The sequence below is a fragment of the Mauremys mutica genome, chromosome 5 (genome assembly GCF_020497125.1).
Source record: "Mauremys mutica isolate MM-2020 ecotype Southern chromosome 5, ASM2049712v1, whole genome shotgun sequence".
NCBI classification, from domain to species: domain Eukaryota; kingdom Metazoa; phylum Chordata; order Testudines; family Geoemydidae; genus Mauremys; species Mauremys mutica.
In genome coordinates, this window is record NC_059076.1 from 13,336,116 (window position 1) to 13,618,916 (window position 282,801).

The window sequence follows — 282,801 nt, forward strand, 5'->3', positions numbered from 1 at the left end:
TGGTCGCCATCACATCAGCTAGGAGGGTGTTGGAGTTAAAGGCCCCGACCTCCAATCCACCCTACATGGTCTTCCACAAGGATAAGGTACAACTCAGGCCTCACCCAGCCTTCTTTCCCAAGGTGTAGTGTCTTTCATACTAGCCAGGACAAGAGCCTCATGCCAGTAGTCGAAGGCAGAGGCTGCACTCATTGGATGTTCGGCGGGTGCTAGCATTCTACATTGAATGCACAAAGTCATTCGGGCAGTTGAACCAGCTGTTTGTGGTGGTAGCAGACCAGATGAAAGGGCTCCTGGTCTCATCTCAAAGAATATCTTCCTGGATCACGGCATACATCTGCACATGTTATGAGCTGGCCAAGGTCCCAGACCCCGCACTTACAGCACATTCCACGAGGGCACAGGCCTCTTCAGTGGCGTTCCTGGCCCGGGTCGCGATACAAGAAATTTGCAGGGCAGCAACTTGGTCTTTGGTGCATACGTTCACCTCTCATTATGCGATCACCCAGCACGCCAGAGATGATGCAGCATTTGGCAGGGTGATGCTCCAATCAGCAATTCCTTAACTCTGACCCCACCTCCAGGGTGGAGCTTGGGAGTCACCTGATTTGGAATTGACATGAACAAGCATTTGAAGAAGAAAAAACAATTACTCGTAACTGTTGTTCTTCGAGATGTGTTGTTCATGTCCATTCCAGTACCCACCACCTTCCCCTCTCTCAGAGTAGCCGGGAAGAAGGACCTGAGGCGGCGCGGGGTCAGTAGGACCCAATATCCAGCACCATGAAGGCGCCACTCCAGGGGGCTCCACAGCCAACCCGACGGGAGCTATTAAGGGAAAACTTTCCGATGACAGTGCATGTGGCGCGCACACACCTGATTGGAATGGGCATGAACAACACATCTAGAAGAACAACAGTTATGAAAAGGTGAGTAACCGTTTTTTCCATGGTGTGCAGGAAGCACTGGGAGGGAGGGGGCGGAGTTGTTCCATGGTGTGCAGGAGGCACTGGGAGAAAGGGGGTGGAGTTGTTCCATGGTGTGCAGGAGGCACTGGCAGGAAGGGGGGAGTTGATCAGCGGGGCCGATGGCCCCGGACATGGCTTGCGGAGCCCCTGGAGTACCCTCATGGACCCCAGTTTGAGAAACGCGGATATAGTGGCATTATATTTTCTGTCTTATTACCAAGCCCTTTCCTAATGATTCCTAACATGATTAGATTTTTTGACGGCCACTGCACACTGGACAGATGTTTTCAGAGAACTAGCCAAGATGACTCCAAGATCTCTTTCTTGAGCGGTAACAGCTAATTTAGGTCCCATCGTTTTATATGTATAGCTGGGATTATGTTTTCCAGTGTGCAGTACTTTGCAGTATCTACATTGCATTTAATTTGGCATTTTGTTGCCTGGTCACCCAGTTTTGTGAGACCCCTTTGTAGCTCTTCGCAGTCTGCTTTGGATTTGACTAGTTTTGTGTCATCTGCAAATGTTACCACCTTATTGTTTACCCCTTTTCCCAGACCATTTATGAATATGTTGAACAGCACAGATCCTTAGGGATCCCACTATTTACTTCTCTCTATTGTGAAAATTGGCCACATTCCTACCCTTTTCCCCCCCTATCATTTAACCAGTTACTGATCCATGAGAGGACCTTCCCTCTTATCCCATGACTGCTTACTTTGCTTAAGAGTCTTTGGCGAGGGACCTTGGCAAAGGCTTTCTGAAAGTCCAAGTACACTAAATCCACCGGATCACCCTTGTCCACATGCTTGTTGACCCCCTCAAAGAATTCTAATAAATTGTTGAGACACGATTTCCCTTTACAAAAGTTATGTCGACTCCTCCCCAACATATTGTGTTTATCTATGTGGCTGATAATTCTGTTTTTTACTATAGTTTTATCTGCTTTGCCTGGTACTGAAGTTAGGGTTACCAGACTGTAATTGCCAGGATCACCTCTGAGCCTTTTTTAAAATTGTCAAAACATTAGCTACCCACCAGTTATGTGGTACAGAGGCTGGTTTAAGAGAAAAATTACATACCACTGTTACAACTTTTCTCTGCTAGATTGAAGAGCCCATTATGTTTTCCCCCATGTAATTACTTATAGACTGTAATCAGTCGCCCCTTAACTTCTCTTTGTTAAGCAAAACAGATTGAGCTCTCTGGGTACGTCTGCACTGCAATAAAAGACCCACAGATGCATTGGCTACTTCCCACAAAGTTACCGCGATTGAAGAATTCTTCCATCTCCCCCCTGGTTGTTACTGATTGGGAGGGCAGGGGACAGCAGGATTTTGCATGGTTCAGTAAGAACACTGACATAAGGCAGTTTGTAGTGCATCTGATCTATAATTCATCACAATCATTCCAGGCTCTTCGAGAAAGGAGAAGAGAGAGGCAAGCTAGCCTGGACCAAGAATACCCACTTGGTGGCGGTAAGCTTGCTCCTGTCACTTCCTGTATGTGCAGGCAGGCACAGGGAGCTGCTGGGCTCTTGATACCTGCTCATGAGGAGAGATTGGAAGCTAAGGATGATTAGAGGAAGTAAGAGCAATGATACCTGAGTATTTCCTGCTTTGTTGCTCATATTCAGGTTGCTGCTCATGTTCCAGCCTGGAATTCAGGAATGTGCTGTAGCCTGCAGACTATTAGCAGCAGCAGCAGCCATGTCCTGGGGAAAGGCAGCGGCAGTGGGGATGAAAATGGTTAGAGTTTACCAGGTAACTTTGTGTAACTAGTGCCTGTGCCCACTGCCTGTCTTTGCCAAAGGACCCAAGCCTGCTGTCATAGAATATCAGGGTTGGAAGCAACCTCAGGAGGTATCTAGTCCAACCCCCTGCTTAGCAGGACCAATCCCTGGACAGACTTTTGCCCCTGATCCCTAAATGGCCCCCTCAAGGATTGAACTCACAACCTGGGATTTAGCAGGCCAATGCTCAAACCACTGAGCTATCCCTTCCCCCTGCTAAATCTGTTCTGCTAGACTAGGCCTAGGGGCACCCAGGCCCTGCACTGGGAAGGAGCTGAGTGCCCGACCCTGAAAATCTCCCCACCAATACTTAGGCTCTGTCTACAAGACTACTCAGACCTGCCGGCAACCAGTTAGTGATGTGGTAGGCTCTAGTCATGGCTTGTGTCCACACACAACATGTTTAATCACAGTGAGAGGAATTAATGACACTGAAATCTACATCACTTGGCGTCTGTCCATCCAGACTGGGCATCTCTTTCTAAATGATCTGCTCCAGCACAACCGGAAGTGACAGTCTCAGTGCAGGAATCACTGGCTGGGATTCTCTAGCTTTTGCTATGCAGGAGATCAGATTAGATGGGCATAGTGGTCATTTGTAGCCCTAAAGCCTATAAAGCTAGAGGAGATATGATTGCTCTCTATAAATACATCAGAGGGATGAATACCAGGGAGGGAGAGGCATTATTTAAGCTCAGTACCAATGTGGGCACAAGAACAAATGGATATAAACTGGCCATCAGGAAGTTTAGACTTGAAATTAGATGAAGGTTTCTAACCATCAGAGGAGTGAAGTTCTGGAACAGCCTTCCAAGGGGAGCAGTGGGGGCAAAAGACATATCTGGCTTCAAGACTGAGCTTAATAAATTTATGGAGGGGATGGTATGATGGGATAGCCTAATTTTGGCAATTAATTGATCTTTGACTATTAGCAATAAATATGTCCAATGGTCTGTGATGGGATGTTAGATGGGGTGGAATCTGAGTTACTACAGAGAAGTCTTTCCTGGGTGCTGGCTGGTGAGTCTTGCCCACATGCTCAGGGTTTAGCTGATCGCCATATTTGGGATCGGGAAGGAATTTTCCTCCAGGGCAGATTGGCAGAGGCCCTGGGGGTTTTTTGCCTTCCTCTGCAGCGTGGGGCAAGGGTCACTTGCTGGAGGATTCTCTGCACCTTGAAGTCTTTAAACCATGACTTGAGGACTTCAGTAGCACAGACATAGGTTAGAGGTTTGATACAGGAGTGGGTGGGTGAGATTCTGTGGCCTACGTTGTGCAGGAGGTCGGACTAGATGCTCATAATGGTCCCTTCTGATCTTAAAGTCTATGACAGGGGTCAGCAACCTTTCGGAAGTGGTGCGCCGAGTCTTCATTTATTCACTCTAATTTAAGGTTTCACGTGCCAGTAATACATTTTAAACGTTTTTTTAGAAGGTCTCTTTCTATAATTCTATAATCTAGAACTAAACTATTGTTTTATGTGAAGTAAATAAGGTTTTTTAAATGTTTAAGAATTTTCATTTAAAATTAAATTAAAATGCAGAGCCCCCCGGACCGGTGGCCTGGACCCGGGCAGTGTGAGTGCTGCTGAAAATCAGCTCACGTGCCGCCTTTGGCACCCGTGCCATAGGTTGCCTACCCCTGGTCTATGATTCTATGAAACTTATATTCTGCCCTAGTCACATTTGTTTCACTGGTTTGGCCCATGGTTTTTTCACTTTTGATGAGACCCGTAACCGTGACTATCTAACTGCTGTCTTCTTCCGTTCAGCTCTCTGGGTAAGCAGGCCATCCTTGTGCTGTGCTGTGCGCATAACCAGCGGGCACTCTGCTCACAGTATCCCAGCAGGCACTGATCCACATACTTGAAGCACGTCCAGAAGAATGGTTGGCACATGGGTGAGTTCTGAAAGAGACAGGCTGTATGGACACCCCTCATTGCTGGGAGGAGGTGGAAGGAGCGTCACAAACTCAGTACCGAAAAGGAAGAGGCTGCCCCTCAGCTAAACCTAAACCTCACTAAACCGGGCAGCACTTGGGATGGAATTTTTACGTAAGTGGAATTCTAGTCTTAGAAGTTTCTTTGTGAAAATAGCCCTAGCAGACCCAGCCCACATTTCTGTAGCTGGAACGTTCGTATCCTTTTAATGCTCAAGCCAGAATAGCATCCCTCTCGCACTCCACTGACTCTGCTGGCGTAGCAGTGAACCAGGGCCGCCCGGGGGGGGAGGGAGCAAGTGAGGCAATTTTCCCCAGGCCCCGGGCTCCGCAGGGGCCCCCACGAGAATGGCTGAGGCTCCCTCCCCGGCCCCGGCCTGACCCTGCCTCCGCCCCTCTCGCGGAGCCTCAGCGCATCCAGGAGCGTCCCTGAACAGCAGTGCAGCGTGGGTCTGGCGGGGCCTGAGCTCCGAGCCGCGTGGTAAGGGGGCGGGGCTGCGAGCTCCAGCGAGGCCTGAGCTCCCTCCGCTGGGCCTGGAGCTCGCAGCCCCGCCCCCTGACCACGCGGCTCTGAGCAGGGAGGAGCTCAGGCCCCGCCAGACCCACGCTGCACCGCTGTTCAGGGACGCTCCTGGATGCGCTGAGGCTCCGCGAGAGGGGGCAGCCAGGGGTAAGGGGCCCGGGGGGGGTTGGATAAGGGGCAGGGAGTCCCGGGGACAGGGAGGGGGCAGAGGTTGGGGGGGCAGTCAGGGGACAGGGAATGGGGGAGGTTGGATCGTGGGTGTTCCGGGGGTCTGTCAGGACTCAGCGGGGAGGGGTGAATAGGGGTTGGGGCAGTCAGGGGACAGAGAGCAGGGGTGGGGTCCAGGGGTGGTGGTGGTCTCTGGGGGACAGTGAGGGGACAAGGAGCAGGATGGGTCGGGGATTCTGAGGGGGGCGAGCAGTCGGGGGGCAGGAAGTGGATGGGGGTCAGATGGGGGCAGGGCCAGGCTGTTTGGGAGGCAGCCTTCCCTACCCTAAAGCTCATTCAGCAGTTTGAGGCTTGCAGAAGAGCCAAGCTCTTAGCTTTTCCATTAGGGCTCCCATCCCTGTCACTTCTCAAATGCCAAATTAGAGTCTATATTTAATTTCAGTGCCATACGGAGATTCATGTCAGGGGAGGGGAGCTTCATTTAAAATTAGCCACTGGGGGAGGGATCACATGAGAAGAGCAATATCCTTCCCAACCCTACCAAGGGAGACCCCCCTCCCCTGCATTCCCTGAGGCTTCAGAGGGGTTAATTCAGTGGTTCTCCAACTTTTGTACTGGTGACCCTTTCACATAGCAAACCTCTGAGTGTGACCTCACCCCCTTATAAATTAAAAACTCTTTTTTGTATATTTAACACTATTGTAAATGCTGGAGGCAAAGCGGGGTTTGAGGTGGAGGCTGACACCTCGTGACCCTCTGAGGGGGCGCGACCCCCCCAATTTGAGAACCCCTGGGTTAATTTAATTTTAGCACCCTGTGTCCATTCACATGCATGTGCTATTTTGAGCATTTCAGTTTTCACAACATAGGCTCATCCCAGACTCTGGAACAAGCTCAAATGCTCAGTTCGTGGAGTATGTACATAGTCTATACTAAAGACAAACCCACAGTAACCGTCTCCAGTTTGTGAGGGACCCCGTGGAGCCAGTCTCTAGGAAACAGATAAATTCATGGAGGTTAAGTCCATAAATGGCTATTAGCCAGGATGGGTAAGGAATGGTGTCCCTAGCCTCTGTTTGTCAGAGGGTGGAGATGGATGGCAGGAGAGAGATCACTTGACCATTACCTGTTAGGTTCACTCCCTCTGGGGCACTTGGCATTGGCCAGTGTCGGTAGACAGGATACTGGGCTGGATGGACCTTTGGTTTGACCCAGAACGGCCGTTCTTATGTTCTAACCTAAATGAACCCAAAGTTATGGAGACAGATATGAGTCAAGGAAGCCAGCAGAGTATCAGAACCCTGGAAAAATCTCTGACTGGATGGGCTCAGGCGTTTGGTCACAAGCTGAGGTGGTTCAAAAGTTTTGGATTTTTTTTTAAGCAGAATTTTTTAGTGTTTCTTTAAACAATCAAACACAGCAAGCAGCAAATATTTGGACACACTTCTGAAACCCCAAACCATATTCAGGTTTTGGCAGATTAATTTCAGCTTTTCAATTAAAAAAACCACAACAAATTTTGAAGGAAAGCAGACATTGTCCGTGATTTTTTTCTGCTTTTTAAAAACCCCTAGTTTTCGATCCAAAAGAAGTTTTGATGGAAAATATTTGTCCAACCCTTTTAATGAGCTTTAGTGCCTTTTAGCACTAGCTGATGCTGAGAACCAGTGATACCTTGTAAAGAAGTTTTCTCAAAACTGGGTTTGTGCTGAAATGCGGAAGGTTTATTTTTCCCAGGGCCGCCTGTGGGGGGGGAGCAAGTGGGGCAATTTGTCCTGGGTCCCACAGGGTCCCCCACGAGAATATAGTATTCTATAGTATTGCAATTTTTTTTATGGAAGGGCCCCCAAAATTGGCTTTGCCCCAGGCCCCCTGAATCCTCTGGGCAGCCCTGTCTTAGGTTGGTTGCCTGACAACAATGATGAGTTATCGAAAATAATGGTTCACCATGTTTAACAATCAAGTACAGTGCTCGGATCTTGTAATTCGTTTTCTGATATCGGGGCCTTGTAATATTCATTCTAGAGCCAGTATGCCAATGTAGTGCCCGTCAGAGCTTCTTGCAGGACTGGGACCTCAGTCACATGTGAGGTTCCCAGATGCGCATGGATTGGTCACCCTGCCATAAGCAAATCAGCACCCCAGGCTGTGGTATAAGTTATAATAATCATTGTTTTATTTTTTAAAAATTACAATAGAAAAGTACCTTTAAACATATTTCAAAAAAGCAGAGTAGACAATGTGGATGTTTCTTTCCTCTATTACCCAAAACAAATACAGAAAATCAGTTTTCTAAAGAACTAGTCTATTGGTTAGAATACTTACACATGTCTGTTTAGATTTATTTAAACATTTGTTCTCAAGTTATCCTTGTCACTTTGTTTAAACAAAAGTAGAATTTATGTTTTTCTGTCTTATGCTTTCAACTATCACTGTGGTCTTGGGACTGAAGAATTCTCAACATCTGCATTTCCACAAAGAACAATTGTGTTGGCATCATAAAAACACTGACAGCACTACGTGTTCAGCACAATGTGAACAAAACTACGGGGAAACCTGTGAGCACACTTTCACCACACTTGTCAACAATCAGGTCCTTCTTGAACCAATCAGTGCAGGCTGCGGCACAGCATTCCTTATGGGTGAGTGGGCGGAGAGAGAGTCGTCTTTAGGGGTCAGGAGTTGTCAATCCTTTTACAGGAAAACAAAGACTCATTTCTATATTCTATTCCTATGCAGAGTGAAAAGCAATAGGGGAAAAGGAATGTACTGGTAAAATAAGCTTCTTGTTGCTGGTACAGTATTCTCCGTAAACATTACAAATATTGCTTCAAGACAATGACTGGAGTAAAGAACAGGGTTTAGCAGAAAATGTCAAAGCCTCCCTTTTTGGTTTCACTTTTGCATTGAAAATACCAGCATATTACATAGCAAGGAGCTGGACAGGCATAAACTATTCATTAAGGCCCTAATTCAACAAAGCACTTAAGTGTTAACTGTAAGTGTGTGTTAAAGTCCCATTCACTTCAACTAGACTTAAGCATGTTCTTGAGTGTGTTCCTGAATTGGGGTCAACTTTTTCTCATTACAGCCGTTTACGTTGCCAGTAAACATTTCAAGCCATTACCGGAACCAGCCCTTCCTGTCCCTGGACAGATAGTGACCCAGCAAATGTAACTGTCCCTGAAGTAAGCACAGGGAGAGCGCTCATTAGTAAGTCTCCACTTGCTCCATGCATGGCTTTTCCCTGCACAGCTCTCTGCTAGACTAAAGCCTCACACTGCAAAAGGGAACTGTAGCCCTAAGGTAGAAAAATTGTTTTCTGATTGTCCTGCCTGATAGAATATGGTACACTGGGGAATAAAACCCTAATACTGTAAATATACCCAGAGCTGTAGTTCCGCCCAGGCTAAGCACAATGCCTATAAACCTAACAATACAATTATTTAATTCTGAACAAGATTTAAAAACATGTCTTGAATGCATGCAGCTTACAAAAAAAGAAGAAAGAAAAAAGAGAGAATCTTAATTGCACGCATTCAAAAGTCGAGCACAAAACTTAGTGATCTAACCCGGTGTAAGATTGTTATATGCACAATGTTTGGTATAAAAATACTCGCTCTCCTTTTGCTTTGATAGTTTGCTTTTTTGTTTGAAAATACTTTTCAAACTCTACAGCAATGACTGTCCGACCGTGCTGTCACAAGTAACACTCTTCCTTACAACAATACAGTGTAAAAAAGGAAAACTTCATTAGTTTGTATGCTTTTTTTCTTCTACGAGAGCAGATGTGTGATAGAGGCTGTGGCAAAGTCTTGAAGGAATCAAAACTTGTGTGAGGTTTTTCAAGCCTGCAACAATGGAGAGGAACATGTGTTAGGACGGCATTTGAGATCTTGGAATGGGGGAGATTAAAAGTAATTGGATTTGAAGGATGCTTTAGATGCATTTGCATGCAGTAGGATGTGTCTAGAGAGGGGTCAAACACATCTAATGAATGAGCTCTCTGGGCACCTGCAACAGGGAGAGTTTATTTTTAAATAAGACATGGGTGTATGTGTGTATGTACGTACAGTGGATAGAAGGCTGCTGGAGAGGGAAATTATTACCACATAATAGACATAGAGATTTTAAGGCCAGAAGGGTCCATCAGAACAATATAGTGGCCACATGGGGTCAGACCAATGGTCCACCTAGCCCAGTATCCTGTCTTCCGATAGTGGCCAGATGCTTCCAAGGGAATGAACAGAACAGGGCAATTACTGAGTGATCCATCCCCTGCCATCCAGAGCATGGGGTTGTGCCTCACACCATCTTATGGACTGCTCCACCATGAATTTATGTCATTCTTTTTTTAACCCAGTTATACTTTTGGCTTTCACAACATCCCTTGGCAATGAGTTCCACAGGTTGGCTGTGCATTGTGTGAAGAAATACTTCCTTGTGTTTGTTTTAAACTAGCTGTCTATTAAATTCTTTGGGTGGCCCCTGGTTCTTGTCCCTTTCCTAATGGTTCCTCACATTATGTTCGCTTTTTTGACTGCTGCTGCAAATTGAGCTCATGTTTTCAGAGAACTATCCACAGTGACTCCAAGATCTCTTTCTTGGGTGGTAACAGCTAGTTTAGACCCCATCATTCTGTATGTATAGTTGGGATTATACTTTCCAATGTGCATTACATTGCAGTTATTCACATTGCATTTCATCTGCCATTTTGTTGTCCAGTCACCCAGTTTTGTGAGATGCTTTTGTAATTGTTCGCAGTCTGCCTTGGACTTAAATATCTTGAGTTGTTATATGTCATCTGCAAATTTTGACACCTCATTGTTTACCCCTTTTCCCAGATTATTTATGGGTATGTTGAAGAGCACAGGTCCCTGTACAGATCCTTGGGGATCCCACTATTTACCCCTCTCCACACTGAGAACTGACCATTTCCTCCTACCCCTTTTTCCCTGTCTTTTAACCAGTTACTGATCCATGATAGGACCTTTCCTCTTATCCCATGACTCCTTATTTTGCTTAAGAGCCTTTGGTGAGGGACATTGGCAAAGGCTTTCTGAAAGTCCAAGTTCAATATATCCACTGGATCCCCCTTGTCCACATGCTTGTTGATCCCCTCAAAAAATTCTAATAGATTGGTGAGGCATGATTTCCCTTTACAAAACCTGTATTGACTCTTCCCAACAAATCATGTTCATCTATGTGTTTGATAAGTCTGTTCTTTACTATACTTTCAACCAATTTGCCAGGTACTGAAGTTAGGTTTACCAGACTATTATTGCCAAGTATCAGAGGGATAGCCGTGTTAGTCTGGATCTGTAAAAGCAGCAAAGAATCCTGTGGCACCTTATAGACTAACAGACGTTTTGCAGCATGAGCTTTCGTGGGTGAATACCCACTTCTTCAGATGCATCTGAAGAAGTGGGTATTCACCCACGAAAGCTCATGCTGCAAAACGTCTGTTAGTCTATAAGGTGCCACAGGATTCTTTGCTGCTATTATTGCCAGGATCTTCTCTGGAGCCTTTTTAAAAAAGTGGTGTTATGTTAGCTCCCCTCCAGTCATCTGGTACAGAGGCAGATTTCAGCGATAGGTTACATACCACAGTAGGAGTTCTGCAATCTCAGATTTGAGTTCCTTCAGAACTCTTGGGTGAATGCCATCTGGTGCTGGTGACTTATTACTGTTCAATGTATCGATTTATTCCAAAACCTCCTTTACTGACACCTCAGTCTGGGACAGTTTCTTAGATTTGTCACCTAAACAGAATGGCTCAGGTGTGGGAATCTCTGTCACATCCTCTGCAGTATTCACTTAGCTTCTTCGCAATGGACTTGTCTTCCTTGAGTGCTTCTTTAGCACCTTGATTGTCTGGTGGGCCCCACTGATTGTTTGGCAGGTTTTCTGCTTCTCGTGGGCTTTAAAAAAAATTGCTGATCGTTTTTGTGTCTTTTGCTAGTTGCGCTTCAAATTCTTTTTTGCCCTGCCTAATTATACTTTTACACATGACCTACCAGAGTTTATGTTCCTTGCTATTTTTCTCTTATTTTCTAGCCTTTCTATTTTCCAGGATGCCTTTTTGCCTCTAACTGCCTCTTTTAGTCTATTGTTTAGCTATGGTGGCATTTTTTTTTGGTCCTCTCACTGTTTTTTTTCTTTGGGGTATACATTTAGCATGTGCCACTATTATGGTATTTTTAGAAAGTTTCCATGCAGCTTGCAGGCATTTCACTCTTGTGACTGTTCCTTTTAATTTCCATTTAACTAGCTTCCTCATTTTCATGTAGTTCCCCTTTTTGAAGTTAAATGCTTCTGTAGTGGGCTTCTTTGGTATTTTCTCTCCCACAAGGATGTTAAACTTAATTACATTATGGTTACTAATAACATGCAGTTCTGCCATATTCACCTCTTGGACCAGATCCTGTGTGCTACTTAGGACTAAATCAAGAACTGCCTCTCCTCCCCTTTTGGGTTTCAAGACTAGCTGCTTCAAGACATGGTCATTACTGGTGTTTATTTGTGCATCCCGTCCTGCAGTGACACATACCCACTCAATATGGGGATCGTTGAAATCACCCAGTGTTACTGAGTTTTCTATTTTTTTAGCCTCTCAAATCTCCCTGATCATTTCAGAGTCCATCACCATCCTGGTCAGGTAGTTGGTAGTATATTCCTGCTGCTGTACCCTTTTTATTCAAACATGGAATTTCTATCCATAGAGATTCCTTGGTACAATTTAATCCTTTTAAGATATTTACTATATTTGACACTCTTTCTTTCTTTCCCAACTCCCGCACCATACACATCGCTGTGTATTTTGTAGCCTAGTATGACTGTGTCCCATTGATTATCCTCATTCCACCACGTTCCTGTGATGCCTATTATAATAATAGTCTCATTTAGTACCAGGCAGTCAAGTTCACCCATCTTAGTCTATAGACTTCTAGCATGTATAAAATGTGTCACTATTTAGTTGTCATGTGATATCATTGAATAGGATTCTTTTTCAAATGACTGTTTCTCTTCAGTGGCTTCTGAGACTTTATCAACTTCTATCCTCTCTGCTTCACTAGGCTATAGAGAATCCCTGATAATAGATCCTCCCCCAAGGGATCTTTCTTTCTGAACTTTGTGCTCCTCTCCACCTAGAATCATAGATTATTAGGGTTGGAAGGGACCTCAGGAAATCATCTAGTCCAACTCCCTTGCTCAAAGCAGGACCAATCCCCAAATGGCCCCCTCAAGGATTGAACTTACAACCCTGGGTTTAGCAGCCAATGCTCAAGCCACTGGCCCTAGTTTAAAAAGTCATGTGTGACCTTTTGAATTTTGCATGCCAGCAGTCTGGTTCTATTTTGGTTTAGGTGGCGCCCATCCTTCCTGTACAGCTGCAAAGTGCTGTCTAGCTCTGCACCCAGCATGTGGGCTAGTGAATGGATTCTTCTCTATGTGTCCCTGCTACTGCATCTGTGTCATTTGCCACATAGACACAGGAGCATGGTGAAGTGCCAGTCCCAGGATTCACTGCGCTGGACACTGCATCCTCACTGCAGGTCTGAGACCATAATTCTCTCATGTTATGACTGTAAGCACCGCTGCAGCTTAGGGGGTGAAGAAGCTGACCCCACTCCTTTGCTGCCAGGAGGGTTTCATCCCCAAAGCAGTGTGTGGTTAGACCAGGGGTCGGCAACCTTTCAGAAGTGCTGCGCCGAGTCTTCATTCATTCACTCTAATTTAAGGTTTCGCGTGCCGGTAATACATTTTAACGTTTTTAGAAGGTCTCTTTCTATAAGTCTATAATCTATAACTAAACTATTGTTGTATGTAAAGTAAATTAGGTTTTTAAAATGTTTAAGAAGCTTCATTTAAAATTAAATAAAATGCAGAGCTCCCCTGGACCAGTGGCCAGGACCCAGCTAGTGTGAGTGCCACTGAAAATCAGCTCATGTGCCGCCTTTGGCACCTGTGCCATAGGTTGCCTACCCCTGGGTTAGACGATTGCCTCTAACTTACCAGCACACTGTAGTTTTGAAGGAGGGCATGAGAAACCAGTAGCCACCTTCAAAGGTTCCATTAATACCCACAAGACTGATTGTAGCCACCATCACACACCTGATACCTGTGACAGAAAAAAGACAGGCACAGTCAGAAACTCCACAGGAACTGTGTATGTTTCTGAATTGACACTGAGGTCTAGAATTTCTGAATTGACACTGAGGTCTAGAAATCCAAGAGGAGGAGCACCAAATAACAAAGAACTTGTTGCCATTCATATCCAAGTTGTCAACCATGGAGGTGATAATGTCTGTTTCAGAGGAGCAAGGGGCTGGATGCACAGCCCCAGGAAAGGGTGAAGCTGCTGGAAGTGGCCTCATGCCTTCACGGGTGACCTGGGAGGCGGCTGTGATAGCAATGTCAGGAGTTTGGCCTCATATCCTGCTGAAGAGGTTTGTAGGGGACAGGCTGTGCGTGAAAATAGCTAGAACTACCATTCTCTTTGTTGTTTGTGCAGTTACAGCTGAATTAATTTTACGCTTCATAAACGCACTGTCCGGTTCCTCACTCTCCACTGGACTTCCTCAACTGGTGGATTGAACACCGCAAACATCTGCACTGGGCTTGCCAATCCCAACACCCTGACCCCAGGAGCAAATGGTCACATACTAGATGTTCAATACTAGACCGGTAACTGAAACGAGTCGCTGAGCAGAACAAATCAAACACAGCAGCGAGCCCGGCTGCCACAGATCCCTGCCCAGAACTGTCGCGGTCCCAGGACCTTACCACAGTGACGTGCAAAGCTCAGGCAGCCTCTCCCCAGAAATAGGCAGTGACCATGCACTTGAGGTGCAAATCAGGAGGCACCCAGCACAGGGAGGAGTGACAGTGATCCTGTGTGCCTGAGACACAGAGGTGCATCCTGCTCCCGTGTTCCCACTAGGAAGGAGTGCCAGAGACACAAGTGGAACTCCCCGAGTTGCTGCCTCCCTGCCGGGCAGCTCCAAGATGCATGAGAGAGACTGCACTAGGCCTGCCTCTCGACTGGGCAGTCCGAACATTTACTGCTATCGCTCACTCTGCACTGTAAGTGTCGCCTCTGTTCCTAGGGCATCTGCAGCCTTCCCCTTTTCTGCCAGCCCTAATAAATACCCTCTCCCGTAGCCATGTGAGCGGTTAGTGCGATCCACCACGGCAGGTGCCTACAAGACCTAGCTGCCGAAGCACCTGCCATGCTTGCTCTGAGTCGCAGTACACCCAGCATGCTACTGGCACCGTCGGGGTTTGGTGTGCCTGGCCCTGAGCAGCCCAATAATGATAGCACGATTGAGCCCTTAATGAATTAGACTGTCTGTGCTGCAGGGGGAACGTTTCCCCGCCTCTCAGACTTTCAGGGATTCATACAGGGTCACAAAGAAAGTCTGCAAAAGAGCTGGGAACAGAACTCTGCTCTCCCCCCCAGAACTCTGCTGGAGACAGAACCCTGTCCTTCCGAGACCCTCGCAGGGGGAGCCCTTCTCCTGCCTGAGCACCGTCACCAGTCTGTTTTGGAGAGAAATGTGGGGGTCTCATTTCAAACGACACGATGTGCTAATCCCCCACGTGCTGAGGGCTCCTTACAGCGAGGCGCAGGGGCTGTTCTTTTCTGGGCCAAGTTGTGTTGCTGCAGCAGCCAGAGTGCCGCGGGGGAACTAATAATACACCATTCCCAAATATGGCGTTGTGTACGTTTCCACTGGTGATGTTGGAGCAATCTGTATTTTGGAAAAAAAAAAAAAGCTGCTTCCCAAACGTTCAAAACAGATTCTTCATGCATCGCTTTCGAATACACAGGCATGAAAATAGCCACTGGACATCATGTCCTTTCCTAAAAAGACAGTACCAAGATGTGGAGGCTTAAATGCAACAGCCATAAATTAAGGTATCAGCTAAGAGACCTGGTCCGTTTCCAAGTGTGGCTATTTCCAGCAATGGCGGGTTTGATCTGTTCTGGGGTCTCCAGCTAGCTGTGAGGGCCTGGGAAGAGTCACGCTAACGATGGGGATGGGTGGAGTCGTGCGTGGGATTGGTGGCTTGGAGTGGGGAGCGCTCCCTCAAACAGTAAGCAACCCCCCTTTCTGCAGTCTGTTCTGCAGTCTGTCCAGCTGGTGAGCTTTCATTTCTCACTGGTGGGAATTTTTCTTGTCATCATCTGATAAGGTGGTGTTAGTGGGGGTGGGAATCTGACCTGGTTACTACTAGCGAGTGGGTGGGACCGGGACAGAGGAGCCGGCTCCTCCCCCTTTGCGCTTGTTTCTGTGGGGTGGGCTGGGAGTTTTTTGGAAGGGGTAGCTGGACGATACTAAACTGGGGGGAGTGGTTGATACGCTGGAGGGTAGGGATAGGATACAGAGGGACCTAGACAAATTAGAGGATTGGGCCAAAAGAAATATGATGAGGTTCAACAAGGACAAGTGCAGAGTCCTGCACTTAGGACGGAGGAATCCCATGCACTGCTACAGACTAGGGACCGAATGGCTGGGCAGCAGTTCTGCAGAAAAGGACCTAGGGGTTACGGTGGACGAAAAGCTGAATATGAGTCAACAGTGAGCCCTTGTTGCCAAGAAGGCTAATGGCATTTTGGGTTGTATAAGTAGGGGCATTTCCAGCAGATCAAGGGATGTGATCATTCCCCTCTACTCAGCACTGGTGAGGCCTCATTTTGGAGTACTGTGTCCAGTTTTGGGCCCCACACTACAAGAAGGATGTGGATAAATTGGAAAGAGTCCAGCGGAGGGCAACAAAAATGATTAGGGGGCTGGAGCACATGACTTATGAGGAGAGGCTGAGGGAACTGGGATTGTTTAGTCTGCAGAAGAGAAGAATGAGGGGGGATTTGATAGCTGCTTTCAACTACCTGAAAGGGGGTTCCAAAGAGGATGGATCTAGACTGTTCTCAGTGGTAGAAGATGACAGAACAAGGAGTAATGGTCTCAAGTTGCAGAGGGGGAGGTTTAGGTTGGACATTAGGAAAAACTTTTTCACTAGTAGGGTGGTGAAGAACTGGAATGGGTTACCTAGGGAGGTGGTGGAATCTCCTTCCTTAGAGGTTTTTAAGGTCAGGCTTGACAAAGCCCTGGCTGGGATGATTTAGTTGGGTTTGGTCCTGCTTTGAGCAGGGGGTTGGACTAGGTGACCTCCTGAGGTCCCTTCCAACCCTGAGATTCTATGATTCTATGATGGGGAGGGGTAGGCGGGTTTGGAGCAGTTTGGTTAAAAAGCACTTTGCAAGATGCGCCATTGGGATTTTGGCTGTCTGTCCGTCTGTCACCCCTATGGCTGGTTGGCTTGTAAGCGCTTCAGGGCACCGACTGCTTCTTAGTCTGTGTTGTGCAGGGCCCAGCACAGTGGGAAGGGTGCGATGCTGCATTGTGGGCACGCTGGGGTTGAGTCAGGAGGGAACTCATGAGACTATTGTATTGTAACTGCCTTGGATTGCTCCATGCGTACCGTGCTGGGAGTGGAATGAAATCTACATTCGCTCTTTCCCCAGGGCCTGGGGAATTAGCACCCAGGAACGAAAGGCCACCCTGAAATGGTACCGATGGCTCTGAATACTGAACTGGATGGGCACGAGCACTCTGAGTGGAGGTGGCTTGTTGCCCATTGTAACAGGGCCACCTGCTCCTTTAATAGCCAAAGGGAGAGGGCCAGGGAGAGCTGGCTCTGCCCTAGCGTGAAGCCCAGCAGAGAGAGGCTGGGAAGCAGCTGACACAGCTGCTCAGCACCTCATGATTGGCGCACATGCTCTGCTGGCAAATATAAAGGGGGAAAATCAGGAGAGCGGAGCTGGTGACCACTGCAGGCAGACCAACCAAACCTGTGAAGCAACCATGCAGGGTCAGAGAAGGCCACAGCTGGTAGCTGCCAGAAGACCCCAGTCTGAACCCCCTAACCAGACTGTTATTTGTGTTGCTTTTTGCACACTTGTCTGTCTTGTTTGTGAAGACAACAAACAGAGCCCTGAAGACATAGACAGAAAATGAACCTGGGCATGTCTGATTGTCTATTTCCAGCTGGTGAGTAGAGCCACCAGGGTACACATAATGGAGAATGCGGGCATAGCTTTCCATGGCCTGGGGAGAAGCCTGGGTCTTGCTGCTTTGGTGACATGGAAAGGAGAGCAACGGCCGCAACAGGGCCTGACAGCTACAATTGCAGCAGCAGCAGCAGCAAATGTCATTCCAGCAGAAGCATCAAGAGGATCATCAGCAATTCATGCTCAAAATATTGGCTTGGGACCCCCACATTCTATAGATTGGTGCAGGTTGCCAGCATGGGAAGTACGAAGCACCGGGCCGGCCCCGGGGTCTGTACGAAGCGTCGGGCTCTCTCGGAGACACTGTGCCGGGCCGGCCCCGGGGTCTGTACGAAGCGTCGGGCTCTCTCGGAGACGGTGCGCCGTGCCGGCCCCGGGGTCTGTACGAAGCGTTGGGCTCTCTCGGAGACGGTGTGCCGCACCGGCCCCGGGGTCTGTACGACGCGTCGGGCTCTCTCGGAGACGGTGTGCCGGGCCGGCCCCGGGGTCTGTACGAAGCGCCGGGCTCTCTCGGAGACACTGTGCCGGGCCGGCCCCGGGGTCTGTACGAAGCGTCGGGCTCTCTCGGAGATGGTGTGCCGGGCCGGCCCCGGGGTCTGTACGAAGCATCGGGCTCTCTCGGAGATGGTGCGCCGGGCTGGCCCCGGGGTCTGTACGAAGCACCGGGCTCTCTCGGAGATGCTGTGCCGGGCCGGCCCCGGGGTCTGTACGAAGCATCGGGCTCTCTCGGAGATGGTGCGCCGGGCCGGCCCCGGGGTCTGTACGAAGCATCGGGCTCTCTCGGAGATGGTGCGCCGGGCCGGCCCCGGGGTCTGTACGAAGCATCGGGCTCTCTCGGAGATGGTGCGCCGGGCCGGCCCCGGGGTCTGTAGGAAGCGCCGGGCTCTCTCGGAGACACTGTGCCGGGCCGGCCCCGGGGTCTGTACGAAGCGTCGGGCTCTCTTGGAGATGGTGCGCCGGGCCGGCCCCGGGGTCTGTACGAAGCGTCGGGCTCTCTTGGAGATGGTGCGCCGGGCCGGCCCCGGGGTCTGTACGAAGCGTCGGGCTCTCTTGGAGATGGTGCGCCGGGCCGGCCCCGGGGTCTGTACGAAGTGTCGGGCTCTTTCGGAGGTGCTGAGCTCTTTCCAAGGTGCAATGCCTGGCTGGTGCTAGGGTCTCTCTGAAGCAGTGCACTTTGGTGGCCCTTAGGTCTTTCTTAAGTGCCAGGGTCTCTCAAAGCCACTGCAATCTCTCTGAGGCAGCATGCCTGGCTGGCACTCAGGTCTCCCGAAGGCACTGGAGTGTCTCTGGGATGGCATGCTATTTGGTGCTGGGGTCTTGCTGAGGCAGCGGGGTATCACTGAGGTGGCACACCTAGCTAGGGCTGGGGCACCTTGCTGGCGCGTAGGTCTTTCTTAGGTGCCAGAGTCTCTCTGAGGTGACACACCTGGCTGGCACTCGGGTCTCTCTGAGGCACTGGGGTCTCTCAGAGGTGTCACACCGAGCTGGCACTGGGGTCTCTCAGAGGTGGCACACCTGGCTGGCTCTCGGGTCTCTCTGAGGCACCGGGGTCTCTCTGAGGTGACACACCTGGCTGGCACTCGGGTCTCTCTGAGGCACTGGGGTCTCTCAGAGGTGTCACACCGAGCTGGCACTCAGGTCTCTCTGAGGCACCGGGGTCTCTCTGAGGTGACACACCTGGCTGGCACTCGGGTCTCTCTGAGGCACTGAGGTCTCTCTGAGGCACTGGGGTCTCTCTGAGGTGACACACCTGGCTGGCACTCGGGTCTCTCTGAGGCACTGGGGTCTCTCAGAGGTGTCACACCGAGCTGGCACTCGGGTCTCTCTGAGGCACCGGGGTCTCTCTGAGGTGACACACCTGGCTGGCACTCGGGTCTCTCTGAGGCACTGAGGTCTCTCTGAGGTGACACACCTGGCTGGCACTCGGGTCTCTCTGAGGCACTGAGGTCTCTCAGAGGTGTCACACCTGGCTGGTGCTGGGGTCTCTCAGAGGTGGCACACCTGGCTGGCACTCAGGTCTCTCTGAGGCACTGAGGTCTCTCTGAGGCACTGGGGTCTCTCAGAGGTGACACACCTGGCTGGCACTCAGGTCTCTCTGAGGTGGCACACCTGGCTGGCACTCAGGTCTCTCCAAGGCACTGGGGTCTCTCTGAGGTGACACACCTGGCTGGCACTCGGGTCTCTCTGAGGCACTGGGATCTCTCAGAGGTGTCACACCGAGCTGGCACTGGGGTCTCTCAGAGGTGGCACACCTGGCTGGCTCTCGGGTCTCTCTGAGGCACCGGGGTCTCTTTGAGGTGACACACCTGGCTGGCACTCGGGTCTCTCTGAGGCACTGGGGTCTCTCAGAGGTGTCACACCGAGCTGGCACTCGGGTCTCTCTGAGGTGACACACCTGGCTGGCACTCGGGTCTCTCTGAGGCACTGAGGTCTCTCTGAGGTGACACACCTGGCTGGCACTCGAGTCTCTCTGAGGCACTGGGGTCTCTCAGAGGTGGCACACCTGGCTGGAGCTGGGGTCTCTTCTATTTATTTGTTTATCTTAGGATATGTCCACACAACAACTGAGAGGGTGTTTCCCAGTGTGGAGGGACAGACTTGTGCTAACTCTGCTGGAGGCAGTGCACTAAAAATAGCAGCATGGCTGTGGCATCACGGGCAGCAGCCTGGGTTAACCACCCTAGCACAATCCCACCTGACCCCTGGGCACATACTCGAGGTGGCTGGCCCGAGCTGTGACCTGTCACTTGTAATGTACTGGCTTGAGCAGAGCTCGCTCATGTTGGTCTCCCTGGTCTGGGACGAATACTCCCAGCTGCCGTGTAAACATACCCTTAGGTTTAAAAATTAAAGGCAAGATTTTCTAAAGCGACTCGTGATTCTGGGGTCCAATTTGTGACAGCTTGTGGTGTTTGTTTTTCAGGTGGCTGGGCACAAGTTTCCAGCACCGCTGGTCAGACCCAGCCTTGGAGATCAGGCCCTTCTGAGGGGTCTCAAGTTGGGCACTGAAAGGCACTAGCTGTTTGCAAAAATCTTGCCCGCAATGGCTCTAGCCCATCTGTGTCAGGATGTCTTCCCATTGCTGCTGCTCCCATAAGCCTCAGAGCAGAGGTCTGCTCATGCCTAATTTCTGAGCCCGACCTGAACCCAGGCCAGACCCCAGCCCCAGCCTGAGAGGCTTGAATCATTTTCTGACCCAACACTTCCCCCTGAACCTGAGTGAGTGCCAGCACCGCCTCCTGCCCGGGCAGTTGGCATGGTGGTGGCTGCAGCTCGTGCCCTGCTCCTGACAGCCGCTGCCCCCTGCTGCCTGTGTGCCGTGGAGCGAGTGGTGCTGGGACTTGTTGGCACACTCGCTGCACAGCAGAGTGAGGTTGCGGCAGCCGGCAGGAGCGGGGCAAGCAGCCCCCGTCACACCAACACCCAGGCAGGAGAGCCAATCTGCCCGAAGCCCGAGAGTGTCCAGTTGTTTTCCCACCTGCCCCAATGCAGGCCCAGGTCCTCCTGTCGGGTTCAGGTCAGGCTGCACAGCTTGAGCACAGCGGGGTAGGCACTGGCCTGCTTGCCCAGAGCAGCGCCTCAGAAGAGGCTTGGAGCCCAGTGATGGGGGAGGAGGTGCTTGCCGCTAGTGAAGCACTGTGGCTGAGCAGAGGATGGAGGGATCGAGCCCTGGCAGCCTGGCCCCTTTGCTGGGCACTAAGCTCTCACTGAGGACATGTGCAGGTGCTCAGTTGGACATTACATCCAACATCACCGCTAGCCAGATGCGGCAGCGTTCGCTGAGCTCCCTTAAGAACTGTATCCCCTGGGTTTTATTTGTGACAGTTACCTGAACTTTATATTTAAAATGCACAGCTAGTGGGGAGTGTGAGGGAAAGGGCGAGGCTGTCTGGCCATAGTCCGTATCACCGGGAGGGACAGTCCGCCCAGACTCCAGGAGCTAGCAGTGGTGGGTGACCTCGACGTGTGTATGGTGGGAAGACTGTTGAACCCTTTTATCTGAGCTGCATGTCAAGAATCACAAGGAGCTTAGACGGATGTGCTGTGAAAGTGGGTGACGCCTGGGAACAGTTGGGTAGATGCATTAGAGCTTAGCACTGCTACTGGCCTAGTGGTTTTACTTTTTGTTTTAATTTCCACAGTTTATTTATCCACAAATGGGTGCAATATTTACAGACTGTATCTTCTCTAACTTCTCTTCCAGGACGGATTGCATCAAAAGAGTACATTTGTGTAATAAAATAAACTCCCCCCGTGCTGTGGTAATCTGTGCTCAGTAACTACATGTGTTTTCCATTTGTGGACCCTGACCTGATCTGCTGCCAAGGGAGTTTTCATTAACTTTTAATAAGACATTTTTGTTGTGTTTGGACATGCATGTTGTAGAGAGTAAGGAAGGATCTATGCATTTCAGGGAGAATGGAGCCTCCTTGCTTTCTGTGCAAGCTGTATTCTGTATGCCAGAAAAGGGACCATTGTGATTGTCTAGCCTGACCTCCTGTCCAACACAGGCCAGAGAACCTCACATAGCGATCTCTGCATCCAGCCCATAACTTCGTTTAAGCCAGAACATATATTTTAGAAAGAGAGTCCAGAGAGACAGACGTCAAGTGCTGGAGAATCCACCCCGTCCCTTGGTAGTTTGTTACAGCAGTTAATCACCATCCCATTTGCCCCTTATTTCCAGTCCGAACTGTTGAGCTTCAGCTTCCAGCTGTTGGATCTCGTTCTGCCTTGGTCTGTAGGTCAGAGTCCTCTCCTCTCAGAAAGCTCCTCCCTATCCAGGTACTTGCAGACTGTGAGAGTCACTTCTCAACCTTCTCTTGAATAAACTAAAAGGTCTGAGCTGCTTTAGTATTTCTCTGAAGGCAGGTTTTTCCAGAGTGCAGATCATTCCTGTAGCTCTTTTCTGAACCCTCTCCAATGTCTCAGCATCCTTTTTGCAGTGAGAGACATCGGCGTGGGACACAGTAACCAGTAATGGTCTCACTAATGTCCTAAGCAGAGGTGATCCCACCTCTCTGCGTATGCACACAAGGATCTTCAGATGTGTGGTGTATGTTGTCTACAGGTGACTTGAGGCCAGGCTTCTGGAAGATTTATTGAATAGTTCGGAGCCATGCTGAATGAGTCTGGGTTACAGCTGTGACTACTCCTGCACAACGTTCAGTGGCAGTGTGACCGAGCCATTCTTTCAGCTGAGAAAATACCAGCTTATTAGGGTTGTCTCTCTCTAAATGAAGTATATCCTCTGGTTTCTTAGCAGGGATGGTTCTGAGAGGCGTGCAGACTGCAGGCACTTTCAAGGCCAGTAAGATGCAGTATTGCTGAGATGGTAATCAGCTGGACAAGGAGAATGCACTGAGGCTTGGCACAGTCACTGGGAGGGCATCAGTGAGACCACAGCATGTCCTACCAGCAGGCGACAGGACACCCCAACGCGATGAAGCTGGTAAAAGGCAGTTTCCTCATGCCATTTACTCCCTATGCACACTGGTGAGTAGCTAGAAGCTCCACTGGCACTGACCTGCTGTCTGGGGCTGGGCCTGCTTGGTGGCCTGGGTATTTCAGATAGGCTGTCCTCGGCTTTGCACTGCCAGAGGTGCCATCAGCCAGTGCTGGGGCCACTATCAGGGAGAATCTCCCCTGCATACAACTGCATGAGGGACCACCCACAAATGTCAGCAATAGACAAGTGCAGCAGCATGTGGGGCACCCCTCAGCGTGCCAGGGCCTGCCGTGGGCACAAGATCCCCATAACAAGAGAGAGAACTCAGGCCAGAAGTGCCAAGCACTGCAAGACCTCTCTGTGACCTCAGCTCCTGCCGTGCTGAGGTAGGCAGTTCCCAACAAGGAATGCGATGAGGGGACCCCAGCTTTGTGCGGCACGTAGGGAACGTGGTGCCTACAATGAGCCACATCTTGTGAATGAGGAATGCCTGGAAGCGCCCAAGCCGGAGCTGTCGCACTGAACCACCCAGACACCATGTCATGTTCTCCAGCCTTCCCTGGAAGCCCTTGCTAGTCACCTCCAGGCCACACTCGGCGGAGCTGATAGCCAGTGTGAGACATGCGATAACGTCACATCTCTGTGGGTGGATCTGTGAAGGTGCATGCCCACTGCTACCAGCTATGAGAGACTGCTCCCAATACAGCCCGGCCACAGCACCAAACCCACCAAGCTGTGCCTTGCCAGCATGGCACCGTGGGGCACAGGGCCGAGGAGATAAGCAGTGGTGTCTGGGCATGACCCTGAATCCATGACGACTCCCCAGCACAAACACGCTGCTGTGGCCAGAGTTGTGGGTAGCGTCTGCAATCCTCTCCCCTCCCTGCTCCAGGGGGCCCCAGTACAGCTGGGCCTGGAGCAGCTTGTGCCAGTAGGGTGCCAGGCTCCAGCTCTGCAGGCACAGCCTGTGTCCTGAGCCCTTGGGCTGCAGGGAGAGCAAGGAATGGTGGGGGGATAAGACTAGAAAGAGAAAACAAGGTGCAAACAGGGGAGCGAGTGGAGAGAAAACAAAGGACAGGAGAGCGCATGGCCAGGCCAGACAGCGGGAGACGCAGGGTAAGTCAGATGCCAGAGGGGCTCTAGGCATGGGGCACAAGGGCTGTGGGGTCAGGGTACTCAGCCACCCAGCCAGGCTGGGAATGACGGGGCTAGGAGCTGCCGGTTGGGGTTAGTTAGTTCAGCTGTAATCGTCTGGGGCCCTGTTCTCCAGGGGGTGTGACAGAAACACAAAGCAACGGTGAAGGAAAATGTTCGCCATCTCTGCCTGACGGAGGCTAAGCCAGTCACTCCAGCAGCCGAGCCCGCTAGCGCTCTGTTCAGCTAAACATGCACCCAGAGGAGACGGATTCACAGTCAACGTTTAGCAAAAACCCAAGCTTCCCTTGAGCACGCGTGAGTGCTCTGAATGATCTGCTCTAGGGCACCCACGGGGAGGAGCCCCTGAGTGAAGGATACAGCCTAAGCCACGCAGGTTGGACTAGACCTGCAGCCTCCTTCTGGCCTCCCACTCGACAGACCTAGGGCATTTTCTCCCTGTCCGTCCCTTTGACGTGGTTCGGCTTAGTGGGCTCCACGAGTCCTGCAGAACCCAACCCTCGCCCTTTTGTCTTCACACACGCACACATCTCGTCTTTCCATGTGCAGCACCCTCCCTTGCAGCCAGCGGTATTCCCTCCTGGCTCTGCTCCTGAGGGGCAGCCTCGTACCCAACGAATGGCATCACAGCCACTCCAACAGCACTGTCCAGTGACCTCCTTCAAGCGCCAGTGTTGGTGCCCCGGGCTCTGTCACCCAAACCTAATGCCAGCCGCGGGCACTGAATCACTTTATCAGACGGTGACAGCAAGGGAGAGGAACGTAGGAACTCTCTGTGACGCAGCAGGGAGCGGGGCGGATTGACCTGGGAATGTCGTCTAGTTTTACTGGGACTGTCTGCATGGGGGATGGGAGAGCCGGGGGGAGACTTTACTTGAGGGACGATACCTGAGCCGGGAGGGGGATAGGGCCAGGTGACACCTTTGCCCAGGAAACTGGACAAAGGCTGGGGGAGGAGCCCGGGAGAGGGGGGAATGAGACGCTGCAGCAGAGTTTCAGTTTTGGGCTGGCTCGGGAATCGGAGGGAACCCCAAGGCTGGGATCTAAGATCCCTACCCCCCAAAAGGACCTGACTAAGGGGTCCTGTTTATGCCTACAAGCTCTGGGTTGGACTGTGTTCCTGTCATCTAATAAACCTTCTGTTCTACTGTCTGGCTAAGAGTCATGGTGAATCGCAGGAAGCTGGGGGTGCAGGGCCTTGTCTCCCCCAAACTCTCTAACACTCTCCCCATGGGGCCAAGCTTTAGGGGAGAAGCTGCTACAACACCCTCCATGTGAATTATCCACGTAGTGGAGTGATGAGATAGTACAATCAGCCATGGCCAGGAAAGGGCCTGGGGATGCGTCATGAGATACCGACATTCCTCCCATAGACTCGGAGCAGAGCCAGGGGCAGCGACGTGAATTCTGCTGTGGCAGGACACCCCTTCCTTGCCTGCCCGCAGTGACTGTTCGAAGGAGCCATTGCCTCCAGCAGGTGCTGGGGAAGTGAAGCCCACGCAGAGCCGTACACTTACACAGTATTCAGCAGAACTGACGGGACTTCCAGCCCTGAGAAGCAGCCTCTGAGGGAGGGAGCCAGCGCATCTGAAAAGACAAGAGAGGCAGGCGTGAAACATGAGCTAGAAGGCATCACACGCCTTCAACTCCTACACAAACCACATCCTGGGTCTCTGCGAAGAGGGGACAAGAGCTGGGCCCTGTTCTGGGCTCACTCTAAGTGCCAGACAGGCCTAGCCTCAAACCCCTGCTTTAAACACCATCCCCTTCCTCAGTTCTGGGTGGTTCAGAGCTGCAGACCCAACGTTATGTCACCCGTCCATTGCCACTTGCAACCCCGTGGCGGTGCACAACGGATTCAACGGAAGGGGCAAGGACAGCACTCCCGCTGATAGGGGCCCTCTGCCAGAGCACACCCGTGGGGCTGGATTTGGGCCAGAGCTGTGCCTGTGCTTGAGCTGCGCACCCCACGTTGGAGCTGTGGCTTAGAACAGGGGTTCTCAACCTTTTCCTTTCTGAGCCCCCTCCCCACCCCAACATGCTGTAAAAACTCCACGGCCCACCTGTGCCACAACAACTGGTTTTTCTGCCTATAAAAGCCAGGGCCGGCATTGGGGGGTGGCAAACAGGGCAACTGCCCAGTACCCCACACCATAGGGGGCCCTGTGAAGCTAACTTGCTCAGGCTTCAGCTTCAACCCTCGGTGGTGGGACTTGGGAGCCCCACACGGTGGGGCTTCGGCTGTCTGCCCTGGACCCCAGCTGGTCTAATGGCAGCCCTGCTTGGTGGACCCCCTGAAACCTGCCTGCAGCCCTCCAGTGGGCCCCGGACCCCTAGTTGAGAACCACTGGCTTAGAGTTCATCTTCATGCTCACTATCCTCTTCCTGCTGCCATGTGGTCCTTCCTGCAGAGACGGTATTGCCTGAGGGCAGCTCTGACCCAAACACCAAACTAAAGGAATCAAAACCCAAGTCACGGATTGGGAGGGGGGGGGGTGTAGTTTAGTGTCCCATGCGCCCTTTCCTTTGAGCATGTCCCTCTCCCTGCCAGGCCGGCAGACGAAAGGAGAATAGCAGTGCCTGTGCTGGCTCTACAACATCAGACCCCTTTGCACTGGCTGATCCTGGCACCAGTCACACCAGCTCTAGGTATGAATGCTGAAATTGAGCATAGCAGGAGGATCCTGCAAGGCTTTGCAGAGATGCTGCCACCAGGCTGTCTGAAAATGCTGTTCTGATCTGACAAGGGACTCTGAAAATATGCTCAGTTTACAAGCAAAGAGGTGGCTCCTCTAAGATCCAGCTCTGCAATCTCAACCTAAGTTCAGACCCAGTTTTTCTCATGCATTATCAGTAGTAGTCTACGTTTTGCAGGCCAAAGCTGCACTTGTGAACCCCACGGCGTTGGGTAGGTTTGCAGAGCAGTAACTCGCTGGAGCTCCATCAGCAGCGCTGCACAAAGAGGCATGGACTCGTGCCTTCGCTCGTGGCTGTTAGTTGTGCAGGGCAAATGGGGCTAGAAGCAGTGAACGCTTCTTTCAGTGACTGCAGCTAGCAGCTGGGACCCTGGCTCTGCACAGTGGGCACATCTGCTGAGAAAGGAGGAGGTGCCATTTTTATATAGCGCAGCACTGCATTCAAGCACATACGCACGACAACGAGCTTGAGGAACTGTTGTTAAGCAACAGAGAAGTCACTAAGATACTAGCATATCCTCCACTGCTGAAAGGATGGCTTCTCCCTCCTTCGCTGCACCAGTAGATGGGTTTAGGACAGCAAAATGCCTGCGCTCTGAGGGGATATAGCTTCTTGCCAGCGGCACATGTAGCACCCAACACTATTAAAGCTACAGATGCAGAAGGAGGGAACACCCTGTAAACTCTGCTCTGGAGAAGGCACTTTGTCACGGTTGGCCTGAAAAGTTGCTTTTCCTCTCACAAATCTGGTGTAGAGTCCTATGTGAAATGCAAGGTCTGCATTAGGGCCTGGCTTTGCCATGTGACTCCCCTTGATATGTGAGGAGCTGCTCTGATGTCACTGGGCCTGCTGTTGTATAAGGTGCTAATCAGCACGAGGGTGGCAGAAGCAGGCCGTGAAATCCTTTCCTTCTGACCTGCACGTGCTTCACTGTGTACCAGCTCTCTCTGTTCCAGGCCAGGATGCACGGAACATATCCAACCGCAGCCATCAGAGTGAAATTGGGCAATTTTCACTTGGCCGCTGAGCGGCCTGTCCAGCTATATGGAAACGTATCATTTCCAGCTGATGCCTTTTGTGCAGGCAGCACAAGTGCGTGAATGAGAGCAAGGCAGAAAGGCAAGACAAGAAAATAGCCCACTCATATGGCCAATGGGGACAGGGGCTCAGGAGAGGAAAAGTTGGGCACGACTGGTGGGGGAAGGAGGGAGAACGGGGGAGAGTCAAAGCAAGAGACAAAATTCAAGCCCCCTTTCACATCTTGCACAATTTACCTCTATTCAAATATTATGCACGTCTGGGGCCAAATCTCAGCACGAAGGCAGATTTTTTTATACAACTTCACCCTCAGATTATGAAGCTTGAAACCAACAGCTGCTCTCCTGGCTCTGGGTTTCATTCCAGGTTAATCAGGTTAGTTGGGCCCTTTGACATGCAAAACTTGGAACATTCTCATTGTATCAGTTTGAAGTTGGGTGAAACCTGATGATTTTGACTAAGTTTTGGGTTCATTTGAAGCCAGAAATTCATTGCAAAATGCAGGGGCTCAAACACGTGAATTGAAGCACGTGAGGGTTGCTTCATGGAGACTCTTGTTCTGTGCATCCATTATGATGTCATCAGCTTATTTCATTAATAACCAGTGAGGATGCTGTTAATGAGTCCTGAAATTTCAGACCTGAAAACACAACTATGCACAAATAATTTGTACATGCAAATAGGCAGTTAGATGTCTAACTGATCATTTGGATATGCAATCGCAGTAATTACATGGACAAATTACATGCCACAATTTTGCGCACTCATTTTTAAATATACCCTTGGATATTTCATTGTTCAGGTACTGCTGCTGCTCCCTTGGCGCTCCCTGGAGGGGCCCTATCAGATTTTGGTTTGATCTCAGGCTAACTGGCCTGTAGTTACCTGTCTGGAACTTTCCCAGTGTTCCAAGTTTTGTTAAAAATGAACAGCAACGTTTCGGAGATCGCCTCAGCCAATATCTTTTAAACTGGTCTATTGGATGCAAGCTACCTGGTCCCACTGACTTAAAAATATTTAACTCTAGCAGTTACTGTTTGTAGTTGCTTTTGCTTATGGAAAAAGGCCCACAAGGCAGTATCTGTGTGTAGCAGGGGGTGAGGCTCACAGGGCAGCATCTGCGTGTTGCAGGTGGACAGAGGCAGGCGGGGCGGTGTCCACGTGTAGTGGGAGGCCAGAGGCTGGCGGGGCGTCGTCGGTGTGGCGGGCGGACAGAGGCTGGCGGGGCGTCGTCGGTGTGGCGGGCGGACGGAGGCCGGCGGGGCGGCGTCGGTGTGGCGGGCGGACAGAGGCCGGCGGGGCGTCGTCGGTGTGGCGGGCGGACGGAGGCCGGCGGGGCGGCGTCGGTGTGGCGGGCGGACGGAGGCCGGTGGGGCAGTGTCGGTGTGGCGGGCTGATGGAGGCCGGAGGGGCGGCGTCGGTGTGGCGGGCGGACGGAGGCCGGAGGGGCGGCGTCGGTGTGGCGGGTGGACGGAGGCCGGTGGGTTGGCGTCGGTGTGGCGGGCGGACAGAGGCTGGCGGGGCGTCGTCGGTGTGGCGGGCGGACAGAGGCCGGCGGGGCAGCGTCGGTGTGGCGGGCGGACGGAGGCCGGCGGGGCGGCGTCGGTGTGGCGGGCGGACGGAGGCCGGAGGGGCGGCGTCGGTGTGGCGGGCGGACGGAGGCCGGAGGGGCGGCGTCGGTGTGGCGGGTGGACGGAGGCCGGCGGGGCGGCGTCGGTGTGGCGGGCGGACGGAGGCCGGTGGGGCAGTGTCGGTGTGGCGGGCTGATGGAGGCCGGAGGGGCGGCGTCGGTGTGGCGGGCGGATTGCTCTCTAGACAGTAGGCTGCTAACTGTGGATCAGAGAGGTTGTGAAGCCCTTGATCTGAGGGACTAGCCAGGCGTGTGGCACGCTGCGCAGACTAGTGTAGAGTCTGTCCCCGGTGCTGGAGATGTGAGAAGGAGCAAGAGCTCTTTTGCCGATGGTGGTTCTGCCAGGCTGGACTTATCATTTGGGGGGCCTGGATGCCATTGTGCTGATACGGGAACCAAATGAGCAGGACGTCCAGGTAGCAGGAGCTGTGAATGCCCTGGTGCCCAAAGCAGGAAATGAGCATCACTGCAGGCTGGAAGAACCTGGTCAGCAATACCCTTGGCTATTTGAAGTGTAACCCAGTCTGGACCCCAGGCATTGGGATCAACCACACCTCAGCCCCATGGCCACAGTCCAGGTCTGGATCCAGACTGCTGGTGTGGAGAAAGGGAGGAGGAGAACTGGTGTCAAACTCAAGAGTCTGCAGCCTAAATCAACCCCACTGAGAGCAGAGCGGCTGAAAGACGCTGCTTGGTGTGGCAGACATAGTGCCCAGGCCCAGGCCTGTATGGGTGGAGCTTGGAGGGCACCAAGAATTTTACCAATGGCTGTTTCTGTGCCATGAATGTGTCTGGGAGCCCTAGCAGCCAGCCCCCAGGCCAGAGGGCTCTGTGCAGGAGAACAGCCCTGAATACAAACACTGAAGAGTTCTACTTGCTTAAGTAAAACCATGTGAACAGAGACGACAGAGACAATTGCTAAAGCTTAGGTCTGTGTATGTGCTGTGCCTAGCGCAGCGGGCTCATTCCTGCCGGGGTATCCACCAGTCGCTCCAGCACAGGCACAATATTGCCGAAGTCAAGAGATCAAAAATCACAAGTCAAATTCCTATAAATCATGACCTGCCCCACACATCATGAGATTTAAAACACATCCGCAAGCCATACTTCTTAGTCCATCTTTTGCCTTTTTTTGGTGGGCGGGTGGTTTTTTTTCAAGTTGAAAAGTGAGCCTTTAATGTACTTCTCTTCCGGGCGGCTCAAAGGGAGACTCCACCCACCCCTAAAATGGGGGAATTGCCAGCCATTTCCTATTACCGTCTTGACTCCCCGCCCTCAGACCCAGCAGCACCCCTCCCTCCCTTGCCTCCCACTGCCCCGGCACCTGCTCTCTGCTCTAGGGTCATAAATGTAGGCAGGCTCAGTAGCAGGCCAGGTCTGTGTCCTCAACCCCGAGACGCTCGCAGAGCTCTGCCAGCCCTGAAAAACACGGGATCAGAGGTGCTTCTCGTGTCACAGCACCAGCTCCTCCTGCAGGTGCTGAAATCCTGTGACAGAATCTTACAGTCCCTTCGCAAGTTGGCAGTCCTGCCCGTGGCTGCTACCTGTCCCCACCGCTCCCCCTAGGCTGTGGGCACTGCCATTGGATCCCCTCCATCTCCCACTCCGTCACTGTCCTCTGCTTCTCCCTGCAGCCCCTAAATCAAGCTCCTGATCCCCCTTGCGCTCCCCATCACAGGGCCTCTGCTGCTCCTCACAGTCCTTGTGCCCGGCCCAGCCCCTGAAACATGCAGTGACAGCCACACCGCCTGTGGGCCTGGCTTCAGTCTCATTGGAAACAATGGGAGGTGGCAGACCGCTGTCTGAAGGGCAACCTCCCTGCCCCTCGCAGACAGACTGTAGGGAAACGGTGCCCAGTGTGTTGGCTTCAGCCTCATTCACTGGCGTGGCAGCTGGCGGCCATTTGGAATCAGGGCCAGTTCCTGTGTTGGCACCTTTCATCCTGTATTCATGAGGCAGGTGCAAACAACCCAAAAGCACGAGAGCCGTGATAAAACTGTGAGCGTTGGCCCCACGGTGGCCAAAACTAGCAGCTAATAAGACTCAGCTCAAACAGCAGCCGTACGACTGCGTGGCACTAGGGCACCGAGCCAGCCAAAACGCTCACAGGCCCCATTTCAAGGCCTAGTGAGCAAAGGAAGTTCCTCCTAGCCACGGGCGCTCCTGACTCCAGGACCTGCCCTGTAGGCTCCTGCCTACTCTTCTTTCACGTCTTCCCCGCTGGGCTTTAAAGAAAATTATTGCCATTTCCCATCTTCCCCTGGAGCGAGGGCCAGGCACCGGGTCCATGAATGCACTTACTCTAGGCTGCCCCTGGCGCCAGCCTCCGCCTCCCCAGTTTCCTCACACAGGGATTTTTGTACCCCTGTAGAAATCCTGGCGTCATTCACCAACCGGGTCTGTAAATGGGGCCATAATGGTCCCCTAGCTGCCAGGAGCACTGTGAGGGTCATCCAGGCCCACCTGGGAGCTATAGGATACCTGGCGAAGGCACCCTGGTTGGCTGGCTCGGCTGAGGGGCACAGTAGGGGAACGTGTGCTGCTGCTGTCCGTGTTCTGTGTGCTCTGAAGATCGGCAGCGTCAGTTTCTGGGGCTCTGCCGGGGCCACCTTTCCCTATGAAAGTGCTATCAGCCCGGCCTTGCCAGGCGGCCGGTGTTGTTTGGAAGGTATGTTAAATGTAGGCTGAAAGGAGCTGCCAGTATCCCTTTAACTACAGCTCGTTGTTAATCAGGTGGGCTCTGACGCTGGTGGAGACCATGGAGACCGTGATTGCTCTGGCCCAAGCGGGAACATACCACAGAGCTAGTGATGTAGGCAGCTCTCTTGCTGAATTAGCCTTCAGTGCAGGCACACTCCCAGGGCCAAATGCAGCCACCATGTTACTGGCCTGAGTGGAGCCGCAGCTGCTCATACGCAGCCTGTGGGGTTGCCGTGCAGTTCATACAGGGGCCAATACGGCGCCAATACACCATGGTTCTGTACATCCTTCTCCCTTCCCACCCTTAAAGCAGGGGCAGGTTACCTGCTTTGAGACTCCCAGCTCTAAGCAGATTTCGAGGTGTGTGTGACAGGCCCTCACTCCTTGCCCAGCCATACCCACACGCCCATTGCCCCGGCCCCCAGGACATTGTGGAGCTGGGGGTACTTCCTCCTTGGGTTAATTCAGAACAAAGCTGGAGCTGGAACCAGCTGGGTGCTACATGAACACAGGGAGGGGAGGTAAAGTGCCTATTTGCCTGACCCCTATTAAACAGCACTGGCGCTGTCCTAGGGCCACAGCCTATGACAGACAGATCCCCTTTTCAGTCATTTATTACTCTGAACATGACAACCATTCCTGTGTTTTCCCCTGTCTAGTTCCACGTGTGTCCGTTTCCCTCTGGGCACGGCCTTACTGCAGAACATGCTGGAGCGTCCTTCCAAGGCATTACTTGGGTACCCAGCCCAAATACCCAGGAGTCGGCAGCAGGTAGAGCTTGCACCTGGGAAGGAGGATCTGCTGTTTGTTTGAGGGTAATGTCATTGCTTCTCTTATTTGCCTGGCCGCACACTGCACAGAACTGCCATTGGGCAGCACACCACCAAAAGGCCCTGCTACTCACCCCCCACCCCGAGGGGTGAGGTAATGGCTGTCTTTGAATCAGCAGAGGAAATGGGAGTTTGTTCATCTTGGTAGACAATTCTGGGCTGAATTTCCAGCAGGATAAAAGGAGGTGGAGTTGTGTAACTCCCACTAGGCTTAACAGGCTCTGAATGTCTTCCCCCACCATGCTGAAATAGCCCCATTTTGTAACAGAAATGTTTGGGCGGGGGAAATAAAAGGAAACACCTACCCCTTATTTGTGGTTTGCTGCCTCTGAGTCCATGAAGTCACTAGTCAAATAGCAGCACTGGCGTTGCCTTCCTGGGATAGGTGGTAAGGGGGGGGAGGGGGACATTGCTACCACAGTGGGTGGGGGCAGAGCCAGGACAGCACATGATAGAAGGGGGGGAAGGGTACGTGTGTGTAACTGCTGTCAGTGTCAGGGTGCAGCAGGTGGAGATTGGTGCATCCTGTGGGTTGGATAAAGGTGCCCGGGGGACCCAAAATGATTAAGAGCTGGTGTTTTCCAGCGAGGAAGAAAGGAAAGAATGAAGAGGGGAAGGCAGGGAGGCAGAAGACAGTCTGATTCCCACTCTGTGCCCGGGACCGGCAGCTCGCCCTGCTCCTGGAGCTGTGCTTTACCCTGGCTCCCGACCGCACCTCTGCACACTCACTCCCACGCGCTCACCACGCTCACTTTGCTACCCGTCTGCTGCAACACGTCATGCTAACAGGTCAGCCGGCTCTGCTTGAGACTGGGCTAGGCCAGCTCTGGGCAACCAGGAGCTAGATCACATGAGCCACCATGGAAACGGAAGATAATGCCATTCCCCCCCGCTGTGGCCACCTACAACACATCCTGTCATCCCTGAAAGCCAGGGACCTTCAGCACCACAAACCAGGGCCTCTGGTGGTGAGCTAAAGAAGAACTTGGTTAGCAGGGAGAGTGCTGGGGGCTCTGAAATAATCCCTGGGTATAGCAATACAGAGAATGGTCTCTCGCCCTAGGCTTGTGTGCTGATGCTAGAACGGGAGGAGTAGCTGTGTAGTTCCTATCACAGCTAGAACCCAGCTGTTCTCACAGTGGGACCTGCTGGCGCTGTATTGCCTGTAAGCGCACTGCAGTGTCACTGTTTCTCTCTGCCCTTGGCAGGCGAGATGTTCTGAGAGATGCATCACAGACCTCCTAGCCCCTGGAGAGGGGGGTTAAGCAACCTTTGCACGTCCTGCGTGTGCGTTGCTCTGGGGACTGGAGAGGCACCTGGCGTCACTCAGACCGCCCTGGGGGGCCCGGTGAATTGTGGCAGTCTCCCCAGGCTGTGCTGTGGGCTGCAGCACTGCCAGGAGGCTACATCATTCTGTGGCCTTGCTCCTGGCACACCTCTTCTGCTCTCAGCATGCCCACTACACCAGGGCTTGTATGGGGTTCCCTGCAGCGGGGGAATCCTCTTCCCCTCTGCCCCCAGAAGTGGGGCTGCTAGGGACCCTTTATGCCACTCTGGCCCTTTCAACCAGCATAAGAGTGTGGCCAGGACCTGTGGTACAGGAAATGACTCCATCCACGGCTCTCGTATCAGGACAATCTCTTGCTTGGTACAATACAAATGAGGGAACTGCTGTCTGGGAGCATGGGCCGCGTGTGGCCCTCAGATGTGTACCGCTCATCTCCTGAGCTCACCAGGGACTGAAATCTATCACTTCACGTCTATTCCTGTTTGCCTGAACTTTGCCATGGGCCAAGCCACGCTCGTTAGCTGAGCTACCTTCCTCCATCGGCAGTCAGTGACTTCAGCCACAGGAACATTCTTACCCCACATATGGGAATTGAGTGAAAACGGTCCCACTCTTCCTCTACGGTCATCTCTCTCGAGGGCTCACAGCTGGCTAACCTATACCTCAGCTGGTAGCCACTAGGAAATTGTGTGTCTCCCTGTGTTTTTAAAATCTCTTGACCATTATCCCTGTAAGTCTGCAGTTGTGTTTTCATTATGTCGAATAGAAACGTATCTCTAGTATCTCTTCATATACCAGCTAAAGTTCTGGCACATTCCCTTCTATAATAACGATAGCTTATATTACTGTATATTACTTTCATCACTAAGAATTCCAAGCATTTGCGCAAATTGAAATGCAACCACGGTGGGGCTGGCACATGGAAGATTTTTAACGGCATGTGGCAACTCTATACACCAGTTAAAGATAGAAGGAGGCAAAGGATTTCACACCTAAATTACACTCTGCAGAGAATTTTAAGTAGAGGGAATGCCTAATTATGCAAATTAAAATGTGCCCAAGGACAACTGATAGTGGAGCAAGGGCCATGAGATCAAATGAGAAGAAATGACCGTGAGTCGCACGTCTTGATGGAAAGACAAAGCCTCCAGCCACGACATCCCCTCTAGCACCAGGCTGGCTCACAACTGACAGAGGCAGTGTCTGCATTCAGTCACCAGTGCCATGATCTGCAGCACATAGGCGTGCGTAGTCAGGCTCCTGCTCCAGCAATGACACAGCCTAGCCATGCTTATCTGGGGAGCGCTCACTCAATTACAGCCCAGGACAGTTGTGCGGAGACCATGCTGACTTTAACTCTGCACATTCATCTGTGCAAAATCTAATCCTGTGTCTGTTTGCTCCCGTTCCCAGAACTCTGCAATGATAAAAGCTGTGAGCGAAATCATCAGATTTAGAGTGGCTGATAAAGTAGCAATAAAGCTCCCTCAGACACAGTGTTTATTACTCAAGTTAGACGTGACTAAGATGCACATTAAACGATTCTGTATCTTGCGTTAGAGACGGGAGGCTCATATTGCTACGTACATTTCCTTGTAATTCACCAACCCAGTAAGCTTTCTGCTCTTTTCTGTGTCTCAGACCCATTGCAGGTGCTGCCTGTCAAATGCTATTTCACAAGACAACTATATATCTGCACTAATATTTATCAGCTTTCTTCCCGTAAATACCAGTATCTGAAAATCTGGACTTTTGCCCAAATCTGAAGATGGTTTTTGAAGCGAAGGAGTTTGCCCAACCCCAATTTCAAGTAATGTTGGATTCAGCTCTCCTCCGCAAAAGGGTCGTTTCCATCTCTGTCACATGGCTCCAGCGCTTAACTTCTTAGCGTTGTCGCCTAGTCAGAGCAGGGCAGGGTCGCCCGGGGGGGGGCAAGTGGGGCAATTTGCCCCAGGCCCCGGGCCCTGCAGGGGCCCCCACGAGAGTTTTTTGGGGCCCCTGGAGCGGGGTCCTTCACTTTTTCCGGGGGCCCCGGAAAACTCTCGCAGGACCTGGGCCCCCGGAGCTTCTTCCACTCCGGGTCGTCGTTGGCAATTCGGCGGCGGGGGGGTCCTTCTGCTCCGGGACCTGCTGCTGAAGTGCCAGGTCTTTGGCGGCGGGGGCCCCCTGAAACCAGGGCTTTACTGTGTGCTGCAGCAATGCTGTGCTGTGAGCCACTGGCCATGTCACTCCCTCACTGTGACACGTCGTCCCAGGCTGTAAAAGGGGTAGAATACTGATCTGCCTCATCGGGGTTAATTAATTAATGTTTAGAAAGTGCTTTCAGATCCCCAGATATAATACTACGAAGCCGGCTCTCCCAATTAGCTTTAATTAGAAAGTTGAATAAGGTAATTAAAAGCTGGCTGAATATTCCTGAGACAGCTTTACCCATTGGCTAGATTCCACTGGCGAGCTCTACTTCAGGGCCGGATTCTGATCATTCAGGCGCTGCACCCTGTGACCTGTTACTTGTAAATAAATGGATGGCGCCTGCTCTCATTGACCTCTACGGGGGTTTTGCCTCAGTGAAACTGAGGGGATTGAGCCCAAAGTCTTTAAAGGTACGGTGGAACTTATCTAGAAAACCCTTGTCTATTTGCAGCCACCTCCAGCGCATTGCTGAACAAAAACGGGCAGGCGATGAGCAAACCCCAGCTCCTCTAGTTGCACAAGCTGAAAGAGAAGAAACAAAAGCCACCGGGGAGAAGTTAAGTCCACTTTCATTGTGGAAACACAATGATGTTATAAAATAACCCAAAGCTCCAGGCCCCGCTGGACCAGCATTTGCAGTATGGGTCAGACGTGGCTGGGGGCCGTGGGCAAACACTCTCAGTGTAGGTCAGGCATCGCCTGGTGCTCTGGGCAAACACATTCTGAATGTGGGTCCGGAAGCAGCCAGGTGGCCCAGGCCAATATGTTCTCAGTGTGGGTCAGATATGACCTGGTGCCCTCGGCAAATGGGTTCTCAGTGAGTCAGAGATGGCCATTCATGCAGGAAAACTCCTCTCTGGCAAATCTGGAAACCTTTCACCTTCTGGCTAACTCCTTTCCCCCTGAAGTAGGGCTCACGATGTCAGTATTTTGTGTAGAGCTCTCTGGAGTCTCAGCTTGTCTCTGGCGTGCTGCCTTTAAAGCCTGATTTGGTGGCTAGTGGTGAGCTGTTGGATTACATGAGCCATGGATTGCTATTTGCCCGTTTTACCAAACCACCAGCCGTTTTGGGCTGACCGGCAGCCTCCACTAGGAAAGGTCCCCACACAGACGTAGTAGCATAGCTGGCCTCAGGGAATCCCCAGCCGGCACCGTGGCAAAAGCCAGTGTTGTTAGCCCTCGTTTTCATAATTACAAAGTTCATGCACATCTTTTATGTGCATTAAAAATAAGTAATAATCCACTCCCCTGGAAAAGTCATTGGCACATATTACTCTAGAAATATGGCCTACGTCTAGCTCACAGCAAATAATCTGAGTGCTATCCGGCACACTAACCATTTAATTTTCAGTTTGTTTGCTCACCACTAGATCCCAACACTGCTAGCGCAGAATAGGGACCAAAGCCTGCAAGCTTAGTATGAGTTACAGAAGCACAAAAAATCATCTGCAACTACCAGCCTCTCTGCTGCTTCAGTCTCATAACTTACGTGGCCTGGTTTCATTTACAGTTGTGTAAATGCCGTCACCTGTGGGGCTGAGCCCTTGAAATGCCTATAAGGCCAGCAGGGACCATTGTGATCATCTGGTCAGACCCCCAGCATAGCACAACCCCTATGACCCCACCCAGGGATTCCTGCATCCAGCCCAGCTAGCGTGTAGTTAAACTAGAGTGGCTCTGTTGGAAAGATACAGCCAATGTTCATTCCAATGAACGGTGAATCCACCACATGCCAGTGGTTAATTTTCCTGCATTCACCGAACGATGCAGACTCCCATTTCTACCTGACCCACCCAATACTCCCTCCCATAACAAGCCTGGCCTCTCACCGGGATTGGAAAACACTACGTGTGGCTCCCTGCCCCGGCCAGGCTCAGAGAGGGGAAGCGTGAGGCCAGGTCTCAGACCAGGCTAGCCACATGACTTTTATACCCACAGCGTAACCATTGGGTGCAATCCTGCCACGTGTACACTCAATGAGCAGTGCCTTACTCTGCCAGCATGTCCATAGAAATCAGAGGGGCTGTGCCTGGAGATGGGATTGCTCCGTGTGAGTACGGGTGGCAGAACTGGGTAACTAGCGCTGTGATTTTGCTCCAATGTGTCAGGGAAGCTCTGAGCTGGGTTCTGGTTCAAGCCCAAGGGGACTATGTGGCCCAGTTGCAAGGACTGTGTCTGCACCTTTGCTGGTTTGCTCTGGTTTTGGTGAACCCCAGCAGACTGATCACCCACAGGAGCCGTTGGCCAGCTAGACCGTCTGGTGGCCAGCTGAGCACATACATCCAAGGGACAACCCCCCACCAGCCAAATCACATGTCACCACCATGGCCCTTCCCCTGCACTAGTCCTTGGCTCAGTCCTCCCCGGGGTGACTCAGACTCACTCTTCTCATAGACTCATAGACTTTAGGGTCAGAAGGGACCATTATGATCATCTAGTCTGACCTCCTGCACAATCCACCCCATGCCATGCTGCACAGTGGGGACAAGCGGGGAGGGGAGACAGGGAAGGTTGTTGCTTGGTGAGGAGGTTGACAAGAAGGCATGGCCTGCCTGCCTTCTCTCTGCCCTCCGCCCTGGCATGGACAACCTTCCTCGGGCCCATTTCTCCTAGCAACAGGGCTGCCTGTGAATGAGGCCCTCCCACCAGCGCTAACTGGGCATTGCTTTCAGGAACGCCCTCGAGCAGACTGAGATGTTCGAGAATCGCCGGCCGTGCTGAGCCGTTCGGGAGCAGCCAGGCGTGCTCAGCCTGCTGGCAGGCCAAGTCCACAGCGAGTGCTCGTCATCCATATTTAATTATTCCTTTTGCTCGTTAATTTTTAACTACAGTACTCCAGCTATCAAGGGCCATTAGGGGGTCCCAACTTCAGGGTTCAACCAGCAGAAAAGTGCTTGTGACAGAGCGTACATTACTTGGTGTTTCTGCCTTCCACTTTGCTGGGCTGCGTTAGCCACTGGTTGTGAATAAAACATGGCCCTCCATTTGGAGTTCATTTTCCTTTTCATCCCTGTCACAGTCACTTTGCCTCACGCTGAAGTTCACTCGAGTTCCTGTGTTTCCATGAACTATCTGAATTTCCCTATCTGAATGTAGGGACAATCCCTGCATTACTAGCTGGAAGTGCTGGTTGCAGCGGGTCTCTTTAGCGATAGGCCTGGCGCTGGCAAGCCAGCTGCATGGACATACGTTGCCAAAGGGGAAGGAAATCCAGCATCAAGTGTTTCCGCCCCTCCAGGGCCAGGGTCTGCTAAATTACTGAGTCAGCAAGTGGTTGGGCAGCCCCAAGTGTCAGCTTGTGCTTATGCTCAGCACTGGCCTATGCCCCTGGATCCTGGCCAGTTGGTCCAGTCCAGGCCCCTCTCTTGAGACTCTACAGGCTAAGTTTAGGCCGGCCTTTCCAAACGCAGGCCCTGCCCACACTGGCAAACACCGGGAGCTGCTGGGTGTTGGGGTCTTTTGAAAAACTGGCCCATAATCAGCGCATGTATTCAGAGCCTTCCTCCCCAGCTGCCACATGTTAAGCACTGACCCCTGGGCAGGGGAAACAAGGAAAGGCCTTGGGTTTTATACCGAGCCTGCCCCACTGCTGCCCTACGTGATCACCTGGCATGGCTATTTGTCCATCAGCCCGGCCCTTTAATGCACAGCAAGGGAAAAGAACCTTTACAGACCAGAACAGAAACGCATGATCCTATTGGTCCCTTCAGGCCCTAAAATCTCTGAATCTAGCACTGAGTTTTGTTCTCACTGTCTGGTGGCTTTTCATCCTGGACTGACATGTACCCCCCACTCAACACTTTGTCACAGACAGATCCGCAGCAGCAACGTGAGCGGGAATTCTCCCACATTTACCCTTGAACTAGGTCACCCTTTCTACATTTTCAGCCTCCCTCGCTAGTCGGTAACCCTTGGGCTCAGCTCCAGGGGAAATGCATTCAGCGTAAATATTGGGAGGAGGACAATTACCCACAGACTGGGGAGCAGATACAGCCCGGGGTGGATTTACTAGGCATTGCAGAAAGTAGTGCGAGAAGCGCTCTTCCCTCACATGCGTTGCTGACCGGGTACAGGGAACGGCCCTTTCCCGGAAGGGGCTGTGATATCACAGTTGAGTGTGACAGCTCTAAAGGCGAGAGGCTGGCTCTAAAATGGCCTCTCTCATTGTGCTCGTGCACTTTCCAAAGGTGGGCTAGTCTGTGTCCAACTCCGGTGTCACCTGCCGATGGAGACGGAAGAACAAAAGACTCTGCAGGGACCAGAGCTAGCTATGAAATCTCAAAACCGAACTCACCTAGCTCAGAGGATCAACTTGCAGGTTGGCTTGGTAGTAGGGCACCTCAGTGGCCACAGCTTGCAGGCATGTAACACCCGCCCTTTGGTTTGTGTAGGCATTTCCTGGTACTGCTACCTATCTCTGATGGTCATCCTGGGAGGTGCTGCTCATGGGATCACATGGATGAACAGCTCTTCTTTGGCTGCCTGGTGCTGCCTCAAGTGCGCTGCTCTCTGGGTTGTATTGGGACATGGGGTGGAGGAGAAGGGCGTCACTAGCAGCAGTAAGACTTGCCTCTCTCCTGTTGCTTATCTCAGTGTGAACGCTCCTGGGCTGCTGTCCATTATGCCCCTTAGGAACCTACACTGCTCCATACCATGTTGGAACAGGGTTTCTGCCTGTCCCTCTAGGGAATTCCCAGTGCTTGACTATCTCTTGGGCTACAGATAGCTCATAGTGTCCCGGAACTCACTAGCATCTCCTCCAGCTTAGCTACTGAGATACTCCGTGCATGACTACAGGCATTTCTATGTAAGATCAGAAGAGCATCAGAGTATGTGGATTGTTAATGCAGGAAAAGTCCCTCCAGACAAGCCAGGCATACTGAGACACGTGCAGTCGCTATCAAGGAGTGATAAAACGGGTCTCTGATGGAAGGGACTCCCCAGCTTTGGTAACATCGTGCTGCAGATTCGGCCCCTCAGGGGGGTGGAAACTTATTTGCTTGGTGGTGGTTGCCACTTACATGTAGCTGTCATCACCAGAGGCGGCTCTAGCTTTTTTGCCGCCCCAAGCACAGAAGGGAGGCTGCCTTCAGCGGCTTGCCTGCGGAGGTCCCCGGCCCCGCAGATTTGATGGCTTGCCTGTGGGAGGTCCACCGGTCCCACGACTTTGGTGTACCCGCCCCGAATTGCCGCCGAATCCGCAGGACCGGTGGACCTCCCGCAGGCACGCCGCTGAAGGCTGTCTGACTGCCGCCCTCGCAGGGACCGGCAGGGCGCCCCCCCCCCGTGGCTTGACGCCCCAGGCCCGTGCTCATCACCTATGGCCAGCTCACAGCAGGGATTCACCTGGCCCCTTGCCTGCAGGAGTCAGCGTCGGAAGGTTTCAAGGACTAAGACTGGAGTCACTAAGGTTTCTGGTACATAATTTTTCAGGGCATGATGAAAAGTGAGTTCTTCTGTTCTCTCTTCCATCGTATAATTTAAGAAGCTGGAACCCAACTTACTCAACCCATCGTGCCCGGGAGCCTTATTCAACCCTTGCCTGCACCGTGCACAGACTCTCGCCTTTCACTCGGCTGGGATCACCTGAACCCAGAATGTTTCTGGGCTGTTGCAAATCCTCGTCTCCTTGCTCACATTGCCCTCCTTAGAGCAGAGCTGGGTAGCAGCTGCAAAAATGTACCCCAAGCAGACCCTGGGCACCCCGGACCTAAGCGGGGGGAGAATGACCCATCCCCCCACACTTTTGTCTGCAGCCTACCAGACCTGCCGGGGTGTGCCAGGCTAAGGAGCCTGAACTCCTCCTCTCAGCAGCGGCAGTGGCTACTGACCTGAAAACACGGGTGGGTGAGGTGGAGGGAGCACTATTAATCAGGCATCGTTCACCAGCGAACACCATCCCAGTAACCACCTGCAGCTACAGCACATTGGTCTGTCCACGCAGTGACAGCTGCCCTTGTACCTCAGCGGTAGATCACCTGCCTTGGAGTCGGGAGCCCTGACATCTAGGCTACAGCACCAAACGCCTGACCTTGCAGATGGCCAACTCCAAACACACCCGGCCACACAAACACACACCACACCAATGGCCTTCCAGATAATTAGCCGCAAGTGCCCGTTTGGGCGGCACAGTACCCATATACAGAGGCACACGTGTACAGGGTTCTTCAATACCCGGTAGATTCCAGAACTGCCTCCTGTGGCCTTGGTGTGAATGAAAGTGAAAGGATTAAGGAAGAGAGAGGTGTCCGGGATACATCAGGCAGTGTGTGCTATCACCTCGGGAAGCCTGTCCCCACCCGTCCCCTGAGGATGTGTCAGTTTGATTGGGGTGAGATCATTAATCTTCTGGAGGAGTGTCTGTTAGCCGGACAGGGGTTAGTTGGACAGGGTGCGCTGGGGGACCAGCTCTGAAAGGACTGGTGGTAGAGTGAGCGAAGTGGTGGCTGGTTGGTACCAATTACCTGGGCATGCAGTGAAGCGGGATAGGTGAAAGCAGGAGGAGGTAGAGCAGGTGCTAACTCCGCTGGGTACAGAGGGTACGGCGCCCACACTTCAGGGCTACTGGGATAAAGTGCAGGCACTGTGAGCTCATCTGCAAGAAAAGAATAAGGAGAGTTCATGGTTACAAAACAGCAATGTTCAAAACCACCGAACAAGAGAGCCCGCGTCACAGCAATCAGCTCCTCCGGCAACTGTTACCTAAGCTCAGAGGGAAAAGCCAAAAGACCAGGGGGAAAACACTGCTCTGGAGGAGGGTCTCAGAGCCCCAGTGATCAGAGCAGGACTGTGTGCTGACGTGACAGGTAGCGGTGGAAGGGTGGGCGACTGGGATGACAGCTGGCAGAAGAGACTCCCCTCTGCCGGACTTGTACTGCGGGGGGACCAGGGTTCCCGTAACGGGGACTATTTACCTGCCAGAACACGTAGCCCTTTCAAAACTGATGGGAGGTTTCACTGTCACAGTGTCGCTCCAAGTACTAATCAAGGGGGAGCATTTCCCCTGGGTGGTGACTGTTAGCCATAGTTACAGGCTGAGCCACCGACCTGGTTTGCTGGGCCAGGCAGGACACGACACCGTTTGGTGATGCCAGGCAGCAAGCAGTAAACAGACACACAGACCGAGGGGGGGTGGGGGTGGTGGTGTGTGTGTGTGTGTGTGTGTGTGTGTCTGTCTGTCTGTCTGTCTGTCTGTCTCAAAGGCAATAGAGGGATTGGGATGCACCGCAGGCCAGAGCGTTCCTTTGCCGGTGCAGGGAGAGAGGGCCTGGGTCGTGCCCCCCTGCTCAGAGGCTGGGGCCACTGCATCCTCTGCCACAGGCTGGGACACCACTTTGGCCTGCCCTAGGGTGCATCCACCCTGGCCTTGCCCCTTCCTGTCCCAGCGCGTCCCCCTACTCCACCTTGGGGCTCCTGCGGAGGTGGCACAGAACTGGTTCTGTGCATGGTGCGCAGGCCCTTGAGCCAGGAGCAGTCCTGCCCGCTGGGCCCTTTGTGCCAGCCTGTCAGGGGAACAGGGGTGACAGAGCAACTCAAACCATTACAAACCCGGGCGTTTGCAGAGGGCCCAGCATGAGTTCTGCTGGCTAGTGGGAAAGGGAAGCCGATGGTGTCGTCGCTTTGGGAGTTGGGAACATCAGCCTGGCTGTGGCCACTGAGTGCCCAAACTACATCCTGATTGTCTGGCATTTCTTATCTTAACAAGTTCAGATTTATTTCAAGTGTACTCTTAACTGTGAATTTCCTGGGTTTATAACACTTGGTTTGGGGGTAATTATAGAATCCCTGCAATTTTTTTACCCTTAAATTACTGATACATAATTTCAATATAACTCCATTTTTAAGGATGGGTTTTTTTGTGTGAATTTCCTTAGTTTGGTAAAAATTATTTAAACTGTCATATGTGAATACTCACACGAGAGACCCAAAGACCATGCTGCCATGTGATATTTCTAATTACCTGAAGCTACATAGACACCCTTAAACCATAGTTTAAATGTTAACTTCTAAGGACAGATTCACCAGTACACCAGGCCAGCACAAGGAAGCTGGAGTGCACCAATCACTTAGGCTGAGTTTATAGCTGCTTTGCATCACTGAAGCAGGCAAGGCACACTGGTGAATCCAGCCCTGATTTGCCACTGACCTATTGTTTCAAGGGCTGTTTTAGTGAGATGGCACCATGTGACGCGGGGCAGGGGCAGTCCAGTGCCTGAGTCCAATTATCTGTGCTTTAAAGGCGCCTGCTTTGCTTGTGGCTCAGCGCACGGGGGAGCCGAGGCAGCAGCGCTATGAGAAACCTTTCAGGCACTGACATCTGGGCCAGCAGCTGGCCACAGAAAAGCAGTTGGGCCAAATAATCTACCAGTGAAGATTCTGGACGTACGTCCAGTCTCCGTCCTATCCCTGAGTCGTTACAGACAACCCGATGCTGAATGCAGATTAGCTGCAGAGGAAGAACGGTGATGGGTTGAGTCACCGATGATGTCAAAATGGCCTCACATAAAGGTTACCTGAGCTATATATATATATATATATACAGATGCTACATTTCTTTAAGGGCCCAGTTTTTAATTAATTTGACCTCACATTTGAGTCTCCTTGGCTGCGTGAATCTCGCCAGCCCTAGACCCTCCTGGACATGGGGACCTTGACTTTCCCCGGCCACAGGGACCTTGCCAGCCTCAGACCTTCCCCAGCCATGGGGGCCTCACCTCCCCCTCCCCGACCTTCCCCAGCCATGTGGGTCTCACCAGCTCAAGACTCTTCCCAGCTGCATGAACCTTGCCAGCCCTACCCCCTCCTCAGCTGCAAGGGCCTCGCCAGTCCTAGGGAGGTGATAGCTCAGGGTTTTTCTCAGTGCTCGCAGCGTATTTCAGTTGAGATGTGGCGTGGGGAGAGCCTGGCTCCCAAGCCCTCATTGTCAAGTGTGTGCTGGCCTGGCCTGGCAGCTTCCATCACATTTTATGCTCTGCAGGAAGCAGGATCTCTCCAAGGAGTCGCAGGAGCTGGCCTTCCTCTCGATCCCAGTCCCAGACAATTTCCAACAGAGGCTCTCTTGAGAGAGACGTCCTAGGGAACTGCTGGCACGCGGTATTCAGACACAGCAGGGGCTGTCCGGGATGGGAGGGCCAGATCCTCAGCTGGTGTAAATCGGACAGATCATTTGACATCAGTGGAGTTATGCTGATTTACGCCCACTGAGGAGCATGCCAGGAAAGTGCAGTACAAGCCCCTTTAAGGCTGTTCTGCCCTATTGCATATCTGACAAGAACACCGGCCTTGCAAAACTGCTGCAATTGCTAGATAATTCCCTTGGTTTCGAACCTGCCTCTTTTAATTTACTGTTTTCCTAGGGTTAGTTGTGAGCCTTCAGTTTACTGATCTGTGCAGACGCCACAGGAACTCCACAGCTGTGAATGATTTAACAGCATCATAAATTATTTGTGGGGTAACAACCATGGAAAAAGGTGCTTACCCCAAAAGATAAATAACAGTAGGGAAGCTGATCCCAAGTTTAAGCTTCTGATTAAATTGTGGGATTTATTACTCCCAGGGCTTGCATTACTTACCCATCCTGCACTTTATTGGAGGTTTATTTACAGCTAATGCTTAGGACCTGATTCAGTCATGAGGGTTTTTTTTCCAAAAAAATAAGCATATTCACTTTTTGTGCCAGTGGCGGCTGACCAGAAACAGCAAGGGAGCGTGGTCCCACTCAGAACATGGTGCTGTTCACTTACTAGTAAATGCTCCCTGGTCAGAAACCACAATATTCTTTCAACATAAAATAAAAGCTTGAAAAAATGACTTTGCTGTTAGCTGCTTTTTTGTGGTGCCAGTGCAGTGTAACCTGCAGGAACTGATGCGCTGCCGTCCCAGGAGTAACATGGGATGCTGCCCATACGTTGCCTGTTTCCTGGATGGACGGAGCACTTTCCTCTCCAGAGCTGTCAGTGTGGCACTTTTCATGGACACTAAGGGCAGAGGTTCAAGTGCTTAGCACCCACACTGGGACCAGGTTTTCCAAAGAGCTCAGTACCCAGAAGCTCCACTGTGATAGATACGGACAAATTCTCAGAAGACCTCTGCATGTTGGGAGCCCAGCTCTTGGCCAATCTGGCCCTGACTGTGGGTGCTGAATATTTCTGAAAATCTGGTCCTAAGTGCAAATAAAGACTTGAGTGTCTCATTGTTTGCGTGTGCTCCCCATCTGTCTGTAGCCACCTGCTGTGTCTGCTCTTATACTTTGATTGTAAACTCCTTGGGGCAGGGTCTGCGTTTGTACAGCCCCTAGCCTGGTCTGCATCTGAAGCTTCTACCTCAAGACCACTAAATAAGAAGTGAGACGACTGTATCGCAGTGTCTACCTACAAGGAGGCAGAGTGGACATTGTGCCGGCAGCCTTAATGTTGGCAATTCCAGAGTCTCACGTGTTTTTTTCCTAGCCTTGCGTAGGCTGCTCTACTGAACATTTTATACACGCACACATAGACTGAATTACATCTAGCGATACTGATGGAGTGTTCTGAGACAGAGGGAGAAGAACATCTCGTGTACATGGGCTGAGTCAGAAACAACAAATCTGAACCCACCAGCACAGCCGGAACAGGATGATGTTACAAACCCATCACTTTTGGAAGCTCTCCCATTCAGCCAATGCTGATTTTCTGGGTGACAATAGTCCCCTTGGTAGCACCTTCCCCTTGCACACCCAAAGCAGCCCCTGCACAGGATACCAGGGTTGGAAGGGACCTCAGGAGATCATCTAAGTCCAACCCACTGCTCAAAGCAGGGCCAATTCCCAATTAAATCATCCAACAGATTATATCCCTAAATGGCCCCCTCAAGGATTGAACTCACAACCCTGAGTTTAACAGGCCAAGCTCAAACCACTGAGCTATCCCCCCAGACTTTGCTTCATGAAAGCAGCTAAACCTGGTCAGCCAATCAGCTCCCTCATTTTGGCTAGACTTTCATAGCAGCCGCCTGTTTTTATGCACAGCTTTGTTTGCATGCTACCCTGACCCGCGTCCTTGGATATCAGCCTGGCAGTGAGGTCAGTGCAGCCCTCCCAAGCTGGGTGCTGCAGGCAAAGCTGCAGGAGCTGGTAACCGCTTTGGTTAGGCTTCATTTCTGGGTGAACCAAGCATCCCTTTGAAAGACAAGCTGAGGAAAATCCCCAAGGGTCCTTGTCAGACTGATTGGCTTGACAATGGCGTTTTAGCAACCAACAAGGTCTGAAAACACTGTAGAGAGACACCCCCCCCTTTGTTCAAAGCCTTCCAGCTTTCCCCATGCTGCCCCCGTGCTCTCCAACTCACCCCTCCCACCAGCTTGTGCGAGCTGAACAGTGGTGCGAACAAGCAGCTGGTCCATCCTCATGCCTCCACTAGAAATCATTGATACCCTGTGACCTTCATCATCACAATTGCCAAGCCTTGCACAGCTCCCTGTCTGACACTGTATGCAAATTAGTTGTTGAGTTAATTTGCATATTACACTAAACTGCAGCTTAACAAGACGTGGATTTCTTGTTGGTGAAAGGTATTGCTTTGCCAGCTTGCTGGAGGGTCACTGCAGGTCTCTGTTCAACTAGAGGGCTGCCCTGCCAACCTGCCCAACTCTGATCTGTTGGGGTCAAAGGGCCATTCATCCTCCATGGCCCAGGCAGTTCTTGGCCTCTCTCATGAGCCTTCCTACGCTGAGCGCTGAGTTTGTGATGTGAGAACTGGAACTGGGGCCCACCAAACTCAGCTCATCTGGGGGCCATCAGCCACCCATCAGCTAGGCATGACTTTTAATTACTGCTGAGCTGGGCTGGTTTCAGACTGGTGAGCCACAGGTGGAGGGTGTATTATTTGAGTAATTCGGTATGAAGGGTGGGCAGGAAATAAGGGAGGGGACCACTGACTGAATGGTGCAGATAAAAAGTGAGCGCCATCCATCCTGTGCACCGGATGAGGCAGGGGAAAACAGTGTGTGCTAATGTAATTGCAGACAGAACCATAATGCATAAGTACCCAGGAGCAGGGCTGAGGTTGCCTGGGCTGCCTTGGTTCTGGCTTTTCCTACCTCTGGAGTGTCAACTTTGCAACCTTACTGGTCTTTTTTGGATGCAACATATAGACACTGAACAAGCAGACGGCTCCTGCCGCTTGGGTTCCATCATACCACATGAAGATGACATTGACAAGTGGAGAGCTACTGCCAGCAAAATGTTTGCAGGCCTGAATAAAAACAGTTTGAACATGTACATCAGAGTACATGACAGCTTATCCCAGATTATACACAATGCTCATTGCACCCCCGTTACCTTACAGTTGTGAAACACTGATACCGACAAAGCATGTGGAGCAAAAGCTGCAGACATTTGAACAGCACCATGTGCTAATGTTGACAAGTTTAGATAGACTAAGAGAGGACAACACCCCAGAAGACTGAAAGTGCCGTGTGTGACTACAGTCACCAAAAGATCCCAACTGCAATTTTTTGCCCATGTTGCTAGAATGACCCTCTACCAACTGTCTACATTACTCTCTATGGAAGAATGGATGGAGAGTGAGGCTGCAAGTATTCACAGAGACAGTGGGATAACAGTATATAAACCATCCAGACATGTCCCCAAGAGGTGCAAAAGGTGGTTCACAACAGACGTGGATGGAATCTGCTCATAACCTCAACCCTACCCAAACCTGGCCTGGAGGCTGTTATCTTTGACATGTGGACTGCCCCTGGAGAAAGGCACCATGTGGTCTAAGAGTTAGAGAAATCCACCTTCCCGAGAGACGGGAGCTACGTTGGTGGGTGAAGCTCTTCCATCGACATAGTGCTATCTACCTGCGGGGGTAGGTCGGTGTAGTATGTTGCTCAGGGCTGTGGATTTTTCACACCTCTGAGTGACGTAGTTATGTCAATGTAAGTCTGTAGTGTGGACCTGGCCTTAGTTAATTCAATGGCAAAAAACGATATTAATGCTGAGTTCAGGTTGCTTGGTGGTAGGTCATTCCCTTGCAGAACACTGAGGTTATACTTAGTGTTCTGTAAAAATTCCACACCCGGGAGCGACCAAACCCTGAGTGTGGACAGTGCTGTGTCGATGGGAGAGCTTCTCTCACCAAAACAGCTACTGCCTCTCGGGGAGGTGGATTAACTCTACTGACAGGAGAGCTCTCTCCCGTTGGCGTAGAGCATCTTCATTAAAGCACTACAGCAGTGCAGTTGCACCATTTTAAGGGTAGCCTTGCCCCGAGCTGAGCAAAACACAAACTTCTGGACACCAGGAAATGCAGAGTTAAGGTTGCCCATCCAACCTTAACTCTGCCCTCTTTCGGCACTGCCCCACTACACCCAATTAACACAGACATCTTTATTCTGCCAGCCCCACAGTTCAATGGCCTGTTAGCAACTCTGGCAGTTCCCTCAGCAGTCAACATACCTGCGCTGTGAGTTCCAAACCTGCACGCTATGTATCTTTGGAAACACCACATCTGCCCAAAGATCAGGGAGTAGCCACTCTCCCCACCCCTGCCCCAGCTTCCCCAGGGGCTAGTAAAATACAAAAGGTCCCAAACAACCAATCCAAGGCTTGCCTACCACCCATCCGCATTGCCCACCCCTTCCCAGCCACAGCACCTCTCACTGTCTGCCCCATCCGTGTCTGCCCCCCCACAAAGTCCTCTGGCTCCAAGAATGTTGGCTGGACAGGCTGCTGACTATTCTGCTGTGTCCAGGGTCAATACAGTATATTGTTACAGAGGCGACTTGTAGCAAGCAAACATGAATTATTACATGGTTATTGCACAGGTGAACAACTGGCACCATTTTGCCCTATATCACAGCGACAGTTTAAGCTCTAGATCTCAGCAAAAAACACTTAGAAACTTTTCTGAAAACCAGCTATGTTTTCAGGGCTTAGCTATCAGATGTGTCTTGCTAACCCTACTCTGCACTCCCACGAGGCATAGCAAATTCCGAGACAATCAGTGCAAGCGTGCACATTTTAGAGCATTGGCCTTTAAACAGGAAGGAGGGACAGGGCTTCTCTCCACACCCATCGCAGCAGCTGAATGAGAACACCCCAGGCAGGCGAATACACCCTGAAACAAAAGCACCAAGACATGTGAACTGCTCCAGTGGGTGTTCCCATCCCCCTCCTGAGTGTCTTAGCGCCTCGGCTATGCATGGGACCTGCCGGTTCCGCACCCAAAGGGGCAGGATGTCCCCAGATGTGGAGAGACGGGGGAGGGGGTCCAACTCCTGGCATGCATGGGGGCAGTGAGAGGGGTCAGACCCCCCCATGGGCATATCCCAGCTCATACGAGGGAGCATGGACACCCCAAGAAGAGCAAAAGTCCCCCCCCCCGATCTGGGCATCCACATGGGAGGGGAGATTGAGGGGCTAACAGTTGCTCCTGCCCCTAATCTTCCCCAGACCACTCACCCTCACGTTTCCCTTCCCACTATCCCGCCCCCTCCACTTCCCCTAACCCCATGGCCTCCCTCACCCGAGCCCCAACCCCTCCCATCCCCGTGTATCCCCCTCCCCAGCCCCCTCCTCTTGCCGCAGCCCTGAACCTCTCCCCTCTAGTCCCCCCACTTGGCCGCCACCTAATCATGCCTCCCCTCCCAGGGTCCAGTCACACGTCTAGTCTTCCCCCCACCTCATGACCCAGGTCCACACTACAGCCCTATATCGGTAGCACTGTGTCGCTCCGGGGAGGGTGGACTCTTCACCCCCCTGCGTGACGGAGATATACTGACCTAACGCCCAGTGTAGACAGCGCTATGTGAGCAGGGGAAGCACTCCTGCCCCTTCCGGGGAGGTGGATGAATTACACCGGCGGGCAAGCGCTTTCCTGTCTGTGTAGAGCATCTCCATTAAATGAGGCGTTGTAAGTGCAGACCTGCCCTCCCAGGGCGGCACACTTAACACGCTGCACACTTAACACCAGTAGTGCTGTGGGGTACACACTACCTACGCTGACGAGGCGTTCGCCCATCGGCCCAGGTAATCCACACACCCCTGCAAGGCGGTAGCTAGGTCAACGGAACTATTCTTCCGGCCACCTAGCGCTGGCTGCACAGGTACGTTTTCATACGTCTGACCAACGCGGTTAAACTGACCTAATTTTTCGTGTGGCCCAGGCCACACATTGTAGCAATCTCCAGCCACTTAATCCAAAACTCCTTTGGTCTAAGGTGGAGGCTTACGATAAACGTGCCCTTAGTTATGTTAACTGAAAGGTGAGTTCACCGCCATCAAGGGGGAGTTTGCAGCCCTCAGACGCAATACGGGCTGTGATTCATCCAGTTGTTAGCACTGCCCAGTTTAACAGTGCCAGGCGGCAGAAGGAAACCTTCTTTGGGGGGCCCTATAAACTCAGGAACCCCTAGGTCAAATGACCCCAGATTTGGTTTACTAACACTACAACCTGCCCCCACAAGGCATAGTAAATTTCAAAGCAATAGGAGTAACCATTTGGCTTTTAGAGCACTTACAAGAGTTGAGTTTTAAAGCCTGTACAATGGCAGGAATGGAACACGCTTGCTGGTTTTCTGTATTGGCGGATGCGCAGTGTAAAAATGTCCATTTGCTGACACATTGTTCGCCACTTGGGTCCCACAAAAACGTAGTGGATGCCAGGCACTATTGTGGGCAAAACTCAATGGATTGAGACCATTTTTACCTGCATCACAGCAATAGTTTGACCGCTAGCTCTGGACAAGAAAAATCCCCACCTAGAATAGTGTTTTTAAAAATGGGTATTAGTTCTGGGCTTACGTCTCTGGAACCCTGCTCAAATAACTCCAAATCTGGGTCACTAGCCCACCCCCATACCCGTCTGAGTCACACCACATAGCAAAGGAATCCAGCTAAGCAGGTCGATTTTAGATGGTATAGAAAGACGGAGCTTTAAATGGATGTTTTGATGCAACCTTAATTATAGTGGTGCTGGTGCTCCACCAGAACGTTGTACGGTAGTGTCTCTTTCGCACTGTATATCTGTAGCGTCCACAGCAGAGATGTTCCCACTTGGCAGGGCTGCATCGTGTCTGTAGCTTTAAGAGCAGCCTGTGTTTGAATTGCCTGGTTTCAGGGAAGTGGACTTGTGAGAGCAGTTTGGGCTGGTTCCCTTACGCCAGGTAATGTGAACACACACCAGCATTTCTAGCAGACTGAGATTACTGCAAGTAGCATTATGCCATAATAGCAGCCCTGTCTATCTGGAATCCAAACCTCCACGTACAACTTTCTCCAATGAACAGGCTTGTTTATGCTTCGGATCCACGTGACCGGGGCTGAGCAGCCATGCCTGTGCACCTGGCCTGTTGTTACCCTTCCGTACAGACGCACTGTGATAATCAGAGTGTCTGACTGCATCCTTCAGCCGCTCCTCTAACGAGTAAAAGGCACGTGTGTGTGTGGGGGGGGTGGACTGACGGGGCCAGGGCCTGACCGGGAGTTGGAAAAGAGACATGGGTGAGGTCACACTAAAGCAGGATCCAGGAAGCAGCAGTGCCGTGGAGGAAGCAGGTGGGCCCGTGAGCAGAGAGTCAGCAGCCAGCTGTCATGGGGCAGCGAGAGCATACAGGGGAGGAGGCACCTCTGGGGGAGGTGGATCAGGATCCGCCGATTGGGAAACACCGCACTACAGAACAAATGTTCCCTGGATCCTTTGGAGCTGCAATGTGTGCGCTGCTCTTTGGGCTTGGCAGGAAAGCCACGTCGTTTCAATCAGAGCGACTGCCACCTTCTCTCTTCACCCCTCCACTTCTGCTGCCCTTTCCCTCCTGGGGGCTCTTAGGCACAGCTGCTCACCTGCATAAATATCTCACTCTGCTAAAAAGGAAGCAGCTGACAATTTATGTCTCGCCCCAAGGTGACTAGGTCCTCCGTAGACAGAGTGTAGCTGGTTCGTACATGGAGGAACCGCCCCCCTCAGTTGGTGTACCGGAGAGTGCCTGCTTGAATGCATGTTTTATCTCCTCCACGCTCCCCACCGGCAGGGTGACCTGATTTCATTTCCCCTACCACTTACAAGGCTGGTGTGTGCACTCACGGCCATTGCACTGGCATTTATAAAATGTCTCTTGCATTTTTCATGCACACCCCACTTCTAAGAACGCTCCAGTTCTGTGAACAACTCCCCAGAGCAGCAGCCTCGGCCTGGGGTTTTCAGGAGGCGTTGTTTTCATGTATTTAATTAGGGCTGGTTTGTCCCACGCCCTAATGCAGCCACGCCTGGCCACCCTACAGCTCAGGAGAGCAGAGTCTGCTGTGGGCTCCATAACCCCACTGCCTGTGAGCAAGTGGGCAGGGAAATGCACGAGTGGGCAGATGCATAGCTCTGCATCCCCCGTCACCATGTGCGAGCCGGCAGCGTTTGCTGGGTGTGCCGGGGACATAAAGTGCACCCATGAAAGAATGAGGAATCTTTCTCCCTGCCCTCTGACCAGCGGGGCTCAGGGATAGAATTGTTCTATGGCCCAGCTGCTGCCTGGAGCCCCCCCTTTAAGAACATAGGTCTTGGCTCATAAAGAAGTGCAGAAAATTGATGCTGTCCAATATTTTAGGAGCAGCTTCTGGGTGCCCGTAAAACATCTTCCTCCTCCAGCCATGCCAGGGAGGGAGATCACGGAAAAGCGTCCCACCGGCATGACCCTCGTGAGCTCTGGACACCGGCCCCTTGTTAGAATGTGGCTGCTGGGCTGTCGTTATCGCTGAGGAGAGTTTCCCAGGCACGCAGGGCAGCTAGGTGCCTGGCCACCTTTGGATGTCACTGGGTGTTGGGTCCCACTGGTGCCTGGGAGAAGTGAGAAGTGAGGAGAAGTGCTGACTGGGCCATAGAGCTGCCGCTGGTTGTGACGTAAAGGGCAGAGTCCATCTTGGGAGCAGGTTGGGTAGAACAGGGGCCAGCTGCGGAGGGCTCTGTCAGGCAGGGCAGGAAGTGAGACGCCAGAGAGGAGTCCGGCAGCGAGGTTATCAGAGCTTGGACCAGAGGGTTGGCCAGAAGGGCAGGGGGGAAGGTCTCATCACCTGGAGAAGCAGCAGGACCTAGCATGACCTGGCTGTGCTGGTCAAAGGAGAGGGCTGAGTCAGAGATAACGCTATGGTTGTGGGTTATCTCTGGGTGCAGTTGATGCTACTGACATCAGGATCAGACAGGAGGTGTGATGGGAGGCTTCAAGGGAAGGATCCAGAGCTTGGTTTGGCCATGTTAAGTTTTGGTGAAGACTGGACTCCTGAGAGGAGATGTCAGAAAGACAGGCCCAGGGTTTGGTTGGGATGGAGGGTCCCACACAGAAAGGCAGATCTGTGAGCTGTCGGCATAGAGCTGGTTGTGAGAGCCATAGCTGAGGCTGAGAACCCACAGAGAGTCACAGAGAGAAGAGGTGAGGGCTGAGGATGGGGGTCAGAGGGACCCCCGACAAGAGAGGAGAGGAGGGAGAGGAGGAGGGCCCATCAAACCAGCCCCTGAATAAACAACATGAGAGGCAGGAAGAGAACCAGAAAATTTCTTATTTCCCTAAAACTATTGTATATCTGGAGGGTTTTTGAGCGGGCTATTAGAGATGGTGGTTGTTGGGGGTTTTCAGACCTGACAGGTCTCACACCCACCAATTTCCTGTTACTTCACTTTGTCACAGAACACACAACATCATTCACAGACAATATTAACAGGTGCACTGACAATGTTATATTCCTACATACACAGCAATCACTACAAGATTCATACCAGGCTACCAAAGAGCAAGGCCAGGTAGAGCATAATACAACAACATACACTACCCTGGCTCACTACTAAAATGGTCTTTCAAATCCTCTCTGAGCTGCACAGCTCCACACTGAGATCTTCTAATAACTTTTGTACCTGACTGTGCAAATCCAGCAGACAGCTGCTCCACCTCTTTCCTCTACCCTTTGTTTCACAGATACTATCCAGGACACAGCAGGCAGCTATAACCATTGGCTTATTTTTCTCACTGAGATCCAATCTTGTAAGTAAACAGCACCAGCGACCCTTCAAATGACCAAATGCACATTCAATGTCATTCTACACCTGCTGAGTCCATAGTTGAAGCTCTCCTTGGTGCTGTCAAGATGGCTGGTGTATGGCTTCATGAGCCATAGGAGCAAGGGGTAGGATGGGTCTCCCAGGATCAGTGTTGGCATTTCAACATTCCCAATGGTAATCTGCCAGTCAGGAAAGAAAGTCTCTGCTTGCCGCTTTCTGAACAGTTCTGTGTTCTTAAAGATGCGAGTGTCATGCATCTTCCCTGACCAGCCCACAGAGATGTTGGTAAAGTGTCTCTGGTGATCCACCAGCACTTGCATTACCATAGAAGAGTAGCCATTTCTGTTATATACTCTGTGGGAAGGTTGTCTGGTGCAAAAATAGGGATGCGTGTGCCATCCATTGCCACGCTGCAGTTTGGGAATCCCATTGTTGCGAAACCACCCACTGTGTCCTGCACACTGCTAAGAGTCACACTCCTGCGTAGCAGGAGACAATTAATGGCCCTGAACACTTGCACGAGAATGGCCCCTGCAGTGGATTTCTTGACTCCAAATTGATTCCCAACTGACTGGTAGCAATCTGGCTTTGCAAGTTTCCACGGTGCAATCACCACTCTCCTCTCAACTGTCAGTGTGGCTCTCATTCTGGGGCCCTGCACCGAAGGGCTTGGGGTGAGTTTGGCACACAGATCCAGGAACGTGGTCTTGCACGTCCAAAAGGCCTGCCCATCATCCCAAACCTGCCTGACAATGCAATCCCACCAGTTAGTGCTTGTTTCTCAGGCCCAGACCCCACACCCCGCCATCTCCAGCTGCTCTGTGAACTCCCCCAACAGTCTTGAATTGTTTTTCTCTCTATCTCCCACAGCAATGTAGCCTCCAAGGAATCATAATGGTCCCTCTTGCAGCTCTGCAAATACTACAGGATCACATGCTTGCAACACATAACAATAGTGCAGAGCTGGGCAGTCTCCACGCTGTCAGAGATGGTGGGCAGCAAGGAGAGCCACCTAGATTTTAGGGGGAGGGATAGCTCAGTGGTTTGAGCATTGGCCTGCTAAACTCAGGGTTGGGAGTTTAATCCTTGAGGGGGCCATTTAGGGAACTGGGGTAAAAATCTGTCTGGGGATTGGTCCTGCTTTGTGCAGGGGGTTGGGCTAGATACCTCCTGAGGTCCCTTCCAACCCTGATATTCTATGATTCTTTTTTGCGGCATTCAGGAGGCTCTGGGGGGAGAAGCAATGACACAGAACTGTGCGGGAAGAGGGGGAGTGGGGTGGAGCAGAGGCAGGGAAGAGGTGGGCTGGGGGTCGAGCACCCCCTGGCACTTTGGAAAGTTGGTGCCTGTGGTTAACACACATTTCAAGGGACCATTCAAGGTGAAGTGGCCCGCTAACACCCCTTCAGTCATAGGGAGGTAGGAGGTGGAGGAAGCAGCTGGAGAGAAGGTTGTTAGTGGGTTATAGGTTGTTGTAATAAGCCATAAATTCAGTATCTCTAGTCAGTCCATGATTTTTAGTGTCTAGCAAAGTTATGACTAGGAGTGTGATTTGTTATCGATATTGTTATACCAGTGCAACCCCTTGTGCACTATCCCGGTACATCTCATTCCCTTCCCAAACTGGAATAAGCTGTACTGGAAAGGCGTAAGTGCCTTTCACCCAGGAGAAGTGCACCCATACTAGGGAGTTTTGGTCACTTCAACTATACCCCTACCGTTAATGTGGCAAAACTTTCTAGGGTAGACAAGCTCTAAGAAACTTCGCCCCCACCTGAGTTCCAGACTAGCAGCCTGAGGCTAGGTAGCCTGAGACACTCCCTGCAGTTCAGACAATTTCCTCCTCCTGCTCCTCTTCCTCACTCCAGGCTGGGGTTGGGGGAAAACAGACTTTCTCCTCAGTTGACAGTTTGTGGTTGAGTCAGGACCGAGAGGCCCAGCCCTCATGCACAGTGAGGAGAGGAAGGCTGGGACTGTGCCGGCCTGCAGCTCGAGAGATTTAGGTTCAGTTCTCTGCCCTGTCACAGATCTCTGTGCGACCCTAGGCAAATCCTTGTGTCTCTCTCTGTGCCTCAGTTCCCCATCTGTCCAGTGGGGATCACAGCACTGCCCTGCCTTCACAGGAGGATACAGACATTAAAGATTGTGAGGATCTCAGGCACTCTGGTGATGGAGCGGATAAATGCCACAGATAGATAGTTGTGCTACAGACAGTCGCAGTGCCAGCCTCTTCCTGATGGGGGCGCTGAGGTGGGCCATACAGAAATTTGGCCGGCAGAGCCCTCAAGGAACAGTGACAGTCGGGGGCAAGGCCCAGGAGCCTAGGCCAGAGTGGATCAGTCCAGGCTGCTGTGGGGAACCCCAGACATCCACTTGCCCCAGGCCAGGCGCTCTGGCAAGTGGGCACCCCGGTCCCCTGCCCAAGCTTCCTTCTCCGACGCTGCTGGAGCTGGGCGCCAGGCCAGGAGCCGCCACTCTCTCTGCTCTGCCTTCAGAGCTGGGCAGCCGGCGAGCAGCAGCTGCTATGGGTTGGCTATGGGGGTGTGTGTGTGGCTAATGCAAATTTCGGGATGGCTATAGCCCCCACAAGCCCTCTTCCCCCACCCTCCCAAGCACCCAGCGTGCCCCTGGTTGCAGATCTCTGAGTGCTGCAGCAGCCTGCAAAATATGAGCCATTTGCCTTAACTATCCAGTAATGGGAGCAACTGGCTGTAGATTTTATTAGCTTCCCTTGCTTCCCCCTCCCTGCCAGAATCCTTCAGCTGCTCCCCCAGCCTGGTGGGGGCTGGCTGCTGCCCATCCCCCTCCCCTCTTTGGCAATGGCCCTGAAAGTTTCACTGCACCTTTGTCCCTTGTCTTGTTCCAAACCATTTTCCCTCTCCCACCCCAAGCCAAAACAGCAGAAACAGTCAATAACCTCCCTCCCCCCCCGCCCCCCGCAGAAACCGAGGAGGAGCAAAGCCTGCCTGGGAAGCCTTTGAGTGACACAGGAGATTAAGAGTTTACACTGTTGACTTTAAAGTAAGATAAACAGTGAAAACTTGGCAAGGTCTAACATAAACAACTCCCTCTCCCGCCACTCATTCCTACGGCCAGAGCTCATTGCTAGGGGAAAGCACACGCCAAATAGGGCACCCTAACCTTTCCCGAGGGGGCTTTAGCTTGACTCAGAGCCGAGGGACTCCAGCTATCTGGTGGGAGGGAATGGAATACAGTACGGGCAGTCCACCCTCAGTGGGAGCTGAAAATACTTGCAAAGCGTTGTCTCTCCTGGTGAATGAGGCGTGGCTCGGCCCACTATCAAACTCCTAGCAGGGGGAGGGATAGCTCAGTGCTTTGAGCATGGGCCTGCTAAACCCAGGGTTGTGCGTTCCATCCTTAAGGAGGCCATTTAGGGATCTGGGGCAAAAAGAAATAGCTGGGGATTGGTCCTGCTTTGAGCAGCGGGTTGGACTAGATACCTCCTGAGGTCCCTTCCAACCCTGAGATTCTATGATAGTATGGGGAGAAAACAAAGGGTTGGGTGTTTCTACCAGCAGAAGGCCAAGGTGCCACCTAGGCCCCACTTATGTCCTCCCTGCAGGGCCTGTGCTGCCCTCTGCACAGAGGCAAGTTCACTATAAATGAGCTACAAAGGAACTGGTCTGTCCAGGTGAAACTGCCTTCCTGGCATCTGTGCTAGCAGTGACACTGGTTCAGAGGGATCCAGTAGCAGGTCATTTCGTACATCAGTGCTACATGAGAGGCACTGGGGTATGTCTAACATCGACACAGTTTGGACCCATTGATTTGGGGGATTTTTGACTGGAGCCAGGATATGGGCCCGACAAGATGCTCTGTTGTAATCTCTTGCTGGCTCACACGTGGCTGAGTTGATTATGACGCTGTGCATCACTCTTGGAATTTGTTTACTCGGTTTGAGGAAATGAAAATGAGTGATCACAATTCTGCACATGCTCTTGATAAAATGTGGGTTAAAAACAAGCATAAAAATGTCGCTGAAACTTTTGTGACAAAGGGCAGATGGTTCTATTCTGAAACCTGCCACGCAGGTTTGGAACAGTGAAATTCTTTGCCGAACTGCATCTCCATTTACCAGCCAGCTCTCCGGACAGCACCACTCGCTGCTGCTGCTGTTTGGTTACACTCGGATGCAATTCGTGTTCGAACCTGTGGATTTTACATGGTGAAATGGGCCCCTTTCACGGTTACGTTCTGTAGGGCAGAGGGCAGAAAAGGGGAAAGAATCTGCTCCAGCTAATTCCTGGATGCAGGAATCCCTGGGTGAGGTTCTCCAGACTGTGCTATACGGGTGCTCACATTGACGGGCATAAAGGTCCCTCCTGGCCTTTACACCTATGGCTATTCCGGGATCACTGCACACCCCGTGCTGTTCACAATGCTGACTTTCATGTTAACCCCAATATTGATCTAACTTTCTTTACCCCCCACAAACGCTTGCTTTTAGAGCATCACAGACGAAACACCCCCTGCCTTCGTTCTTTAGGTCTTGCGGAGTTGCACTCTTCAGGCCCAAACGAAAACCTGGGGTTCACATGCCCTTCACTTTAGGGACAGAGAATGGGGGAGACGGGAACTGAATCCAGCCGCTGGCTGGGCAGAGCCTGAGCCCTGGATTGAAAACCTCACCCCTCCTAAATGTTTGTTCTTTACAAAAGGGTTGTCTGGGAGAGGAGAATGGGAAAATCTGAACGCTTCGGCTCCATCTCTGCTCAGCGCACTGTATTCACCAGGGAGGTGTAATCCCTTTTGAAAATTGGGGTTTATTCATGGATCTAGCAGCATAACTCATTTTCTGTCCCCTTCCCGAAAGCAATTTGTAGCTATTTTTGTTGCACAAACAAAAGTCCAATCAGCTGACAGATCCTTTAAAAAAACCCTCAAGTGTTACATAAAAATAATTCCTGGTCATCTTTTGTTTTTCATTCACTTTGTCTCTTCCTAATGTAGCCCCAACACTGGGAACTTCTTTGTTGTTTCAAGCAAATTCCATTTGTTTTCCACATAAGCTGCTCCTTAAAATATGATCTCCTTAAGAGGAGGGGATGAAGCTTATACTTGGATTTCTTTTAACATAATTTAATATTCCTTTTAGCGAATTTTAATTCCTTTTTAAAAGATTTGCCTTCACTGCACTTGTAAAAAATAACCAAAGTACTTCCAGACAGTAGGAATTTGAAGTCATAGTAGGTTTTAAAACATTGCTTGCTTGATTGCAAAAATACTGCAGAGCTGGCAGTTGTGTCTAGTAAACAAGTTGCTGTTTTTGCAGAAAAAGAAAGTTTGTGAAACTCCTTTTCCCACTCGGAGTACCAGCTGCATGGAACTCTGGGAAAATGTCCCCTCTCCCTCTCAGTCTCACGCACATGCTGTGAGGGTAAAATTCACCCCTGCACAGAAGGCAAGCACAAGGCCTTGGCATGGGGGGCACTGTTAGATCATTTATTATTTGCTCTGCACTAATAACAGCACCTCTGTCCCCAAAGAGTGGCAGCTCTCAGCCCAGAGGCTATGTCACCTCTACGACTCTGTCCATGCAGTCTGAGGGACACACTTTCTTAGTCTGACTGTGTCTGCCCCTTGATCTTTGTTATGTCCTAGGGGCAGCCGGTGTAGGAAGCAATCACTTGAGGCCAGAGAGCAGACAGCTAACCAAAACCTCCATTTTATTTACAGAAACAGAGAGCTCACTCAGCCGGTTGAAACCGGCTGAGCTATCCCTTAATAGTCTAACTCAGTTGCCATAGTAACAAAACCCATGACAACCAAATACACAACATATTCCTCCCCCCCTAATAAGAACATCCCCTAAATAAAACACACACTAAACTAGAGAAGGAGGGTAGACTGCCTCCATTCCCGGCTAAACCCTGGGGATTATTTTGCCCCATAACCGTGGGTTCGCCCTAACTAAAGATCCAGCCAATGAGGAGGCCTTCTGTCTCTAGGTGGATTACGGCGAACTTCTGGTGTTGTTGCACCCGACAGTACTAGGGGCTCAGGGTCCGCAGCACGAATAGGTGAGGAGGTGGTATCAGCTCGTGCTGGGCAAAGGGGTATCTCAGCTGCCGGCAGTAATGGAGGAGAACAGTCAGGAACAGGTGACTCATGATTCGGTGTCTCACCAGGAGGGGTGAAGTCAGACCCCTCAACTGCAGATGGGTCCTGAAGACTGGCATGACCTGGCAACAGCTGATCTACATGTCGCCGCCAGGTAAGATTCTCTGCAGTCCGGACTGTATAGGAAACAGGTCCTGTTTGAGTGATGACTGTGGCCGGGACCCATTTAGCTCTGGAAGTATAATTCCGAGCCAAAACTGGCTGCCCTGGGCTAAAGGTTCGGTCTTTTGCTCTGGGTGCCCGTCTGATTACTTGATATTGCTGCTGATGTTGCACAGTTTGTCTGGGTTCAGAAGGTTTCAGCAGATCAAAGCAAGTGCGCAGCTGTCGTCCCATCATTAGAAAGGCTGGGGAAGCCTGGGTTGTAGCATGAGGTGTGTTTCTATAGGAAAGTAAGAAGGTATCCAGACGCTTTTGAATGGAGTGTTGTCCCTTTGCTGATTTCAAAGCGTTTTTCATTGTCTGCACAAATCTTTCAGCTAATCCGTTGGTGGACGGATGATATGGTGCTGACGTGATGTGGTGTATCCCATTTGCCTTCATAAAATTTTGAAACTCCTGAGAGACGAACTGCGGTCCGTTGTCGCTCACAAGTTGTTCTGGCAGACCAAAACGACTAAAGAGTCCCCGTAGTTTTTGGATAGTACTCTCTGCAGTAGTGGACTGCATTATAGAGACTTCTGGCCATTTAGAATGGGCATCTACTGCCACCAAGAACATGCTTCCTTCAAGGGGGCCAGCAAAGTCAACGTGAATACGTTGCCACGGGTTTTCAGGCCAGTCCCATGGGTGTAGGGGTGCCCACTGGGGTGCATTTCTTACACTCTGACATGACATACAAGCTTTTGCCTTCTCTTCAATAGCACTGTCCAATCTAGGCCACCAAAAATAGCTTCGTGCAATTTCCTTCATGCGCACTATTCCACAGTGACCGGAATGTAGCTGTTCTAACATCTGTGATCTCAGGGGTGGTGGAATAATGACACGCCTCCCCCACAACAAACAACCAGATTGGACCGATAACTCCGTCCGCCTGGACATGTAGGGAACAAGGTCGGGTGAGACCGGAGAGGTTTGTCGAGATTTTCCATGCATCACCAGGTCCATAACTTGGGATAATACTGGGTCAACGCAGGTTGCCTTCTTTATCTGAGTAGCAGTGATGGGTGTATTCTCTACCTGTTCAAAGTAGAAGATTTCCTTTTGGGCACTATCTTGATGTTTGACCAGTAAAGGCAACCTTGAGAGGCCATCTGCATTGCCGTGCAGAGTGGATTTCCGATATTTGATTTCATATGTGTGTGCAGAAAGTATCAATGCCCAACGTTGCATATGACTAGCAGCTAATGGGGGAATGCCTGTGTAGGGTCCAAAAATTGATGTCAGAGGTCGATGGTCTGTAAGAAGAGTAAACTTTCGCCCAAACAGGTACTGATGAAACTTCCTAATTCCAAAAACAATTCCTAATGCCTCACGTTCGATTTGGGCGTAGTTAGTTTCTGCTTTGCTTAGAGTGCGTGAAGCAAAAGCAATAGGTCTTTCTTCTCCCGAAGGCATAATGTGTGACACGACCGCTCCCACTCCATAAGGGGAAGCATCGCAGGCCAATTGCAGGGGTAAGGATGGATCAAAGTGCGTTAGAACTTCAGAATTTAACAATGCATCCTTAGCTTTGTTAAATGCAACATCACAGGCTTCAGTCCACTTCCAGGCCTTGTTCTGCCCAAGGAGCTCATGAAGTGGTTTTAGCAGTGTGGCTAACTGTGAGATGAACTTTCCATAATAGTTCAGTAGTCCTAGAAATGAGCGTAGCTGGCTTACATTTCGAGGTGGGGGAGCCTCCACAATAGCTTTAACTTTTGCAGGGGCCTTATGAAGACCTGCAGAATCGATGATGTGTCCCAAATATTCAACAGAGGGCTTGAAGAATTCACACTTGTCTTTGCGAACTCGTAGGCCATACTCTTCCAGTCTTTGTAGGGTAGCCTCTAAATTCTTTAAGTGATCCTCTTCATTTCTTCCAGTGACCAGGATATCATCCAGATAGCACTGAACTCCTGACAAGCCACACAAGATCTGGTCCATAGCCCTCTGGAACAGGGCGGGAGCCGATGTGATTCCGAAGGGTAGGCGACAGTATCGATAAAGCCCCTTATGAGTCACAATAGTCAACAGCTCTTGGGACTTTTCATCGACGTGCATCTGTAAATATGCTTGACTCAGATCAATCTTACTGAACTTTTGTCCCCCAGCCAGGCCTGCGAAGAGGTCATCGATGCGGGGAAGCGGGTATTGCTCTGCACACAACACTGGGTTGACAGTGACTTTAAAATCACCGCAAATCCGGAGAGAGCCATCTTTCTTCACTATTGGAACGATAGGAGTGGCCCATGAGCTATGGGTAACTGGTATTAGGACTCCATTGGTGACCAGGCGCTCCAGGTCTGCTTCAACTTTTGGCCTGATGGCATATGGCACAGTTCGGGCTTTCAGATATTTTGGTGGACTGCCAGGTTTAATGTTCAATGTCACAGTGATTCCCTTCATACTTCCCAAATCATCTCCAAAAACAGCAGCATGTTTCCTTAGTATAGGGGTTAGACTGGTTTCTTCTTTAGTCATCCGGTGCACTTCTGCCCAGTTCAGCTGAATCTTCCCAAGCCAAGACCTACCCATTAAGGCTGGGTAGTCACCTCTCACCACAAACAGTGGCAATTTAGCCGCCTGTCCATTGAGCTCCACCTTAACATCAATAGTGCCCAACATGGGCACAGCTTCACCTGTATACGTCTTCAGAACAGTTTTTGTTGCCTTAAGCGGAAGATGCTGTAGCTTTTCCTTATACACAGTCTCAGGAACCAGCGAGACAGCTGCACCGGTGTCTAGTTCCATGCGTATAGGTTTGCCCTCCAATAAGGGGGTTACCCAGTATTCATGTGAGCCCGCTGCCAAAGACAAAACATGCAGTGGCACTTCCTCTTGTGAGGAGGTGTCACCTTGATCATCCTGGGTCTGCTCTAGGGTATGCAAGGTTCCTCTTTTTGTCGGCCAGACCACAGGCCTCTTTTTCTTTTGTTTACAGGCATACTCAATGTGTCCCTTTTTGCCACAGTGTCGACACACCAGGTCCTTACACCAGCATTCTGATGCCTGGTGACCCAGCTTACCACAGCGGTAACATTCTTGACTCTGCACCGTTTTGTGGGTCAGTTCTTGTGACACTTTTTGCACCCTAGGGGATGCACCGATGTATTGTGCCTCCCTTGTAGCCAGTTCCATGGAGACAGCAATATCAACAGCCTTCTGTAATGTAAGCTGAGCCTCTGTCAGTAGGCGCTTCCGTATAGCTTCACTGCAGAGGCCACACACTAACCTGTCACGCAGGGCATCATTTAACATCTCTTTAAATTCACAGTGTTCTGCTAGCTTTTTTAAAATGGCTACAAATTGTACAACTGTTTCATCTTCCTTTTGGTCTCTTTTGTGGAACCTATATCTTTCAACAATTACCAGTGGTTTTGGGGAGAAATGAGACCCCAGGATTTCCACAATGTCACTGTAAGATTTAGTCTCAGGCTTAACAGGGTGTAGTAAGCTGCGTAGCAGAGAGTAGGTTTTAGCCCCTACAACAGTTAAGAATATTGGCACCTTCTTCGCTTCTGTAATGTCATTTGCAATACCAAAAAGCTCAAAACGCTCAGTATACACATGCCACTGCTCTGTATTCTCATCAAAAGGCTCCAGGGGCCTGGTCAGAGTAGCCATGATTTTTAGTTTCACTTTCACAGTCAGTGCAAACAAGCAGCTTTTTTTCTTTGTTTGGTCTTTACCTTGACTTCTACTTCCTTCTGTTACTGGAGCAGCACCGGAATCCCATCCTCGTCGCCAGTGTTATGTCCTAGGGGCAGCCGGTGTAGGAAGCAATCACTTGAGGCCAGAGAGCAGACAGCTAACCAAAACCTCCATTTTATTTACAGAAACAGAGAGCTCACTCAGCCGGTTGAAACCGGCTGAGCTATCCCTTAATAGTCTAACTCAGTTGCCATAGTAACAAAACCCATGACAACCAAATACACAACAATCTTCCTTAACTGTTTTCCGCCTTCTCCTTTGTCTGTAACTGAGTTCAGCTGTCAGTGAAGAAGCCAGGAGACAGCACTCTTCATTCTCTAGTGTCAGAGATTTCTGCCTGAGTCTGCAGAGAGCCTGAAACAGTAGCTCTGAGCTGTGAACTGCCCCATTCAACTTGATGAGTGTTAATTCAGATGCCAATGAGGACACTGCAAATGCTAATAGTGGTAACAATTTCCCTGATCATTGCAGCATGTGAGAAAGGAGATGGTCATGTTACACAGCTGTGCATGATCTATTCGGAGCGAGTGCTCATTCTGGGGCCAGAATTGGTTGGCCTGGGAGAAATTCTCATTTATTTATTTCCTCAATCAAGAAGAAGCCAGGCCCAAGGAGCCCAAGGGCCACTTATGTCCCTACAGTGCAGTGGTCAGGCCCAAGGATGTCACAGGACATCTGAGCCCCAGGAGGGGTGGCCTGACCCAGGAGCACAGTGGATGCCAGAGAGCACACATGATCGTAATTTGAACATCTGCACAATATACTCATGTTGGCATCTAGAGAAGGTGGAAGTTGGTTTGTGGGTGGACTTGGAAGAGTTCCACTTCCTGCTTCGCCCAATTTGACCCCTGGATTTATCTAATATAAAGAAAGAGGCAAAAAATACAAACCCAACTGACTTCAGATATTGTTTGTGAAAAAAACCCAGAGGCTAAATCTTTCCACGGTAAAGGGGCAACGAGGGCATCAGCTCTGGGTGTTTGGTTTTTGCTTTGCACATCACCATTAACCACTTGCAAAGTGCATGAAAAATAATGTCACGGTGTCTACACTCAGTTTACAATGTTTGTATTTTGCTGGGGGAGTACAGTATGTGTGAATAACAGCCAGTGCAGAATCATGGGATCATAGAACTGTAGGCTAGACGGAACCGTGCGAGGTTATCTAGTCCAGCCCCCTGCACGGAAGCAGAACCAAGGAAGTCTCAATAATCCCTGACAGGTGTTTGTCCGACCTGTTCTTAAAAACCTCCAATGAGGGGAATTCCACAACCTCCCTTGGAAGCCTGCTCCAGCATTTAACTAGCCTGACAGTCAGAAAGTTTTTCCTAATCTCTAACCTCAATCTCCCTTGCTGCAGATTAAGCTCATTACTTCTTCTCCTACCTTCAGTGGACATGGAGACCCCTCTTTATAACAGCCCTTAGCATATTTTGAGACTTATCATCAGGTTCCCCTTCAGTCTCCTTTTCTCAAGAACATGCCCAGTTTTTTTAACCTTTCCTCACAAGTCAGGGTTACTAAACCTTTTATCATTTTTCTTGCTCTCCTCTGGACTTTGTCCAGTTTGTCCACATCTTTCCTTAGGTGTGGCACCCAGAATTGGACCCAGCACTGCAGCTGAGGCCTCACCAGTGCCGAGTAGAGTGGGACAATCACCTCCTGTGCATTGCATACAGCATGCCTGTTAATATGCTCCAGAACGATACTAGCCTTTTTCACAGCTGCATCACACTGTTCTCTCATATTCAATCTGTGATCCACTATAAACCCCAGATCCTTTTCAGCAGTACTACTGCCTTGCTAACGATTCCCCATTTTGTAGTTGTGCCTTTGATTTTTCCTTCCTAAGTTTAATACTTTGCACTTGTCTTCATTGAATTTCATCTTGTTGAATTCAGACCAATTCCCCCATCCTCCAAAGTGCTAGCAACCCAGCTTGGTGTCATCTGCAAATTTTATAAGCAGACTCTCCACTCCATTACTCAAGTCATTAATGAAAATGTTGAACCAGACCCCGGCAAGACTCTACTAGATATGCACATTCCAATTTGAGAGCGAACCATTGATAACTACTTGTTGAGTATGTTTTTTCGACCAGCTGTGCATCCGCCTTATAATAATTTCATCTGAACCACATTTCTCTATTACGAGAGTGTCATGTGGGACTATCTCAAAAGACTTAGTAAAATAAAGATACAGCACATCTACTGCTTCCACCCATCCATAAGCCAGTAAACCCCGTCAAAGAAGGAAATTAGGTTGGTCTGACATGATTTCCTCTTGACAAATCCATGCTGGCTATTTCTTATAACCCTATTATCCTCTAGGTGCTTGAAATGGATTGTTTAATAATTTGTTCCAGTATCTTTCCAGGTATCAAAGTTAGGCTGACTGGTTTATAAATCACTGGGTTCTCTTTGTCCCCCTTTTTAAAGACAGATACAGTAAAAACTGTTTTATCCAACATGTTGGGGGAATGAGGGGTGCTGGTAAGTGAAAAATGCCAGTTAACTAAGAGGAAGGGAGGGAGTTTGGATGCGGGAGGGGGTGTAGGGCGCAAGCTCTGGGAGGGAGTTTGGGTGCAGAAGGGAGTGCGGGGCTGGGGGTTGGGGTGCAAGGCACAGACTTTGGGGAGTTTGGGTGCAGGAGAGGGCTTGGGGCAGTTGATTGGGGTGCAGGAGGGGGGTGCTGGATCCAGGGGTGTTCACCTTGGGCAGCTCCCTGCAAGCGGCGACCTGTCCCAGCTCCTCCTAGGCGGAGGTGCAGCAGGCTGGTCTGTGCGCTGCCTCCACCCACAGATGCCGCCCCCGCAGCGCCCATTGGCTGCTCTTCCCAGCCAATGGGAGCTGTGGAGCTAGTGCTCAGGGAGGGGCGGGGCAGTATGCAAAGCCACCTGCCACACCTTCATCTAGGAGCAGCCAGGACAGGTCACCACCTGCAGGGAGCCGCCCAAGGTGAGCACCCCCCGGATCCAGCACCCTCACCCCCTCCCATGCCACAACCTGCTGCCCCGAGCCCCATTCCACACCCAAACTCCCTCCCAGAGTCTGTGCCCCGGACCCCCTCCCATACCCCAAACCCCTGCCGGCCCTGCGCCAAGCAAACTATAAACCAGAATTTCAATGAAGATCAGAAATGCCTGTTTATAGAGCTTTCCAGTTGGTGAAGTGCCAGATAAAACAGCTTTTATTGTACTGTGTTTGCCCTTCTCCCGTCCTCTGGGACCTTACCCGACTTCCATGAGTTTTTGAAGATAATCGCTAGTGGTTCCGAGGTTGCTTCAGTAAGTAACACAGGGAGAATTTCATCAGGCCCTGCTGACTTGAATACATCTAACTTGTCTAAATATTCTTTAAACTGTTCTTTCTTTAGTCTACCTTCTGTTCCTTCCCCCTTGTTGTTAATATGAAGTGTGTTAAGTATCTAGTCACAATTAACCTTCTTTTTAGTGAAGACTGAAGCAAAACTGACACTAAATACCTCAGTCTTTCTGGTGTTGTCTGTTATGAGCTCTCTTTCCCCACTAGGTAGGGGACCTAGGCTTTCCTTTGTCTTTCTCTTGCTCCTAAGCTATTGAAAGAGCCTCTTCTCATTGCCTTTTTTGTCCTTTGGTAGCTATCATTCATTCTGTGCTTTAGTCTTTCTGATTTTGTCCCTACATACTTGTGCTATTCTTCTGTACTCATCCTTACAATTTGGCCGTGTTTCCACTTTTCGTAGGATTCTTTTTTGATTTTCAGGCCATAAAAGAGTTCCTGATGGAGCCACATTGGCCTGTTACTATTCTTTGTATCTTTCCTTTGCATCGGGAATGTTTGCTGTCGTGCCTTTAATGCTGTCTCTTTGAGAAACTGTGAACTCTCCTGAATTTCTTTTGCCCTTGGATTTTCTTCCCATGGGACCTCACCTACCAGTTCTCTGAGTTTGTTAAAGTCTGAACTCCATTGTCCTCATTCTGCTGCTCTCATTCCTTCCTTTCCTTAGAATCATAAGATCTTTCATTTCATGATCACTTTCACCCAAATTGCCTTCTGCCTTCAGCTTTGTTACCAATTCCTCCGTTAGTCAGAATCCATTCTAAAATGGTCCCCCTGGTTACTTCCTCCATCTTCGTAAACAAGAAGCTGTCTCTAAGATGTTCCAAGAACTTACTGGACATTTTGTGTTTTGCTGTATGCCTTTTCCAACAGACGTCTGGGAAGTTAAAGTCCCCCATCATTACCACGTCTGATGTTTTTGTTATTTCTGTTATTTGTTCTAGAAATGCCTCATCCACCTCCTCCGCCTGACTGGGTGGTCTGTAGTGGATCCCCTACCATGATGTGGTAGGTATTTGTCTGTAGTGACTTGTATTGGCTGAGTTAGGATTTAATTTCACTATTAAGAATGAGATTTACTAATTAAAGAGAACTGACATTCACTGGCAACCTTGACTGAGACTATCCAAACAGGGTGTTTTTAGCTTTGCTGTTCTTTCACAGCTGTATTTGCAGAGGAGAAATGGTTTGTTGAGATGCATAACTTAATACAATGTGAACTCTAGCCTATTTGTAGAAATTCAGACAAACTATATTTATGACGGTAACGTGTACAATTGTAAAAAGACATTCGTCATATAGAAACAATGCTATTTGCACTATAGCGTTAGCCTCAGTGCAGCGCAGCGATTAAGAAATATGTTTATTGACGTCTCTAGCTCCCTAATGGCACTATCCTTCCACTAACAAAACATTGTGATAAGAATGTGCATGGCCACCAAATAATGCCACGAAACCCAAGTTATTTTTCATTCAGACTGTAACTGCAGAATAAACTGGTGTGTGGTCCAGGCCTCTATCACACAGGAGCCTCACTGCAGAGTGACTACAGGGTAGTTCACATGCCTGTTTCAGGGCTGAGAATTTGAGCAAGTTCTGGGAGCTGTTTTGAACTCCCTCCAGCCCTCCAAATTAAAAAACAAACACACACAGCTTGGCCCTGCTCTAACTGCAAGGCACCAGGGCAACATTGGGACAGGGCACCCAAGCACAAGGACCCCAGATGAGATTACGTGCATGTTCATCTTCCTCAATGTGACTCCCTGGTGTGCCCCGTCCAGGTGCGGCAGAGGGCACATGCTGTCACCACATCAGAGCGTGTGACACTCAGTTTGCACAGGGCTAAGTGGCTGCACAGGATGCCAGGGAAAGCCAGAGGGAGTGAGGAAGGGACTGTCCCCATGAAGGGGTAGGGATGGAGTTACAAACTCCTCTGAAACATCCACCGTTGGCTACTAACTCCTCTGAAACATCCACCGTTGGCTACTATGTCCTCTGAAACATCCACCGTTGGCTACTCTTGGAGACATGATACTGAACTGGATGGTCTGTTCCAGTGCCCTGCTACCAGAATCAGAGCACACAGTCATAGATTCCAAGGCCAGAAGGAACCATTGTGATCATCTAGTCTGACCTCCCATATAGCACAGGCCAGAGAACTGCCCCAAAATAATTCCCAGGTCATATTTGTTAGAAAAACATCCCATCTTGATTTGAAAATTGTCAGTGATGGAGAATCCACCATGAACCTTGGTAAATCGTTCCAATGGTTAATTACTTTCACTGTTAAAAAATTATTGTATTTCCAGTCTGAATTTGTCTGGCTCCAACTTCAAGCCATTGGATCATGCTATGCCTTTCTCTGAACCTATTATTAAATACTTGTTCCCCATATAGTTACTTATAGACTATGATCAAGTCACCCCTTAACCTTCACTTTGTAAACAGATTGAGCTCCCTGAATCTATTGCTATAAGGCAGGTTTTCTAATCCTTTAATCATTTGCGTGGCCATTCTTTCTTTTCTCCAATTTATCAACATCCTTCTTGAATTGTGGACACCAGAGCTGGACACGGTATGCCAGCAACGGTCGCACCAGTGCCAAATACAGAGGTAAAATAACTCTCTACTTCTACTTGAGATTCCGCTATTTCGGCATCCAAGGATTGCACTAACCCTTTTGGCCACAGTGTCACACTGGGAGCTCATGGTTCAGCTGATTGTCCACCACGACCCCAAAATCTTTGCCAGAGTCACTGTCCCCAGGTTATAGAGTCCCCAGTCCTGTAAATACGGCCTACTCTCTTTGTTCTTAGATGTACACATTGACATTGTCATCATCCAGTGTCCACTGTCATGTGTAAACATTCAGTCTCTGCTTCGAGAAGTGACTGTGCATCAGGGGTGTAGCTACGGGTGGCGCTGGGTGGGCCACAGCCCACCCACTTAGCATCCAGGCCCACCCCCGAGCCCCAGCTCTGCTCCAGCCCCATCCAGACGTGGAGGATGCCACACGCTGGGTGCACACACACCCAGCCCGACTGGAGAGGGTTGGGACCACAGCGGCACAGCAGTGGAGCGCCTGACAAGCCGCCGCGCATGCACGCACGCCGCAGCAGGAGGAGGGCAGCTGGCCCACCCAGTGGCGGTGAGCATTAAAAAACGTAGGCCTGCTGCCTCGGGGAGCCGGGCCCGGCATTAGTCAGTGCAATAGGGATGGGAGCCGTGCATGATGGAGAGCGGTGTCTCCTCCCAGAGCTGGGTGCACAAGCGGGGCCCAGGGGACTCCTGCCCAGAGCATCCATTGCCCCCACAAGGCCGGCTAGATTGGAGGGGGTGGGTGGGAGGTGGGCCCCCCGATGCCTCCTGTCCTCTCTGTATCCTGCCCCTGTCATTGCCCTCCCACCCAAAGCCGGGGCCCACCCAAATGTCCCATGCTAGCGACGCCACTGCTGTGCATGGAAGATCCAGAGAGTACCAGTATCAACTATACTGCCAGAAAACAACAGCACCACCAACAAAAGAGGCCACTCTGTTGTACCTGCTGCCTAAGCAGCCTGCCAGAGGCAGAAGGTCACCTCCAGATCCTGGTCTACAAACAAAGGACTTGGTCATAGACAAAACCACCTCATCTTCCAGCAAGCGCGAGGGAGGTGCACTTCATTCACATCTAACATTGCTTTGCAGAGACACCAAACTAACACAGTGGTTTCTCCTCTTTCAGATTGTCTAAGTCACAGAGCGCCACAGGATCCAGCTCCTTGGCTGCCTCTACCTGCTGTTTAATTAAGAAGACCATAAAACCAAACACTTACATTGCTCCCTGGTAATGAACTGAGGTACCGTGCTGGGGAGAGGAGTGCTCGGGTTCGGGGTTCCCACTAGCTTGCTCTTGGCCATCTTGGTGTTTGCCTTGGCGAATTCTAGTCGTAGCGTTTGTGGAATTTCGGGGTCAAAGCGAATTCCCTTTGTCAAAGCAAGAAAACAGAACGTGTCAATTATCTGTACAGCCAACATGGAAAACTACTGAATGAAATCAGCACTGTGGGCGAATGCCCCGAACACCAGGCCGCTGTGGCTCAGGTCACCAGCACCTGAAGCGCATTGCTCGAAAAGCCAAACAAAGCAAACACAGCTCACACTGGGATGAGCATGGTTCTCCACAATTCTGACTCTGGGGATTCCACAGTGAGATCCTCGCTGGCAGACCCCAGCACTTGCGTAGGGCTCCGGGGGTCCCTAGGGTCTTGGTGTGTGGATCGGATTGCAGGATAAGGGCCTCCACCACTTTGTACATAGAAAAACGTACCAAAATTCCAGTTTTAAAGCTGAATCCGATGACTTGTTTTTAAAGCAAATGCTTATCTTTATTGAATTGGCTGATAAAACATGCAACAATAAGGGCTTTGTTTTCCTTAATTTATTCACAAATAACAGAACTTGCCTTCATCTGGCTTACAGACCACTAGGGAATTGGAACTGCAATCGCTGTGACCATAACGTAGTTCACAAGGCAGACATCTCACACGCACCAGCCTTTGAAGGCTGGCGCCCTCGGGCCATGGGATGTCCAACCTCAGACAGCATTATTCAGTTACATGGCCGTGTTAATGGCACAAGGCAGCGAGTTGATCTCTGGACTCCAGTTATCACTAACTCCACTGTCAAGTGATAGCGGAGCCTGCCGGAGGCTTGGGGAAGAAAGGGCAGGATGGCCATACGCGAGCTAGAGGGCAGCAATCCTAAAATCAGGGGAAGGGAGAGCAGCTGAAAGGCTCAGAGTTGACACGGAGGGAGGGATTTGTATTTTGAGAGGCTGGGACGGGGGGTGAGGAACCTTCTGGGAATATTTTTAAAATTAAAAAGAGGGAGAAATGTTCACGTTTAACTCAGGCTGGGCTCCCAAGCTCCGGAATTAAACCCAATCAGGACCCAAAAAGGCAAGGAGGAGGGGACAAATAAAGGAAAAGAGAAACACCTGCCCTGGGGGACAGGCAGGCTTTGAACTGTCACACTTCTTAGAGTCAGGGCAGACGACTCAGGCAGCTGGAAATGACTTTCCCCTGAAGGCAGTGAAGAGCACAGCCCAAAACTGGAATTAGAACCACGCCGAACTAGCTAAGAACCAGGTCTGGACTTGGGGGCTCAGGGCACGTCTAGCTGAAATGTTCTGTCGCGACAGTGATGATGCACAGCTACAAAATGGCTCTGTTATATAGGACCCAACTGATGAGAAGCTTCTCTGAACCTCCAGCTAAACAGAACTGAACATTAGAACAGGCTTGCTTGTGAGATCTCCAGAACTTCCTGCTTTTATGCATGGACCAAAAATACCCACCATAACAGCCTTTTTTACCCTGGAATTTTGGCACTTTCATGTCTAGGTCCACCCAGGAGATGAAGGAGGGGCTTGTGGTCAAGGCATGGGAGTGGGGCTCAGGAGATGTGTATTCAGTTCACGGATACCAGCTCTGCCACAGACGCAGTGTGATCCCGGACAAGTCACTTCCGGCGAGCTTTTCAGAAGGAACGTACAGAGTGGCCTTGTGATGAGACTTAGGCTCCTGAGTCACGCATATAAGTCACTGAAGCGCTTTGGGACCTTTTGCCTATAGTGTCTCCAAACCTCAATTCCCACCTGTAAAATGGGGAGAATGAGCCTCCCTTTGTCTGATTCGTCTGCCTAGATGGTAAGTTGTTTGCTCAGGGACATGATACAGCCCCTTGCACAACAGGGCCCTACCCTTGGTAGAAAGCGCTAAGTATTACAACACATAACGAAGGTGTAGAAGTATGTGGAACCAACCAACCCCAATGGTAGCTTTGTTTAGCTCCCATCTTGTGTGTGGGGGAGGAATGAGGGGTTCTAGCCCTGCCCAGGCTGTCATGTCCATTGCTTGCAGTGACCAAAAGCCGTGACCTCCGACAGCTCTTTGATGTCCCGTGTCAGGAGAGCCGATCCTCTCTCCACTGCTCAACAGACACGTGTCCACAGCCCAGGCCTCCCAGACAACAGGCACTGACTGGCTCATCGGCTCTCATGTCATCACTGCAGAGAAACCAAGGACTGAGCAGGCATGGAGGTGGAACTGCCCTGAGAGGGGGAGAAAAGCTTCTATTGCTGGCCTGCTCTGGATAAGTAATGCCCTGTGGTCTCCAGAGCTATGGTCCTGGCATTGACTACAAGCAATTCTTCAGCAAGAGGACAGCGTGCGTCTGGGGGCCATTGCAGTTGATCGTGTATTTATTCTGACTTTTACCGCTATTAGAGGGTAATGACAGCTATGTCCAGCAGGAGAGAGGGCAGGCGAGACACTGTGACACAGGCACTGGGACGCTCACAACGCTTGGTGTTTTTCTTACAGCCCCAGCTGCGGGGGTCAGGTCCTTAGCCAAGACTCTCCTTTCATGAAGAAAAGGGACTTTCTGGGGCAAGCTGGAGAGCGTGACACCCCCTCCCCCAATGCTCCCACATGTGAAAGCAAACGAAGAGAACGTCAACGTTAGTATTTTGTAAAATCTCGTGGTTTTTAATCTCAGGATCTTTTGGCACCTTGCTTGTGAGTTTTGAACACCCGGGGTTGGTAATGTTGCACACTAGGAGCTAGCTGGTAAGGGCCAAATCTGGTTTCAAAACATGGCGGCAGATCCTCCACTGGGGTAAATGATCAGGACTCCATTGAAGAAGGATCTGCCTGGGGTGTGTGTACGGTCTCCATTCCTGTGCGATCTCCAGTAGCAGGCCTGTGCTTATGTGGGATAGAAACAGGCCCTTGTTTTGATGACCCAGCTCCACCCAGCAGGGGCGGAGGCACGGCCTCACCAGAGCGCTGTGGCTTCTCCAATCCGTAACTCGCAGGATCAGAGCGGACGTCTCAAAGCCCCTTCTCTTCTCACACTGTCTGAGGCTGTTCCACACAAACCCACACTTGGAAAATTGCCTTTCAAAGAAATCCCCTGTCCCCGCCCCCGAGGCCATGCAGAGTGAGAAACGGTAAATAAAACGCCGAGTTGCAGCCTCAAAGCAAAGCAAGTATCAGAGGGATAGCCGTGTTAGTCTGGATCTGTAAAAGCAGCAAAGAGTCCTGTGGCATCTTATAGACTAACAGACGTATTGGAGCATGAGCTTTCGTGGGTGAATACCCACTTTGTCGGATGCATGTCATGTCATTCACCCTTAGTCTTTAAGGTGCCACAGACTCTTCAAACATAGCAGGGTCTCTCTCTAGAAGAGAAAAGAATGAATGGGTGGGACGGAACAATCAGCTGGGTGAGTGGCTAATGCTGCCACAGCTGGATGGGAAGATGCTCCTAGGGTACAGAACCGTCCCGACGACTGCCCAGCTGGGCCATGCTGCATGCCAGCCCCAGGAAGGGCATGGGGAGAGCAAAAGGAGCAGTACCGATGCAGTGACGAGGCAGTGCAGATGGCAGCCGCTTTGCTGTAACAAAGCTCACACGAGTAGCCGCTAGGATTTGGCAGTCCTAGGGCGATGCCGACACTGGGGGGCCTCCCCCAGAGAAGGTGCATGTACTGTGCATCACTGCTACCTTCCAGAGCAACCCGATTCTTCCTACTGTGGAACTGCTGAACGTCTCCGGAGTGGAATGGCAGCCCCAGGCTGCTGGGGGTCAGTACATCCACTACATTAGGAGTGGGGGGAAGGACACACATGGTAAAACTGGGGGCCCACTAAGCTGCCAGAAGCTCGAGGCCCTACCCAAGTTGGCATAAATGAAACAATTTACATATGTGAAAGAGCGGCTGCTGGGACGACTCCTGCTAAACTCCATCTTGCTGCTACTGGCTGGGCTGCCCCGAACAAGACAGAGCACTGCATGCAGGGCCTTGGGGTTCTGTGGAGCACTTCTCTAGTAGAGGGGAAGGTGGCTAGGGCTCACATTGCAGAATCTATGGGTCACATTGCCTGGAGGCTGCCGCTGGCTCACCTCCCGCTATTGTCAACCATCTTTTTCATCTAAACGCTACATAGCAGGATATAATGGGCCTCACCTCCAGAAAGCCAGCCATGACACTGTGCATGCAAATCACCTTATTGTATGTGTAAATAGCTCCGCAGCTGGTTGGCCACATCCACACACAAACAAACGTGCCACGATGGTGAGCATCCGCACAGATCACACGTAAAATCTCTGTGTGCACAATGGCACATCTAAATTACGGCAGAAGTCAATCCAGATCTTACTAAAGCCGGGACCGACGGTCACACTGAGAAAGTGCCAAACTAAATTCCCCAGGCCACTGAGCCGTTTAGCAAAAATAACACCAGATTTTTCGTTCCAAATTAAAGTTCCAACATCCTTTAAAGCCTGCAAAGTTTAAATGACCTAATTTGTTTGGCAGCAAATTATGAGTCCATAGGCTTAGCACAAGTCACATTCCTCTAACATCTTTAGCATCAGCACCATATTTGGCAGTCAGTATCCTGCTCCACTGAGCCCTTCTCCTCAGGGATTAGCAGAGCCAAAAATATTTTAAATTTAAAGAGACGACAAGGAAAAACAGAGAAAGAAATTAGAGGATGGGCAGTTTGCTGTTATCCTTGCCTGATGAGATTACTCGGGGGGCTCAATGATTTCACCCAGAATGGCATCGTCATGAGATTAACTCTGTACAGACAGCAGGGAGCTGGGCTTGTCGAAATCAACTTTTTTTTTCCATGGGAAAAAGCAGGCTGTAAATGAGTAATTCGCTAATTGTGAGGTTAGAAAATGGCTTCCTTCAGGGCAAGGCCGCTGCTTCTTGTGTCCTGAGGAGGCTAGGGACGGCAATCATCAGGTCCAGATTGCCATAATGAGATCTGTGCAAAACTTTTGTTGCAAAGCACAAAACAAAACAAAACTCCTCTGTTCTAAGGTTTCACTACAAGGTTTGAGGGAAGAGTTGCTTAAGTGCACAACCCTGGACCCATTTTGGTTTGGTTCTGATGCAAATCTAGATGTAACTCAGCTGCTTCATCTGGTTTGGGTTTGAGTTTTTGGGGCCTTGTTGTCTGGAATTTAAAGGGTTAGACTCTGGGTGCAAACCCAAATGAATCAAAGCAGAGGCAAAAGCTAACCCTGCGAAGGGGAGCTGCTGGGTTTTCTATCGAGTTCAAATCACATGAAATCAAGGCAGGGGGTTCCCAACAATCAGTATCATACAGCCCAGGCCACCCCAAGCCTGGCACTAGTTACCCCACCTGGAACTGGGCCGGAGTCAGCATAGAGCCACCCATCCCAAAGTTGGAAACAAAGCCCCTGCCTCAGCTGGCGCGAGGAAGGAAGAAGCTCACAGAACTGCTAGCGTGTGAGGGAAAACAGGCAACTGATCGCAGGGGACCAGTGACCAAACAGCCCGGTTGTAAAAGGGCAGAGCTGTGGTGAGGCCGGTGGAATTGCACTTCCTTACACCCAGGATGAATCACAGCCCACATCTAGAGGGACTCTGTCTGCATGCGTTGGTTCCTCTCCCTGCCAGGGAGAATGGCCAGGCCAGTTTAGGCACACAGACCCAGCACTGCCAGTGGCATTGACCGAGGGTTTTCCATTTGGGATGGCATTTCAATGGGTTTTTCCCATCATTCAGAGAGCTATAATCTGCAGATGTGCAAGATGAGCTATATAACCCATGGGACAGTGCCCGCTTTGCAAAAAGACAGCACTGGAACTCAGATCATTTACCTGAAATGTATGTGGCGTGTACCCAGCATATCAATTTTCTGGCCCATCCTATTCTGTGAGAGAACAAGGGGCCTCGTGACCGACTGGAAAGATATCAAATTAACATGGGACACATTAAAGGGATTAAAAACTGGCTAATGGGCGGGTCTCAAAATGTGATTGCAAACAGAGAATCGTTACCAAGCGGGTGTGTTTCCAGTGGGGTCCCGCAGGGATTGGTTCTTGGCCCTACACTATTGAATATTTTTATCAGCGACCTGGAAGAAAACATAAAATCATCCCAGATAAAGATGACGCAAAAGTTGGGGGAGTGGTAAATAATGAAGAGGACAGGTCACTGGATCGCTTGGCAAACTGGGCACATGCAAACAATGTGTGATTTACTATGGCTAAACGTCAATGTCCACATCCAGGAACACAGAATGGAGGCCATCCTTACGTGATGGGGGACTCCATCCTGGGAAGCAGTGTAAACACGTATTTCCCTTTCTGTTTTCACTGTACTGTTTGGGTGCGGGTGGGGGTGTTTACTCCAGGGGTGTTGGAACAGGTTCCCCCTGGTAAGGGAGAGGGGGAGGTTCCCTGCTTCGTTCCTGCGCGTGCCTTTTCTTGGCCAGAGCCACCCGGAGAGCGGACTCATCTTGGCCACAAGTGCACTTTAGTTACAACTGAGTCCAGCTCTGGCGCCCACAATTCAAGAAGGATGTTGATAAATCAGAGAGGGGTCAGAGAGGAGCCACAAGAATGATTGAAGGATTAGAAAACAGCAAGAGATTCGAGGAGTTCAATCTACTTAGCTTCACAAAGAGAATCATAGAGTCACAGAATATTAGGATTGGAAGAGATCTCAGGAGGTCATCTAGTCCAATCCCCTGCTCAAAGCAGGACCAACCCCAACTAAATCATCCCAGCCAGGGCTTTGTCAAGCCTGACCTTAAAAACCTCTAAGGAAGGAGATTCCACCACCTCCCTAGGTAACCCATTCCAGTGCTTCACCACCCTCCTAGTGAAAGAGTGTTTCCTAATATCCAACCTAAACTTCCCCCATGCAACTTGAGACCATTACTCCTTGTTCTGTCATCTGATACCACTGAGAACAGCCAGGCTCCATCCTCTTTGGAACCCCCCTTCAGGTAGTGGAAGGCTGCTATCAAATCCCCACTCACTCTTCTTGTCTGCAGACTAAACAAGCCCAGTTCCCTCAGCCTCTCCTCACAAGTCATGTGCCCCAGGCCCCTGATCATTTTCCTTGCCCTCCACTGGACTCTCTCCAATTTGTCCTCATCCCTTCTGTAGTCAGGGGACCAAAACTGGATGCAGTACTCCAGGTGGGGCCTCACCAGTGCTGAATACAGGGGAATAATCACTTCCCTCGATCTGCTGGCAATGCTCCTGTTAATGCAGCCCAATATGCCATTGGCCTTCTTGGCAACAAGGGCGCACTGCTGACTCATATCCAACTTCTCGTCCACTGTAATTCCCAGGTCCTTTTCTGCAGAACTGACGCTTAGCCAGTCGGTCCCCAGCCTGTAGCAGTGCATGGGATTCTTCCATCCTAAGTGCAGGACTCTGCACTTGTCCTTGTTGAACCTCATCACATTAATATGAGAAGGTTAAGGGGGAGACTTGGTTACAGTCTATAAGTATCTACGTGGGGAAAAATATTTACTAATGGGCTCTTCAGTCTAGCAGAGAAAGGTCTAACACGATTCAAGGGCTGAAAGTAGAAGCTAGACAAATTCAGACTAGAAATGCAGCATAAATTTTTATGGTGGATTCTCCAGCACTGACCATTTTTAAACCGAGATGGGATGTTTTTCTAACAGAGCTGCTCTAGGAATTATTTTGCTGAAGTTCTCTGGTCAGCGTTATACCCAGGGTCAGACTAGATGGTCACAATGGTTCCTTCTGGCCTTGGAATCTAGGAATCTGTCCTTTAAAGGCAGGCCTATTTAGAGCAAATAAAAGGGGTAGTGATGGCTGCGTAGAATGCACTGCTGTAGGATCCAACAGCCAATCCTGATGTTGGATTTTAAAAGGGGCTAGATAATTCCTTCCCTGCTAATAACATTTGTATTTATGCTAAAGGCTGAGGCAGGCAAACCCTGCTGCTTGGGTATCTGCTGAGCCTTCCTCGTACCCCATCTGTTGTACAACTGACACAATGCATTATGGGTTACCGAGGTGTTTGCTCCTTCCTCTGAAGCATCAGGCATAGGCCACAGATAGAGGCATGGTATCAGCCAGTTTTTAAAGGGAAAGGCCAGGATCTCTGGGAAGGGGAATGTAAAGGAGAATTTTGGAGGTGTGTGGGGGTGGCTGCAGGGAATCGTTTTGTTAGCTGCCCAGCACTCCCAGCACCGTGTGGCTCCCCAGGGATCTGACTGTGTGTGCTGGGAACCGGCTGGCTCAGACCCCACAGGGATGGGTGTGGCCACACTAGAGAGATTGGGTGGGAGATGCTTTGCAGGCGATGGGGGAGGGTGGGAACATGCGACTGTTCTCACAGGGCATGAGCAGTGGTGGTGAGGCAGATTCTGACACATACACTCAGCCAATCAGCTATCCACTCCACCGACCCAGCTGGCTGGGTCTGTCAGGTGGCAGAGGCTGCTGGGTAAGTGACAGGGACGTCCTGGACAGGAGGGACCATCAGTCCCATTTGCTAGGACAGAGGGAGGTGAGATTCTGGTAGGGTGACCAGACTGCAAGAGTAAAATATTGGGACACATTGAGGGGGTGGGGGCAGCCACACCGGAACCATGGGAGGTGCACAGTCCTAGGAAGCTGCAAGGGGGGGGGGGCGCATGGCCAGGTTTAGCCACCAGCTCCAGCCCCCCTGCAAACTGTGGGGATGCACGGCCCGACTCTAGCCCCAGCTGCAGTTGCGGGCGCACGGCCCTGGCTCCACACCCCATCGCATGCTGCAGGTTGGGGGGCACAGACGGAAGGGGGGGTCTCAGGGCTGGGGCAGTGAGTTGGGGCACAAGAGGAGGGTTCGGGGTGCTGACTCTGGGAGGGAGTTTGGGTGCAAGAGGAGGTTCAGGGCTGGGGCAAGGGCTTGGGGTCTGGGAGGGGGCGCAGGCTCTGGGCGGCGCTTACCTCAGGTGGCTCCCTGAAAGTGGCAACATTTCCCTCTGGGTCCTAGGCAGAGGTGCAGCTAGGCAGCCTGCGCATTGCCTCGCTGGCAGGCGCCGCCTCCACAGCTCCCATTGGCTGGTAACCGGCCAATGGGAGCTGCGGAGCTGGCACGCATGGCAGGGACAGCATGCAGAGCCCCCTTGGCTGTCCCTGTGCCTAGGATCCAGAGGGAGATGTCGCCACTTCCGGGGAGCTGTGCAGAGTTGGCCGGGTAGGGAGCCTACCAGCCCCATGCCAACCGGAAGCCTGGCAACCCTACAATATTGGGAGAAATGGCGTCCTGATTGTACATCGGTTGGGACGTGGGACAGAGTGTTCAATATCAGGACAGTCCCGATTTTAACGGGACGTCTGGTCACCCTAGATTCTGGCAGACATGGCATCTCCCCCTCTCCCTGCCAGGCTGTAAGGCATGCTACCAAAGCAAATGCTGAAAGGAGACCAATCATCACGTTTCAGGGTTGAAGCCAATCTCCCATATGTCAGAGTTTGGATAAGACCCTCACGAAAGAGCGACCCCTCCCCACCTGCCCACCGGAGGGTTTTTTGCACCTTCCTCTGAAGTATCTGGTGCTACCACTGTTTGAGGATACGGGGATAGATAGGACCGCAAGTGTGATCCCACGTGGCAGTTCCCATGGTCCTGTTTTCTTTCAGTGAAAGAGCCCCGGAGCGCCGGATAGGATGGGACACTTATCGGAGAATAATCTCCCGTCCCCACTATCTGCTGCAATGTTACAAAAGTTGCCCAGTTACAAACACCACAAAGCACGGAAGGGCTAACCCTGCATTCCAAGGCGGTTTTTCTTACCTACGTGGACAAGCCTTGGCATCATCTACTTTTACCTCATCTCATATGGCACAATGCCTGTGAAAGTCAGCGCTGCAGGCAGGAAGTGCAGAGCTCCGCTGACATGGTTCACACATTTTTTTAATACCTCTAAAGCTCTCCCACAGCTTTAACCCTTGTTCTGCCAATAGAAGAAATGTGTGAAATGAGCCCCTTGCTCACTAATGCACAAGACTAAACCTAATTGAGATGTAGTTTAAGAGGAGAAAGGTCTATGAGATGGTTGGATAATTTTATGACCAATAATATTTGTACTTAAACATGCTAAGATGGGAGCCATCTAATCTTATGTTTCAGGGCTCATGCATGAATCTCATGCTTCAGGGCATCATTTCATATCGTGCATCAGGGCATCAGCTGATCACTATAAGGGTCAGGAAGGAAACTCAACCCCCAGCTCCCTTTATCCAGCACTGTAGGTACACCTCTACCTCAATATAACACGACCCGAGAAAACACAAATTCGGATATAACACGGTAAAGCAGCGCTGGGGGGGGGGGGGCAGGGCTGCGCACTCCAGGGGATCAAAGCAAGTTTGATATAACACGGTTTCACCTATAACGCGGTAAGATTTTTTGGCTCCCGAGGACAGTATTATATCAAGGCAGAGGTGTATGTGCAAATATGGCTTTTGCAGGCTAGAACTCTTTCAGCGTTAGAGAGAATATGGTTTCCTGAATATTTTCTCTTAGTACATACGGAAAGGGACCACGGTCACCAGAAACACTTTGAGAGAAAAGAAAAAAGAGATAAAAAGAAAAAAAAATCCCCAGGGTGAGTCTGTTGAGCTAACAGCACAGGCTGGAGTGAGGTTCCTCCTGGAGAATGGATGCAGAGCTGCCAAGTCTCATTCATCTCCAGGACTTTGAGAGCAGTTCTGAAAGCTTCTCTCTCTCCTGAAGAAGGACGTGATGTTTGCTTCGGCGAGATCGGCCTCCCTCAGCCTGCCAGACAGAGGTGGTTTATGAATCCTATTGCATTTTTTAAAAGGCAAGCCACCGCATTCAGAGACAAGCCACAGAAATACACAGTCTGACTAACAGCAGCAGCGCCCGCTCGCCTGGGGTCCAGAACATGGCTCCCATTTCCTGAGACCCGCTAGCCTCTCCCTGGCACACTGCTGTGTTCCAGGGGCTGGGCTGGGCTGGGCTCAGCCTCCACCAAGACGTATGCAAACAGGCTTCGGGCTTCCCATGAGCCATTGCAACCATTCTGAATCTTTCTGTGGAAGACCTTTTCTCCATAGCCCCAGCTATCTGCCCCCAGGAGAGAGTGGGTCTTACACTCTGCTGGGTAGAAGTTAATCTTTCAGCAGCTGGTGAAACAAAGCAGTGAAGCCTCTGTGAGAAAAAGAGCTGGGGAGGCGGGTGGAAGAGGGTTGAAAAGGAAACGCCCCGTGCAATGTCTAGCTGAGGCGGGAGCTGGGATGGTGGCAGGCTTGCTATGTGATGCGCAGAGAGAACAAAGGTGAGGGTGGAAGCCTTGGGAGAATAACAGGGTGAGGCAGTAGACATCAGCCTCCACCGAGAGGGCTTCCTTGCCTTTTGTTATTCAAGCTTGCAACAGGGAAGGCGTCCAGCTGCTCCTGGATGTTGTGGATCTTGCTTGAGCTCTCCTCGCCTTTCCTGCACTCAGCTAATGCAGAGCAGGGCATGCTTAGCGTGTGGCTCACAGGCTGCGTGTTACCTGTGCTCCACCAACCGCACTGGCCTCGGGGCTTGTTTCAAGGCACTATCTGGTTTGAGCCTGTCAGGCTCTGGGGTTCTGGCTAACCAGCCACCTCTTCCTCTCCAAGCAGGACACTGGATCCATCTGTCTCGTGAGAGACATTCCCAGCGCTGCCAAATATCATAGTCCTCTTGTAAATCTCACGATCCAGTACAGCCCAGGGACAGCTAAGCCCTTCGGAGAACTGAGCACTCAGGTAACCGGAAGCACTAGTTTGAGCTGCAGTTTTACTGGGATCGAAACTCAGGGAATGAAGGGAGTAATTCTTATGTTTATTAAATACTTTCTACTTTATTAAAGAGTAAAAAAACCCAAATGACTGAGTTTATTAAAACACCAGTGTTGTAGGGCATACTTTATTTTGGAAGTATTTATCTTTTAAAATAAACTAATGAATGACACTCTGTCACTTGTGAGCATAACTGCAGGTGACCTCCCAGAATCTCTATACCAGTGGTTCTCAACCAGGGGTCTGGAGCCCCCTGGGGGGCCGTGAGGTTTCAGGGGGTAGGCCAAGCAGGGCCAGTGTTAGATTCGCTAGCGCCCAGGGGGTACGCCAAGCAGGGCCAGTGTTAGATTCGCTAGCGCCCAGGGGGTAGGCCAAGCAGGGCCAGTGTTAGATTCGCTAGCGCCCAGGGGGTAGGCCAAGCAGGGCCAGTGTTAGATTCGCTAGCGCCCAGGGGGTACGCCAAGCAGGGCCAGTGTTAGATTCGCTAGCGCCCAGGGGGTACGCCAAGCAGGGCCAGTGTTAGATTCGCTAGCGCCCAGGGGGTACGCCAAGCAGGGCCAGTGTTAGATTCGCTAGCGCCCAGGGGGTACGCCAAGCAGGGCCAGTGTTAGATTCGCTAGCGCCCAGGGGGTACGCCAAGCAGGGCCAGTGTTAGATTCGCTAGCGCCCAGGGGGTACGCCAAGCAGGGCCAGTGTTAGATTCGCTAGCGCCCAGGGGGTACGCCAAGCAGGGCCAGTGTTAGATTCGCTAGCGCCCAGGGGGTAGGCCAAGCAGGGCCAGTGTTAGATTCGCTAGCGCCCAGGGGGTACGCCAAGCAGGGCCAGTGTTAGATTCGCTAGCGCCCAGGGGGTACGCCAAGCAGGGCCAGTGTTAGATTCGCTAGCGCCCAGGGGGTAGGCCAAGCAGGGCCAGTGTTAGATTCGCTAGCGCCCAGGGGGTAGGCCAAGCAGGGCCAGTGTTAGATTCGCTAGCGCCCAGGGGGTACGCCAAGCAGCGCCAGTGTTAGATTCGCTAGCGCCCAGGGGGTACGCCAAGCAGGGCCAGTGTTAGATTCGCTAGTGCCCAGGGGGTAGGCCAAGCAGGGCCAGTGTTAGATTCGCTAGCGCCCAGGGGGTACGCCAAGCAGGGCCAGTGTTAGATTCGCTAGCGCCCAGGGGGTACGCCAAGCAGGGCCAGTGTTAGATTCGCTAGCGCCCAGGGGGTACGCCAAGCAGGGCCAGTGTTAGATTCGCTAGCGCCCAGGGCAGAAAGCCAATGCTGAAGCCCAGGGCCCTGAGCCCCACCACACAAGGCTGAAGCTGAAGCCTGAGCAATGCAGCTTCGTGGGGGCCCCTGCTCTGCTTGCTACCCCTTAACGCCAGCCCTGGCTTTTAGATCCAGAAAACCAGTTGTGGCCCAGGTGGGCCATGGAGATTTTATAGCATATTGGGGTGGGCCTCAGCAAGCAAAAGGTTGAGAACTCTTGTTCTGTACAACTACAAACAGCTGATTAGCATGCCGAGAGACTAACTGGGGAGTTGTTAGTGGTGATCAACCTACATAGGGCCACATGGGGGATGCACTGTAGATACGGATAACTAGGATTTGGGGATAAAGGGAATTTGGGTAACTGAAATGATATCATATTTGGTGTTATTTTTAAAGCCCCGGCTCCTGAAGTCAGGTGATTTGTGAGAATCTCAGTTTCTATTTTTAAAAAGGGAAATTTCCAGCCCTCATAGTTGCAGCGAAAAACTGGAAAATGTGACCACCTAAAGGCTCAAATGCCAGATGGTCAATAAAAAGAACTTCTTATTGATTCTTTTTTTTTTAAATCTCATTTTTTCATGTCAATCTCGTAATTTTGGGGAGGGTCTGACTCATGATGTTGGAACCACACCCACTATCCAGATGCGTCCATACCACTGATTTCTAGCATGACATTATAATATTATCCGTATTATTCTCCTTCCCATACAAACATCTTGTTTGATCCTTTGACTGCAGCTGCCCATTGAGCAGAGGCCTCCATTGAGCAGTCTCCCCTTCCCTGAGTTGATACAGTGATACAGTGATACAGTAGACCCCTGTAAGGTCTACGAGCAGCTACTGGGGTTGGTCCTGGATGATTGGAAAAAGGCAAATGTAGTGCCCATCTTTAAAAAAGGGAAGAAAAGACTCAGAGGAACTACAGACCAGTCAGCCTCACCTCAGGCCCTGGAAAAATCATAGAGCAGGTCATCAAGGAATCCATTTTGAAGCACTTGGAGGAGAGGAAGGTGATCAGGAACAGTCAAAATGGATTCGCCAAGGGCAAGTCAGACCTGATAAACCCGATTGCCTTCTATGATGAGATAACTGGCTCGGTAGATATGGGGAAAGCGGTGGATGTGATATATCTTGACTTTAGCACAACTTTTGATACGGTCTCCCTCAGTATTCTTGCCAGCAAGTTAAAGAAGTCTGGATTAGATGAATGGATTATAAGGTGGATAGAAAGCTGACTAGATCGTCAGGCTGAATGGGTACTGATCAACAGCTCCATGTCTAGTTGGCAGCCGGTATCAAGCGGAGTGCCCCAGGGGTCAGTTTTGTTCAACATCTTCATTAATGATCTGGATGACGGGATGGATTGCACCCTCAGCAAGTTTGTGGATGACACTAAGATGAGGAGAGAGGTAGATAGCTCAGTGGTTTGAGCATAGGCCTGCTAAACCCGCGGTTGTGAGTTCAATCCTTGGGGGGACTTTTAGGAATCTGGGGCAAAAATCTATCTGGGGATTCGTCCTGCTTTGAGCAGAGGGTTGGACTAGATACCTCCTGATTCTATGATATGCTGGAGGGTAGGGATAGGGTCCAGAGTGACCTAGACAAATTGGGAGGATTGCGCCAAAAGAAATCTGATGAAATTCAACAAGGACAAGTGCAGAGTCCTGCTCTTATGATGGCAGAATCCCACGCCCTGCTACAGGCTGGGGACTGACTGTCTACGCAGCAGTTCTGCAGAAAAGGTCCTGAATGAACTTTGCAAGAGAGCAAGGTGGTAGCAAGTTGTAGGCAGGGGAACAGAGCTGGCAGGGGAATAGCTGCATGATTGTTTTCCCCCTAGACACAAGCATTGTGTTAGCTAGCATTTCCCATGAGTGCACAGCCATGAGGGGAATGAATCAGGGCAGACAATGAAGCAAGAGCAGATGCTTTAAAGAAGCCATAAACCTGATTTTGGAGGTGTCACTAGAACCAGTTTGTCAGGAGCTATTTATTGTTTAAGAAACTTACAAGGCTTGATCCTTGAGCTTTGGCCCCACATCTCCTACGAGGCGGTGACCTGGCTCTCCCCATTTAGGTAAGAATGGAGACATCCCAGCCCAAACTGGTGTCAGTTCTATGCTACCGCAATGTTCCTCCACTGTGTGCGGAGACTGAGTGGGCAGAGCTCAGCATTGCTGCCTGTGCTGCAGGACATGGGACACAGCTGCCCAGATCTGTCAGCCAGCTACATGCTCCTCTGCTAAGCAGCAGGAATTGCCTGGTCACAGGGCTATTCAGCGTTTGGGGAACGCTCGCCTACACCTGGAGGGTGCTGCTCTGCCCCTCGGACCAGCTCCTTCCACTCATGCCAGCCCCGCATATGCTGCCTGTGCAGCCATGCACACCTTCCTAAGGCCTCCGGGAAAATCACAGTCCTGTACCCCCTCTGTGTTCCTCTTTATCTTGAGGGAGATGGAGGATCAGGATGTGGCAAACAAACATCCTCCCTCCTAATCCTCCTGACATGACGTGCTGGGGGCCAGATCCAGCCCAGCTTGAGGTGGTTACAACTCCCATCCACCCCCACTACTTCTCCTCAGGCTCCGCTGTCGTCTCTCTCCCTTTCTGGTGTCACAGCCGACTGCAGTGCCGCACTGGATGACTAGCAACTTCCAGAGGTAAATAACAACCCCCTGCAATGCAGCAGGAATACCACAACGCACAACAAGCTGGCTTGTCCAGACAGACCTTGGGACAGGGCAAGGTCCCAGGGGTGCCTCTGGGTCACCACCCCATGCAGCGACCTTCACCATTCTCCCAGGCTCAAAAGGGCTAGGCTGAGCCAGCAACAGCGGAAGAGACCTCAAGGAACTCCTAGGCAGGTGGCACTCCTTAAGAACATAAGAACATAAGAAAGGCCGTACCGGGTCAGACCAGAGGTCCATCTAGCCCAGTATCTGTCTACCGACAGTGGCCAATGCCAGGTGCCCCTGAGGGAGTGAACCTAACAGGCAATGATCAAGTGATCTCTCTCCTGCCATCCATCTCCATCCTCTGACGAACAGAGGCTAGGGACACCATTCTTACCCATCCTGGCTAATAGCCATTTATGGACTTAGCCACCATGAATTTATCCAGTCCCCTTTTAAACATTGTTATAGTCCTAGCCTTCACAACCTCCTCAGGTAAGGAGTTCCACAAGTTGACTGTGCGCTGCGTGAAGAAGAACTTCCTTTTATTTGTTTTAAACCTGCTGCCTATTAATTTCATTTGGTGACCCCTAGTTCTTGTATTATGGGAATAAGTAAATAACTTTTCCTTATCCACTTTCTCAACATCACTCATGATTTTATATACCTCTATCATGTCCCCCCTTAGTCTTCTCTTTTCCAAACTGAAGAGTCCTAGCCTCTTTAATCTTTCCTCATATGGAACCCTCTCTAAACCCCTAATCATTTTAGTTGCTCTTTTCTGAACCTTTTCTAGTGCTAGAATATCTTTTTTTGAGGTGAGGAGACCACATCTGTACACAGTATTCGAGATGTGGGCGTACCATGGATTTATATAAGGGCAATAATATATTCTCAGTCTTATTCTCTATACCCTTTTTAATGATTCCTAACATCCTGTTTGCTTTTTTGACCGCCTCTGCACACTGCGTGGACATCTTCAGAGAACTATCCACGATAACTCCAAGATCTTTCTCCTGACTCGTTGTAGCTAAATTAGCCCCCATCATGTTGTATGTATAGTTGGGGTTATTTTTTCCAATATGCATTACTTTACATTTATCCACATTAAATTTCATTTGCCATTTTGTTGCCCAATCACTTAGTTTTGTGAGATCTTTTTGAAGTTCTTCACAATCTGCTTTTGTCTTAACTATCTTGAGCAGTTTAGTATCATCTGCAATCTACACTGAATCTACACTTCCTGAATCTACACTGACCCAACCCCCCAACGGCGGGTCAAAGTCCCTCTCGGCCTCCCTGGCAGCCATACCAAAATCACTGGGCGGACTGCAATGCTTCTGGTGACAGCCTTCCGGGAAGAAAGTAAAGCACCTGGTATCACACTTTCCAATTTCTCAGAGAGGGAAGAATAAATCCATCCACTCCTGGAGGGTCCCGCAGATGTGAAACAACACCTCCTGGCCAGTGGGATCAAAGGTTGCTCCTAGAGATAACGGGTTTCTCTGGGCCTGTTGCTAGGGAGGGATTGTCAGCCATAGGTAATACATCACTGGTCCAAAATTAGGTCTAAAAGCTGCCTGGCAAAGGGGATGGCTATCTGGGGTCAAGATGAAACGACAGTTCCTCCAGCAGCACCTACTCAATAACCCCCACCCCCGAAGGGGAGGTCGGAGGCTGGACAGCTGGCTCATGTCAAGCAAGAGGCCTCAGACAGGGCCTCCTGTTGTCCGTGGGTGGCAGGCACTGTACATTCCTGAAGGGAAACTTTAACCACCCCCTAAATAATGTTCCCCCCAAACACTCTTCACAGTGCTCTCTTCCCCAGCCGGGGAGAGCGGGATCCAGCTCACAAGTGATGGGGAGCACACAAGATCTCACCAAAGAAGCCTGTGCATTTATAGCTGCCTGCCTAGCACTTTGTGGGTTTGACAAAATTAGAATTTATCTTTTCAGCAAAGCAGGTGCACAAGTATTGTCTCTATAGACCGGTATACCTGCACACACAGTATCCTAGGCCAGTGGCTCTCAACCGTTCCAGATGACTGTACCCCTTCAGGAGTCTGAGTTGTCTTGGGTACCCCAAGTGTCCCCTCCCTTCAAAACGACTTGCTTACAGAATCAGACATAAAAATACAGACGTGTCACAGCGCGCTGTTACTGACACATTGCTGACTTTGTTACCATAGCGTTATCAAATAAAACAATCGGAATGTAAATATTGTACTTACATGGCAGTGTATCTTATAGAGGGCGGTATAAACAAGTCAGTGTCTGTAGGAAATGTTAGTTTGTACTGATTTCCATAGTGCTTTGTACGTAGCCTGTGGTAAAACTAGGCAAATATCTAGATGAGTTGCTGCACCCCCTGGAAGATCCCTGTGCGCCCCCAGGGTATGCACACCCCTGGTTGAGAGACACTGCTCTAGGCAGAGCTGGGAGTGATGCCCATAGCTAAGATTACCCAACACTTCTCATTATAACTCCCTCTTTCCAACAACACAGTCAGGGAGTTGGGAAGGAGCTGAGGTGTGTGTATCTCTGAGACAGGGTGTTGGATAGGAGCTGGGGCGTGTGTATCTCTGAGACAGGGTGTTGGATAGGAGCTGGGGTGTGTGTGTCTCTGAGACAGGGTGCTGGATAGGAGCTGGGGTGTGTATCTCTGAGACAGGGTGTTGGATAGGAGCTGGGGCGTGTGTGTCTCTGAGACAGGGTGCTGGATAGGAGCTGGGGTGTGTATCTCTGAGACAGGGTGTTGGATAGGAGCTGGGGCGTGTGTGTCTCTGAGACAGGGTGCTGGATAGGAGCTGGGGTGTGTATCTCTGAGACAGGGTGTTGGATAGGAGCTGGGGCGTGTGTGTCTCTGAGACAGGGTGCTGGATAGGAGCTGGGGCGTGTGTGTCTCTGAGACAGGGTGCTGGATAGGAGCTGGGGCGTGTGTGTCTCTGAGACAGGGTGCTGGATAGGAGCTGGAGCGTGTGTATCTCTGAGACAGGGTGCTGGATAGGAGTTGGGGCGTGTGTGTCTCTGAGACAGGGTGTTGGATAGGAGCTGGGGCGTGTCTATCTCTGAGACAGGGTGTTGGATAGGAGCTGGGGCGTGTGTGTCTCTGAGACAGGGTGTTGGATAGGAGTTGGGGCGTGTGTATCTCTGAGACAGGGTGCTGGATAGGAGCTGGGGCGTGTGTATCTCTGAGACAGGGTGCTGGATAGGAGCTGGGGCGTGTGTGTCTCTGAGACAGGGTGTTGGATAGGAGCTGGGGCGTGTGTGTCTCTGAGACAGGGTGCTGGATAGGAGCTGGGGCGTGTGTGTCTCTGAGACAGGGTGCTGGATAGGAGCTGGGGCGTGTGTGTCTCTGAGACAGGGTGCTGGATAGGAGCTGGTGCGTGTGTATCTCTGAGACAGGGTGCTGGATAGGAGTTGGGGCGTGTGTGTCTCTGAGACAGGGTGTTGGATAGGAGCTGGGGCGTGTGTATCTCTGAGACAGGGTGTTGGATAGGAGCTGGGGCGTGTGTGTCTCTGAGACAGGGTGTTGGATAGGAGCTGGGGCGTGTGTATCTCTGAGACAGGGTGCTGGATAGGAGCTGGGGCGTGTGTATCTCTGAGACAGGGTGCTGGATTCTGAGACAGGGTGTTGGATAGGAGCTGGGGCGTGTGTGTCTCTGAGACAGGGTGCTGGATAGGAGCTGGGGCGTGTGTATCTCTGAGACAGGGTGCTGGATAGGAGCTGGGGCGCGTGTATCTCTGAGACAGGGTGCTGGATAGGAGCTGGGGCACGTGTATCTCTGAGAGAGGGTGCTGGATAGGACCTGGGGTGTGTATCTCTGAGACAGGGTGTTGGATAGGACCTGGGGTGTGTATCTCTGAGACAGGGTGTTGGATAGGACCTGGGGTGTGTATCTCTGAGACAGGGTGTTGGCTAGGAGCAATGGGGGAGGAGTAGGAGACAGGGTGTTGGCTAGGAGCAATGGGGGAGGAGTAGGAGACAGGGTGTTGGCTAGGAGCAATGGGGGAGGAGTAGGAGACAGGGTGTTGGCTAGGAGCAATGGGGGAGGAGTAGGAGACAGGGTGTTGGCTAGGAGCAATGGGGGAGGAGTAGGAGACAGGGTGTTGGCTAGGAGCAATGGGGGAGGAGTAGGAGACAGGGTGTTGGATAGGAGCAATGGGGGAGGAGTAGGAGACAGGGTTTTGGATAGGAGCAATGGGGGAGGAGTAGGAGACAGGGTTTTGGATAGGAATGGGTGACATGGACTCATCTGGATATTGAGAGGGGGTTGGATAGGAGTAGAGATGGGGGATAGAAGCCGGGGCGGGGGGTGAATAGGAGCACAGAGGGTAGGAGGGTAGGAGACATGGGTGGGAGATAGGAGCTGGCGGTTGGAGGAGTCGGGAGGTGGGAGGGAGGAGTTGGCGGTTGGAGGGGGTGGGAGGGAGGAGCTGGCGCTGGTTGGACAGGAGCAGAGAGGGTGGGGATAGGAGATGGAGGTTGGAGAGGGTTGGGAGCTGGTGGTTGGAAGGGGGTGGGAGGGAGGAGCTGGCGCTGGTTGGACAGGAGCAGAGAGGGTGGGGATAGGAGGTGGAGGTTGGAGGGGGTTGGGAGGTGGGAGGTGGGAGCTGGTGGTTGCAAGGGGGTGGCGCTGGTTGAACAGGAGCAGAGAGGGTGGGGATAGGAGGAGGAGGTTGGAGGGGGTTGGGAGGTGGGCGGTGGGAGCTGGTGGTTGGAAGGAGCTGGCGCTGGTTGGACAGGAGCAGAGAGGGTGGGGATAGGAGGTGGAGGTTGGAGGGGGTTGGGAGGTGGGCGGTGGGAGCTGGTGGTTGGAAGGAGCTGGCGCTGGTTGGACAGGAGCAGAGAGGGTGGGGATAGGAGGTGGAGGTTGGAGGGGGTTGGGAGTGGGAGGTGGGAGCTGGTGGTTGGAAGGGGGTGGCGCTGGTTGGACAGGAGCAGAGAGGGTGGGGATAGGAGGTGGAGGTTGGAGGGGGTTGGGAGGTGGGCGGTGGGAGCTGGTGGTTGGAAGGGGGTGGCGCTGGTTGGACAGGAGCAGAGAGGGTGGGGATAGGAGGTGGAGGTTGGAGGGGGTTGGGAGGTGGGCGGTGGGAGCTGGTGGTTGGAAGGAGCTGGCGCTGGTTGGACAGGAGCAGAGAGGGTGGGGATAGGAGGTGGAGGTTGGAGGGGGTTGGGAGGTGGGCGGTGGGAGCTGGTGGTTGGAAGGAGCTGGCGCTGGTTGGACAGGAGCAGAGAGGGTGGGGATAGGAGGTGGAGGTTGGAGGGGGTTGGGAGGTGGGCGGTGGGAGCTGGTGGTTGGAAGGAGCTGGCGCTGGTTGGATAGGAGCAGAGAGGGTGGGGATAGGAGGAGGAGGTTGGAGGGGGTTGGGGGGTGGGCTGTGGGAGCTGGTGGGAGGAAGGAGCTGGCGCTGGTTGGACAGGAGCAGAGAGGGTGGGGATAGGAGGTGGAGGTTGGAGGGGGTTGGGAGGTGGGAGGTGGGAGCTGGTGGTTGGAAGGAGATGGCGCTGGTTGGACAGGAGCAGAGAGGGTGGGGATAGGAGGTGGAGGTTGGAGGGGGTTGGGAGGTGGGCGGTGGGAGCTGGTGGGAGGAAGGAGCTGGCGCTGGTTGGATAGGAGCAGAGAGGGTGGGGATAGGAGGTGGAGGTTGGAGGGGGTTGGGAGGTGGGCGGTGGGAGCTGGTGGTTAGAAGGAGCTGGAGCTGGTTGGACAGGAGCAGAGAGGGTGGGGATAGGAGGTGGAGGTTGGAGGGGGTTGGGGGGGCGGGGGTGGGAGCTGGTGGTTGGAAGGGGGTGGCGCTGGTTGGACAGGAGCAGAGAGGGTGGGGATAGGAGGTGGAGGTTGGAGGGGGTTGGGAGGTGGGCGGTGGGAGCTGGTGGTTGGAAGGGGGTGGCGCTGGTTGGAGAGGAGCAGAGAGGGTGGGGATAGGAGGTGGAGGTTGAAGGGGGTTGGGAGGTGGGCGGTGGGAGCTGGTGGTTGGAAGGAGCTGGCGCTGGTTGGACAGGAGCAGAGAGGGTGGGGAAAGGAGGAGGAGGTTGGAGGGGGTTGGGGGGTGGGCGGTGGGAGCTGGTGGGAGGAAGGATCTGGCGCTGGTTGGATAGGAGCAGAGAGGGTGGGGATAGGAGGTGGAGGTTGGAGGGGGTTGGGGGGTGGGCGGTGGGAGCTGGTGGTTAGAAGGAGCTGGCGCTGGTTGGACAGGAGCAGAGAGGGTGGGGATAGGAGGTGGAGGTTGGAGGGGGTTGGGAGGTGGGCGGTGGGAGCTGGTGGTTGGAAGGGGGTGGCGCTGGTTGGATAGGAGCAGAGAGGGTGGGGATAGGAGGAGGAGGTTGGAGGGGTCAGGTGCTGAAGAGGAGGGGGTTGCATGGGCATTTGGTAACTTGGGAGTTCTTGACTTTGCACTTCCCTGTGGTGTCAGCCTCCTGTTTGGGACGTACTCCTGGGTACGCTGTGTATAGACCCTGTGCTCACAGCATGGGCCAGATCTGCACCCACAGCGAGTTTACAGTCAGTGACGCTGAGGAGAGCTGTGGGCAATGTCAGCCTCCCTGCTCGCCTGACCCTAGGCTAGTGGGAGCCAAAAAAGCACCAGGTACAGCTCCCCTGGCATACCCTGGCACAGCCCCTTCACAGGCAGGGGAGGAGGAGGTGCTTGAAAGCAGCTGGGGGTTCCCCTCTATCAGGGCATTCCTCACTGCCCCAGAGCTGCTTTTCAGCTGCTGCTGGGGTCACACAAACACCTGGACTAGGCCAGAGTCTGGCCTAGCTATTAAAAAATCCCCGACAGAATCACGTTGAGATGGAGTACACGGTAGGACAAGTAATAGGGTTAATCTGCAGGAAGGGAGAGTTAGAAAGATTTCCCTAATATCAAACCTAACTAAAAGGCTAGTTAAGCTGTGGAACAGGCTTCCAAGGGAGGTTGTGGAAGCCCATCATTGGAGAACAGGCTGGACAAACACCTGGCAGGGATGGTCTGGGTTTACTTGGTCCCACCTCAGTGCAGGGGGGCTGGACTAGATGACTTGAGGTTCCTTCCAGCCCGACATTACTTTTCACGATTCTAATTAAAACAATTACATTACAGGGATGTTGTAATTATCCCAAAACCAAGCGTTCTGATCCCCGGAAATCTGCAGAGAAGGTTAAACTTAAAACACATCCAAACATGTGGCGGTAAGAAGTGCATCCAAACAACCTTCACTTTGCCCTGTGGTGGTTTATGGTCATTTTTGGCCACTGTGCTGTTGGAGGTAGAGAGTTGCGCTAGGAGGTGAATGAATACAAGCAGTGGCCATCTTTGCTAAGGCAGCCTGTGCCCTCAGCCCCACTTCGATGCTAGCCATTTTGAAAGAGGGAAGATCTTTGTGGAATTCTCCCTTATCTGTGAGTCTCTGCTGAAGAAGAAACTTTCAGTTTTGAAGAATAATAGCAAAAAAGACCAAGAATCCTAAAAATGAAACTATAAATATAGTCCATGCATAAGTTTGAATAGTCTGTGTTATTCTGTTACTAAGACCTTTAAGGACAAAAATAGGTTTGACAGACTTTTCTTAACGGAGTCATTTAAAATTCATTTTTAACGGATTATCTAATTACAGCTTTCATAGCTTCATAGATTCCATGGCCAGAAGGGACCATTGTGATCATCGAGTCTGACGTCCTGTATAACACAGGCCAGAGAACTTCCCAAAATAACTCCTAGAGCAGATCTGTTAGAAAAACATCCCATCTTGCGTTAAAACTTGCTAGTGATAGAGAATCCACCATGACCCTAGGTAAATTGTTCTAATAGTTAATTATCCTCACTGTCAAAAATGTCCACCTTGTTTCCACTCTGTATTGGTCTAGCTTCAACTTCCAGCCTTTGGATCGTGTTATCCCTTTCTCTGCTAGACTGAAGACCCATTAGTAAATATTTGGTCCTCAAGCAAATTTGGACCTTGCAAGGGAATTAAAACCAATAATAAACAGCTCTAGAGCCATATGAGTAAGAAGAAAACAGGGAAAGAATAAGTGGGACCTCTGAGCACTGAGGATGGGGTGGAGATTAAAGATTGTCCAGGCATGGCCCAACACCTAAACAAATACTTTGCCTGGGTTTTAAATAAGGGTAAAGAGGTGCTTAGGGATAGTGGCAGGGTGGCTAATGGAAATGAGGATATGGAGGTAGAAATGTCCATGGTGGAAGTCAAACTTAAACAGCTAAATGCAGAGATCCCCAATCTGCAGAGCGCCACTGAGCTCCACTCCTAGCCCCGGCCCTGCACCCGGGCCGGGGCTCTGGCTGCAGGCCGCAGCTGGCAGCCCTGTGCCTGGGGATCCCCGCTCCCAGGGGTCCCCTCCCAGCCCCAGCTATGGCCCCAATCTCAGCCCCCTTACTCCTGTCCGCATCCCTCCCTCCTAGAGCCGTGGCCCCAGGCTCCAGGGGAATGCAGAGAGGGGTAAGGGGCGGGGACACAAGGTGAAAAGTTTGGGGACCACTGTCTTAATGGGACTAAATCAGGGGGCCCAGATAATCTCCATCCAAGAATATTAAAGGAACGGGCACATGAAATTGCAAGACTAATAGCAAGGATTTTTAATGAATCTGTAAACTTGGGTGTCTTACCCTATGACTGGAGAATTGCTGATATAGTTCCTATTTTTAAGAAAGGAAAAAAGGTGATTTGGGAAACTACTGGCCTGTGCATTTGACCTCAATCGTATGCAAGGTCTTGGAACAAATTTTGAAAGAGAAAGTACTTAAGGACAGAGGTGAACGGTAATTGGGATAAAATACAACATGGGTTTACAAAAGGTAGATCATGTCAGACCAACCTGATCTTCTTTGAGGAGAAACTGATTTTTTAGACAAAGGAAATGCAGTAGCTCTAATCTACGTGGATGTCGGTAAGACATTTGATATAGTTCCATATGGAGAAGATGAGGATTCATGAGAGAACTGAAGGTAGATAAGGAACTGGTTAAAGGGGAGACTACAATCTGTCATACTGACAGGTGAACTGTCAGGCTAAAGTCTTGGGACCGATCTTATTTAACACGTTTATTACTGGCCTTAGCACAAAAAGTAGGAGTGTACTAATACAATTTGCGGATAACAAGAAGTTGGGAGGTATTGCCAATATGGAGGAGGAGCAGAATATCACACAAGGAGGTCTGGACAACCTTGTAAACAGGAGTAATAGAAATGGGCTGAAATTTAACAGTGCAAAGTGCAAGGTCATGCACTTAGGGACGAACAACAAGAGTTTTTGCTATAAGCTGGGGGTGTATCAGCTGGAAGGCACAGAGCAGGAGAAAGACCTGGGTATATTGGTTGTTCCCCTGGTTGACTATGAGCTGCCAATGTGAAGCAGCCGTGAAAGGCTAATGTGATCCTAGCATACATCAAGCGAAGATTTCCAGTGGAGAAGGGAAACTTAACAAAAAAAAGAATTCATCAGGGTCAGAGAGCAAACAAAAATAATTTCAAACCGAACAGTTAAAGTTTGGCAAAAGAATTAGCAACTAAAAATAAAGTATTATGATGGAAAATGTTAGGCAACATTAAGTTCAGACATCACAACTAGTCCCGCCCATAAGAACCTCTATGTGGGCTCAAATCCTCAGCTGGTGGAAATTGGCTTCAGTGGAGCTGCTCTGATTTAGAGCAGCCGAGGATCTGATTCGGTATGTCTCTGTGGTAGCATTGCTAAGTCTCTCAGGTGAGCTCCTGGAGTCAGCAGACAAAGTGTACTCCTGAGAACTCCACGAGTACAAATTCAACCCACTGGGCTTAGCTTTGGTTGTAGCCATTGCTTGAAAGAGCTGGACCTTGCTCAAACTGTGAGATTAATAGAGTAAATCTGATTCATAGCTCTGATGTAGCGTGCTCAGACTTTGAGCTTCTGGTATCAAGGGTCTCTTTGCAAGTTGCCCCCTGATTTGCAGAAAACTGAGATGATTGCAGAAGCCCTTGTCTTTCTGAAAAGAGACTGAGTCGAGTATATGCCAATAAAGTGAGGAATGTGGACAGCAAAGTATAAAAATGGGAAAGAGAGATGGACACTTAGGAAGTAGTGAGGAATGTTCAGTTAGCAGTTGATAAACAGCAGAGCAGGAAACACTTGGGAAAACGGGATATTTACAAATCAGCAGGGGCAGATGATATACATCCCCATGTTGAAGGAATTTAGAGAACTACTGGCAATCATTTGGGGAAAGTCCCTGAGAACTGGGGGAAATAGAAAAGGACAGGAGAAAAAATGTTGATCTTCCCCAGCACCCAAAAACTATGTGAATCAGTAAATCTAACTAAAATCCCTGGGAAAAGAATATAAATCTGTAAACCTGCACACCAGAGGAAAATGAAAACATGGGCAATAAGCAGCATGTTTATGAAGAGCAACCTGTGTACAATCAATCTCTTTGCTATTTTGGATACAGATATAAAATGGAAGAAGAGAATGCAATTAATATCTGCCCTTTGCTAAATGTTGGATACAGCATCTCAGTGCATCGTACGGGAGGAATTCCATGTTTTGTTTGCGCAACTCAGGAGCAACTTTCAGAGGGCTTAGCCATTAGTCTGCTGTCAAGGTGCTATCTCACCCCATGTATGTATAGAAGGAATGCACATCTGCAGTTCATTCCCTTGCCCATGCTGCCCCCCAGCCCTCCTCCACACACAGCGTGAACACATCAGCCAAAGGGAACTGTTGCTTAGAGCATCAGGCACTTACATTCAGCGCATTCTTAGCAGCTTCTGCTTCTGAGCGACTGTCAAAGCTGACAAACCCTACAGGCTGAGGAGAAAAGAGAAGAGAAGAGAGTCAGGGGATGACTCAGGGAAGGAGCAGCACCCTCGTCTCACAGATACAGGGACCCTGCTCACTACCACCCACCAAGGATACTTGGGACCTGTAGTCCTCAACAGTCATTGCCCTGTTTCAGAGCTGAGGGGAGCTGAGAACCACCCTGCAGATCTCCAAGGGTCATATCTGCTCAATGGGCTTCACTTTGGCCACCTCTGCTATAAAATCACAACCTCTGCTGCCTTCCCCACCTCCCTCTGGAAGGTCTAAGTGTGCAGCGGCTGGGATGAGTGTGGGGAGACATGGGGTGCACTGTGTACCCAAAGGCCTAGTACAGTGCAACTGAAACAGCACTGGCTTCCCCAGTTGGCTTCAACCATGTTCTTAAAGTGGAGCCTTCAGGGACCCTCCATCCTTCATCTAGGTCATGCTCCACTGTGGACAGCCACAAACTGGCCAGGGACTCCTGCCTCTTAGGCAAGGCTGAGAAGGGCTGTGCTGCGACTGAGCAGGAAAGATGTGTTCCGTGGCGACCACAGGACTCCTGCTCTCTTCCAGGTGCTTGGGGGAGAAGATGCGTCTGGAGTCTCCAGGATACTCCTGCATCCTTGCTTCCCTCCATTTTCCCTGCTGGGTAATCCCAGGGGAGCTGTGGCACAGAACTATGAGCTTTGCCCAGAGGATGCTGCTGCTGGGGCTGGGGCTATGTGTAGGGGGAAAGAGCTGAAGAACAGGCTGAGCGCAAGGCTCTCCCTGCGCTGGGCTGGATGCCGGGCTAAGCGATGCTCCCCGCGCTGGGCAGCTCTCCCCGCATGCAAGGGAAAAAATCCCGTTATCTGTGAGGCTGAACTTGAGCTCTTTTCCCGAAGGCTTGATTCCTCCTAGGAATGCAAATGAAAGGACAGGTACTGCCCTGAGCCGCTCGCCCCAGCTGGCCTGCACGCCTTCCATTACAGGATAAAGACGCTGCAATGCAACACTGCGGTGTGCTGGAGGGCGGGGCTGCTCGGCATGCCTCTCCCGAGCGTTTTAGATTCGATTCACGGGTCCGCTTGTCCCCAGAAAGCGCAGACTCGGCAGCATCTTCACGGAGAGCTCACAGGTCTGGGGCATAACACAGTGCTGCCTTCGCAGTACATACCCCACTGCTCATTCCTAAATTACCTCCGCTCCCTCCCCGCAAGAAATACAGGCTTCTGCTCCTTGCATTCAGCACAGCCAGCGGCGAGGCTGCAGGGAGGGTGGGGGCAAGGGAACATCCTGAATCTGGGCATGTGGTGAGGCCGCTAGGTGTGGTCATTTGCTGTTTCTAATCAGTTTACAGCTAATGACTGACACTGAGGTTCTGAGCACTGGTTAGGCTTCTACCTGTTTAGAGGTGAGTTTTATCAGAGAGCCTTCATAACCCTGCAGGAAAAGAGAAAAAGCATTGTTTAGTCAAGGCACTCGCCAGGTCATGGCGAACAGTCAGCACTTAGCGCTAAGAGGGCAAAAAGCGTAGGGCTCGGCGTTGTTTTTCACCGTTTTACAGGGCGCGCTGGCCCTTTAAGGCAGGCTACAGGCCTAGCAGAGTGCCACTAGCAGTGCCAGCCTAGAACAGAGCCATATGGACCATAGGCCAAGCAAGGCCTGCTGGGAAGGGAAGTTATACAGAGGCAGGGAGGAGCCAGGGGAATGGGCAGAGAAAGCCAGAGGCTGGGAGAGGCGCTCTGGATCTCACCATAGGTGGCTGGCAGGAGGCCTAGGAGGCCAGTTTCCAGTGCAGTTTCTGCAAAACCCCGGGGAAGGGTCCTTGGGGTGGGCAGAGAACTGGGCATATTCTGGGGATGGATCAGCCAGCTAATAATCCTTCCCAGGGTCAGAGCTCCCAGGATGGGGAGGGTGTGAGCTCCCCAACAGCTATAAAGGATACGGCACAGAGAATACCCCTTTGCTTTGCATAGAAACAGGGGTCGGGCACTAGCCCACGCTACAAAACAGTGCAAAAGGGCTGTGCAGCTCCCCAAAGTGAGGATTCCCCTGGCCCTGATTCACTCCCCCACAGCCTAGGGGATGTGTTGGGGGCTGCCCACAGGAGTGGGTAGTGACAGAACGTACCCCTGCGTTCACACCCTACACACAATTGTAATCATCTTTGTACAAAGTACAGCTTGTGAGGTATCATCTGAAAACTCATAATTTGCTCGTCAATATTGTCCTGGTAAAATGTGTAGCAACATTATCTGTGAAGTTATAAGATTCTACTGTACGGTGTTAACACATGTTCCAAACTGAGGCTGGCAAATAGGTCTGTCTCAAATAAAGGGATGAGTGCTGTGCTTAGTTTGCATTTAAGCAGTAAACAGGGTCATCAAGCAGGAAAGAGAGACAAAGGAACCTTACACCGGGGAGAAAAAAGCAGCAGGGAACATCCTTCCATATAGACCTTTTGTCTCCTGGTACCCAGCTGGAAATGTTTTCCAAAAGGGGGACTGAAAATATAAAAAGGAGGGGCAAAGCCCCTGCCCTCCCCCTGCCCAGCCCATTGCATTCAAGGCACTTGAAGCAACAAGACTAAGGAAGTATTTGTTGGATTTTGGGGAAAGGGTTTCCCTAAGAAGTTTGGTCAGTAAGACTGCCACAAGCATGTAGTGAGAAAACATTGAACAGTTTGTTAAGTTAGGCCAGGTCCACACTACAGACCTGCTGACTTAGCTACTGCCTCTCGGAGAGGGGGATTAACTACGCTGACAGTAGAAGCTCTCCCATCGGGGCAGTGGCGTCTTCCCTAAAGTGCTACAGTGGCGAGCTGCACCAGTGCAGCGGTAGCATTGTACGTGTAGATAATGCCTATGGGCTTATCTTTATTTTTTTTTGTAACCATTTCTGACTTTTATGTCTCATTACTTGCACTCAGTTAAAATCTCTCTTTGTAAATTAATAAACTAATTTTACTGTTTTATCTAATCCAATGTGTTTACATTGAAGTGTTTGGAAAACTCCATTTAGGGTGATAAGTTGTCTGCAAATTATTTCTACCAAAGAGATAACAGACTTGATATAAACTTGTACTGTCCAGGAGAGAGCTGGGCAGTCCAGGACATACACTTCTGGGGGAAATCTAAGACTGGGAGTGCGTTGGGGTCCCCCTTCAGTATAATCAAGGCTGGTAACAGCCAAGGCATGGCTGGCTGGGCCCCAGCACACACACAGACATAGCTGGGAGTGACTGATATGCTGGAGGCTGTTTTGAGCAGGCCAGGCTGGAGGCTACAGCGGCAAATTGTAAAGAACACACCAGATCACAGAGCAGAGGTGACACAGCCAGTGGCAGATTAATCACTGGGCCAACGGGGCCCGTGCCCAGGATCCCCGGCCAATTGGGGGGCCCTGGGAAAATAGGCGCCTCTATGCCCCGACCCACTCCATCCATTCGGCATTGCTGCCAGGAGCAGGGTTGGGGCATGAGAGCTTGTCCTGCTCCACCCGACACTCCTGCCTGGGAACAGGGTTGGGGCACAGGGGCTTGTCCCGCTCCACCTGGCGCTTGTGCGAGGGAGCGGGGTCGGGGCGCAGGTGCTTGTCCAGCTCACCCATGACAGAAGCGCCAGGCGGGCAGAGCAGGGCAAGTCCCCACACCCCAACCCACTCCCCGGCACAAGCGCTGAGCAGGCGGAGCAGGGAAAGCCCCCACATCCCGACCCCATTTCCCCAGCAGGAGCGTGAGAAGGGGAAGGGGCTGCAGACGGAAGGAGTGGGGAGGAGCCCCCCACTTGCTCTGGCCCGGGGCCCCACAAAATCATAATCCGCCTCTGGACACAGCTACTCATTAGTCTGGATCGTCCCCTAGTATGTCACAGGGGTGTTGCTTTAAATTATTGCAGGTGCTGAAGTGGTGTATAGCCACCTTTGTCCGCCACCTCAGAGCCTGTGCCAAGCCCAGCTTCGCCAAGCCCAAAGAGCCTAAGCTGTGGGATTCAGTGCCTACAACTGTTCTAGTTGCAAAAGCTGGAGCCGCCTGCCTGTGCCCAATTATTCCTTATAACTGGAAATGCGCATTTTGTGTGGTTCTAATTTAAGACCGAAGTGAAGTAAGAAACGAGAGAAAGCTTGTTAGGATTATCCCAGCATCTGGAATTCCACAGTAGTCCATAGTATTGCTGTGTGGATATTTGAAGTGTGATCCTCATGTGGCTAATAGGGTCCCATATTTTAAAAGAGACAATATCCCAGATTCAGTTCTTGAGGGGTTAAGAGACTCTGTGGGTCTGGAGAGGGTTAAAAGTGACATGGTCATGTGGCTAAATGTAAATCAATGCAGCATTTGGACCTCCCATGTCATCAGGCAGACTGAAATAGCTTCTCAGTCTTCTGCCAGGAAAAAATATTGCAACATCTTCTGCCATCATGTCTATGGGCAATGAATGAAATGATCAATGAAGTAGCCTTTCTTGGGGAAACTGATGATGCAACAGGCAAAACAAGACCCGACAGATTCCGCAGCACTGCTGAGCGACTGCTAGCTTTCACTGTGCCCCCTGTACAGAACTCAGCTCTTCGGGGAGTGACTCATACTTCATCATTTATTTACATGTCACCACTTTCTTTTCCCAAATTCCCAAGTGATTTGATTGTAAGCACTCATTATATGCAAAGGTTCACCAGATAGATTCTGGTGAGAGACCCAAGAGCCCTTACATGAGTTAGGAGCACAAGTTCCATTGCAAGTCAATGGGTCTTGCACGTTCAGCACTCTTAGGTGCTTTTGAAATATCCAACTCGGTGTGAATAAGTTTTTGCCTGTCACCTCCCCTACAGTGTGTCTGTTCCCTGAGCAGAGGAGTGCAGCTGTTAGAATCAGGGATCCAGTGAAAGTACTCAGGATTACAAAGCCAAAAGAGGCTTTCTGCAAATAGTGTGCAATATTCACGGACAATTTGCTATTCCTGCGAACATTCCTGCCAATAAACGAGGTTGCTGGTATAGCTGTGAAAGGGGAGCACAAAAGGACGGCAAACATAGGGTACATCTATACTGCCCGCTGGATCGGCGGGTAGTGCTCGATGTATTGGGGATCGATTTAGCGTGTCTCATCTAGATGTGATAAATCGATCCCCGAAACTACGCCTGTACTCCACCTCAGCAGGAGGAGCAAGCAGAGTCAACGGGGAAGCCGCGGTGGTCAACTCGCTGCCGTGAGGACGGCCAGGTAAGTCGAACTAAGATACTTCGACTTCAGCTATGCAAATAGCGTAGCTGAAGTTGCATATCTTAGTTCGAACCCCCTCCCCCCCAGCGTAGCCCGGGCTACAGCTGAAGCTCATTTGTTTAAAAATTCAGTCCAACGTTTGCAGCCATTGTTTTGCAGAATCCCCCAGCTCAGCAAAGCGTAGGGATTCTGACGGGGCTACTGGGTTCCACAGTCTGGCAAAGTATTTTAAATTATTAACGTTGTTATTAATTAGGAGCATTACAATAGCACCTTGGAGCCCTACTCCTGCACCAGGACCCCATTGTGGTAGGTGGCGCACAAATACATTCATGGACTTTCCTCAGCTTCGCAGTGACGCTTCAGCTGTTTTGTCTAAAACCAGACGCAAATCTGAATATTGAGTTTAAAATGTCAGTAAACAACGAGAGAGGGGTGTTTAACACTGTATTGGCTATATCCTAGTTTAATAAATTGCAAACAGGAAACATTAACTCAGATTTGGGATTCAAGAGAAACTCTCTGTGTCCATGGGCTCCAATATACGATGTGTGTCCTCCGCGTTACTTTGGGGAATTTAAGACTCCAGGAGTCTCCCACTTAACAAAATTCCCTCAGGGAGTGGAAAGTGGATGAAAGGCAATTTAAACAGGGATTCATTGGTTATACCATCAGTACAGGAAATGCTGTAGATAACACACACACAATTAGTGTGCATAAAAAGAGAGAGGGTCTTTCACAAATCTTTGCAGAGCACCCCCTTTAGGGGCTGAGTGGTAACCTTCATCCACATTCGTGGGAGTAATATTGTACCGCACAAACATACATTTTGTTGATAACTCATGAACTAGTGACCCTCCACCTATGCTGTTTTAGGATGTTGTCACCTAGGCACATGTACACAATTCAGTAATTTTTACAAAAATTTTAACATGAAAAACATTTTTTCTGTATCAAAAAAATGTGTGTGTTGCAAATGTGTTGCACTGTTATACTCTATTTTTAGTAGTTCCATGTACACATTTTCTTCTAGTGAGAGTATCTTATATTGTAATGGCAGTGACAATGGTTGCTGTATGCAGTCATCCTAATATAGAAGGTACTCCAGAGAGGTTGGTCCCTTCAAATCCAGGCTTGTCAGGTATCCTCAACACAGAGCAGACTGATGTTGGCTCTCTTTTCATAAATGTGACCTATTTTAGAACAATCTGATGAAACAAGCCAGACTATACCCAATAAGATGCATCCACATGACAGCAGAGAATAACTATCATTAGGGTTTGCTAAGCCACTCGGCCTGGTTTCCGAGGTTCCAAAGAAGGGCAAGTTGATAATAATGCTGTCAATGATGCATCATGTCTTGGTTTCAGTGGTAGCCGTGTTAGTCTGTAGCAGCAAAAAAACCAAGGAGTCCTTGTGGCACCTTAGGGTATGTCTACACTACAAAATGAGGTCGATTTTATACAGTCAATTGTGCCTGTCCACACTAAGTGCATTAAGTCGGCGGAGTGTGTCCTCACTACCATGGCTAGCATCGACTTACAGAGCGGTGCACTGTGGGTAGCTACCCCACAGTTCCTGCAGTCTCCGCCGCCCATTGGAATTCTGGGTTAAGCTCCCAATGCCTGATGGGGCAAAAACAGTGTCGCGGGTGGTTTTGGGTACATGTCGTCAGGCCCTTCTCCCTCCATGAAAGCAACAGCATACAATCGTTTCACGCCTTTTTTCCTGGTTTACCCATGCAGATGCCATACCATGGCAAACACGGAGCCTGCTCAGCTCACCGTACGTCTCCTGGGTGCTGCTGGCAGATGCAGTACAGCATTGCTACACAGCAGCAGCTCCTTGCCTTTGCGGCAGATGGTGCAGTAGAACTGATAGCTGTTGTATGTCTCCTGGGTGCTCCTGGCAGACCTCGGTGAGGTCGATCATGGGCGCCTGGACAGATATGGCTATCCTCCTCCTAGAGCACCGAATGGGAGCCAGAGACTCCAGGTCATTCTCTTCTTTAAGCTTCGTCTCATGGAGATTCAGTCCTGCCTGGAATATCATGCAAGCTGGAGGCTTCTGCCTCAGGCTGCTCTCCCAGCCGGCAGCACCACGTGGTTGCACCTACCCCAGCCTACCCCTTGCGCCCATGGCTCATGAAGCCTGGACAGTAGTAAGGAGCAGTTCAACTATAGGCTGAGCAAGTGCAGAATGGTGGTAGAATGTGCCTTTGGACGTTTAAGAGCTCGCTGGCGCTGTTTGCTGACTAGGTCAGACCTCAGCGCAACCAACATTCCCATTGTTATTGCTGCTTGCTGTGTGCTCCATAATATCTGAGAGAGTAAGGGGGAGACGTTTATGGCAGGGTGGGAGGTTGAGGCAAATCGCCTGGTGTCCGATTTTGAGCAGCCAGACACCAGGGCGATTAGAAGAGCACAGCAAGGCACGCTGCGCATCAGAGAGGCTTTAAAAACCAGTTTCATGACTGGCCAGGCTTCCGAGTGACAGTTGTGTGTGTTTCTCCTGGATGCAAACCCTCCCCCTTTGTTAATTTTAATTCCCTGTAAGCCAAACACCCTCCTCACTTCGAAATAAAGTCACTATTGTTTCAAAATCATGTGTTCTTTCTTTATTAATTTTAAAAAATGAGATAACAGACACGGTAGCCCTGGTGGGGTGCGGGAGGAGGGAAGGACAAGGCCACATTGCTTATTGTAGCCACACTAAAAATCAAACTGCTTGAATGACAGCCTGCTGTTGCTTGGGCCATCCTCTGGAGTGGAGTGGCTGGGTACCCAGAGCCTCCCCTCCCCCACCCCCCCGCATTCTTGGGCGTGTGGGTGAGGAGGCTATGGAACATGGGGAGGAGGATAGGCGGTTAGACAGTGGATGCAGCGCCAACAGACGCAGGTCTCTGCTCTTGTTGGTTTTCCTGCAGCTCCAACAGATGCTTCATCGTGTCCGTTTGCTCCCCCATTAGCCTCAGCATCGCTTAATTATTTCCAGGCCTCTGCCACTGAAGGCCTCCATGCATTAAGCTGGGCCCTATCAGTGCGGGAGGACAGCATGAACTTGGAAAACATGTCATCGTGAGTGCGTTTTTCTCACCTTCTAATCTGTGATAACCCCAGGGACAGAGATGAAGGGGGGAGCGTAGAAACATTCTACGCTCTATGATTCTGGGACGACTGCATGGTCACCTGTGCTGCTAAGTGCTGCTGAGTTCATCACGCTGAACAAACAGGAAATGAAATTCAAAAGTTCCAGAGGTTTTTCCTGTGTACCTGGTTAGTGCATCGGAGTTCAAAGTGCTGCCCAGAGCAGTAACAATGGAGCACTCTGGGATAGCTCCCAGAGGCCAATACCGTCGATTTGCGTCCACACTACCCCAAATTCGACCCAGCAAGGTTGATTTAGTGCTACTCTCCTCGCTGGGGAGGAGTACAGAAGTCGATTTTAAGAGCCCTTTAAGTCAACGGAACGTGGTTGTGTGGACAGATTCATATTAAAATCGACCTAACACGGCTAAATTCTACCTAACCCTATAGTGTAGACCAGGGCTTAGAGACTAACACGTTTATTTGGGCATAAGCTTTCATGGGCCAGAACCCACTTCATTAGATGCATGAAGTGAAAAACACAGGAGCAGGTACAAACACATGTAAGGATGGGGGTGCTCCACCAAGTACTAGGTCAGTCCAATGAGACAAATCAATTAACAGCAGGACACTAAGGGAGGAAAAACAACTCCTGAAGTAGCAAGAGAGTGGCCCATCACAGACAGCCGACAAGAAGGTGTGAGCAACAGCAGGGAGAAATCAGCACTGCGGAAATCAAGTTCAGGTCCTGCAATGACCCAACCACTCCCAGTCTTTATTCAGGCCTAGCCTGATGGCATCCAGTCCACAAATCAATTCCAGTTCTGCAGCTTCACGGCGGAGTCTGTCTTTGAAGCTCCTTCATTGAAGAACTGCCACTTTGACGTCCATCACTGAGTGACCAGAGGGACCAAAGAGCTCTCCCACTGGTCTCCGAATGCCACGATTCCCGATGTCAGACCCATGTCCATCCATTCCTCTGCCCAGAGACTGTCCAACCTGGCCAATGCACATGGCAGAGGGGCATAGCTGGCACACAATGGCACATACTACACCGGTAGATGCGCAGGTGAATGGTGCGGCTGATGTGGCCAGGTCCTACGATGGTGTCTCCCAAATAGACACGTGGACAGAGTTGGCACCGGGATCTTGCCTCAGGTGGAGGGGGCTATTTGCAAGCAAGGACTGGCCTGTCCCCCAAGGTCTGTGAGAGTGAGGGATTGCCCCCCAGGACAGGCCACAAATCCCCGATGACGACAAAAAAAGAAATAGTTTTCCCACATAATTCTCCACTACACTGATACTAAAAGTGGTGCTGATAACATGGACCATCTTGCAAGAATGCACTCCTGCAGGTGCAAGATAAATAAGTGGCCAATGGTTCTTTTCGTCAACATGCTTGACATTGCTGGCTTTGCAAATCTCATTGTTTGGATCAGTAACAATCCTGTTTGGCACCACACTTGACCAAGACAAAGAAAACGCCTTGTTCCGTATCAGTCTAGGAGAACAACTTGTAGGTGCACATATAAAGAGAAGAATCTTCTATAACCATCATCTCACCATGCCCATCAAAGCAGCACTCCTGTCCCCTGGCTACCACTGAAAACCAGCCACCACTGGAGCACCTGGCAAACTCAGCAGTGGATGCTGCCATACTTGACCAGAAGAACTGCAAACAACGTGGAGAACGCAGTGACTTTGTATGCACTGACCACTCCACATCAACGCTGATGTGTGAAAACTGTATATAGGCTTATGCTGAATGGGTCTCCTGCTAGTTCTTTCAATTTGCTCGTTAAATAAAGTGTTTTCACCTAAAACACTGAAGGATTGTTCTTGGTTTCTGAATACATTTGGGGTAAAAAATTTCCCCCATGACACCATTAATGTAACTTTTATCTCGACACTGGATGAATGTTTTAATAAAGGTGGAAAGGAAGAGAAAGAAAACCTGAAGGTAGCTTCCATCAGGATACTGGGCTCTCTTAATCCCGAGGGCCTTAGTACCATTGCAGTCCACTCCAGAGTCCACTGGGTCCCCAGTGCAAGTCAGTCTCTTTCCCCTTCTTAGCCCAGGGGATTCTTGTCCTACTTCTGCAAGGGCAGAGGCACTGCTGGCTGTCTAGGTGCTGGGGAACTCGACAGCCAGTTGCCTCCATCCCAGCGGAGTTCCCTCCTTTTAACTCCTCCTCCAGCCCTGGGTTGGTTTGCAGGTATGGAGGGCTGGGACTTTCCAGTCCAAAGCAGCTCCTTAACCCCTCCTGTGCTGGTGCAGGGTTTGATACCCCTGAAATGGAGGTATGGAGGACACAGCTGAGACCAAGTCAGTAGCTGCTCCTTCTCATGCAAAGTCTGAAAACCACGCATAGAAGGCAAGGATGGGCAGCGGCTGGGACCTTCTCACAATTTGGCAGGTTAGTTTCTTTTAGAACTCTTCCAACTAGAGTGAGGCTGAATATTTCCCTGTGGGACTGGGCTGGGTAGACGGAGGGGACTTGGGGTGAATAAGAGTAGTGAAGGGCATTGACTGGCAGCTGGACAGAGGGGGTAGGTGGGGAAAGGAATTGTTAGAGAGCTGGTGTGGAAATAGATTTCTTACTGCATGAAACTTAGCAAGATTGGAAGCAGGGACTTGAATCTGGGTCTCCCATATACTAGCTGAGTAGCCTGACTACAAGGCTATCCAAGGGTGGCCTTCTTGACCTCTTCTACTGGAGCTGTTATACAACATGGTATCAATATTTCATATTCACTGGGCAGAGAGAGAGACACACACTGACTTTACAGGCTGATGGTCAGGCCACTCATCTGGAATGTGAGAAACACAGGGAATTGACTCTCGGTCTACCACATGAGTGCCCTAACCATCAGCCTATGGAGCCAATCACTATCTTGCTTTCTCTGTCTCAATGACAATTTAATTATTCCTACGGAGTGGAACATCTCCAGCAGGAGAGATTGAGAGACCTGCCCCCAAATGGCCAACCACCTGGGGGTCAGTTCACTCACCTGGCATGAGGGAGAATGGCAGAGCAAGGACTTACCCTGTATCTCCGACATCCCAGATGAATGCCCACTGGGTTACTGGCTACTCTGCCCTGGAGGAAAATTCCTTCCCGACCCCAAATATGGTGATCAGCTAAACCCTGAGCATGTGGGCAAGACTCACCAGCCAGCACACAGGAAAGAATTCTCTGTAGTAACTCAGATCCCATCCCATCACAGACCACTGGGCATATTTACTGCTAATAGTCAAAGATCAATTAATTCCCAAAATTGGGCTATTTCATCATACCATCCCCTCCATAAACTTATCAAGCTTAGTCTTGAAGCCAGATATGTATTTTGCCCCCACTGCTCCCCTTGGAAGGCTGTTCCAGAACTTCACTCCTCTAATGGTTAGAAACCTTCATCTAATTTCAAGTCTAAACTTCCTGTTGGCCAGTTTATATCCATTTGTTCTTGTGTCCACATTGGTACTGAGCTTAAATAATTCCTTTCCCTCCCTAGTATTTATCCCTCTGACATATTTATAGAGAGCAATCATATCTCCCCTCAGCCTTCTTTTGGTTAGGCTCAAAAAGCCAAGCTCTTTCAGTCTCCTTTCATAAGACAGGTTTTCCATTTCTTGTCTCTTTCATCAACAGAAGTTGATCCAATAAACGATCAACTGTAACAACGTGGCATCCACCTCTTATGAGCGCCCCTTCTGGTCAGGTGTATTTGCAATCTTTAAACAGTCGCAGCCCTGGCATCAGGTCAGGTCATACCTCCAGGGCTTCCTCCTTGGAGGCAATGGTTTTTGCCTCTCTGGAACCTTCTGCCCCCAGCTGGGCCACTGAGTAGTTCAGATCCCCTTCTGGGACATTTATCATTATCTAATTGTGGGCCACTTCTCCAGTGGCCTACGGGGGGACCCAGGCCTGCCCTCTACTCCGGGGCCCAGCCCAGGGACCCTAAGAATAGCAGCCACGCACCATTGTGTACCTATACAAAAAAATACTTTCAGATCCCTAGGCCACTTCCCCTCAGCCCCAGTCTTCACCGATGCTTCACCCTGACCTCAGGGCAAAGGTAATTTCAGGCCCAGCAGCCAGCCAGGAGCTTGGTCTCGGTTCCCCAGTCCCTGCCAGCACTGAGCTATCCGTGGTGCTGCAGTTCCCTTTGGCCAGCCAGGAGCACCATGTGTACTCCTCTGGCTCCAGCAAGGAACTGAGTATGGTCTGCACTGCAGCTCCTTTTAATATTGCCCTCCTGGGCCCTGATTGGCTGCCCTCTGCAGTCACTCTAGGCTGCTTGGAGGACTCCTTTACTGCTCCTTTCCTAGGACTGGTGTGGCAGGACTCTGAGGCTTTCAGCAGGGAGCCTCTGGCCTAGTGCATGCCATAACACTCACCCATCTTGTTGCCTTAATATTATCTAACTACTTTCAGTTTGACCTCCCTTGCCTACTGGTGTTTACACCTTAAACAATTCCTTCCCTACTGGTGTTTACACCTTACAAGTATGAGTACAAACTATACAGAGTTAGCTTTTATCTTTTCTTTTAAATCAGTCTCTCTAGACCCTTAGTCATTTATTTACTGCCTGAATTCATTCCTGCTTCCTGGCATATTTAGTATCACGAAACCTAGCACCAAATATAGTAGAGAAATCTTACACCTGTAGCTTGCCTTTATGTTAGTACAGTATGAGCTCCAAACACCAGTAGGCCGTGCTACACCACATGCATTCCAAGTTCAAATACCTGTTGCCCACCTCTATCTAAGGCCAAGATTAAAACCCCCCCAGAAATCTAAACTTAGCCAGATTTTCAGAAGTTCTGAGCAGTGTCCAGAGATGTCTATAGAGGGTGCTGGACGCTCAGCACGTCTGAAAATCAGGTTCCTTAGTTAGATGCCTGAACATCGATTTAGGAGCCCGACCTTTGCAACTCTTGGCCATGCTGTGCTTCGTTGGGAAAGCAGAGGAGGAACTCTTGTTTTAAGTGTAAAGTAGTCTGGTTTGAACTAGGCATCACTGCCACTAATTACCCCATAACAGGCATTTCTGTGGCTCCAAAGTGCACGGTATCTGAGTGCGTCATAGACATTCATGGATTTAGGCTCTCAACACGCCTGTGACATAAGGAGAGAATGATACCCCCATTTTACAGATGGGGAAATGAGGCACACATTAATGAAGGGCTGATTGTCAGATGTGCTGAGCATCCCCAACTCAAGTCAATGGTATCTGCAGCTCCACAGAACATCAGGCCCCAACGACTGGTCCAATGGCCCACAGGGAGTCTGTGGCAAGGCCTCAAACTGAACCCAAATCTCCTGAGCCCCATCCCACAAGCCCACCCTTGGCCAATTGGTAGTTGTCTAATGAGTATGTTAAGTAAGACCAAATCTATTCCTGACCCCTGGCTCACACCTTGAGACACCTCTCCCCACTCTGTACTCAGCCATTCGTCATCACTGTGTGTTACTCACATCGCTTGCACCCCCTTTTGACACTAGCTATATAACGACATGGCCACGTGAGTGGAGAAGTGTGTCAGATACGATACGCTCCTCTGAGGAGTACATGTGTTTTCAGATCCCAGCACTCCTGCAGAGCAGACAAACAGTACCTTGAAGGGTCTGAACAGCAAGTAGAGCTCCCGCGGTTTGATGTCCAGGGGAAGGCCGCTCACAAAGAGAGTCCGGACCTAGAAATCAACAAAGACAAACATGCAATTGAAATACACATCCAAAATCTACTGCAGGCTTTGAAATTATCCAGACAATCCATATGAAGAACCTAATTAAAACTTGCTTCAGGTGTAAACACAGATGCCTCCTATAGACTGGTGCGAAAGGAGAGAGATGCACTAGTAAAGATTCTTTTGACCTTCTCCTGAAAAGTTTTAACACTCACAAGGTTTGCAGGAGCTCTTTGAAATTTGGCAGGGGACTGTTCCTTGGGTCATGAAGGTGCCTTTTGCTGGCCTCGGGAAATTCTGTCCAGATGTGGCTGTTATAAGTGGTTGACAATGGCCATTGCCTGTCTGAGGTTCACACGGTATATATAGCCTGTTTTTGGCAGCACATGAAAATCTCTCAGCATTATGAAGACTCCTGGTTGGCAACTCCATAGTTAAGGCTGAGTTTTAAATTGGGCTTGAAATGGGTCATGAATTCATGGTTTCCCCTAAAAGTAGGTGACCAATTGGCATTAAATTTCGCACCAGATTAGTTTTTATGGTCCTTTGATTTTCTATACAGTTTGTTTGGTTTTTCTATCTAGATTTTAATGGGAAATCTTTGAGCAGCACAGCTATTGCTTTAAACACGTTTCTCCACACAGCTCTTTGAAGAGAGGTGAGTCCTGAGTAGATCTTGTGCAACAGCTATTTAAAAAACAGAATTTGGACTGATGGTCACTTTTAACTATTATTCATGCTAGAACTGAAAACGTATGTACTGGGCACCTAACCCTGATTGGGCACAGCTGGGCACACAGAAACCTGATTGACTGACTGGGGCCAGGTGCATGCAAAACCTTCTCCATCAGGAGCTACACTTTTCTTTCAGACTTTAGCCTACAATGGAGAAGTTTTCACCTGCAGCTGCTGGTGGATAAAATCTTCTCCGCCGGCAGCTGCACTTCTCTCCCACTCCCCTAGAGGTGTATCCCCCTCCTATCCAACCCCTCTCCAATTCAAGCATTAAAAAAACCTAGAAAGTTAATGCACAAAAATCTGCACCCTTAACTCTGACCGTAGAGATGCCAACCTTTGACCATACCTCTTCACTGCCATTCTGTAACACCCCTTTGCCAGGCTACCCTCTCCGAGCAGAACCAGCTGCTACACCAACCACCCACAACTCTGTACCGTAATCTGGGAAAGGGGTGTGCATGATGAATGGACAAAGGGAGGCAGGGCCATGGCTACAGGCTCTGCTCCAGCAGCTTTCCACTAAGGTGCGCAGCCACAACAGGGGTGAGGGCAGTATAAGCATCTCTATGGAATGGAATAAAACAGGGATACACCCTGGCTGCAATCTGGCTCCACCTGGCCAGCTAAGAATGCCCCAGTATCTGGGAATTCTCAGTGGATGCGATGCTGGCATAGCTGACTCCTGTGCCAACTTCCCCTGCCGGTACCCAGCATAGGAGTGGAGCGCCCCTGTGTTGCACCGATTTGTAACCCCAGTACAGTCCCTTGGGGGCCACAGCTGGCTGCCACAAGCGAAATTAGCCTTTAGGCTGCTATAACTTATGCCAGGACCCTGCACCAAGCAACTCTTGGCATAGAAGAGAGTCTGGGCTATAGAATAATTCCTGAACGTGAACTGGAGCATACGGGCAACAGCAAGATGCCCCTTCTGAAACGCTGTCATTCATAAGTAGGGCCCTACCAAACTCATGGTCCATTTTGGTCAATTTCATGGTCATAGGACTTTAAAAATTGTTAATTTCATGATTTCAGACATTTAAATCTGAAATTTCACAGTGGTGTAATTGTAGGGGTCCTGACCCAAAAAGCAGTTGGGGGGAGGTAGCAAGGTTATTGGTTGGGGGAGTGTGGTACTGCTACCCTTACTTCTGTGCTGCTGCTGGTGGCAGCGCTGCCTTCAGAGCTGGGCAGCTGGAGAGCGGTGCAGAAGTAAGGATGGCATGGTATGGTATTGCCACCCTTCTGCACCTCCACCTGCACAGCTGGGCCTTCAGTCAGTAGCTGCCACTGTCTGGCCGCCCAGCTCTGAAGGCAGCAGCGCAGAAGTAAGTGTGGCATGGGATGGTATTGCCAGTCTTACTTCTGTGCTGCTGCTGCTGGCGGGGCGCTGCCTTCAGAGCTGGGCATCTGGCCAACAGCCACTGCTCTCGGGCCGCCCAACTGTGAAGGCAGCGCAGAAGTAGTGGTGGCAATCCCACAACCCCCCTGCAACTCCCTTTTGGGTCAGGACCCCCAATTTGAGAAACACTGGTCTCCCCCGTGAAATCTGTATAGTATAGGGTGAAAGCACACACAAAAAACCAGATTTCATGGAGGGAGACCAGATTTCACTGTCTGTGATGCGTTTTTCATGGCCGTGAATTTGGTAGGGCCTTATTCATAAGATAGCTGCACTGTAGCTACTGTGATTCATTCGTTGAAGACTCTGTACTGCTAAAAATCATCTTCTGCAGAGGTGCTCCTCTACAGCGTGCAGACTTCCATTTCAGGATAGATTCTTCCCACACTGTCTGCAAAACAAGATGTACCGGAGAATCTACAAGAACCACTGTTCTGAAAACAATGTCCGCAGGCTCGTTGAAGATTACCCCCTGAACAAGTTAATTTTAGTTTGCATCCACACAGGGGAGATACAGTGCAGCACTTTGGTGCGTGCTGCTATTCACAACTCCATAGTCCAAACTGCGGGGCAGTGTAGATGTGCCCTGAGAAAGGCAAACCAAACCACTTCGTGCTCCAAGAATGTGGAAGGGATCATGGTCAGTTTCAGTGTTTAAAAACCCCACTTCTCTGATACAGCAGCACCCTTTAAATTGCACATCCTGATTTACTACAATTTCCTTTTTAAAACGTTCCAAGGATTTTTCTGCACCACTGTTTATGTTTAGAAGGGTCTTTGGGGTGAGCCTTGGCCAGGGTGCCCCATCGTAAAGATGAGGACAGCTCGAGTGAATCTTACTTCCAGAGTTCAGCATTAATTAGGAAATTAGAACCTACCCAATGAAACCCATCGGAAGTCTTCAGCTCCCATCGACACAGCAAGTCAGACTGTGCTGGTAGCTCATATTACTCTAAAATAATGCCCTGACCGTGTTCTGCCTAGATCCCTTCTGTAGACAGGATCACACCATGTTATAACCTCATAACCATCCTGTAGAGATTAGGTGCCCATGGTCTCCCTGGCAGTGAAATGGAGTAAATAAGCCCTAAAAGCCCACTTTTTGTTCACACAGTGGTATGAGATAATAGTCAAATCCTCTTCTAAGCCTGACTGACAGTTATGGTATGTCTACACTGCATGCTGCAAGCATTTCAGTATAGGCACTACCTATGCTGATGGGAAGGGTTCTCCCAACGGCAGAGGTAATGCGCTGCCCCGAAAGGTGGCAGCTAGGTGGATGGAAGAATTCCTCCATCGACCTCGCGCTGGCTACCCCGGGAGTTGGGTTGGTCCAGTTACCTCTCTCAGGGGTGTAGTAGCTATGCAGATGCAATTTCCCAGTGTAGACCAGCCATTGGCAAACGTGGTATGGTCCTTGTCCTTAATTCAAGGTACATCCTGACATTTAATCATAGAAATATGCATTTTCAGCCACGTGTTTCTTTCCTCTCTGGGTGGGGAATCTCATCATAATCTGCTCCCTTAACTTGCATCTTCCTTGAAATCATATTTCAAATGTCTGTGTGAAACACTCCGCTCTGAGGCTAGTCAGAAAGACATGAATCCTTGCTCAGAACACCCACGCTTCCCCAACCCTGGAGTAGCTCACTACCCCTGCAGCGCTCCAAAGAGATTTGCTATCAGTGCCTTGCCTTCCGGCCAGGGACACTCGAATACACACTCAAAGGCTCAAAAAGCCAAGAGGGACAGTCAGAAGAGGGGGAATTGCACTTGAGGCACCCGCCTTTTAAAGGGGAACCTTTGCTCTTTACATTCTGCTGGTCAAACAGGACAGGGCTATACACAACAGGCTTCCCCGCCAGTCAGGGAGCACATGGCCCACTGGCTTGGGGGCAGACTGGGGCTTCTGTTCTTAGGTCTCCCAGGTCAGCTTTGTTGTAGTCAATGGGCCAGATCCCCAGATGATGGAAATCAGCTGTAGCTCCATGGAGTAAATGAGGCAGATCCACAGCTGGTGTAAAACAGGTCACCGGCACTGGAGTCAGTGGGCCAGGTTCCCAGCTGGTGTGAACTGACATAGCTCCGCTGGCGTCTATAGGTCAAATCTCCAAACGATGTCAATCAGTCGGAGCTCCACGTTTGCCTAGGCTGACTTACTCAGCGGAGGGTCTGGCCCATGAGTCACGAGTCCATATACCGAGCTGTGGGGTGTTACAGTGTTGCTCCCAAGAGATGTTTCAGCCCTTACTCCTCCTTGCCCATGGCCCAAGCGTCTGCCTAGAGAAACGCGTCTGCATTACCACTCAGCCACTGGCATGTCAAGGTGGAAGCTGGAACGGGAATGTAACAAACTCACCCAGATGTTTGCCAGCACTGAAAATAGCCCAATGTTTACATTTCCGCAGGGAGGCTGGCAGCCTTACAGAGACTATCTTGAAGAGAGAGCAGGTGAGTAGGGTGACCAGATGTCCCAATTTTATAGTGCCTGTCCCAATTTTGGGGTCTTTTTCTTATATAGGCTCCTATTACCCTCCACCCCCTGTCCTGATTTTTCACATTTGCTGTCTGGTCACCCTACTGGTGAGACGGGGTGGGGAGACTCCCCCAGAGGCCAGGCTGCTGGGTCTGGGGAGGAGTGTCAGAGGGTGACCGGCCTGGTGTAGGCTTGAAATGCACACACACTCCACCAGTCTCTTCTCAGTTTCACCGGCGCCCCTGGGCAGAAGCTCCTTCATGCAGCAAGTCTGCAGGGGTCACAGACACAGGGGACCAAATGCACGTAACCAACAAGGATCCCCAGACATGCCCTGGTACAGGGAAGTTTCCAGTTTTCAGGGACACATGGCGGCTCTGCACCAGAGTTCATCTCAGCTCTGTGACCCAGGGCAGCTTGCCAAAGAAAGGTCTATCCAGCCTGAAATGTACCGCAAACGTTTTTAGATCACTGTGTTATTGCTCGATGAAGGGGAGTTTCAGCACTGAGGCAAGCTGACCTCAACACAAGGAAACCGCTGCTCTCTCTGCAAGCATCTTCTGGGTGGAAACAAGAGTCAGGCTTCTCCATTCATGTGCAAGACAAATATCAGCAAACTCAGCCCCAAGTAAAAATCTTACTCCACCCCGCATGTGAATGTGAGTTGGACTGTCTGAGCAGTATCAGGATATCTATAAATTGAAGAGGGAACAGGAAATGATGAAGGAACATACAAGTTATCTAACAAAGACCTGTGGCTTTTTAATCAATTTCCAACCAGGTGGAGAGGTGAGCATGTTCTGTTCTCTGCTACTGCCAGATATGAAAGGTCACAGCGGTGCCCATTCCTCTTCGGCTTATCCAGCAATTTCGCTCCAGACCACCGTGAAATTGATTGGCCTCTCCCATGCTTGTCCACCCAGTAAACACCAAAACCCGGTTAGTATTTCCTTGATGACTGAAACTCAGGGGTAAGGAACTGAAACCATCCCAGCATGTCAAGCCTGTGTGTCTGGCTGGCTGGGCACAAATGTCAGTGTACCCTGACAACATGAAAGCCAGACAGACAGAGAGGCTAGGGAGGGATCTCTTTCTCTCTGAGCACCTTGCCGTATTTAATGTGTTTTTCCTCACACACCCGTCAGGCAGGGTAGACCTGTTATCCCCATGGCACAGATGGGATCTGAGGCACGGAGGACGAAGGCTCCTAACTGTCATGGATTTCAGCAGAAGTCAGGCGCCTACAGACCTTAGCGGGCCAAGGAGACGCAAGGAGTCAGCAGGAGGCTGCACTGGAGTGAAGGCTGCCTAGGGTGGAGGAGGGGAATGTCTGCTTTTAGTGAAACGCTCAGTCAGCCCAGCCCCCGGCCAAGCTCGTGTGCTCAGATGCCCATAAAACTGCCAAGTCAGGACGATTTCTCTTCTTTACATTTGCTTCTTCCCATGCAGATAACCGATATCTATCCAAATCTCTGGCTAGTTCTGGAGTGTGAGCATTCCGGGTTTGTGTGACAAATAACCCCTGGCTGACCTACAGGCAGACAGCTATTAAATGGAGAAGGGTATCCTAGTCTGGCTACACCTCACTGGCCTGGTGCACGCAGCTCTTGTGTCAACGGCGGGGATAATTCTGCGGGGTAGCTCATTTGATATCTGTCAGCTGTGACAAAGCGAGACATGACAGTGCACAATCCAGCTCTATTAGCCCATCGAGGAAAGACCTGAGAGCCCAAAGCAAGTTCGCTGGCTGTGGTGAAACCTGGAAGAGACAAGCCAGGCACCGCGGTGACAGACGAGTGTGGCTGCTGCCCTCTGTGCCAACATAACAGACAGACCCAGGGAATCTTTCTGCCTGGGCTTTACGGCATTCTCCACTTTTCAGTCCGTTAACGGGCTTTTATCAGAGTCATAAACTGCTTTAATCGGGAAGCTTCATAAACGCACACACAAGGCGCCAGCAGCAAACTGAGGTCTCTTCTTCTTTCTCTATAGATATAGATGTATGTATGTATTGCTTTTGGACACCAGGGGATGAGTCTCAAAACCGGTGGCCTTTGTTTCTGTTTCGATACCTAAATAACGTGGCCTCACTTTTCAAAGCGCTGAGCTCCCAGCGGCTCCAATGGGGTAAAATCCAGGTTTCTAGCCCACAAATCGTTCTTGTGGCTCTTTTCAGTACCCTCTCCAAGTTTTCACCGTCTGCGTCAGAGGGCAGACACCAGAGCTGGACCCAGGCTCCAGTAATGGTCTAACCAACCGCTGTCTGCTACGTAATACCACCTCATTTCTTCTGCTTCTACGTCAGTCATCTCCCTTCCAGATGTGCTGAGCTCCCACTGAAGCCAATGGGAACTGCTAGTTGCTCAGTTCTTTTCACAATCGGGCCACTGACTTCCGAGTTAGGCTCTTATTTTTGGACCTCTCAGCCTCCAGTTGCACGGTTTGAGCCAGGAAATGCCCACGTTAAGGTTGCCCACGCTGCGTCACACCCAAGACACTGACTTTGGGCTTGTCCACACGGAGACATGGTGCACAGCAAGCCCAGGTGTGCATCTTCAGCACCTCCAGCCTGCCCTGTCCGCGTGGAGCCTGCTGCCACGTACTCACAGTTCCCTGGCGTGCACAGACCTACTGCTGCTTGGAATGTGAGTACGGCCATGTGCACCCCCGCACGGTTAGCACGCGCTAGCAGGGTCCACACGGACGCTTAGTGCGTAGCAGGCTGGTGCGCTGCAGAGATACACCCAGTTTGCCACACCCGAAGTCTCCATGCAGACTCTCCCAGACAGTGCGCCAGCAGCGGGAAAGAGCAGGGCGTGGCCACGGGAGACCAGCAGCAGTCACCAGGAAGGGGGACGCCCTACCTCAGTCATGACAGAAACTAGCGGGCATGACGGAGTGAGCATTAAAGTGCATGGGGAATGAACAGGGCGGGGAGAAGCAAGGGGGGAAGGGCAGGGTTAAGCTGATCTTGGCTTTTATGGTATCCAACTAATGTACAAAGTGATCAAAACCCTGGTTGCTTTAGGAGTCCAAGCCATCACCCTGAAATGCCCCTAGGAGCAACCATAGGTTCTCAAGCCTTGGCTGCGTGCAGAATGGAAACATCACATCTAGTGTGGACAAGCCATGGAGGGAATCCTGCCCCCTCGGAAGCCAATGGGAGCTTTGCCAGAGATATCACTGGGGTCCAGATCCCATCCAGGATGCTCAGGGCCAATGTTGGACTTTGGAGGGACGTCTTCTGGTGACAAGGTGGAGCCACCTACCTCATTTCACCTATGATCTCAGCCAGGTGCGGGGTGAACACCCAGGTCCCCACTCGCTCACCGCAACACTTCTTGCAGGGCCCTGAGCAGATTTGTTGTCTTGTGAAATTATCTCCAGGGCGGTGGGGAAGCATCCATACCCTGGAACCTATCACTGAGGGAAACTCATTCCTTGCACAGACAGCCTCGCTGGATTCCTTGTTTAATCACTCCTACCTCGGTGACCCCAAAATGAAGTCATCAGGAACTAAGTCAAAGGAGTAAGACTGAGTCCTTTGTCCCCTGACATTACTGCTGCTCAGGAATGCTGGGCTTCACCTCACGCCCTATGAGTCCTCACTGGCATGGCTGGACCTGCATGCTCCTCCGTCCTTTGATGTAGGATGGTTTCAACTTGCAGCACACAAACAAGAGACTCCAGTTAATATTAGACCCAGATCTTCCCCGCAATCAGCAGCCAGAGTTACTGACCCCCGACGATCCCTTCCCTTTGTAATTACACTTGTACTGCCAGCCAGAGCCCACAGCACTTCCCCCCGTCCTTCGGCTTTGTAATATGTAAGCTTGCTCTGTCATTAATAACCTAACTCGGGACGTCGGCTCCGCTCAGAGATTTCTCCTGATGCTTTATAACAAGGTCATTTAGGCCTAAAACCCCCAGCCCAAGGTACTGATGCTACGATTTGTCTCACACTGTGCATTGCACGAGTTACAGAATAACCAATACAGAGCCTAGCAACGGGGTTAGAATGGCCATAAAAAGGTCCATCTAGCCCAGTGTCCTGTCTTCCAACAGTGGCCAATGCCAGGTGCTCCAGAGGGGATGAACAGAACAGGTAAATCATCAAGTGATCCATCCCCTGTCGCCCATTCCCAGCTTCAGGCAAACAGAGGATACGGACACCATCCCTGACCAGCCTGGCTAATAGCCATTGATGGACCCATCCTCCAAGAACTTATCCAGTTCCTTTTTGAACCCTGTTACAGTCTTGGCCTTCACAACATCCTCTGGCAAGGAGTTCCACAAGTTGACGGTGCGTTGTGTGAAAAAACACTTCCTTTTGTTCGTTTTAAACCTGCTGCCTATTAATTTCATTTGGTGGCCCCTAGTTCTTGTGTTACGAGAAGGAGTAAATAACACTTCCTTATTTACTATCTCCACACGAGTCACACATAGACCTCGATCATATCCCCCCTCAGTCATCTCCTTTCCAAGCTGAACAGTCCCAGTCTTATTAATTTCTCTCAGAGATGCCCCAAACCCGGGACACCCAGCCTCTTAGGGAATCGTCACTGGGCCAGAGGTGTGTAGCCACTCGGCTCCTCCCCTAGCTCTGGCCTTTCGTAGCTGAAGCAGGCTAGGGCAGGCTTTGCCAGGGAAGCCCCTAATACCGAGGGAATTCCTTGGCAGACAGATTCAGCTGGTTTAGGGCTCCTTTCTGCCAGTGTAAAGGGGCCGTATGGGGAGCATGAGCTGGGCCATTCTCAGTGTGGGAGTGACGGCGATGGAGCCATGCCTGGGAGCCCCAGCACGACAGAGAAGAGAGGCTTTCCTGACCCGTGTGGGCTACGCTCCTGCCTCGGATGTTAAGCCCAGATTCTGCCACCCTCCCTCACTCTGAGCAGCACCTTTCTCTGACGGGGGGAAGAAGTGGGCCCTTCCTGGGCCTCTCTTCTGGATCCAGCCGCAGGTCCATGGGTACTCGCTCTGGGGTTGAGAGCAGCCCAACCAGCATGGGGATGACAGCAGCAGGCGCAGACTGGGAGGCGGGCGGATGTTAGTCTGATAACTGGCAGCTCTGCCCAAGAGGGGAGAAGCATGGTTCTAGTCACCAGGCCGCTGGCTGTTTCACTACAGCTACCAACTCGGCTGGCTACTGATACAAGCATCTTTCATAGAATATTAGGGTTGGAGATCAACTAGTCCAACCCCCTGCTCAAAGCAGGACCAATCCCCAGATTTTTACCCCAGTTCCCCAAATGGCCCCCTCAAGGATTGAACTCACAACCCTGGGTTTAGCAGGCCCATGCTCAAACCACTGAGCTATCCCTCCGCCCTATGTAACCTCATCACCTAACTCTGTTACTTCCCTTCCACAGACGCCCCTGCCTTGTGTCCTCTTTGCAGCGGGAGCCGGGGAGCGGGGATGCCATCCCGGGGCAGGGCAGGACTGGCCCATGCCCACACAGAAAGGATTTGGACAAGGAATGCAGCAGCTTTGGGCAGCCATACGGGAACCGTCTGAGTGAGCGAGTGAGCGTTGGCGGACCCTTTAAGAAGGAAGAGGTCCAGAGTAGAGTGTACGGGTGGAGAGTCGACAACGAAATTCATTTGAATTTTATCTTTGTTGCAAGCTTATTTTCATTTCTTATTCCTTTCTTTCTGGATAACTACCCAGCGTATTGGGACAGAAGATTAATGGCTTCAATAAAATGCAACAAGACATTCAGTTTGTTCCAGGAAATCAAGAAAAACAAAACTAACCGGTACAGAAAACATTTCTGGCCCTCTAGCCTGACATCACTTACACAAGTGTTCAGTCGTTCCAGAATAATTGGGGAGGCCTCATTAAACAGCTCCATCAGTATCGGGCAGTTGAGATTTTCAGTTAAAGCAGAGTTTAAAACCCTTTAGTGTTATTCATGTTTATCAAATGAATTTGCACCACTTAGGCTCAGGGTACAGATTTCACTCTCTTTGAAGTTGCAAGCCAGTGGAGTCTGTGTTCAGGAGTCTGAAGGAGTTGCAATGACTCCTTTCGGGAATATTACACCTTGTGTCGGATGTCCCTTTCTATCCTGCTAATCTACAAATGGTTTTAACACCCTTGAAACTTGATGTGGCTGTACCGTAAATAAAGCACATACAGAGGCTGGGTAAAAACACCGAATGCAGCACAATGAGCCCCAAACATTTAAAATCAGGCGTCAGGCCCCAAAATCATGAGATTGTTAAGCCAATCATGAGATTTTTAAAAATAACAAATTCTTTGTAGCTGCTTTCTGGCTTCTGAGTGTTTAGGAAGCAGCACCTGAGTTGTGTTTTCAAGCTTTTTTCACAAGGCCTGGCAGAAATTTTTCTCTGAAATGAAAGTTGAGATTCTTACCAAATCCCAGGGCTCCGGCAGCTGGGGTTTGAGAGATGCTCCCTGTGACGAAGTGGGACTGTTCTTAATGTTTCCTCTGAATACTGTGTGGGTGCCTCAGTTTCCCCAATGCATTAAAAGTCTCTAGTGTGCATAAATGGCTCACAATCTGTCTCCTAGCAACAAATGGCCAGGGCCCTTCCCCCACTGCAAGGGGATGGCTAGTGGTGAACAAAGAGATCAGGTGACCTCCTGGCCGGGAAAGAGACAAAGGCCAGAAAGGAGGGGCTGGAAGGGGTTTCAGCTGGGAGCTGGCTGGGGATGGGAAGTGAGGGCAGACGAGGTTGTCTGGCTTGCTGGGTCCCAGAATGGACCTGACTGAGGGGTCCCGTTCTCTGTACCTACAAGCTCTGTTTTAGACCGTGTTCCTGTCGTCTAATAAACCTGTTTTACTGTCTAGCTGAGAGTCACTGACTGCGAAGTGAGGGTGCAGGACCCTCTGGCTTCCCCAGGACCCCGCCTGGGCACACGGAGGGGCATATGCTGTGGGAAGCGCACGGAGGGGCATATGCTGAATGCTCCAAGGAGAGACCCAGGAAGGTGAAGCCGTGTGAGCTTCTTGCCCTGAAGACAGTCTGCGCCAAGGGAGAGGAGACTCCCCAAAGTCCTGACTGGCTTGTGGGGAGCAGTTCCAGAGCATCGCCCAGGGACTCCGTGACACACCCCAAATCACAAGACTTGCAATAAAATCACCCAGCAAGGCTATTAGCCTTCTTGTCAATACCAGTCTATTCACGCCAAGGAAGCAAATAGATACAGAACTGTCTAGCTACTGTTGACGTCTTCAATTAAACAAATCGTCCCATGCCCTCCAGGAGCCAATGAGGGCTTTTCTCCCCTGCTGGTGGGCCCTGCTGGGGAGCTGAGTGGCAGTGGGGACGAGAGGGCAGCTGTGTCAGCAGGGAGATAGTAGGCAGGGAGAAAGACCCCAGGGAAGCTCCTTTTCATTGTCCATGGGGATGGTGGCCAGATGCCCCAGCTTCTGTGTTCGCAGCTTATCCCCAGCAACACCAACCCTGTGTGCGCAAAGTCAGGCCTCCCAGCACCAGGGGATTTTAGGAAACAGTCAGGGAAGTTCTGGGGGTTTTGCCATCTGGTGCTGGAGCCTCAGTTTTCCTGCTTTGATCCATCACCAGGAGGGCCAGAAACTTACTATTTTTAAATGGAAGCTAAGAATCTAATGTACTCACATGACTCCAGGAGCTGGGGCTTTATGAAAATGCCCCCTGGCACAAGCCTAGTGAGAAGATGCCAAGTTGCCAGCACTTTTTCCCCCAGGCTCTGCAGCATGGAGAGCGGGCAGGGGAAGCAGCAGTGTCTGCTTGAGGCAATGGAAAACTGCACCCCGAAGCCACATGTTCAGGCTCCCCAGAGTGCCCTCTGGTGACTGTCAGACAGTACGGCACCAGCAACTGCCGCTTGGCCCGAAAGCTGGAGCTGAGAGCTGCGAGATCACGAGCAGCATTTTAAAACACTGCAAAAGCCACGAGATGTGAGAAACGGGCGGCAACTGGGCACCCCAGGCCCAAATTCCTCTGTGCTCTGTAGACGAGGGATCCAGGCTATCTTGGCCTGTCACGGAGAGCCAGTCCCTGGACAGCCCAACAAGCGCCGCTGGCCTTAGCAGGTGGCCTGATTAGCTGCAACGCCTGACTGGCGGGAAGAGTCAGCAAACTGGCTCTTAAGCCCAGCAGCGGCAGCAGCAGCAGTCCTGGCTGCGATTGCTCCTGCCCCTGCCTCAGATGCGGCCTGCCTCACTCTGACTCCTCACCTCTGACTTCAGCTCTGGCAGCTGGCCTCTGCCCCAGTTCCTGGCTACTGACTCCTGCTCCCACCACTAGGCACGGCTGCCCACGTCCCGCTCTCTGACACCCACAAAGGGCAATGCCAAAGCCTGCAGGCTCTCGGGCAGCATGGCACTGCCTCTGTTACCGCAGAAGGGTGTCTGTATGGTAACGCAGTCCTGGCATCTGGCTGCTAAACAGAGAGTTTCTGGACCAGATTTTCAGAAGGGCCCGGCCCCCACATTCTGCCACCAACTGCCCAAAAAGCTCAGCTGGCACCTACCTAGAGCTGCTGGGTGTCAGAAGTGTGGACACCCGGGGTCGCTCGTTGAGAACAAAGGAGGATTCCCCCTCCCACAGCACTGAGTGCCCTAGTTGCTGCAGGCAGGCCAGGCCAGAGTGTCGACAGAGCTTAGCAGCAAGTCCAGACAAGCAAGACATAGGTGGCTGCAGAGATCTTTACAGAAGTTCATCAGGGGACATCTGGACAAAGCCGCAGGGAAGATGGCGAGCTCGCAGAGAGGCTGGCGTGCTGCAATCTCATCTATAATCTCGCTGGCCTGGGGCCAGAAATGTACTGCGAGATGTCAAAATCACCATAAAAGGAGAAAGAGCCAATCCCAGTGCGTCTCTGTCAGCATTTATGTGGGATGTTCGTCTGCAAGGGTCAGATACGTGGCTCCAGAGCAGTTTAACCTGACTTTCATTCCCTTGCCATGAGAGCCAACGCTCCGCCACGGCTTCATCGGCATTGACACACGTCCGATCCCCAGCGCCGAACGCACGTTCATGTTTGTGTCCAAAGCAGGAGCTTTAACGACCCGTGTATAGGTCGGAATGAGCACTATGCATGCAGGCTCGGGGACTGAAAAGCGGACGGTCTGGTTCAGGGCAAAGCTATCTCCGCCATAGCAGACTGGTATCCGTCGTGGAGGGGATTCGGATTCAGTGCGCCCAGGCCCCCTCCAAAGACACTGCCCATGGAGGACTAGCGGGCAGCAGCCCTCTCCAGATGTTCCATAATCTGCACAAAGGGGCATGTGGGAGGGCTGCTTCTGCGTCCGAGCACACCCATCTGGCTCCATGCCCTGCCCACTGAGGAGAGAGATCTTTCCCGAGTGTGCTGAGAGGCCAGGGATACATGCTAGGGCTGCACAGCAAGCGAGCCAGCAGACTGGACTTTGCATGCCAGGACCCAGTGCCACCCCTTAACCAGGGTCCTCCTGAACCCCAGCCCTCTTTCTCCAGGTCCACTCCTCACACTACACCCTGGGTGAAGGGTCACAGCACCCGGGCAGCATTGGGAGCCGCCAGCTGAGTGGAATAAAACAATCCAGCAGGCATTTGAAATGGCGTGTGCATTCCAGTGACCTGGCCAAGGCTGGGCTGCCTGGGAGAATTACTGGAGCCCCAGTCATGGCCCACTCTAGGAGCCGCAGTGTCGGGAAGCAGATGGGGGTTGAGAACATTCAGCTCCCTTTGGTCGCTATTAGAAATCGGAGTTGGACAGTTGTTAACAGGTGAATTTACAAAAGAAAAACCAATTTTTTTCACCCCAAATATTTAAAAAGCAGCATATCATGTACAAGAATCGTGACACCCCACCCCCGCTTCCTAATTGTCCCTGAATTCTTTCATTCCTCATCTACCCAGGAGACAAGCCAGCTGTGTCCTGTTTGATAGAGCACTATTTCTCATTTATTTATTTTTTAAATCAATTACTAATACAAACCAGCACTTATTCACTCATCCTGGGTGCTTCGTTTTAGTGATTTCGACTTCTTTGCAATGATGTAAAGTGACTAAAATATGTTCTATCATGACAGAGTTTTCTTTTAAAATCACATTTACCAGGGAGCCCCTTGCTGCAAAGCTGGGATTGCCAACCCCAGACACTCAAAAATCCTGAGTCTGCCCTCAAAAAATTAGGGGATTGGCTAAAATATCGAAGATGTTTTTAAGAAAATAATGCATTTGGTTTCTTTTTCTTTTCTCTCTGGTGCCTGAATGCTTAGGTCAGGCTCGGGTCAGATTTTCAAGCTTTTCTCTGCATCCACAAGGGCTAGAAACTTACATTTTTTTAAATGGAAGCTGAGATTTTTCACATAATCCCAGGACTCCGGGAGCCAGGACTTCAGGAAAATCACCACATATCGTGAAATGTACAAATGAGCAACACTGAAAACAATATGAAAAAATAGAGCTGGGACCTGACACCCCAAAATGACATTCTGCTCACACTTTCTCCTCTCCAGTCTTACACCCTTCAGCTCCGGCTACTCAAAAACACAATGGACGGCTAGCGCTCTAGGGCCAGACTCGACCAGCCCTCCTCATGCGGCGTAGAACCTCACTCTGTTATTCATGGAGTACCCGAAGCAGAATCAGGTCCATAGCCGAGGGAGTGGCATAGAAAAATAACCAAAATTCCCCCAGAAAATCCCACTGTTCTCTAACACTCACTGGTTAAAATCTGATGCTTGGTTCTCTCCTCTGGAGAAAACAGAATGGGTTTTCACTGAAAACCGATCCAATATTAAAACTCTATCATCCTAAGAATCATAGACTCATAGACTTTAAGTTCAGAAGGGACCATTATGATCATCTAGTCCGACCTCCTGCACAACTCAGGCCACAGAATCTCACCCACCCACTCCTGGAACAAACCCCTGGGCTACTGACGACCTCAAATCGTGGTTTAAAGACCTCAAGGTGCAGAGAATCCTCCAGCAAGTGACCCGTGCTCCACGCTGCAGAGGAAGGTGAAAAACCCCCAGGGCCTCTGCCAACCTGCCCTGCAGGAAAGAGAGAGACGGATTCTGTTCTCACACAGCCGCAGGATTGCTGACTACGTCACTGCTGGGCTAGACTCTGCCCTGATTGCACCTACGAACGTGGAGGGAAATAACTGAGGGCGGGTGCAATGCGCCCAAAGGATCATGACTGCTGGGGGTGATGTGAGAGCCAGAAAGAACCCAGCCCGGCTCTCCGAGCACAGATACTGCCTCACTGGGAGGTAGAACATGTACATTTTGCCTTGTAAACTGAGCACCTTTGATCTAGGGTCACTGAGTCTCCAGGCTGAAATTCCACAGGGCCACTTTACAGAACTGCACTTTGGGAGCCACTTGAGAGGGACACCTCAGCTAAGCACCTTCTGAAAGTCACCCCTTGCTGCCACCAGTCCACTAACTCCTTCAGCCAGCTCTCAGTGAGGCCGAGGGGCAGGATTTACTCTCCTGTTGATCCCTCCCATTATACTCCTCTAGGAGCTTCATACGCTCTTCACTGCTGTTCTCAGTGATTTCCTGGGCACCCCTTCTCTGGCCCTGACGTGGGCTCTGGAGCAACTGAAAGAGAGACAGCCGGGAGTGACGGATGGGAGCAGAGGCACTGGCAGACTGGATCAGATCCGGGGGCTGGTAAGAAAGAATCCCAGAGACCCAAAGAAATCCTGAAATTAAGATCCTCTGCAGCCCAACATAGATTTTATAATTTTGACCTACAGTTTGTTAGAGAGAAAAGTTCTGAGAAGTCCTCTAAAATTAGACTTCAGAAAGCCATGGCATCTCTTTAATAATGCCTTGTTTTCTTTGAGAGTTCAAATTCAGGTCAGCCAAGTTTTAAACTATAAAATTATATTGCGGTGTTAGTCAAGGAGGGGAGATGGGGGAGTGCCGGTTAAGAGTGATCTTTAAAGGATCTCTTATCTGGTGTCTATACCAAAAAGTACCTCTTTCCTGAGCCCATCAGATCATCAGCATTTGGGGCAGGAGGGGACAGGTATTTCTATGACCTAATTTAATCAAAGCTCCACATTTCCCTTCTGCAGACGCCCCCACAGCCTGGACACACAGACATGAAGGTTAGATTTGGGGCTTGTCCGGCTTTGCTCAGGCTTCCACAGTGCAGAAGATTAGGAGAGTTTAACAGAACGTGCAGACAAGGCCACCCCCATCTCATCCTCTCCATCAAGAAGCTACAAGAGGAAGAGCCCCTAGAGTGACCAGAGGTCCTGATTTTATAGGGACAGCCCCGATATTTGGGGCTTTTTTTTTAATATGGGTTCCTATTACCCCCCACCCCCATCCCGATTTTTCACACTTGATATCTGGTCACTCTACCAGCCCCAGAGAAGCAGCGCTGGAAGTGAGACGACAGCTGTCAGTGAACTGTATCTCACTCACACCGCTGCATGCGTCTGGGCCATTCAAAGTCTGCGGCTAGCCTGAGAAACAATCCTGGAATGTGCCCAGGTTCCCTAGATCCAGCAGGAGGTAACTGTAAGGTACGTGCCCATGTGCAGCAAATCACCTGTTAATGCCACTAAAATGAACGACCTTTCCACAAAGTCTTGAAGAAACGTCACAATTAGTAACCACATCCCGACGGGGGTACAAACATTTTCTCAGAAATGGCTGCAACTTTATGGACCTGCTTCTCCACTTCCTTCCCCTGGAGTAGGGGCTTAAGCTGGGTGGTGTGGCTAGGAAATGCGACCAGATCGGAGTGGCGGCGACCTATCCCTGCGTTGTACTGCAGCGAGGGAGCCCGGCGTGGCAGATGGGGCCTGTGTTTGAAGCGTCTTCAATTGAAATCAGTTGAAATCAGACCTAACTGGCGATGTTAGTGAAATGTGAAAATTAGACCTGGCGTTTATATATTTGTTTTGATTTCAGTAATAAAAAGACACCTGGTGAAGGCAGTAGATGCCATGGCATGTATCAACAATACAGCAAACCCCTGGAGCGTAGCATTATGTTACGTTAATGCAGGGGCGGCTCTAGGCATTTTGCCGCCTCAAGCACGGCAGACAGGCTGCCTTCGGCGGCTTGCCTGCGGAGGGTCCGCTGGTCCTGCGGCTTCAGCGGACCTCCCACAAGAAGCCGTGGGACCAGCGGACCCTCCGCAAGCAAGCCGCCGAAGGCAGCCTGCGCCTGCGGGAGGTCCGCCGAAGCCGCGGGACCAGCGGACCCCCCGCAAGCAAGCCGCCGAAGGCAGCCTGCCTGCCGCCCTCACGGCGACCGGCAGAGCGCCCCCCGTGGCTTGCCGCCCCAAGCACACGCTTGGTGTGCTGGTGCCTGGAGCCGCCCCTGCGTTAGTGGAGAAGTCAGGGAGAACATTATTTCTAACACTCAGATCCTCTAGCCCACAAACTGTCTGTAAGATCTACAGACAGCCCACAGGAAATGTGTGCTTTATTCTATTGTTATGTTACACAGCACCCTCCTGCAGAGATTAAAACAGCAAGTAGTGTAGGTCCTACATAAACAGCACTCTGTAAAGCTGCTATGTTCAGGGTGGGGAGTTGGCACCTATAAAAATGAGGTGGAGACGATACACAAATGTAGTTTCTCCACAATAATTCTTCACAAGCCGTGCAGATGTTTTCATTAAACGTTGAAAAAGACAAAGATTTTACATGGAAATTAGGATCGTTTTGCCTTATCTGCAGAGAACATTCCAGGGCCTCACAGTCTGTAGGAAAGGAGTGAAAAAAGCTCCAGAGATAAAACTTTTTTTAAAAGCCTGATAAAATCAGTGACTCAAGTCTGACAGCCCCCTCCTCAGAGTGGTGTTAATTTACCCTGGGAATGACTCGCAGGCCAGAGAAGAGAGTGACCAATCACGGCTCCCTCCCCAGACAGCGGCTGAGCCCCAGAAACAAAGCAGGACCACAGAAACCAGAGCTGACAGCACAGGTTTGCAATGGCATAAACTGGGGGGCAATTCTGCCGTTCATGCTACTTTTCAGGAGCCTGAAGAAGGGGTTGCTAGGGGGCCTAATGCAAGGAAACCAGAGGGGTGGATCGTCCTGTCGCCGCATTTCGAACCGACAGCAGATGCTGCGTTGTTACTGTGACAGTGGAAGAGCAGAAAATTGTCAGGATCAAAAACCAGGCCACACTAGCTCTGCTCCAAGCTGGCTTTTCACAGATTCATCGATTCCAAGAAGGGACCTTTATGCCCATCTAGGCTGACCTCCTGCAGAACAACCTTCCCCAGTGATCCCTGCACCCAGCCCATAACTTGTGGTCGAGCTAGAGCCGCCTGCATGGACCCCTCTGCAAGAGAAGCGCTTTAGCAGGGTTGGAGCGATGACCACAAATACCAGCTCTCATTGCAAATGTACGAGAAGGCACAGGGCGTTGGGGTCTTAAGCTTATCACAGGGTGGAGGAAAAGTACAGAAACCCAACGGCCTGATGATGCCTCTGGGCTTGTGTGCTTGGTTATGACGATGCCGTGTAGCTGACTAAACACACCATGGCAGCTGCAGGCCTCGGACCCCAGGCATCAGCCAAATGAGTGTGCCGCTGTTATACCTGCCATATGTAAAACGTACTGTTTGGAGCCCCTGGGAAAGCATCACGCAGCCGTGTGTGTTTTGGCTACATGCCCAGTGAACATCTGCATGTCGCCCACATGCAGTGGGGTTTGCCTCAAGGTGCAGTTAATACTGGTGGCGGCCCAGTTGCCAACTTGAATAAAAATTCTTCACCCCTTATACGACTGAAAATGAAACCACCTCTGAGTGTGTCTGGACAGAAATGAACGATCAGGAATTGTAACTGGCAGGGAGAGGAGGCGAGCAAAGACTCTGGATTATTCACCCCAGCAAAGTATGGCCAAGGGTGGTGTTTCCATTTGTGAATCCCCGGCCTCGCTGGGAGGCCCTCACACACACACACTGCTGTCTCTGCAGTGACCTCTAGCTACAAACTAGTGGCAGGAGTTGGTGCAGTGGCTCAGAGGTGACACATAGGGACACAAAAAGGCAATTTGAGATTTTGAAATATGGAAAATTCTTAAGTTTCCTAAAACTCAATTGATTTTTCTGATTCAATTCAAAAATCAGGCAGAGCCTCTTCTCTGGCCGTAGGTGAAATTGTATAGTGCCTGGGGGCAAACTTGGGACAGTGGGTTGAAATGAGGCCTGGCAATCTCAACTCCTGCGCTGCCCTGTCCTCGTCCAACCCACGAGGAGTCTCCAGCCCTGCTTTAAACCAGGCCAGGCTACCGCATTTTAACCAGAGCTTGGCCAGCCCGAATGGTGGAGGGCAAAACGTTTTAAGCTGAGTTTGCAAACTATGGTCACTCCAACAGAATATTGCTTTCAAACGCGCCACTCCCATGCTGCGCTCGCACAGAGTCAGCTGGCACTCACCCGTTAGGCCCCAGTTGTGCCATGCAATCGGTTAGTGCCACCCCCTTGCTAGTAGATTGCAGTGCAGGACTGGGGCCCTGACCCAGATCCTCCAGACTTCTCCCCACATCTCACTCCTCCCCTGGCTACCCCAGTCTGCTGTGCCTACAGGTCATCACGCTGCCTCTCTGGCTGAGCCAAAGCGATCCTGGGCCCGACTGCAGACTACATTACACCTGGCACGTTCTAGCTGTTCAAACAGCAGCAACAAAATATTTGCATTCATATTCTCTGGAAGGTGAAAAACCCCCAGGGCCTCTGCCAATCTGCCCTGGAGGAGAGAGGGAGACGGATTCTGTTCTCACACAGCCGCAGGATTGCTGACTACGTCACTGCTGGGCTAGACTCTGCCCTGATTGCACCTACGAAGGTGGAGGGAAATAACTGAGGGCGGGTGCAATGCGCCCAAAGGATCATGACTGCTGGGGGTGATGTGAGAGCCAGAAAGAACCCAGCCCGGCTCTCCGAGCACAGATTCTGCCTCACTGGGAGGTAGAACATGTACATTTTGCCTTGTAAACTGAGCACCTTTGATCTAGGGTCACTGAGTCTCCAGGCTGAAATTCCACAGGGCCACTTTACAGAACTGCACTTTGGGAGCCACTTGAGAGGGACACCTCAGCTAAGCACCTTCTGAAAGTCACCCCTTGCTGCCACCAGTCCACTAACTCCTTCAGCCAGCTCTCAGTGAGGCCGAGGGGCAGGATTTACTCTCCTGTTTACCCCTCCCATTATACTCCTCTAGGAGCTTCATACGCTCTTCACTGCTGTTCTCAGTGATTTCCTGGGCACCCCTTCTCTGGCCCTGACGTGGGCTCTGGAGCAACTGAAAGAGAGACAGCCGGGAGTGATGGATGGGAGCAGAGGCACTGGCAGACTGGATCAGACCTGGGGGCTGGACATTTACTGACACAAGTTCAAACCCCTATAACTGACTGCACAGGGTTTGGCAGAAATACAACTCCAGTTTTTCAATGAATTTCAGGTAAACTGGAGCAACTTCAGTACAGGCGAGTCCTCATGAAACAACCCTCCCAAGTTTCCACTTGGGTCAGAGTCACAGTCGTGGGGGATAGTGATTTAACAGTGAAAGCTCAGCTGGGGAATTCAGTCTGTACCAAGGGATGGATCCCAGGACAGATTCCCTGGCTGCAAAGTGGGGGAATCTTCAATGTTCTGTTTAGAAATGACTTCTCGTTTTGACGTTTGTTTTACTGTAATTAATTATAATGCAATATAAAATAAGAAAAACACTCAAAACTGCAACAAAACATTTTGATTTTTTTCATGTTTCCGATGACCTACAATAATCCCCCCCCCCCCCGAATTTTCATTCCACGGGAAACACCACAATGTTTTGTTTTCATTCCAATCTGGAACAAACACCAATTTCAAAATGTTGGACTTTCCCATGGAACAGAATTTCTGCGTGTCGCTAGCTCTCGTCATTACACCGCACTGTACGTTTGCATGTGTTTGCCCCTGCAGGGCCTGACATGACTGAGATTCAATGTCTTTGTTTCTATCCCTGTCCCCAGCTTTGCCTCATTTCTCTGTATTGATCTCAGCCTGGTGGGGAAGGCTGGCTGCTCCCAGGTGACCCCAGAGAGCAGTTTACACACATAGACCTCAGACATGAGATTCCTCCCTATTTCTTTCACATGCAGAGGCTGGTTCTCTCCTGTTCTGCACCTGGTTTGGTCACTTACACCCTTGTGTGAGTGCAAAGGCAGTGAAAAATGCTACCACGTCAGAACGGAAGCATTTGCCAGCCCTGTGCACAGGAGTCTGTGGGACACAAGAGACACACGCAGTGGGGAAATCAGGCCCCCCATGCACACCCTCATCAGGGTTCCCACAGCACATGCTATGTAGCTAGATGGTGATGACAACAGATCATGGCAAATGCAGCCAGAAGGCCCTTGTGATCAGCGGTTTCCATAGCAGTTGACACCTGATTGACCCCATCACTTGGAAAGCGTCTCCTCCCCTGCATTTCCTGACACTGGGAACAATCTGTCACCTGCAGACAGCTCCAGAGACATTAGGATGCAATAAACTTGTTTGCCCAGCCCAGCTGGGGTCACATTCTGCAACCCGGTCACCTCAAGAGGACTCCAAACACCCCGGATTTACAGATAAAATACAGCCAAGGCTGCCTGGCGGGTACAACACGCTCCCAAGCAAACTTTAACTTGAAAGGGTGAAAGGTGACTGGCAAGGCAGCGAGTATGAGTCACTCGCAAGGCACTTAATTAACTATGCCAAACTAATACTTAAACCAAGCCTTGGAGTCGCCACACTTCAGCAGAGCAAACTTTAATTTTCTACTCATGGTTTAACAGGTTGGCTGCCCACTGCCCAAAAATAATCACTGACAAGTCAGAAGACTGGACTCCTGGTTACAGAATAAAATGACGGCAGTGGAATATTTTACCAGAATTGCCCCACAGTCATAAGGCCTACATTCATATTTGTCAACATCAAACCGATTTTGCAACAGGATTATTTTGCTTCCTGTTACTCTACAGGTCCTGCTGATGGCGAATTAAGCTGAAGCTTCCTTGGAAAAATTATTTGGTAATATTGTCAAAGGGTGACAATAGAGGTTGCATCATTAAAAGTTTCTGCAATTCTAAGGGCTGCATAATCACTGCATAATCTTTCCTCCCTCCGATTCATCTAGCTCCCTACAGAAAGGCCATTTCTGAGTGATTGATGATATGAAGCTGCCCAGCCTCAGGTTAATTTATTAGCCCTGACTGGCCACCCTTCCTCACACTGAGTAGCTCTCCACTGCATGAGTGGTCCCTTGAAAATCAATGCGGCATAAGGGAGGGAAAATCTGGCCTGTATGTCTGATAAGGAGGGAGGCGCGTTGCACTCAGTGGATTTCTATCGGTCACAAGAGGCTGGGATGAATATAAGAAAAGGAAAATGTAAGTGAAAATCAAGAAGCAGTTCCTGATAGTGAGATCTGGGACCTACGTCCTGCCCCAACAGTTCACCTGCCTGTGGGATTCTCTGTCTTTGCTAGTAGCCGGCAACGCAAGTGAAACTGACATCTGGTCTCAATGAGCACCGGATGATTCAGAAGTGCCTCTAAGCATCAGGCTGGTTAGTGCTGGCTGCCGTGACAAGCCCCAGCGCTAGCAGAACAGTATTCCTCAAGGAAAGGGCTTTCAAGGGGTGAATGTGTGCGGCGGCGGGAGAGGAGCTGGGGCAATGGAGCAAGAGCCAACAGGAAGAGACAGAAGAACATCATTAAAGACCTCAAAAGCTGCTGGATCCAAAGTGCTGGCAGGCTTCTCTCCCGACGACACAGAACCGCGTTCCTGAAATTGACCTGTAAAACGCGCCTGTCCTTTAGGAAAGTGGAATTTCACCACAACAGCGAAACACGCGTAACGTCCCCAGCGCAGGACGACGGCAGCAGAGCCACGTGGTACGCCCAGCGCTCTCCGCCAGCAGGGGACATTCCAGCCCCGGGGATTAGTCCTGACATAAATACTCTCTCCATTAACGGAGCTGCTCTCCTTTTGGTTTAGATTACCAGGGTCTGTTTAAGCATGTTGCAAACCCACAAATTCACTGACATAAACAAGACCGTCCTCGCTGGGGCCCCACTGGGATGTGCAGCTGAGTGTTGCCGCATGCCTGGTTGCCGGCCTCGGGACTCACCCCTGCCACGCAGGGCCTGATGCTCACCTGCGTTTAGAACCAAGTTCAAAGCCACGTGGCCCGGAGGAGGAAGGTTTCTGTCCCAGGGTGAGGCAGGGCAGGAGAGCGGGAGCAGTGCTTCTGTAGGCAGCAGGGCTTGGGGCTTTGCCGCGTTGCTCCCCCGGTTCCCACAAGCACAGCTGTGTGACCCGATGCAGGATGCAGCCCTGCTCCCAAGGGCACCTGCACGCCGGCTCTCTGGCCGTCGTTCAGCCGTCTGCGGGGGACATTTGCTGACTGTTCTAGCGGCACTGCCTGCGGAAGGGACATGGCCACATGAAGAGCAGCCTTCCGAGTCCTGCAAAAGGGCAAGAGAGATTTCGTCCTGGGCTGGGCTGAGTGCTCTGCTGATGCCATCCAGACCCACAGGCTCACCATGATAAAGGCCCAGCTGGGGGGAGCATAACAGGGCGTCCCCTCCTCCCAGAGAGGCAGGCCCAGCAGCACAGGGCCCTTCCTCCCCGCCAGGAGGGACAGTAGGGTCTTCCCCTCCCCTTCTGAGAGGCAGGGGTGACTTACGCCAACAGGGTGTCTCTGCTTGGGAGGGGCATCTCCCCCTACAGCACAGAGCCCCCTGCTTGGCTGGCAGGTCCCCCAGAGCAGAGGGACTTGGAATTAACACCCCTGCGAACGCATGGCGCAGCTCCCCCGCTCCCCAGAGCGATGGGCTCAGGCTCTCTGCAGACTCAGGCAGCGTCACTATATCAGTTACACTCCAGGCAGCTTCCCCCCCTCAGAGCAATGGGCTCAGGCTCTATGCAGACTCAAGCATATTTTAAAGCTTTTCGTCTCCGCTGAGAGCTAGACACACATTGCTTTTACAACGCAAGCTGAGATTCTCATGCAATCCTGTGACTCCAGGGGGTGGAGCCCTAGGCTTGGGTCTATATTGTCTGGGCCTTCATCTGGCCCTGCCTGCAACAGCTCAGTGAGAAGCCCATCGGCACTGCAGAATAACACAAACAGAAGACCTGTCATGAAATCCCAGAGACCCTGGCAAACAGCAGCAGGGGAGAAAAGTGGCGGGTAAAGGACGAGAGCTGGAACACGGAAATGAGCACAAGAAAGCAAGAGGCCGAGCACTGAGGCAGGAGATCACTATGGAGGTGAAGTGGGAGCCCAGGGCAAGGACAAGGGCAGAGAACTGAGGCAGCATTACCACGGGGTTAGTTCATGCCTCTGAGTATTCTCTAGGGCACTTAAGCAGTAAAAGAAACTGGCTATTTGTGAAACAGCCTAAAAGCCAGATAGTTTCTAAGAGGGGAAGGATAGCCCAGTGGTTGGGGCACTAGCCGGGAACTCATAGACCTGCGTTCAGTTCCAGCTCTGCCACAGACTCCCTGCACGACCTTGGCCAAGTCACTCAGCCTCAGTTCCCATGTGTACAATGGCAGGCCCAGCCCTGTCCTACCTCCCAGGGTGCAAGGGTAGAGCTGGGGAGGGGCTCAGCTGGCACAGGGATGGGCTCCGTGGACGTACGTTATTAGATTGACACTAGGAATTATTGCCAGAAAATCCTGGAATATTTTCAGCTGCCTCCCGACTCAGGATTCCTGAACAACGATCACTGGCCTCCCGCCTCCTGCACCCCACGGCCCTCATCCCCAGACCCACCCCAGAGCCCACACCCCACACTCCAACTCCCTGCCCCAGTGCAGAGCCCCCTCCCACACTCCGAACCCCTCATTTCTGGCCCATGCCAGAACCTGCACCCCCAGCCTGTACCTTCTCCAACACCCCATGCCCTGCCACTGCCCAAAGCCATCTCCCATACTCTGAACCCCTCAGCTCCACCCCCCAGCCCAGAGCCCTCTCTTGCACCCCAAACCCCTCATCCCTGGCCCCACCCCAGAGCCAACCCCCCTAGCTGGAGCCCTCACCCCCTCCCGCATCCCAACCCCCTGCCTCAGCCCAGAGCCCCTCCTGCACCCATAACTCCTCATTTCTGGCCCCACCCCCAAACCCGCACCCCTTCCTGCACCTCAACCCCCCGAGCCAGCCCGGTGAAAATGAGCAAGCGAGTGAGGGTGGGGAGAGCGAGCAATGGGGGCGGGAGGAAGGGGAGATGGACTGAGCACGGGCAGGGCATGGGCAGGGCCTCAAATGAGGGATGGGACAGGACAGGGGTGTTCGGTTTTGTGGGAGTAGAAAGTTGGCAACCCTAAGCCACCTGCCAGCCCAGCAGCTCCCCTGCACAGGGGCACTCGCTCCTGGCAGCAGAGCGCGTGGGAAGGCACCTGGGGAAATCAATGCACGCAGCAGGCCCTAGAAATGGCACCTTCCCTCTCAGCAGGGCTGCCTCCCGCTCCCCAGCGGCCGGTCCCGCTCTTTACTTATGGGAAATCAGCAGAGCCAAGTCTAGGGCTGCTCCCTGGGAAGTGCTGCGTCCGAGCCCCCCTCAGCCACAGCCCCGCTCATCAAGAGCCATGTGCCGCCCAGCACTGCGCCCACCGTTAGTGCAAAGCCAGTTAGTGGGGCTGCAGTGGCTGGAGAGCGAGAATGTCTGTCCTTCGGTCCCTGCGTCCAGAGGAGCTCTCCTCCGCCTGCTCCGCACCCTGAACACAGAAACCAGAGACGAGATTCCCGCAGGAGTCTTCCCAGCTCCTGCCCACGAAGGATCAGAGACTTGGGTCTGAGGATCTGGCTGCGGGGAGGCAGGTGCTGGGCTTTCCAAAGCCACCCCACTACCAAATAAGGCATCTGCCGAGATACACGCCATTCTCAGTCTACAGTTCGACATTCTCATTTACAAAAGCCAGAAGATCTTTTCAGTGGCACATTCCCTCCCACCCGGCCGCGATCTCCACCAATGCGCAATCTCAGCCTCAGACACACGGGCCTGCCGAAGAGCCAGTGTCACGAGGTGCTACTCAGGCGTAGGAAACAGAGCCAGCACCCCCTTCAGCGAACACGGTCCCTTGCTATTAGCACAGACTCGTCAGGCAAGGCCTCTCGCAGCGCTCCCCACACATCCCCGTGTTACGGCACCGGCCGGGAGAGGCTTGCTGAGCCCCTGCTGACCCCGCCGGCCCGAGGCGGCTGCTGGAGGATCATACAGGAGTTTGTGTGCCAGCCCTGCAGCCAGGGCCGGCTCCAGACCCCAGCGCGCCAAGCGCGCGCTTGGGGCAGCATTTTGCCGGCAGGGCGGCAGGCAGCTCCGGCGGACCTTCCGCAGTCATGCCTGCGGGAGGTCCACCGGAGCCGCGGGACCGGCGGACCCTCCGCAGGCACGTCTGCAAGAGGTTCCCCGGAGCCGCGGGACCGGCGTGCTTGGGGCGGCCAAATTCCTAGAGCAGCCCCTGCCTGCAGCTGATCACTCGGGCCCACCCTGGCCCTCACTCCCACCAAAGGCCTTTCAGCTGAGCACGGGAAGGAGGGCGGAGGGATCCAGTTGCAGGGACAGGGCTGATGGGCCGGGTTCCATAGATGGGGATTTAGGTGCTGTCTGGGACACGCTGCCTGGATGTGACCCCACGGGATGGTAACAGAGAACACAGCTGTGAGCGGTTTGCCGTATGCAGCAATCCAGTCCCCCTAGCCTGAGCGCGAGGCTCCCTGGGGCTCAGGCAGCGTGTTAGCAGGCTAGTTCCACGGGATACAAAGCCAAAGAAAAGGGTCTGGGTTCCTGTCTGTGTGGTGCTCAGAGCCCTGCCCTTGGGGGTCTGGCGAAGTGAAGGGGTTTGCTTCTAGCCCTTAGTCTAGCTGTGGTGGCACCCACTAATTCTCGGCTGGTTTGCATGGTATGAAAACAGCTGAGGGAAGGGTTTGGCCTAACCAGCCCCATGCTGGCCAGAACAAGGCCTGTGCTGGAAGCTAGCGCACAGATACAGGTGGCTCCCAAAAGGGGAGATGTCTATGTTGTGGGGTGATACCAGCAAGGCTGAAATATAGTACAAAGGCCTCTCAGTGCCTGGCCCTCAAAGGTACAGACAGCCAATTTCCAAGCCTGGAGCCTAGAATAACCGAGGGAAACCCAGCGTGCTCACCACCATCCTCCACACACCCAGCAGAACCACCGCCCTTCTGGCTGTCCCCAAATGGGCCCGGGCTGGAAGGAAGTTCCCTGCCGTGTCAGAGGGACCCACCTCTGTCTCTTCCCTACAAAGGCCACGCATGTGTGTCGGCAGGCAGACTCTGCCACACATTGTGTGTTTAAAAACAAACAGCGGCCAGGCATGGGCTGGGTGAGCTGAAAGGCGCCCTCCTCCATGCAGCCAGTCCTGGCTGGCTCTCCCATGCAGACATCGACACCATGGCTGTCCTAGGATAGCTGTGCTGGGGAGGGGTTTGTACAGGTCATTCTACTGGTACCACCCCTAGCGTGGGTGCAGTTATACTGATATGAAGGTGTCTGTACCACTGATACCACCATTCCTCTTCCCATACAGGGCTAGCTGTAAGTACCTTTATGCCGGTATAACCACATCCACACCAGCAGGGTGGAACCACGTTAGCTACCCTGGGCTTGTTAAAACACTGTGTAGACAAGTCAAGAGACAGGCAAAGGCCATGGGCAAAACCATGTTTCTGACTCGCGATTGCTTGATTGATGGCTAAACTGATGGGGCCGACCCCGCGTGCCCCTTCCAGCCAGCACCAGGCAGTGCCTCTCACAGCCACATCTCCCAAGGCAGAGCCTGGCTTTTAGGAGGGTGCTGGGTAATCAAGTCACACGGCTTATGATCCCCCTGGCTCCCCGAGCAGCCCATTGGGAGTGCTGGGAAAAGATGCCATGAGAGGGAGGCTGTGCCCCTGCAGAAGATTGTGCTAATACTAGAGGGGATGTCACAGACTGGGGGCGGGGCAGGAAGAGTCACAGAATAGAGGGAGTGTCACAGAGTGGGGTGATGGGGGGAGGGAGATAACATGGGTGACCCATGCTGGAAAACAAAGCTTTGATTTTTATGGAAATTTGCCATGTCTCCCCCTTCACTGTGCCAAGATCTGATGTGCCCACCCCACCGATGGAGTGAGTGACCCTCTCACCAGCGCTGCTCCATTCACATCCACGGCCCAGATGGAGAAAGATCTGGGGGGATGCTCACTGAAATCTACTCTGTGAGGGACACTGATGCTGGCTTTCACCTTTTTATTGCATCTCATGATATTTAGTGTTTTCTTTAAAGCCCCAGCTCCTGGAGTCAGGTGATTCCCTTTCATTGTAAAAGTAAGTTTCTAGATCTCCTAGTTAGAGATCCTAGTTAGAGAGAACAGCTTGAAAATGTGACATGGCTGCAACCTGAAGGCTCAGAAACCAGACAGCAAAGGAAAAGACCCCAACATTTGTTATGTCTTACAATCCAATGAAACTGGGGGGCTTGAACCCTGGAGGCTTGGAGCTGGTGATCCTGGAACTGCGGCTGAATTTCACAGACTAAAGTGCTTTGTGACCAAAGGAAGGAAGCCTATGGTGCTAACTAGCTGGCAAGGCCCAACTAGCTGTCCTCGCTGTCGGCAGCAAAACCTCAAGCCTTCATGTCAGAAGAGAATCCACCACTAGTAACTCCCCCTGCCCCAAGCCATGTTAGTATCGGAGTTATAGCGATTCATCGGGAGCATTCCACTCTTGGTAACGTGCACTAAGGACCAGTGCAGCCAAACGGTCACGGGCTCTTTACACAACGTGATCTGCACTCTCCATAGCACAGCGGCACCCTTCCAAACACAATGATTTCCCCCTCCGTCTTCTGCTGGACATGAGGCCAAAGTTTTGGGCCTGCTCCGCCTCCTACTCAGGGTTTTGCTTGTTGACTTTACTGGAAGCAGGGTTAAGCTCTCAGTGAGTAAAAAGCAATCTATATCCCATTTAAATACAATGAAAGCCAGGCATAGCTACAACCTGCCTTCTGTGCTGAGAAGATACACAATGGAGTGTTGCAATCCAGAGAAAAGTACTTTGTCACAGCCCTACAACAGTCCACTTGCCCGCTCCCCTGGGAAGAGTACTGGTTCTATGGACAAAAATCAATAATTATTATCCGTGCAAAGGGCGGGCAAGTAGTTTAGTACCGGGTACACTTTCAAGCCACTTTTACAATCCGTGTCAGAAATAATGCAATTTGTCCATTTAACAGATGTTTGTATTCTGTGGTGACATCCAGCTGAACACAGAAAAGGCTTAGGTCTGAAATTACCCTCCCAAGGGTTGGCAAGTTTGATGCATATACTGTATTTGAATATAAATGATGATAGTCAGGTACCCACTGAAAAACAAATAGTTTAAGAATGCTGCCATTATCGTGTTGCATCAACCTGATGCCTTCATTCAGATCTGGGGTAGTAGCTGAGATATATTTGATAACGGGCTCTTCTGTCTAGCAGAGAAAGGAACAACACGAGCCAATGGCTGGAAGCTGAACCTAGACAAATTCAGACTGAAAACTAAGCCTACATTTTAAGGGTAAGGGTTTTAACCTTTGGAACAATTTGCCATGGTGGATTCTCCATCATGGACAATTTTCAAACCAAGATGGAATGCTTTTCTCAAAGATCTGCTCTGGGCAGTTCTCCGGCCTGTGCTATGCAGAAGGTCAGACCAGATCATCACAGTGGCCCCTTCTGGCCTTGGAATCTACTAATCTGTCCGAGACATGATACGTCCTCCCTCTGCCAACAGGCTTGGAGGAGCTCATGTTTGGCTGTTATTACACTCAGAATACCTAGATCAGCGGTTCTCAAACTGTGGCTCGGAACCCCAAAGTGGGACATGACCCCATTTTAATGGGGTCTCCAGGGCTGGCGTTAGACTTGCTGGGGCCCGGGGCCAAAGCCCAAAACCCTCAGGTTTCAGCCCTGGGTGGCAGGGCTCAAGTTACAGGCCCCCACACCTGGTGCTGAGTCCTTGGGCTTGAGTTTTGCCCCCCTCCCACCTCCCCGGGGCAGCCAGGCTGGAGCGGGCTCAGGCTTCGGTCCCCACTCCTGGGGTCATGCAGTAATTTTTGTTGTCAGAAGGGGGGTGCGGTGCCATGAAGTTTGAGACCCCCTGACCTAGATTATCCTGACTTCCACTCGCAGGTAAAACCCAAAAGCTTATTGCACATCTAGAAAATATTCTCTTTCCAGTGACGTACAAACGGTCTGAATTTCACCTTCCATCAGTCTAGGAGCAGTTTGAGAATCTCCACATTATATGATTAAGTTTAATATGTAAAAAGCGACAAAGAGTCCCGTGGCACCTTATAGACTAACAGCCGTCTTGGAGCATGAGCTTTCCTGGGTGAATACCCACTTAATCGTGCGTCTGACGAAGTGGGTATTCACCCACGAAAGCTCATGCTCCAATACGTCTGTTAGTCTATAAGGTGCCACAGGATTCTCTGTCGCTTTTTACAGATCCAGACTAACATGCCTACCCCTCTGATACTTTAATATGTAAGTATTTTGCTAAGATTGTATCTGAACCAGAGACACACAAACAGCATGTGTGGGGAAGGGGTGTGCACATGCATGCTTACAGACATCTGTGCCATTAACTCAGTGAGCCAGTCCCAAAAGAAACCTGGGTATTTTCCTTTAAGTGGGTGAGCCCAACCAGGCCCCCTCCCAAGCACAATGACAAAGTAACTACTTCAGTACTTTGCAGAAAGCCGCAGCCCTCCAGACTGGCAAACCTTCTCTATGATCCCCCTCCTGCAGAGCTGGGGGAAGTACCACTCAGCGCAGGCAGCCCAGAGCTGCCCGCCCCGCACAGCTGCTCCCTGGAGGACAGGTCCTGAGATTTAAACCACTCCAAATATTTATACTCCTATGAGGGTGACCAGAAAGTGTGAAAAATTGGGACACAGGCGGGGTCATAGGCACCTGTATAAGATAAAGCCCCGAATAACAGGACTGTGCCTATAAAATCAGGACATCTGGTCACCCTAACTCCTATGTGCTATAAAATATCACACACCATGTGGGTGGACACATTAATGGGCACTTGTTCAGGAAAACCTAGCACTTTGCCGGACAGGAAAGTTACTTCATTATCTGAAACGCCTAGAAACACACCATTCCGCTCCTTTCACTGTATTTGTAGACGAACTGTACCTAGACAGGATATTTACCAAATGGTGGCGAGACGGACGAGATTTGACTGGCCACCAGGAAATCCCACCCTACACAGATCTCTCTGGGTCACTGCACTATGCCATCCCCAAGTGAAGAAGTCACAGACTCTTGCTCTGTTGACTGGGAGCTACTGATTGCCTGCTCACAACTCCCTCTGTGGGTCTGTGGTATGCAAGCGGCAAAGATGAAATGTCTTTCTTAACTGGACAGAAAGGTAGGTGGATGCCACAAGAGCCTGCCCTGGAGAAGTGGCTTTCACACCAGCAGAACAGTCTGATCCCCAGGGGAACCCTTATCTTTTGATAGTACGTGTTCCAAAAAGGACCGTTTTTAGAGAGCAGGAGGAAAGCGTAATAATGGAGCAGTACCAGCGGATGGGATGGTTTGCTGGGCTTAAAAATGAGGTGGGGCCCATCATGAGTCTGACCTGTCTCTCTCTTAGCATACAGACTAAAACAAACGAAGCTGAGAGTTACTAAAAGTCATGAAAAGTGTCCAAGCACTAGGAGCCAGGTGTTCTTTGTGAGATGCCTCGCCTCGCCTCGCCTCTCCTGTCCGGAGTGCAAACAACCACCCTGGCCTTGTGCCTCAGCACTCGAGACTTGCCTGCAGACCTGTGCAACCGCACTGCCCTGGCAACGCTCACCAGCACAGTGACTCTGCCCGGCTCACCCCTGCCCTACGGTACTTTATGGAATGTGCATATAAACTCTCCTCCCGCCCCCGCTGCTCTCCCTGCTGCCCTGGGATCACCCAGCCATGCAGGGTCAGGGGAGCGCCGGCCAGGCACCCAGCCCCCAGCCGTGCCCGGGCCGGGGGGCTCAGCCGGGCACCCAGCCCCCAGCAGCGACGGGACAGGGGGCTCCATGGCCCCGCGAGTGCGGGCGGCCCGGCCCGGCCCGGGGTCCGGAGGAGTCTCTGGGGCCGGGCTCTGTCCCCGCAGCGGCGCGGAGCGAACACCTGAGCTGCAGTCCCGGGCGGGGCGGCCATGGAGCCCGGGGCGGCCCGGGACAGACCGGGATCGGACTCCAGGGTCCTGGGACCCGGCCGCTCCCTTCGGGAACTTCCCACCCCCCGTCCCGCTCCCCTCGGGCCGCCCCGGCCCCTCTGCCCCGCGCTCCCCCCTTCCCCTCTGCCCCGCTCCCCTCCGGGCCGCTCGGCTCCCCCTTCCCCTCCGGACACCGCTCCCCTGCCCCGCTCCCCCTGTCCCCTCTGCCCCGCTCCCCCTTCCCCTCCGGACACCGCTCCCCTGCCCCGCTCCCCCTGTCCCCTCTGCCCCGCTCCCCTCCGGGCCGCCCGGCTCCCCCTTCCCCTCCGGGCACCGCTCCCCTGCCCCCCTTACCCTCCTGCCAGCTCCCCCCTGTCTCCCCTACCCCGCTGCCCCCGGCCCCCCCTTACCCTCCAGCCCGGCTCCCCCTTAACCTCCTGCCCGGCTCTCCCTGTCTCCCCTACCCCGCTGCCCTCGGCCCCCCTTACCCTCCAGCCCGGCTCCTCCCGGCTCCCCCTTAACCTCCTGCCCGGCTCCCCCTGTCTCCCCTACCCCGCTGCCCCCGGCCCCCCCTTACCCTTCAGCCCGCTCCCCCCGGCTCCCCTGCCCCGTTCCCTCCGGGCCGCCCCGCTCCCCGCTGTCCCGCTCCCCTCCGGGCACCGCTCCCCTGCCCCGCTCCCCCCGGCTCCCCCGACCCCGCTTCCCCTCCGCCCCCCAAGCTCCCCGTGCTGCGCCCCCCGGGTCCCACTCCCCCTGTGCCCCGCGCCCGGCAGGTACCTCCTCCTCGGGCAGGCCGGGCTCGGCCGCGCCGCTCTCCTTGTCGGCGGGGAGGCTGTTCATGGTGCCGTCCCGGGGCGCACGGAGCCGGCTGCGGAGAGGCTGGTCCCTGCCGCTGGCAGCAGCATGAGGAGCTGGCGGCGCTGCACTGAGCCCCCGGCAGCCCGGCCCGGCAGGGAGCTGCGGCGCGGGGGAGGGACGGGGGGCGGGGGAGCCTGGGCTGCCGCCGCTGGGCCAGGGGTGCCCGGGCCGTGCGCCCTACGCGCTCCGGGCAGCTCCCCCCGAACCCCGCGGGGGGCGGGGCAGGGCTGGCTGGGGGGCAGGGCAGGGCAGACAGGGGAAGTTGGGCGGCATGGGGGTCAGAGGAGCAGGGGGAGCCGGGCTGGGTGCGGGGAAAACCCTGAACGCCCCCTGTCCCCAGCACATGGTCTCAGCACTAGCTCCCACCCACCAGCACCCTGGGATGTTTCGGAGCCATCACTGACAATGGCTCAGCCCTAGCTGGGGGTTCACCCTGTCCAGGCTTCCCAGAAAGCCCAGGCCTGGAAACTTGGCTTTTCCCATGAACGCGGAGCTTGTCCTTTACCTGATGGGTTCTGGCACCAAGGGGTTCCCATGGCTGTGGGCTTGCCAGGGTCACAGACCAGCCAGCTGTGCTTCTGCTGGGACACTTTGTACCTCCTTTCTGTTAGCACCTGCTTCTCCCGCTTCCCCTCGTATGGGCCGCACGGAACATGGTGCTGGAATTCAGACCCTAATCCTACTCCCTTTTTGGCATCAACAGCCAAACTGGCATCACCCCCTGGGGCCCTGGCAGTGCAAACTCCTGGGGCTGGCACCACCCATTTATATTTCAATGGCACCATGCACCCACCCTATGGCATTGCACAAAGGGACTATACAATGGCTGGAGATCACACAGCTGGGGTGGTCTGGGGGATCCCTGAGAAGCTCGCCTCTCACTTGCCAAGCATGAATCACCGCAATCAAACAGGTAGGATGGGACCCATTCATGCTAGGAAAAGGGTGCAGATTTTTTAACAGTGAGATTAATTAACCATTGGAACAATTTAGCTAGGGTCATGGTGGATTCTCCATCACGTGGGACCTTTAAATCCAGTCTGGGGAGGGATGAGGGGAGGTCTCCTTCTAACAGACACAGTCTAGTCAACCACCAGTTGCTGGGTAGGATGCAGGAATCCCTGAGTGAGATTCTGTGGCCTGCAAAGTGTGGGTCAGACTAGATGATCACAGTGGTTCCTTTTGGCCTTACTCCCTGGGAATCTCTGAAATCAGAGCTGGAAAAGGCAACAGCCCCGAGGACTCCCTCCAGTAGCAGGTAGCCAGAGAACGTGTGGATTACATTGAGGAGGAACATCACACTGAACATACACCACGAGTGGGAGATGAGTAAACGAGCATACTCAATGCTTCATTCCCTAGGAGGTAACTGCTGGGTGGGGCCTGCACTGGGCCCCAGTAACGCTGCTCCATGTTATCCCTGGGATTGCGTGTACACACTTCTGGGACCACCTCAATTATTGCTACCCTGAACAAACGGATGAATGAAGAATTTGCATCCCATCCAAAATATTTCCCCAGGCCTAGTTCAACTTCAGGCCAAAGCATGGGGCAGGGTGCTGCTGTACTGCAGTGGAATATTGTTATGAAGGATACGCTTGGCCATGACTTACTTGACCAGGAGTTGCTACCCAGTGGGTACAGAAGGTTTAAGCAGCTGCAGTGGGGCAGAGCAGGAGACATGAGGTGTGTGTCTCACCTCAGAGATGGGATGAATGGCTGGATTGTTAGAGCACTGCTGAAACGACCCTTATCAATGAAGGCTCTGCAAAGACAATGGGAATACCATGGCTGGGACATTTGCACCTAGCAACCAACCAAGATGAAGGTGGTTTTCCCCCCACCTGGCTGCAGGGAAGCAGAGCAAAGGTCCTGAGCTGGAGAACAAAGGGTGGCCTTTGGATAGATATAGCAGCTCTCACCTGGGACTGAGACACAAAGGGACAGAGATGGTTCCTGTAGGAGCACGGCTGTACCTTTGTTTCTCTGTGTTAACCTAAGGACATCCCGATGCGGTGTTCCAACTGGCTAATCCATCCAGGCTGCCGGAGTTACTGCAAATGCTTCGTAGATTCCAAGGCCAGAAGGGATCATTGTGATCATCTAGTCCAGTGGTTTTCAAACTTTTTTTCTGGTGACCCAGTTGAAGAAAATTTCTGATGCCTGCAACCCAATGGAGCTGAGGATGAGGGGTTTGGGGTGTGGGAGGGGCTCAGGGCTAGGGCAGAGGGTTGGGGTGCAGGGGTGGGGCTGGGATGAGGGGTTCAGGGTGTGGGAGGGGGTTCTGGGGTGGTGGTGCAGGCTCTGGGGTGGGGCCAGGGATGAGGGGTTTGGGGTGGAGGAAGAGGCCCCAGGTTTGGGGGGGCTCAGGGCTGGGGCAGGGGATTGGGGTGTGGGGTTTGGTGGTGGACTTACCTCTGGCAGCTCCCGGTCTGCGGCACAGCGGGGGTGCTAAGGCAGGCTTCCCGCCTGTCCTGGCACCGTGGACTGTGCTGCACCCCGGAAGCAGCCAGCAGCAGGTCCGGCTCCTAGGTTGAAGTGCACAAACAGCTCTGTGCAGCTCTCGCCTGCAGGCACCGCCTCCTCCCCCCAGCTCCCATGGGCTGGAACCAGCCAAGTCAGAAGTCAGACCTGCTGCTGGCCGCGTTCGAGGCGCAGCGTGGTGTCGGAACAGGTAGGCACTAGCCTGCCTTAGCCAACAGCACCTCTGATGGGACTTTGAATGGCCCAGTCCTGACCAGAGCCGGCACGACCCAGTCCCTTCCATTCAGTGACCCAGTTCTAAGTTGTGACCCATGGTTTGAAAACCACTAATCTAGTCTGACCTCCTGTCTGCATCAGGCCAGAGACCTTCCCCGCTTGCTGAGATGCAATGATCCCTGAAGGGGGGAAGGAGTCTCTCTCAGCGGGACTCACTGAGCAGATCTCATGGTGAGCAACAGGAAAGATGGAGCCTAGAAGCTGTCTAAGAAGTTTTGAGGCCTACCCTAAAGAAAGCGTGGGACTCCTAGGGGTCTGGCACAACAAGGGGCTGTTGTGTGTTTAAAAGCTGGAGAGTAGCTCTGTGACAGAGGTGTGCCCTTCTGAGCGAGACACAAACCCATGAATGATGTCCTAATGGTCTTCCTCTCCAAGGATCTCCCTATCTTAAAGTCTGGGTCACTGACAGGCCAGCCCCTAGGAAGCAGGCACAATCTGCTGGCTCTGGGCATGCCCAGGAAGGCTGCTGCTTGATTTTTTGGTTTTGCCATTTTTGATACGATCTAGTGCTCAGTTCCCAAATTAAGCCACTTGGATGTTTCCATTTTAATTTTAAACACAACACAAGCAACTTGCCCCTTTATGGACCTGCCAGCTGCAAACATGCTTGTGGGGGATTTTGCTCCTCAGAACTAGTGCAGTGCCGTGCCGTGCGGCATCATTCTCTGACATTCCGCCTTTGGGAATTTACACGGGAAAAGCATCTTCAAGAAGTAGTGGGTGAAGCAGATGTGACCTAATAAAAGCAGAGAGGAGTGAGCTTGGTAGCAGGGCGGGTCGGTTACAGAAGATAACTCACAAGTCACTTGCAAAATAGATGCCCTGGGACCCTGCTCGAAACAGGGTTTGAACCACACACGTCCGTTTGTAGCTCTCTGCACGTCACAAGGGGCAAAAGCAAGACCAGTTGGCCTTGCAGCTGATAATGCCTGAGTCAGGGCAGCATCCAGCTTCCCTCCCTGGGCTGGCTCTGCAGCATGGACAGGAGCTCAAAGCAAGAAAACCTCCTTTTCTGCACTGAAGTGAGCACAAGGGACCCCTTGGGAGCAGGTCTCGGAGTAAGAGCAGTTGTTTTCACCTAGGGACGTTTCAGAGGAACTCTGTGACACTACAGTGAAGATCCCAGCATTGCACGGTACGTGCAGGTTGGTGAAACAACACACGTCACACATGCACTGACAATGGTGAGATGTAGGACGCTTCATGCTCTTAGCCCACAATCTCACTGTGTGGAGCCATCAGTTGGGATAGAGGGAAGGCTGAAGACGTCTGCAGTGAGCTGCTCTGTACGTTAAACACGTCCTGGCGTCCCACGGCTTAACACAACCCATAGCTGGATCAGTCCTACACGGCTTCTCCCGCATTGTTCACTGCCTGAGCAGCACTCCTCTCCCGGGGAACTTAGTCTGCAGATTGGGTCTGGAGCCACAACTCACCACCTGACCAGCTGCAGGGACAGACACTGAGTGCAGTACTGTAGAGTGGTCCTGGGGCAGCAGGGAACCACCTTCTCTTGGTCGGGGGCGAATACAGTCAGACAAGCCTCTCCCTGTATGTATCACAAAGCTGAAGGTCCAGAGCCAGCACAGGCAGTGATCTGCATCAACACTACACATCCAGTGAAAGGGCTGGGCCTCGTTTGTCAGACACCACGCCCTGTCTCCAGGATCTTTCACAAACTTTCCAGCCTTAGCGTCCTGTGGTGCGGCCCTCCCCTGGCTGCCCTCTCCTTGCCAGGGAACCGATCCTGTCCTCAGGCTGCCCATGACACTTAGAACAGCCCCCTGTGCCTAATGGAATCCCTCCCGGCCTGTTAAAATCTCCTCTCCAGCCTTGGGGCTTTATTAACCCAGTCACTCTCCACGGCAGCCCGCTTGCTCCCTCCCACCGCTGTCCCTAGGTTCTGCCGGATGTGCTGACCCCCAGAGATGACCTCAATTGCACTTTGAACTCAGCCTCTAGCGCAGTGGTCCCCAACGCTGTGCCCCAGGTGCCATAGCGCCCACCGGGGCATCTATCTGTGCCCGCATACTGGCCGGCAGACAAGCATCCACCGAAAAGCGGCATCACCAAGAGGCGCCACCGCCGAAATGCCGCTGATTTCCAGCAGCGACGCCTCTTGATGCTGCTGCTGTGGCAGCATTTTGGCGGCGATGCCTCTTGACGCTGCTGTTTCTTGGCGGATGCTTGTCCGCCGGCCACGGTCCTTGGTGGCTCGTCATCTGGCGCCCGCCACCCGGAAAAGGTTGGGGACCAGTGTTCTAATGCCATCTGTGTGCGTCTGGAGACAGCACACAGAGTGCAGCTGAGCCCTTCTCTGTACATGGCGTTCATCCCCCGGCAGGGGGCCCTGCCTGAGAGCGAGGGCCAGGTCAGTGCTCAGCAGACACCTGGTGAGCAGGGCACTGGCCTGTGACTTCCAAGATGTGGGTTCAAGTCTGCGCTGTGTCTCAGGCTTCCCGCACAGCCCTGGGCAGAGGTGCTTGGGCCTCAGTGGGGGTAAGATCACCTCCCCCCAGCACAGAGGTGCACCCACACTGTGGTGAGGGGGCTGTGTCTACCAGGGGCGGCTCTAGGAATTTGGCCACCCCAAGCAGGGCGGCACGCCGTGGGGGGCGCGCTGCCGGTCGCCGATCCCGCGGCTCCGGGGGACCTTTTGCAGACGTGCCTGCGGAGGGCGCGCTGGTCCCGCAGCTCCGGTGGACCTCCCGCAGGCATGACTGCGGAAGGTCTGCCGGAGCCGCCTGCCGCCCTGCCGGCAAAATGCCGCCCCAAGCGCACGCTTGGCGCGCTGGGGTCTGGAGCCGGCCCTGGTGTCTACACCACCATTAGAAGCCCTCAGCTAGCCTGTTGTGCCAGCTGACTCAGGCACAGGGGGTTAAGGGGCTGTTTGACTGGTTCAGGCTCTGGGACTCTCCCACCTTGCAGGGTCCTAGAACCTGGCCTCCAGCCCAAGCATCTACCCCCACAATAAAACAGCCCTACGTGCCCCAGTCAGTTTTTAAGTGCAGCGTGTGGATGGCTCCTTATATGGTGTCATGCACACTGAAGCAGCTTTAGCCAAGCCTGCCTTTTAACCGTGTGTTCAGTTCATGCTGTTTTCTTGAGACGGGCCTAGAATCTCTCCCTTCCCCCTCCCCACCTCCTCCTCTGCCATTTTCAGTGACCCAGACCATGGCCTGTAGCAGCCGGCTGAGATGGGCTTGGTTTAAATGCAGCTCCCAGTCCAATGCCTGCAGTAAACCGTGGGCGGCTGCTGCCTGAGCCCTGTGAGCAGGTGATGATAGGTACCTTGTATGAGCCATCAAGGCCAGAATGCCTGAAATCTGAGCTGGCCAGGCCGGGGCGGGGGAAGGGAGAACTCTCTCTGCATTGACTTTGGACTATGTTTGAGAGATAGATCCTGGTCCTGGGTTGTAAGGCTGAACCTTGCCCAGAGGTGCTGAGTGGTGTAAGATCCATGGGGAAAGGGCTGAGGGGTGATGCAGATGCGAAAGGGGCTGCACAAACCATGCCCCATGCTGAAGCCACCTCAGTGCCCCCGGCAGTGATGCAGAGTGAACGGCTCACCCATGGCAGGGCAGGACCGGCTTGTGGTTCAAGCACTAACACAGGCCGGGGGCCTGGGCTCTGCTCCCATCTCTGCCCCAGACTCAGGGTCACCGAGTGAGTCACCCAGGGCTGGATTTTCAAAGGTGTTTAGGTGCCTAAAACTGCAGCTAGGCAGCTTGGGGGCGGGGGGATTTCCAGGAGCACCCAAGCAGGTTAGATGCCCACCAACCAGGATAAGGGGGAACGGGCATAGATACCTGGGCTGTTTGCCTTAACTAGGAAGCGTGGCTGAGGGCAGCTCAGGCCCAGTTTTCTCCTGTCCACTGAGCCCAACCAAACCGCAGTGTCTTGCCCAGTCAAGACCAGGCCGAAGAGCCCCCTCGCAATGCCCCATGCCCTTCCTGCCAGGTCTCCCCCCACCCTATGATCTCTCCCTGGGGCTCATCGGGGCACTGCTCAGAGGGGGCAAAGCAGAAATCCCCTGAGCTGCCCTTACTTGAAGTCTTTCCTGCTGTTAGGAGAGCGAGGGAGGAAAGGCTCCTTTACTCTTATCAAATGCCCAGTGGCTTCCTAGCAGCCATGGCCCAGCGTGAGAGAACAGCTCCCTTCAATGGGTGGCCACACTAGGACCAGGCTGAGGACAACTGGTGGGAAAATGGGAGGCAGAGGGATTTCCATGGGAAATTTCAACTTTCTGGCAAAACATCAACCCCCAAAATATTTGGATTAAAAATGGAGCCACTGGGAGGGGAGGGGCGTGTCAGAGGAGCCCCTGGCCATGGTGCATCATGGGAGAGGTCGTCTGGCCAGAGAGCCTGGCCCATAGAGAATGGGAGTAAGGTACCTGACCTGCAACACCTTTTAGGCACCATGGCACCATTCTGAATGGACATAGGCAAGTGTTCAGCCATGCGGGGTCTATGACATATGGGGAAGCAGATCTTCCCCAGGAAACAGTTCATTGTGTTGAAAACCCAGTTTCACGTTTAATGTTGAAGACAAGCTTTGACAGAAGAATTTTTGGCCAAACTTAACAGAGAGGCCAATAGCCCTGATGTGGGTGGGGTAGCTCTCCGCCCGAGGAAGGAGAATATGGGACTAGGCCAGGAAATTGGGCAGACATCTCCACGGGTGCATCCACTGAAGTGATGCCAGCACAGGCAGGAGGTCTGCTGGAGAGAAGACTCTGGGGCCTGGATCAGCTAAGGTAGCTTAGTGCTGGGAACAGCTGTGTAATAATCCCTTGTTGTGCCATGCTCACAGGAGCTCGCTCCCTGTCAACACTAGAAAGCTTTGCAGGTGGCGTTCTCCCTCCTAGCGGGATGCAGGGACTATAGGCAACCCTGCATCTGCTGGTATAGCTTATACTGGTTCCCCAAACATGATAAGGAATATGGGGGAAAAAGTGCTTTTGCTGGGATAACTGTCTACACTGGGGTTATTGCTGGCAGAAAATGTTAAAAAGCAACATTGCTACACTGACAAGATACTAGTGTAGCCCTGGTCAATAGGTGATTGCTTCCACCACCCATACACCACACTCCTCTCCAGTAAATTCCTTAATTAATAAATAGGACTGTCGATTAAGCGCAATTAACTCACAACTAAAAAAGTTAATCACGCTCATACTAAATATTTTGCATGTTTTTCTACATTTTCAAAAATATTGATTTCTATTACAACACAGAGTGTATGGTGCTCACTTTATATTTTTGATCATTTTTACAGCACAGATATTGGTAAACAAAAGAAATAGTATTTTCAATTCATCTCATACAAGTACTGTAGGGTGACCAGATGTCCTGATTTTATAGGGACAGTCCTGATTTTTGGAGCTTTTTCTTACATAGGCACCTATTACCAGGCGTGAAAGTAACTTACAGGATTTACTGATACTGCCAGAGTCCTGAGGGGGGCGTGGCCTCATCCAGAAGAGGCGGGGCCTCAAGATTTTAAATATCATAGTGCCACTCTATAAATCTAAGGGACGCCCACACCTAGAATACTGAGTGAAGTTTGGGACACCCCATCTCAAAAAAAAAAAAAAGATATTAGAATTGGAAAAGATACAGAGAAGGGCAAGAAAAGAGATTAGGGGTACAGAACAGCTTCCCTATAGGAGAGTTTAACAAGACTGGGACTGTTCAGCTTGGCAAAGAGACTAAGGGGGGTGCGGATATGATAGAGGTCTATAAAATAATGAATGACATGGAGAAAGTAAGTGTTATTTACCCCCTCACATAACACATGAAGCAGGGGTCACCCAGTGAAATTATTAGGCAGCAGGTTTAAAACAAACAAAAGGAAGTACTTCTTCTCACAATGCACAGTCAACCTGTGGAACTCATTGCCAGGGGACATTGTGAAGGCCAAGACTATAACAGGCTTCAAAAAAGAATTAGATAAAGTTCACAGAGGGTAGGTCCCTCAATGGCTATTAGCCAGGGGATGGGCAGGGATGCAACCCCCATTCTCTGGGTGTCCCTAGCCTCAGATTGCCAGAAGCTGAGAGTGGACAACAGGGGATGGATCATGTGATAATTGCTTTGTTCATTCCCTCTGAAGCACCTGGCACTGGCCACTGTCAGAAGACAGAATACTGGGCTAGAGGGACCATTGGCCATACTGGGCCAGACCATTCTTGTGTTTCCTGAGCTTTTATCTGGTAACAGCTGACCAAGAAGCCTCTTCATTAACTCTCCTACCTCTACCAAATATGCCGCTGGTTCCAGTATCTGCTTTGCCACAGCTTTTCCCCACTTCATCCCTCCCCTGTGATTTCACAGCAACACTGGCTGCCCTAGGAAGAAAAATCTGGGAGGGTTACCGTGTGGAGATTTTCCCTGGCTGCTGTCTTTCATCAAGTGCTCTCAGTAAGTCTGATCTACGTAAATCAGCTCTACTACGTAATGAACATCTTGAGAACAGCTTCGTTGGACTCGTCTGCATTGTAGACTGTGGAGCAGACCTAGCTTTGTATTTTTCTTTCAGTTCCCGCACTCTGTCTGGCATCCCACTCCACTCCAGGTTCAGCTAGTACAGGGGAGTCGCATCTTACGCGGGGGTTAGGTTCTGAGTCAGTGCGTAAGGCGAAAATCGCGTATAGTCAAACGCTCATTGAGTGGAAGGCGGGTGGAATCGCCCGCACTACGGGTACAGCATTTAAATTGTTATTTCTCTCTTTTTTGTTTTGCCGAGCACGTATAGTTAAAATTGCCTATGCTAAGTTAAATGTGCCTATGATGCGACTCCACTGTATAGCCATTTTCTGCCCATCAGTGGGCATCCATTTCCTTCCCTTCCAGTTAGCTCTAACCAATACTTTACAAGTTACACTGCCAACCATGCCTATCTGCCCCCTAGGGTAATTCTGTAAAAGCACGTGAGTGTCTCGATCTCACCCCAGGCAAAGTTCACTTGTAACCCCCCTCAGAAATCACTGACTCGGCCACTCCTCCGTTCATTCCCATTGTCACTATCACAGCATTACCTTAACATAACAAGGGAGGGTGAGAGGTCGGTTAATTGCCTTCACATGCAGTTCTGGGCCATCTCCAGCATCTTTTCATCCAGGGAAAACCGGCCTCTGAGCCCTACTCCTCCAGTCACAGAAATAGTTCAGCGGCTCCTGCTTGTAGGCATGGATGGCTTCCTCTTGGCGACTCCTTCGCTGTGCTGCGGGGCACTGTGGCAAGCCCGGGCGGTGTGTCCCCTCTTACCGCACTTGATGCACTGCAGCTTATTAAAGACATGCTGCTCCTGCCAGGGTGATGTCCCCAGACTGCATAAATAGGGGTCCCTCCATTTTGTTTGGCTGACCATCAGCTTCTTCACCCCCCACCGAGGGGGTTCTTCCTAGGCCTGGCACAAGGGGGCCAGGTGTCAGGGATCCACAGGATCTGTGCTACGTCCCAGCTTTTAAACAGGCCCTTGGAGGAACCCTTCAGTGTGCCAGACCCCCAAGGGGCCCCACCTCTTCCTTGAAGGCTGTGAGGCTGCATGTCCAGCCCTTAAGTCTGAGCTTCTGTGCTCCAGCCCTCCTGCCTCACACCGAGAGCTCTGCCGCGCAAGGCCAGCTGAGATAGACGCCTGGTCTGAGACTTGTTCACTGGTCCCTGAAGAGAGTGTACCTCAGCAAGTATTTCCAGTGACCCCAGGCAGCCTTTTCAAAACAGAGCAGAGTGTATTAGCCAGTAAGAACACAGCATCGGAAGTCCCTAGGCTAGCACGGACATATCAAGGGTTAGTCATAGTCCATTCCAGGGCCACCCAGAGGATTCAGGGGGCCTGGAGTCTTCGGTGGCGAGGGGCCCCCGCTTCAGTAGCAATTCGGCGGCGGGGGGTCCTTCCGCTCCGGGACGGAAGGACCCGCCACAGCCAAATTACCGCCGAAGACCCAGAGCAGAAGACGCTCCAGGGGCCCGGGCCCCACGAGAGTTTTCCGGGACCCCTGGAGCGAGTGAAGGACCCTGCTCCAGGGGCCCCAAAAAACTCTCATGGAGGCCCCTGCGGGGCCCGGGGAAAATTGCCCCACTTGCCCCCTCCTCTGGACGGCCCTGGTCCATTCTGGTTAAGCCAGTGCTCCCCCCAGCCAAGCAGCCGTAGTCTCCATTTTTGGCTCTCTCCAGATCTCTCTTTTTCAGGCCCAAGTGTCCAAAGGCCAGTTCTTACCCTAGCCTCCTGACAGGTCTCAGGCCATTGTCTTCCTGCAGAGCCATGCTGAGTTCACGTGCTCCACCTGCTGGAGGTTCCCATTGTCCGATGTTAATTGTTCAGTCTCTGGGACTCCCCTTGTCTTGATCCTCCATTGAGATGGTCTGGTTTCAACCAGTCCTTTAATGACCCATTCATACCACCCCAGACAGTTACATGACACCTCCTCATGTCTCCTGCTCTGCCTCAGGAGCAAATTTAACCCTTCTTCACCCACTGGGTAACAATGCAAAATACAGAAGGAAACTGAGATACACACACGAATCATAAAAATATTACTGAAAATTTCCACTTGGTAAATGTTGACAGTTTTCTTTATAGATCCAAACAGAGCAGTCTCCACAGCTTCCTCTAGTGGCAGCTCCTTTTCATACACAGCCTTCAAAGTGTCCAAAACCAAATTGAGCTCTGAGAGCCTATTTCAGAAAGTTACTAAAACAAGTAGCAGCAATTTTTTTTCTGGCTTGCCAAAAAATGCAGAGGTACTTTTCTCCTTCCATTTGGTTTCTTAGATAGAACATTTGGTTTAAAAAAAAATTGAATCTCAGTTTAGCTTTTATACTCCAGCTCACCATCTTATTGAGGAAGACATAAGGTTAAGCATGGTAAATGTGGTTTCTCTCACCAAAGGGCTGTTTTCCTACCAATATTTGCATAAAAACACTGCTCAAGTCTGTGTATATGTTGCAAAAAAATTTTCATTAAATTGGAAACTGCCCTTATTGCCATGGGCAGCCATTTTATCTTCATTCTCGCCTTTTTTTTTTATCACATCCTTGTTACCAGCTTTTCTCTGGTACGTTCATGGCATACACAGAGAAATTAGATAAAAACAAATACCCGGCTGAAAGGTTGAATTACAAGTCAAAACAACACTAGCACCCAAGAACCCAAAAACACACACAGAAAGAAAACTAGTGCCTCCCTGTCTTAGGAAGCAGCCTCTCACTTCACCTGGCTTTAAGGGCTCGTTCCAGATTGATTGCTGCTAGCACACCTTGCAAGCAGGCCCAGGAAACACTCCCTATTCTCCCTACAGCCATAGCTTCCAATTCCAACAGGCCTCAGTACACCACAGCGAACAGCTAGTTCTCTGCCCCGTGCTGACCCATGAGCAGATGGATAGAAGAACCCTGAAAGAGTGGAGTAAAAACGGAGTTCTTTAAATACAGCATGTCAGAACCCATTGCTGCCTCCCTGCAGACCTGTTCTGGGGAAACAAGAGCTAATAATGGAATTAACAGCATGTGGACCCAGAATGTATCTGCCTAGAGCAGGGACTTTGGGACCTCATGGAAACAAATTAGAACATTCTTCTCTGCCAGTCACTGCTCAGAAAAAGAAACGACATCTTTTCTGCCATAGGCTCGTTGGCCCGACGTGTGCAAGCCAGTCAGGGGCTGGAGCCTCAGCCTGGTCACAGAGCTCACTGCTGCTAGTCCAGAAAAGGGCTGGCCTGAGTTCAGCCCTCGACCTCACGCTGCTCACTGCCCTCCACAGCCTTGGGATTCTCCTTTGCTTGGCTGGTGGCTCTCATCAGGACTCACGTGGCCTGGGTTTAGAGCCATGTGGGGTGTTCCAGGATGTCTGTGGCCCGGGTCCTGCTGGGTTTGAGGACGGCAGGCAGCTACGCAGGGGTTGTGCTGACGCCAGAGACGGTTAATGGGAGAGCTCTAGCAGCAAAAGGGGCAAGGGATGTGGGAAGGGGCTGGAGGAGTGAGAGAAAACACCTTGGCTACACTACCCCCAACTATCGACTCCCTCATTGGATTCTGGGCCTTACGAGAACAGCAGCCAGGCAATGGCAGGGCGGATCCGGTGGAGATAAATGACTCTCCTGTGAGCACATCCCTTCCTCCCGCCCCCTGCCCTGGAAGGATCCTGGCTCTCCGCTTCCTTTAAAGAGGGAGTTCAGAGGTGTATGATCATCCTCAGCAGGATCAGAACGGGGGCAGGGAGCTGCTCACACCAAGACACCAGCTTCAAGAAGGCCCCAGAGCCAGAGAAATGCTGATTGTGGGAGGCTGCCAGAGATAAGGGAGATGAAAGGCAGCTGTTGTCCTGGAGGGGCTTTCCCCTGCGTGCACACTGTGGGCATGTGTTCGGCTCAGAATAGGCACATTCCGCAAAGGCCACTCTCTGCAGAAGCGGCTCCCCGAGCTTTGGGCAGGACCCCTGGCCTGGCCTTTCACCACCCTCACTTGGAGCAGTTTGGGGAGGATCAGATCCTGGGTGGTGGGAAAGAAGAGAAGCAAACATTAGGATTTGCCGTCCTTCTGCAGGGAAAATCCAGCTTCTGAAATGAGCCCACTCCCAGCCCTGTTTGGGGTACACCGAGCCCACCCCCCCTTGCCTTGATAACTAACACCTACAAGGAAAGCCAACCACTGCAGCTGGAACTGTGCCCTGAGATCTTCCCCACACAACCTCGGAGCAAAATGAGGCAAACCCAAAGGCCTCACTGGGACTGCTGATATCACTGGAAACAACGGCCTAAGAAACCAAATGTTCCAACAGCCTGTTCCTAGAACTCCTGCCCGCTGCCTGACAGAATAGACCCTAGCATCAACATTATCAAAACTAGCAGCTTTCAGCAGCATTGCCAACCAGAGCAGTAAAGCCAGGAGTCAGACCCACATAAACCTCAGGAGATGTGCTTAAAAATCATGTGTTTTTTTAATTAATACATTTGGAGATCCTTTACTTCCCCTTCTAGTTTCTGAGCCTGAAGATTGCACTCAGGTCACAACGTTTTCAAGCTTTTCTCTGCAACCAGGAGCGGGGCTGGAAACATATATATTTTTTAAAAACAAAAACAATGAAAGCTGAGATTCCCTCAAACACTAGACTCCAGGAGCTGGGGCTTTAAATAAAAGCACCAAATATTGTGAGACTTGCTTTAAGATTGTGAGAGTCAGCAGCCTGTTAAAGTTAAGCTTTTAAAACCATTACAGACTCCTTCATAAAGATTGAAGGGCCAGATTTTTAACAAGATTTAAGCATCTTTAGATGCAGATAGGCACCTAGTGGGGTTTTCAGAAGCTCCCAAGGCACCTAGGGACTTTTAACTCCCACCCCCAGGTGCCTATCTGCATCTTTAGACACCTAAACACTTTTCAAAATCTGGCCCTAAGGGCCTAACTTATAGGGTCCTGATTTTGAGGGTTTCAGGAGCCCTTTCTGGCCTAAAAATATGAATTGGGAAATGCTGCTGCAAGTCCTTATAAGGGAGTAATTCTATTGTGTTATGTCTCCATTCCCCTATGGTCTGGGCTCTGCAGCCAGCCAACATCTCCCATGATGCACCATATCCCAACTCCAAGAGGTGAGACCGTAGTGCATCATGGCAGATTGATAGCATGAAGAGCCAGCACAATTCCCACGAGGCACTAGAGCAGCATTTCACAATTGAAATTTTTCCAGTTTTGTCTGAAATATTTTAGTTTCCAGTCACTTTTTCTGGTATTCACATTTCTGCTGAAAAATCAAAACTTTATGAAGAACAAAAAAAATCTTTTTTTCGACCACATAAAAGTGTTCACTCACCACAGCAGTGCCTCCTCATGGCCAGGCATGGCACAGTGGCTGTCTCCCCCTATGGCGCCCCTGCTGACAGTCACTCCCTCACTGCAGTGGTCTCTCTTCCCACAACTTAGCCCTCTGGCCAGGTCCCAGTTTAGTCCACCCCTTCCACAGTAACAGAGAGTCTAACCCAGCTATAGTCCAATGACCTTACAGCAAGTCTTCCATCAGTCTCTGGGCTCCATGGTCCATACACCCCTCACCTCAGCTCTTCCTCGGCAGCTGGTAAGGGAACCCAGGGCCACCATCTACTCTGGGTTCCAGTCCAGGCACCTGTAGCTGGCAGCCAAGGTCCACTCCCTACTGCCTCCATAAACCATTTCCTCCTCTATTCCCCAGAAAGTGACTGCAGACTCCCTCCCTTCAACCTCTGTCTACTCCAAACTTGCTGGCTGGCTGCATAATCATCACCCAGTCCCTCCCCAGCTGGGCTTCATCCTCAATTAAGCCTGGCTGTCTCCTTCACAGGTGCTGCCAGGTATGTTAATTGGCCACCCAGAACCACATTAACCCCTTCAGGGGCTGGGTGGGGGTGCAGTGACACACCAGTGCAGACCAGTTCTTGTTTAAAACAGTGCACAGATATTCTTTGTAGCGCTAACGCTAGGCAGCTGAGCCCAAATGACTTCACACCTCCATCCAACTGGCCAAACTTTTCTCCTGCCTTGCAGAGTGAGTGCAAAATGCTCCCAGATCCAAACCTTTTTGCACCCCTTTCTGCACAGCCACAATTCTCGCCCTGGCTCAACAAGCTGGATTGGCAGTGACCAAGGCTGGCTCTAGGTTTTTTGCTGCCCCAAGCTCTGAGCGTGCAACTGCCCAAGCAAAAAAAAAACCAAACAAAAATGGAATGCTGCCCCTGGAATTGTCCCGCCTCAATGCCCTGCAATCTCCTGGGAAAACCCTAGTGAATTAAATTTCATATCTTTGGAGTCCATTGCATTAAATGATTGGCCTATGTACCCGTGGCGGCCAGGAATTGGATGTATTTCCATCGGGGAGGGCAACTACATTTCCTCCAGGAGCTGAGAACAGTGTTCAGGCAAATTCACCCAGGCTGTGACAGCTGCAGACAAGCCCCACCCCTTGGAGAGGTTGGCATGGACTGGTTTGTACTGGATTTTTCAGGGAACAACAAACAGAGAAAGGCTTTTTGGATATACAGCCTGGTTTCATGGGCGGCAGGTGAAGCTTCCCCAGAGAGAGGCTAGCTCCCTGTCCCACCTCTTCCGGCTCAAGCCCTGTCCACACTCTGCCCAGGCCCCGCCCCTGCTCTGCCCCAGGCCCCGCCCCCTCCCTGCTTGGCCCCCTCCCACAGCCACTCAATGCGTCCCCCCCGCTCGCCATGAGACCCAGCCTGCTTGCAGCTCAATGTGTCCCCCCCCCGCCCGCCGTGAGACCCAGCCTGCCTGCCGCTCACTGCGGCCTTCTTCACACCCCCACTTGCCCACTGCTCGCCATGTCCCTCCCCATCTCTTCGCCCCCTGTGGGTTATGGGGGTGTGTGTGTGAGGAGGAGGGGCATGGGGACCTCGGGGGCGGGAGGGGAGGAGAAATATTCACCGGGCAGCAGCAGCAGGTGGTGGGGGCCTCAGGGAAGGGGAAGAGGCAGGGTGGGGTCACCGTGGCCCAGGTTTCTGTCTTTTGCTGCAGAATTCACAGTATAGTCAGGGAGCTGTGTAGCCTGGAAATATCCCCATCAGCCCGGGCGGTGGGTATCATAGGCAGGGGAGGCTGTGCCTCCCCAAACAGCCTGGCACGGCCCCGCCCACGCTCCACCCCCAGGAGTGAGTTCCCATCTGGCTGGGGCCGGATGGTCTGCCACCTGGGACCTGGGGAGGCTGGGGCTGGGGTCGGAGGCACTGCAGTCGTGTCACCTGCCCCGTACTCTGGGGCTGGAGTCGGGTGGGTCAGCAGCCGTGATGGGGGTGCTCTGGCGGGGGGGATGAGTGAAAGGGAAAGGGAGGCATGGGGTCTCAGGTAGAAGGGAAGGGGCCAGGGACTAGCCTCCCCCAACGGCCAGTTCACTTGCCCCCCATGCCAGACAGGAGGGAGAAAGACGTGGTCTGCCCCCAAGAGGTGACAGCTGAGGAGCCTGGAGCCTAGAGTGGACCACGGAGGAGGAATACAGGTGTGACAGGAACTGTGATGGGAATCTTGTGTGGGTTGAAATGCCATGATTCAGTGACAGAGTCTCCAAGAGCTGAAATCACACATGCGGGATACATAGACCTGACATTGTACTTCCCTAGATTTTCACTGTCTGTCTAGGTATTAATGGTGGACCCATAACCGGGGTACCTAGCACTTAGGAAAAGAAGAGTTTTGTTTATACTCAAACTCCTGAAATAATTGCTGCTGCTGCTGCAGTGTGACACAGAACCAAAGGGACTCCCCCATCAGCTTGAAAAACGAGGTTAAAAGGAGCATGCAGTAAAAGTTAAAAACCCACAGAAAACAGTAAGATGCAGGAATGGGATGCGATGGTGTACCTTCACCTGGATCCTGTATTCAGTGCCGGCCACTCCATTTCCAGGGGGTTAGAGCTTGAATGCGGCGGAGGGAGGGGCCGGGATGCGAATGAAAATAAATAGGGAACAGGACAGCTGGAGCCAAAGAGAATGAAAATGCTCCCAGATTGACACGGCATGGATGGTGGAGGCAAAGAACCAACAAAGTGAAAATGTGACAAGGAAAAGAGGAGAAAAAAAACCCATGGTGTTCCCTCCAACTCCCAGCCCAACTATATGCACATGCAGGACAACAAGGAGCCGGAAAGGCCAGGCCAGAAGCGTCCTATTAGAAAGAAGTCCTGCCCACAACTCAGCTCAAATGCACCTCTCTCCTGGGTTCATAATAAACCCAAACTGACGTAAAAGCAGCAAAGAATCCTGTGGCACCTTATAGACTAACTGACGTTTTGCAGCATGAGCTTTCGTGGGTGAATACGTGTTTCCCATGGATGAACTAGTCTTAAATCAGCTGAGACTCACTCACAACCCTTATGATTCCAACGACCCCACAGACAAACCTGGACTGGGTGCCACATTTGAAACCCACACTCCTCAGTAGGAGAGATTCCCATGTATTCGTACGGTCGTCTCTTTTAAGCCCAAGCAGTCAGCCAATATCCAGGGCCTTGCAGAGTTGTTTTCATTGGGGAAGAAATGGATGATATGAGTCAGTGGTTTCTTTGGTGCAATCTTGTTTATTTATGGAGAATGTCCACACAGTCTTTTTTGTCCTGAACAGAATAGAGGCAAACAACAACAGGAGGCACAGTGCTTTACAGAAATTATAGCAACAGGAAGCAGCCAAATCCCCAAATGTGGTAAATCACTCCCTGTCCATTGGAGTCAATGGGCCACATTCCCTTCTTCTTATGTGGCATCTCCATCACTGGAGGTTTGCAACCATGGTAGCCCATTCTACATGATTCCCTGCTCTCTTTGTGGATGAATAGCCCTTTTGATCCAGCCAGGATACCACATCATCCCTCTAAGAACTTTTTTTTCTGCCTTGAGTTCTTCTGTCATCAACCTTCCCTTCCATTGCCCGTAAATAGGCATTGTCCACTGATCCTCTTAAAATGTGCCCTGTGAATTGAAATCTTACTTTTCATGAGAGATGACTAGTGTTTGCTGAGTTCCAATCATCTCCATCACTTTTTCGGTTGTTAGGCAATCTATCCATGATATAGAAAAATTCTTCTATAACACCATAATTCAAAGGACTGTAATTTCTTTATTATCGATTGTTTGAATGTCCATGTTTCACAGCTGTAATTTGACACAGACCAAAAACTTCCAAGAGTTAGAATTTAGTCTTCAGATTTATGTTCCTTCTCATCAGATGTTTGTTCTTCCGGAATGTCTCCTTCACTTTTGCTATCCTGGTGATGACTTTACTATCCGATCTTCAATCTTCTGTAATGATGCTTCCCAAGTAGCAATAATTTCTCACTTGCTGTACAGCTGTGTCATTCACTGGAATCTCATGTATTTTCCCAGGATCCTTGCATACCACCAGATTTTTTTTCCTGTCCACATTCCATGCTAACCCATATTCATATATCATCTAACTTCATCAGACCTTCTGAAATCAGCTACCAGCACTGTGTCATCTGCATTGTTATTCACTCATTTTCCATTCATCTTAATATCTTCTTCTGTTTCTTTAATTCATTTAATCAAACATTCACTATAAATGTTGTTTAGATTTTCATTTTCTTATCTCCCGTTATAATCACCTTGTGATTCCAGTGTAATTGTTTCCTTACTCAGTGTTTGTATCCATCAGTCTCTACAGATCTTAATATGTCGAGCAATTTGTAGTGGTAGATTCTGTCAAATGCTCTTCTGGAAGTCAATGAAGTCACAAGTACATTGTTTTCCCAATTTCAATTGATCTTTCTAATATGAGCTTCAAATTCATCATGCCCTTTCCACTTTTGAAGCCATAGTGTTGTTCACGTATTTTCTTATCAATCTTTCCTTGTCTGTAGTCATTATACAATCTGCAGCATTCTTCTTTTCTGGGATTTGGATGTACAGTGAGACTGTAAGGTCTTCTGGTAATTCTAAGGTGTCTGGCCACATCCCAGGTGATGTTAAACAGCTGTCGCTCCAGTGGAGTCATTAGGCCAGATCCTCAACTGGTGTAAATCAGCAATCGTTTCATTGGAGTCTGTGGACTCCAGCATGGTAAGTTGGCATCAATGGAGTTATGGTGATTTTCACCAGTGGAGGATCTGTTCCAGAGTCTCTACCAGGGTATGGTTAGGTTTTATCACATAGTTTTAGGTTTTGTTGCAAATATTTTCAGTCTCCTGCTCTGGAAATTATTTCCTGGTAAGATCAGAGATGGTCCTGTGTTTAAAGTCATGAAGAATGCTTGCATGTGGTCATGCCTAGAAAGGCAGAGAGCCATGAATCTCTCGCTCTCCTAATTAACTAGCAATATCCTTGTGGCTACCAGTGCAGTTCTCTTCTTCCCTTCATTCAGGCTCTGAAGAGGGTTGTTCTTCCTACCCATAGAACTGGAGAGCTCCTCTTTAGACCACCAGGCTGTTATTATCAATGAACAATTTTTGTAAGGTTCCTTGGAACAACTAGTTTTGAAGGATAATACTTCTAGAGAAGGAGGGGATGCGTCCGTCTCTATTCACCTCCACTCCACACGCTCTACCCTAAATGAGTCTAACATCGTGTGCTGAGGAACCTCGGCTGTTGAATTACCAATCTGAGTAAGTTGCTGCAGAAGAGAAGCTCGTTGCGGAGGTTTTCCATGTAACTTATATGAAATATGAGCTCACAGCTAGAAGGCGTAAATCACTTCTGACTGGGGCCCCTGGTCTAGGTAATTTATTAATCAGTTTCATTTCTGAAATCATGCTGCTAAGTATATAGGAGATATTATTTGAGGAAAGTGGAATCTATGAGGATTTGCATTGTTCACTCAGCTTGTCATAGTTTTTACCTTATTTTCAACTGTAGTGCCTTTCTGACTGTCTAAACGCAAGGCCCGTTTGGGTACAGTCCAGTTAGATGATGGCTCTATTGTGTCTTTAACACTATCCAGTGTTTTTGTTCTATGTACCAACTTTATTCAGTGGAATAGCTACATGGTTTGGGGGCCTCCAGGTTTGCAATTTTGCTGTCAAAGTTCAACTTCTGATTTCTATGCAATTGTATTTGAGATGAAACAACCTGATTATTTTTCCTGCATCTGCCACTGCTTTGGTGTGTAACGATATGTTCCATTTTAAACATTTTGGTTCCACAATGCCTCTAATTTAATACTCCAAATAGACAACCCCAAGACAAACTCCTTATCTGCATCTAAACTCAGCACAGCCATAATCTTGGGTTTGCATGACCGTAGTCTTACTTTCTGTCCCACAGGAAATTGTGATAGCTCACAATGTGGTGGTGTTCCAAACTGGGATGAAAAGTCAAAATATCAAATCTTTTGGGGGAATGAAAAGTTCAGAAAAAAGTTGATTTGGAAATGTTGAAATCTTGAGTTTCGGGTCAGTTCGACGTGAATCGGCACATTGTGATCAGGGCCTTTCATTGCTTTAACAATTCCCTAACTGCGTGTTTGACGCATGTCTTGGCATGGCAAGAGTAACTGGAAAGTGCACTCAGATAAAAAGTGACCCAGGGGCAATTCTTTAGAGAAAACAATAGGAAGAATGGAACATTGCAAGAGCTGGCCTACTTGGCACGGGCCTTTATCCCTCACGGTAAAGCCCCTTTTCTAGGCTGAAATCCTGTAATGACGGTGCAGCTCTCAGCCTGACCCTACTGCTCATCTGCTCAGACTGGGATGCCCACAGCTCAGGTCTTCAACCCAGAGCCCCCCCATGACGGGTAAGGCACCAGAAGGGCAGAGCAGGTGGGTCCTCCTATGGGAGGGTCCCCAGCAGTTGCTTGCAGGGAGGCTGCTGGCTCTGAGGTGGCTGCTGTTACAAGCACTGGTGCACTGGGAGTGCTCGCAGGAGCTGTGTTGTCAAGCCTTGTCCAGGGTGGAGTTAAAAGCTCCTTTAAATTGATGTGTGATCCCTTCACTTAAGATCACTGTGAGGCAGCTAAGGGGCCATACCCAAAAGGAGGCCTAACAGAGTCAGCCCAGGAATTTTGGCTTGTGTGGGCAGAGGGGCTTTTGCTGAGTGTTGGAGAGGTGGGGTGGGGGGTGAGTGAGCAAGAGAGAGAACATCACTTAGTGTGACACAGCCAGCCAGCCAGCCAGCCAGCCGGACTCAGCAGCCATGGTGGCTGATCTGGGAGAAACCTGGGGAGAGGTTCTTGGGCTAGGAGTGCAGGCCGCAAAGACCTCGCTTGGTGCTGTGAGCAAATGAAGCTGTTTCCTGCTATTTCATTCCTTCTGCATTCGGAGACGCAGGGATTTGTGGAGTCTTTAAGTCAACAAACAGCTTCAAAGAAATACCTGGCTGTCACCACTAGCTACTCCCAGCTGGAACGTCCCCAGGGCCCCACTCACTGACTAGTGTGGGTCTAAAGGGAGCTATGCTATAGAATAGCCACAAGGCAAGTGCTTGCTCTGCTCTTTTGGAGTAACTCCCCGTTCTCAGCCCCGCTTCCAACACATAGGAATAGAATTGCCGAATCAGAGCTGGAAGAGGCGGTGGGCATGTGATTAAACACTCCCGCCTGGCCCGGGCCGGTTGACTGGTGCTGTGGGGCTGTGAAATTCAGCTGTGTAGCTGTTTGGGCCGAGAGTGGAGCCCAGGCCCTGGGACCCTATAAGGGCAGAGGGTCCTAGATCCTGGGCTCCAGTCCGAACATCTACGCAGCATTTTCAGCCCTGCAGCATGAGCCCCATGAGCCAAAGTCAGCCAGGCCAGGCCATGCTGCAGGTCTTGTATTGCAGGGTTGATGCCGTCCAGGCAGGATCTGTCCTTACAGACATCTGCTAGTGCTTCTCCTTTCAAAGTCCTGGCAAGGGGGCTCCCGCTGCTACCCATGGCAGATGGATGGACGCTCCCCCAGCTTAATGCAGCCATGCTGCCAGGGCAAACCTTTGCTTTGTCCTTGTTCATGGGGCAGGGCTGGGCCCCTGGTATATTTAATGCTAGTAAATGCCTGATCATGTGGGGAGCTAAACACCCTCCACCCCCCCACTGATTCCTCTTCACAGGTTCAAGCCCCAGGTGAGTGATTAAAACCAAGCGTGAGGCCAGATCCACGCATCCCAGCTCCCAAGTCACTGACTCCATTTGCCATGACAGCACGTGGGCACCCTCCGGCATGTAACCAGCCACAGGCCAGCAGGCGTGTTTCTGACCCCCTCCCCTCGCCCCACGATGACAGAGCTCGCTGACAGAAACCAGGCAGGGCTGCTTTCAATAAGCGCTGGCTCCGAAGTGACACTGTTATTGTTACCCTGGCCTCAGAATCTGCCACTAAATAAACAAGGTGGGCAGATGCCTGAGTCGCTGTAGCGTGATTCAAAGGAGCTTCTCAGCCTAGAAATCCCCGTCTCTCTTGTTCTTCCTCCTGGTTATTAACCAAACACACGAAGACAAAAATCTGGAAAGCAGGTCCCCAAAGCCCATTGAACAGGCCGCCTAACTGGTGCCCTTCGATGCCGTTCGAAATCCCAGAAAATCATATCCATCTGTAAGCATTGCCAGGCCGCCTGGGTCTCCAGACATCACCTGCATTTGTCACTCATTCCATGGGCCTGAGCACATGGGGGGCTCACCCCCCCCCAACACCATTACCCAGGGGCTCAGTTAGGGAGTGACAGACTCACTAGAGAGTCTGTATATCAAAGACCTGATATACAGAGACCTGTATATCAAAGCACTAACCAACAATGGCCAAATGTCATGGTACACCTGGGGAAACTGAGGCAAACATAAAAAGGGACTTGCCCCGAACCACAGAGTGAGATTCATATCCAGCACTGCCGGTTTCTCTTCTGCTTAAAACACCATGTCCCCCTCACTCTCTGGCTAGCATGGGTTTTGCTACCATGATTGTTTGGGGGGGAATCCCTTACCAGGCTGACATTTGAACGCTACTCCCAGAACGCGAGTTATACTGGGTCATGCCTAGTGCTGCTAGAATCAGCCTGGATCGGAGAGGACAGTGACGGCTGACAGTCATTTCTTGTTGTGTGCAGTGTGGTTGCAGCTGTAGAGCGACAAGGTGGGTGAGGTATATCTTCTATGAACCCATTGCAGCGATTCTCAACCAGGGGTCGGGGGCCCCCTGGTGGGCTGCAAGCAGGTTGCAGGGGCTCCGCCAAGCAGGGCCAGTGTCAGCCGCGCTGTGGCCCAGGGCAGAAAGCCAATGCTGAAGCCAGGGACCTGCGCCCCAGCACCCGGGGCTGAAGCAGAAGCCTGAGCAACTTAGCTTCATGGGGCCCCTGTGGTGTGGGGCCCCAGGCAACTGCCCTGCTTGCGACCCCACTAACGCCGGCCCTGGCTTTTAGATGCAGAAAACCAGTTGTTGTGGCCCAGGTGGGCCGTGGAGTTTTTACAGCATGTTGGGAGGCGGGGGAGAGGGGGCTCAGAAAGGAAAAGATTGAGAACCCCCCCTGTTGTATTGGCCCAACTTCTGGAGGTGAGCGAGAGGAGCTTGCAGGGCACACAGAGCTCTCCTCCAGCAGCCGTGGGAAAGGTACTCCCAGCATCATCGCAGCTCAGTGCAAGGTGGAAGGGATCGTTTCGCATAAGCAGTTAGTGCGTATTGTCAGGGCCCATTCGAGGTGGAGTGGCCTGTTAACACCTCTGCAGTCGTTAGACAAAAGGGGGGGGTTAGCAGGTTACAGGTTGTTGTAATCAGCCATAAAGCCAGTGTGGACTGGGCCACGGCCAGGGGTGAATGTTTGCAAGACAAATAGCTGAGAAATGAAACATTTCACCAAAGCTGTTCTGAGGCACAGACGCAGAGACCTTGGTTTTGAGGTTTGATCCTTACCATTTAGCCTCCTTTTGAAGCGCTGCAGGAACATAAACCAATGAGCAAGGCAAGAAATGCAACCCAGGGACGTGCGGGCCAATCGGGCCTCACCCGGTAATGTTATTTACAGGTTCAGAACAGCTCCATTTACTGGAGGTCACCGAAAAGAGTGATCTCCCTGCCGTACATTTGCCATGAGACCCTGGGACAGTTCCTAGACCAGCCTTAGTGCTTGCAGGAAACTGACCCCAGTGCAGTTCCCCCGTGCAGTATAGGGTGACCAGATGTCCCGATTTTATAGGGACAGTCCCGATTTTGGGGTCTTTTTCTTATATAGGGTCCTATTACCCCCCAGATTTTTCACATTTGCTGTCTGGTCACCCTAGGTACGCCCCCAAGCAATCCTGTCTGGTTCCTTACCGCGTTTAGCAGGTCAGACAGTAATTCCTTTGTAACACACTGTGGTTGAAAAGCTGGACACAAACATGCTGTAGATACTAGTTACATAAATAGCAGGGGTTCGAAGAGCCAAGCCCATCACCAGTGCTCTCTGGGATGGGTACCCAGCTGCACAGGATGACAGGATGAGCAATGCCCCCAGGTACAAGTACTTGCTTTGTTACTCATCCAACCAAGACAAAGCAGACAGCACAGGAAGGGCAAGATTGACTCTAAAAATCTGGGTCCCCCGAGGAAGCAGGAAAGCGATCGTTCCGTAAGCAAAGAGACAGCTTTGCCAGGAAGCCTATTAGCCCCAGAGCCCCAGATTGTTTCACTGTCATATGTCTACACTGCGAAGTTGTCGACAAAACTTTTATCTTTCACGGATACTTTAAAAAGCCCCTCTGCGATGCAAGTGGCAGCGTGAACGTGGCTTTCTCCTCTGCGACCCCCCAGATCTGGAACAGTCAGCCTGTCCCTCTCTGCCTCATTGCAAATCGCACCTAGACGCCTGGTTTAGCCTCTGCTTCTTACTCCCTTCTGCTTGGCAGCCTCTGTAACTCTGTTATGTGTTTTCTAGAACATTCCATTCTTTATTTATTTCTATTTACTTCTGTAATTTATTAAACCTGTACAGCCCTCTGGGACGTGTTACTATCCAACTGCTATAAAACGTTATTATCACGAGCGCAGCAGTGACAGCTGGTAACTGGTCTGTCCTCAGAAAATGATTTATAATTTAATTAAATAACTCCACTTATAAATAAGCCTTTCCTAGAGTACTGTACACTAATACGGTAATAAGGGGAGCGGCACCAAACCCATTCTAACAATTTCCTTGGCAGTTTTTTTTAAAGAATTCAAGAACCTCCCAGGTTTGCAGCGGGACTTTGAAATTTGGCAGGAGACTGGTCCTGGGGTCAGGGAGGTGCCTTTTTCTGGTCCAGGAAAATATGTTCAGATGTGACCAAGTTATAAAATGTCAAAAATGACCATTTCCCAGCTGTGTTTTGCTTAGCAGAATTTGCTAGAGGCAGGCTGTTAAATCCCTGACCATTCTATCTGGACTGAAGCCTCTAGCTTCAGCATGACACACACACAACCGAGAGTGCAGCCTCTTATTAATGTTCTTTCCCTAGAGGAAAGCACCCTGTGCTAGGAGTAAAGAGGTCATGAGTGCTAAACACACATCTTCTGCTAACAGGTGTTAAATATCTGTGCCTGCCATAAACCTTATTGCTGAACAAAGTCCCATAGCATACATAGAGGTTACACAAACTGGGACTAGAACCCAGAGCATGACACTGGTGTAACCACTCAGCAACACTGCCTCAAAGAAAGACGCAGCCAAATGTCTGAGTTGGGCTATGCTGCCTGTAAAATGTTCCTATGCTCATGCACCCTGCTGTTGCAGTGTTATGCATCCTCCCTCCAACCACTAATCCACAGACGATAACAGCACTGCTCCAGTGCTCGGTAATGTGAGCTGCTTAGTAGTGTACATGGTAGAGGTCAGTGCTGCAAGGCTGAAAGCTCAGGGATTTAACCCTGCTGCTGGCAGAAACGGGGAGTGTCACACTTGCACCTAACAGAATTTGTTTTTTCCTTAAGCCATTAGAAGAACATTAGTAAGGATGCAAAGTCAAGCACTCCGAAGTTAGGCAATGCCACCTTTACAGTTGCCTACATAGGCACCGACTCCGTGGGTGCTCTGGGGCTGAAGCACCCATGGAAAAAAATTGGTGGGTGCTCAGCACCCACCAGCAGCCAAGCTCTCCTCACCCCCCCTCCTCCTCCCCTGAGTGCACCGCGTCCCCGCTCCTCCGCCTACCTCCCAGCATGTCCTGCCCAGCTGCTGCCAAACAGCTGTTTGGTAGTGTTAGCAAGCTCCAGTGTGGGGGGGGAGGAACGTGGCGGGGATTTGGGGAAAGAATTGGAATAGGGGCAGGGAGGGGGCGGAGTTGGGGCAGGGACTTTGGGGAAGGGGTTGGAATGCGGGTGGGAAGGGGCAGGGCAGGGCCTCATGGAAGGGGTGGAGTGGGGGGCGGCGCCAGGGGCTGAATGGGGGTCGGGCACCCACAGGAAAGAGGGGAAGTTGGCACCTATGGTTGCTTGTGCAACCTGAATTCAGCTCCCTGGTGCATTAGGAAACTGTCTTTAATCACGTGAGCACGAGCTATTCCTTCCAGAGGCCCCGCCTCGTTCAGTGCACGGGATGGCCCTGGCGCTAGGGCTGCAGCGGGTTATGTACTGAAGGCGGCTGCTGTCTGGGGGCCCTCGCTTGCCTGTCGCAGAACTCGGTGTGCACTGTTGTGTATACTGTTAGCACTGGGGTTGGGCGGGTGGAGGCCGGCCCCAAATTAAAGGCCTGTCCTCTCAGCTAAGGGGACAGAACCACTGAGCCCAGGCGACTACTGATTTCTGAGGATAACAAAAGAGAGAGGCTCAGGAGTGGGGTCAAAGTTTAATAACAAGGACTCCGGAGAGGTGGCACTGGGCAGCGAGCCCCAGACAGCGCCCGCTGCTCAGTGGAGGCTGTCCAGAGTAACTTTGCTCAGAGGCGTGACTGTAAGGGACCGGAAATAGGCCCCCGCCTCAGTGGCAGAGCACCCCTGGTCCAGCTTCCTCCTCCTGCAGTGATGGAGGGCCGTCCTGGCCAGCGCCGGGATAGGTTGACCAGATGTCCTAATATAATCAGGACTGTCCTGATATTTAACTCTTTGTCCGACGTACGATCGGGACGCCATTTGTCCCACTATTGTAGGGTTGCCAGGCGTCTGGTTGGTGTGGAACTGGCAGGCTCCCTACCCAGCTCCGCACAGCTCCCCAGAAGTGGCGACATCTCCCTCTGGGTCCTAGGCGCAGGGATGGCCAGGGGGCTCTGCGTGCTGCCCCCGCCACAAGCCCCAGCTCCACAGCCTAGGACCCAGAGGGAGATGTCGCCACTTCTGGGGAGCCACCTGAGGTAACCACCGCCCGGAGCCTGGAACCGGGGCCGTGTGCCTCCCTCCCCCATGGCTCCAGTGCGGGCTGTGAGCCTGTGGCTGCCCCCTTCCCCTCCCCCGCATGTGTCCCCATATTTTACTCTTGCGATCTGGTCACCCTATGCCAGGAGGAGGTTGACAGCCAGTCCTGCAGCTTTGTGGGGCTACGGATGTGGTGCACAAGGATCGGGGGTGCGGGGGAAGTGCAGCCTCGGGAAGAGGTTCTGCAGGAGCTGGAAGAGGGGCTGCAGCCTGTGCACCAGGGTCTCCCTCTCGCTGCAAAAGGGGCAGGTGTTGGGAGTCCATGAACCACGCCAGATACGTGTCCGTTCTCATGGCTCTGGGAAGAAGCTGCCAAGGAATATCCCCGGTGGGCCGTGGGACCGGAGCGCAGTACAGACTGGCCCCCTGGGTTCTTTGCCCTCCTCAGGTAGCAGCAGGTCCCGCCCCCTGGTATCGGGGCAGGACAGACGGGTGAGGAAGTGGATGATGTGAAACTCGAACATGGAAACCCGTTTCCTGGGCACGCTCCGTAGGCAGACCGGCTGGATACCGTACAGAAGGCTCAGGTGGCGCGTCAGGGCGATGCTCATGGGGCAGGGGCCAGACAACAAGGTCTGGAGGGTTGGAAGGTGTGTAGTGAATGAGGCAAGGAGCTGCAGGAAGGGAAAGGACCGTCTCATGGCTAAGGCAGCTGCATGCTGCCCTGGAGAACTGGTTTCTGTCCCTGCCTCTGCCGCAGCGTTCCTGCGTGATGCTGGGCAAGTCCCTTGCACCAAACACTTCTCAGGTGGTCACGCACCGGGCGTGCCTCATTTTCTGGGTGCCTGATGTGAGACATGCCAGGGGTACGATTTACAGACGTGCTGAGCACTCAGAGCTGTAACTGAGGTCAGAGGGAGCTCTGGATGCTCACAGTCCCCTCCTCCCCCCTACTTCCCCCACAGCCCCCACCCAGTCAGACTGACCCCACAGCCCATCCGCCCCAGAGCCTGCCCCACAGATCCCTGAAGCCAGCCTGAGCCTGCAGCTCCTCCTCTTCTCGTCAGCCTGACCCCATAGCTCCATGGGGGCAGCCTGGCTACACAGCCACTCTCCTCCCCCACCACCTGACTCCTTTCGTCCCAGCCCCCCCTGCAGCCAGCGGGCTCGCCCCAGCCCCTCCTGACCCCATCCCCACTGCCCACAGCATCTCCCCACTTGGTATTTATTTCCAACAGGCAGAGGCTCCTCAGTGCCAGGAAGGGGTGTTAAGCTCCACCTTCCTGGGCCTGGGGGCCCATCATACTCCCTCCCTCTCTCCCTCAACCCCCACCTGTCTTTTCCTTCTTCCGTGTCAGCCCCGCTCCCCCCACCCCTTGGTTCCCCCCACTCATCTCACAGCCCTTTTGTGACGCTAACTTTGAAGACCCCGCCAGCAGCAAGACACGTGCTGGGATGTTCACGCAAACCCCAGCCCCACAGAGACCCGTCCCATCCCCGTCCTTCCCCGTTACTCCTCCAGCAAGGTCTGGAGAGAGGGGAAGTGAAATGCCCCTTTGGGTGTATGTTTGTATAGGGTTACGATAGCTGGGGTTTGGGGAACCGATGGGGAAAACACACCAGATCCATGACGTGTCTACTTGTCCCAGAGAGACCCAATTTAGACAAAAGGCACCTCAGACATTTGGGTGGGGGGTGGAAATCTCTTCCTGGCTTGCAGACAACTGTCAGGGTGATATGAAACACACCAGGGCTCTGGCAGGAGGCTGGGGAAAGTCAAGATTACTAATGGTAGGACAGAAAGTAATAGCAAAAAATAGCTGGCTGGCAGGAAAGCCGGGCTAATGAGAACACTCTAGATACATTCCACTGAAGGGGAACCAAAAAATGTAATCAACGTCAGCACTCCGATTAGTTATAGCCAAACAAGTCAGGCGGTGTCCTGTGCGTATGTGCTGCTGTAGGGATAGGAGACAGCCCAAGGTTTTCACAGCCCTCTCGCTTCTCCTCGGTGGGAAAAACCAGGAGGTTTCTTGGAAAGAGCCTGAAGCTCCCCTTGCAGGAGGAATCGCAGGGCCATGTTCACGCTGCCCTGCCTAAGGATTGCAGGACTAACGAGACACTGACTTGCTCTTCCAAGGGCTGGGACTGATCAGCTGTTAAACCGCCACAGTACTTTGACTCCAGCTGTGCTAATGGTTAGTTCCTGGTTACACACCAGCCATTGGCAGGGCCAGGAAGTTTAGGACAAGTGCATTGCGGTGAACATGGGTCACGCCGCCTTGTGGTTGGTGCTCACCCATACCACAAGTGCAGCACAACTCTCCAGGCTGACAGGGATAAAAGAGGTTCCATTGTCCTGTGTAAGCCTCGCTGCTTCAGCATGAATCTTAAACACGCCAGGGTCCCGTCACCACCATGCCCATGGGCTGTGCTTTGACCGGAGATACAAAGGCAAAACCCAATGATTTCCATGCCAACGTTATCTGCCCCTTCTGGGAGGTAGTTAATCCCCTAGAACACGAGGCCAGATTCTGCTGCCCTATCCTTCTCCTGCAACGTAAAGGGGCCAGAACAACTCCTTGGGGAATTTCCCCAGCACTGGGACAGCGTCAGACCAGCACACAGCACCCTACACAGCTACCACAGCTGTTGGGTCACTCTGGGTGTGTGCCTGGATATGAGGACAGATGGATCTGGGGTTCCAGAAGCCGATACGCAGCGATGGGGGGCTGCGGTAATGGAGAGCTGGACGGTGCATGCTCTGGGCTGTGCCAACCCCTGAAGCAGCCATGACTTTGGGAAGTGCAAAGCTGGCCTAAAGCTGCCTTAGCTCGCCTGTCCGGGGCTGAGCCTTCTGGCCATGGCGCCTGAGAGGTCAGCAGAGAACCGACAATAAGGGTACAAGCAATATCGGTGCATGCCGAGAACGCCACATGCGTGTGCCCCTCCGCAGAGCCATAGCGATGGGAAAGGCCTGGGGTTCCTCCCTCGAGCCTGTCTCCTTGCCAGTGCAGGGGCTAGTGCAGTCCAGCTGGCATGGTTTGCAGTGCCGGGTTAACCCGCTGGGCCTGTCTGATGTCAGAGCACGCCAGCTCTCACTGCACAGTGGTCTCTGCTTACTCCCCGTGGGGCCAGGCACTCCTTACTGCTGGGAGGTGGGGCCAGAGGTCACGCTGACCATCTTCACCGCAGACCTGGGCAGTGCCGCATTGGAGAGAGAATCTAACCCCATGCCAAGGGGGGCTGAGCATTGGTGGTTTTGAGGGGGCAGATTTGGAATGTCCCTGAGGTGGTTTTGTGGGTAAAACTCTGAGAGAACAGGGCCCTGGACACGCCCAGCGAGCGTGACCAGGCCGACACGGGCACAGTGGGCTCTAACTCCCCAGCAGAGCGTGCCGGGCGACAGATGCACAGCACCGCTCCTCTCCAGTGGTGAGGGATTTGAGACTAGAAGCCAGGTTTGCAGGGCAACTGATGCTTCCACCCAGCAGCCACGGCAGATCTGTAATCAATGTGCTCTAAAGCCTGGGAGAGGAAGCGCTGCCCACTGAAGACCAGATTGGCGGCATCCCCCCATGACTTCCAATTGGCCTAGGAGCACTATCTAGCCATGGAAGCAGTCCCAGGACACTGTCTTTGCAAATCGGCAGTGCTGGGCCTGGTGCTACACCTCACCCCACTCTGGCGCCCTTCTCTGGCTCTGACCCCTGGTTCGACCCCCAACTCCGGGCTCTGGCTCTGACCTTGGGCCTGATTCCTGGCTTCCTGCTCCAAACAGATACCAGGCAGCTCTGTGTTCCTGGGGAAGCAGGGCGCAGTATCCAGCCTGTCTGACCCAGCCTCTGCTTGAACCAAAACCAATCAGAAGAAAGACTTACAGAAAGCAATGAAATGGGAGACACACCTAAACCCCTCCTGACAAGGGTGACAGGATTAAGGCAACTCCCCAGCCTCATCTGCATCGGAGACGGGACAAGGAGGCATCTCCATTAGCAGAGATTCCAAGGCAAGAATCGCACTGAACTCTGGGACCAGAACAGCTGGGAAGCACTGCATGATGGGGGATCTCTGCCCCAGATGTTAATGAGCCCACGCCTGCCCACCCCCAGCTCAGCAGTTATCAGACCAATTCTAGTAATGAATTCTTGATTGGTATCCAAAATACTGAAGCTGCCTAATTGCATTGTGAGCTCCCTGGAAGGAACGCCCCGCCCATAGCCAGGAATGATCAGTTCCCATTGTCTAGCCTAAAGAAATCCCGAGTCATCAGTTTACCCATAAACAAATCTAGTGTTCTCCCTTGACCCATTGTTGTTTCCCTACAAAACCCCCCACCCACGCTCAATAACTGTGCTGATGCCTGGATCCAAATGCTGCATCAGTTCCACTGCGACTTCATCTTCTCCTGACTGATCGTACTGGGGGCTCTGCCTGTCTCCAGCCCTCAGGACCCTGAGCTACCACCATCACCTGGGAACCCCGACCAGTTCAAGCTTCAAGGAGTGGTGAGACCCACCCCCCATTTTCTACCTCAGGTGTAACTTTTTAAACTTGACGTGTTTGATCAGGTATAGTTTGCTATATCTGAGTGTTGTAATCTTTAATAAGGTAACTGTTACGTTTGTTTAGGCTCTTCTTGTGTGGTTATCACTATTATTCAATAAATAACTTTTATGGTTAAGCTGGTTGCTTCTCTCCCTCTCTCTGAACTTTACTCTTTTGTGTTTTTGGCTTCCCCCATTTGCTCTGCAGCAACGCTGCTCTTACCTAAGCTAAAGATCCCTGCTGCGCCCAAAATCCTGTGGGGTTTGCTCATCAAGTGGGTTATTACCAGAACAATTGTAATGTGAAAGTGGGGTTAGGGACGTGTTGAACCTGTGACATACGACAGTGGCAGCTTGGAAGTGCTGCTCGACCCAGCCTACTGAGTCCAGAGGCATATAAGGGGTCAGCCCGAGAGTGTTGATTGACCTGGTCCACTCAGACTTGCTCTGTTAATGTGTATGTGTGTGTTCATCTGATTCTGGGGCTGGAGGAACCCAGCCCTGGGGAACCTAGGTCCTTCAGGATAGCTCCATTGGGAGGGGACTTGCAAAGAAGGGAGAAGTAGAGCTCCATATGAACACATGGGTGACACAAGCAGCACATTGATAGAATTACAGAACACCCCCCACCCCAGAAGAGTCACCCTAATAAATGAGCGTACCCCAAAGTAACGGGCAAATCTGGTAACAAAACACTAGGACTAACGCCTGGTCCTACCCACGAGGCCAGGCCACCCACGTCCCAGTCGTGACCTGTTGCACAGACTACCTCTCTCTGGACGATGCCCCAATAATAGAATGGAGGAGGCGGGCCTCCTGCTGCCTAGCACACCCCAGAGGTGCCAGGTTGTGTCTTAACTGACCGAGCTGGCTCACTTCCTCCCTTGTGACCACTCGCCTTCAGCTCAGATGACTGCTCAGCTCCTAATGGTGCACGTCATTCACCTCCATGGACTTCCTGGCCGCCCACATCACTTCAGACTGATGACCACTGTTCATCCTGAGCTTATGGTGCAAGACCCTCCGGTTACTAGATGTCCATGCCTATGCCTCCTCGGCATATCACCCCCAGATGGATGGCCAGAGGAGGTGACTCAAGTATCAGAGCACTAGCTATGATGTTTCATTAACTATCACCGAGATGACTGACCCACCCTCCTGCCCTACTTTGAATCTGTGTACAATAACACCAACCCTGCCTCTACTGGGCAGAGCCCCCTTTTTTTGCCAAGTACAGGTTCTACCCTCAGTTTCACCCCTAATAATGTCCATGCCCCAAACTGGTAGAGTGTTTTCACAGGAACCATCTGACCAACACTGGCCCAATGATGTTCAAGGAGTGGGTGCGTGTGAAATGAGGATCATGGGGGCTAGACCCCAGGCAACCACCACTTCCACACCATCCTCCAGCAGCTGTGGCAGTGCTTTGATCAACACACTATAAACCCTGGGAGAATAAACACCACAGGAAGCGCTGCCCACAGAAGACCTAAATGGCAGCATCCCTATGACCCCTGATTAGTCCAGGAGCACTATTTAAAGGTGGAGGGAGCTCCCGGAAGCTGTCGGTTTACTGCTTAAAGCAAACATACACTCCTTTGTTCAAGACAGGCCTGACCAGTTCGATGCTCTGAGAGTTTGGAACATGCACTCCTATCATCGCACAGGGGAATCTTATACCTTCACATACAATGGTGTCACACACATTTTACCAGGACAATGCTGACCAGCAAATGATGAGTTTTCAAATGATGCCTTACAAGGCGTACCTTGTACAAAGATTATTACAATAGTGTGCAGGGTGTGAACATGGGGGTATGTTCTGTCACTGTCATCGCCAGCCCTGTAACCCTGCATGCCTTAAAATGCTCTGCTGCTGAAGCTCCTTTGTCTGGATGCTCTGAGCCAGCAGACAAGCTTACACTGGGTGTGGGAGATCAGCTGCTCTGGGCCAGCAGCTCTGACTCCAGCAGCCTGCTGGTTACACCACCAGCCTTGGTTACACCTGGCAAGATCACTGTGACGAAGTGGGACTGTTCTTAATGTTTCCTCTGAATACTGTGTCGGTGCCTCAGTTTCCCCAATGCATTTCTTAAGTCTCCAGTGTGCATAAATTGCCGACACTTTGTATCCTAGCAACAAATGTCTGGGGCCCTTCCTCCATGCAAGGGGATGCTAAAGGTGTCAGTGAACAAAGAGATCAGGTGACCTCCTGGCTGGGAAAGAGACAAAGGCCAGAAAGGAGAGAGTTCCAGTTGGGAGCTGGCTGGGGACTGGAAGTGAGGGCAGACGTGGGTGTCTCCCTTACTGGGCCCCAGAATGGACCTGGCTGAGGGGTCCCGTTCTCTGTACCTACAAGCTCTGTTTTAGACCATGTTCCTGTCATCTAATTAACCTCTGTTTTACTGGCTGGCTAAGAGTCACATCTGACTGCGAAGCAAAGTGGGGGTGCATGCAGGACCCTCTGGCTTCCCCAGGACCCGCCTGGGTGGACTCGCTGTGGGAAGCGCACAGAGGGGCATATGCTGAATGCTCCAAGGAGAGACCCAGGAAGGTGAAGCCGTGTAAGCTTCTTGCCCTGAAGACAGTCTGCGCCAAGGGAGAGGAGACTCCCCAAAGTCCTGATTGGCTTGGTGGGGAGCAGTTCCAGAGCATTGCCCGGGGACTCCATGACAATCACCCCAACACCCCCAGTCCTGAATTTTCCCCAAACCATGTGCTCTGCAATGTCCAGCCCTTTCCTGGCCCATTCTGAGCAATAATGTTTGTTTGCTCCTCTACTGAGACAAACTGCCCAGCTGATTACTCTAACTGGCATTAACGATCACTTCCATTCCAGAGCAGCAGTGGGCTGGTTCACATCAAAAGTAGAAGTAGTTTATTAACAAGAGGAGATAGGATTTTAAGTGAGCCCAAGCATGAAGGACAGAGTTAGAAGTTGCTGCAAGCAACTCAAAAGCGAACAACGCTTTCTAAAGGTTAAGACTGAACAACAGTCTTAGTTCAAGGTAAGATTTTTATCACACTTACCTTCCAGCAAAATGGCTGACCACTCCCTTGGTCAGGATCCCCTCCAAAGTGCTCGGTTCCTTTGTTTTCTTAGCCCCCAACTAGGGTTCTCTGCCCCTCTCCTTTAGAGTCCAGTGACCCTCTGAAATGAATTCCGCTGAAGGATACCCCTCGCCAATGTAAAGTTCATTCAAACTGCGAGGAAAAAGCCATGGAGTCTAGTGGTGAAGGAGGCTCCATGCTGGTTTCCTCCCACACTGGTGTTTGCTAAAATGCAAATTGATCTGTTCCTGCAGACTCCTCTCCCTGCTGTGATGCTCAGTCGTTATCTCCTCCTCTTAGCTTGATGGTTGTGTTTACCTTTTATATAAATTGCATTTCCATGGCCTCTTAATGTACCTTGGAAGTACTTTCAAGGTGGCAGAACCACACTCCTTTGTCTAGGTGGGGTAACGTCTGCCCTACCTAGCAGACACACTTTAAGAATGTAATTCCCAATAGGTTTGTAATTTGTCCTCTGTCCCCACACCACACAATAATACTAATGATCTGTATGTTATTAGCTTTCCATTTATAGTTTACCCAGCACCTTCTAGGTACAGGTTATGGCATTAGTGAGTTGGGGTTCACTGACCTGTAGCTAGGACTCGCTACCAGATAGCACCTTGTCCTCTTGCACTGAGGTGACAGAGTGGTTGGTGTGTGGCCCATCCCCTGTGGGTCTCCTCCCTCCCCAACAAGCAGGTCACTCAGTGGTTTTTGCAGCTCAGCTTTGTTGTTTGGAACATAGGAAGTGCAGTGATGCCCCCTGCAGAGGCCTGTAGATGTGGGGTGGGGCAGGGCATCCCAGAGACAGCAGCCCAGTGGGGTGCCCAGCTGTATATCCCACTCTGCCTGACCCAGAACCCCAGGCCAGAGTGAGAGGGGAGGGATGGGACTCAGCAAGGCCAGGGTTAGTTGGTGGGTATGTGGCCTGGGGGCACTGAGAAGCGCCCAACCCTGGCAGAGGGAGTGGGGTGTTCTGGAGGAAAATGAGCTCTCTGGGAGAATGCAGGAAGTAGGTACCACAAGGGCCGGCCGGCCAGGTGGGTGCTGGGAGCTGACAGGACGAAGGCACACTGGCTGCGGGAAGCTGGAGGCATAGGAAAGGGCAGGCCGGAGCTCTCCACAGGAGCCATGTAGGCAGGAGGTGCCTGCAGGACCTGAGAGCCAGTGCAGAATACGGTGGTGGGTTGGTGAGCAAAAGGCCACGGTGAGGGGAGGTTGGTTGCCCAGCACTGTGCCTTATGGGAGGCTGCGAGGGTTGGGTGCAGTGCAGGTACTGACCTTGGAAGCTCTAACTGGCTTCGGACCTGGCTCTCCCCTCCCCGTGCCTGGCTGGGCCCCACAATGTAACGAAGGTGCCACACCTGTCATTGCCTCACCCTGCTCTGTACCAGCTCGGCAGGCTGCCGGGCTGTGACAGTTACAGACAAAGGCACTGCCCTCTGAGGAGCGATGCCCAGGAAAGGTGGGGGTGAGTGATTTATGCTGCAGGTTACGTGGGGAGTCTAGCACTTGGGGGGGAGGCGGGGACTGTTTTTTGTTGGGTTTTTTTGGACTGGGATTTTTAAACACCCGCCAGAGGCCTGGAGTTCAAGAGAAATGCCTCTTGTTTAATAAACCCCAATTAGTCAACGAGGGCCTGGTGAGAAGTTGGACCCCAACTGCTGTTGCTCCCTCAGTACAGCTCCAAGGATCGTTCATTCTCATGCCCTGTGCGAGGGGAAGAACTTTGGGCTGGATGTTGTCTAGGAAAGGGAGACCACTGACTGAGGTAACGAGACCTGGATCATTGATCTCGAGACAGTCTGCAGGTGAGATGTGAGCAACAGCTCGTGGGAGAACAATACAGATCCTGTACGGCTGGGTAATAACGTGAGCTCAGTGCAAAAAACCCATAGGCACACGGCATTGCTAGCTCCCGCACCTGGAGCCAACAGCACCCTCACGCCCTGACAATGGGACACACTAGCGAGGAGCAGAGGTGGTGGCCTGCCAAGGGAACATGACGGACTGCAGCATTAGGACTATCTCTGGGCTAGGCCAACTCCCCCAAAACCCTGGCTGCTGGGATCCACTTGCCTGGCACAGCTGGGATATGAGAAAGGGGTTTCTCAGCCCAGCCCTCTGCCCCATGGCAGGCAAGAGTGAATGCTGTTCCGCTGCTGATTAGCAGAGGAGCAAACTGCTGCTAAGTTGGCCCATCTGAAGTGTCCTGACACTGACTTTGGGTCTTCTCACACTATCTGCCTTCCTCCCCATGCTTTAATGGCACTTGGGAAGCTTAGCAAGCCCCCCTCAACCATGAGCAGGTTTGCTGGGAGGGGTCCACACTGGAACGTTGTACTGGTATAACAGGGCAGTTAGGGGTGTGATTATTTACCTATGGAGTTATAGGATTACAGCTCCTAGTATGCTTAACCCATCCCCAAAATGTCATTGTAAGGTGGCACTCACTAAAACATTCAGATTGATAATTTCAGAGCTGATTTAGGGTCTCAGACCCACAAATCCCATTAGAATTAACGTCCAGCTCCCCTAGGCAGCTCTCACCCTCTCTAATATTTGTATTACAGACAACTTGTCACCAAGAAAATGAATTCTGGGTTGAAGGATTGGTAAATGGCCACAGGTCTCAGCTAAGGTTCTGTTCCAGGCTTTGGGCACTTTTCAATATTCACTCCTGAGATCCTTCCTCTGAAGCCTCCATTGTTCTACAACTCCCTGTGAGTGCTGACAGGGTTCAGTACACACACAGGACAGGGCTCCTTTTGTTTTAGAAACAGTGGCGGAACAACTCATTGATTATCGAACACACCATTGCCTGAACTAACTTCGTTCCAGTGTTCTAACACACCGGTTAACACAGAGGTATTAAATCATCAATCAGAAAGGATTTGTGATGGGGTTTTGGTTCAGAAAGACTGAAAATTGAATGATGTTTTTGAAATTTCTGAAATCTATTTAAAACAAACAGCAGAAACCTTTCACCAGCCATTCCTTTCCCCCTCCAGAATAGGAGACGTCCTCGAAGCTCTGCCAGGCCATAAGAGTCAGAGCAGCATCACAGTAAATAAATGGAGGAGCTGCCTCAAACACTATACCTGCCTCTGGAAATTTCCACCACGTGCGTCTGACGAAGTGGGTACTCACCCACGAAAGCTTATGCTCCAATACATCTGTTAGTCTATAAGGTGCCACAGGACTCTGTCACTTTAGGCAAACTAAGTGCCTTTTCCACTACCACCACCCAGGGGGCAACGTCAGAGCTGAGATAAGAGCACAGGAGTTAATCTATTTAGACTATAAACGTTACTTAGATTATAAACTGTGGGCCCCTGGAGGTGCTAACATAACACCAGTAAATAAGAACCAGCATTACTGGCTCTCCTTGCTCGGCCAGGATGCCTCTAGTCATTTTGACGTTACTAGTGCCTGAAAGTCTTCAAGATGAAATAGGATCATTAAAATGAAAAAGTTGGGAGGATAACATCTTTATTAATAGCATAAAATAAGCTGTGAAATATTTTTTAATCATCTGCCCCTTTTGTGCCCCTTTGAAAGACAATTTCTGTCCTACATCACAGGAGTAACTGGGGATATAATTATCCAGAAGGAATTGTGTACAATATTATAACCAAGGCAACCGCCAATCAGACTTCAGAGCCAGATATTTTACTAAATATAAATAGTAAAAAACAAAAAAAGTTTTCTCCCAATGGAACACATGAGGAAAGATCAGCTACTTCCCGTGCGTATTGAGTGCTAGAAATGGAGGGAAAATTCCCAAATCAACTCATTTTGCAGATGAGGGAATGGTACTTGGGGGGAAAACTCTCAGCTCTTCGCAGGAGTAGATGTCATCTTCATGGTCTTCTTTAGATGATGATAATTTGGCAGGATTTTCATCAAGAAATCCAGCTGCAGTGTTTGGGGCTAGAAGGAACAACAGATTAGACAAGCACTGGCAAGGGGTAAGAAACAAAGGCATGTTAAACACAGTGGAGTTGGCTCTGTAAGTCAGTTACCTAATTTAGACCCCAATCCTGCCCCAAGATCTGTATGGAAAGACTCCACTGATGCCACAGCACTCCAGCCCAGTGCACGAGTCTGACAGTGCAGAGCCAACTGTGGGACTTGCAGCCGATGAAGTGGGTATTCACCCACGAAAGCTCATGCTGCAAAACGTCTGTTAGTCTATAAGGTGCCACAGGACTCTTTGCTGCTTTTACAGATCCAGACTAACACGGCTACCCCTCTGATACTTAACTGTGGGACTGGCACCAATCTGTGTATAGCCAAGGCACCTGGTCACTAACATGCTTTAGAGAGGTCCTGGGCCAAGGCCATTGGATTACTGTAACAGCACTGCAATTTTGGAGACCAAAGGATGGACGGTTAAACACAGGCATGTAAAGTGGCAGATGCACAGAAGCTTAACCTGAGTGCACAAGGCAAATGTTTATGCTGTATTGGGCAGCTAGGGGGAGACACACTCCAGATATTTCCTAGGTGACAGGCCTTCAATGTCTGGCCCAGTGAATTCTGACATACTGCAAACCAACTATATGGAAGGAAATTAAATTGAAGCTCCCAGTGAAGGACCAGAGTATAGTTGGTTAAAAAGCTGTCAAGACTAAATGTGCTCCCAGAAGAGCAGGATAGTGAACCTCAAAGGGGACCACTGGCTGCCCTGCCTGCTGCCCCAGAGGAACTATGCAGGGTTGCTAAGGAGGGCCGTTCTTTGGAGTGACACGCTGTGTTTTCCTGCTGGAAGAAAGCTCTGCAAATCTGCCTCCCAGCCTTTGCTTCCCCGTCTTGGATCACATGTTTAGCAGCTCTTCTCTCTCGTGGGGTAGTGTGCCTGCTTCAGATGAACGGAAATGAACTGCGTGGCTCAGTGCGGAGCGGCAGACTGCATGCCCTGGCAGTACAAGATACCCACCTGTGGCCGTTCAGTCTGCACTCGGCGAAGGCACTTCGCGTCATAGATGACTGTGTTCTCCGGGATCACTTCATTTGTGTTGATGTTGCAGCAGGCCCCGATGACGCAGCCACTGGTCAGAATCACATTCCGACCAACAACGGCTGCAAAACAGAGAAAAAACCCTTGCCGTGGCTGGAAAGGGGAGGCAGAGACAATCAAAGCAACCAGAGTGCCTCGAGCCAGGACAGGCAATATTCACTCACATTCAAACTGCCATCCTGGCCTCAACCACTCCTTTCGCTCACCCAGCCCTCTCTATCCTGACTTCTACCAGCCTTCACGCTGCTCCAATACACCTGCCTCCCACCCTGTTCCCTTCACATAACTGCACAGTGCTCGCACTTCCATGCCCTGGTCTCTCAAGGCAACTCAGCCACTTCCCCATCCGATTGTGCAGGAAAACCTTCCCTGCACTGCAACCCTGTCACAGATCCTCTATACAACATGCAAATCAAATCTAGTGTATATCACTTCAGTCTCACAGGGAGGAAGCTGCATTCACAGTTACCGAGTGTGCACACAGCTGCTCTGGAGCGAGTCAATAATCCTGTGAGGTGCACTCACTGCAGCACCCAAGAGGGGGAGTGAGCCACACAGCTGGCCTCATGCTATCTTTGAGCCCCTTCCAAATCCTGGGCACAGCCCAACTTAGTCTTAATTTCACTCCCACATCTCCCTTGGTTACCAATCTCCGTTTCATCTCTGTGCAATTATCAGGAGATGTGCTCCAACAGCCTGCAGGCAACAGAAGTTTAGCTTTCATAGACTAGCATCCAAAAGTCAAAGTCATTAGAAAATTCACTCGAAACCCTTTTGATCCCAATTCAGTAGCTCTGCAGCAGGAACAGAAGCCACCGCTGCATTCGGTCCCTCTTCACCACTTTTAAGGCCAATTAAACGTTGCTTTCAAATTGCTGGGCTCTGTGCTTTCAAATGGGAACGCTGTTAATTGACTGGAATCACAGGGGCTGGAGATGGCATAAGCCATTCAATAATGTAGTCCATCCCCCTGCAAGGGTAGGGGATAGTCCACTGGGAAAAAAGGTGTGGTGTTAACACCAACATGTTACAATTCTAGTGCAGACAAAGGCAGTTGTAGTTTTAACACATGCTGCTTGGTCAGCTTCCTGACCAGGGTTTACCTTGACCAGCTACCATGTTAAAAACCACCCCTTTGCCCCTTTCCCACCTATCGTACACAGGGCCTGAGAGAACATTTAACAGATGCCAAAGCGATGCTGCACTAGATCAGGGATCTCAAACTCAAATCACCCTGAGGGCCACTTGAGGACCAGTACATTGGCCCGAGGGTCACATCACTGAAACCTTTACATATAACGATACAAAAGTATAGTCAAAAATGAAAAAAAATGAAGGGTAATATCTTGGTAGTCCATCGATCCAATGATGACAAATCTGTGCAGATCATCTGTTGTTGGTCTCATGGTGTGCCCTCTGATGACTGTGCAAGCCAATTCTAGAGGTGCACATTTTGCTGCAGATGGTGCATGGGAAGTTCACGGTCAGTGGATTGTGCGCTGCTGATGCTCTGTGACGTCGTTCGCGTGCCTCTTGTAGATGCCGGCAGCGGCCTGCCTCAAAGGCGATGCAGGTATTTCTGACTGTTGCACATCACTGTGTTCTATCGCTGGCGGCGTCCTCAAGGTCCCTAGGTTTGATACTGCTGTACTGCAGATTGGCTTTGATGGTGTCCTTGTAACATTTCCGTGGACGACCTATATGCCGGGTGCCCTGGGAGAGCTCACCATACAGAAGCTGGTGGGGGATTCTGTTGGCATCCATGCGGCTGACATGACCGGTCCAACGTAGCTGTGACTTCATGATCATCATTTCAATGCTTGTCATCTGGGCTCTCTCGAGGACCTCGAGATTGGGCACTTTGTCTTGCCAGCGGATCTTCATGATGTTGCGGAGGCAGTGCACGTGGAATGCTTCAAGCTGCTTGATGTGACGCCTATAGAGTGTCCATGTTTCACACCGATACAAAAGAGATGAAAGAACAACAGCTCTGTACACAAGCAGTTTTGTTGACATCCGGATGTTGTGGTGATTTAAACCTTTGACAGGCAGACAGCCAAGTGCGTTGATCTCATTATCCAGTGCCATCACTGGATATGACACTACCCAGGTATTTAAAGTTCTCCACTACTTTCAGGGTAATATAGTATGCTATTAAAAATCAATGTATTAACTTTTTAAAAACTGTAATGCGAAGAGGGTTTTAATATAATATAAACACCTGTAACTATTTCTTATGTGGTATCACTGATGAGGAGCTACACTAACAATCTATCAACACAGCTGTAACCGCAGGAACTTTTTAAAGTAACTATTCATACAAAATATGTTGCCACTTTTAACAAACATTCTTCCCAACTGCTCACAGCAAAGAATCAGACATGCTGAACTTCATACCTCAGACTGCTCGTCTAGACCATGAGGCACCTTCCCCACCCCCATTCCAACCCCTTCCCCAAAGTCCCCACCCAAACTCCACCCCCTCCCTGCCCCATTCCAACCCCTTCCCCAAATCCTGGCCCCGCCTCTTCTCCACCTCCTCTCCTGAGAGCACCGCATTCCTGCTCCTCCCCATCCCTCCTGGAAAGTCCTAAGCGCCACTAAACAGCTGTTTGGCAATGGCAAGCGCTGGGAGGTAGGCGGAAGAGCGGGGATGTGGCGTGCTCAGGGGGAGACACGGCACGCTCGGAGGGGGAACTTGGCTGCTAGTGGAGTCGGCGTCTATGGCGGGCCGCAGGAAATAAATGCGGCCCGCGGGCTGCATGTTGGAGACCCCTGCACTAGATCTTACGCAACAGGCAAGTACAGAAACCCCCTGGCTTTAACAGACACAACATAATGTAACAGGCCTCAAACCTGCCAAAGAAGTGTTTGATATTTCAGCATGAAGACACAATTAGTAACACTTACCTTTTGATTCAATTACGTTGTTATCTCCCATTTTCATTGCTTGTGAACCTACAAGTTATAGTTAAAGAAAATATATAATTCTAAGCCCATATCTCAAATTCCCACATAACCCCTCCTTCAAAAACATAAGCCCACAACCCAGGAAGGAAAGTGCTCATGGACCTATGCGTGTGTCCTGCACTGATTTTCATTGCTTAGGCAGGACACTGAAGCTGTGACTATAGTATTCCAACAAGACACGCAGAAAGGCCTATAGTTACAATGTGTGGGAAATTGCTGCTGCCTAACATTTCACCTTTTTCTTTTTTGTCGCATTGAATCCAGAAAGATTTTGTGCTTCCTGTGTCCTGAAAGCTATAAGGCCCCCATGTTATTTCACATAAAGATGTGTGTTTTCAAATGACTAACTTCAGTTTCAAATTCAAACCACAAGAGTCGCCCTCTTCTGACTGAACACAAATTGTCTCCAGATCCTCCAATGCTGCAAACAAGAGCAGGTTGTGGCCAGTGCACATATCTGTTTTCCTTGTGGTTCTTCAAAGTCCCAAATTCTAATCCTTGCTCTCCCACTGACTTGTTGTGTTACCTTGGGCAAGTCACTTAACTCTTCTGTGCCCTTTTTTCCCCTCTGTAAAAGGGGAATAAAACTTAGCTACCTCACAGGAATGGTATGACAGTTAACGTTTGTACAGTGCTTTGAAAATATCGAATACTAACGTGTTCAAGTTTGCGTTTTACATCACTGCTTAGCAAGGATACAACAGCCAACTTCAAAAACATTATAGGTGCCAATGACCATTGGTTTTGCTTCCACCTCTTCCATGTCTGGTGAAATATTTTCAGGATATCTGCAAGAGGATTGAAGAATACATTTAGAACTGGACATTCAAAGGGTAGTGTCGCCTTAGAGATCAAGTGAAAGGAAAAAGTGTCCTTCCCTAGAATCTCTACCGCATTTTAGATTAAATCCTACTCATTTAATTTTAAATATAAGGTTGCTGGTTTACTTGTCCATTTCTCCCAGCCTGGACAATGAAGAGAGGCTAGTCAGTTTCTAGAGTCTCATGTAGTCACTGAATGCTGCAATGTTTAAGATACAAACAGAGCAGAGGAAGGAGTTAGTCTGAAGGAGAGCTGGAAAACTTAGAACTTTGAATAGCCACGGAAATATTTCTAATGAGCTTTGAAAGTTTTGTAAAATGTTGTCTTGACCTCAAGCCTGCTGTGAGGGTTGAGTGAACCTCAAATTCAACACAGCAAGCTCAAAGTCAGTTTTTGGAATCTCAGTAGTGATGAAATACTGAGAACACAGAGAGGGATGAAGAGGACTGTTTCCTAATTCATAACATCCTTATGCTGCTTCTCAGAAAGTCCATTTAAGAGGGAAACAGAAAGTAGGCAATAGTAACTTATGGACCCCAGCTTTGTGATGCTGCTCCACCATACTGCTATGAATCATAGAATATCAGGGTTGGAAGGGACCTCAGGCGGTATCTAGTCCAACCCCCTGCTCAAAGCAGGACCAATCCCCAACTAAATCATCCCACCCAGGGCTTTGTCAAGCCTGACCTTAAAAACCTCTAAGGAAGGAGATTCCACCACCTCCTTAGGTAACTCGTACCAAGGCTTCACCACCCTCCTAGAGAAGGTAAAAGCTGCTCAAGCCCTGGCCCTACCTACACTCCAGACAAATCTCAAGGAACGTGCTGCAACATTTTAAGGTAGCTATTTCAAAAGGATTCACCATCTGGTTTTTGCGGTGTATCTCCCATTTTTATCATGAAGCTGAGGGCAGAATTTTGCAGGCAAATTTTTTTTCTAGACAAAGTGACAAGTGTATTTGACAAGCACAAATAGGAATAATTTGTGGTTCTAACACAGTGATGAAGGTTTCTCTCCCTCTCAGGCGGTGTAAACATGACTTTGTGGTTGAGGAGGTGGGCAGACCAGGGTGTGCAATAACAACAGTACTGGGTTGAGAGAGTTTTAGGGACAAATGTTGCATTGAAACCTGGGCCATCTCTCTCCTGCCCCCAAATATTATAAGCGGTTCCAGACAGCTAATACCGTGCAGCTGTGGCAAGCATCCCCACTTTTGATAAATAGATTAGAGTGACAGCTCAGAAGACTCCAGCCCTCTGCTTAGCCCAGAACAGGTACAACACAGGGAGCCACAGCTGAGGCTTCCCACTCACTGCCCCAATCCGGAGGGACAAATTCTAGGGCTAAGAGATAATCTATCTTCTATGTTCTTTCAGTCCTGAGCCGCCTGCTGAGACCGCCAGTGATGGTATTAAACAGAGATATTTGTGCCTTCAACAGCATTGTAAAGTTTCTTACTAACCCATTTATGATCAATGTCTGCTCTTCTATGAGATTGCCTTCACCAATCACTATTGGTCCTGCTTCTGCAATGATTCGCGCTTTAGGGTGAATCACTGTCCTCGGTCCTGTGGAAACAAGATAAGCTTGTTACTAGCAGAATCTAAACAACTGATATTACCAAAATCAGAGAGAAGGCCCCAAGCGGGGAAATCATTTGAAGATGTGTCATGTGTGCTTCAACATCACAAGAATTCCAGAAACAAAGGAAAGGGACATGGACATGATTACCCGAAACATAGGAAAAATACATTTTAACTCAACTGAGAGGCAGGGTGGGCTTGTGGTTAAGGCACTGGCCTGGGACCAGATCTGCCAGTCTCCCTGTATGTCCTTGGACAATGAGTATCAATCATTCAAGAATGTCAGATTTCAAAACAAAATCTAAATGTTAGCAACAGTTCAGGCTGTGCTTCTCAAGTAAGAATGCCAAGCAATCTTAGCCCTGCTCCTATAGCTATGGCCTGAATAACTATGCTCACACCACTATCTCCATCCACAGTTTCATTTTATCAGTGACCCCAGGAAAGCTAGACTACTACAACCTGAACTAGGTAGTGGGTGGGCTATGTGAAACTCTTTATGGTCAGACAAATACAAGATTCCTTCCTCTGCCCAAGTTTCTGATTGGCAAAAAGCATACCGAAGGCAATAACTGCTCACTCTGTATTAGAGGTCTAATCCTGCCAAGCGACATACATAGAGAACTGAACCCTATAATTCCAATGGCCATTACACACACAGATGACATGTCTCCATATACAGGAGACATGTGCCCAGTCCAGAAATTAAAGAACACGAGAAAAGCAAAGGCCAGGCACTGATCCTGCTTGCTGTTCTGCACATGCACAGGAATCTTCCTGCAGAAAAACTGGGTGGATTGGGGGCTTAAGATTAGAAATGTATGTACATGAATCAAATGATAAAAGCAATGTTCTGTGATGCGCATTTTTGATACTCTGCAAGAAGAGGTGTTAGACTGACATCTTGACAGGGCCAGAGTTCAGGGTTCAAGTTCTTGTTTGACAGTGCAAGCTTAATTCATCATTTCTTGGGTTTCCAATTTAAAACACAACAGGACCCCACTAATTCTTGAAAGGCAGACTTCATGCAGATATGTGTATGCATCCTGAACTTTCAGTAAACAAAGGCTTTCTGTGGGGAATTATACTATGTGAACTGTGGTACCATAATATAAAGAACAAAAAAAGAATTGAACTCTCACTCCTGTAAATGCTTACATAAGTAAATTTATGCATGTGAATAGTCCAATGGATTTCAATAGGACTGTGTGTAAGTTATGCACGTGTGTATGAAAGGGGAGCCAGTTTGAAACCTACCACTTTTCTTCAAAATTGCCCTCTACTCTAAAGGTCTGAGTAGCTCAGACTGTGAGGGCACTGCAAGTGGGTACTCTGTGACAGAATGTCTAATGCATTTCACAGTGAGTCAGATTGCATGTGCCACTCGTGAGGTCTTCACTGTATCAAAGGAAATATTGATAGCAGTGACATGAAGACAGAATTTACTGCACTAGTCTTCACTTCGGGCTAGATTTCCACCACAGAGGTGCAAGCATTCCACAGATAACTTACTGGGAAAACACATGGTCTTCTGTCACTAAATCCTGGTAGTTATTGACTACCAGAGAACTGAGGCTCCATACACTACCTTCCGTTTTCAGAAGTACGGATTCAAATTCTTCCTGGGGAAGAACAAGACAAAAGCAGCAGCATTGTAATCTCTCTTACCGATAGTTACATCTCCCCTGATTTCACTTTCCACGCAGACAACAGCTCCAGGAGCAATCTTCACACTGCAACCAAAAATTAATATTAAAAGAAATAAACACAATGCTTTTTAAGGCCAAGAAAGAAGCCTAAGAAAGCTGGGTAGATTTGTACTAACGGATTCCATCCAACTTGCACCTACTCTCAACATTTTCACTGAGCTCCACAGTTCAGAAGATCATACATACATTTAAAGAGACACTTGAGCGTCTCAATTTATAACTGTATAAACCAATGAGAAAAATCCTCAGGGCTCTAAATGTGAATTTTTAAAATCTATCACTCTGCCAAGAAACAAAAGATAAAAATAGTGACTCTTTCTAGATTCATGAACACCTCTGTTTTGCATTTCCTCTCATCTCTGCAGCACTAACTAAACAGAGATGAGCCAAAAAGTCTAAGTCATGTGATTACAGGGAACATTTCATTCCCACACAAAGAAAGGAGACACTGAACTGCATTGAGGTGGCATGGGAGACAGTAGTAGTATTTACTATATTGATCAGACTCAGGTCTTGAGGTTATGTGATAATGCAGCACTTCAGTATCCACAGATAGGATGGGACAGGAAAGAAAGCGAACAAGATAAGAAATGGACCTGAAACAAGTTCACATCTGCAGGCAGGACTGTGACCAGCCAAACAAAAGTATATGTACACAGTGTGTCAGGCCATGCAGTGGCACATCTCTGGTACTCCCCATCACAATTTCTACCAAGATAGAGTATCTATATATATAGTTGGGGGTGGGGGTGGGAGGTTCAGGTGCTAAGCTGTGGAATTTTAGAAAACCTAATGGAATTTCCTAGAGGATGGATATCTAAGGACACTTAAAGAGAGCTTTTATGCAATAGCTGTGTATTCTCTCGTCCCCACACCCTACATGGGAGAGATAGTGAGGTGTGGGGGTCTCGTTCCTCCCCCCTTCACCTGGCAGGGGAAGGGAACTGTAGGGTGGGGCAGATCTTTCTTTAGAGAAAGAGAAGCAAATGGGGTGCTCCCTGGCTAGGAGGCTTCTTCCTCCATCAACAAGAAAGGCTCGAAGACCCAGAGTTTCTTCAACCAAACACCACCTCTCTTTGAGCGGCTTGCATTCCCGACCCCCCTAACTCACAGGGCCAGCACTGCCACTTACTGAGAACTTTCCCCAAAGGCCATTGGAAACATCTTTCATCACGAGGCACGTTTCCCAGGCCCTGAATCATTCACATGGGCCTGCTCCGAACCCTCCGGAATGGAGGAACAGCTTTCTTGAATGATGGACACCAGCACCGGACACAAGGAAGACCCGCACAGGCCAGGGGAGACCCGGGGCTGCAGCCGGGGAGCGGGGCGGGAGGGGGGCCGGGGCTGCAGCCGGGGAACGGGGCGGGGCGGCCCGGGGAGGGGGGCCGGGGCTGCCGCCGGGGAGCGGGGCCGAGCGGCCCGGGGAGGGGGCCCGGGGCTGCAGCCGGGGAGCGGGGCGGAGCGGCCCGGGGAGGGGGGCCGGGGCTGCAGCCGGGGAGCGGGGCGGAGCGGCCCGGGGAGGGGGGCCGGGGCTGCAGCCGGGGAGCGGGGCGGAGCGGCCCGGGGACGGGGACCGGGGCTGCAGCCGGGGAGCGGGGCGGAGCGGCCCGGGGGGGGGGACCGGGGCTGCGGCCGGGGAGCGGGGCGGAGCGGCCCGGGGAGGGGGACCGGGGCTGCAGCCGGGGAGCGGGGCGGAGCGGCCCGGGGAGGGGGACCGGGGCTGCAGCCGGGGAGCGGGGCGGAGCGGCCCGGGGAGGGGGACCGGGGCTGCAGCCGGGGAGCGGGGCGGGGCGGCCCGGGAGGGGGGCCGGGGCGGCCCGGGGAGGGGGGCCGGGGCTGCAGCCGGGGAACGGGGCGGGGCGGCCCGGGAGGGGGGCCGGGGCTGCAGCCGGGCAGCGGGGCGGGGCGGCCCGGGGAAGGGGGCCAGGGCTGCAGCCGGGCAGCGGGGCGGGGCGGCCCGGGGATGGGGGCCCGGGCTGCAGCGGGGCCGCGGGGCGGGGCTGCCGCCGGGCGGGGCGGCCCGGGAGCGGGGCCGGGGCTGCAGCCGGGCAGCGGGGCGGGGCTGCAGCCGGGCGGGGCGGCCCGGGAGCGGGGCCGGGGCTGCAGCCGGGCAGCGGGGCGGGGCGGCCCGGGGAAGGGGGCCAGGGCTGCAGCCGGGCAGCGGGGCGGGGCGGCCCGGGGAAGGGGGCCGGGGCTGCAGCCGGGCAGCGGGGCGGGGCGGCCCGGGGAGGGGGGGCGGGGCTGCAGCCGGGCGGCCCGGGGAGCGGGGCGGGGCTGCAGCCGGGCAGCGGGGGCGGGGCGGCCCGGGGAGGGGGGGCGGGGCTGCAGCCGGGCGGCCCGGGGAGCGGGGCGGGGCTGCAGCCGGGCAGCGGGGGCGGGGCGGCCCGGGGAGGGGGGCCGGGGCTGCAGCCGGGCAGCGGGGGCGGGGCGGCCCGGGGAGGGGGGCCGGGGCTGCAGCCGGGCAGCGGGGGCGGGGCGGCCCGGGGAGGGGGGCCGGGGCTGCAGCCGGGGAGGGGGGCGGGGCTGCGGCCCGGGAGCGGGGCGGGGCCGAGGCTGCAGCCGGGCGGGGCGTTACGCTGGCAGGGCCAAGCTGGGGCCAGCGGCGGGTGTTTGCCCAGTGACCGCTCGCCCGGCCCGGCCCGGCCCCGCTCCGCCAGGGCTCGCGGCCTCCAGCGCCGCCCCGGCCCGGGGTGTCAGCGGCCCCCTCACCTGCTCTGCGTCCTCTCCGCCATCTTCCCCGATCGGCCAGCGACTGCTCGGCCTGCGCTCGGGGCGGGGGGGGGGGGGCTCTTGGCGTCAGCGCTCGATTGGCCTCCCTGGCCGGGGGAGGGGCGGGGGCGGGGGCGGGGCGGCTCAGGGGGTCGCTCTGCGCGCTCAGATAGGATGGGACAGGAAAGAAAGGATGTGGGCGTGGTCCCGCCCCTGGGCGGTGGGGGGATGGGGGCGGGGCCAGCCTAGCGCGTAGCCGGGCGGGGAGGGGCTGCGCGCGGTGCCCGGGAGGGGGCAGGCTGGGGGGTCCCTGGCAAGGAGGGGCTGTGGGGGTGCCCGGAAGGGGGGGGGCAGGCTAGGGGTCCCTAGCACGGAGGGGCTGTGCAGGGGGGGGCAGGCTGTGGGTCCCTGGCAGGGAGGGGCTGTGGGGGTGCCCGGAAGGGGGGTCAGGCTGGGGGTCGCTAGCAGGGAGGGGCTGTGCAGGGGACCCCTGGCAGGGAGGGGCTGTGGGGGTGCCCGGAAGGGGGGGCAGGCTGGGGGTACCTAGCAGGGAGGGGCTGTGCAGGGGGGGCAGGCGGGGGGTCCCTGGCAGGGAGGGGCTGTGGGGGTGCCCGGAAGGGGGGGGCAGGCTAGGGGTCCCTAGCAGGGAGGGGCTGTGTAGGGGGGGCAGGCTGGGGGTCCCTGGCAGGGAGGGGCTGTGGGGGTGCCCGGAAGGGGGGGGCAGGCTAGGGGTCCCTAGCACAGAGGGGCTGTGTAGGGGGGCAGGCTGGGGGTCCCTGGCAGGGAGGGGCTGTGGGGGTGCCCGGAAGGGGGGGCAGGCTGGGGGTCGCTAGCAGGGAAGGGCTGTGCAGGGGGTCCCTGGCAGGGAGGGGCTGTGGGGGTGCCCAGAAGGGGGGGGCAGGCTGGGGGTCCCTAGCAGGGAGGGGCTGTGCAGGGGGTCCCTGGCAGGGAGGGGCTGTGGGGGTGCCCAGAAGGGGGGGGCAGGCTGGGGGTCCCTAGCAGGGAGGGGCTGTGCAGGGGGTCCCTGGCAGGGAGGGGCTGTGGGGGTGCCCAGAAGGGGGGCAGGCTGGGGATCGCTAGCAGGGAGGGGCTGTGCAGGGGGCCCGGGAGGGGCCAGGCTGGGGGCCCCTGGCAGGGAGGGACTGTGTGGGGGTGCCCAGCATGCTGCTCTGCAGCACCCCCTCTATCCTTCCCAGTCCCTGCCACGGTGCCCCTCTCCCTTTCTCACAAACGGGGTATTCCCACGTGAGCCCCATGGCTCAGGACTGCGCTGGGCTGCTCCTCCCAATGCTGGCCAAGGAGGAGCAGTGGTGAGGTGGACACTGCAGCCAGTACCGTCCTGTGCAAACAGTCCCTGGGGGGATGACAATGGGAACTGGGGCTGGAGCGATTCAGGGTAAGTCTATACTGCACCTGGCAGCAAGCCTCCCGCAGACTTGTGCTAGTGCTGCTGAAGCCAGCATGATAAAAATAGTGGGGATGTGGCAGCTTGGGCTCTCAAGCCCTCTGGGTCTGAGGTCAGTGGCTAGCCGAGTCTCTGCTGCAGCCACAACATCCACGCCACTATTTCTGGCATGCTAGCGGGAGTCTGTCTAGCTGGGCTGGGGACCCAATCCCAGCCACAGTGTAAACATACCCCAAGGGCTCAGGTGTTGCAGTGCTGTGTATAGAAACACCTAACTAAGCACCCTGCAGCCCAGCAGACTCCTCAGTCCCAAGTTAAGTGCTCAGTTCCCTGTACAGTGCATGGGGAGAGAAAGGGATTTCCAACGGCCAGGACCAGGACGTTAACTTGGGAGCAGCCTAAACTGGTCATTAGGAAATGCCAAGGATGGGGGTGGGGCCTGAGCCCAAGGACAGTTGGTGCTGTATCTGCCTGGATTCACAGCTGTGAACCCTCTCCTGGAGTTAGGTGTGTCAGCTGTCAGGTCAGCCCTTTCTCACCAGAAAAAAAAGGGGTGGGGGAGGTGGTGTCCTCTCTTATAACCAATAGCTCAGTGGTTATTGCACTCACCTGGACTGTCAGAGAGACAGGGTAAGTCCCTGCTCTGCCATTCTCTTGCATGCCAGGTGGGTGCCATAACCGTCAGGCTAGTGGGTTGGGACTCTCTAAATCTCTCCTGTTGATCATAGGATCTGAAATGTAGGGCTGGAAGGGACCTTCAGAGGTCATTGCTTTCAGCTTCCTGTGCTGAGGTAGGACCAAGTAAACCCAGATTGTCTCTGATAGGTGTTTGTTCAACCTGTTCTTAAAACCCTCCAGTGATGGGGATACAATCTCCCTTGGAAGCCTGTTCCAGAGCTTAACTACTCTTAGAGTTAGGAAATTTTTTCTAACATCTAACCTAAATCTCCTTCGATTGAGTCAACAATGTGATGCAGTTGAAAAGGCTAATATCATTCTCTGGTGTATTAACAGGAGTGTCAGACACAGGAGGTGATTGTTCTGCTTTAGTTGGCACTGGTGAGGCCTCAGCTGGAGTACTGCATCCAATTCAGGGTGCTACGCTTCAGGAAATAGGTGGACAAATTGAAGAGAGTCCAGAGGAGAGCAACAAAAATGATAAAGGTTTCGAAAACCTGGCCTATGTGGAAAGATTAAAAAAGCCAGGCCTGTTTAGTCTTGAGAAAAGACGACTGAAGGGGAAGTGAAAACAGTTTTCAACTATGTTAAGAGCTGTTATAAAGAGGAAGCCATCAGTTGTTCTCCCGTGTGTGACACTCCTGTTAATACACCAGAGAATGATATTCGCCTTTTCAACAACTGCATCACATTGTTGACTCATTCATATGTGATCCAGTATATCCCCTGGATCATCCTTTTGAGCAGTACTACCACCTAGCCAGTTATTCTCCATTGTGTAGTTGTGCATTTGATTTTTCCTTCTTAAGTACTTTTCACTTGTCTTTATTTAATTTTATCTTGTTGATTTCAGATCAATTCTCTAATTTGTCAGTTGTTTTGAATTCTAAATCTGTCTTCAACGTGCTCGCAACCTCTCCCAACTTTGTGTTATCTGCGTATTTTATAAGCATATTCTCCACTCCATTATCCAAGTAATTAATGAAAATATTAAATAGTATCAACCCAGGACTGGCCCCTGTCAGACCCCACTATAAACACCCGCTTAGTTTGACAGTGAACCATTGATAATTGCTCTTTCACCAGTTGCGCACTCCTAGTAATATTGTTAATAAACCTGTACTTCCTCGATAGGGACATTTAGAAACGGCAGCATTTCTAAAGCCACCTTGTCACCTGAATCTTCTTTTGGAATCACCTTTTGTGGCAGCCTAGATGACACTGGCATTCACATTCATTCTGTGCAGTCGGTTGTTCTGATAGTGAAGTTATAATTTGCCAGAGAGGAAGCCCATGGTTGCTCCAATGCCCCTAGTTTGCGGTTTGCAAATATGTCAATGAGGTGTTATCTGTAAAGACTGCAAATGAGGCTGCTGTAAGATAATGCTGAAACTTTTCTGTTACTGCCCAGACGAACGCTAGGCATTCCAATTTGAATGATTTGTATTTCCCGTCTTTCTTTTTTTTTTCTCAGATCTCTTTAAGCCCTGACTTGCATAAGCAGTAACTCACTCCTTGCCATCTTGTTCCTGAGCAAGAATAGCTCCCAATCCTTTGTTGCTGGCATCAATGTACACTCTAAAGGGTAGTTCATAATCTGGATATACCAGGATAGGTGGTTGCACTAGGGGAGATTTCAGTTCTTCAAATGCTGCACTATGCACTCCATTTTACCTGGGCAGCTTTAGAAATTTTCTCACCTCCGGTGTTTCTCTTAGCAGTTCATTCAGTGGCAGAGCAACTTTAGCAAAGTGCTTAAGAAATCAACGATGATATCGGACAAATCCCAAGAACGTCTTGTACTGTAGCAGCAGGTACTGGCCACTCCTCTACCACTTTCCGTTTCTCTGGATCAGTAGCCACCCTGCAGAAGACACCGTATGTCCCAGATAGGTCAAATACCACATGCAAGTATTCCAAATGTTTCTCAAAGGATTTGGAATATACAGTGATGTCATCTAGATACACCTCTATCCCGATATAACACTGTCCTCAGGAGCCAAAAAATCTTACTGCGTTATAGGTGAAACCGCGTTATATCAAACTTGCTTTGATCCACCGGAATGCGCAGCCCTGCCCCCCCGGAGCACTGCTTTATATCTGAATTCGCGTTATATTGGATCGCATTATATCGGGGTAGAGGTGTATAATAAAATAGTATCAAAGTTCTCAGAGCCCAGGCAACGCTTTACCAATCTCTGAAATGTCCCCGGAGCACTACATAATCCAAATGACATTCTTGTAAATTCATAAAGTACCACGAGTGTTACAAAGGCAGTTTTTTCTTGGTCTTCTGGCACCATGGGAAGAAACTTGCTGACATTAATGCCAGTAAGGAATCTTCAGTTCTAGGTAAGTGTAAGCTGGTGGTCGGGGCTCAACTCTCCGGCTGGCGGGAGGGGAGCCACACCGACTCGCTCCTTGTCCCCTCGAACTGGTGGGGCGGCAAGAAATCAGGGTTAGCCCTATCTTACATCTCAAGCCCTCTGGAGCAGGGGGCTGAACAACAATCAGTCTCAGTACCTTCAGGCCCTCTGGCTCAGGGCTGAATGGCCGTTCAATATAGGCCCCGGCCCTCTGGAGCAGGGGGCTGGGTAACAGCAATCGGTCTCAATAAGCCCAGGCCCTCTGGAGCAGGGGCTGGGCAACAGCAAACAGTCTCAATAAGCCCAGGCCCTCTGGAGCAGGGGGCTGGGTAACAGCAATCAGTCTCAATAGAAGCCCAGGCCCTCTGGAGCAGGGGGCTGGGCAACAGCAATCAGTCTCAATAGAAGGTTCACAGGTTCAGACCCTCAGGCAGGGGCTGAACACAAGGCACCCAGTCAATTAGTGTAAGCCCAGGCCCTCAGTCAGGGCGGGGCAACAGCAGTTCAATATAAACCCCGGCCCTCTGGAGCAGGAGGCGGGGCCACAGCAGGCTATATAAGCCCAGGCCCTCTGGAGCAGGGGGCGGGGCCACAGCAGGCTATATAAGCCCAGGCCCTCTGGAGCAGGGGGCTGGGTAACAGCAGTCAGTCTCAATAAGCCCAGGCCCTCTGGAGCAGGGGCTGGGCAACCAGCAGTCCAACACAGGCCCAGGCACTAGCTCAGGGCGGGGCAGCCACAAGAGGCAGGGCTCAGACCCTCAGGCAGGGCTGAGCAGCAGTTCAAGTCTATAAGCCCAGGCCCTAGCTCAGGGCAGGGCAGCAACACCGCAGTTCTAGCTCAGACCCTCAGGCAGGGGCTGAGCAGCAATAATAGTTCAGGGCTCAGGGGGCTCAGATCCTTGCAGCAGGAACTGAGCAGCAACAGGCATGTGCAAGCTTCAATGCCGGAGCGCTGGTTTGAGGAGGAGACTGCCACCCGTGAGTGGGGTGGCAGGGGGGACACAGGCCCACCCACTCCACTGTGTCCCAGCCCGGGGCCCTATTAGCGGCTAGCACGGCCGCTGGTCAGTGGGGTCCTGACCGAAACACACCGACATGGGCACCTCGGTGCCTATAGCCTGACAGGGGTCGGCTATCCCCGGGCTACATTCCATTTCCCCCTCTACCGGTACCTGCTCCTCGGTCACTGTGAATTCGGACCAGTCCATCGGCATGGGGTCTGCAGGACCAGGGCTTGGGGGCAGGTCCGGCAACTCCTGCGGGAAGTCCGGCCCGGCTGCCTCCGATGGCTCCTCCGGATAACAGCAGGGCGGAAGCGGCGGCGGCTGCTCCTCCTCGTACCGGGCAGGAGGAAGTCCTAGCGGCTGCTCCGGGCTCCAATCCCGGGGAAGTTCCGCGGGTTCCTCGTCGTACTGGGCGCGGGGCAGTGGGGGCCAGTCCAGATCGCCGCCTCGGGTCCTAGAGGGTTCCCAGTCTGGAGCTCCCGCCGGTACGTCTGCTCGCGGTGGTGGCTGGCTGCTGACTGAGCCCTGGCGTCCTCCTTTTCTACTTCCTGTCCCGCCCCTTGACTTCCGGGGGGCGGGGACAGGAAGTGGTGACTCAGCCCACTTGGGCATCTGGGAGGGGGCTCCCTCTGCTGGGCAGGAGGGGAGCCACACCGACTCGCTACAGTAAGGGATAGGTATTTTATGGGTGACTTGGTTCACTCTTCAGGAATCTACACAAAAGTGCAGTTTCCTATCTTTTGTCTTAACCAGCACAGTGGGCACAGCCCATAGACCGTGACCCTTAGCTTCCAGCACCTCTTTTATCCTTTTCTACGGCAGCTGATGCAAAGCGGGAGCAATTGCTCACAATCATTCCCTAACTGGAGGATGTACTGCGGTGGGTATGGTGTCCAGTATCTGGGTGGCACACCTGAAATCCACAGGATGTTGTGAGAAAGCTTTTTCATGTTTCTTAATCAACTGTACTGCTCTGCAGATGCGGAAGGCATTCCCAAGTCTGTTTTCTCGGTCCAGGCGTATGGGTCTATCCCACCATCCTGGATCACTTGTCTGCAGGTATCCCACTTCCCCAAGCTGTTCCTCAGGCACCAAGGTGTCGTCCCTCCCAACCTATGCACATCAGATGCCTGGCCACATCCCAGGCAAATGCCTTAATCCCCGCACTACTGGGCATAATCAATAGCAGATCAGGCAGTTCAGGGTCTAAATCCTGTTGTGGAGCTAACTCTGGGAATATAACATCACCCTTCCCTAACATCACCTGCCATTGTCTATGCCCGGCATGACTCCCACTCACCCTTCTGGTCATCTCCTGTAATGGACCACTGCTGGGCCCCTTTGCAGCACCGCTGATCCAGGGAATGCTGGACAGCAGGGGAAAGACACCAATCAGCCCGAGGGACTGTGTAGTGCTCAAAGAGGGCACACAGCTATGACACCTTAACTCTGCGTTGCCTGGTTTGCCGATGTCTGTGTTTTGTTTGCTCTTGGAACGCTCACTTTTATCTGTGGGGATCTTTCCTCTGCATGTCCTGGTTTGCCAGCCTTTGAGTGGGGTAATAAACTGTCCTGCTGTGGGAGGAGCGCAGGGCAGTGCTGAGTGCCAGTTACCTCCCCTCCGTGGGGACAAAGTGATCCGTAGGTGAATGTGTAACCACTGTTAAACTGACCCTTAACTTACTGCAGCTGTAGGGTGACCAGAGAGCAAGTGTGAAGAATCGGGCCACTCTTTTCAGAGTAGGGGGTACAGGTGCCTATATAAGTCAAGGCCTCTAATACTGGGACGTCTGGTCACCCTATATATATATGTGCACCTGGGGTTAGTGTTGGTGCAGGGTCCAGCTTTCAGAAATGCCTGACGGTTGCCCTGAAATTCCCAGTCCTGCAATTGTGTTACCACAGCAGGGATAGGAGCACCGGCACGTTTATTGCCCTGAAATGGCCTTTGGGGACCTCACAGACGGGAAGGCTCCTGTTCCATATTCTCATTTCTCACCTGCCATCCCTGCGTGTTGTGAATCCCCCATAGAAATGAAGGCCTGGCCTGGATGAGGGAAGCTGGGAACAGCCAGTTCCACTGGCATGTCCCCTCACCCCCTTCGAAGGCATAGTCATCACCACCACTTGGAGCTGAGGGATTCGGATGAAGCAGGACATCCAATATAGTTCTGTTACATGCAACAAAGCCAGCTGGCTAAATGTGTGTCCAGGCCTCAGATGTTCCTTGGAGCGAGGGACTCTCAGGACGGCTCTCGTGGGGAGCAGAACTACAGAACTGTCTGCACCATGGCTGCTGGGTGTGCGGCTCTGGCCTGCACATTTTGGAGCTCTCTGCTATACATTTAGGTCAATGAAGTTACACACCTACACCATATTGAAGGTAAACTGGCCAGGGATACAACCAAGGCTGCCGTGAATGACCCTGAGATCATGGGAAGGGAAAACCGGAACCTGACGCATCTCGGGGTGCATGCAAGGAGCTGTTGTGTCTCCGTATTGCTACTGAACTCCTGCAGCCTTGGCAGCAGGCCTAGCTCATTTGCTGTCTTTCCATTGGCTCCTCCATGCCCTTCCAACAGCTTGAATGAGACGCCATCCAGCTGCAGGGGCGGGGGTATCAGAACACAGAGACAAAGCAAGTGCGACTGCCCTGCTTTAGTCATCGGATAATTGCTGAAGTCATTTCACCCATCGCCAAGGTGTTCCAATAGCTTGGTATTTAAGCTGCATGTTGGCAAAGAATGCTCGCTTATCTCTGCGTGTAACGCTCCCTCAGATCGAAAAGCAGGAGGTTGCTCAGGAACTTAGCAGCCCAAATATGAAGCAGCATGTTTTCCATGTGAACACAGGTCCTGGGGCGTAGGTACTTAGCAGAAATAGCATTTACGAAAACAGAGAGAATATTTTCCTTTTCTTCTTGCATGTATCATGGTGTGCCAGGCCTCCCAGTTCAGATAACCTTGTTTCCTTAGCATGCTGGCTTTGCTCTCTGACAGACAAATTTACACTGCTTATCTGGGGGTTGGCTTTAACCCCGCCTTCCTGCCGCATATAAACAGAAGGGGGAAAGACCCGAGTTTCAGTTCTTCATCCAGGTGCCCCAGGAACTGAAGACCATTGCAGAATTAACTCTCTGGAAAAGCAGGTTCTCAATGGATTGGGGAAGTCCACTTGCTCCACACCCTATAGCTTACTACCAGCTGGTTGCGTTTCCATTTGCCGTTTCCTTTCACTATCTCTGCACCTCTGGGTGTCTCTCGCTAAATGCCAGGTATGCTTTCATGTTTGCTTTAAGTCCATGCTCATGAGCTTTAGTGGTGGATTCTAGTCTAAGTGCAGGTTTCACAGGTGAGGCAATTTTGCTAACCTCTTTCCTAAGGAAGAGGGATGGGCACAGCAAGGACCTGGGAATCAAAACTCTCTGTATCTACTCATGATTTAAATTAAATTAAATTTAGAAGTATGAACAACAAGGGTGATGGCGTGGTGGGAGTCTGCTACAGACCACCAGACCAGGGGGATGAGGTGGACGAGGCTTTCTTCCAACAACTAACAGAAGTTGCTAGATCACAGGCCCTGGTTCTTATGGGTGACTTTAATCACCCTGATATCTGCTGGGAGAGCAATACAGCAGTGCACAGACAATCCAGGAAGTTTCTGGAAAGTGTAGGGGACAATTTCCTGGTGCAAGTGCTGGAGGAACCAACTAGGGGAAAAGGTCTTCTTGACCTGCTGCTCACAAACAAGGAAGAAATAGTAGAGGAAGCAATAGTGGATGGGAACCTGGGAGGCAGTGACCATGAGATGGTCGAGTTCAGGATCTTGACACAAGGAAGAAAGGAGAGCAGTAGAACAGAGACCCTGGACTTCAGAAAAGCAGACTTCGACTCCCTCAGGGAACTGATGGGCAAGGTCCCCTGGGAGAATAACATGACGGGGAAAGGAGTCGAGGAAAGCTGGCTGTATTTTAAAGAATCCTTATTGAGGTTGCAGGAACAAACCATCCCGATGTGTAGGAAGAAAAGTAAATATGGCAGGCGACCAGCTTGGCTTAATAGTGAAATCCTTGCTCATCTTAAACACAAAAAAACAGCTTACAAGAAGTGGAAGATTGGACAAATAACCAGGGAGGAGTATAAAAGTATTGCTCAGGCATGCAGGAGTGAAATTAGGAAGGCCAAATCACACTTGGAGTTGCAGCTAGCCGGAGATGTTAGGAGTAACAAGAAGGGTTTCTTCAGGTATGCTAGCAACAAGAAGAAAGTCAAGGAAAGTGTGGGCCCCTTGCTGAATGAGGGAGGGAACCTAGTGACAGAGGATGTGGAGAAAGCTAGTGTATTCAATGCTTTTTTTGCCTCTGTCTTCACAGACAAGGTCAGCTCCCAGACAGCTGCACTCTGCAGCACGGTATGGGGAGGAGGTGACCAGCTCTCTGTGGAGAAAGAAGTAGTTCGGGACTATTTAGAAAAGCTGGACGATCACAAGTCTATGGGGCCAGATGCACTGCATCCGAGAGTGCTAAAGGAGTTGGCCGATGAGATTGCAGAGCCATTGGCCATTATCTTTGAAAAATCATGGCGATCGGGGGAGGTCCCGGATGACTGGAAAAAAGCTAATGTAGTGCCCATCTTTAAAAAAGGGAAGAAGGAAGATCCAGGGAACTACAGGCCAGTCAGTCTCACCTCAGTCCCTGGAAAAATCATGGAACAGGTCCTCAAGGAATCAATTCTGAACCACTTAAAGGAGGGGAAAGTGATCAGGAACAGTCAGCATGGATTCACCAAGGGCAAGTCATGCCTGACTAACCTAATTGCATTCTATGATGAGATAATCGGCTCTGTGGATGAGGGGAAAGCAGTGGATGTACTATTTCTGGACTTTAGCAAAGCTTTTGATACAGTCTCCCACAGTATTCTTGCCAGCAAGTTAAAGAAGTCTGGGCTGGATGAATGGATGGTAAGGTGGATAGAAAACTGGCTAGATGGTCGGGCTCAACGGGTAGTGATCAATGGTTCCATGTCTAGTTGGCAGCCAGTATCAAGTGGAGTGCCCCAAGGGTCGGTGCTGGGGCTGGTTTTGTTCAATATCTTCATTAACGATCTGGAGGATGGTGTGGACTGCACCCTTAGCAAGTTTGCAGATGACACTAAACTGGAAGGAGTGGTTGATATGCTGGAGGGTAGGGATAGGATACAGAGGGACCTAGACAAATTAGAGGATTGGGCCAAAAGAAATATGATGAGGTTCAACAAGGACAAGTGCAGAGTCCTGCATTTAGGACAGAAGAATCCCATGCACTGCTATAGACTAGGGACCGAATAGCTGGGCAGCAGTTCTGCAGAAAGGGACCTAGGGGTTACAGTGGACGAAAAGTTGAATATGAGTCAACAGTGTGGCCTTGTTGCCAAGAAGGCTAATGGCATTTTGGGTTGTATAAGTAGGGGCATTTCCAGCAGATCGAGGGATGTGATCATTCCCCTCTATTCAGCACTGGTGAGGCCTCATTTGGAGTACTGTGTCCAGTTTTGGGCCCCACACTACAAGAAGGATATGGATAAATTGGAGAGAGTCCAGCGGAGGGCAACAAAAATGATTAGGGGGCTGGAGCACATGACTTACGAGGAGAGGCTGAGGGAACTGAGATTGTTTAGCCTGCAGAAGAGAAGAATGAGGGGGGATTTGATAGCTGCTTTCAACTACCTGAAAGGGGGTTCCAAAGAGGATGGATCTAGACTGTTCTCAGTGGTAGAAGATGACAGAACAAGGAGTAATGGTCTCAAGTTGCAGAGGGGGAGGTTTAGGTTGGACATTAGGAAAAACTTTTTCACTAGTAGGGTGGTGAAGCACTGGAATGGGTTACCTAGAGAGGTGGTGGAATCTCCTTCCTTAGAGGTTTTTAAGGTTAGGCTTGAAAAAGCCCTGGCTGGGATGATTTAGTTGGGTTTGATCCTGCTTTGAGCAGGGGGTTGGACTAGATGACCTCCTGAGGTCCCTTCCAACCCTGAGATTCTATGATGCTATGATTACCACTGAGTCACACTGTGACCTTATCACAACCTCTGTGTGCCTCAGTTTCACCCCATGTAATTAATGTTTGTCAAGTATTTTGAGATACGTAGATGAACAGCCCTGGAGAATCACAAAGTATCATTAAATGCCTAAAGACCTGCAAGCTACAGCAGATCTGGCTTGAAGATGCAGAGATTATATGAATCTGAATCACAGGTCATGTTCCAAGGAATCAGTGAAGAACTTGTGACCTTCAGGTGGGATTTTCAAAGGTACCTAAGTGACTCAGAAGCACAAGTCTCCCTGACTTGCAGAGGGACTAGTGTTCCTGTTAGGTGATTTATAAAACCTCACCTCCGCAGTTGGGCATGGAGGCAGCAGTCATGGGTTATAATCCGAGGAAAGAGTGGGGAGAGAAAATCAGTGCACTAAGTTCACTCAGGTCTTCTGGAGTTAACGGGACTTGCAGGGCAGTCAAGTGATATAGTAACTCCTCGCTTAACCTTGTTCCTGAAAAATGCAACTTTAAGCAAAACGGTGTTAAGTGAATCCAATTTCCCCATAAGAATTAATGTAAATAGGGGGGGTTAGGTTCCAGGGAATTTTTTTTCACCAGACAAAAAACTATATATTATATAGATATACCCACAGCATACATTTTAAACAGACAATTTAATACTGTTCACAGCTATGATGATTCTGAAGCTTGGTTGAGGTGGTGAAGTCAGAGGGTGGAAGAGGGAAGGCTATTTCCCAGGGAATGCCTTGCTGCTAAGTGATGAACTAGCACTCGGCTGAGCTCTCAAGGTTTAACAGGGGTGGCTCTAGGCACCAGCTAAACAAGCAGGTGCTTGGGGTGGCATAATGCTGGGGCCCCAGCTCAAACCTGAGGTAGCATCCGGGGCTGGATCCTGACCGCCCCGGTGGGCGGTAACCAGCCTGTTGTTCTGCCACTGGGGTGTGGAGGGGCAGGGAGCTGGCTAAGTGGGGAGCGTGTCCCTGCTGCTCTCCCGCGGGCCTGCACAGTGCACCGGTGCCTGGAGTCTTCTTCTGCCTTCCCCCTGCAGGGGGTGAGTGACCCGGCAGAGAGCAGCAGCATCTGTTCAGCAAGTCCAGCCCCTCTTCCTTGACTCCTCCAGCCCCAGAGCTCTCTCCATTGCATGCCCCTCGGGCTCCCAGCTGGGTGGCCTCAGCGCTGGGAAAACGCCAGCAGGGCTGGGTCCAGTCTGTATCCGAGCTCGTGGGGAGCTCTCTTGCCCCAATGACTAGTGCCTTACCTACGGCAAGTACAGTAGTGCAATAAGAACGTGACGTGAAAAATATCAGTCACTCAAATCATGATTACGTGTATGTACTGTGCTGCCCTATCAGCGCCATTCACGCTAATTTCTGTCATGTCGGTGCCAGTGGTTATAGGGCTAACATGCCGGGACAAAAACTAAAACGACTTTCTGGTGCTGCCTACCAGCAACAAAGAGAGAAACGGCAAAAAGAATTAGGAAAACTATCTCGTACTTCAAAAAAGTATTTTTAAAAAGTTGACAATCAAGGAGAAAGCTCTAAGCAATGCATTGAAGGTGATTGGTCTTCATCAGTTGATGAATAACCAAACCAAAGATTATCTTTATCAACTGATAAAGATGAACAACAATCTGACCAAAGATTATCTTCGCTAACTGATAAAGATGAACAATCACAATCCATCCAAAGATTTACTACTTCAGCTGAAGAGTCCAGAAATGAAGAACTGTTATCCAAATCTAAAACTGAAGAACAATTATTGGAAGGTGGAGAGACTGACATAGGAGCCGATCCAAGTACATGGCCGACAATAATTACTGATGCAATGCGAATGATTATTGTAAAAACAAAGGTCCTTCAAAACTAGATCCTACATTTGAATATCCATTTAATGAGCCGAATCATCTATTTATGCCATCCAGTATGAAGAAAAAAAATGAAAAATGGGGAACAAATTAATAGCTCGTGTTTAGTGTATTCACAGACCAAAGATGTAGTTTTTTGTTTTTGCTGCAAACTGTTCTGTAACTCGGACATTCTTCTGGCAACTGCAGGTTTTAATGACTGGCGAAATTTGCATCAGCATTTGAAAGAACATGAAACATCAAAAAATCATTTACGCTCATTGACAAATTGGATTGAACTGTCAAACAGATTACGTTCCGGTACAACAATCGATGTGGTACAGCAACGTCAACTAAATTCAGAAATTCTACATTGGCAAGCTGTGTTGGAACGTTTACTGGCAATCATTAATTTCCTAGCCGAACAGTGCCTCGCATTCTGTGGATCCTCAGATATTTTATATGAGAATAACAATGGAAATTTCTTAAAATTGGTTTAGTTATTGGCAAAATTTGATAATGTTATGGCTGAGCATGTACGAAGAGTGAAAGTTGGAGAGATTCACACCCATTATTTGGGTAAAAATACACAAAATGAGATAATAGAATTAATTTCTAATGGAGTGCGTAATGAAATTGTATCGAATTTGAAACATGCCAAATATTACTCAATTACAGTTGATTGTACTCAAGATCTGAGTAAAACCGAGCAAATGTCAATAGTTTTACGATTTCTGAAAATTGATGAAAATGCAGAAGTGAAAATTTGTGAACACTTTCTAGAATTTATACCAGTGAACGAAAGTACTGGGAAAGCCCTCACAGATGTAATTCTACAGAGATTGGAACACTATGGAATACCTTTAGAAAATATGCACGGCCAAGAGTACGATAACGGCTCAAACATGCGAGGACGACATGTGGGTGTACAGCAAAGAATATTGAATTTAAACAATCGAGCTTTTTCATTCCTTGCCATGCGCATTCACTCAGTCTGGTTGTCAGTGATGCTGCCAAATCATCTAAAGATGCCGTTTCATATTTTACCACAGTGCAAGCAATGTACAACTTTTTTTTAGTGCTTCCACACACCGTTGGGCAGTCTTGAAGAAGCATCTTGAACAAAAACTCACACCTAAACCTCTAAGTCAAACTAGATGGGAAAGCAGGATAGACGCTATTAGACCATTCCGATATTCATCAGGAGAGATTTACGGTGCACTATTCGAAATAAACCAGGACTTGTCATATGATCCTTCATTTCAACATGAAGCTGAAACATTGGCTCAGAAAATGATGCAGTTTCAATTTTCATGTTGCATGGTTATTTGGCATAATATTCTAAATCAAATTAATTTGACCAGCAAAGTTATGCAGAACATAACCATAGACATATCCGAGGCAAAGACGGTTTTGAATAAAACTCTGGAATATTTAAAAAATACTGTTCAGATGAAGGATTTGAAGAAACTGTCAAAGAAGCGACAACAATAGCAGAGGATCTTGATTTTGAACTGACGTTTGCACCTCAACAATTCATTCGTCCTCGGAAAAAAACAAGACAGTTTTGTTATGAGGCTCATGATGATCCTATTCTCAATCCAAACAAAAGGTTTAAAGTTGAATGTTTCTATTGTATTTTGGATGTAGCTATAACTTCCACTGAAGTTGCATGGTCATTGTGAAACTTTTGAATTTTTATATGATATTGGAAATATTAAAAATCAGTTTTCCAAAGACGACCTCATGAAGCACTGCCAAAACCTACATTTAGCGCTCAGTACTGATAATGCTGCTGACATTGATGCAGTAGAATTATATGAATTAATAGATTTATCTGAGCTAATAAGTCCTAAAATGTCTCCTCTAATAGTATTAGAATTTATAGCAAGAAATGATTTTTTCACTCCAAACACTGCTATAGCATTATGCAGTCTTTTAACATTACCAGTATCAGTGACTTCTGGTGAGCGCAGTTTCTCAAAACTGAAATTACTAAAAAATTATTTGAGGTCCACTATGTCTCAAAATCATTTATCAGGACTTGCATTAATTTCAATTGAAAGTACTATTGCAAAAAATTTAGATTTCACTGACTTATTAAAAGACTACGCAAGTATAAAAACCAGAAAAATTCAGTTCATATAAATTCTTTTAATTTATGAGAAACTGGAAGACACTAAGATTTTTCATTACTGAATAGTTGAACCCAAATTGTTTGTAATTGTGATTTTGTTAAAATTAAATGTTAAAATTACACTAGTGGGAAATTGTTTTATTTCACTAACTACAAATTCTGTTTTCATTTTTAAAAATTTTTTAAAGCAGTCAAAACAAAACTGCAAAGTGCAAACATGTGTAAAAGCAAAAAGAAAAAAGCAGGGGGGGCAGCCAAAAAATTTTTTGCTTGGGGTAGCAAAAAACCTAGAGCAGGCCCTGAGGGTTAAGGCGTTGTTAATGTAGCCTCTCACAGAAGGCAGCAACGCAGAGAGGGGAAACAGCATAGCATACAGAGACAGACACACACCCTGTGTGGGGGGGTGGGGAAGAGAGAGAGATGCACACTGCCCCTTTAAGTCAGCTGACCCACTTACTTTAAGTGTCTTTAAGTGGATCAGGAAGTTGAGACAGCAGCTGCTGCCCCAAGCTCTCTCTGTCTCTCTCCCTCTGTGTCCCCTCCCTGCTCTATATGGAGAAGGGGTAAGCAGGGGGCAGGAGGAGTAGGGGGGAGGGGAACACCCTGACATTAGCCGCCCCCTTTCCCCCCCCACTGCAAGCAGAAGTCTCTGGGAGCAGCTCCAAGGCAGAGGGCAGGAGCAGCACATGGCAGCGGGGGGAGGGACAGCTGAACTGCTGGCAATTGATAGCTTGCTGGGCGGCTGCCGCATAGGGGGGCAGGGAGCTGATAGGGGGACTTGATGGGGCCTGACAGTCCCCCCTGGTTCCAAGCCCCCACCAGCTAGCTGCAACGGGCTGCTCTTCCTGCAAGCAGTGGACAAAGCAGGCGGCTGCCAAACAACGTTAGAAGGGAGCATTGCACAACTTTAAATGAGCATGTTCCCTAATTGATCAGCAACGTAACCATGAAACAACGTTAACCAGGATGACTTTAAGTGAGGAGTTACTGTACAATGAACCAAACAGAAAGCCACAGCTGGATTCAATGCACAAGCCTACATTTTCAGAGATGCCAAGCACCCCCTCTCCCACCAGCATGTGAGGGCACTGCAGGTCACCAGCACTTTTAGGAATCAAGTCACTTTGGGTTGGATGCCCAGGTTGGACAGTTTGGGCCAAAGCCTCCACTGAGGATTTACCAGCCTGGAGAACACAAACAAAGTTCAAATCAGAGGACTTCACCGGAGCCCTTACTGTGTATCCACCATGGACTACAGTCCTCTGGAAAGCTGCCTGGCTGGCTAGCAGGGCAAACTCACAAGTGGCACCTGTCTCATTGGGAGGTTGGGAGAGTTCTCACAGGCCCAAAGGGTTGGCTCACAGAATGTGGCATCCTCCACCCTGTCAGTCACAGCAGCGATCAGGTTAGATGCGTATCTAGGCTGCACAGGTACCCAGCCTCTAACGGGTGGAGGAACAGGCAACTATGGGCAGCTAAAGCAGAGAAAAGCGTAAGACGATGCTGGTGGATGGTGAGTCCCTGGAGATCAGAGAGCTGGCAGTGCTCAGCACCTTCGTGCTTGTGATGATCAGCATCATGGTGCTCTGTTAGGGTCAGGAAATTACCAAGGGAGGTACAGCTTCAAGTGCTCTGAGGGTTTCCCTCTGCCCCTGGGTGAGTGCCAAGCTCTGCCAGGAAGAACTGAGCACAGCAGTGTGGGGAATGTCTCGCCTGCTGCCCAGGACATTGGCAAGGGTTCAGAGAAGAGTGTGTGGCCAAGACGGGTGATGTCAAACACAGCCGCACTGGCATGGGAAACTAAGCCTCCGTTGGCCCAGGGACGATGTTGTGGCAGGGCTGGCTAAAGAGCAGGGCTACACTGGTGAGTTTGTAAAGATTTAGAGACAAAATGTACTTAACCCCGAGAATCACCAGCTATTGCTGGCATTGAAGAGCCTCCAAGGAGGGAACCCAGCAGGGCTTGGGTGGAGGCAGGAGAACACGCCTGGAGAAAATGCAGCACTTGGCCAGGTTTGCTTTGGGGTTGGTGGAGGGATAAGTCTGGAAATGAAGCAAGAGGAAGGCAGTGCCATGAGCTGTCTGGTCCTCAGGGACCGTCTGTTAGATCACTGAAGCAGCGCGGACGAGGGAGGGCAGCGGGAGGGGCAATCTGTACAAAGGCAAGAAGCTACAAGGGATGGCAAGGCCACCCCAGGAGAGAATCGAGAGCCCCACCTCACCCGCAGGCTGCCTTAGTGCTGGGCAACACCGAACCCACTGAACCTCCGCGGCCTCAGAAAGCCTTTGCAAACATTTCTGATTTCTTCTAGGTACGTCTTGCTCCTGGTGGGAGGCTGCCTTCTAGCGTGTGCTGCCATGGGATGGTACGCCCTGCTGCTCTTCATCCCCACCTTCTGCTCCGTGGCCATTTTCCACTCAGTCGGCCCACCGCAGGTCCACACGTGGGCATTTGTGCTCCAGATGTCCTGGCAGACTCTCTGCCACCTGGGCCTGCACTACAGAGAACATTATCTGCAAGGAGCCCCATGCGTCAGGTATCAGGCAGCAATGCACAAGCCCACCTGTTTCCTCAAATGACCCAGCCTGGGCCAGATTTCGCATCAAGACTTGTCCAGATTTTTCTGGGCTGTATGAGCATAACTGCGGGCATAACTGCGAGCAGAATCTGCGTGGTTCCTAGGGGCAGTCACACTCCCCTGAGGACACTCCATGTCTCTTAACACCATGCACTCTCTTTTCACATGAAATGCTATAGCAAGCTGTCCCCGTATTTTACAAAGCTTGTCTTTCCTATGTCTGCTTCAGCATTCTAGGGAGAAGATTTCTCCCACCGTTTAACAGCCTGGTTTTTGCCTTTTCTGTCTCATGCTCAGCACCTTCCAGAGTCATTCAGGGCTAAAATCAGGTGGTCCCAACTTTTCCATATACCTTTCCAGATGTGAAATGTTCATGATCTTTCCAGCATTCGCTCGCCAGGCCGGGCGCTCAGCATCCCCCCAGGGCAGCACTGACGGTGGTGGAATCACTTCTCGTCCATCAGGATGTCAGTCTGCTCCCATCCCTGTCCTGACTCAGCTGTCCCACTTGGGCATCCCACGCTCTGACTGTGCACTGGGTCCGGCCAGCTCCTCCTGGCAAGATGCAGGGCCAGTGCCAGGCACGTTCAGGGGAACAGACAGAAGCGGAGCAGGCCCACTGCAAATAACCAGGCAGTCACTAAGCATGCTGAGGCTTTAAGGTCCGGGTGTGAGGCGTGGGTATTGAGGTTGGTGCCACATGTGGCTCACGGCGTCAACTGGTTTTTGCAGACATGCAGCAGGGTTGGCTCAGCCATCCGTACAGCTGTGTAAGGCAGGAAAATGGGAGGGGCAGGGCAGTGGTTAGTGGCTGCTTATTAAGTTGTGTTTGCAGCACTGAGAGGGAGGCTGAGGCAGAGCTCCACCCGCTATGACCTGATGTTTATACAGGCCAGGTCCAGCCCCATGCAGCCAGAATATGTCTCGATCCAAGCCAGCACAGAAGGGGCTGATGCTGCAGCTGCCCCCTGGCAGTAGTGGCTGGAACTTAACCATGTTCCAGCACTTTCGCAAGGTCATGCCGCGTGGAGGAGGCCATGTCGCTCTCAGGAGCCCTCCGCACAGCGTGACCTCACACGCAGCACCGCTACGTGTCCATTCAGGGGGACACCAGCCCTGGCGTGCACTACGGGACTCCGCTCACCGCCACTCTGCTTGCTCTCTCCCCCCTTGCAGGTTGACGATCGCCCTCTCGTCTCTCATGCTGCAGACGCAGAAGGTCACGTCGCTGGCTCTGGATATCCACGAAGGGAAGGTGACTATGGCAGCTGAGTGGGGGAATGGGAGGGAGCCACTGCTGCGGGCGCTGCCTCTATGCAGCTACCTGCTCTTTTTCCCTGCCCTGCTGGGAGGCCCGCTATGCTCCTTCCGGAGATTTCAGGTCCAGATCCAGGGCTCATGCACTTCACACCCCACACCTCCCTTGAGAGTTGCAGGCCAGAAATGCCTTCGTGCCCTGGCTCTGCACCTGCTGAGAACGGCTGTGAGGAGCTGCATGGCCCCACTGGCCAGCATGACGGACTGCAGAGGCTTTGGCTGCGTGTACGTCATGTGGCGTTCCGCCCTGCTCTTCAGACTGGCTTATTACTCCCAGTGGGTGCTCGACGAGGCTCTCCTCAGTGCAGCGGGCTTTGGGCTGGAGCTTGGCCACGCCCCCGGTGCAGAGGCTGCCTGCAGCGACCTCTCTGATGCAGACATATGGACCTTGGAGACCACCAACAGAATAGCCCTCTTCACCAGGACCTGGAACAGGAGCACTTCCCGGTGGCTGAGGAGACTCGTCTTCCAGCGCAGCCCGGCCCAGCCCCTGTTGGTCACCTTTGCCTTCTCGGCCTGGTGGCACGGGCTCCACCCAGGGCAAGTGTTTGGCTTCTTGTGCTGGGCAGCGATGGTGGAGGCCGATTACCGGATTCACCCTTTTCTCCGTTCGCTTGCAAAGTCCTGGCACACCAAGGTGCTGTATCAGGCCCTGACCTGGGTCCAGACCCAGCTGATTATTGCATACATCACGGCTGCGGTGGAGATGAGGAGCTTCTCTGCACTGTGGCTGCTGGGCGCCTCCTACAACAGCATCTTCCCTCTCCTGTACGGCGTTTCACTGCTGTGGCTGGTTGCGAGAGCCAAAGAAAAATGCGTCTGACCTGCACTGTTCTCCCCACCACCCCCTCATGCTATTCACCAGGAGCCATAAAGAGCATAGGCGAGATGGAGATTGCCCCCTTGGTAGAGAGAAGTTTTCTCTAGGTCTAGGTATGCCCCTAGTCCCCCCTAAACCCATCATCTCATCACATAAGATAGACTCTCACATTCTAAGGCCAGGAGGGACCATTAGATCATCCAGGCTGACCTGCCCCATAGCGCAGACTGAGAACCTCAGCCAGTGATTCCCACATCCGGCAAATAACTCGTATCTTTCAGAAGAAGACATCCTGTCTTGACTTAAAGGGTCCAAGTGATGAAGAATTTAGCATATCTCTAGGTAATCTGTGACATTGATCAGACACCCTGACTGTTAAACATTTGCATCTTATTTCCATTTTGAACTTTGTTGTCTTCACCTTCCAGTCACTCCTTGCCATGATGCCTGTGGAGCCCAGCCAGCCAGGGCTGAGCTAGATCTGTGTCCCTCCCCCGTACCTCAGTAACGCCCCATTCCTGACACTTGCTCACCCCACCTCAGTCCCGTTACACATGTGCTCATGTGCATTCCAGCCCCAGCCCTCCACCTGCGTGTGCGTTTTGACAGGAGCTAGAGGACTCCTAGCTGTCTGGCACAGGTGGCTCCAAGTCCCCGCGTGTCATGCTAGAGTTAAGGCCTAAATTAACAAGAATAAGCAGCAATTTTGGGGCCCCAATTTGAGTTACTTTAAAGGGCCTGAGTTTCAGGAGGTGCTGAGCCCCCACCCTTGGAAAACCAGAGCCCCAAAACTTGAGGTACCCAAATCATCAGTCACTTGGTGACTTAGACATAGACACAGAGTGTGGGCCTGCCAGTGGCCTCTTTGCCTGGGGCTAGTCCTGCTGTTGGCCCGGTTGACCCACGCTGGTCCTGACATTGGCCTGTTTGCCCAGCTTTGGTCCTGACGTCAACCCAGGCCACGTTTACACTTACCGGGACGGTCGACGCGGCGAGTTCGACTGCTCGGAGTTCGAACTATCGCGTCTGATCTAGACGCGATAGTTTGAACCCCGGAAGCGCTAGTTCGAACTCCGGTACTCCACCGCGGCAGGAGGAGTTGCCGGAGTCGACCTTCGAGCCGCGGAGTTCGCTTCCGCGGCGTCTGGACGGGTAAGTAAGTCGAACTAGGGTAGTTCGAATTCAGCTACGTTATTCACGTAGCTGAATTCGCGTACCCTAGTTCGACCCCCAAGCTTAGTGTAGACCAGGGCCCAGTCTCCCCATGCTGGTCCTGCCATCGGCCCAGTCTCCTTGTGCTGGTCCTGCCACCAGCCCATTCATCCCTGGTGCTGGTCCTGCCATTGGCCCATTCATCCCTGGTGCTGGTCCTGCCATTGGCCCATTCATCCCTGGTGCTGGTCCTGCCGTCGGCCCATTCATCCCTGGTGCTGGTCCTGCCGTCGGCCCATTCATCCCTGGTGTTGGTCCTGCCGTCAGCCTGTTTGCCAGGCACGGGTCCTGCCGTTGGCCTAGTTATCAAATGCTGGTCCTGCCGTCGGCCCAGTCATCCCACGCTGGTCCTGCCGTCGGCCCAGTCATCCCACGCTGGTCCTGCCGTCGGCCCAGTCATCCCACGCTGGTCCTGCCGTCGGCCCAGTCATCCCACGCTGGTCCTGCCGTCGGCCCAGTCATCCCACGCTGGTCCTGCCGTCGGCCCAGTCATCCCACGCTGGTCCTGCCGTCGGCCTAATACAGCCCTGCAGTTCTACTGTCAGCCTAACTGCCTCCTTCCTCACAGGGTTTTACCCCCAGGGGGGGCTTTAGGAAGTGCGGGGCCCAATTCGAACAATTTCAACGGGGCCTCGGCAGGGAAGACAAAAAAAAAAAAACCACGTAAAAAAACACGTGGGGCTTGTACTCAACGGGGGTGTGCCAAGTCTTCGGCGGCACTTCGGAGACGGGTCCTTCACTCGCTCAAGATCTTCGGCAGCACTGAAGGACCCGCCGCCGAAGTACCGCTGAAGACCCAGAGCAAGCGAAGGACCCATCTCCGAACTGCTGCTAAAGACCCGGAGCGCCGCCAGGCGCCTCTAGCCAGAGAAGAGATTCTCACTGGGCGCGGGGCCCTCTTAGGCCCGATTCGGGGGAATTGGTGGAATTGGCATAAAGTCGGCCTTCCTTAGGAACCCGAACCTTACGGCGGGAAGCCCTACCCATAAGAACCCTAATCCTAGCTCCAAGTGCCCTACCCTTAGGAACCCTCACCCAAGGGCGGGAAGCCCTTCCCATATGAACCCTGACCCTAGCTCCAAGTGCTCTACCCATAGGAACCCTAAAACTAATTTCAATTGCCCTTCTATTAGGAACCCTAACCCTTGGGCGGGAAGTCCTACCCATAGGAACCGTAACCCTAGCTACAAGTTCCTTACCCTTAGGAACCCTGACCATAGCTCCAAGTGGCCTACCCTTAGGAACCATAACCCTAGGGCAGGAAGCCCTACCTATAGGAACCCTAAACCTAGACCCAAGTGCCCTACCCATAGGAACCCTAAGCCTAGCTCCAAGTGCCCTACTTTTAGGAACCGTAACCCTAGGGCAGGAAGCCCTACCAATAGGAACCCTCACCCTTGACCCAAGTGCCCTACCCAAAGGAACCCTAACCCTAGGGCGGGAAGCTCTACCTATGGGAACCCTAACACTAGGTCCAAGTGCACTACCCTTAGGAAGCAAAACCCTAAGGCGCAAAAACCTACCCATAGGAACCCTAACCCTAGCTCGAAGTACCCTACCGTTAGGAACCCTAACCTTACGGCGGGAAGCCCTACCCATAGGAACACTAATCCTAACTCCAAGTGCCATACCATTAGGAACCCTAAACCTAGGGCGGGAAGTCCTACTCATAGAAAACCCAACTCTAGTTCCAAGTGCCCAAACCACAGGAACACTACCCCTAGCTCCAAGTGCTCTACCCATAGGAACCCTACTACTAAATTTCAATTGCCCTTCTATTAGGAACCCTAACCCTAGGGCGGGTAGTCCTACCCATAGGAACCTTAAGGCCAGCTCCAAGTGCCCTACCCTTAGGAACCCTAATCCTAGCTGCAAGTACCCTACCCATAGGAACCCTAACCCTAGGATGGGGCGCCCTACACATAGGAACCCTAACTCTGGCTCAAAGTGGCTACCCTTAGGAACCCTAACACTTGGGCGGGAAGTCCATAGGAACCCTAACCCAAGCTCTAGGTTCCTTACCCTTAGGAACCCTACCATTAGCTCCAAGTGCCCTACACTTAGGAAACAAAACCATAGGGCAGGAAGACCTACCTATAGGAACCCTCAGCCCAGACCCAAGTGCCATACCAATAGGAACCCTAACCCTAGGGCGGGAAGCCCTACCCATAGGAACTCTAACCCTAGTTTCAATTGACCTACTCTTAGGAACCCTAACACTAGCTCCAAGTGCCCTAATCTTAGGAACCCTAACCCTAGATCCAAGTGCCCTACCCTTAGGAACCCTAATCTTAGGGCGGGAAGCCCGACCCATAAGGAACCCTAACCCTAGCTCCAAGTACCCTGCCGTTAGGAACCATAACCTTCAGGCGGGAAGCCCTAATCATAGGAACCCTAACCCTAGCTCCAAGTACCATATAGTTAGGAACCATAACCTTAGGGCGGGAACCCCTACCCATAGGAACCCTAACCCTACTTCCAAGTGCCCTACCCTTAGGAATCCTAACCCTAGGGTGAGAAGTCCTACCCATAGGAACACTAACCGCAGACCTAAGTGTCCTACCCTTAGGAATCCTAACCCTAGGGCGAGAAGTCCTACCCATAGGAACACTAACACTAGCTCCAAGTGCCCTGCCATTAGGAACCATAACCCTAGGGCGGGAAGTCCTACCCATAGTAACCCTAACACTAGCTCCAAGTCCCCTACCCACACGGACTATAAACCTAGCTTCAACTGCACTACCAATAGGAACCCTAGGCCTAGGGAGGGAAGTCCTTCCCATAGGACCCTAACCCTAGCTCCAAGTTCCTTACCTTTAGGAACCCTTACCTTAGCTCCAAGTGCCCTCCCCTTCGGAACCATAAACCTAGGGTAGGAAGCCCTACCTATAGGAATCCTAAACCTAGACCCAAGTGCCCTACCCTTATGAACCCTAATCTTAGGGTGGGAAAACCCGACCGATAGGAACCCTAACCCTAGCTCCAAGTGCCCTACCTGTAGGAACCCTAAGCTTAGTGTGGGAAGCCCTACCCATAGGAACCCTAAACCTAGCTTCAAGTGCGCTACCATTAGGAACCCTACCCTAGGGCGGGGAGTCCTACCCATAGGAACCCTAACCCTAGCTCCAAGTTCCTTAACCTCTAGGAACCGTAACCCTAGCTCCAAGTGCCCTACCCATAGGAACCCTAATCCTAGCTCAAAGTGCCCTACCGTTAGGAACCCTAACCCTAGGGCGGGAAGTACTACCCATAGGAACCCTAACACTAGCTCCAAATCCCCTACCCACAGGAACTATAAACCTAGCTTCAACTGCCCTACCAATAGGAAAACTAGCCTTAGGGAGGGAAGTCCTTCCCATAGGAACTCTAATCCTAGCTCCAAGTTCCTTACCTTTAGGAACCCTAACCCTAGCTCCAAGTGCCCTACCTTTAGGAACCCTAATCTTAGGACGGGAAGCACTACCCATAGGAACCCTAACACTAGCTCCAAATCCCCTACCCACAGGAACTATAAACCTAGCTTCAACTGCCCTACCAATAGGAAAACTAGCCTTAGGGAGGGAAGTCCTTCCCATAGGAACTCTAATCCTAGCTCCAAGTTCCTTACCTTTAGGAACCCTAACCCGGGCTCCAAGTGCCCTACCTTTAGGAACCCTAATCTTAGGACGGGAAGCACTACCCATAGGAACCCGAATACTAACTCCAAGTACCCTACCGTTAGGAACCATAACCTTAGGGCGAGAATCCCTACCCATAGGAACCCTAAACCTAGCTTCAAGTGCCCTACCATTAGGAACCCTAACCCTAGGGTGGGAAGTCCAACCCATAGGAACCCTAACCCAAGCTCCAAGTGCCCTACCCATAGGAATCCTAAACCGAGCTTCAAGTGACTTACCATTAGGAACCCTAACCCTAGGGCGGGGAGTCCTACCCATAGGAACCCTAACCCTAGCTCCGAGTTCCTTGCCCTTAGGAACCGTAACCCTAGGGCAGGAAGCCATACCCACAAGAACCATACCCCTAGCTTCAAGTGCCCTACCTTTAGGAACCCTAATTTTAGGGCGGGAAGCCCTACCCATAGGAACCCTAAACGTGGCTCCAAACTCCCTCCCCTTAGATACCCTAAACCTAGCTTCAAGTGCCCTACAATTAGGAACCCTAACCCTAGGGCAGGGAGTCCTACCCATAGGAACCCTAACCCTAGCTCCAAGTGCCCTACTCATAGGAACCCTAACCCTAGCTCCAAGTACCCTACCCTTAGGAACCAAAATGCTTGGGCGGGAAGCCCTTCCCATGGGAACCCTAACCCTAGCTCCAAGTTCCCTACCCATTGGAACCCTTAACCTAGCTCCAAGTCCCCTACCATTAGGAACCCTAACCCTAGGGCAGGAAGCCCTACCTATAGGAACCCTAACCCTAGCTCCAAGTATCCTACCCATAGGAACCCTAACCATAGATCCAAGTGCCCTACCCATAGGAACCGTAACACTAGCTCCAAGTACCCTACCGTTAGGAACCCTAACCCTAGGGTGGAAATTCCTACCCACAGGAACCCTAACCCTAGCTCCAAGTGCCCTACCCTTAGGAACCCTAAACCTAGCTCCAAGTGCCCTAAGAATAGGAACCCTAACCCTAGGGTGGGAACTCCTATCCATAGGAACCCTAACTCTAGCTCCAAGTTCCTTACCATTAGGAACTCTAACCCTAGCAATAGGGCGGGAAGGCCTACCCATAGGAACCCTAACCCTGGCTCCAGGTGATCTACCCATAGGAACCCTACCCTAGCTCCAAGTGCCCTACCTATAGGAACCCTAACCCTAGCTCCAAGTGCCCGACCCATAGGAACCCTAACCCTAGGGCGGGAAGCCCTACCCATAGGAACCCTAACCCTAGCTCCAAGTTCCCTACCCATAGGAACCCTAACCGTAGCTCCAAGTGCTCTACCCATACGAACCTTAATTCTAAGTGCCTTATCGTTAGGAACCCTAATCTTAGGGCAGGAAAACACGACCGATAGGAACCCTAACCCTAGCTCCAAGTGCCCTATCGTTAGGAACCCTAATCTTAGGGCAGGAAAACCCGACCGATAGGAACCCTAACCCTAGCTCCAAGTGCCCTACCGTTAGGAACCCTAATCTTAGGGCAGGAAAACCCGACCGACAGGAACCCTAACCCTAACTCCAAGTACCCTACCGTTAGGAACCATAACCTTAGGGCGAGAATCCCTACCCATAGAAACCCTAAACCTAGCTTCAAGTGCCCTACCCATAGGAATCCTAAACCAAGCTTCAAGTGACTTACCATTAGGAACCCTAACCCTAGGGCGGGGAGTCCTACCCATAGGAACCCTAACCCTATCTCCGAGTTCCTTGCCCTTAGGAACCGTAACCCTAGCTACAAATACCCTACCCTTAGGAGCCATAACCCTAGGGCAGGAAGCCATACCCATAAGAACCGTACCCCTAGCTTCAAGTGCTCTACCTTTAGGAACCCTAATTTTAGGGCGGGAAGCCCTACCCATAGGAACCCTAACCCTAGCTCCAAGTGCCCTACTCATAGGAACCCTAACCCTAGGGTGGGGAGTCCTACCCATAGGAACCCTAACCCTAGCTCCAAGTGCCCTACTCATAGGAACCCTAACCCTAGGGTGGGAAGCCCTACCCATAGGAACCCTAACCCTAGCTACAAGTGCCCTACTCATAGGAATCCTAAACCTAGGGTGGGAAGCCCTACCCATAGGAACCCTAACCCTAGCTTCAATTGACCTACCCTTAGGAACCCTAACCCTAGCTTCAATTGACCTACCCTTAGGAACCCTAACCCTAGCTCCAAGTGCCCTACCCATAGGAACCCTAAACCTAGCTTCAAGTGACTTACCATTAGGAACCCGTACCCATAGGAACCCTAACTCTAGCTCAATGTGACCTACGAATAGGAACCGTAACACTAGCTCCAAGTACCCTAACCATAGGAACCCTTAACTTAGCTCCAAGTGCCCTACCATTAGGAACCCTAACCCTAGGGCAAGAAGCCCTACCAATAAGAACCCTAACCCTAGCTCCAAGTGCCCTACCCTTAAGAACCCTAACCATAGGATGGAAAGCCCTACCCATAGGAACCATATCCTAAGGGCGGGAAGCCCTACCAATAGGAACCCTAAACCGAGCTTCAAATGCCCTTCCAATAGGAACCCTAAACGTTGCTTCAAGTGCACTACCATTAGGTACCCTAACCTTAGGGCGGAAAGCCCTTCCCATAGGAACCCTAACCCTAGCTCCAAGTGCCCTAACCATAGGAACCCTAACCCTAGGGCAGGAAGCCCTACCAATAAGAACCCTAACCCTAGCTCCAAGTGCCCTACCCTTAAGAACCCTAACCATAGGATGGAAAGCCCTACCCATAGGAACCATATCCTAAGGGCGGGAAGCCCTACCAATAGGAACCCTAAACCGAGCTTCAAGTGCCCTTCCAATAGGAACCCTAAACGTTGCCTCAAGTGCACTACCATTAGGTACCCTAACCTTAGGGCGGGAAGACCTACCCATAGAAACTCTAACCCTAGGTCCAAGTGCCCTACACATAGGAAACCTAACCCCAGACCCAAGTGCACTACCCATAGGAACCCTAACCCTAGATCCAAGTACCCTACCAGTAGGAACGCTAACTCCAGGGTGGGAAGCCGTACCCATAGGAACCCTAACTCTAGCTCAATGTGACCTACGAATAGGAACCCTAACCCTAGCTCCAAGTACCCTACCGATAGGAACCCTAACCATTGATCCAAGTGCCCTACCCATAGGAACCGTAACACTAGCTCCAAGTACCCTACCGTTAGGAACCATAACTTTAGGGCGGAAAGCCCTTCCCATAGGAACCCCAACCCTAGCTCCAAGTGCCCTAACCATAGGAACCCTTAACTTAGCTCCAAGTGCCCTACCATTAGGAACCCTAACCCTAGGGCAGGAAGCCCTACCAATAAGAACCATAACCCTAGCTCCAAGTGCCCTACCCTTAAGAACCCTAACCATAGGATGGAAAGCCCTACCCATAGGAACCCTAACCCAAGCTCCAAGATCCTTACGAACCCTAACACTAGAACCTAGTGCCTTACCCTTAGGAACCATAACCCTAGGGTAGGAAGCCCTACCTATAGCAACCCTAACTCTAGGGCGGGAAGCCATATCCATAGGAACCCTACCCTAGCTCCAAGTGCCCTATCTATAGGAACCCTAACCCTAGCTCCAAGTGCCCGACCCATAGGAACCCTAACCCTAGGGCGGGAAGCCCTACCCATAGGAACCCTAACCCTAGCTGCAAGTTCCCTACCCATAGGAACCCTAACCCTAGCTCCAAGTTCCTTACCGTTAGGAACCCTAACCCTAGCTCCAAGTGCCCTACCCTTAGGAACCCTAACCCTAGCTCAAAGTGCCCTACCATTAGGAACCCTAACCCTAGGGCGGGAAGCCGAACCAATAGCAACCCTAACCCTAGCTCCAAGTGCCATACCCTTAGGAAACCTAGTCCTGGGGAGAGAAGCACTACCTATAGGCACACTAACCTTAGGGCGGGAAGTCCGAACCATAGGAACCCTAACCCTAGCTCCAAGTACCATACCGTTAGGAACCATATCCTAAGGGCGGGAAGCCCTACCAATAGGAACCCTAAACCGAGCTTCAAGTGCCCTTCCAATAGGAACCCTAAACGTTGCTTCAAGTGCACTACCATTAGGTACCCTAACCTTAGGGCGGGAAGACCTACCCATAGAAACTCTAACCCTAGGTCCAAGTGCCCTACACATAGGAAACCTAACCCCAGACCCAAGTGCACTACCCATAGGAACCCTAACCCTAGATCCAAGTACCCTACCAGTAGGAACGCTAACTCCAGGGTGGGAAGCCGTACCCATAGGAACCCTAACTCTAGCTCAATGTGACCTACGAATAGGAACCCTAACCCTAGCTCCAAGTACCCTACCCATAGGAACCCTAACCATTGATCCAAGTGCCCTACCCATAGGAACCGTAACACTAGCTCCAAGTACCCTACCGTTAGGAACCATAACCTTAGGGCGGAAAGCCCTTCCCATAGGAACCCCAACCCTAGCTCCAAGTGCCCTAACCATAGGAACCCTTAACTTAGTTCCAAGTGCCCTACCATTAGGAACCCTAACCCTAGGGCAGGAAGCCCTACCAATAAGAACCCTAACCCTAGCTCCAAGTGCCCTACCCTTAAGAACCCTAACCATAGGATGGAAAGCCCTACCCATAGGAACCCTAACCCAAGCTCCAAGTTCCTTACCCTTAGGAACCCTAACACTAGAACCTAGTGCCTTACCCTTAGGAACCATAACCCTAGGGTAGGAAGCCCTACCTATAGCAACCCTAACTCTAGGGCGGGAAGCCATATCCATAGGAACCCTAACCCTAGCTCCAAGTGCCCTACCCTTAGGAACCCTAAACCTAGTTTCAAGTGCACTACCATTAGGAACCCTAACCGTAGGGCAGGAACTCCGACCCATAGGAACCCAAACTCTAGCTCCAAGTTCCTTACCATTAGGAACTCTAACCCTAGCTCCAAGTTCCTTACCTTTAGGAGCCCTAACCTTAGCTCCAAGTGCCCTACCTGTAGGAACCCTAACCCTAGGGTAGGAAGCCCTACCCATAGGAACCCTAACCGTAGCTCCAAGTGCCCTACCCATACGAACCTTAATTCTAGATCTAAGTGCCCTACCGTTAGGAACCCAAATCTTAGGGCAGGAAAACCCGACCGATAGGAACCCTAACCCTAGATCCAAGTGCCCTACCTTTAGGAACCCTAATCTTAGGATTGGAAGCACTACCCATAGGAACCCGAATACTAAATCCAAGTACCCTACCGTTAGGAACCATAACCTTAGGGCGAGAATCCCTACCCATAGGAACCCTAAACCTAGCTTCAAGTGCCCTACCATTAGGAACCCTAACCCTAGGGCGGGAAGTCCAACCTATAGGAACCCTAACCTAAGCTCCAAGTGCCCTACCCATAGGAACCCTAAACCTAGCATCAAGTGACTTACCATTAGGAACCCTAACTCTAGGGCGGGGAGTCCTACCCATAGGAACCCTAAACGTGGCTCTCAATTCCCTCCCCTTAGATACCCTAAACCTAGCTTCAAGTGCCCTACAATTAGGAACCCTAACCCTAGGGCGGAGAGTCCTACCCTTAGGAACCCTAACCCTAGCTCCAAGTACCCTACCTATAGGAACCCTAACCCTAGCTCCAAGTTCCCTACCCATAGGAACCCTAACCCTAGCTCCAAGTTCCTTACCGTTAGGAACCCTAACCCTAGCTCCAAGTGCCCTACCCTTAGGAACCCTAACCCTAGCTTAATGTGCCCTACCATTGGGAACCCTAACCCTAGGGCAGGAAACCGAACCAATAGCAACCCTAACCCTAGCTCCAAGTGCCATACCGTTAGGAAACCTAATCCTGGGGAGAGAAGCACAACCTATAGGCACACTAACCTTAGGGCGGGAAGTACGAACCATAGGAACCCTAACCCTAGCTCCAAGTACCATACTGTTAGGAATCATATCCTAAGGGCAGGAAGCCCTACCAATAGGAACCCTAAACCAAGCTTCAAGTGCCCTTCCAATAGGAACCCTAAACGTTGCTTCAAGTGCACTACCATTAGGTACCCTAACCTTAGGGCGGGAAGACCTACCCATAGAAACTCTAACCCCAGACCCAAGTGCCCTAGCCATAGGAACCCTAACCCCAGACCCAAGTGCCCTAGCCATAGGAACCCTAACCCTAGCTCCAAGTACCCTACCGGTAGGAACGCTAACTCCAGGGTGGGAAGCCGTACCCATAGGAACCCTAACCCTAGCTCCATGTGACCTACGAATAGGAACCCTAACCCTAGCTCCAAGTACTCTACCGTTAGGAACCCAAATGGTAGGGCGGGAAGCCCTTCCCATAGGAACCCTAACCCTAGCTCCAAGTGCCCTACCCTTAGTAACCCTAACCCTAGGGCGGGAAGCCCTACCCATAGGAACCGTAACCCTAGTTCCAAGTGCCCTAACCTTAGGTACCCAATATCTACGGAGAGAAACACTACCTGTAGGAACACTAACCTAAGGGCGGAAAGCCCGACGCATAGGAACCCTTACCCTAGCTCCAAATGACCTACCATTAGGAACCCTAACCCTAGGGGAGGAAGCCATACCTTTAGGAACCCTAACCCTAGCACCAAATGCCCTACCATTAGAAACCATAAGCATAGGGCGGGAAGCCCTACCAATAAGATCCCTAACCCTAGCTCCAAGTGCCCTTCCATTAGGAACCCTAACCCTAGGGCGGGAAGTCCTACCCATAGGAATCCTAACCCTAGTTCCAAATTCCTTACCCTTAGGAATCCTAACCCTATCCCAAAGTGCCCTATCCTTAGGAACCCTAACCCTAGGGCGGGAAGCCCTACCAATAGGAACCCTAACCTAGCTCCAAGTGCCCTACCCATAGGAACACTAACTGTGCTTCCAAGTGCCTACCCTTAGGAACCCTAACACTAGGGCGGGAAGTCCTACCCACAGGAACCCTAACCCTAGCTCCAAGTGCCCTACCCATAGGAATCCTAACCTTAGGGCAGGAAGTCCTACCCATAGGAACCCTAACCCTAGCTCCAAGTGCCCTACCTTTAAGCACGCTAACCCTAGGGCGGGAAGCCCTACCCATAGGAACCCTAACCCTAGCTCCAAGTGCCCTACCTATAGGAACCCTAACCCTAGACCCAAGTGCCCTACCCATAGGAACCCTAACCCTAGCATGGGGAGTCCTACCCATAGGAACCCTAACCCTATGTATAAATTCCTTACCCTTAGGAACCCTAACCCTAACACCTTGTGCCCTACCCTTAGGAACCATAACCTTAAGGCAGGAAGCCCTACCTATTGGAACCCTAACCCTAGGGCGGGAAGTCCTACCAATAGGAACCCTAACCCTAGCTCAAAGTGCCCCACCCACAGGAACTCTAAACCTAGGGCAGTGCGCCCTACCCATAGGAATCCTAACCCTAGCTCCCAGTGCCCTACTCTTAGGAACTGTAACCCTAGGGCTGGGTGCCCTACCCATAGGAACCCTAATGCTATCTCCAAGTGCCCTAACCTTAGGAACCCTAACCATAGCTCCAAGTGCCCTACCATTAGGAACCCTAACCCTAGCTCCTAGTGCCCTACCCTTACGAACTCTAACCCTAGGTCGGGAAGCCCTACTCTTAGGAACCCTAACCCTAGCTCCAAGTGCCATACGTATAGGAACCCTCACCCTAGCTCCAAGTGTCCTACCCATAGGAACCCTAACCCTAGGGCTAAGCACCCTACCCATAGGAACCCTAACTCCAAGTGTTCTCCCCATAGGAATCCTAACCCTAGGGCAGGAAGCCCTAACCATAGGAACCCTAACCCTAGCTCCAAGTGCCTTACCCTTTGGAACCCTAACTCTAGGGCGGGAAGCCCTACCCATAGGAATCCGAACCCTATCTCCAAGTGCCTTACCCATAGGAACTCTTACCCTAGCTCCAGGTGCCCTAAGCTTAGGAACCCTAACCCTAGGGTGGAAAGCCCTACCCATATGAACTCTAATCCTAGTTCTAAGTACCCTACCCATAGGAACCCTAACCCTATCTCCAAGTGCCTTACCCATAGGAACCCTAACCCTAGCTCCAAATGCCGTACCCTTAGGAGCTCTAACACTAGGGTGGGAAGCCCTACCCATAGGAACCCGAACCCTATCTCCAAGTGCCTTACCCATAGGAACCCTAACCCTAGCTCCAAATGCCGTACCCTTAGGAGCTCTAACACTAGGGTGGGAAGCCCTACCCATAGGAACCCTCACCCTAGCTCCAAGTGCCCTACCCTTAGGAACAGGGCCGGCTTTAGGAAGTGCGGGGCCTAATTCAAATAGTTTCGACTGGGCCCCGGCAGGAAAGACAAAAAAAATACGTAAAAAAAAAACACGTGGGGCTTTTTCTCACCGGGCGGTGCTCCGAGTCTTCGGCGGCACTGCGGCGGCGGGTCCTTCACTCTCTCCAGATCTTCAGCAGTACTGAAGGATCTGCCGCCGAAGTGCCGTCGAAAATCCCGAACAAGCGAAGGACCCATCTCCGAAGTGCTGCTGAAGACCCGGAGCGCCGCCAGGTGAGTAAAAATAAAAAAGGTGCCTCTAGCCAGGGAAGAGATTCTCGCTGGGCGCGGGGCCCGATTCGGGGGAATTGGTGGAATTGGCCTAAAGCCGGCCCTGTTTACCCCTTGTCTCTAGGTGGTTCCCCTGTGCTATGGTTGCTAGTCTAGGGACCCTAAGCCAACGGGGAGCAATGTACTCTAACCCCACAACTTCCCGGCTCCACTGGCCCACGTCAGTGGTGTTCGGGTCTTCTCCCCCCGCAGTCGCCGGCCCTGGCTCCCTCCTTCTGCACAGGGAGCCACCACGGGCCCCTCACAAGCTGCCTCAGCAACCTACTGCCCTTTGGCAGGTTTCCCTGGCTTCTCCCATCAGGGGCCGCTGCTGGCCCCCTTCCAGTAACTGCAAGTCCCCCCCCAACTGCTGCTCCTGCCAGCTCTCCCCCCACTGCGCCCCGCCCAACATTCAAGTGGCTAAAGCTGGCTGCAGCACCACTCCGGTTTGGCTTGTCTGCCGCTCCGCGACGGAGGGGTGCTGGGCTGAAGCCGAGTGGCCCTGCGACCCTGCACGCCCGGTCTCAATGGTAAGGGTGTGAATCTGTGTCACACCGTTCAGTGGCGAGGTGATGCTGCGTGTAACCAACCTTATTTAAAGCTAACCTCAGCCATAGCAGGCAGAGCGTGAAAGGATCTGCTGGTGTGTATAAGGAGCTCTGTTACCAGGCCACATCTGCTACAGGAGCGTGTGACAGCACCGGGGGTCCTGGGGCAAACCCCCCACCTCTAGGGAGCCCGGGTGCAGCGCTGGGTGCACCTTAGGAAAGGCACAGATGGGCTTTAGCCCTGGATAGCCCAGCAGATGGCAGCGTGGGCCTGTTTGCAGACTCATCCCAGCACTGCGGAAAGCCACAGGCGCTGGGCAGGGGAAGTTCGAGCCCAAGCAGTCAGGCCCCTGGCAAGTGATGGGTGGGGCAGCCAGGGGGAGGAAAGCCACCCCTCAACGCGTGGCCAGGGGTGAGGGCTAACGCAACCTCTCCTCTCCTCCCACAAATAGCTGCCAGTCTAAGGGCTGGATTGGTAATAACCCCTCTGCCCTGGCTCTCGGGGCCATATACATATGACTGCCCAATGCTGAGAGTGGTTTCCTGCACCAGCCTGTATGGGGCTGAGCAGGCCCAGTCCAAGGGGCAAGGGGCAAGCAGTCCCTGTGTGGGGCTGGGCAGGAGCAGTGCACCCTGCCACGGACTGCCAGACCGGTGTTCACCTGTTCCTGCCTTCTGATCCTGCCCTCCTGACTCTTGGTCACTGCCGCCTGGGTCCCACCCTCCGGTTTGGGTCTCAGTTCTGATCTCCTGGCGCTCCACCCATGCCCAACCCTAACCTTTAGGCCAGGCTGCCCAGGCCTTGGCCCTGACAGCTCGTATGGACTATTGTAACCCACAGGAGCGGGCCTGGCGTGAGAGGAATGGATCGAGCTGCCCAGCCGCTGTCGCTGGAAGCAGCAGACTCACCCAAATGGGCCATCCACCTTTAGGTGGTTAACCAAGTCCTGCAGGATTGGTCATGCCGCTGACCCTGGAGAACTAGCTACTCCAGGAAGAGGTAGGCCAGCCGTGTGCAGCGATCGCCACTTTTCAGGCACGCCTTGCAGTGCCCTGCCCTGATCAGGGTCATAGGGCTCCCCTACCGGAACGTTTACATGGGTCCTGCCAGCAATTCCGGGGCTTCGTGAATCTGTTTCTCCTCCTGTTCCTGATATGCCTCCAGGTCCCCAGTGAGCCTGGACATCAACGTGCTGACGGGAGAAGCGCTAGACTGGGCCTGCCCCCTGCTGGAGACTGAGAGCCCAATACCGTTGAACGGGAACGGTTCCCGCCAGTCCATGGCGGTGACATTCCACAGCCTGTGCTGGGCTCCAATGGCTGAGGCTGCTCTGAGGAAACTCCAGCAGGAGCAGGAGACGGCGGCCCCCTATGCGGCGCACTTCCACCATCTCACAGCCGACACCGCAGTCCATGAGGCAGAGCAGCTGGGTCATCGTTTGTGCAGACAACCGTCTGTGTGGAAGAAGAGAATTAAAAGGGGGCTCCCTGCAACCTCTCTCTCCGTGTGTTGCTCCCTCAACACCTGCACTTCCCCCGAACCGATGCAGGTGGCTACGTCCCGTTGGTGGCTCCCCCGAGGAAAGGGAACAGCTCCGATTTCAGGGAGTTGGGCCCCTCTGTTTCTGCCAAGCGAGCCCCAAGGGGCCTGGGGAGAGGCAGCCCATACAGGCGAAGAGGGGGCGGGCCAGGGTTCCCCCACACCTCAGTCCTAACTGGCACACAGCCTGCGCCCCGTCAGGAGGCGTTTTCAGACTCCTGCCGCCGATTTGGCTGGGCAGGGTCCATGAAGGATGCTGATGCCGTTAGTGGTGCAAAGCAGGACCCTCCTGTCTGCAGGCAGCGCTGCAGGAAGGGCAGCGTTACTGTTTGTTAATCATGCGGGGCCCCATTGTGCTGTGCTGTCCTGTGCCAGAGCCAGTCCCTGCCCACAAGAGCTCAGAGAGAGCTGAGAGACACCGGCTGCCCTGGGGAATCAGGAACTTCATATGGGGAGGGGCTCTGGTGGAGGCTGGCACCCCAGTGGGGCAGCTGCAAAGCTCCCTGCCTCACCTGATGATCTGTCAGCAGATGCGCGAGGGGAGCCTCAGGGCATGTCCCGGCTTCCTGGGAGTGGTCCTGGGCAGGTGCCATGTGGCCTGCAGGCCTGGGCAGAACTCTGCCAAGCACTGGTGTGAACAGCACTGCCTGCCTTCCCCCCAGCCACGGCAGGAGGGCGTGCCACCGCCAGGCTCCCTCCGCTCCACGCTCAGGGACGGCTTGGACTTGGGCCAGGAGCAGACCAGACATTCCTAGCTTTTGTGTCTCAGCCAAATATTCCCCACCTAGCGCCTTTCCCAACAATAACCCACCCTCATTTCATTACCTTGTGGTCTGGCTCGGTGAGCAAACACCCGACCCGCTCTCAAAACACAGCGAGCATCAGAACCCCCTCCCCCACACCCCCAGGCACGGAATATTGCGCAATGTTTGCCCGGGAGACAGAGCATGGGGACTGATGGACGTGCCTTTCAGCGCACACCCAAAGGTGTGCCCTTGGGTACTCGGCACTTATGCCAGTGCAAAGAGAGAACAAAGCAGGGCAGGGAGACACTACCAAGTTAGAGGGGGGCAGGAGGCCTTGGGATCCCGCTGATTGAAGTCTAGGCAGCCGAGGCAACCTGTGTCTGTGTACAATTTGGCATGTGGTAAGCGGTCGGGTTACAGTCTGAGCTAACATCCCACCCTTTATTCTAGTCCAGACAAGGCCGAGCACGTGCTACAGCAAAGCTTGTCTGAGCAGACTTTCAGAAGGTGTTAGTTAGATCCCAAGGCAGGGCTCAAACAGGGGGTAGTGTAGGGGTGCAGCTACCCTCGGCAAAAAGTGCTTATTTACCATGTGAGTGACCACGTGCCAGCTAACCCATGGGAACCCCTGCCGGCCCCACCCCCTTTCCGAGTGCAGACAAGGCCTCGGGGCAGGAACAGATGGCAAGGAGTGAACTGTGAACCCCGAGGGACCCCCTAGACAAAGGTGTACATGACAAATGACCAAAAAGGACCAAACCAAGACAGCACAATAGAACCTGCCTATTGCTAGGCCTCAGCACCAGTAAGTTGCTCATAGTAATGGGTGTAGAAGCACTTGCAGCTTTGCTCTCTGTGCTAATTATGCCACACATCAGCGGTCTGACGGAGGGCATTGTCCAGTGACTTCCTTCCCTTGGCACTTCCCCGGACTCACTTCTGGCCAGGCAGGTCACTCCATCAGTCTGATCAACGAAGTGCAAGGCCTGGGCTGCCAAGCGGGAACAATGTGGTGGGAAGAAGAGACCCTGCCCGTTTCTGTTCCCCAGTCCAGCCATGAGACAGGACAGCCTCTCAGACCCAGCAGATGAAGGGCGAGTGCTTCTTTAAAGCCGCCCTTTCAGCAGCAGTCATGTGTCATAAGAACATAGGACTTGCCAGACGGGAGCAGACCTGCCGGCCACCTAATCCACCGTCTTGCCTCTGGCAATGACTCGTGTCAGTTCAGGGCAGCTGCTCCTGGCGTTCCCCGGCAGTGGCTCAGTAAGGGCACCCACTCTTGGCTTTCCACTCCCCAGCTGGTGCCTCCCTGCGGTGGAGACGTACGACTCTGTCTCCCTTCTGATCGGGCTGTTCCCAGGCTGGACACTTCTCTTGCCTTCACTGGATCATTCCCAGCACAGCCAGGTTGCTTCGCTTCTCTTCTCTTCAGAGATGGGTCGCAATGTAATTGCTCCAGATATAAAGTTACCACACTGCTCTTTTTAAGCGACCCTACTTTAGTCAAAGTACAAAGCATTACAGAGAAAACGTATTAAACAACAAAAGGACCTAGCCCCATGCCAATAAGCTTGCCACAGTACATCCCACCTCTCACCTAGGCTCTGACAAGTACAGTTTTAATCCCCTGCCTTAGGGCACCCGTCTGGTTACAAGTTCATCAGAGCTTCAACTCATCAGAACAGCCATTCTGAGGCAGCCCAATGGGCCATCTAGCCCAGTAGCCAGTCTCTGACTCTGGTCAGTGCCAGATGTTCCAGAAGGAACGAACAGAGCAATTGTTGTGTGATCCATCCCCTGCCGGCCAGTCCCTGCTCCTGGCAGTCAGAGATTTAGGGGCACCCAGAGCACAGGTTTGCATCCCTGACCACTTTGACTAATAGCCATTGATGGACCTGTCCTCCATGAACTTATCTCAGTCCTTTTTTTAACCCAGTTATAGTTTTGGCCTTCACAACATCCCCTGGCAATGAGTTCCACAGGTTGACCATGCATCGTCATACTTCATGTTTTAAACCTGCTCCCTATTAATTTCATTGGGTGACCTCTGGTTCTTGTGTTATGTGAAGGGATAAATAACACTCCTTATTCACGTTCTCCACACCAGTCATGATTTTATACACCTCTATCATATCCCCCCTTAGTTGTCTCTTTTCCAAGCTGAATAGTCCCCGTCTTTTTAATCTCTCCTCACATGGAAGCAGTTCCATACCCCCTAATTATTTTATTGCCCTTCTCTGTACCTTTTCCAATCCTAATATATCTTTTGTGAGATGGGGCAGCCAGAACTGGAGTGGGCCTGCCATGGATTTATAGAGTGGCATTATGATATTTTCTGTCTTATCTATCCTTTTCCTAATGGCTCCTCACATTGTTAGCTTTTTTTTGACAGGGGGTGAGGTTTTTCCAGCACCCCAGAAGAAAGCACTGAATCAAACACTCCTCCCGAGCCCCAGAGTACAATCAGACAGCCCTACACATAGTTCAGAACAAGCCCACTCATAACCTGTTCAGCTTCCTTTTTATACAGTTCAGGGGTCTTTGAACTGGAGTTTCCAGACACATGCAGTTAATACAAAGAATTGGCTTCAGAGGGAGAGAATTTGCATTCCTCTCACCTCAAGGTATTTCCTGAGGAAATCCACCTCATACCTATTGTTCCAAAGAGACCTTTGAACTTCCTCATACCTTCCAGATATTGCCTTAATCTTGTTTTCCTTCTAAAGAAGTTCCATACAATCTCAGAATGTACTTAAACATTTGCAATACAATGAATGCCAAGGGTGTTAACCCTAATTTGATAAGATTAACTTCACTGAATTTAATTAAACCTTAATTCCATAAGGTTTGTTCAGGACATTACACAATATTGTTAGTCTGACACAACTGGCCCCAGAAGCTTCAGCGGAAGGTGGAAGTGGGTCGCTTTCTGTCTCTGATAGTCAAAGATCAGCTTAAGTCCTGAAGCAGGAGATTTAATATCTCTTCCAGCACGTAGCGCCCCCTCTCCACCAGGTTACCTCCTTTAATACCAATCTTCTTATGGGTTTTGATGGACAGGCCTGGGTTCTTCTGGATCCTGCCACCCACTCAGCAGGGTGTAACTTCTTTATTTTCTTTCTATATGAATTTATTCAGCAGTGCTCCACCCCCTTGCTCCTTCCCGGCAGGGTCACCAGGGCAGCTTGGGAGGAAAATTCTAACCACAGGGTAACCCCCAATTACCGTCCAGATTGCGTGAGAATCCCAAGAAATAACTCAAACACACACAGTAATGATGTTAAACAGGAGATCAATATAACATAACAGGGTAAAACACTATTCTCAGGGTGACTGGTGCCCACGCAGATAATACATGTGACCTAAAATTAGCATCCCATTGGTAGGCGTACCTTGTAGGGGCCTTTGATGACCTGTGACCACGATATCTTCTGTGCAGCAGTTAGCAACTTGGGTGGCTGGGTTCAGTACAGCCCCAAAGACTCACAAGTGGGATAAGGGGGTCAGTCCCTCTGCAGGTTTAGTAGGAAGCAGGTAATACAATCCCCAAACCCTTACCCCTGGCTTGAGGACACAGTTCAGGGAGGAAGGGGTCTCCCAAACAACTCCCTGACTGGCTAACTAAAAGATGATGCATTTACAACTCCGTGATGAATCCTCAGGGTTAGAGATGGCTCTGGACTCCTCAGTCCCTGCAGAGGGCTGATTATCGCTGCTGGCAGGCGTCCTCTTCATTCAGGAGTCAGGCTGTTTCTGGTCCCACGATTTCCCATCACCACCAAAGGATGCAGGGCTCAAGGGTTACCACTCTGAAACCAGAACCCTACTAAAATCCCAACTTAGTCTCTGACCCCAGTGCCCAGACACGCTCCCAGCAGCCCTGGACTAGCTGCTAGGTGACTCATCTCACTTGGAGAGCGGGGCGGGGGCTAATTCAGCCTGCCTGGGGAAAGTTTTCCCAGCAAAACTCTACAAACAGGGAGTCACCTTGGAGTGGGAAAGGCTCAGGGATCTTGCTCTCAGGGCCCCAGAGGCCAGTTCTCAGGAGGCCCCTGGACGCAGGCCTGGGACTCGCCAACTCCCCACGGAGCCAGTCCTGCCCTTTCCCTGGCTGGCTCCAGACTGCTCCAAAATCATTCCCTCCCCCCGGGGCACCCAGGGAAGGGCATCTGACTCCCTATCGGTTGCTGAGCAGACTGAGTCTGCCTTTGGCTTTGCCTCCTTACCAGGGACAGCGTCACCTCCCTGAGCTACCAGCACACACAGCCACAGGGACCTGGCTCAGCTCCTTGGGAGTCATTCGTTATGACAGAACCAGAAATGACGACAGGAACGTTGGGATTTTTATCCCTTTTTATGTGTTAGGGTCTTGTAACATGGAACATCAAATGCCCTTTTGAATTGTAAATTTGGCTCCAGCCACACGCTTACTCCTAAAAATAAAGACCAAGATTTAAAAAAAAAAATAGGAGCCTAAAAGTAGGCTGCTGAGTTGGTGCTCTGATTTTCAAAAGATCTGCGCACCCAACAGTGCCTGGTGGCCTCCCCTATCCGAGCTGCATGGAAGAGGGGGAGGATGTCCAAGCCGGCCACGATGAATGGAACAGACGCTGCAGCCCGGCTGCGCGGGGATTCCATTGTTCCACACCTTCCTCTCTGAACACATTGGACCGCTAGGTGTTTGAGGGTTTCCTTCTTTCCGGGCACAGCTAGTTTACAAAGGACTCTCTTCACTGACAGGATGTGCACTCATTGCTGAGTAACGCTCTTGGCCAGGACCAGCAAGTTTATTTTTCCTGCTGCAAACAGTTCTTGGGCGAGTTCATTCACTGCTGTGCCAGCACATGCAGCTCTGCTGAATGAGCCCGCCAGAGAACAGCGTGCTGAAAAGCGGCCAGCAAAGCCAGCTGGTGGGGGGGGGGGGAATTTTCGTTAGCCTGGGGTCGCCCTTCGTCTACATGAAGATTTAAGATATTTGAAAGATCAAATGCTTTTCAAACCGATACCATCTGTTCTAGCCCAACCAGACGTTATTGGCTTGACGCAGGAATCACGGGGGGCTAGGTTCTCCCGTCTTCTCCAAGCAAGCACTGAATGCAACACTCCTCCAAGCACCCCCATTTCCCTAAGTGTCACAGACACCCCTGCTTAGCCTCCGAGGGCATCGGCTGGCACAACACGCTTCAGACTCTGGGCACTCCCGCTCGGGCTGCTCCTGCTGCCGGGCACCAGCCCATTACTCCATGGTGCCAGGAAGGAAGTGCCAGCCCCTAGACCCCAATGGCAGGCCCCTTATAGCTTTGTTCACCTTCCTCTGAAGGGCTTGGAGGGGGACCCCAAAATCAGGGCGCCACTCTACTAAGCACAGTAAGCCAATAACACAGAGAGAGCTTCTACCCCAGAGACAAACAGAGGGCGGTGGAAGGAGAAGGTTGTCGTGGAGACAGGCATATAAGCGTTAGTCACAAGGGTGAGTCTGTAGTGGCCAGGATGGGTACGGAATGGTGTCCCTGGCCTCTGTTTGTCAGAGGGTGGAGATGGACAGCAGGAGGGAGATCACTTGATCATTGCCTGTTAGGTTCACTCCCTCTGGGGCACCTGGCATTGGCCACTGTCGGTAGACAGGATACTGGGCTGGATGGACCTTTGGTCTGACCCAGTATGGCCGTTCTCATGGCTGGTGGTGCAGCTCTGGGACGTCACTATAGCTAGCCAAGCCCATTCAAATAGTTTTTAAACTCCGGCCAGTGAAAACAGAGCCATAGGAAATAGGATTCTGGCTAAAACCCCACCTTCCCAAGCCACTGGAGGTGGAGTTCCAGTCTCATTAACTTTAAAAGGCTCCCTGTCATTAAGCAAGAGCCCCCTTGCAGCCTGAGAGTTAATCCACACTAACAGCCCATCGCTGGAGGTTCCCCACTCTCACAAGGTGGATTAAAGAGCCGCGTGCGGCCTTGTCTTGGTTCTGGTATCAGATGGAGCCAAGCTGGTCTGGGATTTTGGTAACCCTTCAGAACGTGTAGTCAGATCCCAGACCTCAGTGCCTAGCTGATGGGACTCCCTCATCACTACCCCCAATGAACCTGACCTGGTGGTGGGAACACTGGGAAATTCTGGGCACGCCCCTCCGTCCCTGGGGAATGCAAAGATTAGCCTAGGTATGACAAATCTGTGCTTGCTGGAAGCTGGTTTACAGAAATGGGGGATTGAAAAGGTTAGCAAAAGGAACTGTTCCGAAATGTACACACATCTGGGTGTTGGGGTCCTTTGAAAATCTGCAGCTTCTCTAGTCCCAGTCCCTGCTGGGGATGAGGAGTGTCCCATCCTGTTACATTAATCCTACCTGCTCCTGAGTACAGCTGAAAACCCACACAGGGAGTCTGGCTCTTTTCTACTGGCATTCTGCACTGCTGCAATTTTGGTTGCATGGGCAAGAGAACCATGTTGCAAAACTGGAGATCATTTAATAGGCAAATTGCCTCAAACATTCCATCTTTTATGGGGAATAAAGTTTGGTTCCAACAAGGATCGATATCTGCCATGAAATTCAACACAAACTCGTTCTGCTCGTTAGGAAACATACACACGCACAAGGTTTTATTTGCCCAAAGAGTTCCCATACCAAAATAGCAGGCATCCCGTTTTTGTTTGTTTGCAGTTTACGGTATTCAAAACAATGTAATTAACCGGAAATGTACACAGATTTTGCTTTGTTTTTTCGGGGGAGAAAAAGATTGCATCCTGTTCTTAGTAAGTGATCTGCCATCAGTGTACCATTTGTACCATTACTGGTGAGTGAACATCAGCCTTAGAAACATCTTTCATTTTCCTTGTTGCTGCTGCTCGGTTTGCAATGCTTTTGAGATCAGAGAAGCTGAAGGAGTTTCAGTGTGTTAAAGAGGGAAGCTGGGTCTGCAGACGCTAAATACTGACAGCAGAGCCAGTCCTCCAGTTCAACGCTCCGCTCAGTGTCCACTGCCCTCTCTGCAAATTTCATCATCAGCAGAGCCCGTTTCATGTCAATCCAGTTCTGGAGAGCACCGCAGAGGGCTTCTTCATGGTTAAGAGGCTGGTCTGTTAAATCTTTCCTGGGACCCCAGAGCAGACACTGCAGGATCCGTTTTGCCTCTGTGATGCGGACGCGTTTGATCGGGTCGGCTTCCAGCAACAGGTGAGCGAGTTGCTGGAGCCCGCGGGAGTAAATGGACAGGCTGGGGAGTGGGGGGAGGTCGTCCTGGCTGTACTCCTGTTCCCGGAGATGGGCCCTCACCTCAAAAGGGTTGGGCTGGTGGAGAAGTTCGTAGATGAGGATGCCCGTTTGAAATTCATCAACCTTTTTGTACTGAGAGGCCGACACAATCTCTGGGGCCAGCCGGGCCTGGCTCTTTTTCAGTTTGGAGTCCCCGGCACCCAGCTTTTGCTTGGCCTTCAAAAAGTTGCTCACAATGAGCCTGGGCAAGTGCTTTTCATCTTTGGTTTTACTGCAGCTAGTCAGAGGCTTGCAGTGAACTAGCAGCAAGTTTTCCAGACAAAGATCTCTGTGTATGATGCCATGCTCCTTTAGATGCTCCAGGCCCTGGCAGAGCTGGAGGAGCAGGAAGCACACCCGCCGCTCGTACACCTCCGGCTTGGTTTGATGGCAAGGTGCCGCATCCCTCATGAAGTCGGCTGCGGTTTGGTGGGGCACTTCGCGGGTGATGACGACCACGCAATCCCGTTCGCTGGCAGAGCAGGAGAGGCCAGGGCCATCCGGAGGAGAAGTGCTTTTTGCTGCATCACAGGAGAGCAACATGCTGAAGGGTACAGAGGCTACAAAGTGCCCACAGTCCTGCTGGATGTTGAAGTGAACTGGCACCGAGGGGCTGTGGTACGAAGCAGACGCTTTGGATTCTTGAGTTTTACAAATCTGTGAAGAGAAAACAAGAGATAACAGGGTGGGTTAGGACGGTCACTCACCCAGTCTCCGACTGCTTGGCAAAATGTGCTCCAGCAGCGGTGCCTCCAGCTTATCAAGAAATTGTTCCTTCAGGGCATAACATATGGACATTAGAACGGCCATATGGGGGCAGACCAAGGGTCCATCCAGCCCAGCATCCCGTCTTCCAACAGTGGCCAATGCCAGAAGCCCCAGAGGGGATGAACAGAACAGGGCAATTATCACATGATCTTTCCCCTGTTGCCAAGTCCCAGCATCTGGCAGTCAAAGGTTTACGGACACCCAGAGGGGTTGCATCCCTGACCTCCTTGGACCTATCCTCCATGAACTTATCTAATCCTTTTTTTTAACTCAATTACATTTGTGGCCTTCACAACTTCCCCTGGCAATGAGTTCCACAGATTGATATTTCCTTTTGTTTGTTTTAAACCTGCTGCCTATTAATTTAATCAGGAGACCCCTGGTTCTTGTGTTATGAGAAGGAGTAAATAACACTTCCTTATTTACTTTCTCCACACCAGTCATGATTTTCTAGATCTCTATCATATCCTCCCCTAGTTGTCTCTTTTCCAAGCTGAACAGTCCCAGTCTTACTAATCTCTCCTCAGAAAGAAGCTGTTCCATACCCCTAATCATTTTTGTTCCCCTTCTGTGTACTTTTTTCAATTCTAATGAATCTTTTTTTGAGATGGGGCGACCAGAACTGCATTCAATACTCAAGATGTGGATGTAACATGGATTTATATAGTGGCATTGTGATATTTACTTTCTTATCTACTCCTTTCCTAATGGTTCCTCACATTCTGTTCGCTTTTTTGACTGCCGCTGCACATGGAGCAGATGTTTTCCGAGAACTATCCATGACGACTCCAAGAGCTCTCTCGAGTGGTACCAGCTAATTTAGGGCACAGGAGTCCAGGGCTTTATGTACAACATGAAGATGGGCAACAGTCTGTTGTCCCTGCTCAGAACGTGTTTTCAGTTCAGAGCATTCACCCATCTTTCCCTGCCCCTCCTCATCTTTTGTGCTCACCATCCTTCTGGCCAAAGGATGGACCCACCTCCAGTTGGCTCCTTCTGGCCAAAGGGGCAGAAATAGGAGATGGGAAAAGCACACTGAGTTTCCATAGCTGATAGAACACAATGGCTTCACTGGGTAATTGTAAGGAAAGTCAGAGACAAAATACCCAGCTTAAAATGTGGGTCTATGAACAGTTTGTTCTATTGGCCACTAAACTGATCATAATACCTAGTGCTTTACAGACAGCAGCTAATCCTCAGCACACTCCGGAGGTATGGCAATATGTAGCATTATCCCCATTTCACAGACAGGGAAACAAAGGCTAAAAAGTTGATGACGCAGTGATGTCATGGGACCTGGGTACATACACACTTCTCCTCGGACATGCTTAAAACCCCGTTTTGTCTTGCAACAGAGGCAGGGCTTTAGCTATATTGAACCCGGGTCCTCAGATAGGATTGATTTTGTAGTGAACATGGGATCAGAGTGACCTGTCTAAAGACCACAGAGCGACTTGAGGCCAGTTTTTCAAAGGTTCTTATGTCCTAAAGATATAGACAGGTGCCACTCTCTGGCCATTGGTGTGCAAACCAGGATTAATCTCAGGAGTTCCTACCTTCCAGAGCTACAGTCAGAAATACATCTCTCCCCCATAAGCCCTAAAACTATTTTCACTGTTCCTTCTCCCACCACTTGTTTCATGTCTGCCTTGCACGTACTAGTGAAGCACTGAAATGGTGGCCAGAAAAGCCGGCGAAAGGCTCTGGTATTGGCACGATGGCGAATCTAAGCAGCTAGCAGCACAAAGGCAGCTCAAGTCAATGGCCCAGCTTCATGCCAATACTCGTGACAAAAAGAAAAATGAGCACTATAAAGAGAAAACAAACATCAGTGAAATGATTGGCAAAGTGAAGAACAAAAGAACCAACCTAAAATGAAAAGGGGAAGCATTATGTAGGTTCCTGGCCCACCACCCCGGTCAAAGTTCACATAAATCTACACTCAACTTATTTTTTTTTTAATTTTAAACTTTCCCATTGTGACAGCATGAATAACTGCAGAAAAATAGGTTTATCGTAGCAACATCCATTAGCTCCGCAACAATTACAGGCCTCTCAGCGTTTCCATTGTAAGCCCTTTTATGCAGGGATTTATTGAGACTTCAGCCACGTGAATTCGCTCTGGGTTGGAACTTAGCACAGGAGGTTTCAAACCCTGGAGCAAATTTCTCTCTCTTGTAAAATGGGGGCAAACCTGGACACAACGACATCAGTTTTGTCATCTAAGTTACAATGAGGGCAAACATAACGAAGGAGGACTTAGAGGGCTCAGGTTCTTTCGTGCTCCTGGCAAAATACTTTAAAACTCAAATTCTGCAGGGCATTAACTCTAGTGACCGAGTACTGTGGGGAAGAGCTATTTAAAAATCGATTGTTTTCTCTCTCTTTTCTAAGCAGAAAGGGTCTGACGTGCCTGCCCATTTAGGCTGTTAAAGGATGGTTTCAAGGAAACTAGCCCATGGATATATTCTAAATTAACGCACGACCCTATAGAGCTTTAGCATCAAAGAGCTACAAAGGAAGGACAGGACAGGAGCCGGAGAAGGGACGTGCCGCTGCTTTCAGGAGCCACTTGAGGTAAGCGCTGCCTAGAGCCTGCACCCCTGAGCCCCCCCCCCCCCCGTGCCCCAACCCCCTGCCCCAGCCCTGATCCCCCTCCCGCCCTCCGAACCCCTCAGTCCCAGCCCGGAGCACCCAAATAGACCCCAAACTCCTCATCCCCAGCCCCACCCCAGCCAGAGCCCTCCCCCAGCCCGGAGCCTCCCCTTGCACCCTGAACGCCTCATTTCTGGCCCCACCCCAGAGCCCGCATCCCCAACCAGAGCCCTCACCCCCTCCTGCACCCCAACCCCAAATGCGTGAGCATTCATGGCCCGCCATACAATTGCTATACTCAGATGTGGCCTCGGGCCAAAAAGTTTGCCCACCCCTAATAACTCTGTTATAAGTAGCATACAGAAAATTGATACGGGCATTTCTTTTTTTATTGCAAGCACCGGCCTATCTGCTCAGGGTCTATACAACAACTTTTCCTACATGGCACTGCAATCCAGGCACATTTTGCACAGACACCCAAGACTAGGTGCCAATCCTGTCACCTTTACTCCCACTGGAAGGGGAGGTAGGACTGCTTACTAGAGTGAATGGAGGCAGCAAAATCACGCCTCAATTTGGAGTGTTAGGGTTTCTCCTGTGTCAATCATGCCAGTTGTGCTTCAACAGATCACAGCAGGGCCATCCCTAGCTATTTTGGTTCCCTACTCTCCCCCCCGACATGGCTGTGTGGGGCCCCAGGCCTCCATGGGGGAGAAGTGTGTGTGTGTGTGGGGGGGGGGGGCCTGGCGCCAGGTCTCCATGTGGGGTGAGGTGGGGGGGTGGCTAGCCCCAGGCCTCTGTGGGGGTCGGGAGGGAGGGGGGACTGGCCACTTCCTGCGGGAAGTGGAGTGACCCAGCCCCAGCCTGCTCTGCTCCCCTAGCTCCCAGGCTTGGGGGGAGGGGGAAACGGCCCCCCAGCACTTGCGGCAACGCGGCTGGGAGCCAGGGGAGCAGAGCAGGCTGGGGCCTGGTCGTTCTACTGACCGGTGAGTGCAGGCCCGACCTTCTGGAGTCCTCAGGGGGCCCAGAGGAAGAGCCAGAGCAGGGGCTGGAGCATGTGGTGCCCCAAATTTCCTGGTGCCCTGCACAGCTGCGTACTTTGCGTATGGGTAAGGATGGCCCTGGAGCACAGAACTGTGTCAGAGACACGGTGAGCACGACATGAAAGCTCGAGATAAGATCCTGTCTCTGGATTCGCACCGGGTGCCTGCACAAAGGCCTAAGCCAAGGCAGGGAGCATATTTTGGCTTGATTTCCCAGCAGTCAGTGTGACCCCAGATGAGTGTGTGCACACGAGTGCTCGCACGTGCGCGTGTGCGCTATAATTTATGCCAAGAGCTCAGCGCAAAGTTTTGGCTCTGACTGCTCGGCAGACACTTGGCTCCGCTAAACCTTTCAAACTGTCTAGCTTGTCCAGGTCTAATTTTAACTGCAGGTCAGTAGCCTCTTTCCTGTTTGAAACCCTTTGCAATACTACAATAGGCCTGGGAAGGAACCAGCCAGCGGCTAAGCCTCCCAATTACTGTCGATCAGTCATATTCTAATAATGAAAACGAAAGGACTCTGGAAAATTGCTGAGACACACTTTGCACCTCTCTCTGTCTGCTCTGGCTCAATCACAGCACCGTACTGTCTGCCAGGCTCGCAGAATAAATGCACATTCGAGATGGGGACACAAGTACAGGCCTGTTACGTAAGACAAAGAGTTGTTTCCTTCTTTTACAACAACTCCCCCCATGCTAAGCACACACTGGGACTAAGAAGCAAGTCAGATTGTACAAACAACAGAAAAGTCTAAATTCTTAGTAAATCAGCCCAGGGTGACCCCACTCTGTGCTATGCACCGAAAAGGGCTATTCCAATTCGCTGGACAGACTTTCCTTTAGGGGTAAAGGAACAAATGAACCTGGACTTAGGCACGGTACAGTAAAACCTGCACGTTTCCACTGTAAGCGTTGATCCAGGGGTATTCTGACCAGCATTCAGTCTATAACTATATTCTGCCTACTTAAAATCCTCCGCTTAAATTAGGTGATGAACGTTTGATTTGTTTGGAATGTTAATTGCAAATGTATCTTGGCCCTTTTCAACTAAAACGTCCTTGGAGGGGTTTTCAGTCTGGGTAACTCTCCAGTGTGACACGTTTTTGGTCTGAGCATTGTTTTCCCTTTTAAAAATAACGGTAGCAGAACAGTGTGTCGCTGGCTCTGTGGTTACGCTCTAACCCTGTCAGGTCAAATTTTATGGCTGCTCGAGTGATCTTACACGTGTCGCGAGCTGGGGATTACTTTATATACTTCCTGAGACTCCCATTGGCAGCCACGAGCTTTGGACCAGTTCCTACATTATGGTACCTTCACTGTGCCTTGAACTCTGCAGGGCTGTGGGCATGAGGGCAGGGAGCATCAAAGAAGCCTAAGGGAGTTGGACACCTTATGTTCCTTTGAAAATCCCAGCCTAGCAGACCAGTAGAAGGACTATTACCCAGAGCTCAGCAAGCTTGCGACAGGCAGAGGCCCTCAGGATCTGGGCTCCCTTTCTGCAGGCCTTAGAGACTGTGCAGCAGGGGCCAAATATCAAGATTATACAAGGAGAAAATTCAGCCCCCCTCCCCCAATACTTGAGTGCTTTGGGATGTGTGGGCCGCATCAGGCCACATCTGTCTCGGATTAAGAAAGCCGAACTTTCTAGTCTAAAATCTCTCTCTCAAACAGGCACACTAGGATATGTGAAAAGAGACCGGCCAGTTTTTATGTTACATGTGTAAACTTTTTATTTAGATGGTAAGTAAAGATCCCTCTATCAATTCCTGTGGCTCATAAGGTCTTAATACAGATGGTGCTGAGATAACATATGGACTCAAAGGGGTCTCGGACAGACGCCGTCAGCCAGAAAGGAAACAGCCTGTCTTTTATGTGACTTTAATCAGCTTGTGTATGTTGGAGGCAGACAGGCCTAGCACAGAGTGAAAACTGATCCTCATCACTATGCAATGAAGAGAAAATATTCTGCTAATTGAAGACCAAACTACTGCTACTAGTTCATTTTCAAGTCCCTACCAACGAATGTGTCACTGGCCTTTGGTACAACCACATGAAGCATGATTTCTCTGATTTGAGCTTAGCAAGGGAGATCATGTTGGTGATTTACGAAGGCATTACTTAAACACTACACCCATTTGTGGAGTATCACCCTGGTTAACTTTGAGACAGACAAAGCCAACAATTTATAAAACTTGACACTATAGTCTGATGGCAATTTACCAAGGTTTTACCATCTATTCTAAAGTCCAGGCTTCGCTTACATCCAGAAATAGCCTCAGCATTCTAAACAGACAGCATGCTCTAGAGGACAAGCATGGAGAGGAAAATTCAGAAACTCCTGCATTCCAACCTAGCTCTGCTACTGACTTCCTCTGTGGCTGTGGATTGCCTCAGTTCCCCCAGATATAAAATGGGTATATTATCACCTACCTCCCAAGGGTGCTACGGTTGTAAAGAACTTGCAAGTGGGAAGTATTATTAGTGAACAGCAATGGAACTCTCTGAGGAACACTCCGTTATGCTATAGCTGTCCAGAAACGGATACAGCAATGAACCCTCCTGGAATTGCATATTGGAAGGATTACTGTCTGGAAGTTAAAGCTATTGGCTTATACAGCTCTGCTTCACATGATGTCGAGGCCTGGAATAATTTCCCAGAAATGGACGTCAATGGACCAGCACCCAATTTAGTCCACAGTGTCCAGGGGGTATATTCCTGTTCACTACCACGTAAGTGATCAGAGAGACAGCAAAAAAGCCAACGCCAATAAAGTAAACGTACCTTCACTGCATAGGTGCTGGAAGGGTCCTTCGAGCAGGTGGCACAGTAATAGATGGCATCCCCAGAAACACAGCAGGGCTTGTTGCATGCCAGCTTAAAAAGAGACCAGTTGTTTTCATTGAAATGCAGTTCATTTTTCTGATCATGCATAAAACAGTCTTCGCATTTCGCAACGAGGCGGCGCAAGGATTCTGCATAAAGCCCCCTTAATTTGGCATACACCCCCTCCTTGCTGTCAATATTGCTGAGCAGATTGTGGAGCTGAAGGCTGGAGACTGAGGAAACCTGGCTGGACACGCTGAGCTGAGAGGATGAAAATGGTGGCAGGTTTCTGTTCTGGAGGCAGGCGCTACTGCTCTTGTTCGAAGTCGGACCCCAATGGCCATTTCCTTTGCAGGCGTTTTCCAGAGATTCGGAGGAGGAGAATGCGTGGTGGTTGCTTCCCACATGAGAGGAGTAGCTGAACGGGGATTCCCTTCGGACACAGACGTTGCTTTCGGAGTGACTGATGTTCAGTCTGGGGCTGGTGGGATTCGCTGTTCTACCCAGAGAGGCTTGGCCCCAGAAAAAGCCATCAGGAGATGAAACTGCTCGGCTTACTGTTTTCTTCTGTGGCAGAGGGGGTGGCTGCAGAGGTGCGCCCTGAGACCTGTCCTCATTGGAGCCTGCGGGGAAAGGAACAGAAGAAAAGATTGGCTTTTCAGTGCAAAAGAGAGAGTGGCTGTGGTCAGATGGTTGCCTAGAAGACACAACTACAACAACTGGCTTTATGAACCAGTGCCCCCAGCTTGTCGCTTATTAGCATGGATGCTCCTGCTGTAAAACAGGAGATCTGCTGTACGGTAAGTAGCCAGCGCGGAGGCTCAGTACATTAGCAGCTCCAAATAGGGAGGTTCCTAAGAGACCAGGAAAGGTGGCTGTACAGGGAGCTTTGTACCAGAGCCAAGAGCCATCGCCAGGGGGCGCAGGCTACCCTCGTGGAGTGATGATCAGTTCAGCGTGGCGCACGTGGGCTCAGACTGTTCCTCTGAGTGGCAGTGGCAGGGCTGGCCTGAGCGAGGCCTGATGTGGCCAGCTCTTTGCAGCATGTCACCAGGGTTACAAGCTTCGGCCTGAGCCTCTACTCTGGTTGGTACAGGCAGCCCCCTGCTCCACTCACTTCAACGGAGCTCTGAACAGACATGGGTGGCTTTCTGCACACAGCAGGGCTGTGGTCCACATACGCACCCCGACGCATGCCAGGGGCAAGCAGGAGAGGAGAGGTGGGTCCACGGCTCTCACCCATCTTACATGGTCCATGGAGCCAGCTCAGACTGTTGTGGGCAGCTCTGGGACCGATTATGCCTTCCTTGTAGGAGGGAGTAACTGAATGGGCGGGCTGGGAAACATGCACAGGCCATGTGGTTTACAGAGAGCCAAAGGAAACACACCATCCCCGTCTCCCCACAGCCTTCCCAAAGGCAATATACTGCTATAACCACATATCCGGCTCCTCCCGCCAATCTGCAAAAGCATGCAGTCACCTCCACCGGCACCAAGTAAGGAGAAATTCCCCATGGCGTTCTGTCCCCAGCAAGCATCAGGGGCTCACGTGCTTCTCAGCTATGAACAAACATGAGGCAAAGTTTGGCCCATTGTTGTCAAAAGACCTTGATAGCACACGTGGTATTGCAATGGAGAGTACAGAGGTGTAACTGAGACAATTTAGCATGTGTTTCTCTATATAGTGTGAGATACTGCGCCACAGGGAGCAGCCTTTTACAGCAGCATTTGTGTTTTACAGTGGGACAGTGTATTGCACCCGCCAGCAATATACTGTTCATATAGAAATATTTAATATACGACGGCCCAGGAGCCACAGCTCAAAACTCCAGTTTTAAATGTGAAATCTCAATTGCTGGAGCAAAATGCCCTCCCAAGTACCTAGACTGGTTACCCCTTTTCAAATCTAGCTGTGTTGCAAGCCGGCTAGTTAAATCAGAATTACATGCCTTGTGGAGACCGCTTCTCAGATTTCTTGAATGTCAGGTTAAAACAGCCCCAAGCATCATTTGCATGGGTCACTATATACTGTCATTAGAAACCCCAGAGAAAAACACAGGGCTGCAGCAGGCTCAGTTGATGTATTTTCCCCCTTATCTGCATCCCCCCCGCAAGAAATGGGAAGCAAAGATTGCTGTCAGGAAGGGGTTAATAATTTAATTGATCTGAAACAGTATTTTCTCTCTGCGTTACAGGCATCTGTTCCCCTATGATGTCCCAAAGAGAGTCCCAGCTCATACCCCATTGTCTCTGCATGGAGAAAACCTTCCATGTGCAGCTCTCCTTCCCTTTGCCTGCAAAGGGGGCTCTGCTGCGTATGCAGCAGCATTTCTTGCTCCTTAGTCAGGGGTCTAAGCTGGGGGAAGGGGGTGGAGACAGGACGGGTTGGAGGAGGAGTGGGCTGGCTGGAACCATGCAAGCTCCCCGCTGCCCCCGGGAAGTTACTGAGGATAATGCAGCCTGAAGCTTTATCATCTTTCCCAAAGGGCTCTTCCCCCCACCACAGGGAGGCCCTGGTAGCATGGCACCACCTGAGCTGCACTGCTACAGACCCTGGGGTGGGCAGTGAGCCCGGTGCAGACACACAGAACCTCCAAGCCTGGCTTCCTACAGGACCCAAGGGCCTTTCTACGGGAGGTGTTCATAGCCTCTTTCAGTGGGACCATATGGGGTGGAGGTAGTGATTATCCCTGCCTGAGACCCTTCCCATAGACTGTGTTGTGGTGGGCATAGGTGCTTTGGGAACTCTCCCTGGGGCACTAATGGTACATCTACACTGTGGAAAAAAACCCCAAACCCCACAGCACACCCTGCAGCAGTGAGACTCAAAGCCCAGGCTCTGGCCTGAGCAGGAACGTCTACACTCCTACATTTATCCCCACAGCAGGAGCCCCACGAGCCCGTTGGCTGACCCACGCTCTGAGACTCGCTGCCGTGGGGTTTTGTTTTGCAGTGTAGACGTACCTCAGGGGGTTTCTTAACCCACTGTGGTTACAATGAATCCTGATGTTTTTAAAACCTCAAGAAGTCCTACAAGATAGCTGGCTTTGAAACCCAGATGTGCACAATACGATTACACCCAAATCCAATACGTTAATTATTGCAAATCATGCATAATGGGATACCTACAGTGTAAGTGATTTTATCGGATTTAGTCGATGGTGTGTGAAAGGAAGAGGCTGATGTTCGACAGTAGTTTGAAGAAACACTGTGGCACTTTTCCCTGTGCTAGCTGCCAAGACAGTAGTAAAGCTGGTCGCTGGGAAATAGCTAACCTGTGAAGTCACTTGTGAGGAGTTCACAATGAAACACTGAAGGATACTTGTTCAGCAACCCCCATTCAAACAAAGCCGGTTTAGTTTTTACGCGACAGTAGCTCAGTAACTGAACAGGCTAGGCAAGGCAGAAGAAAGGAGAGCCTGACTCATGTTACCCACAGCTCTGCACTGTGGATTAGCATTGTCAGAGTAGCGCGAAAGAGGTGACACACTGAACTCCTCGGCAGGACAAGGTTCAAGTTTGGAGGGGAGGCACAGGATTCAGCCGACTCCACCCTGCTGCAAAGTCCTCCACTGACTCACTCAGCACAGTCTCAAACCTATTTGCTTTAAGAATGGAGTTCTGTTCACATGCCGCCGCTGAACCAGGTGCACGCACCAGATTGTGGATCTTGGCACGCGGCTCGTTTCAGTCAGCTGTACTTTATGAATGTTTTCCCATCTCATTAAAACTGGCCAGGAGTAAGGCTGCTCGTTTGTCATGGGGAAAAAAGGGAAAAAAGTGTTTTATCATAGCAAAAAAATGTACAAGTAATAATCATCGTTTAGAAAAGATGAAAAATTATGGCACAGGATATCTGAATATTAAAGTGTCGTGGGGAATTAGGAGAATATCTGTACTGACAATATAAATATTTTGAAATAATTTAAGACTAGGTTAAAAACTTCCTAAACCGCCTAGCCCTGTGTGTACACAGAGCCAGATCTGTGAAACCTCATGGCAGAGTTTTGCTCACTGTGAGCTGGGCAGCAGTAAAACCTGTTTCTTCTTTGAACCTGGTTCCAATGCTGACATTAACAGATCATTTGCAGATTATCAAAGTGAAACACTGGCCACCTATTCATTTCTAGAAACAGAAATTCATGCAACTGGTGACACAGGAGAGTGGTAATGAGATAGAGCACCTTTCACCTGTCAGTTGCTGATTCAGGTGCAGCTAGTGACAGGGTTGTTACCTTTGATAGACTTTCGGGGGCCTGTATGAAGTAAGTTTAGCAGTCCCAGTTGTCTACTTTGCAGGTGCATCCCCCACCATAAGTACTCACTGGTACTGGAAGGATCATTGCAGGCCTAGAGATGGTGCTGCTAGGTCCCAGGGAAGGCACATGGGGGAGGCAATGTGAACATTCATTGACAAGGCTGTAAATCCAGCAGCTTTCTGGATTCTCCGGATGGAGTACAAAGAGGCCAACACTTTTCCGGAGGAAAATCCATTTCTGTATTGATGATTTGAAAATGGCCAACCAACATGAGGCATGTGACCTACACTCACATGTGTATGGGAAGCCAAACTTCAGAAAGAGAAGGCGGCTTCCCGTTCGCTTCCTTTGTGAAATGCAGGAACAGGTTTCCCTACCAGGGAGCGTGTGTGTCACCAGCCACCCCCATCACTTCTTTAGGGCAGGAATCACCACCCTGCTGGCACCCTCCTCTCACTGGCGGTCTGGGCATTGTGAAGCAGGCTGATGGGCTACTGGCAGAGATCTAGGAAGGTAAGCACAGGGGCCTACCTGCATTATACGTACTTAGCTGTCTTGTTGCTGCAGAATTCACTGCAGAGCCCAAGCCTTCTAATACATTTGTGCTCCAGAGTTCAAGCTTGCATAAAAAAAAAAAAAGAGGGTCTGATTCATTGCCCTGCCTGACCACCGAGGAATACCCCCAGCTGGTGTACGCTGCAAGAATGACTACACAGCCTCTCTTGCAGCCCACAGCACAGGCGACATGGCCAGTGCATGAGGCATTATTCTGGGGAAGTTCTCTGGCCTGTGTTATACAGGATGTCAGACCAAATGGTCACAACAGGCCTGTCTGGCCTTGGAATCTATGCTGCCCTCCAGCTAATCTTGGTTACTAGAGGGTCTCATGGGTGCTGCTGCATCTGAATGTAGTTTAGATTACTATCATGGGTTATTAGTTATGTGGCAGTATTGCCTAGAAGCCCTGACCAGTGCTAGGTTCTGGAACAAGTCATGAAAAGATAGTCCCTGCCCCAGAGAGCTTACAATGTCAGTAGGGTAGAACAGGCCTGAGGCTGCTCTAAACTGAGCCAGGGGCTGGCTGGGAACCCAACTAGCCCAATAATCCGGGGAGCCAGAACCTGCTTAATGCCACCTTTGCCTCACCCTGTTGGGGCCTGCGTTGGACAAAGCTTGGCCGCACCCAGGAATCTGGCCCTAGGTTTCTTGCCCTTCTGATTGCAAATAAATCCTTCAAATAGAGTAAACCAATGCAGTTAGGTCTGCCTGAGTCTGCAGACAGCCTGAAATCAGAGTTCTGAGAGGTGTGACCTGCCCCATTCGCCATAAAGGGAGCTGGTAAACTTTGAAATTTGCATCATTAGCTTTCAATGTCCACATGGTTTCCTATTTCACTGTAAAGTATGTTAACATCCAAGTGACACACTGAGTCCACAACCACCAACTGCTTCTTAGACCTAATCCCACGTGCCATAAAGGTCCATCTGCGCACTGCCTAACCAGCAAAGTCTCCAGCGTTCCCTTGACTGCTTCCTTAATAGTCTTTAGTGCAAAATTCAACCACATACTGAAAATTCAACATGCAGAGGGAGTGTAAAATACATTAACTCTTCACTTAAAGTTGTACCGGTTAATGTTGTTTCGTGGTTACGTTGCTGATCAATTAGGGAACATGCTCGTTTAAAGTTGTGCAATGCTCCCTTCTAACGTCGTTTGGCAGCCGCCTGCTTTGTCCACTGCTTGCAGGAAGAGCAGCCCGTTGCAGCTCGCTGGTGGGGGCTTGGAACCAGGGTGGACCGGCAGCCCCTCTATCAGCTCCCCGCTCCCCTAAGTTCCCTGTGTGGCAGCCACCCAGCAGGCTACCAACTGCCGGCAGTTCAGCTGTGCCTCCCCCCACTGCCATGTGCTGCTCCTGCCCTCTGCCTTGGAGCTGCTCCCGGAGCCTCCTGCTTGCTGTGGGGGTGGGGGGGGTGTGAGGGAAGAGGGGGGCTAATGTCAGGGTGTTCCCCTTCCCCCTGCTCCTGCCTCTCACTTACCCCATTCCCATACAGCGGGGGGGGGGACCACAACAGGGCTCAGGATGGAGGGAACTTGTTGGCAACAGGAGCTGTCTCAACTTGCTGATCTACTTAAAAAAGGCAACGTACTCAGAGTGGTGTCAGCGTACTTAAAGGGGCAATGCGCATCTCTCTCTCTCTCTCTCACACAGTGTGTGTGTCTGTCTGCCCTGCTGTCTCCCCTCCCTCTATTTGTGCTGCCTTGTAGTGTGTGAGGCTATATTAACAACAATGTGTTAACCCTTGAGGGCTCAGCTGTTCTACTTCATCATTTAGCAGTAAGGCATTCCCTGGGAAATATCTCTCCTTCTGACTCCTCCACCTCAACCAAGCTTCACAATCATCATCGCTGTGTAGAGTATTAAATTGTGTGTTTAAAACTTATAGTGTGTGTGTGTGTGTGTGTGTGTGTGTGTGTGTGTGTGTACATATATATATATATATATATATGGAGATCATCTTTTGTCTGGTGAATAAAATTTCCCTGGAACCTACCCCCCACCCCTTATTTACATTAATTCTTATGGGGAAATTGGATTCGCTTAACATCGTTTCGCTTAAAGTCGCATTTTTCAGGAACATAACTACAACGGTAAGCGAGGAGTTCCTGTATCCAGTAAATGGCACAGAGTATCCTACACTGACTGGATTGTACACTTCAAAATGTTCTTTAATAAATACCTCATTCTTTTAATTTATCTGAAGCTAGGGCAGAGCCTCCAATTGATTGCACTGGACCACTGCGGAATGCATGGCTCTTGCCACTGAATTTTTGGTCAAGCGTGTCTGGAAATCAACTGGATCTTGATTATTCCTGCTCCGGCCAATGAGCCCTGCTCCTCATTTCTATTAGCCAAAAAATCATTCTCAAACATTTATTTTAAATTTCTTAAGAAAATTAAAATTCCTTGTGTCACTGGAGTGAACAAGGAAACCTCTTTCCCCTTCTGTTCACATCTGACAGCTATAGGTTGAGAAAGCACAAGTCTGACATGCAATAAGATTTTCTTTTCCTTTTATAATTTCCTGGCACTCTCCCCCTCTTAAATTCTGAGCTAGGACTGGGAAAATGTCATTTCCAGACAACTTGGTCTGAATTTTATCGCTATGAATTGTTGCTTCTGGAGAGGCAGAACTTCCATTACATGAAGATGGCGATTTGCAAAGGAAATAGTTGCTGGACTGTGTAATGTGTCAGTACATGTCTACGTTAAATATACTTAGGGAAAAAATGACTTGGTAGAATATCTAGTTTTCAAAGAAAATCCAAACTAATGAATCCCCCTCCCCCCCTTCAAGAAATACTTGTGCGCTCCATGCCATGCTAACCCCTTTCCCTCTCAGTACATTCGGTCTCCTTTAGTAGAGCTACAGGAGGTATTCTGTTACCCCGGCAACCCACTGAGGCAATCACATGTCAAAGATGAATGACCCTCTCTATCTTTGGGAGGAGGTGTGGGATTGACTGGTCTCGAGTCTAAGAAAAACAGCAGCAAGAATGATTTTGGCATTGGTCAAACAGATTATAAAAACTGTGCTGCTCTGAGAGAATCAGTAAGAGTTAGGAGAATTGGACAGCTCAGAGGCTGGTAACGGGACATCATCTTTCACCTGAGATGACCAGCTTCAAACCCAGCACTAGTCTCCTGTGCCAGAGCGTCATGGCTGCCTGGTGGGCCGGGACTGTGAAGACAGCAGGTGGCCTTCCTCCCAGACCATCACAAGCAGCTTGGTCATCCTTGCCAGCAGGCTCAGCAGAGAGGGCAGAGGCCAGATCCTGCTTGCATGGACATCAAGTGAAGCATTGCCATGGACTACAGTAGGAGCAGCATTGGGTCGCACACAGGTATGGAAGCTGAACTCCTCTCTAGAGCTGGTTCCTCCAGGTCAGGGCTGAGCTATACAGAGACTGGTGTAGGGGAAGCTCGTGCCGCCGATGTTGTACTTGTTCTATGGTCTGGATACTGCACAAACAAGGGATTTCAGCTTTCGGGCTGTGGAGAGCCCCTTCCATGGGCCCCCACACACATCCACACCCACACCGGAGCAAGTTTTAATTACCTCCATCACTGGCAGTCCTTGTGTCAGAGTTGAGGCTGTCTGTGGAGCCAGCCACGAAGCTGACGTGGATCCCTCGGAAAGGTGGGCCGAGGCTCTCTGCAGAGCCATTGCTAACCTTCTCCAGCTCAGAGCTACTCTTGTTCATTTTCAAAGCGTGCCTAGAAAGTTAAACAACAAAGGGAATCATTGCGTGTCTGGGGAAGACGCATCGCTGCACTGTTCGCTGACAAACATCAGCCCGGTTTGGTCTGACCTCTTGTTCCTGCAGTAAGACCAGGGAGGCAGGGTTGTCCTGTTCATTACTGTAGAAGCCATACTCAGGCACCTACACATGCACATTCCACATGTATTAGCTGCCCAATATAGAATGGACACACTTCCCCTGCGGTGGGGATCTCTCTTTGGTGAGGGTCTCTCCCGCATGAGCACACTGCCGGGGAGGAGGTCAAAGCTGGCCTGCAGGCACAAGGCCCTGGACCCAGTGGCTACACCTGGCGAACATGGGCCCTTGTGCATATTGGAAAAAAACAACAACTCGTTTTGTTATTGCCCTGGTGTGACGGAATGCAACCCCTGTGTTCACAGCCTACACACTACTGTAATAATCTTTGTGCAAAATCGGTCTTGTGAGGTATAATTTGAAAACTAATAATTCACTGGTCAATAATATGATGAAATGTATGTAGCAACATTCTAGGTAAAGTTATCAATTCCCCCTGAACGGTTGTTGGTAGCACATGTTCAAATCCATGCAGCCCTGCTTAGGCAGAACTGGTCAAGCAGGTCTTAAACAAAGGAATGTGTGTTTACCTCCATTTACATATATGGAATAAACAAGGTCCTTGAGCCAGCAAGGGGGAAACAAGGCAAATCTACATATTAGCAAACAGCAGCATGAAACCTCTTTCACCACCAAACTCCTTAGCTCCAACCTCACAGCGGGAATGAACTTTATCTAGGGGTAACCCGCAGGAAAAAGCATTTCCAAGCGTGACCGGACTATACAAGTGAGGGACAAAACCACCCCAAGTTCTCTCTCCCGATCCATCTCTCCCCTTTTCACCTAAGAAAACAAAAGAAACAGCAGTTGGACATTGGGAGGGGATCTTGACCTCAAACTTTGTCAGCAACATTACTGGGAATTTGCAAGAATTTCACCTTGAACCAAGTCTAGTTTAAGATTAGAAACCATCTTCTCTTGATTTCTCTTGTAACCATTTCTGATTGTAAAGCCTTATACTTGTACTCACTTAAAACCTGTCTCCTTGTAGTTAAATAAACTTGTTTTATTCTTTAATTAAAACGAACCTAGTGTCGTGAATTATTTGGGTAATTCCATTTAAGGTAGCAGGCTGTCCTATACTGATCCCCGCAGAGGGGCAAGGGACCCAGTATATCTGGATTGTCCAGGAGGAGGCTGGAACAGAACACACGATTTGGGCAGAAAATCCAGGACTGGGAATGTGTCCAGGTCTCCCTGTATGTAGTCACCAAAGGCTGCTGGAAGCCAGTGTGTGGTTGGTGACAACACCTCACTGCTCTGCATTGCATCCCGGAATGTCATGCTTGGCACAGCAAAATGGAAAGATTTACAGGCTCAGACCTGAGCCCACGGGTAGCTGCACACACATCAAGGCATAGGGGAGTTTGTTTTAAAAAAAATAAAAATAAAAATGAGTTGTATCAAAACCCACTCACTGTCAGTAAAATCTCTATCCCAGCCAACACTCTGACATGGCAAACCTTTCATTGTCAACACGGAGCTACAGGGAGCGCTTCCAGCTTCTCAGCTCTGGCCCAAGAAATGCACTGTGCCAGCAGGTCAGTGAAGGAAGTCAACACAGACATGAACCAACTCCAACACACAGAAACCAATGCACTGAACAACACCCTCGCTCTGGTCTGCTGCTCCTTTCACCAGCTAAAACCAAGTCTGGGCTCCGCGACCACATTGCATCACAGCTGACTAAGCCCTGGCAGTGTCTCCAAGGTGAGTGTCAGTCCACACTCAGAGTTCAAGTACTGGATGGACAGAGCAGATGGCAGGAGTCTGGACCTTAAACCCGACACTTGCCTTTCACAATGTTTTTGATGTGCAAGTCAAGAAATGATAATATCTAATGCATTTCATCTGGAGATCTCAAAGCACCTTACAAAGGAGGTGACTATCGTTAACCCCATTCTACAGACTGAGACACTGAGCTAAAACACTGTCTGTTCCTGATTCCATATTTCCATAACTGTGACTGGCTCTTGGGTCTGGCTCTGAAAGCAGCCACAGTACTGATACTACTTAGCAGGAAGTGGAGTCTTTTCACCTATTTTGAGACAAAGGAAATACTGCACAGAAAATGAAAGTATGAAAAAGATGAAGACTTAAAAAAAGTATTTTAAAGTAAGTTCCATTATTTTCTAGACAGAGTTTTATCTAGAAACATAGAAGCGGTGTTTACAGCATGTCAAAGTTATAGTTTAGATGAATAATTTATAGTAAGTCACAAACTATTATCTATTAACTTTTGTTTAAGATAAGCAACACCCAGGCCTTTTCCACATTTTTTTCCCTGGCAAATAATAACTTCCCTTGAAAGTTGGTCATTTTACAATGGTGCAAATGCATCCGGCTCTGTTACAGTTCATACTTTCTGACTGTATCCAGACACACTGGTGAAGAAGGTTAGATTATTTGTAAGTAATTGTCAAATGAAATTAAAATGTAATTGTTTGATAAAATTCTATAGAATATTTCTTAAAATCAAAATGGGATAACAAGTCATTTACAAAAGGAGAACTGATTTCCGTGGTGCCTCCTGTCTGACCAGTTAAAAACCCCTTTCCTACTCGGAAGGCTGAATAGCTATTAAGAAACCCACAACAAAAAACAGATGTTTTCCTACCACCCTGAAACAGCCTAGTCCCATAGAATTTCTCTTCTGCATTGTACCAATGAGGCACTCTGAGGGAATGCAGGGACTGTTTTTTATATGGTTACTTTTTCTTTAGAAAAACTCTGAGCACAAGAAATGCTGTAAGCTGTCTAATTTTGTCATGCTTTTTAGAGAAGGAGAGGGAGAGAGGGAATGCTTACTATGCTCTTCTAGCTTTGCTGACAGGGAAATTAAAGAAAAGGACAGGAAGAAACCATTGTCAGACTTCTCCTTTTGTAGGAGCATGCTTGATCTAAAAATATTAATGGGAAGTTAAGAGCTGAGTTCACCCTGGGCATAATTCCTCTGAAGACAATGGCTGTGTGTCCAGGATGTATTTGGCACATACAGTTTGTCATTGCAGTAGGCTTCCTCTAGACAATTTATGAAACTTCAGGGGTACCTTATAATTCACAATTAATAATTACACTTAAAATTTAAGTTCATTTACAATAAAACATGTAAAAATATCCACACACAATAGGTGTATTTTTACATTCATTGTAAAATACCCCCTTCCCATACCTAGAAAAACTTAGCTGGGCGTTTCCATCGACAGCATGATACCCAGACACTCATGCACAACCGTGAATCAACCTGTTTGGAAGTCTAAGTGATATTTTGGAAAAGATCCAAAGGAAAAAAAATTTAAAGTGTAAAATTAAACTGAATTTCTTAATTTGTACAGAAGACAAATAAATGTCTTATTGTAACACAATCATGCTTTTAAAAATAAATTTGAAAACAAAGCTATTTAAAATCCTTCCTTAGATTTTTTTCAGCCAACAAAACCAAAATATGCAAAGGTATCTTACCATTCTGGTACAGAATATGAGGTTATGAGATCAAACTTTGTTCAGCAGGGTCCAATGTCCTTGCTTACAGCCACACCTACTCCTTCAGCACACGACAGTCACACAACAGAGTGTTCTGAGCCACCATTTTGGAACGGCGTGATCCTGTTGCAAAGGCAGTTGCATTTGCACAACCCGGCATTGCGGTGAAGTCAGATGTACAGAGAGCTTTCTATTTCCTCCCGGTACCTCAGTGACTTATGTAAAATGCACTTCCTGAGCAGGCACAAAACTGAAATAGAAATTGCTGCTTCCTACATGGCATGCAACTCTCAGTCTCAGATGTGACTGCTAGGGCAGCGAATTATCTCCAATATGGTCTAGATGTGTCTGCTCCACATCCCCCTCTTCTGTAACCAGGGTTTGAAGAACAGCTGACCAGGCCAGTAGGGTCAGAGCGAAACAATGAAGGCTTATACAGACTATTGCAGAAAAACATAGGGCCAAATTCCTTCACTCAGACAGAATTTCCACTGAAGTTTTGCCCAGTTGAACTGGTCTGAACACTCCCTGCTCTTTTAGGATATGTTCATGACACACACACACAACCACAAGGGTGCCTGTTGCTGTTCCCTGGATGCTATTCCCACAGAAGAAAAATTATGTTGACCATAGTTAATATCCACGTAAGGAACAATTACAACCATCTAGTGTGTCTCACCATAGCACAGCCAACAGAACATCACTCAGGGCTACATCAGATTTACAAAGTGATTTAGGTGCGTAACTGATACTTTCAGCACCTAAATCCAAAACTTAGGTCCTCAAAATCCCAGCCCAGCTGCTGCCTAAGCCTGTAGGTGCTTAAATTTCTGCCAGTAAAGTCCCTGCGGTACCCAAAAAATCTGCCGCTGGGCATGTGCACAACTGTCTTGGTCCTGATGCCCATGCACCTATCTCACCTCAAGCCCCAGCGGGATCCTCAAACGAGGTGTCCCCCACATCTGTCTTACCAGTGGGGCTGCTCCGGCAGGAGTGTTCTGAGGCCACCCAGCAGTTCAGGCCTGGTACAAATGGAGGAGTCTCCCCCTCGTCCCTCATTTATAACTTTTAGCTCCCGGGTTGAGCAATTTCCCCCTCTGCCACATCTCCCACCTCTCAGGAGTGTCCTAAACCGGATGAGGCATTCCGGGGTGGGTGTCTTTCAATCTCTCTCCTTGAAATCGTTCCACTGCATATAAATAACGATTCACCGAGCCAGTGGAAGGGAGAGCATGGCTGTCGCCCATTGATTGTGGCACTCGCCGGGGAGGTGAGAGACCCACGTTCAAGTACCTGTTCCAAAGGCTATTTCTTTATACATAGTAGAACAGTTTCGACGGGATAGATGAAGAGAGCCATAACCCAGTGTCAGGGCACTCTCCTGAGAGCTGGGCAATGAGGGATCAGAACCCTGCCCCACATCAGGCAGAGGTGGGAATTGTACCTCCCATCTCGTCTGACTGAGTGCTCCAACCACAGGGCTACAGGGTACACGGGCGCATCCTCTTCATATTTTTTCTTTTTATTGCAAGAAAGGGCTTAGGTGTGGCGCCTAATATCAGGACTAAGAGTTTCATTGCTGTGAATCCCAGGCAGAGACGCGTGCCTGCCTCTGACCTAAACTTAGGGCCACACCCCTCTCCTTGGCATCTCCCTGGTTTAGGCAGCTCCCCGCCCAGCTTGCTGGCTTTTGGGGATCCCATTATCAGGTACCAAACTCTCCCTGTTCACTGTACCAGGAGCATGGCCCCCCAACTTGGGCTTCCAGATTCCATTCCATGGAGGAAGCTGGCTCTTTGGGTGGTCAGTGGTTTGAGAATGGTTTCTCTGAGTCCCAATAGTCCTTCTGTTAGAGTGCCACAGCCAGATACAATGGGTCTGCTTGGGTTCCTTACTTGGTGTATCTTGGGAAGCAAGTGTGGACATTGCAGCTCCAATGGTGGGTAAGGTGAGCTGCTTAAGTCCAAGCCCCTGGTCTGAGCTTGGGGCCTCACCGAAGCTGCCACGTCCACACTGCTATTTTTAGCACACTAGCTCGAGCTGAGCTAGCACAAGTCTGTCTACCAGCGCTGGGAATCTCACTTCCCAACTGCAGCCTAGGCATTCCCTATGGGTTTTGCACTGGTTTATTTAATCTGGTTTCAGAATCCAGCTTTACTGAAACAGGTGCAGCTTTGAATATAGAGAAGGCCTCAGTTAGTGGCCTGCAATGTTAACATGATAGAAGGACACATTGCATTATACTAAGAGACAAATCCCTTTTGGTCTCTGTTTCTTCAACTTGTGGACATGTACTTTACCCCAAAGGGGATTTTGCAGGACTTCTTCTTAAATAGCTGCTTTAAAGATTGAACCTAGAGTGATCAAGACAATGTTGATAAATAACACAGTAAGAAATGGAAAGAAAGAAAAACAAACAAAATCCCAGGACAAATCTGGTAGATATTTCTGCAAGGCATTCTCTCGAAAAAGGGGCGGGGGGGGGGGGGAATGAGCTATGCACAACAAAAGGGAAGCAGCAACCCGAATAAATTAGCCAGCACTATTACTCCAGTGCAGACCAGCACAGCCGTGGTGCAATTATTACATGAAAGGGAGCATTGTGCTGGGGAATGTTTGTCCACCTTGAAACATTCATACTTATTAACCTCCACCCCCTCAGCTGCTGCAGCTGCTGCTTTCTGTTTCGGTCAAGGTGTGCAACCCACTAGAAATCCATCAACCCACAATAGATAAGGCAAAGAATTTTGCAATCTATTTTCTTCTAATATTGCAGTTTCACATGTGTAGCCCAGAATGCAGGCACGGTGCAAATGGGAAGAGACACGAGCACACTCGAATACAGGGCTGTCTGCAGTTCTGGGGTAAGCAGCCGGGGGCCTGCTCCCCTGCGCAGGCAGACAGACATGCATTAACTCTACACGAGCTAGCATGCTAAAAATCGCACTGTGGTCACTGTGGCATGGGTGATAACTCAGGCTACCACCAAGAGGGTTGGGTGAGCGTGTGTCAGACAGCTAGACCCAGCCGTCGCCTGTGCTGCCACAGCAACACTGCTATTTTAAGCCCACTAGCTCAACCTGAACTACTGCATCTCGGTCTACCCGCCCCCCGCTGCTGTGTAGACACACTCTTGGAGACAAAAGGAGCTGATCGCAACTCTCAGGAATGGGACAGGCACGTTTTAAAGTATTTATAGTTTAGTCCTAAATTCTCTCCTTCTGCATAAATAGACACACACGGCAAAAAAGGGTACAACTTGCACTGCACTTTCCTTCTGTTTGGAGGGGATTTACTGTAGTGTGGAAGATAAGAGGCGCACCAAGTGTATGGAGCGTGAAGATCTAAGACACTTGCAAAACCTAGAAATATTTCAAAAAAATTAAATCCGTCTGCTTTCCAAAGGATGCAAAAACCACCACTCCCCAATGAGGCCAAAAATTTGCAATTTCAAGCCACACTACTTTTTAAGTGGCAAAAAAATAAAAAGATGGGAAAAAGAAAGAAGGGCATAGCCTTCATTTCCAAAGAAGCCATCTTTCCCAAATGACCTGTCTGATAAATCACAGATTTAAAAAATAATCCTCTGGCAGAAACACGCACATGAAATCCCAAACTGAAATCAAAAGAGGAATCCAAAGAGTGGTTTAAACAGAAACCTAATCGCTACCTCCACTCTGGAAAGACAGTTAGCTCTCCGTAATGGAGTGCAGTGCTCCCTTCTGGTTTGTTCTGCTGCTGTTCCTTTCTTCTGACAGACTGCATTGCGATACTGGGGCTCAGTTTTTAAAAGGGTCATGGCTTTAGGTGCTGTACGTAAGAAATAATTGTCCGCCATCCCCGACAGGCTACTTTTTAGTGCTGTCTGCAGCACTCTGCTGTAATGCAGAACTGAACTGCAAAGGCCCATCTGTTCAGCATAATACAAAGCCTCCAAGCTGGGAAGGGGCTGGATGGTTACATTGTGTAGTGCTATTGATTCATACACTTTAATATAACTGCTTGACAGTTCAGAATCCTAAGAGCTATACATATGTAATCTACGAAGCCAGGGAATGATTTTATTTTTCCATTTGCAGACAACTGAATTCAAGTTAGATGCAGACACTGTTACTGGTGAATACACTTTTCATGACCGCTACTTCATCCGAGGGCTTGTCTACACCACACAGCTTTTAGCCACAGGGCTGTGTCGACGCAGCCTTGTCACTAAAAGTCGGCATGCGTAAATGCTCTTTGTCGGCACTTTTGCAGACAAAATACTTCCACCCCCCGCGAGCGGCATTCAGTTTGTTGGCAGGAAAGTACACACTGCCCCTTGCTGGGGCAAAACTTTTGTCTTTCGGGGGAGGAGGGCTTTTTTAAGCACCCGTCGACAGCTTGGCAGCTTAGACAAAGCCTCAGAGTCAATAAAAGATGCAACAACATTTTAGGAAACATCTCTCATTTGACTATTACAAAATAAAACAAGCACAAACCTGACAACAATATTAAATTTGGGTTAAACTGGCAAGAAAATACCTTAAAATTCAGAGGTCTCACTGGTTATGTAAACTTAACCTACCGTATTGTAACTAGGAATGACAATAATGGAGCTATACTGTTAAAACACATGGCCAGCATTCAAATTCAAACAAGCTGTCTCATATCTGGGGTTTGATTTCAAAGGAACACCCAACTTTAATAATTCATTTTTTACTGAGTTCTATTATTAATTGTATCTTAGGCACCTCTGACACTTAGTCCATAGCACAAACAACAATGATCCTGCCTATAAGTGCATACAGGGACCAATCACATTCAGCATGTTCCAGAAACCTGGTCAAATGATTATAAATCTTGGTGGCTTGGAGCAGCTATAATGATTTTCGGGCTGTTTGTGGAGGGGGATAGAGTGCACACTTGTGCGGGCACCATCTTTGCAGATGGGTCCTGCTCTCCTCCCGTTCACGCTCCAGGAATCGTATGTTATGGGGTGCCCCTGGTTTCCAGCACAGTGGAAAAGCATGAGGTTATCGTTGTCCTGGGGCAGCCGGGACAAGGGTATGGGAACAAACTCCCTCCACTTGCACAGGAACGAACATTTGAAAACAGGCTTTAAAACAGAGAATTACAAGTCTGCAGAAACCCCTTTCTGACACGGTGCTGAACACGGCTTGTGCTTGACTACATTTGTAGCATTAGCACTTTGAGCAGTTCAGCAGTACCCAGCGCTCAGCCTAGTTGTCAGCAATGCATGGTCTCTTTAGTGTAAATCAGGGGGGAAGTGAAATTTGTATTCTCCTCAGACGTGTCATTCGTGTGTTAACACCACGCTATTGCACGGCTCTGGAAGCCACGGACGTGCCCCGTTACCCAGCTCCTACAGAGGGCACGGAAGTAGAGTAGCTATTCAAACTAGGTCTGAGAGACAAGAACAGGGTGGCCCCATGTATCCCTTCTTTGCTGACTCCTAGTAGCCCAAGCCAATAAAGGATGCATCTTTGTCCAGCATGCCAAGCAATCATCATGTGAAGAATCACACACAGGGATACCAATATATGATTTTCTGTTGCACACAAAACGTTGTGGGATGCTGAGCCTGAGAAGCGAGCTCCGTCCTGTGCCTGTCTGAGTCGTGCTTTCCTTTCTTGCACATGCCTGGCCACCACAGACATGAACGGAAGTAAAGTCAGACAATCGCTATTTCAATATGGGACTATTTTTAAAAGTGAGCAAGTTTCCTGTTTCCGTTTATTCTGATCTACGTTTGACACTACCCCAGCCCCCACCAACAATCATCATTTTCCTTTAAACAAAAAATCAAGATACTACTTGGATTTCTCCCCCCATCCAATCCCATATACACTGGTTTGCACTCTAACTCGACCCACAAACACGCACACAGGGGCCGACTCCGCCAAGAGCTTATTTTTATGGGACTAAAATTCCCCATCGAGTGAGAGAGGGTTAATGGTCACCTTTATGATCAGTACATATGGATTCTTCTTTGTATTTCTGTAGGGTCTCCATCTATCTAGTGACACCACATCCACAGAGACTACCGCAAGTCAGCTATTTCACTGTCCTAGAACAACACGGATTCCCCTTTGTCCCTTCACGTCAGCAAGTGTCCCGGCAAAGAGAATCTGACGACACATCCACAGTGTCAGAAGCGTTCCTGGTTTTGTCTTAACCACATGCTGAAATGCACGTTTAACGGCCTGATTCTGCATCTGTGGTGCTCCGTGGCAAATCTTCCAGTGACTTCAGCAGAGCTGGGCAAAGTCCTAAATGCTTTGCTGAGCTCACCTCTGAAGCCACCTTGCCCCATGAAACACCCTCTAGTGCATGAGATGTGCTTCCAGGTCGGCATCTGCGTATTCTGTAGATGTATTTTGTTCTCTGCTTTCCTCATTATTACATATTTCCAGTACTTTAGTTAAGGCCGTCCTAAAGGCAACTGTAAAACGGGCTATATATCTTAAGACTGCTTTAATGACCCTGGTTACTGTTCATGCATTTACAGTGTCCTAGCAATATGAAGTTAAAAATAAAGTCGAGTTCTATCATTCGTCCTTCTGACTTGAATAGACTTTGTATTTCTAAAAAAATTAAACAAAAAGGAAATGATAAAGAAAAGTGATTGCTGCCAGAATAATTATTTCAGCCACTTGATCCACTCACACAAACCCAAATGGCAGAAGCTGGCCCTGTGGGGGGTTTTAAATAGATGATAAAATTCTGAACGCTAGCATTAGACACTCATGTAAAATTGTATACCAATTCATAAAAGCCAGATCTAGCGTGATCATCCATTTGGCAATCATTTCCAGTTAGAAACAAATCTGATCGCTCTGCATTTTAAGCTTTTTCCTGGTGATTCTGTTTCTATCATCACTTTGTACCGCTCTCTCCTTTTTTCGTGGTAAGACACTAAAACTTCTGTCAAAAGCTCCAACCCTCACACAGGCAGCCTTTGTGTGCCCTGATCTCATTTATCTGGTCTGTTTTACAGCACAGACTAACAGCAGCATTTGTCGAGCCATACTCGTCTATTACATACACCGTTCACTTTCAAAATATGAGTCATGTATTTATTAGAATATATGATGAAGATGTATTAATTATGTTGGAAACAATTAGAGAACTAATGCCAAAAATAACCTTAATCTGTTATGGCTTATAAAAAAAGATTAAAGAGTCATACGTTTTAAGGCCAGAAGGGACCATTATGATCATCTGGTCTGACCCTGGTCCATAACACAGGCCAGAGAATTTCACCCAGAGATTCCCGCATCAGTCCCAATAACTTGTGAATGAAACAGCGCCTATCTTTTAGAACGAGCCGACCAATGATGATTTAAAGACTCCAAGTGATGGAGAATCCACCACATTGCTTTGTAAACTGTTACAATGGCTAATTAATGTGAAACAGACTAAAAATCCCTTCCCCTTTCAATCTCTTTTCTTGTGATGTCATAATTCAACTAGTTCTTTGGTTTTCCACAGAGTTCCAGGAGAGACAAGATCTAACAGTCTCGTTTTAAAACAAGCAGTACCGCTCCCCCTTAAACATACACAAGAGGTCCAGGAGGGGCCCTCAGGGGGGAGGGATAACTCAGTGGTTTGAGCATTGGCCTGATAAACCCAGGGTTGGGAGTTCAATCCTTGAGGGGGCCATTTAGGGAACTGGGGTAAAAATCTGTCTGGGGATTGGTCCTGCTTTGAGCAGGGGGTTGGACTAGGTGACCTCCTGAGGTCCCTTCCAACCCTGAGATTCTATGACTTTTTGTATATATCCAAAAATACAAAGAAGGGGCACAACCCCATTATTTAAAACCTTCTGTAAATGTGCTTTCAGCTACCTTGGAGATAACTCTCATTCCAGACCAGAGCCTCATTTGCACCTTGAAAATACTGCAAAGGTGGCTTTTGTTGGTTTGTTTTTTAAACTGTTATAGCCGAGGTTGAACAACCATAACACATTACATGTTTGGTCTTTGTTTCTCAGCTTTGAAATTAGTATGAAAATATATTCTAGATTGCTTTAAAATAAGTAATTAAGTGTCATTAGAAAAGCTAATCAAATAGGTTTCATTTTCCCGCACAAAACCACACGTGTGCAATAAAGCACGAGATGTAAAAGGAAAAACAAATAAATTCAACTCTGGGAAGAGTGCGTGGGGCTAAACTTCAATATACAGTGTCTCACTGTGACCCTCTTTTCCTGCACTGTTGCACTGTCAGGGCCCATGGTTTATACTTGTCAAGTCTCAAGGTGACTCCTGCTTGAAGACACCACAGAAGTTAATGGGAAATTCCTTTTACCTTGAAAAGTCAGATATCGTTAAAGGACCATTCTTGCTTTTTATGCCTTCATATTTATCTCTCATCACTCCCCATTACTTTCCCCACACTTTGATAGATGCACAAAGCTCCTTTCACCAAGGTACAGTTTAAGGCAACTATTTTCAAGCACTCCTTATCTACTCCCCAAAGAAAAGCCGTTTCCCCACTTGGTTCTAGGACGTGCTCTGTCTTCCATTAATCTAACTACCGCGTGTGAAAGCTCACTAGTCTCCCATGCCAACTTCTCTTTGGTTTCTAGCGTGTAGCAAAGATCTGTTTACTATTATAACGAGACATTTAAATGAGCGAGAAATATTAAGACCCAGATTCTCCCCTACACTGAATCTGCCTTACGCAGCTCTGCTAGCACAAAATGGCCCTAAACCATGTTGGTAGGCCATGGGAGGATCAATGTGCCAATATGGAAGGACCCTTCAGTGCCAGAGCTGGCACAATGGCTCCTATGCCACCCTTCCTCCCTCAGGCTGGTGTAGGGGGCGTGGCTAGTGGACAGCGGGCATGCTCAGTGCCTCCCTGCACACAGGCAATGCATGGCTGCTATAATGCCACTGACAGCTAGCATAACTGAGAGCAGCCTTTAGACAGTTCCAAAGTATGCTAGCCTAGGGCCAGATCTGCACACAGACTGCCCAGGATGAGGAGAGCACAAAGTTGGCTTAAAGTCACTTTTGCACACATCCCTCCCCTCCCAGGTTGCACTGAGTGTTCCTCAGCCACAGGTAAGAATCGAGCCTCACACCTCCACACGAGTCTCAATGTCATGGAAGCCAAAGAAACGGATTTTCCCATCTTCTGTGACTACGTTTTGACTGTGTTCTGACCATTTCAATCAATAATATTTATTAAGGTTTCATATATTAAGCAAATAATTTGTATAACTATTGCTTGCAGTATTTGTCACAGATCAAGACGAGTAATAATGTATACACCCACCCCGTACATACATCAGTGCACACATACAAATACATACTGTGCATACGCACAAAGAAGAGTACAGCATCTTGTGCATGAAACATGCTCAAAGAAGTAGAGGTTAAAAGGAAAATGAGGGAACTCAAAAGTCCCCCAATCTCTGTGAATTTATCCAACTGGTGCAGCTGTGCCCCGATTGGGTAGCTTCTTGTGGTGGCTGCAGGAGGTTTGACAGCTGGGCAAGTCTGTGCTCTTTGGGTGATAAGAAGGTAGGTTTGGCAGCTTGGATCAAGGCATTTGCTAGTGAGCCATAATACCCGATGCCTACTGGCATCCAGGTACAAGTGGATAGAACCAAGGACTGATTGAAGGCTTGTCTAGGACCAGAGACACAGGAGTCATGCAATAAGGATGTCAGTATCGCAATATTTTTAAGTACTTTCTGGCCCTCAAAGATGTGAAGAAAAGCTTTAAAGGTGACTCAAGAGTAACAACTGCAGTAACCTCTGCCTGAGTGTGCAAAGAGCCTGAGACAATACCTCTATGAGCAGAGGGCTGCTAACTCCAACCCCAGCCCAGCAGGAGGGAAAGAATGCAGCAGGCTTGACTCCCCCATCCAAGCAGATGCCCCAGTAGTTGGGATGTTAGAACTGAGGGCCCTCCTGCCACCACCACTGCCACCCCTGCTGCTCACTGGAGGAAGAGGACCACCCTTGCCATTGCTTCTGCCTGGAAAAAGGGACTCCATGCTTCTGCCTCTCTGGCTGTGGGAGGGAGCACCTTGCCACTCCAAATGGTCAGTGGGGCCACAATGGAGGGGCAGGGCCGGGGGGACTGATGGTGTTGAGGGACGCAGATTGCTTTCATCCGACCCTGCTAGGGACTTCTGTTTCTCTCTCCTAGGAGCCATTTCCTGTATGAATTCCAGCATGCTCAAGTGAGACTCAGGGAGGTCCTAAACTGTCCTTTCCCAATAGCAACCAGCCACCACAACCGTCTCTGCTTCTTAGGTCTGAACAAGACCAAATCTCAATCACAAACCACAGTTCAATGCAAGATACAGAGCGGGAACAGCCCTGAAAGGAAATTCATGGGCTCACAGCTAAAAATGTCTCAGCTGAGATCTTTAAATGTTCAAAACAAAGCATGAAAGTTCATTCTCTCTGTAGCCCCTTTCTTGCCTGTGCCTGCAACATGGAGGTGCCCCAGTTTAGCAGTCAGAGCGTTTGAAGTTGGCTTTGCTTGAGGGCCACGTAAGGAAGGTCTGTTCAGAAAAGCTGCCGTGCCAGGAACACCCTCTTGTCCCTCAGCCCGGGATGGGTTTTAAAGCTTTTTGTTCTTTGCGTCATTCCCACCCCCCCACACACACAAATGTCATTTGTTCACTGTTAAACCATTTCAAAAAGTTCATTTCTTCTCTTAGTTACGATATAAGAAACCTTCGCAAACCCACGGAACTGGAGTCTGGCTCACAGCGTGTTCTCCAAGCCGCAGGACACCCCCTGACTCTGGCCACACTGTGAATCTATCATCTCACATGCAGCCAGGCGGTTCAAACGTTACCACCCCTAAGCCAGTTCTCAGGTGTGGCGGTGACCCTCACGCACACCCACTGATCTAAGTGCTTACATGGCCGAGCACCTGGCTGGCAGAGCTTTCAGTCTGTGCAATCGTACTGAGAGAGCTGGCATTGGGCTGAGTTGTTTCAAGTTGCTCTGACAGGAAGTGCTGACAGCCCTGCAGGCTGAGCTCCTCCACGGACATTTATCCCCAGAACAAGTACAGGGAAGGCACAGGCAGCAGGCCTGCAAGCTTCCCCACTCTCCTCGGCCAATAAATATACCCTAACCATAACCTGAGAGGGCAGCTCAGCCTCCATGCACTTGCAATACTTAGCTTCTCCATTAACACTCACTGGGGATGTCCAGGTATGGGTCTGGGTTTTGTGATGGGGTTACCTGGGCACTGAGATGGGACAGAGCCCACCAAATGCATTTCCCAAGTCACCAGACAGCAACCAGGTGTTAGTACTTCAGTCGTTATCCCTCATTACTAGATCTCCTGACTGGATTTCAATTTTGACGGACACTCAGTTGCAGATAAAGAATTTAACACATTTTGAGAGTGCCAGTTATATAATGGAAGCCTAGTGTGATTTAATGCTTAGCACAACTATATCCTTCCCAGGTGGATTGCTTTCACTCACTAGGTTTCTTTGGAGATAGGTTTTGTGTGTGTGTGCATCTATGTTAAAAAGAAATTTAAGGTTGCAAAGTCAAGCACTCAAGAGTTAGAATATGCAACCTTAATCCTCCCTTCTTGTGCGTATACATCATGACAGTCTTTAGTTATGTGATCACATACTGTACCACCAAATTTCAAGTCCCTGTTTCAGAACAGGGAGGTGCTAGAGCTTCTCAACCAGATGACTGCAATGCCTTTTTTTTTTTTTTTTAAGCACACACAAAACAAGGTATTTCCCCCTAGCTTTGTTCTTGGGAACGGCTGAACCATTTTAGCTGAAAATTTCCAAACAAATTCAACGGAGGCAGATGCCCAACCTGGGGCTCCGGAGCCACACACGGCTCTTCAGAAGTTAATATGCGGCTCCTTGTACAGGCACCGACTCCGGAGCTGGAGCTCCAAGCGCCAACTTTCCAAAATGTGCTGGGGGGTGCTCAGTGCTCAATCCCTGGTTCTGCCACAGGCCCTGCCCCCACTCCACCGCTTCATGCCCCCTCCCCTGAGCCTGCAGTGCCCTCACTCCTCCCCCCAGAGCCTCCTGCATGTCACAAAACAGCTGATCAGGAGGTGCAGGGAGGGAGGGGGAGGCACTGATTGGCAGGGCTGCCAGTGGGTGGGAGGTGCTGGGAGCGGGGGGGTGGGTGGGGGGAGGGACCTGCTGGGGGGGCTGCTGACGTATTACTGTGGCTCTTTGGCAATGCACATTGGTAAATTCTGGCTCCTTCTCAGGCTCAGTTTGGCCACCCCTGTTCTAATCTATCCCTGCAGCAGACACTTCTGCTGTGAGCATTTAGAACAGTGACTCTCAACTTGCAGCCCAATCAGCACACAGCTGCAGCCCATGTGACATCCACAGGGCCCTACATAACCCATTGTTGGCCTCGTATAGGGCCCACAATGGTAACTAGGTAGAGAACCACTGCTTTAGAACATATCATCTACAGTATGTAAATTAGCCCGCGCACACTCTACCTGGGCTGTTTCTTTGGCGGTGGAGGTGGTGGTGCAAATTCCTCAGTTTCACTGCTGCCTTTAGGGAAATCAAAAGCAAAAGATGCTGATTTGCTCATCCCAGTCTTTTTTTCCTGCCCAGAGCAGTCTTCCACGGGATGGGGACAAGCTGTTCCATTCTCTGCTCCCCTGGCCTGTGTGCAGGTTAAAAAGCCCTGTTCTTCCTCCTCTTCCTCCTCTATCCGGCACTGCCTGCTCCATCCTGCACCGTGGTATTTATGCCTCCTCTCGTAGGACGAGCCTGGAGGACTCCTGTGGGGCTCCTCGGCAGAGACCCTGTTACCATGAGAGCAGAGAGAAGGCAGTGTCCCCAAGGCGCTAGGATCTGTACAGTTCCTTGATGAGAACTGGGTGCTGGGGTCACCGTGGCCATTACCGTCACAGAGCTCTGCCCCAGGAGGCTTGACTGACGGCCTGGGAGTCCCCTCGCTGCCAGGCGGGCTGCTCGTGCACATCTTTGGGGGAACAGCGGGACTCTCATTAACGATGCCCTTGCTGTGCATTTGCTGGGGAAACCTTGGGCTGCTTTCCCCCGAACCCGTCTCACTGCCGGCTTGAGAGCCCTCTCTGTGCCCAAAGGAAGGCGAAGGGATCGCAAAGTCTGGATGAGAGGTGGGGCTAGTGCAGGGCCATTGGACCCCAACAGCTGAGTCTGGGCTGCTCAGAAATATTGTCCTGTTATCCTCCTCTGTGTGCGCTGCCATAATGGTAATCTTTGCTGCTACCTGTGTGGCCGAGTCCTGGTACTCCCTTTCGCTGCTCAGGTACCGCACCCCATCTCTCCACAGGCCCTGGGCCTGCTCTTTGAGAGGGCTGCGGGCCGGCCCCTCTCTCTTTGTTTGCGCACCAGAATGATTTAGCTGCGCCTTCTTTCTCTTGGTGCTCTCGGCATAAATGGGATCACTGGGCGCAGGCTGTGTGTGAGGGGCACGTTGGGGTGCCGGGACGGTGCTCAGAGAGTCGCTCGAGTTTTCCCCGGGGTTGCCTCGGACGAGACTCGATTGCTCAAGGAGAGGACTGTAATCGTCCTCCTGGGGCAAAGCCAGGGGACTGCTGCTGCTGAACACGCTGTCTGACAGGGTGGTAGTGCCGGAGATAAGTGCTAATGTTTTTCGCTCCGAACGTGTCTTATTTTGCAGAGAGTCCTGTAAACAGTGTTCCCTTTGGAAACGCCGGTCTAAGTTCAACAGCCTGCACTCATCTTCACAAAACTTGACTGCCCGTGGATTCACCGCAGCCTCTTGCTGCCCCCAGCACCTCGGGGCTGGCTTTTCACTGTCACGCCGTGCCACCTGGCTCTCTGGACACGGTGCGTCTGGTGGGACAGGACTCTCTCTACAATAGTCTGTGATCGAACAGTACTCCCCGCTCTCGCTCTCAGAGCCCGGAGAACAGCAGTTGTCACTGCCCTCCGAGGACAGCGTTGCTGTGCCATCTCTTTGTCGAAAGGCTGGACACCCAGCAGAGTCAGGGGTGGAATCAGGGCTTCGATCAGCAAAGATGGACGGTTGGTGGCAGAACCCTCTCTGTGGGCAGGCGAACTTCTCCTTGTTACGAAGCATAGCTCTGTCCTCCCATCCACCCATCTCGCCCTCCAACACCAAACTGTTGAAGGGGATATTTTTTTCCCCTCTGCTTTCCAGGCCGGGCAGGCCCTCTCTGGAGCAGCCTTGGAGATACTGAGGTGCACAGTCATTTGGCGTATCATGAATGAAGGGCTTTCGCCCAGCACTGGTGCTGAAATGGTTGAGGCACGTCCTCTGTGCTTCTCCTGGCTTCACAATGAGGTGGTTTTCAGAGGCCATTCTCCAGCTGACCTACGTGGGCCAATGATAAAAAACACATGTTCAGGGTGTGCATTAAAAGAAAGAAAAAGGCAAATGCTGTTTTGTTGCCAACTCCCCTCAGGTGTGTGGTTAGTTCTGCTCCACGCTTGTGTACTCACCACACAGGTGGTTACTGAAACCTTGTCTGCTGAAGCTACATGTGTCCTACTTTCTGCACCCTTTGCAGTCCTTGCATTATTAAGTATGTCAATCTAGTGAATAAGGTATCCTCTTTCCTTCCTAGTCAGGACAGGGAATAACATTTTCAACCTGTCGTACTGTAGGTGTGTATTCTATTACAGCAATCAACATTGTAATCTATGCCTCTTTAATTCTAAGAGTATATCTTCCATGTGGCATTATTTCCCTTTCCATTTTCTAAACCAGCTTTGCAGCTGTACATCTTACAGACTGGAACCCTCTTAAAACAAAGGTTTCCCCATGGGAAAAACACTTCCTTATATGTGGAATTTCCACTGTAATAGGAGAGGGCCTACTTGGCAAAAGATCTCTTCTTCGATCTGGTGCCTTCCTGCTCTTGCCAGAGGCACTAGTAGCTACAGTAGAACCTCAGAGTTACGAACATCAGAGTTACAAACCGACCGGTCAACCACACACACCTCATCTGGAACCAGAAGAACACAAGCAGGCAGCAGCAGAAAACAAACAAACAAAAAGCAAATACAGTACAGTATTGTGTTCAATGTAAACTACTAAAAAAAATAATAAAGGGAAAGTTTTTTTAAAAGGTTTCACAAGGTAAGGAAACTATTTCTGTTTGTTTCATTTAAGATGGTTAAAAACTGCATTTTTCTTCTGCATAGGAAAGTTTCAACACTGTATTACGTCAGTAAACTTGTAAAAGAACCAAGCTGAGAATCACTGTTCAGAGTTCCGAACAACCTCCATTCCCAAAGTGTTTGTAACTCTGAGGTTCTACTGTACGTATCTGGGGGCATGCCCACCGCATTCGTGAAGACGTTATCTTTACTCCCATTGAAGAGCAGCTGTAGCAAGACCAGGGAATCAAGGATTCTTCCTTGCCACCTCCCTCCCCCATGAGATAGTGATAAATCTTCTTGTCCTCTGTTCAATAAGGGAAGAGAAGTGAGAGTCCCACGGAATGCAGAGTGCAACCCATGCCTGTTAAATGCTAAATTGTCGCATTCCTAGGGATTTGACATGGTAGAATCCACTTATAAGGAACTGAAACTTCACCATTGGCCAAATTCTACCATCACTAACAGGAGGAAAACCAGTGTTAACTCCATTGGCTTCAACGAAGTTTAAGCTGCGTTTACCTGTGTGGAAGTAGAGCAAGAACTGGCAGGGATTTGAAGGGGATTTCAATGCAAACAGTTTCTTCTGTGAGCAATAGTCAGGCTAGCTGTAATCCTAACCACACGAGACTTGTAGAAGCGAGGATGGTGTGAGGCGAGTGGGAAAGAACTGTGTGAGAAGTTGTTGCGACCTTGTGTAGATAAATATGGAATGTAGACTAGAGTCTAAATAGATGTGAAAAATAAGATATCAGGATGACCTATGTATAAACAAAATGCAGCTGTTGATTATTGTATGTAACAAAAAGGTATAAATGCTGCTGTAATTGTTTACCTGGGGAGAGACCTGCTTAGCTCTCTCCCTCCATGCGATTGCTAGAGATAATAAAGTATCTGATTTGCTGCACCCAACCAGAGAGAGTGAGAACTATGTTTTTCTCCGACACCTGAATGAGGATTTGGCCCTAAAAAGAAGCAAAGCAGAGGACTGAAACTCTAATAAAACGCACTGGAGCCCTTTTATTCCACTTCACTATAAAATGGTTCACTATAGCCAAGTCTATTCTTAGCAGCTCCCACTGTAGGTGGGGAGCAGGGCACACATTAGGAAATCCTCTGGCTTTCTGGCTGGGTGGGAGCAGTCTTTGTATCCAAGAAAGAGCTGGCTGGTGCTGGATGAATTCAACACAGCTATAATGGAAGACCTTGCAATGCAGCTTTATCACTGACACACCTCCTCTGCTCACCGGTTAGTCAGCGGGGGTTAGCACGTAGGCAGGGATTTCAAGGATATCAGAGAAGGGAGCAGGATCGGGCAAAGAGAAAACACACGGTAACCAAGTATTTCTCTGGCATAGCTAAAAAGGCTGTGAATCAAAACTCCAGAGCTGAACGCCCCCAGACTTTGGGAGAAACGCTGAGCTGAACTCTGCTGTTTAGTTCCATCTCTGGGTGTAACCATTGCTTAATACGCCATATTCCCTTCATCCATCGGATTTAGGAAGATATTAAGGGGGACTGAATGCTTCAGGAGATTTACAATGGAACAGAGAAACACTCACTAGGCTGCCAGGTTATAAGCCCACTCTGACCATTAACAGCTGATGGTGGTTTGATGGTCTGTGTGAAAAAAGTTGTTCAGTTATTAGCAAGCAGGAATCTACACCACAGCAACGGCTACATTAGGCAAACTTGCTCTCAGTCGAGAGGCCAAGGACTATCTGGGCATGAAGGTCCTCTCACCCCTACGGGTGGTCCCAGTCAGGACAGAGGGACCCACGGCGGGGCAGTGAGGCCCTGTTTGCCCCATGCAGCATATAAACAGAGAATTTCAGTCCTCGGCTTGTCAAGAAGAAAATTTTCACCAGGAAAATAAAAAAAAACAATTAAAAACATAACAAGATACTGAGCGACTAACATTATTTTAAAGTATCAGATTTATACATGATTCTTCAAGAATTGTTTGTGATCTTGGTCAGTATTATCTAATTTACACAAGGTCCCACCAGATTTAATGAGTGGTGTTGCAGGAAGCCAAGCATTTTGCAGCCGAAACACAAACCTCTGCTGTCAAGGGGTTTAAAACCCAGTGGAAAGCAGATGAGGCAGAAAAAAAAAGATCTTGGCTTACACACCCCCAGAAATAAAAAGTAATGGAGGTGGATGCACAGTAGTCTTGTCATGGCAAATACCCTTATTGCGCCCCACCGAAAGCAAATAATATAACGGGTGCAGCACTGTACAATACCACACCCCTTATGAATCATTACCTGCGAGATGTCTGCGTTCATATTCACATCCGCCCAGACGTCAGAAACATCTGGGTTGATCATTGTTGGCTTCACTGCAATTGTTGGCTTCGAGTAAGGTGCGGCAATCACACACTCATCCTCCCGAGGTGTATCCTCAGCTTTGGCTCTAATTCCATTCAGGGTGCGTGAGGGCAAGCTACTAGCTTCCAGCTCCAGGGATGCCTGCAGCCTGTGGGAACGTTTGGGGTAGAAACAGTTTTTGCAGGAGCCAGGCTTCCAAATGTGCTCCACAAAGTTACTGCACACAGACATTTTCAAGTCCTCCTGGTTCAGACAGATGGCCCTCTGTATCTTGCGTACTGAGCTCTGCTGGTCATTTTGCATTCACCCTTTGAAGATGGTCTTAAAGATTTAGACTGTCCTGCAGCTGAGCTACCTGGAAAGGCAGAACATTTTATACATGACAAGTGGAAGATTTTCATTTAAATTGGGGGTGGGGGGGTGTTATAATTACACTTACTCTACCTGCACTACAAAGGCTCACCGTTTTTAAGGCTTCTTTCACTGTTTAGGTAAAGCCTGTACAATCACCTAAAAAGCCTCAGCTTCTACGCATAAACTCTACAAGGATGGAGGGTACATCAAACAAGCAGCATTCCTTCAAGAATGAATTGATTGTTTACCAAGCACACGTAACCAGCCTCATTCTGGGTCTCTAGACCAAGGGTAAGGGTAACTGATATCGAGGGTGTGTCTTGTAAATATCCATTCATGGTTGTGAACGCGGGATTCGGGGGAGGAATTCCCTTTAAAAACAAAATTACGTCTGGAAGAAACAGGACTGGTGAAGCAAAGGCTAGGGGTATGGCTACACTTGCAGCCGAACAGCGCTGCCCCTTAGGAAAATCTTTACGGACTGGAGTCCCAGAAAGCTGGCCCCAGGAAAATCATGAGGTTGCTGAGAAGGGAAGATGTGCAGCGCTCATTAAATCAGAGTGACTAAATGAAGACTCGGCACACCACTTCTGAAAGATTGCCGACTCCAGCCCTAAAGGAAAGAGCACTAGCTTTCCCAGACTTAGGCTGCAAATTGAGGCTCCAGTATCGTTTGGTGGCACTACAGAGACATCATATTCTAGGTCTCAACCGCACAAAAACATTATTAAAAAGGCACATATCAACATGGCCGTCCTGAATGCTGAAGGAATCATGAGTCCCGTGCAAGCTCCTGGGTTGTTTGGTTGAAAACGGATCTTTTTACACTGACAAGACTCCTTAATAATCAGTTTGCATTCTGAAGTTTATCTCTGCAAGGAAAGGGGGCTAAAGATTGAGGGTTTTTTAAATAAAAGCTCAGCAGTCATTTGATGCATTATACTAAGCTCAGAAGAGTCAACAATTTTTAGCTGTGGTCCAAATTTAAAAGTTCACTTTTGAAATTAGACTTTGATCAACTAAACTTTGGTGCTCTGCACTAGTTCTCAGAGAGAGACCAACAAACTATTATCTATTTCTCTGCTGTAAAGTCGCAACAACATTTCGAATGTTAGGATATTAGAATTCAGGAACCTCTTGTCTGATCTACTTAATTTGTTTTTAGAAAAGTCTACCTCAGCTCCAGGCCTCAGTTTACCAATTTTAAGTCAATCGTTACTTTTTGGTGGATTCCAGAAGGGGGCGAAATATGGTATTAATGGAAATTCAATTGCGACATTAACTACGGGGTGAATGCCAGAGCTCCACAATTCAGTATAATTAACACATTACTGTAGCCTACACACTTTTACAAATAATATATTCCTGCTTTATTTTCCCTTCAGATTTTTCAAATTGCTTTAGATTTATAACGCTGTAGTTAACTGTTTTAGAACTCTGAACGTCTGTACAGTCGGAGGGCAGAATATCCCTGTTATCCCAGTAGTGGGATCAAAAAGTAGGCAAAAGGATTATAATGGGAAACATGTTTAATACCAGGACAAAAATTGCTAAATTAGCCTCACAAGGACTATTGCGTCACGTGACACTTAACTTAAAGACAAATTATTACCACCATAAAAATAATTGGAGGGGAGGGCAGTAACAGGGAAGTTCACTTAAATCCACATCAAAGAAGCTAGAAATTGCTTCTTTTCTAATTTTAATTTTTAATGTTATTTAATTAAAATTCATTAATAACCACACTAAAGAATATACTAAGCTAAGGGAGCTCTACCTTTTTTCACCTGATACACAAACCACCCACCTTCGTTCCTCTACATCTCCAAATCCTTTGCAGTGGGTTAGGCAAAAAGAAATTCTGCAATAGATGATAATTTGTTATTTTTTTAGCTCATTGTGTCACATATGGCCAAATATGTCATTTAAGTCACTGCATGCACCTTTTATAATCTCACATTTGAAAATCTTCTCAGACGTTTAATTAACTGCACATTCTGCAGCATTAAATGCTCAAAAGGTAAAGCTATTTGCACCCATACAGTTATCTGTGGAGCCAAAACGACTAGAATGGAAGATCACATTCTGATTTTGTTTGTTTGAAAAAAAGCTTCCTAAATCACTGCAGGTTTGTAACATCAACATTGAGAAAAACTATTACTATATACAGCCACACTGCGGTAATTAAACTATTAGCAAAACTTTACCTTGTATCTACATTAGGTAGTATATAAGGACTATTTTTTAAACCAATGGACATTTACACAGTCAGTTTTGATACTATCACAGGTCCAGAAGAGCTAAGATGGAAGTAATGGAAATATCCCAATCATGCAAATTCTGCGAAAGAGTGACACCAGTCACAGACCTCTCTGTACTTCTTTTTTCCCCCATGCAAAATCCACTTTATTCAACAGGAATCTCTCTATGAAAATTTGTTCATAAAGGTCCACTGATGACAAATCAAGTCACACGGGGCTGAGAAGCCAATACAATGCTAGAGGATTTCCATAACTATAGATTTGCAGTGTAATTTTAAAAGTATACGTCTACCGTAAAATACAATTTTCCCCCCAATACTGCAAAATACAGGAAATGAAATTCAAGCAACAGATTGAAACTTGCTAACCCAAATGTTCCTGGAATCACTAAGTTCAAAGAATTAGAATCTTCAATGAAATAAAAAGCCATTAAAAGACATCACATGCTTCTGGGCGACAGAAAATAGAGGCTGGTTGTAAAGTATGTTAAACTAATGCCAAGGTGATAAGGGGGTGACTTGCAGGCATAACCAAGACCATTTGAACTCAGCCTAGCCCTGTTTAGCTATTTCGGAGGTAAGCAGCACATGTGGGCAAAGAGGAAGTGGTAGCCTTACACTGGCTAAATAAAGTCAGGGAGTTAAGAGTCGAATCACGATTTTCAGACTGTTTGACACGCGCTGTAATGCGATCAGTGGCAGGAATCCACTTCGAAACCAAGCTCAGTTTAAACAAAGCGAGACCACATTTGTTGCACGGTTTCCAGTCACACTATTAGTGCTCCGGCCTTCGACAACTTCATGCAACACTCCCGGTCTCCGCTTGCAAACCCTTCAGTCCGCGTGTTTTCAATCGCGCGGTCAGCTCCGGGGGCTGGCAAGCTCCCACCCCGCGGCGCTGCGCTGCGGGCGGCGCTTTGTGGAGCCATGTGCTTGGGGAGACTCACCTGCGCCAAGGAAACTCTCGCGGCGAGGAGAGCTCCAGTCCCTGGCGGGCGAGGCAGGAGCGGATCCATTCCCCAGTGACCTGCGCGCAAAGAGCAGGAGCGCAGCTGGAGTGAGCGAAACCCCCTCGCGAGCCGGGCAAGCCCGGCCCGGCCCAGCCCCTGCTCCGCTCCGCTCCCCCGCGGGCCGGACTAACCCGGGCTGGCTGCAGAGCGGCGCCCGCCCATGGAGAGACACTGCGGGAACCCGCCCCCGGCCCCGGCGAGAGAGCCCGGGCAGCTGCCGCGCTCAGGGCAGAGACCCCGGCAGCGGGAGTCCCGGACACACCCGGCCCCCGCTCTGCGGCACGAGCGCCCGGCCCGGGGAGGGGCTGGAGACGCGCACGAACCTCGCACCCCGGCTCCGCTCCGCTCCGCGCCCGCCCGGAGAGCGGCACTGCGGGGCGGGGCTCCCGGCTCCTCCTCCTGGGACAGCGCGGCCGGCGGGCGGGCACTGAGCCCCCGCCAGTCCCAGCGGCACCCCCCGAGCCTCCCCCAGCCCCCCATAACTCTCCCCTACAGCCCCCCAGCGGCACCCCGCCCCCCAAATCCTCCCCAGCCTCCCCCAGCGGCACCCCCCGAGCCCCAAATCCTCCCCAACCCCCCATAACCCTCCCCTACAGCCCCCCCAGCGGCACCCTCCCAAGCCCCAAATCCTCCCCAACCCCCCATAACCATCCTCCCCAGCCCCCCCAGCGGCACCCCCCGCCCCCAAAATCCTCCCCAGCCTCCCCAGCGGCACCCCCCGCCCCCCAAATCCTCCCCAGCCCCCCTACAGCCTCCCCCAGCGGCACCCCCCGAACCCCAAATCCTCCCCAACCCCCCATAACCCTCCCCTACAGCCCCCCCAGCGGCACCCTCCCAAGCCCCAAATCCTCCCCAACCCCCCATAACCATCCCCTACAGCCCCCCCCAGCGGCCCCGCCGCCCCCAAAATCCTCCCCAGCGGAACCACCCGACCCCCAAATCCTCCCCAGCCCCCCATAACCCTTCCCTACAGCCCCCCCAGCGGCACCCTCCCAAGCCTCAAATCCTCCCCAACCCCCCATAACCCTTCCCTACAGCCCCCCCAGCGGCACCCTCCCAAGCCCCAAATCCTCCCCAACCCCCCATAACCCTCCCCCAGAGCCCTCTTCCAGCGGCACCCCCCCACCGCCCTGCCCTAGAGCTGGACCCAGCTGCAGCCCCAGCCCCAAATCCTCCCCCAAAGCACCCCTACAGCCTCCCACAGTGGCACCCCCCTCGAGCCCCAAATCCTCCCCAGCCCCCCATAACCCTCCCCTATAGCCCCCCCAGTGGCACCCCCTTGAGCCCCAAATCCTCCCCAGCCCCCCATAACCCTCCCCTATAGCCCCCCCAGCGGCACCCCCCAAGCCCCAAATCCTCTCCCAGAGCCTCCCCCAGCAGCACCCCTATGGCCTCCCCAGCCTCCCATAACCCTCACCTCAGACTCCCCCGGTGGCACCCCTGAGCCCCAAATCCTTCCCTACAGCCTCCCCCAGCGGCACCCTCTGAGTCCCAGCCCCCCATAACCCTCCCCTACAGCCCTGCCCTAGAGCCAGGCCCAGCAGCACCCCCCAGCCCCAAATCCTCCCTCAGAGCACCCCAACCCTTCCCCAGAGCCCCCTTCCAGTGGCACACCTCCCACCCTGCCCTAGAGCCGGACCCAGCTGCAGTCCCAGCTCTAGCCCCAGCCCCAAATCCTCCCCCACCGCCCTCCCCCAGAGCACCCCCGAGGTCCCTCACCTACAGCCTCCCCCAGCAGCACCCCCCACCCCAATGGCCTCCCCTAGCACACCCCCAACCCCACCCCCAAATCCTTCCCCAGCGGCACCCCCAACCTTTCTCCAGCCCCCTCACCGTCCTTCCCTAGCAGCACCCACAACCGCCTCCCCCAGCATCCCCACGGCCCTCCTCTAGAGCCTCCCCCAGCAGCACCCCCCACCCCCAATGGCCTCCCCTAGCATTCCCCCAACCCCTCCCCCAATCTTCCCACAGCCCCCCATGGCTCTTCCCTAGCAGCATCCCGCAACCACCTCCCTCAGCACCACCACAGCCCTCCCCTAGAGCCTCTTACAGCAATTTAGTACATTATT

At 51.0% G+C, this 282,801-nt stretch overlaps 4 protein-coding genes and 1 long non-coding RNA gene across 19 annotated transcripts; 2 read left to right on the top strand and 3 right to left on the bottom strand.

Moving 5' to 3' along the window:
• Positions 1–2,576: 2,576 nt before the first annotated feature.
• Positions 2,577–146,913, bottom strand: RBPMS (RNA binding protein, mRNA processing factor). 9 transcript variants are annotated; one of them, XR_006579626.1, is made up of 9 exons: positions 146,647–146,806; positions 113,020–113,097; positions 100,494–100,532; positions 99,054–99,116; positions 72,592–72,742; positions 42,910–43,040; positions 25,587–25,656; positions 13,403–13,508; positions 7,557–9,237 (listed from the first exon to the last, which is right to left on the bottom strand). XR_006579626.1 is itself a non-coding variant. In XM_045017842.1 (8 exons), the coding sequence occupies exons 1-8, from the start codon at positions 146,707–146,709 to the stop codon at positions 8,072–8,074; spliced, it is 477 nt and encodes a 158-aa protein (XP_044873777.1). In that variant the 5' UTR covers positions 146,710–146,905; the 3' UTR covers positions 7,548–8,071. The 9 variants fall into 9 exon arrangements, 5 of the variants coding, with proteins under 5 accessions (XP_044873777.1, XP_044873776.1, XP_044873775.1 ...); XR_006579629.1 differs by lacking the exons at positions 7,557–9,237; positions 42,910–43,040 and adding an exon at positions 2,577–2,679 and having other exon boundaries at positions 146,647–146,913; XM_045017842.1 differs by lacking the exon at positions 42,910–43,040 and having other exon boundaries at positions 7,548–8,077; positions 13,502–13,508; positions 146,647–146,905.
• LOC123370922 lies at positions 93,642–95,773 on the top strand. 3 transcript variants are annotated; one of them, XR_006579632.1, is made up of 3 exons: positions 93,642–93,668; positions 94,748–94,921; positions 95,417–95,773. It is a non-coding gene; the product is annotated as an uncharacterized LOC123370922 (long non-coding RNA). The 3 variants fall into 3 exon arrangements; XR_006579630.1 differs by lacking the exon at positions 93,642–93,668 and adding an exon at positions 93,926–93,959; XR_006579631.1 differs by lacking the exon at positions 93,642–93,668 and adding an exon at positions 94,413–94,444.
• Positions 146,914–185,250: 38,337 nt separating the features above from the next.
• On the bottom strand, positions 185,251–196,689 carry DCTN6 (dynactin subunit 6). 2 transcript variants are annotated; one of them, XM_045019944.1, is made up of 7 exons: positions 196,595–196,689; positions 193,842–193,906; positions 192,053–192,158; positions 190,468–190,556; positions 189,709–189,756; positions 186,718–186,860; positions 185,251–185,708 (listed from the first exon to the last, which is right to left on the bottom strand). In XM_045019944.1, exons 1-7 carry the CDS (start codon positions 196,615–196,617, stop codon positions 185,610–185,612), a joined length of 573 nt encoding a protein of 190 aa, XP_044875879.1. In that variant the 5' UTR covers positions 196,618–196,689; the 3' UTR covers positions 185,251–185,609. The 2 variants fall into 2 exon arrangements, with proteins under 2 accessions (XP_044875879.1, XP_044875878.1); XM_045019943.1 differs by lacking the exon at positions 196,595–196,689 and adding an exon at positions 195,015–195,185.
• A 17,279-nt stretch (positions 196,690–213,968) lies between these two features.
• On the top strand, positions 213,969–216,780 carry MBOAT4 (membrane bound O-acyltransferase domain containing 4). Its single transcript, XM_045018494.1, has 3 exons — positions 213,969–214,074; positions 214,374–214,598; positions 215,817–216,780. The coding sequence occupies exons 1-3, from the start codon at positions 214,058–214,060 to the stop codon at positions 216,778–216,780; spliced, it is 1,206 nt and encodes a 401-aa protein (XP_044874429.1). The 5' UTR covers positions 213,969–214,057.
• A 22,819-nt stretch (positions 216,781–239,599) lies between these two features.
• PRAG1 (PEAK1 related, kinase-activating pseudokinase 1) lies at positions 239,600–281,073 on the bottom strand. Of its 4 annotated transcripts, XM_045019280.1 has the most exons (8): positions 281,056–281,073; positions 280,670–280,749; positions 279,270–279,323; positions 277,046–277,463; positions 272,132–273,987; positions 255,889–256,046; positions 247,470–248,134; positions 239,600–240,938 (listed from the first exon to the last, which is right to left on the bottom strand). In XM_045019280.1, the coding sequence occupies exons 4-8, from the start codon at positions 277,409–277,411 to the stop codon at positions 239,898–239,900; spliced, it is 4,086 nt and encodes a 1,361-aa protein (XP_044875215.1). In that variant the 5' UTR covers positions 277,412–277,463; positions 279,270–279,323; positions 280,670–280,749; positions 281,056–281,073; the 3' UTR covers positions 239,600–239,897. The 4 variants fall into 4 exon arrangements, with proteins under 4 accessions (XP_044875215.1, XP_044875214.1, XP_044875217.1 ...); XM_045019279.1 differs by lacking the exon at positions 281,056–281,073 and having other exon boundaries at positions 280,670–280,980; XM_045019282.1 differs by lacking the exons at positions 280,670–280,749; positions 281,056–281,073 and adding an exon at positions 280,341–280,531.
• Between the last annotated feature and the right edge of the window lie 1,728 nt (positions 281,074–282,801).

What these genes read in the sequence shown, in the direction of transcription:
- PRAG1 (XM_045019280.1), bottom strand. Translation starts at nt 277,411, where the DNA reads ATGCAAAATGACCAGCAGAGCTCAGTACGCAAGATACAGAGGGCCATC. An exon ending in AAGGACTGCCAGTGATGGAG is followed by an intron (nt 248,135 to 255,888) that starts GTAATTAAAACT and finishes CTTTCCCCGCAG; the next exon opens with GCTCCAATGAGGACAGGTCT. An exon ending in CCAGCACCTATGCAGTGAAG is followed by an intron (nt 240,939 to 247,469) that starts GTACGTTTACTT and finishes TTCTCTTCACAG; the next exon opens with ATTTGTAAAACTCAAGAATC.
- RBPMS (XM_045017838.1), bottom strand. Translation starts at nt 146,709, where the DNA reads ATGAACAGCCTCCCCGCCGACAAGGAGAGCGGCGCGGCCGAGCCCGGC. An exon ending in CCGGCCTGCCCGAGGAGGAG is followed by an intron (nt 113,098 to 146,646) that starts GTACCTGCCGGG and finishes GTTGATTTCTAG; the next exon opens with GTCCGGACTCTCTTTGTGAG. An exon ending in TAAAACTCACCTCTAAACAG is followed by an intron (nt 99,117 to 100,493) that starts GTAGAAGCCTAA and finishes TTTTCTCCTCAG; the next exon opens with CCTGTAGGGTTTGTCAGCTT.
- MBOAT4 (XM_045018494.1), top strand. An exon ending in CAAGGAGCCCCATGCGTCAG is followed by an intron (nt 214,599 to 215,816) that starts GTATCAGGCAGC and finishes CCCCCCTTGCAG; the next exon opens with GTTGACGATCGCCCTCTCGT.
- DCTN6 (XM_045019943.1), bottom strand. Translation starts at nt 195,046, where the DNA reads ATGTTTCCAATGGCCTTTGGGGAAAGTTCTCA. An exon ending in TGTTTTTGAAGTTGGCTGTT is followed by an intron (nt 189,757 to 190,467) that starts GTATCCTTGCTA and finishes TATAACTTGTAG; the next exon opens with GTTCACAAGCAATGAAAATG. An exon ending in CAACGTAATTGAATCAAAAG is followed by an intron (nt 186,861 to 189,708) that starts GTAAGTGTTACT and finishes TCTGTTTTGCAG; the next exon opens with CCGTTGTTGGTCGGAATGTG.